General features: G+C 42.8%; 1 protein-coding gene across 4 annotated transcripts; it reads left to right on the top strand.

Annotated features, from left to right (window-relative positions):
* Positions 1-52,075: 52,075 nt before the first annotated feature.
* Positions 52,076-230,549, top strand: RNF38 (ring finger protein 38). 4 transcript variants are annotated; one of them, XR_010920773.1, is made up of 13 exons: positions 52,076-53,548; positions 136,907-136,977; positions 185,318-185,511; positions 190,398-190,611; positions 192,915-193,082; positions 202,069-202,239; positions 205,621-205,782; positions 210,628-210,734; positions 212,896-212,980; positions 219,449-219,570; positions 220,811-220,910; positions 221,024-221,636; positions 226,830-230,549. XR_010920773.1 is itself a non-coding variant. In XM_067553363.1 (12 exons), the coding sequence occupies exons 1-12, from the start codon at positions 53,086-53,088 to the stop codon at positions 226,890-226,892; spliced, it is 1,920 nt and encodes a 639-aa protein (XP_067409464.1). In that variant the 5' UTR covers positions 52,076-53,085; the 3' UTR covers positions 226,893-230,549. The 4 variants fall into 4 exon arrangements, 3 of the variants coding, with proteins under 3 accessions (XP_067409464.1, XP_067409465.1, XP_067409466.1); XM_067553363.1 differs by lacking the exon at positions 221,024-221,636; XM_067553364.1 differs by lacking the exons at positions 52,076-53,548; positions 221,024-221,636 and adding an exon at positions 54,285-54,358.
* The last annotated feature ends 24,178 nt before the right edge of the window (positions 230,550-254,727 follow it).

Below are 254,727 nucleotides of genomic sequence, written 5' to 3' on the forward strand. Positions count from 1 at the left end.
GCCACCACCAGTGTGGACAAGGTTTGTGGGTGACATTCATCCTAGGGCAGAGCGCTAGGTCCTTCGCACCACTTAGTACATGGATCTGCAAGAGGGTTCGGCTGCCTCTTTGTTCAGTTCACAGGAGACGGAATCACATCACTCCTTGATGGGAAGAGGACTAGCTGATCAGAGACGTGGCTTATAAACACGTATACGTTAAATGTTCCAGAATCAGAGGAGGCTTCAGTCCTTTAGTTACTGATATGCACACTCAGCTTAAATCTGTCTTAGCACAGGTTTTCATCTGGCTATGGCTTACATAATCATAATTACCACAGTAATTAATAACTTAGTTTATTTACAACACAAATGACTTCAAATGCAGCCTGTGCATGAGATTTCAGTGTGTTTCAGCTATATGGGAAATCTGAAGAGTCTGTGTTATTCAGATACTGAGCTGGTTCAGGACAAATACAGATGTGACAGCTAAGGCTACATTTCTTAAAGGACCCATGTTTTGAATCAGTTGGAACTCAACCTAATTAACAGTTTTACATGTAAATTCTCAGAAAATTCGTTCTCAGCTTAAAATGTAAGTGCCGTAAGTTTGGAAAGCAAACACTGTTCTTCAGACATGACAAAGAGGGTGGATCCCTGCTTTAAGTGTGGAACAACTCAGTCTTAAACTATGGAGCCACAACTAGCATTTCTGTAATATCCATATATATTTTACAGTAATTTTGCTACACTTACTAACATTGACTTTAAAGTCATTACCAACCATATCTGTTAGGTATCAACACCACCTAAAACACAGTTTTTACTCACATTGTCAACTACTTGGACCCACAGTTAGCCCCATTGGCTTCATGGGACTATTCATGATATGAGGTACTCTCTAAGTAAGCATATTGCAGACCAGGACCCTCAGTGTCAATGTCTAAGCCAAGGCTGGAGGCCCTCACCTGCAGACCATACACCCTAAGAGATGATACAGAGACACTTATTGTCCACAGCTCCCATTTTGTGTGGGGGCCTAGAACCAGCTAGTACAGCCTGAAAAGTGGGTGAGGTAAGTCGTGGGGTGGGGCTAGGACCGTTACGATGTCTTCCAGAGAGACAAGGTGGGTGAGGTAATATCTTTTATTGGACCAACTTCTGCTGGTGAGAGAGAGACAAGCTTTCAAGCTTACACAGAGCTCTGGACTCTCTCACTAACAGAAGTTGGTCCAATAAAAGATATTACCTCTCCCACATTGTCTCCTTAATATCCTGGGACCAACATGGCTACAACAACACTACAAACGAGATCGTCTAGGCAGTCTCCATTGGTGGGACTCTATAGAACCCTGGATGGAGTTCAAAGCTACTGCATCATAGCAGAACCTGCAAGGGAGGATACACCCTGCCCTCTCCCAAGGAGAAATATCTCTTTACCCCTGCACCCATAGGAGGGAATCACATCTGGGGTGTTTGACGTCAGGGTAAGAAGGCAGGAGTCTTGTGCTCCAAGGCCTCATAGAGTGGCTAATCTTCCCTTTCACTAACATCCAGTCTGGCATGCTAAAAACACGTCAGTGCTGCTCATCCATCCACATGGTTCCAACAAGTAACTTGCAAGTAAATTCTCATGCATATAAATCCTACTCTTTCTATGCACAAACAATAGTGTTCTGTAGTTACATTTGTAATGAGAAACATTTGTTCCAAATATCTTGATGATTCTCCAGATTCTTACCTGTGTATGCAAGGTCAGTGTCCTGATGTTGGTCACTGCAAATCTGTAATGTGGGGTTAAGCACATAGGGTCTGATTCTCCACTGCCCTGCACCTTGTGTGGTCATTTATGTCTGTGCGAGTTGGAGTAAAATGCTACACAAGCAGACCAGGAGCATTTTACACCTCCTGTGAGCTGGTATAAATGCTTATCCAACACACAGAGGGGTGGAGAATCAAAATCCCTAGAAATCAGACATCACCTTTTCAAAACATCCTATAATGAAAATGTAGAGCCCCAATTATATCAAAGTAAGCCATGGTAAAGACTCTGCTTGTGTCTCTTTCCAGTGTGGGATGCGGTCGGTGGCACTGTTTTAAAGATATAAAGTTTCTGTATGATAAACTGAACAATGAGCATATGTAATCTAACATCCGTTATACTGGAACTGACAGAAAGGCCTTAGGAGATAAAGTGAAGGCGGTTTAAAGGATTAGTATATTTACTTGCTCTAAATCATGTTCTACATACATTCATTTGAAAACGTTATTTTCTTGTAATTATTTGTAATAATTCTCGATTCCAATTTCAAAATATGCTGGCACTTTCCTCGGGTCACACACAGTTGTTCTCTCTGATTTCAGGAAGGCCAGGAGAGACGGGGAATTTAATCTTTTAATCATGCTTTCGGCATGTTTTATGGAAAGAGTGCTAATGCACGGGGGATTGACTGTAAACTTTTTGCTGGGCTTTAAGTGGCAACGCTTTGCCACTAAAGAAAATATAACCAAATGCAAACACAGAGCGTTAAAGAGAAATGACATCTTTGAAACCCACGTATCGCCTTTTATCTAAAATCATCAGGAGTGTGCCAAATTATAAAATAAAGCTTTTTATTTTATGTTCCCCGGACCCTTTTGCTCCTCAGATATTCCAGCAGCTAAAATGCAGTCTTGCTGCTGACACTTGGAAGATTCATTAATAAGTCATATGAGGAATGTTGTTCAATGACTTCCAATTTCTCATTAGTAAATCAGAATCTGGTGTTACTCTGCCTGAACGGAGGGTGGGGGAAGGGGGAGTGTATGTCAGAATAAGCAGCCCTTGGCGCATAAATCAGGCCACGTCTTCAAAATGAAACCTAGAACAGCAGTTACTAACGTGATTCACATTCTTCTGTGCACTGGAGGCATGAAAAGCCATTAGGGCTCTAAGTATTAAGGGAACCACAGTGCAGGTTTGCAATTTGCATTTTGCAATGAAAAGCACTGTGCTGTGAGTGCATATTTAATGAGGCGTGGGGGTGAGAAAGACTGGGAGCGACTGTGGGCAGAACCGACTTCTGTCCCAGATAACAGCAAATGTGGCTGCGTTTAGGCAAACACTTCTTTCAAAACAAAAACACAAACTTGATGTTATTTATAGTGGAAATTTAAGATATCAACTTTTTCCCAGACGTATACGTGCTGTATTCACCAAGAAAGCCATGCAACTTTTGCTCATTGAGAAGCCCATCAGAGAGGGCACGGTGCTGCGCACAGCTCTCCCTCCTCCTTGCCTAGTCCACGCAGGGTCAAGCAGAGCTAAAAACACTATTCTGGTCAGTTCCTCTGCTGGTTTGCTCTGAGAAACCAAAGGGGAGGGGGGGAGACAATGGGCCAAGTCCCCAGATGGCATCTATCAACATAGCTCCATAGAGACTTCAATCCTGCATCCACTTAGCTGTCCACAACTATGCCTCACACAATTTGTCCAAAGCCTCTCCTTTTGCAATGTGCATGATGATAGTTGTTGGAAGAGAAGAGCCCTTCAGTTTCTTTGTCGTACATCTTTATGTTCCTACCTCTGCTCATTGAGCATTTTGTTCTCAGATTTACTGCCGCCTTTCCACAGAGATGCTCAGTGATGGTATTTTCTAATGCAGGGAAAATTGCACACACGCACATTGTGCAGTGTGTTCTACCCCTTCCCCGAGACACCCCCGTGTCTGTCTTGTCTCATTGTTTCCTTGTACGTCTTCATCTGTCTGTATCTATCTGTTGTCTCTTGACTTATACTTACCTTGTCAGCTCTTTGGGGAAAGGACTGTCTTTCTTTCCTGTGTCTGTACAGCGCCTTGCACAGTGGGACCCTGGTTTATGCCTAGGGTTCCTAGGCACTATTGCAATACAAATAATAAATAATTAAATTCAGAGCACATCTCTTTAGTTGTCTCTCCCATTATAAACCATCAGACTGGTCTGCTTCCACTCCACTCCTACTTCTCCTTGGCATCAAATTCTGGATACAAAAATCTAGACTTTGCTTTCCTAAACCAAGCAATTAACCTCATGCCCAGCAGTGCTTCTTAGCAGCTATCTCGCCTGTGTGAAAGATAGGGTGTCCATCCGAATCCATGCTGGTTTCTTTCACCTTTGACCATGCATGCATCGCCAGAGCAAGCACTCGGTGTGCATGACCCCTAGAGATGTGTCTGTGCGTTTGTCTGCATGACCGTGCTGAGATTCAAAAGCATCTGCACTTCACCGTTTGTCTCTGTAATATGTCTCGAATAACTGAATTCTTCCTAGTCCCATGACCGGGGTTCTGGCAGGAGGGGGTGGCTTTTTGTTATAAATGAGGTCCTGAGTAAGGCAATTCCTATTCCACTGCTGCTTCAAAATCAACATTCCTGTTTTACGAGCAGAACTCTCGGTCACTCTGAAACAGGGGCTGTCCTGGAGAGCGAGGGGAGCTCTCAGCAGGGCCCCCATATGGGAGGGGGAAGGGTACAATTCACCGGGGCCTGGAGGCCCAAGGGAGCCCAGCCCAGGCTGCAACCCCCATTACCATGAGGAAAAAATGGAGGGTAAATTGTAGATCATGACTGAGGATATTTATAGACACTGATTTCCCTGTATCTACCTATCTATTGTCCAGATCTGGTGAGATTTGCTGGCGCCAGTCAGAAGCAGTGTTAGCGCAGTCTCAAGCAACGTTGTGAACAGTGAGTTGCTGGGCCTGCTAGCCCAGCCCAGGCCCTTCTCTAGAATAGTGAGTGTGTGCTTGTGCAGTTCAACTAGGACTTGTCGTTTGGGACTGAGAGACAGAGAGATTTGTGCTCCTCTCTGTGACGTGGTCTAGCATATCAAGATCACATTAGTCCATTAGAACAAAAAAATCAAGACATTGACAGGATAGAATACCTTTATAATGACCAAAACGTTACAAAATAGTCAGCAAACTTGTAGGACTCTGTGGCTGGGTGTTATGTTAAATAAAAATAGCAAGGGGGGCATTTTTCAGAAATGTAGAATATGGAACAGTAATTTCAGAATTCAAACTTTTTTCATGGCTCATGAGATTGTATATATGGGACGGGGGTTTGTAGTATGTGTGTGGGAGGGAGTCCATGATACAAGTTTGTACTGGGCCCGAAAAAATGATGCTTGGGCCCTGGCTCTCAGTGCCCTAAGGAGCTACATAGAATCTGGGTCAATCTGAGCAATGGACACTCATTTCCTTGTTTTAAATATATCCCTTTTCCCAACTTCATCACAGGACAAAGCCTTGTGAAATCAGGGAGTTTGACACCCAAGATTGCAATGCCACTCTGCCTTAGACAGAGCTTGCTCTTGGGATACACTCCATTTCCCACCCACCATTACCACGTGAGAATGAAAGCATGGCCTCCAGGATTCTTCCAGCTACTGCTGACACAAAATTAAACAGCAAGTCAGATCTCCCTTGTAACTGTTGGATAAAACATCAGCTCAGATTAAATCTGGGCTGGTGTGTGTTTAGTCATAACACACACACACACCCCAACACACACATACATCCTCCCCAACACTGCCCCCCTTGTGAACTTGTACACAGAGCCTATGGTGGAAGAGTGGAATAAAGCTCTGCAATGACTAACAATAGGCTCTTCTAGCCCATCATTCAGTCATCTGTCAAGCCATTCTGCTTTTATGGGTGCAAATCATAGGGCTTCACAAAAGCCTATGGAAAAGCATTTAAAACTCTTTTGCCACCAGCTATTTTCAAATTACACTGGGTATAAAAAGTGCTGATGAAGTCAGAAATGACATTTTTGCTTTGTTATCAGCTAAGGAATCTATGTCCTTTGCTAGGCACCATTCATCAGTGCCCAGTCAAGTGTCATGGAGAGCCTCAGTGGAGAAAGACCAACAAGTTAGTCAATAGAGAAAATGTAGCCTCATTGTGACCTCATCCATCCAGAAAACCAGGCCCTCTGAGTGAGATCCAGCAGGGCTGCATTGGCTAGAAGAGAAAGACACCCCAGGCAAGGTGAAATGATCATATAAATTAAAGTCAAGGCGGTACTGCAAGAGAAGGCGTCTCTTCTCAGAGTCTAATTCTGTCTTCCTTACTCCAGCTGAACAGCACCTGGCTCCAGAAGCAGTTTCACTGAAATCAATGGGGCTATTCACAGAGCCAGATGCTACTTAATTTGAGTACGGATGCTAGAGTGTGTCCTCTAAGTATGATGTCCCAGACAATATTGTATTGCCTTTCTGTTCACTTGCTTACATGTCTTGATGAATACGAGTATTTCCTGCCATCTTGCACACCGTAGTTTTGTAACAGAGAGACATATTTACCCTCAAATATGTGCATGTGTACATCCTATAGATTTCATACATATTTAAAGGAGATAGAGAGAGACACGCACACACATTTCTGATATGCCCATAACCATAGTCTGTAAATGGCAGGAGTCATTAATGCCAGTTGAGGCCAGCTGAGGCTCTGGCCCTATATACATCAGTTCCATCTGACAATGGATCACTCCGCCTCTCACTGCCTCAGTGATAGCTTGTTCTTGGTTCCGTGGAGACAAGAAGCCTTGACTCAAGAGTACACACATGCTTGTAATCCGTGTATGGGACTAGCTATTGAATAGCTAGTGACTAAGGGCCTGGTCTAAAGCCCGTGATGTCAATGAGAGTGTCACGGGCTCAGCCTTGCCTGTGAGGATCAGCTACTCTCCCAGCTGATCCTAACCGGCCTTGGGGAATGACTGGACCCAGCTCAGAGGAAGGATCTGCACAAAGTGCTGAGAGATCTCGGCTGGGGGTGGGGAGCTGTAGGAGAGTATCTACAACCTGAGACTGGCCTGGATGGGTGAGGACAGGGGTGAAGGAGGCTTCTGAAGAGAGCCTGAGAGAAGGCCAACCGATGGGCAGACAGCCTTGGGGGGTACATGGGAGCTGGGGAGCCAGCACACCAGGGGAGACTTGTGAAGGACTGAAGTTCAAGCCTGGGAAGGATAGAAGTGGCTCCAGTGTATACTGTTGTTTGGGGATTTGTTGGAAAACTCTGGGGAAATGGGGAGAATCCTGTGAGCCACGGCCCTGAAGGAAGGGTGAAGCCAGAGAGGAACACAGGTACACAGTGAGACCAGGAAGGGGCTTTGGAAAAGACCTGTCGACAGGTGGAGAAGGAAGAAGCCCAGGGAGGAAGCCAAGAACCTGAGTAGACAAACTTTAGCTATTTAATACAGGGTCCCTGGGCTGGAACCCAAAGAAGAGGGAGGGTTTGGGTTCCCCTATTGGCCATTGGAAAAGGTGGTGCAAAGACCCCGGAGACCAGGGGTAAAAGGACTGTTGTGTCAGGACTCAGGCCAAAGACTTGGCTTGAGGCTCTGGAACTATTTTGTGCTGGACTCTTTTGGTTACCCTGGAAGGGGGGACTGAAGAGTGGAGCGCTGGGTCACACGATGAGGCAGGGAATGCTAGGTGATGGGGGCCTGCCATTCCACATCGAGCCAAGAGGGGGAGCGTGAACAAGTCCATCCTTCTACAGGGAATCTTTCCATTGGTGTTTATGGACTTTGAGACAGCCCTGTGTGTGTTGGAAGTGTGAATATCTATCTCCACAACACTCCTACTGTGAAAACAGAGTTTCAGAAGCACCTGTGTGACTTAGGTGCTTTTGAACTCCCCATCCCTGTCATTATTCTTGGAGATGCACACATAGACGGTATCTGGCATCAGAATTTATCCTGGTCATTGCAATGGGCACTCTTGGTTTGTGTCTAAAGAAAACTACACAGATTTCCTTTCAAGGCAAACACTAGAAAGTTCTGCTTTGCCATATCAGCACCGGCAGTTCTGATGCTTCTCTGCCTGGAGAGGTAAATAGGAAAGTTAAGGGAGGTTTTTTCTGTCACCAGAGTGTGCAGTCTCTCTGCCTGTCTGTATGTCTCAATGACTCTTTTCACCAAAGTGACTCTGTGTGCCATAGAAAAATACATGTAGTTCCATGAGATTTACTGATCAGTCGAGCAAGGAGATTCATGTCACTCTTTAGATGATGTCTCAATGGGTGGCTTTTGATTTTAGTGGATGAATGGGTGATTCCACTACTACTCACTAAATATTCCTGCCCAAAAGCACAGCCTCCAAATAAGCTGGGAGTCTGGGCTTGTCAGTCCTGAATGTTCTCACTTTACAGACACCTGGTACATTCTCTCTGTGCCTCAGACCCACACAGTAAGTGATGACAGCTTCTGTAAGTGAAACCAATTTGAAAACATTTTATTTCTCCAGGAAACCTATGCCTGAAAAAGCAGTGATTGCTTCACTGTGCAGCTGAGGTAGAGGCATTCCCCCGCACCTGTGAAGGATAAAGTCAGGCAATCAATTATGTTACTTGGGCAAAGTGTAGTAATAATATTCCATTGATTCTATAGTTCAGGATGTATTAGTGGAGTCTGCCCTCTTCTCCTGCTGTAACTATTTTTCAATCACTGTGATTGACGGTCCCTCTGTTCCCAATCAAATGGCCATTTTTGGCAGGCCTCCATGCTCTTGCTGTTAGCTCTCTGCCCTTTTCATGAACGTACACCACTATTTAAAGGCAGCCTTGCAACGGAGAATTGAAACTAACCTAAGTGTATACTGAATGCTCCCATTAGCCAGGCTCAGAGCCCTTTCAGCACATAAACACATAAATGACTCTTTCAGAAGGGTCTCTACACACCCCTGCTTGGTTCCATATCTGCTATTGATGCCCTAGACTGCAACGTTCTGGGGTGTCACTGATATTGCAAAACTCCCCAGCATTTATTAGAGATGGGCCCAAGGCATCAAGTTTGCATACAGATGTGGATCCGAATTTGCCGACAGTTCCAAGTGGCTTGGATCCGGTATTTTGGTTTGGGACCGTCTCTTGTAACAAGATACATTTCTTCTGCACATAATATGGTATAAATGAGAGCACTGGTGTAAACTTACTGCAGATCCTGGAAATGAATGCTGACTTTGCCCACTGGAAGCTCTTCCATGGCTCCATCTCCAATCAAGGGACAGACATAAGATTCCAAATGAGTTCAGCTAGCATGCAGACGTATGCAGGAACTGAGGTCACCTGAGGGCAGCTCTCCCTAAGTACAGGAATTTCTGACCCTTGTAATCCGCCCAAACCCATACAGAATGGCTGTGCTGGGTTCTTGTGCTATGGTTTCTTAAAACTTCTTAAGACTCAGTGGAATCAGAAAGGACTTTTGAGCTGTCCATAGGGAACACAGTACCTTCCTATCATGGTGAGATGAGGAGACACTGCCATTTTCCCCAAACGTCGGTGGGCACTAGAGCTGGTAGAATAGCGTAAAATTCTCCTGGCAAACAGTTCACCACAGCACAGTGAGGAGGGTTTTTTCTATGGGTGTGTTTTCTCTAGGAACAAGTTGTGTTCTTATCTCGTGTTAACTAACATGAGATAAAATCCTCCTGAAGACAGGGCAGTTTGTAGTTTTAATATATACGCTGGTCGAGATAAAGAATATGGGGGTGTCTTGGGTTCAATGGGACTTGTTCACTCATCTTAGAACTACAAGCTGCTTTGTCTTTATTAGGACTTTATGTTATTTTGTCACGTTAGCTAACACGAGATAAGAACACTTTTTTTCCCCAGTGAAGACAATGCCTTGGTGTCTTAGGATCTGCATGCATTTGTCATGCACCACTGAGCAAGCATCATTAACATTTACTCTTAGAAAAGAACTGCTCAGGGGCATCCACAAGCAGCACGCCTCCCCTCCGCCAATAATTGGCAGGGGCACAGAACTCCTCTGGTCCCGCAGCCAGGGTAGGGAGCCGCAGGGCCATGGGGGAAGAGCAAGATCCTCTGCCCCGAGAGGTGGAGGGACAGAAAGTGCCCCTCCAAAAGCAGTCAAATTTGTATTCCTGCACACACCTTTGCTAGTGTCTATCATACACGCAGGCAGCCTTTCACTCCAGATACTGCTCCTCACACCGCACATTCACGCCACTGCACTGTTTGTTCCAGATAAACAGAACGAATTCTGTTCAGAGCAGCAACACGTCGTGAACAAACATTTTGTAGCTATCAAAAAAAAACAACTTTTGATTGATGAAAGGAAACAATGGGGCATTTCAGATGTCCTGAAAGAGTTCCCAGGATGCCATATAAAAAACCAGGACTGCCCCAGTAAAACCAGGGCATATGGTCCTTTTATTTCGATGGCATACTCCTGTCAAAAACAAATGTCCCTGCTCCACATATCACAAACACAAGAGATTCCATGTACTTGGAATAAGCAATGAACAGGGGCCTCCCTGATGACTGTCAGTAAGGGGAGTATTTAATTGCTCTGCTGAAATCCTTGCTCAGCAGATTCAATCAGTGAACACATTCAGTGAATCTCATTGAAGACATTAAGGCAGATGAAAGCTCTCTTTTTTTATCATCTTGTTCTGATACTTTGTGTAGCCTTACTTTAGCTTTATTGCCAGCTGGCTGAAACCAGGTGTCGATCCTTTAGGTTAGGATATGGGGTAGCTTCTATTGTGGCATACCAAAGAAACAGCCTCTTACATCTTATCACTGATCCATGTTGTTCCCATCTGTGCTAGCTACCTAGAGACAACGTGGTAGTGCCGGAACAAAACACGGTTTGGCCTAACACAACAGACTTGAGCAAACCAAGAGCTGGATCCTCAGCTACTCCACATCACTACGCTAGCTTTAGTGGAACGACACTCATTTACCCAGCTGAGGATCTCTATCATGAGCTATGCTACATTTTAAGACTTTCCTACATATCTCCTGGGATTCTCCCACTGGCCCGCCGCCCCCGCTCCCCAGCCCGCCCTCCCAGGATGAGTAGATGGCAATAGAACCAAGACGAATGCAGGGAAGTTGTTTTTCCATTGCTCGCTCTGCTGCTGTGTGCCAAGGGGAAGAGAACAATGAAATACCGGTAATCACGAATAGCAATACTTTACAAGCTTTGTACCCTGTCGAGGGTCTTTGAAAATCTTCCCCCTCGACCCTCCCAGCAGCCAGGTGAGGTGGGAAACAGTCACCTCCTTGCTTTGCAGATGGCCAGGCAGAGAGTTGGAACGATTTACTCAAAAGGTCACAGAGTAACAAAGTGCCACACCCAGGAGACAAGTCCAGTTCTTTTGGTTTATTAGTATTAGAATCAGACTAAACATTTTTACTTGGAAATTTTCATTGAAAAACTGGCCTTTTTAAAAAATCAAAATGAAAAATGTTGCTATTTTTTTCAGGGATTTTTTTCTTTCATTTTTGTGTTTTACCCGCCCCCTCTTTCTTCCCCTCCCCTACTTCCCTTTTTCCATTTTCGCACCCAACACAACAGAATGAATAATGTCCGGGCGAGGATAGGGGTTCTTGAGGGTTTTTTCACCTTTTTTTCTTTTGCCACTCTGTAGCTTTTGTAAACTTTCTCAGCTTTGGAACCATTACCGAATGGCCCAGGAAAAATAAAAAGAATAAAGAAAAAGGGTGGAGGGGAAGCCCAGACTTCATCTGTTCTGTGCATTCAATAGAAAAAGGGGGGAAAGTGGGTGAGTGGGTAGGTAAGCAAAAAAACCAAAACCAAACCCAAAATGGAAATATGTGCTAGAGATCTTCACAAAAGGACAGAACTGTTTCAAGATACAGAATGTTGAGTTTTTTCCCCATTCTCTTTCCACTCCCAAATGCCTCCTTTGGGCAGGGACCAAGTTTGGAAAAGTTCAGTCTGAAGGTGAAAACTATGAGCAGCTGAACACAGGATCACAATGGAAATGCTTGTGCAACTTTAACCTCAGCATTACAATCAGCTCTCACGGGAGTATCGGGCTCTTTTATATCTGTAGACCTCAAAGCGCCTTCCCAAGGATATAGCAGTATTATCCTCATACTACACTTGGGGTAATGAATCCACATGGGGGTGAAGGGATTTGCTGAAGGTGACAAAGAGCAGCAGTGGTGGAGTCAGGAAGGGCACTCAAATCTCTTTACTCGCAGCACTATGTTCTATCCTCTAGAGCACAGCTGTCCCTTGTAGTTGTGCAGTTAACATTAAAAATGCCTTCCATTTCCTCGTCATCTTATCCTAGGTCCTTCCATACCTTGGACTGCAGGAAGCATCATCATAACATAGACTGTAAGCTCTTTGAGGCAGCAACTGTCTCTTTGTCCAATGTTTGTACAGCACCTAGTGTAGTAGGGTCCAGGTCCATGACTGAGTATTGTAGGTGCTACTGCAAATACAAATGATTAATAATAACAAACAACATTAATTTATAACAAACTTTTAAATAATAATAAACTAATTGTTTAAATAATTGTATCTGGCAGAGTTCAAAGTAAGGCGCCTGCCAAAGGTAACATGATTAAACAAACAAGTCCCTCATTTGCCCTACATCTCTCTGATGCAGAGAATCGCATGGAGCTCTGAAGTGTAATAAAGAACAAAAACAGAAAAGCACATGTCACGGGCAGGCAGTGTTCCCGTTGTCAACTGTGCTGTGACTGCCCATTTGCTTGATGGCTGGCACGTGGTCAGATAACTAGGGTCTCTTTGATCACAATGTCTTTTTTTTTTTCCCACAGGCATCACTAAAAGCTTTTAAGATTTGAATCAGAGCAAATGGGCAGGAATAAAATAAACAATGACAAACAATCAAAAATACTTGGGGCTTTGCCTCACAGGTTGGAAATCGGTAAGGGCTTCCCAGGTTGTGTGGCGTGGCTGATACAATTAGAAAAGAAGCAACAAAAAATATCAACCTGTCCCATTTCTTGCTCACTTGCTCACTCCAAAGTGGTTTCTCCATGTTAACCATAAGCTGTCCTCTTTGCTGGCTTAAGAAATGGAGTGCATGCTGAGAGACTATTAATCTTATTATTAATATTATTTATCATTTGTACTAAGGTGACACAAAGAGGCCTCCCCATTGTGCGAGATGCTTACATACCCAAAGGGAGAGAGTCCCTGCCCCGGTGAGCTAACAACCTAAATAGACAAGACAGACAAAGGAAGGGTTTGACCAATGGAGAACTGGGACCTGTTGAAATTCAGTGGGCGCTTGATGCCTAATTCCATTCAACTCCTTTGACAATCCCAGTGCCGATCATTTGTTGATTTCCTGATCTTCCGTTGTCCCCATCTTTTCATGCAGCTCTTCAAGGAGATGTTTGTCATCCAGAGCTGGTCAAAACATGCCAGTTTTTTACACATTACATTTTTTGGGGTGGGAAATTCAGTTCTTTAATGAAAAACATTGAACCTGAAAACTAAAAAATGTTTGGTTTTCAAAAGATGTTTCCCTTTAAAAAAAATCAGTTTTCAGTAAAAATGCTTAGTTTTCAAAAACCAGAATTTTGTTTTATTGAAAACTGAAATTTTTTTAACACCCCCTCCGCCCCCCAAATGCTTTTCAGTTTTTCAGCTGAAAAAAAATTGAAAATTTTGACGCAAAATGAAAATGTTAATTTTGGTAAAAAAAAATGCTCAGTGAAACAACGTTGATCAGCTGTAATGTTATCCCTGCTTTGAGATCATTCCTCTTTCAGAGGTACCCAGGTGGGCTGCAGGAATACTAGCAGGACAGATGAGTGTATCGCAGGGAAATTCTAGACCCCTAGTTTGAATTCTAAAAGAAAGAACACAATGTACTTTAAAAAAAAAAAGGTGGGGGGAGGCACTTTGCCAGACAGATCTGTGTACTTAGCGTTTGTAATGTTTAGGACATCTCAGTCTTAAACAAATACACAGCTGAGCTGTTCAAAGCTCTAATTAAATAACAATAACTATTAGCACTCACCCAAAGGCCTTGGGCAGCTCATTTAAAAACAAGGATGGAAATTAAACTTTATGTGGCTGGACAGTTATATTTCAAAACCACTTGGCTCAATACTACACTCCGTTTTTCTTGCAAATCCAGGATTCTTCCAGGCTCATTTCCACAAAAGGGTCATTTTCCCAACATAGAAGCCAGTGATCTCTTCAGGGCGGATCCACCCATTAAAGTCAATAGAATGGCTCCTTTTGACTACAGTGGGTATTGCCATGGGCCCACATTGGTCCTGCCTCCCCCAGCTCACCGCTTTAAAGACCCAGATCCTGCTTTCATCCCCATTTGAGGCCAGCTAGACCGAGGTGTGGGCTGCCAGCCACGGTGACACCCGGGCAGATGCCGGAGAACCTGAGCCAGGCTGTGGGCGCGCCTGGATGGTGTTTGCTGGGAAAGGACCCACTTAGAAAACAGGCGAAGTAGGGAACAAAGGAATTGCGGAGGGGAGAGCTCATTCTGGGTTATTTAAATAAAAAATACATTTCCTAGCTGACACTGTGCAAAGCTCCCCCGCAGAATAGCAACAGATAACAAAGAGCTCTGACCTAGACAAACATAGCTGCAAGTGACTGAGGGCCATAAAGTCTGTTGCCCTTGATTCAGGTACAGGACAAGTGCTGGTCAGTGGCAGATCTCATGCTGTTTATCTCTAACTCACGCAGCGTCTCTGAGATCCAGACTTTTACCTGAGAGTCTGAACTGACACGGCCAAACCGTCAGTACCTCTGAGAGCCAAAGAATGCCCTCGATCTGCACTTACGATGCCGCCGACATCACTCTGTGTGGTGCCCATGAATTTAGCTAAAACCTCAGCATCTCCGGGAGTTCCCCCAGACGCCAGGTCTGGCCTCAGACCTGCCTGTGGTGGGGTGTCCAACTGGCCTGAAGGGATGAATTAGGCCCATTAACCGTAGGCGGCACCTGGAGCAAACCGGGGAGTGCTAGGGCCTAATTGCAGATGAAGTGTAGCAGGGGGAGGAGCTGGGCAGGATCTCGAAAGAGAGGAAGCTGGCAGGCTGGAGCTGGGGAGGAAACCGGCAGTCGCACTGCCTGATACACGCGGGAAGAAGAGCAGGAAGCTGCAAGGACAGAGTAGGAAGCAGGCCAGGCAAGGAGCAGCGAGTGCTGGGAGAGTGAAAGCCCAGAGCTGCTTGGTTGAGGGTCCCTGGAATGGAACCCAGTGTAGAGGGCAGGCCTGGGTTCCCCTTCCCGCCATGGGAGGAGTGACACAGACCAAGCAGTGGGAAGCGGACCGCCTGGGACAGATTGCCTCAAAGGACTTCGATACCCCGGAAGGGGGGAGAACTTTAGTGTGACTTAGCTGGGGCTAGGCTATGAAGAGGAGAGCGCTGCTGCTCCCAGCACAGGAAGGGCTACGGAGTCACTAAGGGAACGAGGGACTGAGTAACTGCAGGGGTGTCCGAACAGGGGCAGAGTTGATTCCTCCAATGAGCCATCGAGCAGGAAGTGGAGCAGTCCCCATCACACTCCCCGCACAGAGCTTTGCACAGCTGAATGTAAGCAAACACACAAAACGCATGTCCGTGTACTGTACGTCCATGTGTATACTAAAAAGGGTACAGGCACCATCTGCTGTAGTTATTGTTGAAGTCCTACTGCCCTTCCTGGGTTGCTCCGAACTTTCTGAAGCAGGTCCACTGGAGACTGAACTGTTCCCTTTTGCGCTTAGCCCAGTGCTGATTTTTTCCTAGACTGTGTGAGTAACAAACTCAACTGGGCCGTTTGCGAGTTGCTGGAGCAGAACAAATGAAAGAACAAAGCATCACCATTCTCCCCTCTCTGTGCAGAGCTGAAATGTTGCACTCCATTCACAAAGAGGAGAAAGGGGGCCCTGTTGTGCGAGTTTCACGCACATTGGTGAGTGCGTATATGACCCACTGGTGAGTGAGCATGTGTGATAGATCCTCCTCTGTGCCGATCCACGGAGGATATGAGTTGTTAGAGCCTCCACCTGTAGCACCTGGGCTCTTTAGCTCTTTGCAGTAGCTCATGCTTCTATCTCTGTTTCAATCCCTGGCGTGTTGGCCAAGATGGCAGTCATCGTATTTAATCATGTGAGGAGCCCAACTGAAGCCAGGGGCCTTCCTCTGACCGAGTAGTGCCTTACATTGACTGGAGATGAGTAAGAGCATCAGTATCTTGCCAGAAGAGCTCATTGTGTGGGGTTGCTGTGATTACTGTGTTAAGGATGTGCATTGTGGCTGCTGAGACCAACGGTTGGTCTCCAGTTAGGAAGGCGTCGCTCTGGACTGCAGTTGTGGCTGGTGCATCTAGATCCAGGAGACGGGGGGGGTTGGTTCCCACTGCCATTGATTCAGGTGCGAGTGTTGTGTTACAGAATGGGGACAGCCTGGAAGAAGGCATGAAGACAAGTGGGAAAAGAATAAAAAGGTAGCAGGTCAGCAAGAGGCTAGTGCAGTGTAAAGTGAGATCTAACTAGCCCCGTCTGCCACTTGTACTCCTGTTCCTGCAGAGCAGGGAGGGATTTTGCATTGGCTCAGAAAATACTGGCTGTGATCACCAGTATTAGCAGGTGTGGTGATTTGGGGAAACTATGTACAACTTACACTGTTGTATGCTGTGTAGTTGTAGCTGTGTCAGTCCCAGAATATTAAAGAGCCAAGGTGGGTAAGGGTAATATCTTTTATTGGACCAACTTCTGTTGGTGAGTGAGACAAGCTTTCAAGCCACACAGATCTCTTTGTGACCTGAAGAAGAGCTCTGTGTGGCTCAGCCTGTTTCCGAATTAAAATGAATGTGGCAGTTTACGCCTCTTTGAGCTATTGTTTCAGGCTCTCTGCAGACTCAGCCAGGCATTTTTCAAGTATTTCTTTGTATCCCAAGGGGCTAGAAAACATTTTTTTTCACTGAAAGCTGAGAATTTGATATCACATGACTCCAGCAGCTGGGGCTCTAGGCATGGGCCATTGGGGCCTATAAACATTGTCAGCCCTGATTTCACCCACGGAATAAAAAGAGCAGCATAGAAAATAGCCTGAGGGAATGGGCTTGCTAGCATATTTTTCAATGAGCAAATGGGCAGAAATGTGTAACTTATCAGAACCAGAAGTGTGGCACATCAGGGCAAGTAATAAAAGAGCTTTCCAGGCAATACAGAGAGAGTCTGATTCAGGTCAGAAGACTAAACCTGTGAGCTGAGTGTGAAGAAGCCCAGTAAGAATAATTTAATATAAAACCCTGGCAATAAGGGCATGTCATCAGACTACTAGACATGAGTGTAAGAGGCAGGAGAAAAGGACAGAGAGGAAAACAGATATAGTAGCACAGCAATGTAATAAGTAGCTGGAAGAGAAAGTGGGAGTATCACAGGAACATATGGCTCATTAGATGGATCAGCTCTTAGCCAGATTTGAAAAATTAAATAAGCAAAATTTAGAGGACATACAGCAGACAACATTACTAAATAAATGCATGAAAACTGAAGCAGATGAGATCAGGCACACTAAGACTGGATAATTTGTCCACTGCACTGTCTAAAAATTATTATACTTGAAAGAACAAATTAACTATAGTAAAATAAAGATACCATGAAGGAGTATAAACGAACAGAATGGGGAGATCACATGGCCCCCTGGAATCCACACACTGCAGTCCACATTGAAATACACCCCTTATGGGCCAGCAGGATTGAGAGTACAGGAAGTATTGTCAGCCCAAACCATTCACAAATCATGAGTCAGGCTCTCAAAAGTCATGAAAGTGATTTAAAAATCATGAGATTTCTAAAAGTGAGACAGACATATTAGGTTCTTTTCATTTGTCTTCTGATTTTGGAGGCTTTGTGGTGGGGGGGGGTGTGGTCGTGTTTTCAAGCTCTTCTCGGCAACTGTGAACTAGAAACTTACCTTTTCTGTAAACTAAAGCTGAGATGCTAGAGTGTCACGTCTCCAGAAGCAGGGGCTTTAAGGAGAACACCAAATATTGCACGATCCATGATAAAATCACCAGAGTTGTCAGCTCCCTCTTCGTTATTGGCTTTACCACAGGTTTGGGCCATGACATGCACCTATGAGGAGACCAGAGCCAAAACATTTGTGCTCAGTTGTTGGATGGAGCTGGTAGAATTAACTTAATTGGAAGTAACTGGTAATGTGCTGATGTGAGGCTATTATAGTGTGGAGACGCTAGAAGACAAGGGCCCAATCCAGTACCCATTGAAGTCAATGAGAATCTTTCCATTGACTTCCACAGACATTATATGAGGCCCTAGATTTTCAGATGATTGGCAGGGAACATGAGGTAGATTAATGGTAATATCCTGCCCACACTCACTGAACACCGGGATGTTTCTACTAATAAGATCAGCAATGAAATATTTAACCACGCTACCATTTTCATTGTCATCACTGAACCTTCGGAGGTGCACCTTCTGAGGTGAATGGAAGAAGTTCACACCTCCCACAGCTTTTTCTTTAGGCCGACTGTCTGCACACTCGGCCAGACAGCACTGCATCCGGGCACATTAGAAAGGTCTTCTTTACAGGGGGAAGGGACAGAAAAAAACAGTAGTTTCTTAATGCAAGGTGAAATTCTGCAGAAGCTGATGGGGCTAGCAGAGAAACACTGATGTAGCATATGCACTAAAGCAGGTCCTTGGGCCGGTGCAACCAGTGTGTCTGCAAAAAATGTGTGCACCCATTGTGCATGCAATTTAGGTAATTATGCACACAACTGGACAGTTAAATGCACAGTTACCCAATTTGCACTCACAAACACCCATTTGTTCATGCTTGTGCAAGTGCAGTGGGCACACAGCTGCTTCTCTGGGAGATCCAGTTTTACCCGTCTTTAAAAACCTGATCTTGGCAATCCAGTGGGAGAAAGCTCTCCATCTCTTTACCACCATTTATAAAACTGGCAAGGACATAGTCCTGATTCTTGTCTCCTGGAGCCACTCCATGAACCTTATCCAGGAGAGGAATACATTTTTGTGAAGAAGCACCTAGTGTATGTTATGATAAATATTCTAAAAGCACACACTCTTAAATGTAGTGTTATACAGTGACAATAATTCTGCGATTACGGAGGTAAATTCAGCTGTACTGTGTGTCTTAGTGTCCCAGAACACTGAGAAATGATGTGACCTACCAGCCACACACACTGTATGTCAATATATTAGTTATGTGAATGGGGATGCATTGTTCCAATCTTTGGACCATTGTTGGTAGCACTGCTTGGGCAAGTTCTAATCAAACGTGATGTGTAGCATAAATACTGATTCCAATTGACTTGACAATAGTTAAATTGGGCACCACCACAAGGTTGCTGGAGTCAGATAGGATCATTTCCCTCTCTAAGGGTTAGCTGATAGAAGGAGAGATGAGAAGGACAGGAGAGAGGCAAATGTCTTTTAAAAGACTGAAACCAGAGTCTTAGGGAGAGAGAGTATTTCCCCTGCGTAATTTTCCTCCTAAGACCACCATATGAATGTGTGATTTTTGCATGATGTGTTGTGAGACTAAAACTGGGGTGGATTGTAAAGGGAATCCATTGTAACCATCATTCCTTCCACATTTAAAAGACTATTGATTTAATGAAGTGTAAAATTGAGTACATTTATTTGTAAAGGGTGAAAGCCACCCCATGCAGAGTCCCAGCAGCTAAGCTGGTTTTAAGTGAGACTGAAAGGGTGCCTCCTGCTGACCCTCTGCACAAGGCTGCATTTCTCCCTATGTGACATTCGTGCTGGTAAAAATCCTGATGGACAATGCTGGAAATGGAAGTCCTGGTTTAGCATGGAGACGGTGCATGAATGGGGTAAGAGGGCATTTCAGCACCACCCAATACAAACAAAAGTGTACATGGGGGGGGAAGGGATAATATTATGTAACACTATGGTTTGAAATTCCCCCGCCCCCTCTTTTCCTCCTCCCCCAGTAAAGGACATTCGAACTTATGACTCAGACATAGCCCTACTTCAGTCCCTGGCACAAGTGTGCTGCTTTGTAGCGTGGCGGTAACTTTCAAAGGAGGTCGAGAGGTTGCTTTCCCACCTGCTAATCCCACTCCTCACCTGTCCAACAGTCAAATATGCATGCCTGTTGCAGCTCTCCTTCCCTCTCCCCCATGCGACTGATAGAACTGCTCCACTACAATCTGCTGCTGTCAGACCAAGCTGGGCAGTGCTTTGTTCAGCTGATGAGCAGCTGTTCCCACAGTGCCTGCTCTCCTCTTTGTTTCCAGTTAGACTGTAACAAAGGACACACTAAACACTTTCCAGATGTGGCTCTTCCATGGAAGCAATTGCTGCAGCTGCCATGGGGTTGGCATGTGATGGGGAATGGTCCACTTGATGTGATACACAAGGCAGTCACTCTTAGTATGTGGTCCATGCTGCAGAAATGACTGTTCTTTACTATATTATGTGTACTGCAGTAGCACCTAGCACCTAGAGGCTCTAGTCAGGGATTAGGACCCACTGTGGTAGGCACTGTATGCACAACTTCGAGAACTGCTCCGAGGAACATCGAGGGACTACAGGCAGGCAGGATATCTTTTTGGTTAGCCAACTGGAACGAGGCTCAGGAGACTTGGGTTCTGTTCTTGGTTTTGCCATAGGCCTGCTGGGTGACCGTGGGCAAATTACGTCACCACTCGGTGCCTCAGTTTCCCCATTTGTAACAATGGGGGTAACGATACTGACCTCCTTTGTACAGCACTTTGAGATCTGCTGCTGATAAGAGCTAGGGTCTGGGATTACATTTATTATGGGAAGAGTTGCTGGTTGTTCAATGGGCATATTCTTCCCTGTCAGTCAATACTGAAGCAATAAATTAACTATTGCACTGTGTAAACGAAGTGCCGTCTTTAGATGAGACTTAAAACTATGGTCCTGATTTCATGTGGTTATTCGAGATATCCCAGCATCCTTTTATTCTCCCATGACATCTTCCCTTGCTCATCTTACAATCTGAGGCAGGCCAAGGTTTTCAAAAGTCACTAGTGATTTTGGGTGTGCAACATGAGACACCTTAAAGGTGCCTGTTTTTCAGAGGGGTCTAGCACTCACCCTCTGAATATTGGCCCCTTTAAGTGGTCTCAGGTTGGGTACTGCCACCCTCACTAGCTGCTTTTGAAAGTGTTGGCCTATGTTCTTCCTTCTGCTGCCCATCCCTTCCCTCTGTGCCACCCTGCCCTCTGAATCCAGCACACCCATCTTCATTGCACAGATCACAGCTGGCAAAGAATCCAGCATGACGACTCACTTTATGGCTTTAAATTTGCCTTCTCCCCAATTCACACTGTGCTCTTTGCAGCTAAGGAGTGTTTGAATTAGATAAAATGGACTCGATACATAATTAGAGTTGGGCATTTGACCTGTACAACAATAATTGGTCAGTTGAGTGGTAAAATATTGGTGACACATTGGTCCAATATTGTGAAATAATGTCAAAAATGGTCAAATGTTTTGAAGTACTAATATATTAGAACAGCAACAACAGTAACAAACAAGAGTAAGACTTTCTGGTCTCCAGTGGGCTCAGTCGTAGATAGATACTCAAGCCTAATTACAAAAAACCAAGTTACTTAACTGAATGAATTGAAGTCAGAAAAATGCAGAACACAATGAGATGAAGTTCTAAAAAGTGAAAGAGTGGCCCTATGATGTAATCAGAAAGGTAGGCCGCTATCTGCAACAGGGCATTCTTGCTGGAATGTTTGACAGTATTGGACACAATAGAGGGTCAATTGATCAGTCAATTGACATTATTTGACTGGTCAATTGACTGGCTTGCCAAGATCATTCCTAATATGGATGAGTTAGTCCCTATACTCAGTTCTCTACTTTGTCCCACTGACTATCCAACTTCTTCCTCGCCCTTACTGAACCTCATCTCCATGACTTTGCCCAGTATTTTGCCAACAAAGTCTCTGATTCTCAAAAACCTCCAATCTCCTCCTCCTATTCTCTCACCCTCCCCAACCACCATCTCTAACTTTCCTCCTTCTGCTTCTTTCTGTTCCCTTGTTAGCTGGTGACATCTCACTCCGGATAGTCCTGGGCACATCCTTCCTGACTCTTGTAAATCACTAGAACTCTATTGAAGTCAATAGAGCTACACTGATTTACACTAGTTAAGAATTCCTCCTTGCTACCAGCTCTTCTCCCTTCTGTCACAACACTCGTTAATTCTTCCCTTGTTTCCAGCTCTGTCCCTTCCTTCTTTCAAAAAGCTGTCCTTTCTCCTAGCCTAAAAACCCTCCTCTGGATCACCCCATCTATGCCAATTACAACCCTATTGTTCTCTTCCCATTCCTTTCTGAAATCTAAGACCAGCTCTGCTTCTTCTCACATTTCCCTACTCAGCTTTCGCCCAACCCGGCTTTTGTTCTAGTCATTCTACTAAGGCAGGCCTCACTGGAGTTATTAATGCCTTGCTTGTAGTTAAATCCAAATGTCTCACTCCTCTTCTCATCTTTCTTGAGTTAGCAGCAGTTTTGATATGTGGATCACTCTGTTCTTCATTGCTCGGCAGGTCTGTACTCTGTTGCTTGCCTTCTGACTTATTTGATCAATCTTTCAGGGTATCCTGCTACTGTCATCTTTCTTTCTCTGGCCTTCTCTCATTGGGTGGGGTTGTCTCTTTTCATGGCCTAACTTATCTTTTGTACATTAATAACACTCACTTGTTTTCCTCCTTTCCTTCCATTTCACTATATGTTTCTACCTGTTTCAGATTTCCATTGGGAAAATCCATTTAATTTAAATAGGGCCTAGAGTGAAAATTCAGAGTGTGTAAAATCCTGCCTCCACTGAAATCAATGGCAAAATTCCCATTGCCTTCAATGGTCCCAGATTTCACCCAGTGATTCTTTTCTCCACGTCAGCAAGGTTGTCATCGGTCTAGTTCTCTGAGGAACCTTGATGTTCTTTTTAACCAGAATCTTTATTTCTGTACCCATATTTCCCAGGTTGTTCTATCTTGCATCTTCTAACCTTCTCATGCTTATTACTTTGGATGCAGCTGATTCCTGGCCCACATGTTGATCTCATGCCTTGATTAGTGCAATGTATCAATGGTGCTTTTCTGAAATCTGCTTTGCTGTCCCGAAGCTGCACATCACACCCATGTTTTACCTTAGTAGTCACATGTCTTCCCCGCTTTCTGTTAGACTGTTATTTATCATCTATCCTACGCAGAAGTAGCCAGCGGCCACAGTCATGATCAGGACTCCATTGTGCTGAGCACTGTATAAACCATAAATGCCCCTAGCCCAAAGGGTTTGCACTCTAAACAGGCTCCTGTGTGTCACTTTAGAATTCTCCCTCTTACACTGAATGCCATCACTCCGACACGTCCTTTGTATCCTTCTATTATCCCCTTCCAGTGCACTCCTGTCATTCATCTCTCCCAGTTCCTCACTAGAATTCATTCTTTCCTTGCCACTTCTAAATACTTTGTTTTTTCCTCCCAGTTCTCTGGAATTCGGCTCCCCTCTTTGTATGTTTTTCTAACTCACCATGTCACTTTCAATTCCCTACAGTATTCCCTTCCCTCTCCCTAACGCTGCTTCCTCCACTGAGATGATGTCTCTTCCTCTTTTTGCAAGCCCAGTGTTGAGTCCACTTTTTGGATTGTTTCTGTTTTGTGTTTTGTTGTTGTGCCTTGCCAGGATCTTTCCCTAGTGCTTTAGGTTAAAGAAATGATGATTCAGTTCTGCCACCTTTACATATATTGAGTATAACATAAGTCTGCAAGTAGCCCCATTGACGTCAAGGAGTAAGGTACTCCAAGTTTTGAACAAGGGTATCAGAATCTAGCCCTAGATCTGGCCATAAGATAATATCCCATGGCATTTTTCATGAGACTAAAGGTATTAAGCACAGCATCCTGACTGAATCCCAATAGCATTCTGCCTATCTAAATTCCCCTGAAGTTCCAGGGACATACAGTGTCCTCCTTTATTCCCTGCCCTCAATTCTTGGTGTAGCATTTTTTAAAATGCTGTGGGTGGAAACTGGCATAGCTCTCTTGTACTCAGTGGAGTTAGGGTACCTTAAAGTTGAGCTGACTTAGTGCTGTTCCCCCCTGTAAGCGGCTGCATTTCCTGGTGGATTATGTTATTCCTATATGGCCCTTTACCTACCTCACAAAGTTGAGACTTAAGCAGTTTTTAAGCACTTTGAGATTGTAGGGTGAAAGGCTGTAGAGAAGTACCAAGTGTTGCTATGTTGTTATGAATCGTTTTATTATTTAGTCATTATCTGTGCAGCACCGCTTACCTTTCCGTTTCCATTCTCCCTGATTGTAGCGTGTCTGTAATAATGCTTCTTTGCATCTGAATCACTCACACATTTCATGTTCTCTGTTTTCACTTCTTCTTCAGGCATCAATTTTCCTTTCTAACTATGGCCCCGATCCAGCAAAGCCCTTCAGTCTCTGCATAACTTAAGCATACCAATAGTCCAACTGATGTCCGTGAGGCTACTCACATGCTTAAATGTACACAGTTGCTGGGTCAGGGCCTGTCTGAGTCAGCAGCCGGGTTCTGCAAAGCAACCTCTCTACCTTTCAGCACCTATCACAGTGAAGTGCGCCAGGGCGGTTTGCAGGAAGGACACTATACAAATGAATTGTGCTGTATTTTGGCTGACACAGATTGCATTGGCCATAATGCCTGGGAAAATGACTGCATCACATTTGTTTAAATACTTGTCTTTTTGACAGAGCTGCGCATTGAAATAGCAGCTCCTCTTCTGTGCCCTTCACTCTGAGCGCTTGCATAGGACACAGTACTTTATGTCCGTTTTAATGGGGGGGGGGGGGGGGGGCGGTGAATTTAGAGCCTGATACAGCCGCCATTAAATCCACAGGGAGTCTTTTTAATGACAAATGGGAGCTGGATCAGGTCCTCAGTGCTTATGAAAGATGCTGTATTTGCAGAGCTGGGGAGAAAGCTTTCTGCTACACTAGAAAATCCTGGGTAACTGCTAATTTCTGAAGAACAACGACTCCTGAATGCTGTGCTCCTGTCCACAGACCAGGCACAGCAAAGGCAGATGCGGTTAATGAATGCTTCCCACTCGTCTCTCCAATGTCTTCCCCTGACCTGGAGAGGCCACTTCTTGAAAAAGGTCTTTGGAAGAATGAGGTCTGGGGGGAAAGGAATGAAGTAGATCCTCATGAAAACTCCCCTGGAGGCAGAGAAGCCATTGCCTATCCCTACTGTGCTGTTCCCCCCTGCAATCAAGACTGGTGTGTAGCTGTGTCACCCTGATCCCTCACTCCTAGGCCCCGACTTACTCTGCTTTGCTGAGTGAACCACCCACTCCTGGGTCAGCCCATGCCCAGCCTCCTGTGAGTAATCGGTCCCTGGCCCAGAGAAGGAGGGCTTCTGGCCGCTCATGGGATTGACCCCCAGCAAACACCCCCAGTCCCAGATGCAACCCGGGAACTGCCGTCTTACAGGGTTCAGTGCTGTATACCGCACCCTGCAAGCTCATTACATTTGTGCGTCAATTTAACAAAGAAATTGATATGTGTCAGCTCTGTCACTCTAAGTGAAGTCTCTACACACACCAAATCCACATACACTGCTTTAGATAAAACAAACAAATAAGTTTATTGATGACAGCAAGAGTTTAAGTGATTATAAGTCAGATTAATATGAATCAATGATTGATCACAATTAATTAAAAGATAAATTGCATACTAACTTAAACTTAACATTTCGGTAGCCTTACAGTCTGTGATGTTAGCTTACCCCACAGGCTGGCTGAGATGACTCCTGCAGCCAGCTCCCCCACAGTGGGCAGTCAGTCAGTGTCCTTCATGTTGCTTAGAAGATGGATTCCAAGGGAGAGCTCCTGAGACAAAGACGCCTCTGCCTTTAACAAGTTTATTCATCACCCCCTGGGGTCTGGTGATCGGCCAGGTCCAGCAATGGGCATGATTTCCTCCACTTGAGTCAAATGAGCGTCGCCTTATCAGGTGCTCAGGCCAGCCCACTGTTCCTGTATGCATGCCTCTGCACGGCGTGAGCCCTCACTCTGCTTGGGGTTTGCCTGGATCTATTCAAGCCACGTGAGACACACCTTTGGGGATATTGCATAGCAGAGTTTCATATCTGTACCTTTGTGACAATGCAGGAACCATGCTACCCTAACACTAATGTTCAGTGTGTCCAAAAACATCTTACATGATGAACTTTACATTAGACCATATACAGATCATGCTATAAGGGTGTATTTGGGGTACAGCATGTCACACCAACTTTCTGGGACCAGCCTATCAGAAAGGAATGCAGCCACATCAGCCTTTCTCTTCTAACTGCTGCTGTGTCTGAAGCAGGATGGTGACATACCGACAGTATCAAATGCATTGGGTGGGCCCATAACCCACATGTGGACTTTCTGCCTCTGTCTACCAGCAGCAGGAGGTCCTCTGTCAGTGTAGCCCCATCCCATTTGGTGTTTTGGTCAGAAGCCCAGCTAGGAGGAACCAGATGTTTGCATTGGATAGATGTAGATGTAAAAAGCAAATAACTAGGTTTTTGATTGCCTTAGGTATGGGTGATACTAGGCAATGAGCAAAAGAAGCACTAGAGAGATGCTCTCACTACATTTCCATGTTCCCTCTGCATCACGGCGTTCTCTGAGTCTCCTTCATGCACGTGCATATTATGGAGGTAGCTTTGGAAACAGCTCCTAGCAACTTCAGTGTATATGTGGCAGGGAGAAAGCACTTAGCTAAGGTGTACAAAATAGTTATTCACTATCTGTCAGTGAAGACTCTTTCCATGAATTACGGTGTACTTTGTGGTTCACTTAAAAGGAAATGCATTCGTGGCGCATTTTGTAAAATTATTGCATTATAAGGTGAACTATTATCCTCCTAATTATGGGCCAAAAGTCCATTTGCAGTAGACTATAGCATGGCAGGCATTCCAGGTGAAACTGGTATGGCAACAAATCAAAGTTGGACGCCAGACTGAAAATCCTTAGAGCATCCAGTTGTCTGTCAGGTTTGGGTGTTTGTTATTAGCCATTAGTGGGCATTATACAAAGAAAACATCATTTCAAAAATACTGTTGCCAGGTTGCATCCCAGTGAATCTGTTCAAGTCTATTGCTCTGTGCAATGTTTCATCTTCTTGCTCCTATGTTCAATGCAAAAATTGTCCTCTCAATACTTCCATGCTCCAAACCAGGATTTGTGCCACCTACACACTGAGCACAGTATTTAAAAACATACAGGGTGGTTTGATCTAAAAAGAACAGTTTGCTTCAGTGTGCACCAAGTCCATATCTTCCTGTCCTAAAATGTGGCCAAATAGCAGGTTGGGTCATGGTGCTAGGCACACAAGGTAGTCTGAGGACAAGCTGCTGCTGCATAACAGCTACCACGGAAGCAGAGCCAGCAGGGGAAAGGTGGAGAATGTGTCCTGTGCCCATATTATGAATGACCTAATGGAAGGTCACAGAGCAATTGCTAGCAACCCAGAACAGCACGTGGACCCTCTGTGGAAGATACATATCCATATTTATGTGAATAAGTAATAGGTTGTTAAAGTTAATTGTGAGTAAAAACAGAGCTCTAAAAATTACAGGGAGCAGTTGGAGCATTGGGAGAGAATTATAATAAGAAAGAGAAGGACAGCAAGGAGGGCATTGGCAGAACAAAAAGGAGAAAGTGTCTCCACTTTTGGTTGCTGTATGATATCGCTTACATTGCAGAGAGCACACCACACAGTAACGAGGATAATACATAGAATCAAGGGGCTTAGGTCTGAGGGAAAATGATAACATTGGGATTATTTCTTCTTGAGAGAAGCCAATTAAGAATTCACATGAATTAAGTATTTAAATTAGCTGGCGGTTACTGGCGAGGTGTGCTCAATGCTTGAGGTTTTTGGAAAGATCAGAACTAGTGGGCAAAGGTTTACGTGAAGAGGTAAGATAAATAACAATCTCTGGAGGAGGTATCACGGCACAGAGGGTGGTGACTAGGTGGAATGGATTCCTGTCGAAAGGGGGGAGCCACATACTATTCCTCTATTATAATAGAAGCTGGATGGGCCGGTGGAATTCACCACACCACAGAGGGGTGTGCTCCAGTATTGTATGTGGGAGGACCATGGGGACGTTTTGCTATTAATGCCTTTTCCTGCCCTCTCCCACCCAGGCTGCCGGTGCAGTTCTTGTTGCATTGTATTTGTTTGGTGTGCACATTTGGTTTTGTCAGCCCCTGGCACAAGGCATTACTCAGTGCAGACGAAACGATCTAGCATAGGGATGGCGAGAGTCAGCAGCAGGCTGTTGCAGAGGTGGCCTGTTCCTGGCCCTACCCTGCCACGTCACTACGGGTCTGACTACGCCGTGATCTGCAGTCACGACTGTAGCACACGCAGACCTAGCCGAGTTAGCTGTGATCGAGCTAGCTCGCTAGCAATAGCAGGGAGGCTGCAGAGGCACAGGTCGGAGGGACTGTCTTGCCACCTGATGACAATCCTGCCCCGCACCCTCGGTACATATTCCAGCAGCTAGCCTGGGCCGCTGCCTGGGCCGCTGTGCCGACACCACTGTTTTTACTGAGCTAGCTCCAGTAGCTCTACAGTGCTGTCCTGATTGCAGTGTGGACAGAACGTGTGGGAGAAGAGAATTCAGTATGCAATCTACTGGCCTGAAGGTGTGCAGAGACCAGCAAGGACTGAGAGGCATTTAGCCCTCACTGATTTGAATCAAATAATAATAACTTCAGAAGCTATAAGAAACTATTGTTTTTCCTACTCATGAAAGCAAAGACTGAAGCTTTTTGTTTTCCAAAATATTAGGCAATAATCCCAAATTCTGGCTTAATTCGTTCTTCCAAAATCAGGCCTCTGTGATTGCCAAGTGTCAAAGTTCTACTGGCTTCAGAGACTTGGGCAGCCTTGCTCATGCCACGCCGTCTAGTCAGCGAGGGCCTGAATTGAGCTGGGATCCCTGACGTGCCCTGCCAGCACCTTTTGCCAGTTGTGCATACCAGCGATGCTGCCAGCTCAATTAACAGCCAGAACAGAGCTTGCTCTAGGCTAACCGCAGAGGAGTGTTCCAACTACTCTTGCTTATCCCAGCCAGAAGAAATGTCACTTCCTCCAGTGCCATTCTGCCCCCCAAAGATCACCAGCCCTTCCATGCAGCTGGGTCTGGTAATGGGGGGGAGGGAAGGGGCGAATGAAGGGGGTAGATTAATCCCCTGCTCCAGAATCAGCAGAGGGATAGGTCCGTGTTCCTGGGTGTTGGATGAGAGAGTGGGGGGCAGAATGGAAGTGATAAAGAGAGAGGGGATGGTTTGGATGTGAAGGGAGAAAAGAGCGTAAAGAACAGAGAAAAGGAAGCAGGGAAAATAGAATCTACACCACAGGCAACCGTCAATAAATTTGATCTGACTGAGTCAACTCTTGGACTGTCCCTTTTTGTCCTGTGAAGGCTGCATGGCCTATGGGAGACAGCCCTGAGTGACAGCTGATGTGCCCTGCCGCATCTCCATCAGCAGTCTGCTGGAAGTGCGTGCATGCGTGATGGCCCTCTATTTGCCAATCAGCTTGGAAGGAGCTCTCTGATCCCTGGCCCACTGCTGTGGGTTCCTTCCCCCCCAGTACTGACATCCTGCCAAAGGGGCTTTTTGCTCCAAATGCAGTTTTTTTGGGATGGTTATAGTCCCCTTCAGGCTGAGAGTTCCAGGCGCTCCCTGGCAGAGCCCCCAAATGGAGCTGTTTGGAGCTGTGGCCCCTTTAAAATTCTTCCTCCAATGATGACCATCAGTCAGCAAAGAAATCACTCTGGTGTTAGGACGCGGTGCACTCTGACATGCTCAGTCGAGTCCTTTGACTCCCACGTATTGAAAATGGGCTAGGCAATGTCTGTGATTACCTGGCTAGGAAGGGGTAGTCACAGGCAGCCACATAGGGTCACCTTTGTGACTCGGACTATACGCGAGACAGCCAGGATCCTCTTATCCTCCTGGGTGGGCAACAATCTAGTGCCTTATTATTTATTTGTACTGAGGTAGCACCTAAGGGCCCCATCAGAGAGCAGGGTCCCATGGTGTTAGATGCTGTACAGGTACATAACAAAGAGATAGTCCCTGCCCCAAAGAGCTTACAATCAAAGAGGCATTATACAGTCGCTGGCAAGAGTATCAGGCCCTGCAGAATCAACAGCCTGTTCTATCAGGCTTATTCTGTTCTATTCTTCGTAGGTTCTTATACCGCACTCGTCATCGTAGTATCAGTGTGCCTTCCAGCAGTGCATTAAGTGATGCAACTAACGTCTGTCCTCTGTGTGTGTTCTCTCATCCCCTCTCCAGGGTGAGATGTGTGTGCAGTGGAGTGTCCTGTATTTTGGTGGGGCTGGTTTTTACTATTCTGGTTATTATTATTATTTTTAATATACACATGGTGCTGTGTATTTATGTTGGAGAAGGCAAGGTCAAAGAAATGCGTTCTGCTCTTGGAGTGGAAGACGATTGATTCTTGGGTCCTGGAGAATTCATTCCACAGTCCCAGACTATGCTCTAAGAAAACTCTGTTTCCAGCACAGACGAGCTTTGCCCTTATTGTAGAGAATTCTAGTGAGCCAGAAGATATAGATTAGCAGCTGCAAAGACTGCTTTTCATGGGAAGCGGGCCCCAGTTGTTGGAGGACATCGGTACACAGGAACATAGGAATTGCCAGGCTGGATCAGATCCGAGGTCCATTATCCTGTCTCTGGCACAGGCCAGCACCGGCTGCTTCAGAGGAAGGTATAAGAACCCTGCAGTGAACACATGTGAGACAATCTGCCCCCACACTAGGTCTCAGCCTAGTCTCTAATAGTTCGAGATCGGCTTGAGCACTGAAGCCAATATCGAATAGCCCTTCTGAAACTTTATCGCTATTATTATTTAGGGTTTTAATTCCTGTTGTAGTCAGCTATAGTGCATAGTAGTTTACAGTGAAAGGAAATGGGAAGGATTATAAAGAATGAACTCATGACATTATTTTTTAAATGATGATCATTTTAATTAATAATAAACTATCTCATAATGAGAATGTTTTATATGAGTGTGAAATTACCACAGGTTACCCTCTTCACGAGGGAAGAATATCTTTAAAACATCAGGGCCTGTCTACAGATTAACATCAATTCTAGGTAGCAATTAAAAAAATTAATTTTATAGCGGGATAGTGTTGTTAGAATGATTTATAGGGAAGATAAAAATAATGCAAATTTGTGACGATACCTTTCCGTGGAATGTGATGACATTTAATTGCAGAGATGCACAGTACAGTTCTGTAGGAGTATTAAACAAATGGTACTGGTGCATATGTTTAATCTGAACCATTTGTCTGTTAATTCTGTTAACCAGTTTGAATAGGATAAAAAAGCATTTCTTAAATTAAGTGGGATTATTTTATGGCAATTTGTCATTTATTGATATGTTTCAATGTAAAGAAGTTTTATCTGCCTTTTTTGGGTGTGGATTCCAACCCCTTAAAAGATGTATGAAAAGAATCTTTGTCGTATAGATGGCTTTCTAATGCAACTGTCTGCTAGCATACCGACGATGATGGTGTCTATGGTGTGGATCCTTGTCCACTAAGAACTGGATCTTGAGTCTCCTCCTTTGCCTCTGGAAGTCAATAGTAAAGCTGCTTACTTCAGTGACACAGGCTCAGGGCCTGCGGCTGCGTGTTAATTTCATACAGGTCACTGAACAGCTGCTAGATGGTAACTCCGCCAGTCTGGACTGGATTCAGTGCCCTAGAGGTGGAAGGCTCCCTGTCTCCTTATCAGCCCCCTGAGCCATCCAGTCCCCACCCTGAGATGGCGGTTAATGTATTATATATGCACGTGGCTCGTGGATTAGTGTCATCTCCATTCCAGTTAGCACGTGAACAACCTGGAGTTCCACTGAGTCGGGAAAGAGATGTAGCTCTGTGTTCCCTGACCTGAGAAGTTGATAACCCTCTCATAGTCAAAGGCTACATCTACATAGCACCCTTCTTTCAGTGGCATGCAGTGTTCATATGTGTGTAGCCCTCCAACACAGGTATAAATAGTAATGTCGACCATGAGTCACGGCTTAGGTGAGCAGACTTAAAGACATGCCTAACGGGTGAGGATCTACATGCGAGTACTTACCATTCATGCTCTCTACTCGCCTATCTCCGCCTCTACACTGCTATTTCTAGCCACGTAGTGTCCTGCTGCTTGACCCCTTCCCTGCTGCAGTAAAAGATTCTCGCAGCGGGGAAAGGCTCTGGAGCAGCGGGGAGAGGCTCTGGCAGTTTCCCTGCTGCAGGGACAGGCTCCAGCAATGGGCAAGACTCCAGCAATGGGGAGCTGTTGAAGCTTTTTCCCACTGTCTCCCTTTTGCCAGAACTTTTCACTGACACATGCAGCTACACACGGCCGTGTGGACACCGCCCCCTTTTCACTGTGCCACGTAGCTACATGTACCCTACGTCGCCGCCAGTGGTGTGTGGTGTAGACGTAGTCAAAGAGACATTGGTGCTTGAAGGTATTAAGTAGGGAGAATTGTCAGGCAGTCTACGTCAGGGGTAGTCAATAAGCGGGCCATAGGCCAAATCTGAACTGCCAAATGCTTTTGAATGGACCACAAAATTGTTTTATTTACATATTAACATTCTTGTTATTATTTTTGTATTTTCTCTGGAGTGTGGACCTTAACTATACCTTGACAAAGAAATTTGGACCTTGACCACAAATAACTGATTACCCCTGTTCTACGTGCCCCATCTTGAAACATGTCTGGTGTTGTCCTGCTAACATTGTAACAGTGGGTGATATTCCTTAACAGGCACCACCAAGGACATAGCCTGGGGCCAGCTGGCAGTTAGTGATGGAAAAGTGGGAGATGAAACCCAGAACCTGAGCTCTGTGGGCCCGTTGCAGTGCTCAGATTGTGGGTGCGAAACCTACTCTCTGGTCTCCTTCTCCACACCTCTACCTCTTCTCCCTCTACCCGGAAGTTGCCATGGGCTCGTTGATTGTCCACCTCTACTCATCATGCTCCTAGCACCAAGATCCTCCCCCTTCTTCGTGCTTCTCCTTTCTGCACAATGCACAATAAGCAAGTAGAAAACAGGGCTTATCCAATCCGCAGTGAAGTTAATGAAAGACTTACTGACCTCAGTGAGCATCATGTAGGAGATCTCTTACCCTGGTAGACACTCTTGTATTTGTCCCATATGTAGCTTTATTGTGTTTGTGTAGATTTGTCTCCAGTAGCAGGCTGGCTGTTCTTCTGAGCAAATACATTGCTCTAATCAATGCCTAGAAACAAAGAATCTTCTAACCTAGTTTCCTAAAATTAAGCTGCTAAACCCACATTTTGGCATCTGAATAGAAAGCATGATTGTCAGAAATGCTGGTCACCTAGCAGTGTCTCGAAGTCACCGGGGGAATACGGACATGCAGTATCTTTGAAAATCAAGATTTAAGGGGAGGAGTACATCAAGACGAGAAGGAGCAGATTAGGGAGGGAATCAAACTCTCCGCCTGATGTGCTCCCCCTCCAGAGCTGGCAGATTTCAACGCAGAAACCCACTCATTCTCCCTCTGTTTGCATGTCTCCCCAACCTATGGCCGTGAGGTAGCCCATGGCGTAGGGGAAAGAGCCTACAGCCATATGGCTCCTGATGAATCATGCTGCTGGAGGGCTAAGGAATGGTATTGAAGGTCTGCCTGTCTGTACAGAGGTCCACAGAGGCAAACCCAGGTTGCCTCATGGATGCTGAGCTGCTGCACAGTTCGAAGGCTGAATCCTACGCACGCTTTGTCCTTGCAAAGCCCTTACTTATCCAGGAGGCAGAATGCCTCTGAAATGCCACCAGCTTTACCTCGCCGAGCTTTCAGAGCACTTCTCCCCACCCCCACTGAGTGCCTTCTCCGCAGGCAGGGAGCATTTCACCCTAATAAATCAAACCTTGCTGCTAATTAGACAAGTCCACCCCAGTGTCTGGCCACCAGCTGGCAGACACAACAGACACACACATGCAGGCATGGCACAGAAAAAGAACTGCTGTTCATTTGGGTTCTTTGATACCAATTTTGGAGATCACTGCTACATATTAGTGCTCAGATGTTCCTCTCTTCTTGTAAACACAGAGGGCAGAGTCCCTGGGAAGCAGGCCAGAGTTATCGATGGGATAAATGGAGACACAGGAAGACATTAAAGCTGGGAGATGGATCCTTAAAGCCTTTAGACTCTTCAAAATCCGAGCCTAAGACACGTAACTTGTCAGCAGCAGAACTGAGACAGCATTCCACTCTCCTGCCAGTGCTTTATCCACACTAGACTATCCGCGCTAAGGCATAAACGTAGGGACTTCAGGGCTGGAGAGTTATTGTTAGAAATAAAATTGGGCACATTCTGTCAATTTTAATGAATTGATTTCCACATTCATGACACATTTTAGAACAACTGTCTTTAACTCGTGAGCAGAGAGGAGAGACAATTGTATCCTCCTTATGTTTCTTTCCTTCCTGTTCTCACATCCTGGCAGGACGTCTACTCCTGTGCACAGATCATTTTGGTTTAGCTTTGTAGGGCGGCTGACTAGGGGAGGAAACAGCAGGACATTGGGAATTCCCAGTTTCCTTCTGCTGCTCCCAGAATCTGCCTTTCTGCCCCTGAAAGGGAAATAGGAGATTGGACCATATTGGAAATAGCAGATTTCACATCACCGCTCTCTCTAACATGTCTGGATAGCCTGGCCCGCAGAGTGAGCTGCAGCTCGGGGGCACAGCATGGGCAGGTTGCAGGGGAAGATAGTTTTCAGTCACCTTTGCACGCTCTGTGTTCTGGACCCTGTTATGTTCACAGCACACACACAGAAGTTAGATTAAAACCATAAAATATTCCTGCTGGAAGGATGCAATGTATTACTGCTTTGAATTCAGAACTACAGCACACAACATACCAAATGCAGAGCGACAAAGCTTGCTGTTCCCTCAAACAGAATATAAGAGGTACAAGTCACCCCATCTTACTGGAGGCTGGCTCTCTGCAGAATACATGGAGTCAGATTGCACCCTTCCCTACCAAGCCCCCTAGCTTGCAAGGACCAGAAAACCCCGTAGGATTTAAAGTGACTGCTTGTAATTTTATAGTTTTTAATGTATGATAGACCCCACCCAGATCCTGGCATCATTTATAGTGATCCCAAGTTCTAAATTATGGTGGCCTGGAATACCTGGGGTGTGGTACTCCCTGGTCACAGCCCATCTTTCTCAAGCCCACGCCCATACTGGGGACATGGAGAGGAACTAGTGCAGAGCCATGACACCCATGTTATGGTGACCAGAGTACCCCCCTACAACAGGGCTATTCTGTGGGGTCCACAGGGCCTCGCTTTCTTATTTAAAAGAGAGATCATATTGTTGTGTGTTATATGTTGAACAAGGCTGCAAAAGGGTGGCTTTCAAGCACACATAGTTAACTTACTTGGGGCCAGAGTCTCAAATGAACTCTTGCAAGAGCTAAGGACCTCACAATCCTCCCAGTCCCAGTGCAAAGCACATTTCTTTGTCCTACCTTCTCTAACAAACATGGAGCGGCATGTACATTTAAATGAAACCCTACCAAAATAACCCTCTGTTAGTCACACTGCTTCATGTACTGCAGGAAAGTGCTCAGATACAAGAGGGATGAGAAGCTACGAAGAACAGAGCACAGATTTGGCCCTAAGAGACCAGCTTTAATCTACATGATACATTTTTACATAAGCCCAAACACGGACTCATTTCAAGATGTAATTTTACTCAACTAAAAAAATGCTCAGTGCAAGCCCTAATAAAGAAGGCTGAATTATTTTATAAGAAAAAAATATAATTCCTGAATTGATTAATTCTTTCAGCATTCTTAATATGCCAAGGATTTCTTTTTTAACAAACCTCTTTTAAGTAGAATGGTTGTTCACTGTGGCAAAAGCATTTGCAGTGTAGCATCGCTCATTGAACAGTAGGAGGGGGAGGGTGTAGACAGTGCAGATTAAACAAAGGCATTCTTTCTCATTCTGTTGTTCAATCCAGTCCCCTTTAAAAAAGAGTCTGTGTCTTCTCAGTCTCACTGAATATCGCCTGGGGACTATATTGGAGACCAGCAGGTGCTCCATTTAAAATCTTGTTTACTGTACAAGTTCAGAATGGGAGGTCAGGTGCCACTCTTCTTAGAGACAAAGGGAAAGGCTCTCTCTGAAGGGAGTTAAGAAACTGTGTGTCTTTTTTCCCCCCCTACACAGCTTGCAGATAGATGATCAACTGATAAAGGGCAGGTACAAACTTCTAAGAAATCACTTGATGCTCCAGGTCCTTTTCTCAGAACAGCACTTGGGGTGAGGATAACATAAGGAATGTGGATCAGGGAAAGGAAAGACAAATTTGAGTGTAAAATTTCTCTCTGAGGAAAACAGTAGGAGCCTGAACCAATCCCATTGAGGTTAGTGGAAAGACTCCTTCTGATGTCCATAGGCATTGGATCAGGACCTAGAAAGAAGTGCTACAGAAACGTGCTCCCTCTTTGTCCACCAGCTCCTTTTTCCATCCCCACCACCTATTGTGAAAACACAGTTTGGAAGGGTTGCAAAACTAACAGAAAAAAAGACTGAATTTGCTGCCTTCAAATACAGTGAAGTCAAGACATTTCACCCTCACGTACGTGGCTACTTGTGTGAATGTATTTAGAAAACATATTTGCATGTGATTGATATGTAATGGAGCTCAATCCTGTTTCCTTGGAAGTCAGTAGCATAGCTCCAGTGCTGGATCAAACCCTAAGGGCTTGTCTACACTTACAACGCTGCAGTGGCACAGCTGCATTGCTACCTACGCTGACGGGAAGGGTTCTCCTGTCGGCATAGGTACTCCACCTCCATGAGAGGTGATAGTTAGGTTGACGGGAGAATTTTCCCATCAACCTAGCACCATCTACACTAGGGTTAGGTCAGTTTAACTGCATTGCTCAGAGATGTGGATTTTTCCACAGCCTTGAGCGACGTAGTTATCGTGACCCGATTTTCTAGTGTAGACCAGGCTAGGTTAACATCACCTCTGGTCCCCCAGGGTTTCTCTTGAGTAGGAAAAACAGTGAAGTTTAGGTTGGGATTAGCTAATGCATTGTGGCTAACCTTGACCTACACCTCCCCTGCAGCTGCACTAGGAGAAAGATTAACACCTTGAACTCAACTCTAGCTGCTCATGGTCTAGCCTAGGCAGGAACTTGTGTTGCAGAGGAGACACACACCGTGCTCCCTCTCATGGAGACATTACCTTTGTTCTTTCTTGTTTTGCTATTTCCCTTAAAAATCACTTAGACTGAAAGTAATAGATTTATTATCTTTTTAGGTGTGTACTACTCTATAATAAAAGAAGGCCCAGACCAGGCTCCATGTGGGTCTTGGCAGTCGGTCAGAGATACACTATTACAGTCAGCAGACTGCCAGTTACCCTTTGGTGAAATTCCCTGGGAGTAACATGCATACAAATAAATGTAATTGAACCTGCCCCAACCAAATCCCCTCAAAACTCCCCACACATCCTGCTACCTGGCCAGCTACACTGCCCATCTCCTTACAGACCAGAGAGGAGAGTTGGACCTTGCAGTGCATCTGAAGTTTAACAAATCTGGGCCGTTATGTATTGGCATACCCAGGGGGGCTGTTCTTTGTGTAGGGAAAAACACAACACAATTAAATAACATTGCTGTATTTTCACATGCAAATCAATAATTGCTCCTGTCTGCTTTTCACTTGTTTCACTAGAGGTGACTGAAATTTTTCAACCAAAATATTCTCCTATCAAACAATGGAGTTTAGTTGAAAGTAAAATTTTTCAGTAGAAAATGTTTTGACATTTTTCAACAGAAAGTTTCTAAATGAAGTAAAACAAACATTTGTTTCCTGTCAAACTGAATTTTTTTTGTTCATTTTGGTTTTTGAAAATTGAACATGTCAAAATTCTGAGACTGGGGAGTTGTTTGCTCTTTTTTACCCCTGAACACCATAAAAAGAACAATGTCTAGGATTGGAAGATTTTCTTTTTTTTTTTCCACTCTGTAAATTTTCAATATTTCTCCTAATTTTCAAAAACGATAGAGGAGCAAAAGGAAAAATTAAACTCTGTAGCTTTGCCACTCAGATTTTCTCCAGCATAGTCATTCATTTTATTGCACTCAGGGGCCAAAAAAAAAAACAAAAAAAAAAAAAAGCGGTGGGTGGGAGTGCGGGGGAGGGGGGTTTGAAATAAAAATCTTTTAAAACTTGAGATTTCAAACATTTTATTTTTTAAGACCAAAACAAAATGAAAATTTCAATATGAAATGAAAAATGCAGTTTGTTTCATTTTCAAATTTTCCAATGAAAATGTTATCTTGAAGACTTCTCTGGGAAAAACTGGTGTTTGGGACCATCTCTGTTGTTCACCTCCTGAACAAAAGTCTCATTTGTAATACTCTAATGGCAAAACTCAGCCCCCAATTACACAAGTCTATGAACTGTAATAAAAGTTTTCATCTTAATATTTCATAATATTCTTCATTTAAGAAGGGAGAGGGAGGCAAACTGGTAGTATACCTACGCAATTGTGTAATGCTTTGATGACATGAGAGGGATGTGCTATATTTTTGTGGTGATCTCTGGTAAAACAACATATGATTTTATGTTCATGTGATCTTTGATCATAAACGTAAGTGTGTTTCAGATCACAAACATGGACATTTCCAGTGCTTAAATGACCTGGGACCCTGTTCTGTGTTTGGTAGCTAAAAATAAGCACCTTGCAAGAACCAGTGCTTAGATGTGAACCCAGGCAGATAACTGGCTACTAGTTGAAAACTGACCATGGGTCTATGGTGGGGTGTCTGCCTCCACACAGGTGGTGAAAGGGATAATGTGGCCGTCTGAGCCCAATTAACTTCATCCCTATCTGTCCGAGGGGCATGGAGCACCACGGTGTGGGCATAGGGTCCAATCTGCTTCCATTGAAGTCAATGGCAAAGAGCCCACAGACTCCAGTGGGAGCAGGGTCAGACCTATAGTGAATGCTGCATGTCGCCCCAAACACACACGCTGCTAGCTGCAGATGAGCAGGCTTCAACACAATCCAGTTAACGGTAGTGAGCAAGTTGTTATAAAGAAGGATGGTCCAGTGGTTAAGGGCATGGGAGACCCAGATTTAATTTCCTGCTTTGTCAGAGGCTTCCTGTATGAGGATCCAGGCCTTAGGGCTGGTCTAAACTTGAAATGGTGCAGTGGCACACTTGTACCAGTAGTGTTTCAGTGTAAACACTCTCCATGCCAGTGTTTCTCAATTAAATTTGGCCATGGAACCCTTTTGAACTCTATGAATAATTGTGGAACCCCCCAAACTCTTAACACAAACAACTAGGTCGTTTCTCAGTTAAATTACACTTACACTCCATACCCTCCGCCGAAAAATCCGGGACATCTTCCCTTTTTCGGCGGCACGAGCGGCACGGAGAACAGCGGCGTGGGGAACAGCTGATCAGTGGCGCGGAGAACAGCTGCTCACGGAACCCTAACAGGGTTCCCGCAGAACCCCAGGGTTCCGCGGAACACCAATTGAGAAACACTGGTCTATGCTGACGGAAGGAGTTCTCCTACTGGTGTAGGCAATCCACCTACCTGAGAGGTGGTAGCAACCTCAGTCAAAGATCCTTCCATTGACCTAGCGCTGTCCACCCTATGGGTTAGGTTGGCTTAAGTGTGCTATTCAAGGGCATGGGTTTTTCACACCCCCGTGTGACCTACATAAACCAGCTTAATTTTCTATTGTAAATCAGGCCTCAATTCTCCATCTGTACAATGGGGATTATAGCACTGCCCTGCCCCACAGGGATGTTGGGAGAGAAAAATACATTAAAGAGTGAGGTGCTTGGATTCTGCGGTAACGGGGGCCAGATAGACAAGTTGTGCTTCCTAGGCAGAGTCACATTTTTGCTCATTGGAAGCACTTTTGCATCATGGGGAATAGTTTTGTGGCGGTTACTAGAGCCCTGAGTTATAAATCCAGCTTTAGAATAGCCTTTTATTTCAGTTTGTAACAATGATACAATAGGACACCATGCTGATCCAAGAATAAGTGCTTTCTACACCTACTAATAGCACAGCTTCTCATCCACCCCAACCCAGAAAATAGCCAACTATGGCCTTGATCTGCCCAAGACTTGCACGTGTGAATAGCTCTTCTGGGACTTTTCATGACGTGTAGAGACAACCATGGGTGTAAAACTTTGCAGGAGCAGGCAAGCCCCAGAATACCTCAGTCCCACCCTCCTAACTCCCTTCTCCCCAAAAGCCTAGGAAAAGTTTCTATTTCTGCATGGATTCCAGGGGTCACGCAATGCAAAGTGTGTTGCACTAATCTAGTTTGTATCACAGTGATAAAGGCATGGATCACCGTAGGCAGGTGTACATCTGAGAAGAAAGGTTGCAGTCTTCTGGCTAAATGCAGCTGGTAACCCTCTTTTGGGATCACTTCACAGGAGCTGAGGATCCACCAGCCCACTAACCCAGCCCACTAACAAAAGTCATTGGGGTGTGAGGTCATAGCTTCAAAAACGTCTTGTGCCAATAAAGAGCAGAGACACCAACGCTCAATGCTGCAAACACTTTTACTATATGCAAGTGAGTTGTTCCCCTAACGTTACTGGGATTGTGTGACCATAAATGTACTCATGCATGAATGTTCACAGGTTGGGGCTCAAATGTTAAAGGTTTCTTCCATTAGTAAGCAGTCATCACTTTCTCTTCTCCTCAGTGTATTTCTGTTTGTTTGATCATCTATATTTATCTCTGTCCTTCAAACAGAATAGCAAATCTGTGTACTTCGAAGGGCATTTTGCTGAAGTATAGCAAATAACTTTTTTTTTTTTTTTTTAAAAAGGGGCATGAAATGTGATATCACGCCTTGTAACAATATTGTGGTGTTACAGGATGTGATATTGCACCTTCAAAGTGACCTGCAGAGGAAAAAATTTAGTCTTGTGCCCTTTTTGTTTGTTCTTTTTCAGAAAGATCTTTCTGTTCATTTTATACTCTAGAGAGTCAGGTCTGTCTAGCCTGGAAGACTCTATGGTCTGGTCTATGCTTGAAAATTCTGTAATGTTATTTAGCAGCATGTAGCATGAGTGCAGCTGTAAGAGTTACTGCTGTTTTAAGCTGTAATGCAGGCTGAGTGCTAGGCATTTTAATATTGTCAGCTAACCTAGTTCCTGGTCAGAACTGGCTAACACAATATTAGTGATGTGTGCATTCCATCTACACTTCATCTTAAAATATTACAGGTGCCCCTGTGCGTCATACCTTAGCAAAACGTGTTTCTGTAGACGAGGCTCACAATGATAAGTGAGATGATAGAATGGTGACATCACAAGAGCCAAAAGGCTGAAAGTGAAGCAAGTGAGGGTTTGTCTTCACTGCAGAGTTAACTCTGGCACCTATTCAGGTGTTGCCCCAAGCCCTCTTCTGTCCACACAAGAACCCCTCTCACCTGAGTGTGGTGGCACTTGCCACCAACGCTAGCTGGCCTGACAGGAGCTATAGGCGAAAGCCTGGGTGCTGCTTCCACTTGGGCTGGTAACCTGCCTTGCAGTGAGGACACAGGCTAAACCACTCCAGTACTGATAATCCTCCAATGCCTTCCCACAATTCCCCTGTGTCCCCAAAAGGACAGACAAGGTCTCCTATACACAATTCATTGGGAAAGCATCAGAGCCTGGCTCAGGTTACTGTGGCACAAAAGAACCATGGGCTGTGACCCCCGGAAGTGCTAGCGAGACAACGGTGAGTGCAGCGCCAGTCAGGACCCAGGACCTTGGGTCGGGCTTTGTAGAGTGGCTGCCCACACCAGGGCCAGGCTAACCTGGGGGCCAATCACTTGAGCTAAATCTGCAGCACAGACAACAGAAGGGGGTTTTAGTCCACATTTTCTCAACTCTTCATTTTGTTTTTGTTAACACCTATTTAAAGTCAGTGCCAGCTTACCAGTGTGGAAGAAGGAAGTCTTTTCGGGAAAACTTGGCACCTGCACACCTACTACTGAGGTCTGAGAGCTAAAAAGATGCATCCTCTGAGACCCAGCAAGCATTCCAGCAAAACCTGGCAGGAGGTGTTTGCACCAGCTTAATTTAAATGGCCTCCTTACGCTCCTGCCTGTTGGGAAGGTCACAATGATAGACAGGTTTTCCCTGTGACTGTCCCATTTCGCTGAGGCTCCCTCCTCTGCTGCTGTGCTGGGCAAGCACTGTGGGCCTGATCCAATAGCCTCTTAAATCTGGTTTCCAGTGGAATCTTTCCATCGACTCCAGGGGGCTCTGGCTCAGCCCTTTCCTCCCTCTACATGTGGAGGGGGGGCGGGTGAAATTTGAACCAGTGTCCTGGGCACTTCATCCTCACTTCAGTCCTTACTGTGGGGGCTCAGAGGTCCCTGCCTTCCTCTTACTGCAATTTGTCTTCATGTTTACAGTGTCCCAGCTTCTGTACAGGACACACTAAAAGATAAAGCACTTTCAATCGAATTTAAACATGACACGATGAGTGGCGATACCCGACAGCAGGTAGTGACTGGAGAAAGGAGGACAGGCCTTGCAGCAACAAGATCATGTGGTTCAGGGCTCGAATCGGGCTGTGTTGTGCTGGGTTGGCAACCTGAGGCTGGCATCTAATTCTGCCAAGGCTAGACCTTCGGGAGGGGGAGGGAGGCGAGAAATGAGTCTCTAGCCCTTATGGTTGCAAAGAACACCCTGAAAGCATGACCCAAGTGTAACCAATACAGAGAGAGCCTGAAACAAGAGCTGTGAACTGCCCTGCTGATCAAAATGGGGCTAACTCAGCTGCCCACTGAAGAGGAATTTATTGACTTCACTGCTGATCAGTGTGTAAGAAAGGAGAGGCAGTGTCACACCTTCATGATCTACTGTGTGTGGCATCCGTTTGGCAAGAAAGCAGCGTAGTCCCTCCCAGCCCAACGCCTGGCACCAATCTGACGTGGCGCTAGAAGGGAGGAACAGAGTTTGGAGGTGAATGTGAGCACTCCCACAGTGCAGCTACTTCCACTGTGCATCGGAGGCCTGCCAACCTAGTCTGTCCTAGCGTGGGAGCAGTAGGGGTCAGGTCTGCTCTGGAGATGGGCCTGGTATTAGACAGCTCTTGTCCTGTTCTAGTGACTGCTGTTCCTCCCTCTGCTGGGGCTGTCTGCAGAATCTGCTTTGGTTACACTTGGTTCATGTTTTCAAGCTTTTCTTCTCAACCATGAGGACCAGAAACAGGTGCACTTTTGAGGTTGTGGGGGAAGGGAATTAAATGATAGCTGTCATTCTGATGTGATCACATGACTCTAGGATCCAGGATCCTAGGCATGTGCGTATTGTACCTATGCCTTGATTGGGGGTGTAGCCAAACCTCAGAGGTTTTCAATGTCTGCATGCTCTGGTCCAAGTGGTGTCTTATTCTGGCATCTCAAAAGGGTGGAGACTGGGAGAGCATCACTTTCCCTGCCCCTCAATTTAAGCCCTAAATAAGTCATGCTGTTCAGGCAGGTGCATTTCTAGTGTGTTTGATCAAAAAGACTTAAAAAATAAAATAGTAGTACAATTAATTATCTGACTGATTGCCTTTTTACAGGCATTGTGGAAGAGGAGCAGGGCCTTGTGCTCAGTCTCTGAGCGGAGGTGAATTTCACTCTGGGGGAGGCAGCGTGGTTTAGCTGGATCTGGGCTGCACTCCAGAATCTGCCTGTGACTTTACCTTCCTGTGCGTCTGTTTCCCCTTCCACCTTGTATCTCATCTGTTTCGATTGTAGGTTCTTCAGAGTAGGGACTGTTTGTACAGCACTTAGCACAATGGGGCCCTGATGTCAGTTGAGTCCTCTAGACCTGTGGTTATGCAGAAGTCTTCCAAGGGGTGCATCAACTCATCTAGATATTTGCCTAGTTTTACAACAGGCCCCATAAAAAGCACTAGTGAAGTCCAAATAAACTAAAATTTCATAGAATGACTGGTTTCTAGTGCTCTATGTACTATACTCTGAAATGGAAGTACAGTATTTAGATTCCAGATTATTTATAATTATATGGTAAAAATGAGACAGTAAGCAATTGTTCAGTAATAGTGTGCTGTGACACTTTCGTATTTGTCAGCAAGTAATTTTTAAGCGAGGTGACACTTGGGATACACGAGACAAATTAGACTCCTGAAGGGGGTACAATAGTCTGGAAAGGTTGAAAGCCCGCTCTAGATGTCACCATAATACAAATTTTAAACATAGCACCGCCACGTGGGATTTGGTCCTGTTAAGCCTCTGTTCACCCGTTCGGGCCTTCCCTGCCCTTCCCACTTCTTATGCCCCTCCCCAGGATCTTTATTTTTAACATTAAGGCAAAAACCCATTTTAGATTGTGAATGAAACACAAGAATATCTGCTCTTTGTACATTGCGATAGTTTGGGTTAAAGCTTGTTATGGGTCAGGTGCATCCACTACCCTTCATTTAAGATAACTGAGAGACATTAAAATCATTCCCTATCAAAAACATGGGCATGTGTGAGTTTGCCAGGAACTTGAACTATATGAGCAGAGGGCTTTGTCTGTGTGTGAGCCAAGCAGGCAGAAGAAAAGGAAGCTGCAGACACAGCCTGCAAGAAGCCTAGTTGGGGGTTGGATGTCTGGCTGAGAGAGGCTAGGACCTGTAAGCAAGGACTCTGTCTCCATCAGTATTCAGGGAAACAGGACTTTGTACATTAATCATTAGAACGGTGGTTGTGGAATCCCCATCAACGGGAATTTTAAAGAGCACATTAGACAAATACCTCAGTCTAGTTATATCCTGCCTCAGTGCAGGGGGCTAGACTAGATGAGTTTCAAAGTCCCTTCCAGCCCTTCATTTCTGTGAGCTAGGACAGTGGCTCTCAACCTTTCCAGACTACCGTACCTCTTTCAGGAGTCTGCTTTGTCTTGCATACCCCAAGTTTCACCTCACTTAACTACTTGCTTACAAAATAAACAAATACACAAGTGTCAGAGCGCACTATTACTGTACAATTGCTTACTTTCTCATTTACCATATAATTATAGAATAAATCAATTGGAATATAAATACTGTACTTACATTTCAGTGTAGCATCTACATAGAGCAGTATAAACAAGTCACTGTGTGAAATTTTAGTTTGTACTGACTTCGACAGTGCTTTTTATGTGGCTCAGTGTAAAACTAGGCAAGTATCTGGGTGAGTTGATATACCCCCTGGAAGACCTTTACATAGCCCTAGGGGCATGAGTACCCCTGGTTGAGAACCACTGATCTATGGTTCCTTGTAAATAAACAAAAATTGCATCAAAGAAATAACTGACTCACCAATTTCTTCTAACTGGAGCAGCTTCTAAGGCCCTGAATTTTTGGCAAACCACTTGGATCAGAAGGGGTAACAATATTAATTCTACACTCAAATTAATGATATTCTTCAATTGCATACTGAGAGGAGGTTCTGAGGACCCTACAGGTGACAGAGGGAATCTAAAGAGTATATGCCGCAATGAGCTGCCACCCAGGAACTAGTTTTTCACATCCACAGGCGAAAGACTTCTCATTTCATTCATGTTCTTTGATTCTGTTTGTTTCCTAATAAGCAAGTACTGTAATTGTACATGCTCTTCCACGGTGATATTTACTCAGCTTTACTCTTCTTTTTCATCTGCTGGCTGAGCTTTACATAGCATGAGATGTTGCCACTCAGTGAAATCTGTTTCAGAGCTTTAAAAAACTTTTGTTAAAGCTGAATGTAGTGACATTATAGATTAAAAATAATTAGAGTAGGCTACATGTGGATGTTCCAAGACTTCTGTGATGCTGTTCAAAGTTAACTTGTATTAGGAAAATTTAATTTCATTGGAGAGTCATGGACTCAAATGTGCTTCCACGCATATAGGTGCCAATATTTGTTTCCTGGGAGGTCTGTGTTTCCTTGAGTGAGTGAGGATCCCCACATTTCTAATTGAGCACCTTGACTAGCGTTCTTCCAGCTGACGCCTAGAGGGGATTCTCCCTTTTGGCACTCATCATCTCCGCTGCTTGTGGGCCCAATCCTGATGGCTGCTGAGTGCTCTTATTTCCTTTCTCCCTGGAGTTTAGAACGTCATGCACTTGGCAAGACTGGGCCTTCACTGAACAATGACTAATCATGCTGCCTGTACAGAGCGCATACGTCGATGGCAATGGAACAGATATAACAAACCCCTTGTAGTGAGTTACATTAAACTAGTGCCTTTAGTGCCACTGCCCAGACAATATACTGGAAAGGACAATTCTGTGTCTTGCACATGACAAATCGGAGCCACCAGGGTAAGACTTGTCAGTTGCTTAATTTCTCATGTCTTCAACTATTTTAATTGTAAATTGGTGATGGTGGAAGTAGAATGACAACACTGGTTGTGAATTTCCCCTGGGAAAATTGTCAGTCTTCATTTGCCTGTGGAGTTGAAAAACGTCTGCAGAGATGGAATGGCTAAAGAACACATTCACCACATCTTTTGGTTGCTTTCCCCAACCTGCCAGTCTCACAGCAGTGGTCTTTGGAGTGAAACCTTAACTAGCTAGCCTTCGTCCATGCATCCCCCTCAGCCAGGCACTGGGGAAGGCATTCACCCAAGCACTAGCTGGGTCAGAAGAGACACAGATAATTAAAGCATTCAGGGTGGAAAAACACCCAGTGTGGACAGCTTACAAAAGGCCTTAAGCGCCACTTCAGTCTTCATCAGGGGGTTTAAATAATGCCTAGGACAGGTGCTTAGACTGGAGTGAGTTTAATTCTCAATGAAACAATATCCACCCTTTCCAGTACTGGATTACACTGAGAACAGTGAAAAGCACATTACAGTTAAGAGATTCTGACAGAAGAAGATTGATTTATGGGACAAATACATCATTTTTCTTTTAAAAACAAACACAATAGAGAGATTTGTTTAAAATTGTTGTTCTGGGGGGAAAAACCACGAGTAATTACTCCACATCTGTAGCAAAATTTAAACATAAAATTTTCATTCTTTTTCAAACTGGTGAGCTTTGACTTACATGAAACTAAACGAAATGTTCAATATTTAGATTGCAGTGTATTTCTGATCAGTGCAGTACTGAGTGTGAAAAGGGTGATTACATAGGGGGGAAAAAAGAAAAAAAAGAGCTGCTTATGTTCTGGGATGCAATCCAGAACAGTGAGGAGTTGTCACTACCTACCCTGCAGCCCAGGGTGCTCACAAACAACCTAACAGCATCCATGTCACACCCTAACTCTGGGTATAGGTACAGTCCTGGTCCAACAACTCTCACCCCAGTAGCCTGTCGGCAACACACCAGCCACTCTCTGGCTTCCACCAGCCTTGGTTGCTCTCTGAAGAGTGACTGTAGGCGTGCATGGCCAACCCTCGTCAGTCTCCAAGGGAGGCCACACTCCCCCACTGTCACACTTGTCACGACAAGCTCAAACAGGGGAATTAGTTGTCTCCGATTTCCTGGCCCTCAGGGCAATGCCGAGCTATAAAGCAATTGAGGGGGCTCTGGCCATTGTGGCAGGGCTGAGCAATACATCAGGCCTCTTGGCCTATGGCAAGGTAGCTGCCAGCTCATGAGAAGGGGTGGGGAGGGCACAGGCCCACGCTACTCACCTAGATCCCAGCCCAAGTCCCTAGCAGTGGTGGATGGTTCCACCATGGGTCAGTGGGGATTCAGCCACTACACACCGACCTGTGTTCAGGCAGCAATGCAGCCGGACTACAGTAGGCTGTCCCTGGTTTCCCTCCTCCCCTGCCCTCGGGGTGTACCTGAATCACCGAGTCGTTGTATGGCTCCGCTGGATACACTACCAGTGGTAATCCCAGTAACTCCTTGGTGTTGGGGTAGTCTAGTAGCTCTGGGAAGTGGGGCTAGTCCTTGGCATAGCAGAGGTCTTCTTCAGGTTCCTGCTCCAGCAGCAGGGGAGTCCTCTAGTCTTTCTCCAACTGAGCTAGAGGGCCCACCCTTTATACTTCTGATTTCTGTCCTGCCCCTCTGCTTCCAGCAGAGCAGGTGTGGGTTTCCTGGCTCTGCCCACCAGGTGGTCAGACTCCAAGGGAGGCCACACCCCTTCACTACAGCGACCAACACTCTCAGTCCCAAATTTTCCCCACAAACGTGTGTTCTATGCTCTCCTGCCCTCTCCAGGAGGATTCAGATATTAAATGTCCATTAGCCCCTGTAAAGGATCAATATACAACAGTTTGCTACTTCAACTGGAGCTACCAAACAATTCAGTTTAAACACAGCACTGGATTAGTTTTGATTTAAAAAAAAAGTTTATTCAACTACACCAATAGATTTTAAGTAAGTGCAAGCAGAAGGCATTCAAGTAAAAAATGGTTGCAAGAGAAATAAAAAGAAAATGTTTTCTAGTAACTAAAACACAGCAAACTAGACTTGGTTCAAGATAAAATCCTTCCCACATGTTCCCAACACTGCTAACCAAATTTTCACATCAGGATCCCTCCCAAAGTCAAAAGGCTGGTTCCTTTGTCATCTTAAGTGAAAGAGAGATAGAGAGAAAGACAATTCTTGGTGTGTTTTGTGCCCCTCAATTTTATAATCCAGTCACCCTTTGAAATGTATTTCCTGAGGGTTACTCCTACATAAAAGTTCCTTCCCACTGGGAGGATAAGCGCACACAGTCTTACGGTTCCATGTGTGTTGTTAAAATGCAGATCAATCTGTTCCTGCCTTCCTTGGTTGCCAACAAATGGCCACTTGACCGGTAATTGCTAATTAACTTTGATGACAGCTGGCTAGAGGCATTGGCTTGTTCTTTGTCTCTGAGATACCCCTCCCCAGACTTGTCTGGTAAACACATTTAAATCATAACTTCAGCTTACCTTTATAACTTTACACACAATGTTGTTACACATATTTCACTATATTATTGACTGATGAGTTATTAGTTCACAAATGAAACCCCACAGGGTCTGTACAAAGATTATTACAATAATGTATAGTGTGTGAATATAGGGTGCATTCGATCATGTATTGCTTAGATCAGGTTGCTGGGAACTACTGATAAGTGGACCATTTTGTTTAACAAAATGATGCATGGTACCAGTTGTCTTCATCCCAGAAGAGGGAAAATGATGTCCTTATGCAGCCATACACTGAAAAAAGCCAGCTCTAATGTAACAGTCATTATCTTAAAGAGTCTTGGTTTAAATTTAAACTATGTTGCAAGGAAATACAACATAACTCCAGTAGTAAATAAACTGTCATGCACCAGAAACTTTTTGGTTTTACAGTTCTGTAACCTAGACCCACATATTAAAAGTACAGCTTGCCCTGCGCTTCCAATCTTCTCTTTCCTACTGGAAAGACAAACCTTTGAGTGCACATTAGATTAATGGCCAAAGCAGCTTCATAATGCAGCGCTATCCTTTCTTTACCTATTTGTGGAGGCAAAGATCTCTGCAGAAAAGACAGAAATCTTATTTTAATGGAGTGAGCCCTTTTGGCAACTTTGTTCTGTAGGAAAGAAATCTCCTAAGATTTGACCCTCCTAATTTTTGGAGGACTTGTGAAAGAGTGAATCTGTGCTATGACTCAGTAATGTGTGATACTGAAAGCACAGGAACAATTCAAAGCAACTTCCCCAGAGGAATGGACTGGATGTTGTCACTAATGGCTGCCCTCCAAATCTTTTTCTTTCTTCCATTGCCCTGCCTCCATAGTCTTCATGTGGTGGTGGAGTTTGTAAAGGGGCCCGGAAGGCTCTCTGAGGCTAAGCTGGGGGAAGGTTTGTCTGCACCTGTTTTCCATGGGGTGACTGGGTGTGGGTTCTTGTTAGCAAGTTTTAAGGCACTTTTAGGATTGAGGAGCTAGCAAACTAATGCAAAAAGGCCTCAAACATTAACTGATGGAAGATGTTCACTGGTTCTGAGCATTAGGCTGCAGGAGGCGGTGGTCCTGTCTTGGAGGTGTTGGCAAGGTGATGTCTCTCCACCTTTGTTTTGTTAAAAAACAAAAACCATAAGTAGAAGAAATTGGTGTGGGTAACACTAGCAGCATATGTTGACAGATAGCCTCCACATTCAGTCAAACAGAGTGGAAAAATTGCTCTTGGTGGGGCCTGTCTGGTGATGGGTTTTACCTGTTACAATACTTTAAAAAAATATATATATAGCAGAAGGCTCTTCCTACCGAATATTTTGTACCATGTGCTATATAAAGATGGCATTGTTACAATGCAATATGCAATAAATAAGGTTTCAGTAAGTTTAGACAAAGAGCCAAAGTAAATGTCCTCATTAAAATACAACACAATGTATGTCTCCTTCCAGGTAGTAAATCTCATTGGTAGTTACCCAGACTTCCTTTTTTTAGTAAAATATGTCACTTTTTCACATTATTTCCTTTACTATCCTTGAAAATGTAATACATGTTTGTTTTTTAACTGAGTAACATTGCCAATGTATGCATTTCCTTTAAATATACACAATTACTGTGAGGACTTTCATTGCAAGGAAAAAAGTAATCTCTAACCTCTTGGTATCTCTTCACATATAAGGATTAAGGTAAAGATATTTGTCATTGATACCAACACAATATGCTGTATATTGCAGAATACAGTCACATCTTGTACCTAATTAAAGCTTACTGATTTATTAAACTCTCTCTATAAAATGGGAATATGAATTTAATCCCTATCCCCAAAAGATAGCAAACTGCAGGTTTGGATAATTTTATTCCTTCCAGAACTAAAACAGTATTTTTGGAAGCAAATCAAGGTAATTTAAAGGTCTTGTCTTAGCCTAGCCAAACATTGTAATTTTATGTTTTAAACAAAATTAACTGTTTGTCTTTCCAGACACCTTTCCTGATCGATTTTGACAGTAGAACTGGGCATCAGTATGCTAATTAAACAGCTGGGATTACTAAATGAAAATTAATCTTCAAGGCGGAGGCCTGCATTGGTTGAAGGTAACCCCAAGAGAACTGGAAGCCCTATTGCACTCTCTGAGGAGGAGAGCTCCCTTTCTCTGAAGATAACTGATTGACCTGACAGCCAAGAGGGTCAGAAACTACTCACCGATTAAGCACACACTTCTGCGCACTGACAGGAGGGAAAATGAAAATGGGTGACAATGTTCAAGATCACTCTTTAGCTCTGAAAACCCAGGCAGCCGACCTTGCAATAGGAAGTCACAGCCCTGGGCACGTTCTCCTGCCTGCAACAGCCCCCGGCCCCCCCTGAAATCAACCCGAGCGGCACTGTTCTGCAGCACCCGCCCTGGGGTAAGTGCACGCCGGGGGAAGGTCTGCGCGCTGGGGCGGGCCGATTGATGGGCTACACACACACACAAGGCTCCGTCCAGTCCTAGGGCCGAGACGGGCAGCACCTCCCAGCAGCGGGCGGCCCCTCGGTCTCCAGGAGCAGCCAGCCGTGGGGCAGGGGCAGGGGCTGGCCGGGGCAGTCGCTCTGGTTAAAAAGTTGGGGGCAGGGCAGCACCACAGCCAGCTCCAGCCCCTGCAGCTGGGGCTGTAGATCGCTCAGCTCAGCCCCGCCCCGCCCCGCCCCGCGCTGCCTCCAGCCCCCCGCGCGGTCCGGTCCGGTCCGGTCCGCCCAGCCAGAGCGGCGCACTCGCGCCCGAGGGCTGGAGAGAGCCGGCCCCGGCCCGGAGCCGAGCAACCAGCCCTGAGCAATCGCCCAGCCGCCCAATCGATCGCAGCAGCAGCAGCAGCCTCCCTCCCCTGCACAGCTCGCACCGGCTGACTCGCTGCGCCGGGGCTGTGTGTGTGTGTGTGTGTGTGTGTGTGTTACACGCTGTGCGTGTGCAAAGGGCAGACGGCAGGGCTGGCTGCGGGAGAAGCAGCGGCCAAGGGCGCGCTCCTGGCTGCTGCGCGCCGCCCGCCGGGCCGGGAGGGAGGGAACAAAGCGGGGAAGGGAGGGAAGGAGGCGAGGATGATTCCGGGCTCTGCGCGTCTGGTCTGCCCAGGGCTTTCCAATGGCACCGATCTCTGCCCATGGCACCCCCTCCCCCCGAGTGTGCAACTCTCCCAAGCGTGGCCGCGTGTGCCAGAGCTCACCTGGGCGTGCAAAGGCGCGTGCATGGAACGTATAGGAGCAGAGGAAGCCCTGGCGGCTGTCCCCCCCGCACCACACCACAACACACCGATGAGAGCATTTCACGGGGCTGGGGGGGCTGGGTGTGTTGCACACACGTGTGCACGCCTATCACACAGTAGCCGCCGTAGGTGTGGAGAGACTCGGGTCCCTACACGGGCGAGCAGCCCCCCGCCTGCTGTTTGCCCCGATGCTTTTTTAAAGGGGCGGCAGGGGGGGACCCCCGCCCTGCTCGGGCAGCCCCTGGCCGGAGCACGGCGGCGGGGAGCGGAGATCACGGCGCCCCCCTCCCCGCCGGCCGGCCGAGGGTGATTGAAAAGGCTCCCGGGGCTCCGGCGGAGCGGGGCGGGTCTCGGGCGGCCCGGCCAGGCCAGGGCAGGAGCCGGCCGGGGGAGAAGTAAAGTTTGCGGGCGGGCAGCCGGGCGGGGGGGGCCCGGGGCAGGATCTGGGCCGGGCCCGGCCGTTTGTTCCGGGAAGGCTCGGCCCCCTCCGCTCCGCGCCGCGCCGCGGGCTGGCTCCGGGCGGACGGGCTGGGCACGGAAGTGGGCAGGACGGGAGGCGCGGGGCGCCGCGCTCCGCTGGGTAATTTATGCGGGGCTGGAGGCCGGGCGCGCAGAGGCAGCGCCGCGCCGGAGCCAGCGGCGGAGAGTTTCTGCTGCTGCTGCTGCTTTCCCGCGGCGGCGGCGAGGCAGCAACTTCTCCACCTCAGCCAGCCAGGCCGGAGCGAGGCGGGCGGGCGCGCACAAAGGCGGCCGGGCGGGCGGGCGCCGTCCCCTGCCGCGCCGCCAGCCTGAGGGGAGCGAGGCGGGCGCGGCGCGGGCGGGCAGCGGGGCTCGGGTGCCCTTCGCCTTCCCTTCCCTTCCCCGGCGCGGCGCGGCTGCTCGCAGGGAGGGGGCACCGCGGGCGGGCGGGCAGCCGCCTTTGTTTTCTCCCCGGCGCTGACGGAGCCACCCCGCAGCCAGGCGGCCCCCCCCGCCCCGGGGCCGAGGCACCCCTCCCCCCACAATAAGTTTCCGCGGGCGGGCTCCCCCCTCGCGCCCCGGCCCCGCCGCCCGCTGAGGAGACCCCGGCCCCGCCGGCCGGGCGAGCCGATGCCGATCGCCGCCAGCTCGCAGCCCTGCGCGGCGCCGCCCGACGCCCGCCCCTTCCCCCCGGCCCGGCTGCGGGAGCTGGACCCCGCCAAGCAGGGGACCGGCGCGGAGGAGCCGCGGGCCGCCGGGCGCCTGGATCCCCCCGGCCAGGCCGGCGAGGCGGCTCCTCCCGCCGCCCCCTTCCTTCCCTCCCCGCCGCCGCCGCCGCCCGCCTTCTCCTCCCCGCCGCCGGCCCCCGCCTCCCCGCCGGCCCCCTTCCTGCTGCTGGAGCCGCCCCGCACCCGCTCCCGGTCCCGCTCCGGCTTCCTCAGCCTCGCCATGAGCGGGGCCGCCGCGCACTTCCAGCCGCCGCCCCTCCACGGGCCGAGCCTGCCGGAGCAGGGAGCCCGCAGCCAGGGCAGAGGCAGCCCCGCCGGCCATGGCCACCTCCGGGCCGCCCCCGGCCCCAGAGCCCCCGCGCCAGGTAACGGGGGCGGGGAGCGCGGCTGAGGGGAGACGCGGGGGCGAGGGGCTGGGGGGTGGGCAGCGCCGGGGGGGCGAGGGGATGTGCGGGCGCAGGGCAGCTAAGGAGGTTGGGGAGCATTGCGGGGGGAGCGGGCTGCGGGGAATGAGGGGGTGCTCGAGGGACAGGGAGCGGCGGCTGCTGGGTGTTGAGGTGGGGGGTTGTGTGTGTGTGTGTGTGTGTGTGTTTGTGTGTGTGGAGTTCTTTGGGGACCGAAGAGTTTAGCGGTGCGGGGGCTGCCCTGAGAGATCCTGGGAATAGCCGCCCACTTTGTTTTCCCGAAGTTGACACAGTCTCTCACACTTCCCGAGAGTTGTTCAGCCGGAGCTCTTCCAAGCAGCGGCTCTTTGTGTAGCAGTCCCCGCAGGGAAGATGACATGTGTCTGTCTGTGCGGCGTGGCGGCGGGTGGGTGTATGTGATACCAGACGTTAGACATGCTTGCTGCTTACTTCTTGGGGGAAGTTTGGTGCGGAGAGGTGGAGGGACTTCTGTCTCTGGGGGCACTTTTCTACCCTGCACTCCTCACAAATTGGTGGTGTTTCTGTTTATGCCTGTCCCATTTCTGCTGGGGCATCCTGTGATCTCATGATGAGCTGAGCTCTGAACACACACAGTTATTTCCATGGGCACTCTCAGTGGTGTTGCACACACTGATGCTGTGAGGTGATAAGTCCGCAGGATGACATGGGAGCAGCGCATATAGGGAGAAGAAAAGATCAGGTCCCTAGGAAAATGACTTTCAGGAAAGTACCTTGAAAGAATGCAGCAAAGTAAATAAACTTGTGATTTTATTCAAGTTTTGCCTCATGGTAACTTTCATACCAACTGAAACTTTTATGTTCATCAAAGTGAGAAATAGACTGGCCAGGATCATTGTGGATCTGTGGAATCTAGAAGACTGCACTGAGAAGATCTTTCCTGTCCATCTTTACATATTTACTCCTAATATTTGTGATGCTGGAATGAGTGAATTGTCTGCCAAAGGATGCTGTTTAATTATCTTGCTGCATGTAATCCATTGGGACATGTCCCCTGCAGCGTAGATTGTATTCTAAAAGTTAGTATATAAGCATTTAAAATTATTCCATCCTTCCAGACATTTCAGGTTTTTTTCATTTCTGTCAGATGTAGAATTATAAATTATACTATTGTGGTAGAGACACTGTAGTTAAAGTTGAGATAGCACATCATTTATTAAATAATAATATATTATCTGTGCTTTCTACAGATCTTCCTCTTCATTATTCCTAGCACATAGCTATAGTAGGTCTTTTGAATTTACTTGACATTACTTTCTCTTTACAGTGGCTTTAACTGTGGCTATACCCTCTTACAATATTTTTTAAATATAGACCTGGAATCATTTAACAGAACTTTGATCTATAGAGTATCAACTAAACATGGTAGCCATGTGAGATTCTATGATTGTTCATGGCGAGCACTGATTTCTGTGGGAAAGAAATAACTAGTAATAAAACTGACTCAGTAACAGTAACATGGCTTTTAGCAACTGTACATGTAAAATACTCTTATTTAATCTCCACAGTATTTGTGACTGTTTTAATTTTTGCTGTCCACTAGGTTTTTGTGTTGGCATCAGAAAATCAGTTTTCATAGGAATAGCATTCTGACTTTTATTCATTATTTAGTTTGGGAAGAAAATCACAATCAGCAATGGTGCTTGGTTTCAAAAAATATGTGGGAGGGGAACTACTGTGTCTGTGCATAAATCCAAAGCAGAGGCTAACTCTTTAGGTAATCTTTCCCTCTTTCCTTAATTCCTAATAAATGTGCCAATTAAGAATGGGGGAGTTCTTAAATTCTTGTATATATTGGAGATGTCAGGATTATTGGAAAATATGCTTATTCTTTTGGAAACACCATCTGCCTTCTTAATCACTATTTATATTGGGTATTAGACACCTGACTTAAAAAAAAAAAAAAAAAAAAAGTGTCAGGTCTGTTTCTTGTTAAAAATGGCTTCACAGCTTTTGGCTGCTCCTTTCAACTTCATTTTGGTGCTAAAATGTGAAGGCCTCAAACCTGCAAACACTTAACTGCATGTGCTTCTCATTTAAGCAGGTGGGTGCTCTCCTTTACTTCAGTAGGACTCCTAGATGTTTACAGTTAAGCACCTGCATAACAATTGACAGGATTGGGACTTATTTTGTCGTAGTTGTGTATGGCAATGGGAATTTTACTGCATGTTTAAGACGTCACTAGCTATGAAGTAGTGCAGGAAAACAGCGAAGAATGAGAAATAATTTTGGGGGGTTGGTGGATGGGGAAAAAACTGTCCTTTCCTAGGACATATATCTATATCTCTGGTGATGTTTTGAGGGGTTTTTTTTGGAGGGGTGAGGGGGGTGATTTGCAGAATTGGTACAAGTTTTACTTTAAAAATAAAGCTATATAGTTATTTTATAAATATCTGAATTTATTTATATTGGAATTTAATATTGGAATTTGTACTAGAGAGACCAGCTTAAAATTATACTTGTTTGATAGTTTTACCTATTATTTCTAAAGGTAACACCTAAGATTTCAGAAAAATATTTTTTTGTTTTACTTTGTATGTAGTAAATTTTCCCTGTTGTCACTCTGTGAAAGGCGGCTACAAACAGAGAGATGCTATTTAATAGGAAAAACATATTTGTTAAAGTGCAAAAATTGGCAGATCTTGGGAGCAGCTGTTTTACTTGAAACTACTTTGTTTCTTTTTTTGAATTGATTATGCTGTAAGATGACTTGTTGACTTAAACCAAAAATCATCCTTTCTTAAAGCTGCTCCTAACTTCCTTACACTTTCAACAACCTATACAGAAATATTGACAATGAAAAATTTGAAGCTGTAGATGTGTATTTCCTGTGATTTGAAATCTTTCACAGTTACAGAGAAGAAACTGAATCCTAATAGTTGAAGTGTTTACTTCGTCATAGTCTATGTAACTGTGTAGTATTGTGTCAGCCCTGAATTAGGCTGAATGCATTTTCTTTAGCCTTCTCTCTTTGAGAACGGGAAGGGCCAGTATTATTTATTAGTCCAAAGCTTTTGCTCAGAAATTTGTTTAAACTACGGTTGCAGAGTTGTTGCAATGAGGAAAGCTTGTACTGCCGATGTATAAGTATCGTATTTAGAACTGCTAGGGCCAGATTCTTCAAAGGAGATTAGCTCCTTTTTAGGGAGCTGCTGAGTATTGGTACTCTTAAAAATCTGGCCATTTCATTTAGGTGCCTGATTGAAGCTGGGTCTTTTGAAAAATCAGGCTATTTATGTTTAATCAGTTTTCCATCAAAATCTTGACCAGTAGTCTTACAAAAATGCACTTTAAGGCCCCAATTCTGCAAACATGTATGCACATGATTAGCTTTACTACCATGTGCTGAAGCATTTGCAGAATCAAAATTTTTGTTTTTTTGTTGATAAAGATTTTAGTCACATTCTTGAAAGTAATAGTTTTTCAATTAGTTTGCTTTTTAATATAGTCTCTGTTCTCAGACAATTGAAATAACCATATTATGAACTGCTGCTATTCAAATTTCACTATTAAGAAAACTTAGTACATTTTACAGACCAAGTCAGAATCTGAGGCAAACAATTGCTGTTTTTCCCCACAGGAAAAAAGGTGTTTGTTGGAGTATGGCTTTTTTGTTTCTCATTTGTGTTTTCCCATAAAGATACATGTCAACAGATACAAAGGACTTTATTCATGACTGTCAAATTAATAAACAGGTATTGGAATAGTAAACAGAGAGCTGAACTGCTGACTTTTTCATCCAGGAAATTGATCTTGATCTTAATAGGCACTTTAGACAGAACTAGACAAAAGTGCTTTACTCCGGCACTGTAGGCATATCTTGTAAGTGTAGATGAGAACAGCTAGAGACCTGGTTGTCAGTTGGTAAGACAGGTGTGGTTGTAATGGAAAATTTTAGACCTTTCACATTCAGATTTTCGTAAACGCCAATCTGTAAAATTATTTTTTTGTTTTGGCATTTGGGGAGGAGGGAACCTTAAAAACAATAATGTATTAGAGTAATGCACTTTCAGTGAGTGGGATACTAAGCATTTTAAAGATAGAATTATTTCAGAGAAAAGCTACTTAGGAAAGATACCTTTTGGCTGGCTCCTGGTAGCTGCACTAAAATCAATTAACATTGCTTGCAATTTTCAGCCTTGTATTTAAATTTTAGATGGAGTAGCTCTAAAACTACAAATTAATGATGTCAAAGACTCATAAGTCTCAAAGCCTTATCATAGAATATTATGAAGGATGGTGGGAAATAAGCAGCTGCTAATAAATTTAGTTCGGAGGAATTGAAACTGCTGATTAAATGATCAGAGCCTGTTTTCAAACCTGTGCAAAACTGCAGTGTGTGAGGGGATGGACTTGCTTATAAGGGTGCTGATACTATTCCTATTAAAATGTGGTGGAAAGCTGTTGCAATTCATAGCAATTTTGCCTGATTCAGTATATGTTAAACAGTTCTAATTTAACCACTGAAAACTCCCAATACATTTCAGATTGTCACATGCGATTTTTTAATGCCCTTTGCAGTTATCTGTGTGCAGTATGTATGGTTCTATTTTTGAATTGAAAAGCAGTTACAGTGGTTTTATGGGGAGTGTCATGCTTAATCTTGCATGCTTAGAAATGTAGGTCTTCTTACTTATGTTACAGTGGTCCCTTCACAGCTTTATGACCCTCTTAAATAGAGCAAGATGCAAGGATATCTCCTTAGTAATAATAAATTCAGTACTTTGATTTGGTGGATAAAAATCTGGTCTTGCATCTTTTTATATTTTAGGTGAAATGATTGTAGTTTGATGGCAATCCTTGGCAAGAACTTGCTCAGAATTGTAAACCCAGAGCATGTAATGCACCATAGTTTTTTGGGTAGAAATTATCTAGCATGGATAATAAATTACAATTTACCTTTTGGGTCCTCTGAATTGTTTAGTGAAAACAAAACACACACTTCCCAAGATTTTTGTTTAAATATTTAATTTCTGCTTTTGGTTCTTATAAACAGCTTTTCACTAGAAATAAATTAACAACCACAGTTAATGGAATTAAGCCCTTGAAAAGGGGAAGCATTTAGTATATTTTTCAGAAAATTAATGCCCACAATAACCAAAAGGAGACAGATTTCTGGGGATTACTTTGGGAAATGTACACTTGGTTTTTATATCTGAAAATGATCATGTACCTTTCCGTAAGACTCTCCTATGGCTCAATCTTGCTGTGTAGCTTCTCTGTAATTTCAATAAGTTTTTCACTTCGCTCCTAGTTTCTTGAGCAAATTAAATATTTATTAATGTATGGTGAATATAAATATGTTCACTCAATCAGGAAAAGAGACTGAAAACATGGTATACTAGGCCAGAGATATGCTATGTTGTTTTGTCGCAGTGTGTTAAGTTGGTTAAAAGGAATGGTATGGAGAAGTGATGGCAGTTGCTTGGGTTAACGCTGCTGCCTTCCTATAGCAAACAAACTGCTGACAAACTTACATTTTTCAGACTTAATGCTCATCATGCTGTTAGTCTGATAACAGGATTTTAGGGAGCATTCTTTTAAAAGTGCAAGACAACTAGCTGTAGAGATCCTTCAGGTTTCAGACCAACATTGTGACATAAACCATGCTATTGCTACAGTTACTGGAATATGAATACTCTGAAAGTAATAGTTGCTGAGGTAGGGGAAGCAAATCTTTCATAATTAAGAAAAATCTGTATTTTCTGTCCCTGTAGGACATACTCCTATTTAATATTGGGAGGGGGAAGAGAGAAAGTACTTAATTTTAAAATCTCTTTTTCTGTGCAACATCAATTTAGATTGCTTAGCAAGTTATCTGAAGGCCTAATCCAGCAAGATGATGAGTGACCTCAGTTCCCATTGATTTAAGTAAGAGTTGAATGAACTTGCAGAATCAGCCAGCGTTAGAGTGGCAGTGTCCTTGGGTATAATGCTTGCCTTACCAAGAAACAGGACATGGCTGTGGTGCGCTGGCAGCCCCTTTTGGTTGGTACAAAAAAGTCATCTGAATATTATTGGCTGTTTTAGCTAAAACATGAAAACTGGTAAGCTATAGAATATGCAAGTAAATTTGGATTTTTGTACTTCCTTCCTCATGGTGTACCCCCACTCCAGGATCTTGGCTACACTTGACAAAAGACTGGGTCAGGTGCTTCTGTCAACAAGGAAACTGTTGCAAAGCTACATGTGAAGGCAATGAATCTGACTCTTCTCTTACACTGGTGTAATGACATAGACCTTAGAGGAGTTATTCCTGCTTTATCACTGTGTAAGTGAAAGGAGAATCAGGCCTAGTGTCTTATAGTTAGCATTCATTAATAGACTCTAACCTTTTTAGTGTTTAAAAACTAGTGTTTCCAAAGAAGTTGAAAAATACAAAATTATCATCAGTTACAAGTAATTAAATAAAATACAGTGCAGCCTCAGTTAAACAAAACTATCTTAAAGAGGCATATGCCCACTCATAGTAATACTGAAAAAAAGCCTCGATTAGTAAATGAATAAATTCAGCTGTCTGTAATGATTCAGTGCCCCTTTTACAGTTGGATAGTCATGGTTACATTCTTTAGTTTAGTTTATATAAAACTTGCTTTTTTTTCTTTGTATGCAATTTAATATATTTGCAGTTCTGGTGCTCGTGTGTGTGTGTGTGTGTGTCTTATTACTGAGGCATAGTTTTTCTAAAGAGTCTATTACATTTAGAAGATAAACAAGCAGAAGGTTTTGTACTTTTTCTGGTTTATATGTATGTTGTGCTTTGGGGCAGGTGGAGAGGCAGGTGAAGTTTTGTTTGCACATACTTAAGGTGAAAAATAGTCTGTTACCCAAAGGAAGCAGGAAGAAGTGCTTTAACAAGAGTACTACTAAGCATGTTTGTGAACATTATATAAAGATTCAATTTTTAGAAGGATTTTGCTTACCTTTTTATGTGTTTAGTCTTGCCACTTCCTACCCACAAGATTATCTTGGCAAAATGATACCCTAATGCATACAAAATTTTATTTCATGGTTTGATATGAAAGATGGTGTTTTTAAATTTTGTTTCAGCTAATACCATTGCAACCTCAGCTTCTTTCTTAAAATATCTGAAGTATAAGAATTACAAGTGGTTTCTTGTTTGGTTTCTAATATGAATCAGAAGTTCAGAGAGTTTTGACTGAAATGCCAGTTAAATATGGACTTGTCCAACCTGAAAGAGATGAGGTACAGAAGGAGGAAAGGACTGTATGGAACAGGAGAGAATGCAAGATATTAAAGAGAGAGACTTTAAAAGTTTGTGGTCTTTAACTTTTACAATTGATTAATTTAGTTATAAATTATACTTTCCTCCCTTCATGCTTACTATTGTGATATGTTCATGCAGTGAGAGGTGAGCTGGAACTTCCATTCTGTGCATATTTTTCAGTTGCCTTTTATTTGCTCTATAAATGCCTTTTGGCTGAAATCTCTCATGCATGTTCTCTTTCTCTCGTGTGTGCCCAAAATGTGATAAATATCCATTTGGTTGTTTGAGCTACCTGAATGTGGAAAACATTTTTCAACTGTTCAGAAGTATTGGTTGGTCTTTTTGTGCTCTGGTCACTTAACAATATAGCTCTCTTTTAGATGTTACTTGACATGTAATGTAGAATGAAAAATGCATGCTCTCTGTCCTTTTTGGAGGGAGGAGGGGGAAGTGGTTTTGAAATAGCAGTTATAGGTATTTTATGAAGTGTTTTGAGCATGCACCGTGTTTGGTTTTCTCAACTTCTGAAACACGCACCTGCTCCAGTTGTTCACTTTCTTAAAACATACTCAGCCCCCCCACTTCCCCCAGTTGAAGGAATTGAGCTCGCATCAGGCATCTCCTGTAGTTGCTACCAAGATGCCACCTTCTCAGTTAGTTGAGCTTCAGCCTGCTAGCTCTCATCCAAGCTTCAGTCACAGCTTCTGTTTGGATTCAATGTAAAGGGATCTGTGTCGTCAGCATACCGGTGGCATAACACTTCAAAACATCTTGCTAATATCTGCTTCTGCCTCCAGGCGAAGATCACCCGCGTTCCCCAAGCTGTCTAGCACCTGTAACAGTCTTTTTGGGCATCTTTGTTTCCTAGATGAACAGATAATATGGATGTGGCAGCTTTTATGTTATAGACCTTGCTTAATAATAGTGTTTGATTCTTGCTTAATAACCAGCTTGCAGTTATTCTGCTGAGGACTGTAATCTTTTTCAGATTTCATAAACTAAGCAATTGGGTTTGGTCAGTATTCGCATGGGAGACTTCCAAGGGAAAAACAAACTAAAAGGAGCTTTTAATGCAACATTGCTTGATTCTAAGGTTTACACTTAATCTCAATTCTTACTCCTTGTATATATGTATTACAAGGGAATACCATACAACAGTTCAACTATCATAGTACAGATACATGCACATATGTGGTATTACGAGATATATCATATGATGATTGCCTGTGTAACAGGGAGGGGGTTGTGGCCACTAACACTCATTGAAAAGACAGAGTTGCAGATTCTGTGCTGGGAAAGATAAGGAGCGCTTCATTACTCCATGTGTGGCAGTATTCGTAGTAAGTGACCACAACATGTAGCCGTGTGCAGCAAACTATTCTAGGGCTCTGGCAGTTCTAGGTGAAGTACGTGCTCTCCCTCACCACTGTGTTTACAGCTTGCCCAGTATATATGAATGTCAACAGAGGTATCTGTGTATTTTGCCAGTAGCAAGTTACTGCAGTTCAGAGCATAAACTTATTCTGTTTTTCTGTAGAAGCTTAGGTCCTGATTGTGTAAAGACTTTATGAATGAACTTTATGCATGGGAATGGTCCCATTGATTTAGCTAAGAATCTCTGCGAATGTTGCAAGATTAGGGCTATACTTTCTTTTCCCCTGTGTTGTGTTATAGTACTTCTAACATCTTTCTTATGTAATCAGACTATGTCCTTTTTTTGGAGTTCGCAGATATTCTGTGGATCTCTTGCTGCGTGGGACCACTTTTTTTTTTTCTCTCTCTCTCTCTCTAAGTTGGTACGGCAGAAAGCCAAGCAGGAAGAAACGGCTTGTGCATGGAATTTGGAGGCAGGTTTTGTAGTAAGATGCTGCACTTTTTGGCTCGCAAGCCATGGGAGCATATGGAGTCTTCGTGGTGCAGAAACTGTGCATGTGTATTTTTAATACTTGTTTATATCTATTTCAAGCAAGGTTTTGATTTTATATTAAAAAGACGTGTTTACAAAATTGATAGGGAAACAAGTATAGCAGATACTATAGTTCTCTTTAAATTATGCCTGTGGATTGGGTCATTTCAGAACTTTCAGAAATTCTTAATGTTTTTATATTTTAAGGGAGAGAAAAAGCTCTTAACCAATTAAGCGACTAGTGTGTAAAAACTATCAAGACTATGTGACAGTAACATTTATACTTGTGAAGAACAGTATGGTATAAACTGAAGTATCAGTTTACAAATACGCAAGAAAATATGTATTCGATGTTCTTTATTGATGCTTATTACAGCTGGCAACACAAATGGGAAAAATTCCATGGAAAATACTTTCATCTTTTATTTAAACTTTTTAATTTTTTTTTTGATTTCCAGCCTTTTCTTGTAGTATATCCATTGTCTTGCACACATTCCCTGCTCATTAGGTAGTACCTACATAATCTTCTAAATAGTTTTATTGTTCTTGCATATATTCAGGGGTGTCCCATTGGTTTGTGTTCTTTTCTAATAGAGAGAAGAAAAGTGTTTTTAAAAGTCGTTTTGAAGACATTTCATATTCTGATGTATTTTTTATATTCTTTATTAATTTGTAATATAACAAAACAAATGGTTGTGGGTTTCCATCATAATACTCCTGTGGGCCTTAATTCAAAGTATTGTGAGCATATCAGTGTGTAAACTGATGAAGCAATAAAGCTCAAAAGTGCAGGATCAGCCAGTTACATCCCCTTTCCTAAAGAGAATTTTATCTCTTGGTCTCAGAAAACAGATAACAAACATCAAAATATAACCCAGAGATGTTTCTTGGCTCAGGGATTTTTTACCCAATCCTGCGTTCAAAGAACAGCCTTCTCTCAGGCAATCTTTGTTCCTAGAGCAGCTGCTTCTGTGCAGCACCTGCATGAACCTGAGTTGCTATTAACTCCTCATTTGCCAGGGACAGGGTAGGGCCTCTGAACCTGGTAATACTATGCTTTAAATATCAACCCTATTTAGGAATCTGCTCCCAACAAAGGAATATGTTCTTCTTGTCCTTTCATAGCCATCTGAGAGCATGAGACAACAGGTGCCTTAGTCCATTAGTCTCACTAGTCGTAATCCCATCATTCCAAATAGCAAAAATAAATCCTGTGTGAATGAAGGCAGCTTCAGTAAGTGTCGATAATATCAGTGCAGTCGAACAGTTTGTAAACTGGCAGTTCCTTTTTGTTGAATTTCAGTAGATTATAAAAAAAAGTGCATAGGTTTTTTCCCCCTCCTGTTTTTTCCAGTTGCAGAGAAAAAAAAAAAAAAAAAACCTTAGGAAATCTAATTTGCTGATACATTCTAGTGTTTTTTGTTGTATTTGCATAAATGACAATCTGAAATTGTTTTAATTTCTTTGTGTGCCCTTTCTTTAAAGAACGTGTTTTCTGTGGCAGGCTGGGATTGAGCTAGCTCCAGTGTTAGAAGAGTGACTGGGAGATGATTCTGCCTCCAAAGACTTCCCGAAGCTATGATGGTTCTGTAACAGGGTCATCAGAATAGGTTTGAATTGGTAATAGTGAGTAGCTAGCTCTTATAGAATGAAAGGATAGTAGTCTTAATTTAATAACCTAGATTAAATATTCCATTTTGGCACACCATAAGACAAACAACAAATAAGTACACCTCAGTACCTAAAATAGACAGGTAAAAGTCAGTGTGTCATTCCCTTATTCCTCAGGGTGTAGCATAGTCCCCAGTAGGGAATACTAAACTTCCTTTTCCTTTAACAGATAACAGACCCAAAAAAATCCTCAGGAATTGCTTAATGAGTTGTCTAGGTATTTTTATAATAGATTTGCTGGGTCAGGAGGAGGTTTAAAAAAAAAAAGCCAGGAGGCTTTTCATCGTAAAAGGATATAATAATCCCGAATACTAGCTTTCTATAGATGGGTTCAGCCCCTGAGTGTAAAAGAGAGATTTGGCAAAACTGACTGTGTGTGGAGTCTCTTCTCGCAGATTTTTTTTTTTAATTCTTGCAAAATAGAGTTTAGCTGTCCAGAATAGCTATTCCAGTACTTGAAAATCATATCACCCATTTTAACTGAAATTCTGCTGATGGGGATTTATTTGTTTTTGCGTGTGAGAGAGAGAAAAGTAAATGGACTATCTATAGGGGTAGTCACTGATCTACATAACTGATTTTGAATCCTGGACATTATCCCTGTTGTTTCAGAAGGACCTGTAACAAGAGAGTGGTATTTTGGGGAGCATTCAGATAAGTAAGTAAATCTCATATTTGTGACTTCCTATCTGAATTCCTGATACTTTGTTTTGAACTGATGACTATGGTTAGAAATTCAGTTACAGTGGAGTGTTTGGGGCAGGAATCGGAGGAAGCACAATGCATACAACACAAACTGCTTACAAAAGTATTAGCCAATACTTCTTGAGTTGTCATTTTGCAAAAGTACTTCCTGGCTCCAAATGGAATGGTTACGTTATTCCAACCAGAGTCACCTAACTGTTCCAAATGATTGATACAATCTAAAGAAGCGTGGTGAAAGGCAAACTGTTAATCTGTTCGTTTTTTCTAAATTTAGAAGGTTTCAGAAGAGGAAAAAATTGCTAGTCCACTGAATTCTGTGACTTGAATTGGAGCTCTTGTGTACTTCCTTTATTCAGTTTGTAACTTTATAATATGCTGGCTGGTTGTGATTTGACAAAAATCAGAATGGCACTCCCGTTTTAGAGATACTGTCACTGATCATCTCCCCCAAACAGTGTGTGTGTGGGTGGGTGGGGGGAGGGTCAAGTCTCTACTCCCCTGTTTTGCTAGAGGGTTCAGAGAAGCAAATTGAGAGCATTCTTACCCCTTAGCCCAAGTGGCAGGGATGTTGAGCTTAACAGCAGTCTTTCAAATGTCAGTTGCCTGAGTTAAATATGTGGAAACACAAAAAGAAAACTTTAAATTGCTTCCTCTCTCAACCAGTCAATCCTCACTTTAGCGATATCTTTGACACAATAAATCTACTAGTTCTCCAGTCATCCATAGAGTTTTCCAAGTAAAACAGGGTAGACAAGACCGGAATTTGCAAAGTAAAAAATGAGCAGAACAAACCAAAAAAAACATTGTTTGTCATAAAGAAAAAATGGCATAGGCACCCTTTTTTTCCCTTGCAGAAAAAGTCTGTGTGCATGTGTTATTGAAAGAAGACTTGCAAAAGAAAAGGGCGTGTGTGTGTAGGGTGAATTGTGCAATATATCATATATAGTTAGATGTATGGAAGTTGAAATTGTTTTGGCTGCGTGTGGAGGGGTCAGAAGAAGTGAAAACAAGGAAAGTAGCTGAATTTTCTGGAGAGTTTGAATCCCAGATTAAAGTGGGTGCAAATGTAATCTTAAAACATTTTGCTGCCAAGACATTTACTACTCTTCCTGTTTCTTCACTTTTATCTTATTCCTCTACTTCAAGGTAAATAATTTGGGGCTTTCCTATCAATTGCGTTGTGGTTTTTGGATGTAGTGCTTCCTGTCGGGCACTAACGAGGAGCATGTCTAAGGGCGTTTTCCTTCTCTTCATGACTCTATCTCTCCTGCTGTTGTTTTCCTTCTTTTCTGTCTTTCTTCATTCTTCCTAACAATGCAAGGAACTTGGGGATTCACATTTAATAGTAACATAAAGAGGAGACTACATTGTCCACTGGCAGCAAAGAAAGCTAATGGGATCCTAGGCTGCATCAAAAGGAGTATTATAAACAAGACTTGAGAAATCATTATACCATTGTACCAGGCTATGGTGAAGCTGCACCTTCAGGTCACTGCATCCAGTTTTGGGGCATTTTACTTCCGGAGGGATATACAAATTGAGGAGAATTGTCTGGTGAAGACATGCTAAAATGATGGGCTGTTCAGAATGTTTTAACTACAATGCTCTGAAGAGCTTAAATCTATACAATTGGAGAAGACTTAGCAATGTGTGCTTTATTGCTTCTTTAAAGAGGGACCAAAATAACTGAGTAAGGATTTAACCATGTAGTCAGGCAGCAACAGGAAAAAACAAAACTTCTTACACACCTAAAGTTTAGCAGGTACTGCCAGAACCAGTGGTGACTGTGGAGGTTTTTAAGAGTTTAGTATTGTTAGTGTCTTAGAACTTGTGATTTAGAGGCTTACCTGCATTGGAAAGGTTTGCTGTTTTAACTATATTGGGAGTTTCAGGAAGCAGAATAAGCTATAGTGGTTACCAATATAATTGCATCCCACAGTAGGGTCTGTACTATTTACACTGTATCAGTAAAAAAATCAACTGACAGTTACACCCATCTAATTTTTCTAGTGTAGACCAGCCTTTAGAAGTGCAGTGGAATTGATTCTTGCTCATGTCGTTTGCTGTGTTTTGAATCAAGAAGGAACTTTCCCTCCAAATATACTAGGGTGCCTGGGGCTTTCCTTCCTTTCTCTGGAGCTTTACACAGTCCCTCTTAAAATCAGGTGAGTGAATCCCAAAGATGGATTTCCTACAACAGCATCTTATGTATTCTCCCCAGCTATGGTTACTCTACTCCTGTGCGTCTCTCCATTGCCTAGTCTTTTGTTGTTAATTGTCTTCTCTTGAGCATTTTACGTTCCTCTCAACTTTTCCCCTCTCCATTGCTCACCTGTCCTATGGAACATGCTAGCGCATTCTGCTGGAGTGGCCCAGCTTGATGTGCATCACTTGCATTGAAGGACAAAATGATATCCTGATTCAGCACAGCACGTTGTTGCTGATTGACCGGGAGCCCTGCAGTCAGCCCAGTGTTGATGTGCCAGTGTGGAAGTGGGAGATGCAGATGACTCAGGGTTTCCTAGGGTATTGCCAATAACAAGGTTCTAAAAGGTACTAGAATTTTGCTTTGGTGAGCTGCAGCACAATTTTAATACAGATGATCTCCTGCCCACATGTTTTATTTGGGATAGCAATGTCCATTGAAGTCATTGGTGCTCTAGATAAATGCTAACTAGCTAACTGCTGTTGCAGCACCAGCAGAGGGAGTGTAGCATGTCTTTTTGTGAAGCTCCAAAAATAATGGCTGTTTTATTCTAATTTTCAGGGATGGTAAATTCTTTTTGAGAGGGAGAGATTATATTTGAGGAGGCTTCCCCATCAGCTGATTATTTAAAGTTGTCATGTTTTGAACTCTTACATAAGAACATAAGTGTGATCTGTCTGGCCCAGTATCTTGTCTTCTGAAAATGGCCAGTGCCAGATGCTTCAGAGGGAAGGAACAGAACAGGGCAATTTTGAGTGATTCATCCCTTGTTGTCCAGTCCCAGTTTCTGGTAGTCAGAGGTTTAGGGACACCCAGAGCGTGGGTTGCATCCCTGCCCATTTTGGCTAATAGCCATTGATAGACCTATCCCCCATGAACTTATCTAGTTCTTTTTTGAACCCAATTATACTTTGGCCTTCACAACATCCTTTGGCAATGAGTTCCACAGGTTGGTTGTGTGTTGTGTGAAGAAGTATTTCCTATTGTTTGTTTTAAACCTGCTGTCTATTAATTTCATCCGATGGCCCTTGATTCTTGTGCTATGTGAAGGGGTAAATAACAGTTCCTTATTCACTGTCTCTATAATATTCATTATTTTGTAGATCTCGACCATAACCTGCTTTAACTGTTTAGTTTCTATGTAGTTTGCAGTCATTTCTCTCTTGTGAATGTTCCTTTTATTTTTGTGTAAATGGCTTCCTCATTTTTGTGTCGTTCCCCTTTTTTGAAGTTAAATGCTACTGTAGCCGTTTCTTTATTTCCTCCCCCCCCACCCCAAGGATATTACATTTAATTCCATTATGGCTGGTGTTACCTAGCAGTTCAGGTATGTTTACTTCTTGGATCAGATTCCATGCTTCACTTAAGACTAAATCAAGAATTACCTTTCCCTTTGTGGGTTCCAGGACAAGCTTCTCCAAGAAGCAGCCATTTATAGTGTCCAGAAATTTTATCTCTACATCCAGTCCTGAGGTGACATGTTCCAGTCAGTCTGGGGATAGTTGAAATCCCCCATTATTATTGAGTTTTGTTTTTGTAGCCGCTCTGATCTCTCTGAGCATTTCATAGTCACCGTCACCATCTTGGTCATGTAGTCAGCAGTAGGAATATACTACTATATTCATTATTCAAGCACGGAATTTCTATCCTTAAAGATTCTATGTACTGTTCGATCCATTTAAGATTTTTACTATATTTGACTCTTTATGCTTCCTTTCACACATCGTCCCACCCCCTCACCAGCATGACCTACTCTGTCATTCTATGTATTTTGTATCCTGATATCATGTCCCATTGATTATCATCCTTCTACAAAGTTTCTGTGATGCCTATTATATCAGTATCTCCATGAAATGCCAGACACTCTGATCACCCACCTTAGTATTCATTCTTCTTCCATTTCTATACAAGCGCTTATAAAATGTGTCAATATTCATTTGTCTGCCTTAATGTGATGTAATTAAATAGGACTCTCTCATTTCACTGTTTCTCTTTAGTTCCTACCTGTACTTTATCAACTTCTATCCTCTCTTCCTTACTAGGATATAGAGTATTATCTCCTTCAATAACTCCTCCTGTAAGGAATGTCTCTGTCTGAACTGTGTGCTCCTCCACAGCTATTGGCTTTCTTCCAGCCCTTAGTTTAAAAACTCCTCTATGACCTCTCTAATTTTACATGCCACCGATCTGGTTCTGTTTTAGTTTAGGTGGAGCCCATCCTTCCTGTATAGCAGGGGTGGGGAACCTTTTTTCTGTCAAGGGCCTGATGGTGGCCCTGGCAGCGGGGGAGAATTCGGTGGCGGCGAGGTTTCACGGCGACGGCGGGGTTCCGTGGGGGGCGGGGGGCAGTGCCCGCCGCCGAAGTCCCCCCCCGCCGAAAAGGGGCAAACTCCAACACTTCTCACCTACCTTTCCCTAGGTCATTGGTACATGTACCATGACCACCGGTCCCTCCCCACCACTGCACATGTCTGTCTAGATGTCTCAAGAGGCCCACACCCTTTGCACCCAGCAGTTAATTCATCATGTGGTTCTCCTGGTCATCACAAACCCAACTATCTAAATTTCTAATAATTGAATCCCCTATTACTATTACTTGTCTCTTCCTATTACCTGGGGTCCTCTCCCCTGTAGGGGTATCCTCAGTGTAAGGAAACTGACATCATCTGGAAGGAGAGTCTCAACAATGGGATCGTTTTCCTTCTCTCCAGCTTGTTTTCCTTCCCTGAGACTTTCATTCTCCTTAACGTCACAGAGTCTGTCAGACTGCACACAAGGTACATAATCGTACATGCTGCATTCAGTGCAATAAACTGGATAGCCCCCACTCTGCTGTTGGACTTCTGCCTTCAGTATTTTTACTCTTACAGGGTGTTTTTGTTTGCTTGCTTGTTTTTTCAGGGGGTTATTAGCCTAAGTTTAGAGTATCTGCCTCATGCACTCCCTTGCAAAACTCCCGTTTGTTAGCTCCTGTGGTTGCTTGGGAGCTGGCTTTTTAAACCTCCTGTTCTCCTTGAACACAGGGACCCTATTTGTTGCAATGTCGCTACTTTGAAGCATTATTTTACAGTCTGCCTTATTTCTTATTAAATGAAAGAGGACGGGTTTTGGTAGTGCCTAAGCTACCTTTAATTCTAGAGGATTTTTTAGTACAATAAAATTATCTGATCCAGATAGAATTTTACTCTTTCCCCCAGTACAGAATCTCAGACATTTAATGTATACCAAAGCCACTTCTCATTTTTTTTTATTTGGCAAACTGCAGTTCAGTTCAGCACCTGAGAGCAGTTATTGATGCCTTTGAGAAGGGTCACTTAAGTCCAGAGATCTTTAAATTATCAAGTGTAACATTGCCCCCAACTCTTGGTGTAAAAAATACAATAATTGGGCTAGATTTAACAGATCCTAGGGCTCCAGTTGCTGGTACTTTTTTCTTAAACTTTTTCTTAACTCTGTTAAAGAGAGAGCAGTCTCAAAAACCAGAACCGGCCTTAGGTGCAGGCAATCATTTCAGACTGGGGAACCAGTGGAACTACACAAATCTATATATCATATGGGCTTGACAAGTGATGGTTTTGCATGTGAAGGGAGTTGTTACTATTATGTTTAAGTACAAATGACTCTTGAAAAAGAAGGGAAATGGGTTGCATTATTTTTAATGTTTGAAAGCATGTGCAAAGCTGTAAATGCATGCATTTGGGCTTAACGTGTCTGAATTCCAGCAGTTTTCGGCCAGATGTTGCATGTATTATGTTGCAAGAGTCTGAATTTTGAGAAATTTAAATCCTTAATTTATTCACTTAAATTTGTGTAGCAGCTAGCCCACAAGTACTTTTACAGGAAATCTTGTGAAAAGGAACAGATGCAGTCAGATTTTGGGGGTGGGAGGAGAACAAGGCTGGTACCAAACTTGTAGACGTGTTTTTCAGCAAAAACTGTCCCTTTCATGACTCTACATTGTGAATCAAACATAATGAGAACAGAGAGCCGGGGAGCTATTGATCTCAGTTTGCTGATTTCTTTCGTTATGCATTTGGTTAAGGCAGGCATCTGTGCTTGTGACACGTGAGATCTGCATTTGGGGGGAGGGGAAGGAGTGACTGTTCATGTAGATCTCCAAGAGCCCAATTTCAGATCTCACTTATCACTGTTTTCCTTTGGCCTTGGGAGGTGAGCCCTAGGGCTTGGTAAGCAGAAGCTACCACAGGAAAAAAAGCAAAGGGTAGTGCGCTGAATGAAAGATTGATATCCACAGGTCACAAGGCCATTGTTCATTCAAAGCCTGCTTTAAATATACATTTACATTTCTGTTGAATATTCAATGAGTATTTTCCCCCTGCTATTATTTAGTGTGCTGCTAGCATACTGATGCTCTCAAAGAAGGGTTAAGAGTTCAGAACATGCACAATTGATGATAAAATCCAGCTTCTTAGTGGTCTACATCTCTTCTTTCCTTGCATCTGTTTTCAGTTGTTCACTTGATGCTAGGAACAAACATCCCATGCATATGGAAACATTTGCAGGCATGCGCACACGCAGTATATCAACAGACAGTCATCTCCACGGTTTTTTGGATGGATCTTACAGTTTGACAGTGGCAATATTCCTTGGTTTCTAATCCCCTCAGTGCATTATGAGAAGAGGTACCAGTGAGGAGGGAATTGGCTCTACAGCATCCTGGATTTATGCATCTGTTAAGTGCATTGTAAACTTTATAGGGTTCTTTGTGGATCTGTCTTGGGTTATATAACCCTACTTGCTGATGACTACTGCTGTTAGAGCTGGCTGACTTGGCTGCTGAAGCTGGTTCTATTTCAGTTCTAAAGATTGCCTTTGTGTTCCTTTAGCTCTTTGCTTCAATTAAAAAATAAATAAAAATGGCAGTACAGCCATATTTAAAGTGTGTGTGCGCGTAACTGTTAGAATTACAAAGCTGTGTGCATGTTGTATGTTTTATCTAATGCAGAATACAACATGTGTACAACAAAAGCAAAATAACCTAGTCAGTCACACAAAGGTATCTGTGAAAGCAGCCATAGTCATAAATGGGTAGCCATTGACATGGCATGTTAAACCAGATACAGTTTTGCATACTTTGCCCTCCTGTTCAGGGAGCCGATATATTCCTAATGGGTTTAATCTAATATGGATGCTTTTATCATTTTTGCATTTTCCATAGTTAGATGAATAGTTTGTTAGCTTTTTTCGTACCTTCTTTGGAAGGGATATTAAACTCTTATTCTTCAAATGATTATAATCCAGCTTCTAACTAATGGGGGTTAGAAGGAAACTTTCCCTAGGGGCAGATTATTGCACAGTTGCCTAATGCCCAGTCCATGGCACCTTCCTCAGAGACGGCTACTGCTGCCTGAGACAGGGTCCTGGACTAGGTGGACCACTGGTCATGTCCAGTCTGGTGTTTCCTCTGTTTGTAGGATACAATTATTTTAAACATTTTAGACAGTAGTAAGACTCTACTCAGATTTTCAGCTCTTTGTGGCAGGAGCAGTTTTGTTCTGAGTTTTGTACAGCACCTGGCACAGCAGGCTCCTGGCCCATGAGGAGAGCTTGTAGGCACTACGCTAGTACAAACAATAAATCTATAAATGTATTGGGAGTGTGAGTGGGGTTGGGGGAAGGGGGAGAAGGATGGTGAAAAGTGTAGAGTTAGGAGGGAAATTTATATGAATGTTAATGAAAATTATTACAAAAATTAGGAAAAACTCTTTGGGGCTAATATTAGCCACTAAATGATACATTCAGTTTCAACAGTGCAATGGACACATTTTGATGGGCAAGAAATTAAAATCTGTTGTTGAATTCCAACTGTTGATTTACATCTTGTGATTTGGATGCGCATCCCCTTGTTAGTAAACTTCTAGACAGAGACTACTCTGATGAAAAACTTTGTTAAAAATACTTAGCCCTGTGACTGTGTAATGGGATACCCTGGAGTGATGTATTTTTCTCTCTCTCACACTCACTCTCTCTCTGCTTGCTTTCTGAATAACATTAATGTTTGCAAGGGCCTGGATGGAGTATTGGGAGGTTGGGGCTGAGGCATGGAGGGGCAGGGTGCAATGACAACAGTAGAGCCTCTGGAGGAGGCTAGAACAGGGGATAGTCAATGAGGAAAGGTTGTTAGCAAGTAGGGTACAGTGTCAATGAAATGAGTAGATGCAGTTAAAAGGAGGGGAGAGAGAAGAAAGTAACAGAAGCAGAGGGAAAGCAAGCACAAAGAAAAAGAGGCTATGTCTACACTATGTCTTATCACTTATGTTGCTCAGGGGTGTGAGAGAACCACCTCCCTGAGTGACATAAGTTACACCAATGGACGTGCCGGTGTGGCCAGTGCTAGGTCCGTGGGAGAGACAGTTACCGCTGCTCGTTGGGGATGGATTAATTTTGTCGACAGGAGACCTCTCGCCTGTCAGCAGAGAGCAGCTACTCAAGACATCTTACAGCTGTGCTGCTGTAAGCTCTCTGGTGTAGACATGGCCTAAGACATCCACTTGAGAAGATGAATAAGCTCCTAGGCGTTTACTCTATAGCTCTTGCTTGGTTGGGAGGGTTTATGAAAGGTTTGGACTGGCGTTTCTGTTTTTTCCCACAGTGGAGCATGTAATCTGAGCTTGATCCTGCTCTGACATAAGCAGGCCTGCACTCAGAGTATGTCCTGGAACAGGCCATTTGTGCAACCCCGTTAGGATACAAACAACTGATGTAGATGAGCAGAGTGAATTCAGCAGCCTAAGCTGTACTTCATGTGACTCTTGCAGTCTTTGCACAGGCCTTATATGCCCACGCTCCAGCCAGGCTATAGAGACTAAACCGTGGATGTGCTCAGATTCAAGAGAAGGCCTGTCTGAGCTCTAGGTCTTCTACCCCACGTCCCAAATTGAAAACAAGCTGTGCACCAGCCGTATTTCAGATGACGAGGTGGAGCTGAAATTACTGTGCACATGCAGAAGTGGCTAAAGCCAGGTTTGGGATGCTATAGAAGTTCTCTTAACCGTTCATTTGGTAGGAATTCTAGAAACTATCAGTATTCCAAGGGTAAATACACCATGTGCTTAAATATCTTTATCATTCAAAAAATCCTGTGTCGAACAAAAAACAGTGATCTGGTTCAGAGTGGTTGGAAATATGAAACATTTAACATAAAAATGTGAAAAGCTACATTTTAGAGATCCTCCAAGAGTGTGGGTTTTGGTTTATAACTGGGAATTCAGGGTTATAATGTAACACCCTGGAGGGCTCCCATATTCGTTCAGAATAACAGAAATTTATCAACAGACATATATTCTGTTTACAGGCTTTTTAAAAGAAGTACAGTGATCAGAGAGCGTGTGTTCTAGTTCGTAACAAAGTCTATTTGTATGCAGATTTTCATGAAAATCTCTGTTGCTCTACTCTTCTGCTTCTTGAGGAAAACGCTACATTTTACCTATAAAAGTCTTCATAATTGCAGCACTTCATGACATTATTTTTTTTGGTATTTACAGTGGAATCCTCTGGGAATTGATTTGGACAGTTCCTGCCTTGATAGTTAAATATCAGTGTTCGCTACATCCAGATCCATAAGGGTGATCTTCCCAAAGCTGTCACATGCATATAGGCAAGAATTCCATTGTGCAAGGACAGAAAGAGCTTTGCTAGGTGTTTTAATGCCTGGACAGGTCGTAATTGGCTCTAACTGTCAGCTGAGTAAAATAGAATACCCTTCACCTACAGCCAGGTGACACTCAGAAATGTGTGAAATCCTTTTCTGCGGCTGGAGTTATGAAAAAAACTACTTCCAGTCTGCTCTCTCCCCTCTAAACAGACCAAATGCATTTTCTCCAGAAGTAATTGATACGTAGAGTTGAATGAATTATGATTCCAAGTAAAGATCACTGACAGCTCATCTTTATTGTAAAAATAAAAACAGCCATGTGCCATTTTGGGGGAAGTGTGTTACAACGTGGTGTGTCTGTGTTAACTATGTTCCTGAATCAAGTTTAATGCTCTGATTTGTCCAAGACTTGAACACAGTTGGAAAGGTGTTTTGAAATATGATTAAGGTCCCTTGACAGTACTGTCTTTTAATTATGTGGTGGGTAATTTGTATTGTAACCAGCCGTAGACTTGGGACATGGTTGATTTCATAGCATAGATGGGCCCTAAAGACACATTCTGCTGTGATGTTTGAGAGCAAAGATCTGCTCAGGGAAAGAAGAGACAACATCCACATAATTGATTAGTGATCTCGGATAATATGCCAGATTCTCCCTTCCAGTTCAAATATTAGTTATGGCTTTTGAACTTGCTCCAGCAGCCCAAAGGAGGAAGCTAAAATTTGGACTAGAGCCCTGTGTGGGACTATATATTTTTTTTAAATCCTGCTGCCTCCCCACTCCCACCCACTGCTGAATCCTTGCATTTTTATCTGGCTCCCACCTGCAGAAAACTTAGATCCCACAAATCGCACAAGAGAGACAGTTCCTCCATGCTACTAAAAAACCCCGCAAAACCAAACTGAAAACAGTTAGTTGATGTATTATAAACTGAATTCAGACACAATTTTTACCTCTAAAAGAATAAAACAAATCTTGCTTAAACCATGTAAAAATACTTTAATTTCTGTTATAATCGATATCAAATCTTTCTATCCCATGTTTAAATTGAAGTATTAAAACCTGTATTTAAAAAAAAAAAACAAAAAAACCTTGCTTTTCATTGCTGAAATTCAGTCTGATAAACAGATGAAAGATTTAGGATTTTCCTGCAAATTACCACAATCTGTTTTTGGTTTGGTTTTGGTTTTTTGCCCACCCAGCCCCACCCACAAAGTACATTTTACCTGCTCCCGTTGTTATGGCAGCAGGTCCTGTGGGACTCATAGGATTCCAGTCCTGCTGCAGGGCTCTAATTTGGACCTTCCAGACATCCTGCAAGACCCTCTGTTTTCCTTGGGGAGATTTTGACTGACAGCAATTTTGGCAATGGCATCAGTTTCGTCAAAGAACATGACAAGCTTTTCTTTACTCCTTCCCCCGCCCTTCTTGTTCTAACCATTTCAAAGAGTCCATGAATCATTCAGGCTCCCTCTCCTATGTATTTCTGCACCATTTCAGTTCCAGTCACTCTGATGAAGCAGGCAGCAGTCCGGCTAGCAACAGCATGAGCACAAGTTTGGCCTGTACCAAGTGGCCCAAAGAGAAATACTCATTTGGGGAGCTCAGTTCCGAGGCTAACACATCTCTCTGGATGAAGCACGGGTTTCAAGCACCTCTCTTTTTCAGTTTGTTCTTTGCAGCTGCCAGCATTGCTGTAAAAGTGATATTGGGTTTTTTTGCTACCTGCTGAACAGTTAGGTCAGTCCTTGGAGGCATGGGAAATGCTGCTGGCAGTTGAGGGGTTAAGTGTGAATCTCTCTCCTCACAGCAAAACTGCTTCCATTTTACTGGAAAAAAGAGCCTGTTGTCTTTGGGGAATGGGTGGGAGGTGCATGTTTTGGACAGGCCCAAAGCGCTGGATGAGTGCTTTGTAAATGGGAGTAAATATTAATTGTAACTTTATGGTGTGCAGCTTGGCTTTTGGTTATTACTGTGACTCTGTGGGGAGAAACTATACTGGCAAGACAAAAGAAAAAAGGGTCTGCTTTCCTCTTGGCTGCACCTTGTTTCCATTAGTGTGAAGTGAGTGTAAGACTTGATGCTGGTGTGAATGACTGCACAAGTGAATTGGCCTGAAAGTGTGGGTAGCATTTCTTCAGCCTACCCATTAAAAACAGCATAAACCTGTGGTGGTATGGTTGGATTGCTGTTGACTTCTGCATGCATTTAAGTTCTGCTTTGTGCTGGATGTTTTTATGTAATGCTTGCTGGTCAGTAGACTGATGAGGCTGGTGTCAGGTAGCCCACAATTACTAGATGTGATTCTGGTAGTAATCTGCTATGTGACTTATCAATGCTTTCCACAGGACCTCATGGGTATGCTAGTATTTTCAGTGCTTCTGTTCTGACATGCAATTATCAAGTAGTGTAAATGGCATTTAAGGAAAATCTGATGTGAATCTTAGATGGGTCTTTCAGTCTTACTGTGTAAAACAGAAAATTTAATTTAGTTGTTGATCGCCCAAAAGTGTGGTAGGCACTTGATAAATAAACGGTACTGATACAGTCCTTGTCCTAAGCTGAACATCTGTCTGGATAATTATTTTGGCTGTGTTGTTCGTTAACATCATTCCACCATCACAATTGTTTTGGGCTTAATGCACGCTCTGACAAGCTTTGTACTGCACAGTTGCCAGCATTGGGAGAACACAATTTCCTGTTATAATTGGGAGAATTTCCCATCATGAAAGAGTTGCTTCTGTTATGAAAATAAAATATGATAAAACATTGGCAAATAGACAAGTGAAGATCTGTGTGTGGAAATCCAGAGTACCGCTTTGTCATTTGATGTGAGAAGAACCAGCATTGAAATGCCGTTTGAGTCAAGCTGCTGGTAGAGCTTGAGTCAGAAGGGCCAAGTCCTATTTGTCGTTGTCAAGAGCTGGATTGCAAGAGGGGGGAAAGCGAGACCCAGGACAACTCAGAAAATGAAGTCGAGCCATCATTGTTTCTGATGGTTTCTGTGGGATTTCCTCCATTGAGGACACTTATTTCCTTTTCATCTCTGCTCTAAGAGAGCAGCACTGAGGTCCCGTTTGAGGATGCTCTTGTGTTGCTGCTAGCTCATTTCATGGTGGTGTTTGGGGGAGCCATTTAAAACTAGTGCCTTTAAGGTCAGGCTCACATCTGAGAGGCACTTGCCCCAGCTCCTCCTTTCCCACGTGCAGTCTTGCTGCTGCTCCACAGGTAACTCCTGCTGTTCGTTTTTCATCCCACATAACATTGCCTTGCATTCCACTCTCCTGCCCCCACTCCTTTCCCTGGAAGTGTTTCAGCCAGAGGGAACAGCAAACGGATAAAAGGAAATTATTTGCAAATGACTTCTGCCCTCTTTCTTTCCCTCCTCCTCCTCCGTAAAATATGAATGCAGTAGCCAGAGAGAGAGTGCCCTGAGCCCAGTAGGCTCTCATTGAGGTGCCCCCCCCCCCCTTAAAATGGAAAACAAACTGAGCCCCTCAGCCTTTGTGCCAGATTTCTTCCTCCTGTCCCCTAGAAAAACCTCAGCACAACGCTACTCAGGCCCCAGCTTGTTTTAGGTGTGCCATTTTACTGGTGGCTTTCCAAGTGCCTGAACTGTTAGCTAGGAAGATGGCACATAGCTGCCCTGCTCCAGGCATGAAGCAACCCAAAGAAATGTCAAGTTTCCCACACCCACCCAGAGATCAAGGCCAGCCATGTGGCTCTGTTCCAGGAAAATCCCAGACTGCGTAGGCTTCTGCAATGGAATAATGTCTTCCCTCCCCAGGACCAGGAGGCAGCTGATGATGATTTGTATGTAGCGCATAGAGTGCTGTTGCACTAGGCGCTGTACATGTGTGTGTGTACACACACAGAAAGAGACCCTCTCCAGTGAAGATCTTTCAATCTAAATAGACAAAACAAAGGGTGGGATAAAGGAAGTACTACTCTCCTATTTTACAGATGGGGAACTGAGGCACAGAGAGAGCAAGTGACTTACCCAAAGTCTTGCAGGGAGCTGCTAGCAAGGCAGGAATTGAACCCAGGTCACCGGAGTCCCAGTCCAGAGCTTTAACCACAAGATGATCTTCTCTTTCCAATAAATAGATAAGATACTCACCACTTCCGGTCTAAGGAATTGACACGATTGCCTCCACCACCCTCCTTGTCAAAAATGGACCAGATGGAGGAATTGGCCGTGCTGAAGAAGTAGATATCAACACCGGTGACCAGGACCCATGCTCTTTCTGGAAGATCATAGAAATAGCTGGGCCACCCGGCCTCAATGGGGGCACCCTGAAACATTGGATCGTCTGACCCGTCCTCGGAGCAAATGGCTTGTTGAGTCAGCCTGTGTCAAACCCTTCTGTCTCATGGCAAAGGAAACCTCTCAAATGGATTCCAGTCATATGTGAACTTCATGAATATCATAAAGCCCTCCCACTGGCTTCACGTTGTGGCACAGAAGTCATGCAGGTTGCACGGTTGGGCTCCCAGCGGTGGACAGAGGTGAAACGTACTGTTGCTACGGCTGTTGCTACCCAGTCTGTCAGCCACTGCTAGCTCCGTTATTCATGAGCAACCGCTGACCCGCATGTCAGCCTCTGACAGACTTGCAGGTGCATGAAGCTATTTGAGTTTGTTCCTTTCCAACAGGCCACACGCAGTAATGATGGGCAGCTGCTTCTCAGGAGCAGTGGCATGCAGGTCCGACAGGGTGCTTTTCTGTCAGCACTTTTAACATCCATGTGCAACTGCTAGGGGATTTCCTAAGATGTCACACACTGCAGTGCCAGCAGTATATTGAGGACATGCAGCTCTGCCTTCTCCAGTTCCAGTGCAGACCCCCCAGGATTTCAATGCCTCATAACTAGTGGAGCATGGCTGATGCTGGATCCAGGAGAGACTAGAGTGAGGCTAACAGGAAGTGGGCTACTCTTCTGAGAACCATTGTTCATAGAATCCTAGAAGATGAGGGTTGGAAGGGACCTCAGGAGGTATCTAGTCCAACCCCCTGCCCAAAGCAGAACCAGCCCCAACTAAATCATCCCAGCCAAGGCTTTGTCAAGCCGCACCTTAAAAATCTTGAATGATGGAGATTCCACCACCTCCCTAGGTGACCCATTCCAGTGCTTCACCACCCTCCTAGGGAAAAAGTTTTTCCAAATATCCAACCTAGACCTCCCCCCTTGCAACTTGAGACCATTGCTCCTTGTTCTGTCATCTGCCACCACTGAGAACAGCCTAGCTCCATCCTCCCTGGAACCCCCTTTCAGGTAGTTAAAGGCTGCTATCACATCCCCCCTCACTCTTTTCTTCTGCAGACTAAACAAGCCCAGTTCTCTTAGCCTCTTCTCATAAGTCTTGTGCTCCAGCCCCCTAATCATTTTTGTTGCTCTATGCTGAACTCTCCAATTTGTCCACAGACTTTCTGTAGTGACTCTCCCTCTATTATGTTTCTTGAAGCTTGCCATCTTCAGGTGTTGCTGGAAGAATTGCTTGTTTCCAAAAGCATTCTCCGAGGGGCTCCAAGAGACAAGAACCTGGCACTAATGTAGGAAGCATGATTTTAGCTGAACAGCAAGATGGAGAATTGGAGATCTTGAACCCCTGTATTGTTCATAGATATTGTTGGGAAAGATGCTTTAGAAATGTGTAGTCAGATTCGTTTGCTATGTTCTCATTTCACCCTTTTGTTAGAGAACCTTGCTCTAAACTTTTTTTTAATTTTCTCTTTCCCCCAGCCAAAATAACCCACTAATTTCTTGAAAGAAGCAAAACCAACAAATAGGTCGTAAATCTCAATTCTGTTTTTCTTGAAACTTAAATTAAAGGAATTGTCTCTGTACAGTAATTATCATTGGAGCAGTGTTACTTTCTTTTGGGTGAGGAGAGGTTAGATGAGGTTTACAGTGTACTACTATGGAAACATGTCTCCTGGCAGTAGTATTTTATGGGTCGTTTTCTATGTTCTGAGACCTGTAGCTTTTGGAAGCAGAGTGATCTTTATGCTGGTGATAGGTTAGTATGTTCACAAGCTTCCTTTCGAATGAGTTAACATCAGAACTAGCTGGTGGTGGGAGTCCTATAGACTCTCCTGTTGTGAAAGGCATAAGGTAGCTTTAGGATTTCGATTGGGAAGATATGGGGTAAGACGAGAAGGCAGAAAGGTCGCACCCAATACGTTGCTGGACTCTTTATAAACATCACTGCCCCGGCAGTCTTGGTTGCTAGAGGAGCCTTCTGGCACACAACACTTATTTACTGTTGGACGTAGGACAGTGAGTGACAATTTGGAGCTAAACTGTAAACAAAACATTCCCAAGCTGTTTGTTGGAGAATAGGGTGGACCCATGTCCACTCTGGATAGCATGAAAACTTTTTAATAGAAATCCTCGGTCATGTGCAAACTAAGAATGTAATCATTTGTTTAGTGCGTTGGCCAGATGTTTGTCATCACCAGTTGTGTATCACTTGGCATTCTCTAGTGTTCAGTTGTTACGAGACTGAGAATTGGAAAAAAGGCCCTAGAGAGTACTGCAATAAGAGCAGCTGGCAGTGGGGGCTCACCTTGGATGACCTGAAGAACAGCTCTGTGTAAGCATGAAAGCTTCTCACTCTCACCGACAGAAGTTGGTTCATTAAAAGATGTTATCTCACCCACCTTGTCTCTATAATATCCTGGGACCAAGACGGCTACAATAACACTGCATATTTGGATGTGATAGTGGCAAATTTGGTCATCAAGCCTGTGAATGCTCAGATGTTTTTTTGGCTGCCAAAAAAAAAATCATACCGCTAAAGCAAGATGTTGCATAATTAAATTAGTGAATGTTTAACTTTGAAAAACGCACAAGACGTTATTCAATACTTTGGGAACTAGTATGGAGCTTGCTGTAGCAGGTTCAGTAGGTTTCAATTTTATTTCTCTTTGGTTCTTGGTAAATCTGCCTCTGAAGTGTATCCTTTATTGATTTATCATGGAGTGGCAGGCTGATTGAGTAACTGGAATGCTTGTTAGTGATTTGACCAGCTGGCTTGCATGGAGCCAAACTAGCAGCCTTTTGGGAAAAGAGGCTGTTTATGAAATACTGTCAGTTTAACTCTTAAGTGGGTGGGCTGCTTCCGTGAGGTTTCATGCTGTTTATAACTTCAGCAATTCATTCCAGCATACTAGTGGAAAGACTAGCTTTGATTTCTCTGGCCACTAGAAAGATTTTACAAATACAAGAACAATACAAATAACAAAGACATAAACTTCATCTGATTTTTTCCCCCTCTGTTGTTCTCCCAGATGTTCTTGCTAGGTATAATCTTTTCAAAATTTCTCACCTAAATCTTAAAAATTGTCCAGTGACCTCCCCATCTCTGGAACCTCATCTTTCTGTTTGTCACTCCATTCCCCACACTTCCACAATATGATTTTTCCCCCTCCCACAACTACTTTTTGCAATTATTTTCAAATCCCATCTCCCTTTTCAGGTGTGTGACTCTTAGTGTTATTGCTAATTCCCCCAGCAAAGGTTAGGAGGGAATGAAACTTTCTTGCTGTCTGAACGTTAGTCAGAATGATGCTCCTGTACCTCTGCATAATTAAATTCAACTCTCTGGTCCCCTAAGTTTGCTCAGTTCCCTCTGAAATTTGATCTTTATTCGTCTTCCCTCTATTCAATCTCTGTTTTACCGTATGTCGAGATGCCACTTGTGAGATAGTGAACTCGGCTTTGTTGGTATTTGCATGTAGGTTACACAAGATTCTTTGCACCAATTTTTGTACTTTTACATAAAAGCTATTAAAAATACTCTGGAGCATAGTATAAAAGTTTTAATTGCAGCTCGTCTTCAGTTTTGATGCAGGCACTTCAGAAAATGGCAACCTTTCCTAGGAAACTAGTTGCATCAGGAATTTGAGGAGACTCAGAGAGCAGTAGTTTAGACTGCCACAAGTTGCCATGTTCTAGTGATTTGCTTGCGAGGTTCCCTTGTACAGAATGCTAATGGCAATGACAGAATATAGAGGCCGGGGGAAGTGGGGAGAGTAGATGCAGTTATTAAGTTAGCATCTATTTTTTTTAAGAAATAGTTTGACACTCTCATTCATAAAAGAGAGCAATCAATACTTTACTGTCTGTATTGGCATGTACGCAAATCTGTAACTGCACTGAGTACCTGTATCATATTTTCAGCTTTCCTAAGAGCCTGAATCATATTGACTATCAGTACATACCTTACCAGTTTAGTGATGTCTAAGCTTCTGCCGTGAAATTGACAAGGTAGCCAACAGCAATGTAAGTGATGCAGTGTCTACATGGACACTGCGTCACCCTCACTACACTGACATAGGCCCTACCCCTTCTGTGGAGGTGTAGTTATGATGTTGGTGTAGTAGGGCGCTTACATCTCCGGGAGCAAGACTGTAGCGTAGACACTGACGTAAGTAGGTCAACCTAACTGTGGAGTGGAGACTCAGACCCAAGTCTTCATTTCTAATACAGCTAACCGGGTCAGATGTTGCATTTGGATGGGACTCTAGCTTTATCAGGGTAGCATGCTTTGCAAACTGTTGTTCTTCATAGTGAATTTCAAGAAAATTCTTGGGAGAGAATATCAGCCATGGAATGACTGCTGAGTATAATTGCCATTTGAAGTGTTGGGTTATATGGAACCACCATGTGGATGGAGGTGCTAGAAAAAGACTGTAAAGAGCAAAATTACGGGTGATTTGAAGAGCGATTGTTAAGGAGAATGCTGTCAACTTCAGATCTAATCAATAAAAGGAGTAAATGCCCAAAGCAGTTTCAACTACTTCCCCTACTGCCAAAAGGTGTGACGTTTGCAACTGCACTTTACCACGCTTTAAAAATAAATGTTTTCCCTGCCCTGTTGCTGTGTGATAGACTCCAACCATAAAGGAAGCTGACTAGAAGCAGTCATTTTCTCCCCTTTGTGGTTGAAGTCCTGTCATATGCTCACAATAAACTGGAAAAATGGAGAAACACTTTATTTAATTTCTTTCAATTCTGGTCCTCTTAGGTGTTACCGGTAACAATTGTAGGTTTACAAAAATCAGGCAGCAGTGTGATTATTTTCTTTTAAGTTGACGATACCCTTTCCTAAAATGTATCCTATATATTCTCTTACGAGTTGTGCTCACTAATAAGATGTCTTCTCTTCCCCCACCCTATCACCACCCTGGGGCATTCCACTTCTTGTTGCTTTATCTGCCAGGGAAAGGTCACCATTGAAGGAGACTGAAAGGAACAGCAGCAGAATAAATAGATAAGTTCCCTGGAACAGAATTATGAGTTTTGAAAACCCAAGTGAAACATATTGGAAATAGCAGTTTCTTGGATCAATTGTCTTTTTCTTGGAACTTGAAAAGTATGTCCACAAAAGCACAGAGTACAGCAGGTGAAAGCTACTTAATTACATTATAAATGCTTAAAGACTTCTCAACACACACCTGTTAACAAAAAGTACTTGAAATATTACAGATCAAGCTTTATAACAGGATTAAATCCTGCTTCAATTATTTTATAATGGTTTGATTTAGACAAACTAAAATTTGTATGATGGTGTATTTTTAAAATATGTTTTACAGTTTTGTTCTTTTCTGCTGCTCCTAAGATTTATAGGAAATATAGCAGTAACACCATTATTTGCATTTGCCATGTGTAAAATAGGTCATACATTTGTTTTACCTCATTTCTTCCAACTTTATCGATAAAGCTGTTCTGTGGTTGAAATTTTGCATGCTTAATCTTAATTCAGAAGTTTTTTATTTAATTTTAAATTCACAACAGAATTCTCCTGTTTAGTGCTGTGGAATATCTGATTATTTTGTTTGGGTGGGGGAAAAAATCCTTTTGGGTCAACACAAAATGAAAATGTTTCAAATATTTTGGCAAACTGAAATGTTGAAAATGGTTTTGTTTCATGTGAACCTCTGGAACACGGTGTTTTGTTCTGAGGTTTTTAAAATGATTTGAAATGTTTTTTTAATAAATTTGAGGGGAAATTCCTAAATGAAAAGTCAAAATGTTTAATTTGGAAGATCAAAAACAAACGATTTCAACCCAGGTCACCTTAATTCAAACATTTCCTAACTTTTGAGTGCTTGACTTTGCAACCTTAGCATTCATTGTTTTAGTGTTTATATAATGGGAAAATACTATGGAGAAACTGGTGAAGGCACGTGAGATAGAAGGAAGCTCGCTGTTAGAACTGGTTGAAACTGGAAAAAAAACTTTCACTGAAAACTTTCTTTCAAACCCTTCTACTTACTGCCTGTTTTGACACTCCTTGCGCATGAACAAGCTGAAGTAGGGAGCATGGGTTATACTGAAAAGATTTAGCTCGTATTTTAAAGATAATTATCCTTTTTTAAAAGGAGAGTGCTGAGGTTGGTTAGACTTGGGGGTAACAAAAAACAATGTCAACACATGCAGGCATATCAGGCCACCTCTCTGCAGTGTCTATTTTTGGTGGTTGTTTTTTTTAAACTTACAAGAATTATTTTCTTGAAGGTTCTGTATAATTGTGAGGCATATGAAGTTCAGGGTCTGTTAACTGACTCTATAGATGTGAATGTTTTCTCTTATTTTACTGGACCTATTCTTATTTAGATTGTGTCAGAGCTTAGAAGCCCCAGTCATGCACCAGACCCCCGGGTGCTAAACATTTGCACAAATGCATAACAAAAAGACAGTCCCTTCCCACAGAGGATATAATCGAAGTATAAGGTTTATTACAACAGCTTCTTCTCCAGAAGTCACTTCCCATTCGTTATTCAAGGAAGTCATAGTCTTGACTTTGCATTCCCTTGGGAACAGATTTCCATTCTATAAACTGAGAAAATCAGCTTTTATGATTCTTGCTAGAAAATCCACTGGCAGGTTTTTTTTATTCTCATATATACTCTCACACATGCCTTTTTTACTGTAGTATGGAGGAATAAATGGGACTCCAGTCTGTCATTAAGCCTTAACTTGCTTGGCAGGTGATCAGCTGTTAGGTTAGCAGGTGTGAAAACATTTAGAAAACTGTTAAACAGTTCCCCCTGTGTCTTTAAGATCACATATTGCATACACATTGTGCAGCAAGTATGGAGACTGGGAACTTGCAACCACTTCCTGACAGGTACAAAATAGAACGGTTATGAAAGTACTGCACCTTGCACTAAGTTCTGTTTTGTTCACAAGTGTATTGTGTGCATGTTAACAGGGACCGGGTCAACTCAAAATGGAATTAGCTTTTCTCTCTCTACGAAGTCCTCTGTTTCTTATGCTTCCAAAATAAATTAGTTCAATGCTATTTTTTTTTTAAATTGGCATCAGTGGCTGAACATACATCAGTATCTGTGCTATAATAACTGTGATTAAGGAAAAAAATCCATATACTGATTTCATTTTCAGGCTTCTTGGCAGCAAACATAAATAAAGGGGAAAAATTAAAATCTTTGTATTATGGGATAGCTTAGAGACCCCAATCAAGATAAGGCAGTTTTATGCATTTGCACAGTAGCTAGCATAAGTAAGAGACAGCATTTGCCTTTAACCAGACAGACAAAAAGTGGGGGAGAGGACATATTTTTATCCTTGTTATATAATGCTTGGGATTGAGGTGCAGAGTGTGTGTGACTTGCCCAGTTGCTCAGGAAGACTGTGAGGGCCAGGAATGAATTGCAAGGAACCAGTCCAGTCTTAACCAATGAGAACTTTCTTTTCACCTCCATATCTTTTTCTTTTTTTAATGAAATCATCAGGTTTTTTATAATTGGTGTAAAGAATTGTGGAGAGGGAAGTCTCTGCTTCAGACGTGTTTTTCAGCATATAAAAAAAGATGCTCAGATGGCAAGAGATGTTCTACAGGGTTTTATTTATTAAAATGCCCTGGATATAGTTTCACTTTCTATCTTTGTTCAATATTTATTATCGTTCCACCTGCCATGAAACAAGAACTGCAAGTTCTGTTCTTTGATAAATGTGGTTAAAGGCTGTCTAGTTTCTGTGTGATACAGGTAAGTACTACAGTAACCTCTGTTGAAATACTCCTATATAAATTTAGTACAATTCTCGGTGAATCACAAAAGATACCACCTCTCAGAGAAAGGGCTGGTTCAGTGGCTATGGCATTAGTCTAGAACTTGTTGCGTGGGTTCAAGTTTCCGTTCTTCTACAGACTTCCTGCATGGTTGAGGGCGAGTCACATACTATCTCTGTGCATCAGTTCTGTATCTGTATTGTATACCAATTTAAGGTAAATCAATCTGTTAATGAAATCTGTATGTAGAAGTGCTATCTCTTTTGTCCAGCAATGAAAGGACACCAGTATAAAAGCTCCACTAAATCAGAGCACTGGCTATCTGTCCACATGCATTATATCAGTACAAGACAATTTCTACTGACAACAGATGTACTGTAATTATCTCTAGAGATCATCACATATGATGTGGTGTTCTGGCTGGGCCTTGGAAGCTGTTAGGCTATGGGTTGCTTGTTTTGGTATATGAGCTGGGATCACTCCTGTAGAAGAATGTATGAATCCCTTGTCTGACCTGGCATCTACAATTCTGAATGGACTACTAACTGTACCATTTGAGAGACGATAGATGTTTTTCCTCTCCAGACCCTCCATCTTTATCCATAGGAACAAAACGTTATGCTTTGCAAAGGAAGGTAAATATAAATATCCCCATTTTCAGATCGGTAAACTGAGGCATGAGCAGGTTAGGTGACTTGCCCAAGGAAACACAAGTTGGAGTCAAAACTGGGAATAGACGCCAGGACTTCTGATTCCCAAGCAGTTCCCTCTCTCTCTTTGGAGTGTGAACTTAGTCTCCACATTCCTGTCCTAAAAAAGCCATCATGCATAGAAAGGAACTGAAGTTTTTCCTGAACAGAACTTAGTCATTTTTAGTTTCTTTTTAGCTTTTGGGGCTGATCAAAGGGATATTCATCTTCAGGCAGCATCGCACTAAATAGTAACATGCGTTGAGTAATGCAAGAAGTAATGTTGCCCTGTCTCTCACAATTTTGGGCTCACTTCACCAGCTGCCAAAATGTGTTTGCACTGAGAGTTTCTCTAGCTGATGTCTCTAAAGTAGCCAGCTGGGAGGAGTTTTGGTCACCATTACTATTCATACTGGGAGGCTAGGTCAGATGCTTAGGTTGGTCAATTTCCCTGACTAGTACTAGATGGCTTATAGCTAGCATAGTCTCTGTGACTGAGATGCCATGAAGGCAGTTGATAGGAAAAAATGAAGATTGCCCGTCTGTAACTGGAGTCACACCAGTATATTGCTTCTACAACATGACACTCCATCCTTGCTTATCTTTGGAGTTCTGCTCCTGGCTATAGATGCAGTCCTAATGCCCCCTAGTTAATGCAGTGAGGTGTGCAACCTCTGGCTAGGCTAATTGCTACTGGAGGGTTTGGGGTTTGTGCAGGTTGATCTGCTATTCCAGGAAGCATCTGCTGTAAACACAATATATTGAGTGTATTTCAGCTGAATAGCCTCTTCATGCTCTTGCAGTGCAGATGCTGTATAAAAATGAATATTTGTGCGCCTTGGTAATTTTGCCTCATTAATTATACAGGGTTTTTCTGATGTGGGGTGGGATTTTGAAAACATACTGTGAAGAGTACTCTGGAAAAGTGGCACAATTGGGTTCCATGTTTGTGTGTGTCCATGATTTCCATATCAAATGCACTCTGTTCAAGGATAAAGAGAGATCTCCTTGACTCCCATCCCTGCAAAGTCACCCTGAGCTCTGACATCCAAGCTGGGTTCTTTCCTCATTTCACATAACGAATAATAAAGGTCCTACTGGCCAAATTATGCCCTTGGTTGTTTCACACACGCAGCTTTGTTGCCTCTCGTGGTTTTGCACAGGTGTAACAAACTGGAATTTAATAAACAGTTCTGCTGAGGATGCACAAGTAGGGGTAGAATCCCCCCTTCTCCCCTCTCGCTGAGCTGTGTTGGCTCCATATTGCTAACATGAGTAAAAACTTAACTTCAGTGATAAAAATAACAGCATTGACTCAGCATACAGGAAGCCGATCTGTGGAGTGAGAATGTGCTGTTTTTATACATGTACTCTTCAGGTAGAACTGTACTTCAAGAGAATGGCTAACCAACCCTTACACATCCCTTTCCAATATTTTTGTTGGGATATCAGAACACCACATCTAATTCTATGCAGTCTGTGCTCTATAGGTTTTGCCTTTGAAAGCAGAATGACAGATAATTATTGGGCAGTGATCAAATGAGTTCTTTAAAACAAGGCGCAAATTGTTGGTATGACTCTGCAGTAAAGGCATAGGTTTGCGTATGTGTATACTAGTCACATTGACTGGATCTGTGGTTGTAGACATTAATGTGTCTTGTGATCACTTATAAGCCATTAACAAGAAGAGCCAAGCAAAAATGTGGTGGTTTTGTTTGTTTAAAAAAAAAAAAAAAAAGTCCTCTACCCCGTGGCACCCCCCCCCCCCATCCCCAAAAACAAAAGTACTTTTTTCAAGGCTTTATAAGGTTTTCATATTCTTGTGAGTGAAGGCTGCCTTCAGCTCTTAGCCACTTCTCACTTTGTCTGCAGAGCAGCCAAACATAACAGATTCTGCATACTTGGAGTTGTGGCTCTAGAAGCCTTGCCACAGCCCAGCACGGTCAGCAAGTTTCTCACCAATGGGGCTCCCTTGAAGTCAAGACTTCGGCATTGCTGTAGTTCAGACATAACTCCATTCGTGTTAAGCAGCTCAGGTATATGTACATCCCCCTCCATTTGCTGATGGCTGAAGATCTGTAATTGAAGGAACATTTTGGTTGTGCACTTCACCTTCCTTCCATGTATCCCTGCCCATTTTCTTCTCTTCCTGCTTATAGTCTTTATGTATGCTCTTCTGTGTGTACTATTATGTATTGATAGTGCAATACCTTTCTCTCTGTTTGGTGTGGGTAGGTACAATGAAGGGACCTAACAAGCAGGGGGAAGAAAATGGAACTGCTGAGTTTTTCCTTCCATGCTTTCCAAGTAGGCAGATGGCATCATTCGGTCCTCAGTTGTTTAATTCTCTCCCCTCTCAATCCAGTTCCGTCTTGCTTTGCCTTTTGTTCAGCACTACTCACCTGCTGTGTTGTCATCCGTTGTCGCACGCGCGCACACACACACACACACACACACACCCACCCCCCCAATCCTCCACGGCTACTCATGGATTGTGTGCTTTCTGACTAGAAATGGCTAGAACAGCTAAAAGAAAAGGATGGAATCGTATCACCTACAGCTCAAATGGCACTGGCTATGGGATTCTTCTCGCTCATTTACAGCAAGGACTTGCTGTCCCACCAGGAATCAGCAGTCAGACTGGAACTTTTATTTCATACTCAAAAGACTGGCAGCTTCTCACTCCTAAATGTGGAGGTGAACCCTTTAGCTCTAAAAAGCCATACATTTCCTTCTTGTATCCAGAGCTGGTTAGACTTTTAAGGCATTCTAAAGAAGTCTCATTGGTTGGAATATGGCATTCCAGAAGTTGGTGTAAACAGAAACAGGTGTGTATGTGCTGGAGAGGTGGATTTGAAACTCCTGAATCTATTACTCAAAGGTCACAGGTGAAGACTCATCAAGGCGTTAGATCAGAGTTTCCCTTCTGGAGCTGGTGACCATCTTCCAGACTAAGAACAGTTTATTGCTGCTTCTAACTGTGAGCAGGTGAAACTTTCTAACTAGTGCTAGTCAAAAATTTTCAACAGAACAAGCTACCTATTAAAAAAAAACACAATTTCACCAAAATCAGCACGGTTTGCGGGAGTGGGTCGATTTTTGGCAAACTTCATTGGTTAAAAGTCTAAACAAATCATTTGGACTTTGTTTTGATTCTTTTATTTTAGACTTTAAAATTTAAAATATTTTATATAAATAACTTGCATTGTAAGCTCTCTGGGGCAGGAGCTATCTTTTTTTTTTTTTTTTTTTTTTTTTTTTTTAAAACCTGTTTGTACAGTGCCTGGCACAGTGGCATTTTGGCTCAGAACTGGGACTTCTCGGCACTCCAGTAACACAGATCTCAATATAGTATTTTATATTGTTTTTAATATTTTATTTTACATTTTATATATTTTTTTTATTTTATTTTATATTTTACACTGTTTTTACCCTATCAAAAGTAAATGGTCCTGAATTGAAACTTGTTGGAATTCTTGTTTTGTGGGAAATTTTCATCTTTTCTTTCCAATTTGGAAAGAGAAAAAATCAAAATGTTTGAATTTCCTGTAAAACAGAAATTCTGTTTTCTGACCAGCTCTAACTGTAACCATAACAGAACCTTCTAATCAGGTAGCAACTGAGGTATAGCACTTTACATTTCACACAATTCAGTGTGATGGCTGGGTCTGTCTTACTGTTGTGTTGTGTCTGAAGTTGAATTGGGACTCACTTATTCCTAAATTATTTTCAGTCAATGGGCAGTTGCAATATTTCTCTTTTATCATGTTTGAAGATAAGCCTGCTGCACAGAAATACAAGGATGCATGCAGGATTTTCCGCAATCAAAGCTTGAATATTCTTTGTTCAGGGATTGCCAACATCTGCTGAGTCTCTGTCTGGGAAGGGATAGTTGCAGGGTCTTATCACAGGAGACATCTCCTATTTTGTCTTGGCAATGACTGACTCAACAGTATCTTGGATGGGGGAGTGGTTATCCTTCTCCTTTCCCCACAGGGTCAAGAAAATAGCCTCAGAGCTGGGTCTGAAGTTTCCTCAGATGCTAACTTGTGAGTTCCTGGTGGTTCCTAACTGGCTCCTCAGTTCTGAAACGGGGGAAGCTACTTGATTTCCTCTGTGCTTAGACTAATTTCCAGGTTTTCTGAGGAATCCTTGGAGTGAACATTCACATTCTTCCCCTGGAAAAGAGTTCAGCATGTTTAGATGCCCCCAGATATTAGGAAAGTGGGTTACCCAAGAAGAATGATCAGATCCATCAGCAAGGTGGAGACTGCTGATCATTCTGGAGAACCTGTCTGTTTGCTCTTAATTCAATGTTGTTAGCATTTCACCTGGAGAGCAGCACCTCCGTTAAGTGTGAACCAGGAGCCACTGCAGAAGAAAACCCATGTCATTATAGGAGCAGTGCAAAAGTTAAAGAATCCAGTGGGTGGCTGTCAATGAAGTTCAGTGCTTGAAGAAGCTTTGTGAAGGACTTGACCTGTTTTAGGCAGCAATGGATTGTGGGAGTTTGAAAAGCCCCAGGACATTAGGTGTGATGTCTTGCATTTCTGTGAGCAGGATGCCCTTCAAACCTGCCATTTCTTTGACACCAACACAGTGCTTCAGAGTTCTCAAATGTTTCTATTATCATAATTAATTATTAGTATCATCGTAGCACCTGGGAGTCTAAGTCATGGACCAGGGCTCCTTTGTGCTTGATACTGTACAAACACAGAACAAAAGATAGTCTCTGCGCTGGGGGCTCACAATCTAAGTGTAAGATGAGACAATAAATGGATACAGACAGATGGGGGAGTACAAGGATGCAGTGAGTCAATGTTGGTTGTTATAAGGGGCAGTGATCTACTCACCAGCAGCCTAACAGTTGTCAAGTGTTTTGTAGGCATCATAGCAAAGGTGAGAAGTGAGGTGGGATTTAATGAGGCGGCTTTGCAGAGGTTTATGGTGAATGCCACCCAAATGGGTGAAGCCGCCTGGGAGATCGCGTGAAAGTGTTTGAAAACTTTCCAAGTGGGCAGTGGAGACTGGCACTGACAACTTGTTAGTGAATGTGAGATGGTAGATAGAGTGGGGATTGACTGCAGAGGGCCTTGAAAGTGAAGACAAGTAGCTTATGTCCGAAGTAATAGAGAAGGGAAAGCTAGTGGAGGGATTCAGTGAGAGAGGTGACATGGTCATAGCAATGGGCTAAGAAAATGATTTTTTCAGCGGCGTTCTGAATGCATTTGTCAAGACCAGAGAGAAGGCTATTGCAGTAATTGAGATGCAAGATGAGGAGTGTTTTAGCTGTGTGAATGGATAGAAGAGGCTGTAAAGAAGCATTCCCCTGTGAGCCTCCTGGGCTAGCGTTTCAAAAACCCAGTGTTCTTCTGCAGACCCCTCAGCAGCATACTACAGAATAGCTAGAAGCTGTGCAGCACCAGGGATGGTGACTGACTCCTTTTTCAGTTGAATTTCTAAGTAGTCCCTTAATCTGAGCTTCGAAAGCTCACGGATCTCCTCAGCCATGTCTGTCTCCCACACTGCGTGAAACAAGAGTATTTGACAAAGTCCAGTTTTCAATTTAGTAACCGTTTCAGTCCCTTCTAACTTTTAAAACCATACATATTGCATAAGGAAGGTGTAAGCTTTTTCTGCAGTTGTATGTGCCTTCCACTGTCGTGCAATTCAGAGAGATCCAGAGATGGTGTCTGAAGGGTTTTCGTCTTGATGCTAACAGCTTGAGTAATCGGGTTTCTGTCTCTCTCTTTTTAAGGCCTCAAGTTTCTTACAGAAATGATCTCAAGCTCTTTCTGTAACAGCATGTTTGATTTCTAAATATTGTAACAACTTAGAGGGCTTCATATTCAAGCTGCCAGTATCTCAGAGCACAGTATATGCTGAGGTTTCAAATCCATCAAAGTAAAACTACACATACACCATCATATGTCTCTCCACGTTCAGTATTTCCTCTCTGAGCTATCACTGGAACCCCATGATATTGTAATAGTCACAAAACTATTTATCTTTCCAAATTGCCTATTGGCCATAATTGAGTTTTAGCAAAGACTGCACTGCATCCATTCTTCAGTCTTGGAGGCTCAACCATATCCTTAAAGCCTTAGCAATTACAGCTGATAGGTCCATTGTTCTAGTCCATTGACATGTCTGTGTGTGGGTACTCACACTTAGTTTTGTCCATAATATGTAATGATTTTAATGGTGAGTGCACTGTTTATGTGATATATTCAGGCATGTGTACGATTACAGGTTTAATACTGACGTTATTAGTGGAGGCTGTGGTAGATAGGACGTGCATCAGTGCAGTAGGCTGTGCTATTCTGCAGTGACCCTTTTGCTAGGGCTCTCGGGTTACAATAATATGGGGGCTTTAAAAGTACACGCTGCTACTATCCCTTTTTAATATCCATTTAAAGTCTGTTGAGTTCCTTTTTAATTCCTGTGCAAACTCCTGGTCCCACCTCCATGACACAGGTCATGTTCCACAGCTTGGGAAACAACTGCTCTAATTGTCAAGACTCCGAGGAAGGTTTATCAGGAAAAAAAAGCGATCTAATCCATGTCTCCAGATCCCCTGCTTGTGTCAGATCAGTGCCCTTCCAGCTATTCTGAACCTCATTTGCCAGAGTGGCCCATCTTCCATAGCAACCTAGAAAGATTACAGCTCTGTTTGGCGCATGAGCAGAAATATTTGAAGAGCTTCCTTTAAAGGTGAATTGTACTTATGCTGTCTTTAAACCTTCGAAATTTTCTTTGTTGTGCAGGATATTTTCCCAAAGGGGTTGTCTACATGTGAACTTTAAACCAAATTAACTAAAGCTATGAATTCAAAGCACGTTAGTTAAAGTGAGTTAAGCCCCTGTATGGATGCTCTAAATCAGAAATAAAGTGGCCTCGCTTTAGTTTAATTCACTTCCAGATGTGCTTTAACTAATGAGCTTTAAATTCACACCTTTAGTAAATTTGGTTTAACTTTCCCCTATGACCATGTTTAGCCATGCCCTTAGTGACGTTTTCTTAGTCTACTTCCAGGTCAGATTCATTCTCATCAGCACCACTACATGTCTTGAAAAGGGATTAGGGGATGGACTTGGGACTTGGAGTTCTTGGTACTCTTTAAACCTGTGCTATGAGTTAAAGGAGCTATTGGATGGAGGCCTTATAGGTTTTCTGAAGGTTAACATGTGCAGCCTTTTCCTGTTTCTTGCTATCTATAGCCAGCAGTAGATACAATAATTAAGGTTATCCCAGGCCTCTCCTTGAAATTTTAACATGGTTTGAAAAGAGTGATTCCTGTCTCCTACCCCCAATTCCATGTTTTGGTTCTTTTTACTCTCAAAAGCACATGGCTTTGTGGTGATGGTACAAGGACGTAGATGGATAGTGATGTGGAGAAAGGGAACTTCGTTTTCCAAAGGATTTGATACTTTGAAATTTTGGTTTAGTTCCCATTTGGAACAACCCCCCCAAACATGAAAACTCCACAAAAGGGAGGGGAGCCGCAGATCTGAGCCGCTCTGCGGGTGGTCTCCCCAGAGCTGTGGTCTCTGACTTCGGGGCAGTTCAGCAGGCAGGCTGCTGACGAGCCAGTGGATGAATTGTCAGGAAATAGGGTGGTTTCTGTCAGAAGCCTCCTTGGGTCCCTAGGAACGTCCTAGAAATCCAGTGGTCTCTGGAACATTTTGGTTTTTGACAAATCACCAAATTCCAAAGGTATGAGGGAAGGTTTCACTGGAATTTCTTACCAGCTCCGTTCATAACCTTCAAATTAGCCGTTTTGGTCAGTTCTCCACTGCAACTCCTTCACCTTCTGCTGCACAGCCACTGATAGAACCCGACGCTTCCCCTTCATTTGCCTGTGCTCTGCTGAACACGAGTGCAATGCTACGTGCAATGTGACTCCAGAGGGAACTTTCTAGCTGGAAGGTAGCCTTGCTGCTCTCACTCTTGTGACTTTTTTGGGAGGCTTCAACTCTTAAAAGTGCTTCTTCATTTCTACTGATGTTTTCTTTTACATCAAAGCTTATATTTCCATGCATTTAAACTCTGGTTATTTTCACTGTTTATGTACTGCTAGATAAAGTTGCTGATATTTGTAGTCACAATTTGAGTCTTAAATTTGTGATTTATTTTTTTTAAATCTTGTGCTCTCTCCTGATGTCTGTAACCTTCTTGTGAGTTGATGAGTTATTTTAAGCCCTGAGGTGATCAAGGTTGTGTATTGCTCTTGCTAATTAGAGAAACTCTTAAATTTCTATTAACTGAAGTTATTCTGCAGAGGATAAAAGCTTTTTAAAAATATTTATAGAGACTGAATAAGATGGTTAATATCAAAATTGCCTAAAAATTAAATACCCATGAAAGTAATGATTTTACACTATTGTGTGAAAGAATGTTGTTTTTCTTTTGAAATTGTGCCACAAAAAGCCATCAGAGAGGAAATACAGGCTTATTAAACCTATTTTTGCTGCACAGGGAATGCTCTGCAGTCAGAGGTGGTGTCATTGCCTTGCCCACAGACCTATCAAGTAAACTGTAGAATATGATGGTAGTAAGCTCTATGATTTCTGAATGGAAAGTGGTAGATCCTCCCAGAGTGCTGGTAAATCAACTACTGCTGCTTTACACACATTCTCCAGGTGCAAACAATGGAAGTGAAGATTGACTGACTCAGATTCTCCTGGGACAGATAAACTTGCAAGCAAAGAGAACTAACCAAACGCTGACAGCAAAGCCTAAAAGGGCACACTTCAAACTTTGCGAGCAGAGCTAGGTAATGCTAAAAGCATTATCTGGTGCACTGATTACAAATAATAAATACAGGTTCTGAAAAACTCTTAAATGTACTAATTTTCAGAATGTGAAGCAGTTGCAGGGGGAAGTCTCCTGGAGGAATTGATATTCTTTAAGCAAAACTTTGCAAACTAATGTTACTCCTGATTTCTATTTTCCTACCACCTAAGCCTCTTAGAAATAGAGTTTCAATTATAGCTGTGATAGAGAAATCCTATTTTTCCCATATCTTAACAGTGCTCTTTTTTTTTTTTTTTTTTTTAAATCTCTGAAAGGAAAGAGGACAGGACTACGTCACCTGTTCTGAGAAAAGCAGAGTATGGTGTATCAGTCGAGACTCCAGATTTAGCTAAAATCACATAGGCTTAAATAAACTTGTCTATTCTCAGTGTATGCGCTTGATGTTTGATTATCTATTTTAAGATCGTTGATAGTGGCTCTTCATAGAGTGGTTAAGTCCTTTCCATCTCCTGTTTCTTTCTTCCCAGCCATACTAAGGGCCTGATGATCTGATGCTAAGGATATTCAGCGCCTTGCATGGTTTGGATGTAAGAATGCTGTTTAACAATCAGATAGTTCAGTTTTTGTTTTAAGATCCCCTGCAATTCTTAACTGCCCCTTCCTTGTTCCTTAAAAGCAAACAAATGTTGGGCGGTGAGGGACCATGACATAGAAGTGGATAACTCTGAGCAAAGGAAGAATTGTAACCTCCTAAAGTTTTCAGAGTTTGGGTTCATCACAGTTGTAATGTTAATTCTTCTTTTGCCTCCATACTTTATATCTGCGTCAGGTTGATTCTGTATGTTGCCATCTGAAACAATTTTATTTTTTTTCCTTAAGCTGTTCGTGATCTATTTTGTTTGAAACAGCACTTCACTTACTGATCACTTAACTCAGTTTATTTGAATTCCGTGTAAGAGAAACTGTTTTAAGGAAAAGTTTTCAGAAATTAGATGGAACTGAAACTTGTTCACCAGTCTTGTTCTTTAGCTGTCAGTGTCATTTTTTTCCTATTTCTGTAATTCATAAATATTGTATGGATTTGTAGAAGTCCACAAAAGATATGGCACATAGGGTGCCGTGGTTAGATTCCATCAACTTTACCTGAACAGAACTCAGGAAGAAGCATCACTTATATTCATACTCCTGAGCAGGTTCTCTGTTACATCTTCTTAAATTCCAGATACTAATTGTAAGATGATTGTAGCCCTTGGTTTGGAGACAGATAGCTGCATGTCCCATGCTGAGAACATATACATTAGAAGTAAGACTGCCTGCCAGTTCTGGTATTTTTGTCGGAGGGCTTGAGGGACATAATTTTGGGCCTGTGGCCTTTGAAGGTGCTCTTCAGAGGATATTTTTAAAAAGTCTTGTGTGCTTCCTTTACCAAAATTTCCTGTTAACACAGATGTGGGCATCAGGGGGTGGGTGGTGGTGGTGGTGGTTAAAGTTTTTTTTTCATGCTTTGTTTTTTATCTTTATAAATATCAGGAATGTAAAGTCTGGTTTTCACTGGTTTTGTCTCAGAGCCTGTGTGTTTTGTGCTATCATGCTTTAAGTGAAGGGTGGGGGGTTTGCATCTGAACAGATACTCTTTCTCCAACAGCCTGACTCTAAAATCTCCTCTGTCAAATGCTCACCTTTCACGCTCTTGACTCTTTTATTTGTTCTTTTGCAAAACCACATTTGGCAGAGACAGAGGCTCAGATGCATATGTAGGGAGTGAAAAATAGTTTCAGGTACTCTTCTGAAACTGACTAGATTTCAAAGTGGAGTGTCACTTTATAAAAATAAAAATATATTTCCTATGTGATCCCCTTTCAGAGATTCTCATGTACCATGGTGAAAAGGGGAGAGCTGTGATGCTGATAAATGGAAGGTAGTTCTTGTCCCTTTGTTGGAAAGGAAGGTAGTCAAAGCTTTATTGTTGCCCTTATGTAAAGAGGTGATGACTTGTGTACTTTTCTGAGTGTAATTCTTGTCGTTTCTGATTAAATTCGGTAAAATAGAGTTTGTCATCTGCATCTTGGACAGTCAAAATAGAAGTTGAAAGCTGTTGAAATGAACTACAGTGTCTTCCCAGGTTTTGTGTCGAATATGAAGTAGTTTCCACATGAGTGGATAACGATTTTACAAGTAGATCTAATATGGACAAGTTCAACCCTGGGTTATTGTCAATATGTGTAGAACTTGGTGTGTGATAAGGGCTGAGAGTCTTAGCCTTTCCTTGTCATTATTGAGAAGACTTGTTCAAGAAGATTTCACAGTGATGTGTGGTATAAATGTCGAGATAGATGGCTCTGTGTAGGTTCTGAAACGCTTCTTGAAGGTTGATGCAGAGCGAAAGATCAGTCCTATAGAAAGTGCCTTGCTTAGAACAGCTTCAAGATAGTTTTCGGAGGAGGTTTCCCTTTCCAGGGGGTGTTTGTATTTAGTGCAAGTTGCAGACAAGTGCTGCTATTGGAGGCATTGCTAGTGGAGCCGCTATGGGCACATACTCATTGTTATCTGCTCAGATGTCATATTGTTTTAATAAATAATATGTATTTCCCGTAGCACCCATAATACAGTAGCTGCGTTCCAAAATGAGAAGGGAGCAATCTCTGTCCCAAACAGCTCATGCAGTTTCTAAAGCCTTCTCTCCAAAGCACAGATGTCACAATTTCCCTGTAACTACTACTCTACAGGGTTTAGTTACGTGGCAGAAGTAGTAATAGGGTAGCATGGAGTCAAGATGAGTAAAAACCTGTTTTAATGTGCAGGGTGGGCTTCTTGGCTGTGTCCTTGCACTTCGTGCTTCAGCTGTTGGCTTCCTTTCCTTGTCGGTACTCTCTGGCTCTCTAGATCTGTTAGGTTATGGCCTCGTGCATGTGTGCTGCCCTTCCAGTGTTGGTGTCCCTTACACACTTGATCAGGATTTCTCTCACACCAAAGAAATATGTGAAATAGTTGGATTGGACAGAGAGGGGTGCTTGGGATTTGGAGTCTGGTTGGTTAGAAAGTTCCTTGGAAAGTGGAAACTCCAGAAGAAGGCTGCAGTTAGCAGGAAATGTTACTCTTTGAAGGCTGATAAAGCATCTCCATGGACTAAAGAGCACTGTAGACTTAAACATATCTAAAACTAAATGATCTAACCAATGATGATTCTCTGTTGTCATCCCCTCAAATAATTAGGTATCTCCTTATACTTTCTACCAAAAAATGGTGGCTTTTTTTTTAGTGGTCACCCTAGTTTGTTTTGTGTTAGAGGCAGCTTCTGCTTCTAGTAGACCTTTCATTTCCTCCCCAAATAGTAAAAATGGCTTGAAAAAATCCTTCTGGAGTCCCTTTTTTAAACAGTCAGTTTTTCACATTAGCCAGATTTTCTTTTGTCTTTCCTTCTTTTGCTAAACAGAGCAAAGGTCTGGCATTTTTCAGATGCGTTCTGGGCACAGTACTGTAGGGGAGAGAATTTCAGCTTTTGTTTTTCTTTTTTTGATGAGAGGAAAGCGTGCCCTAGTGGTTAACTCAGTCTTTTATTAAGAAGGTTTATGTTGCTTACAACATACTCTATTAAAATACAGGATATATCTTTAGTGGCTATTGCATCTACCGGGTTTAGAGAGGGAATTAGCATTGGTAGGACAACTTCATTTCAGTTCCAATGCAAAATCCCTTAATTTCTTCCCCCAAAATTCCCCCAAGTTTTTTTTTTTTGGTGCCTGTTCCTGTGGGCGATTCCCTTCTCCCTAGATACCCTATCAGCCATTGTACAACTTGCATGTCTGGGGGGATGTAACTCCTCCCCCCTGCCTTCTCCATGACTCCTCCCATTGCTTGGACCCTTCATTCCTCAGCTGCTGCCGCTTGCAACCTGCGTTGCATCTAAGGGTGTATACATCTCCACTTGTGGCTGTTGTAATGCACTCCAGGGTGCAAACTCGTTGCGGGTTACAGCACTAAGTTCACTGGCAATTAGAGACTGAGGCCTACTTTCATAAATCAGCAAATAAATTGAATAAACACAATTTAGCAGGAATCCCAATCTTTTAAGTGTCAGGGTGATTCAGAAATCATGGTTCTAGCACATTCTGCTTCGCTGCCCACTAGTCACCTGTGGATGTAAAAGACATGATGAAGAGCAAAATAACCTGTCAATGTACCATAATAGATTTTGCTAAAGTAAATGCCTGTCTAGACCCATTTTCAGGCCATTGGGTGATCTGGTCCCATAAGACACACAGCAAGGCAGAGCAGAAATTGAATGGAGGACCTTAATTACAAAATTCCTTGCTTTTGAGTGTCTTTAGACTCATGGTGAGATTTTAAAATTTAATCTAAGCATAGCATTTAGAAAAGACAATGTTTGGTCAGTTTGTTCATATTCCTACAAGTGTTGGATAGTCCTGTGCCATCGCTTTCTGAGGTTAGTCTTGTACATCATTATAGCTATAACTCTACCATAGCTCTAATCTCAAGTGTTTTTCGTAATTTACATGGAGATGATGCCATTTACATAATTTTGGATCCTGATACTTCAATTAGTGTCAATTGAATCATCTTAATTTCATTGCTGTATGGTATGTGATGGGAATCCTTCAAATTCAGGATGGTCCAGCCTTTTGAGAGCTGTGGGCCGGAGGCTAGTTTTGGGGCATTTCCACAGGTCACTTACAGAAATATCACCTCTGAGTCCAGAATCAGAGCACTTCTTTTAGGATTTAACCATTAACGCATTAAGGGGATTAAGAAGTAATAAAATTAAATTAAGACAATAGCTCCGCTATTAATGAGAACCCTGAGGGAAGGCTTTTTTCCCCCTCACGTTAGAATCCCAATATTGACATCAGTATTCGTAGTGGCAAGTCTGCAGCTACGAAACTCCTTAGTAGGGCTATTGGCTGGCCGGCGTTCAGGCCCCTACTTAGTTCCTTCTCTGACAGAGAGAAAATCAGAACTTCAATGACACATCCAGGGAGAGGCGCCCCCACACGTTTTTCAAACGGCACGTATGCCTCTCCCAATCCTGGCTCAGGAAAGAGCCTGGCGGCAGCTTCACTATGGTCAGAGCATGTGCTGAGACCTGCTGCTGCTGCAGAGTTCACCCGGACACACACTGTGCGGAAAGGAGTGCCAGCTGCACTGACCATGTGGGAGTCAGGAACAGGGGGCCCAACCTCCCCTGACACTCCCTTTGGCCAGCTCTGAGCCTGCAGAGACCCAGCAGCCACCGCCTCCCCTCCTGGCTGTGCGCAGGACAGCAGTGTGGGCAGCCCTGGGAGGGGGCTGGAGACCCCAGCACTTCCCCTACCCTGGGTGGGACAGCTGTGGGGAGCTGCAGCCTGGATGCTAGGGCTCTCCACAAGGGCCCCCGGTTTGTTTCAGCTGCGGGCACACAGTGTTCTGCACTCAGCCTTCTCTGCTTTACTTCTGTGAAGGGAGGAGATTGAAATTGACAAGTGCAATACATATATATCCTTTTCCAGGGCCCCTCATGTTAACCTCTTCTCTGCTGTTGTGTGTTCATTGGCGTAGAAGTTCAGCAAGTTTGCTCTGTATCTAACGCTGCCATAAATAAATGAGCTGTGTATTTTCATATCTGATAGCAAAACAATTCCAGCAGTGAAATTATGTATTCTAACTTAGTTATTCTTACACCACTTTCATGTGAGGATTAGTATTTGGATTCTGTACAATTTGTTCCAAGTGGTACCTAAACACACCTCATTTCAACCTCAAAGTGCAGATTACTCATTTTGCTTTTTATTTGAAACAGAGTTTTGGTTAGAGTGAAAATGCCTTTCTTTTGTAATCGTTGTAGTGCTTCCTTGTAGACAGAAGTCCACAGCATACAGCTATTGCAATCCTGCTGGCTAGCAAGTCTGTCATCCACTCTGGGACTCTCAAAGTTAAACTGCCCACCCTGACTAGCAGTAGGTTTGTCGGCTTCCAGAGAGAATTTCTGGCTAGCAGTGCTGTAATGTGGGGAGCAACTGTGATAAGTTTTCCCTTTCTGTCTGAGAGTTAGTTTGTTAGCCCAGTACCCAGGGAATATTGGTTAAGTAACTCTTCTTGAGGTCTGGAGAAAAACATTTGAGTGGCTGTAATAGGACTGCTCCTTACTGCGTGCCCTCTCCTGACCAGGGGTGTGGTTGCAGGCCCCCTTTCTCCGATTTCCTTCTCTCCGGGGCCCTTCAAGAACTCAGAGGCTTTCTGTGGTTAACAGTGCCCTGCCTTTGGAGCTAGTTTACTACTAGAACCAGTTTACAACAACCAGGGTCCCAAACTGAGGTCCAGTCCAGCACCACAAAGAGAGAAATCCATACTTGCCTCTCACGTTTTCTCTCAACGCCTGGGTCGTCTTCCATCCCAGTCTAGTGTCCCAGCCCATCCTCCCTGTTTTCCTTGCTGGGGCTTAGTTCCAACCACTGTTGGGGTTTCCTGCCTCGCAGGAGCCTCTTGTTCATTGGGCTTTACCCTCCAAGCTGCCTGGTATGAGCCTGCAGGAGTCTTTTCTCTCCTCACAGTGTCCACCACCAGAGCTGCAGCTCCCTCAGCTTCCCCCGGTGCTGCAGCCACTCTCTGCTCTTTATAGGGATTTGCCAAAGTCCTCTCAGGTGGGGCTCATTCTGTAATCAGGGCTGGTTTAGCCCCCATCTCTCCAGCCCATGGGCAAGCCACCCTGTTACAGTGGCCAAGAGAATTTCAGCGAAGCTGTTTGTGAGAAGAGTACTGTGCGGGTTCCTTCACTTGGCTACACTGAAACTGCAGTAGCCACTTCAGGAGCATCTGGACTGTACTTGTTTTAATCAGAAATGCCTGGGCCACAGTACTGCTGGCTGTTGTGTCATCTTGGTTGTGGATATAAATTGCTTGTGTCTGTTTACCGGCAACAAAAAGCAGCAGTTGATCAGCTTTGTCTTCATGCTGCAATTACAAGGAAAGGGCAGCTGGGAACCAGCCACTTACTGAGATTCTGTGCGAAGAATTTGGCCCTTGGGTTGCATGTTGTTCATTCCTGGTTTTATCTCTGACAATCTTTCAGTGAGGTTTCATTTTACTGGGTATTTTAAAACAGGAGAGTTGGAAAATCGCTCCCTCTGAACTTCCTCCAGTAGGTTTTAAAATGTGAGAGAGTTGGGGAGGGGGCAGAATCTTAAGATTGAAACGATATGTGGAAAGTAAAACAACCCCTCCTTAAGACATTAACCTAAACACACTAATCCAGTTGTGATGTGTAAGAGAGGCACACCTGCGGCGTTCTGAAAGGAGACCTTGCAGTGACTTGAAATAGGCAGGTACAGGTTGTGTGTGTTTGTATAATGGGAGAGATTAAGTTTATCCAGAGTATTAAAATTAATAAACAGATATTTTATGCTACCTCTGCTTGCAAGGTGAAAATATGTTGGTGGTATGTTGTCTGTGTTCACTTTTGTTCCGAGGCTGGAAGCTGACTAAAGGTAGGATTACAGGTGAAAGTGAATTTTAATTTCCTAGGGAATTCTCTGTCAAACCTGAGGACCCTCTGCCCGTTTTCATTAATGTTTGCAGTCATGCCCTGCTTCCTTCCAACAGAGGACTAGCTGGAAATCCTTCAACTGGCTAGAGAAAAGGTGCAGTTGAGCAATGTAAGGCCTTGAATTTTCTGCACCTGGTGGCCCAGAGAGTGAGAGATTTAAATTCTTATCTTGGTAAAGAAACCATGGATTTAGAACAGTTGAGTAAAGGATTCTTAGATTTCGCGATCCCCTCCTGCCACAATCAGCTTTTAGTCCATCACCAGAGGAATTGATGACAGGATGAAACTCTCTGTCTTAGAACTTTTGCCAACAGTGCATTTTTTGGCACTTAAAAGAGCATTTTTTTCTAGATATTTCAGATTGATCTAAACAGCCCTTGGAGATTTTTCTAGCCTTCTCATTTTACAGCTCACAGTGAAACTTACCGTCTGAAACGTTTTCTTCTTTTAGTGCAGTTCAGTTTTGTTGCAAAAATGATTGTTCCTATATGGATCTGCGAGAAGCCCTAAGCCTGGCTGTGTTCCTCCTCTGCCATAGCTCAGGGGTGGTGCCCAATCAGAAGATGAGATTTTTCATGCCCATCCCTCCTCTTCTGTCCCCTCCCCACCACATGAGAGTTTCCCACTTGCTTTCTGCTACACAAGCAATAGGCATGTCTGGCTGAGGCTGGCCTTCTGGCCTATGATTCTTGCTGCTTTTTGGCCTACGTCTGGCGATATGCAGAGGACCATTACTGGAAGAAAATGGAGCAAAAGCCATGATTGTAACTTCCCCTTGCAGCCCTCTGTTTTAATCGGATTTTTTTCTCTTCTTACTAAATCTGTTTTAATGAGACCATTTGAGTCTTGGATTGTATTTGAGGGTGAGTTAGGGAAAAGGCGGTTTATCCCAGAACACTCAGCTGAGGCAACACCTTCAGAAAAGTGCTTCTTGGACACTGGGTGTGGTCAGTAGGAGCTCAGGGGAAGCCAGCTGACCAGGGTGAGTGGCAGGGTTAGCGGAATCAGGTTACAGTGCCCCTGGGAAAGGGACCTGCCATCTGAAATCAGATTCCTGGCTCTTCCCTTAGATGGCACAAATCTCTTTAGAGTAGTAGTAAATTCTGCCCCAGTGGAGAATCGGCCTTGGAGGCTTGTTTGCAGTCATGTTCCAGAAAAACAAATGTTTGACCTGTCGGGTTTTCTAGGACCTAACCACAGCACAGTGCAGAAGCCTATTCAGAATCCCCCTATTATCTAGTAATAGGTAGGATAGAATTGGCTAACTTTTGAGCTTTCAACTTCGGAAGTTCTCAACTGGGGAGCCAACATGGAAGGAAGAAGAGGTGCATGTCATCTGATTGGAGACTTCCCTTCTGAAGGACGGCTAAGGAAGAACACACCCAATGTCTGCATCATTCTGGCTGTGTCCTAGAAAACCATTACCAGTAAGAGAATTGGGTTTTTGCAGTGAGATTATGTTGTTTGCTTGTTTTTTATCCCAGAACATTCTTACCTCTTGTAGAATTGATTCCTCTTGATGGAATTACTGGTTGGGTAACATTTAGTGGGTTAACTAATGTGTAACTTGGAATTTGTTTGGCTTGCCATTTATCTATGTGTTCAGCTGTGTCTGTCATGAAGGTTTTCACTGGAGCACTCAGTATCATTTTGCTTATGTAATTTGTATTAGTAAACGCCTTGAGCAAATAAAACATTCCATAAACAGTGTAAAGGCAATGAGTTTTGTGAACAGATCATTCAGAGATGTTATTGCTGCAGAAGCCAAAGAGACTTTTAAGTATTTGGCAACCTTGAGCGCACTCGGAGTTCCAACATGCTGATAAGGCCCTGCGTTATAAGGCACCCCGTTGTCCTCCTCTCTGACCAGGTTGTAGAATGTGGTTGTACGACAAATGTAACTGTTATCGTGATATTTGTCAGTGGCTATTCAGCCACGTCTATCTTCTCTAATACTATTCCCATTAAGAGTTTTTGTTTATGGGACCAAATATTGCCCATGCATCCAACAGTCTGTCTCGTTGGAAAGCAGAGATATGGCTGAGTATGCCCAGGTCACAAGAAATCCTTTCAGTGTAGCATGCTTGGAACCTTTCCTCACTACTGGTTTGAGTTACCACTCATTGGCTGGTTGTGTTGCTCGCTGCTGATGGTGGCATATGTGATCCTTGGCTTGGCAGATAACATGTCCTTGTTCCCTTTACATTCTGGTGTGTGTCCAAAACATTAACCTGATGTATTTCCTTTTTGTGCTATGAATGAATTCTGTCTAGCTGTACAAAACTTCACATAATCCACTAGTATGGGTTTGTGGTGTGTGCTTCATTTCCTCCTTGGTGCATCACACAACTGAGGGGAAGGATTCAGTCCATAGCTTGAGAGAAATGAAAATTCTTTCAAAATAAGAATCAGACTTAGTTTTTCAAAAGGACCCTCTATCTGTATTTTCACATAGAAACAGTACAAAGTGAGTACTATACCTGTAGTTTCAAACCATGCCATTCAGTGAAACCTGGTAGATGGAATTAAATTCTCATGTGTATCTTCTGTATTTCCTTTCTTGGTTCCTGTGTGAAAAGGCAATGTGGAATCAAACTATTTTTCTAACTCCTCTTACTGCTTCATTGCTGCCCATGTCATAATTTTTAATGTACAGTGGCAATGCATTGATACTATGACTTCGCAGGAAGGACTCTGGAAGGAGGCAGTGACTTGTGTTGAAGAAATTCTTCCTTTAAAATTACATTATATTTGGGGAAACAAACTTGGTCATTAATCTCAAAATAGAGTTTTACTTCATGATCCTTGTTTAAAAGCTTTGTCCATTAGTAACACTACAGTTATAAATTGTCTAGGTTTGTCATAATAACCTCTTCTATGGCAGAATTAATGACATTGTCGTAAAAACATACTCCAAGCAGTAGAAACTTGGCATGCAAGGTTTGAATCCAAGGAAATGTTTTTGTTTTGTTTTTTAAATTTGGAAACGTGATCCTCGTTTGATTTATGAGAGTGTCAGGTACTAGCAGTGTAATGGTTTTGGCCATTGTTTTTGGTTCCTATAGCAGAGTTTCATTTGTGTAATAATTGCTGGGGCCATTAATTCCATAATGTGATCTAATTTGTTTTCATTATATGGACACAGTGTCGAATTTTACTTGAATGTTTGCTATTAGTTATTTTATTATTAAGTAAAATGTTTGAAGGATTAACTTAAATCTGGTCTGGTCAGCCTGCATTGCCTCTTTGCTTGACCGTTTTTTGGCACCTCTATGCACTTGACCGCAACAGTTAAAGTAACTAGCTGGTCAAAGCTTATCAAATAGGAACCCATCCTGCAACACGAGCAGCATCCTCAACGCTCATTGGCTTCTGTGCTAGTTCAGCATGCTCACGGCTTCACAGGACTGGTTGTCTAATGTTTTATGTCATGGCAGTCCAAGCTCCTGCCAAAACTAAGCAGTTTGTACATGGTGAAGGTATAATAATGTTTAGCACTTGTGTAACGTTTTCCTAAGTGGATCTCCAAGCACTTTGCGAAGCTGGATAAGCATTATCCTCTCGATGCTGTAGGTGGGTAAATGAGGCACGGGGAGGTGAAGTCTCTTGCTCAAGGGCACAACAGGCCAGTATGAGAGCTGGGAATAGGACCCAGGTTACCTTCACCTAGGCCTTGTCTTAAACACTGGCATGGTTCTTAGCACTCCCACCTGTGTGGTATTTTACTAGACAGGCTCTTGGTGCCATAGGCATTTTTGCTGTTGTGTTGTCTAAACCCCTGGGCTCAGTCTATGCTGACTTTCCCACCATTGCTAGCACAGACTTCCACACACAATACAACAGTGTGTGGGGTTTTGGGGGTTGTTTAAATAAAAACATGTATGTGGGCAAGGCCTGGTTTGTTATCCTGTCAATACCCATCCTGCCTTCCATAGCTGATGGGAGAGGACTTTCATTGCTGCGTGTGCTGTGCTTTCATTGGTTTGTGTGGCTGTCTTGGCTGCACAGCACCACCTCAGTGTTTCCTGCATGGGCTGGAGTGCCTTGCTGCCTGTCCCATCCCCGTAATCAGCAAAGCAGCTAGCTGGCACTGGCAGCACGGGGAGGGTGGTGTGTGTCTGCCTGAGGATGTTGGCTGCCATTGTGTCTCTTCGGCACCTACACAGATTCTGCCCCTGCCTTCTATCTGAGACGTGGCAGCTGCAGTTAAGTATTTCTTGTATGAGTTTGGGAGGGGAAGTGGGGGGGAGTGAGGGGAGGGTGTAATCTGAAAGCTTCTCAAGCTTTTGTTCAGTGGGCAAATTAAATATTTGGATTGTTCAATTATTTACTATTTGAACTATGCGCTGCTAAAGTTCGTTTGTCTGTTAGGTAGGTCCAGTTTTTAAAAATCCGTTTATAACCACTCAACATACGTGATTGTGTTTTTGTCTTGAGTTGTTATTGCACTGTTGAACTCACTGAGGGAGTTGATATTGTATGTTCTGTGCTGTCAGCAGTTTTCTTTTCCTCATAGACAGACCATCTAAATTTAGCAATTCACACTTTTAAAATAAACGACATTACATCAGCAATGTCGCTTGACATTTTTTCTATTTACCTGTTATATCTTTGTGTGCTTGATCTCTCATCTTTACTTTTGACTTTAGAAATATTACTGTGGATAGGATTATGATGGACTGAATTGCATTGCCAGGTCAAAGGTTCTGGGACTGGGATTGCTAAAAAGATAACTGAGAATAAAAACCATATTTTACATGCATTTAAAAAAAAAAGAAAGAAAATGTTGTTCTTCGAGTGCTTGCTCATGTCCATTCTGATTTGTGTGTGTGTGTGTGTGTGTGTGTGTGTGTGTGTGTGTGTGTGTGCGCGCGCGCACGCCACAGGAACTGGTGCCGGAAGTTTTTCCCCTAGGGCCGCCTCTAGCGCCCTGTGCAGCAGCACACACATGCATTCATATATAGGGTGCTGCTGGCTCCCCTCCCTTCCAGTTCCTTCTTACCGCCCATGACGATGCTGGAACAACTCTCTTGCTCTTGCAAGTCTCTGTTTTCCAGCTTTCCTAGTGTATATAGTTTAAAGTTGGTTGTTGAGTAGTTACTCCGTTACTTAATAAGTGAATTCCCAGGGTCGGGGCATGCCCCGTTCTCTGGAGTTGATGCACTGTGCTACTTGCAGGAAGCCTATACCACTGGGTGACCTGCACCAGAGCTGTTTAAGGTGCAAGCTCACCTCTCCGTGAAGTGTAAGATCTGTAGGAGCTTTCACCCAAGAACTAAGAAGGACCGGGACATAAGACTTAAGGCCCTTCTGATAGAGGCGGCGCTTGGACTGGTGTCGGAGCAGAGATTGAACTCAGGACCGAGTACCGCGGCATCGTTAAAAAGCACACCTCTGGCAAAAGAAGGCCTATTCAAAGAGGGAGCACTTGCCGGCACCGAAGCCAGCTAAGAAAACTTGAGGAAAGCCAGAGTCAGCTCAGAAAGGGTCTTTGCCTGGACAGGCACCGAGCCCAGCACCCGCACTGCCACCGACTCCAGGGAGCAGCAGAGGCCCACGCCACCTATTGGTCCCTTCCTTGCCTGAGGCGTTCTAGGCGATGAAGGACCTGTTGGCCATGCCAGTGCCACCTACACCTTGAGAGGGTAGGCCTACGCACCAAGGAGCGGACACCCTGGCTGGGGGTTCGTTGAAAGGGACACCGACATTGGCACAATAGCCTCGTCCCCCGTATCAACAAGCAAGGAGGAGCCAGATCCTCAGCCCTGTGTTGGGAAGCCATACTTCTGAGACTTCTGTGTGGAGCACAACATCCACCTCAAAGTGTCCATCTGCAGGGGCTGAAGAATACCCTAGCAGATCGTTTGAGCAGGTCCTTTTGCTCTCACCGTGAGTGGTCACTCCACCAGGAGGTGGCCGACTGCATCCCCCAAAGATGGGGAGCTCCCTGCGTGGACCTGTTTTCCACCAGGGAAAACAGGAAATGTGTCTGCTTCTGCTCACTCCTGGGGTCGGAGAACACCTCCCTGACAGACGCTTTCCTCCTCTCATGGTCAAGGGGTCTCATGTACTCGTTTCCCCTGATACCTCTCATGCACAGAGTTCTGGTGAAAGTTGAGAGACAGAGCATGAATCATTCTGATAGCCCCAGAGTGGCCTTGCCAGCTCTTGTTCAGGGTGCTCTTGGATCTTTCGGTGGCTCATCCTTGGTCTCTGCCACTGTGCCCAGATCTCATTTCCCATGACGGGTCAGTTATTTCACCTGGACCTAGCTTCCCTGCATCTGATGGCATGGCTGCTGCATGGCTGAACAGGGAAGAGTACCACTGTTAGACCCAGGTTCAGAGAGTGCTGTTGGAAATTAGGAAACCTTCCACCAAGGCGACTTACCTGGCAAAGTGGAAGCACAGACTGTATCGCCAACAGTCTCTTACACAGATGATCATGGACTGCTTGCTTCATTTAAAGCAGGAAAGCTTAGCCTTTTCCTCGGTAAAAGTTCACCTGACAGCAATATCTGCTTTTCACCCACCAATACAGGGCAAATCGGTTTTCTCCCGTGAGACAGCAACTAGATTCCTTAAAGGGCTGGAAAGGCTCTTCCCTCAGATTAGACAGCCAGTTCCCCAGTGGGACCTGAACCTTGTCCTGTCCCGGCTCACTGCTCTGCCTTTTAAACCATTGGCCTTCTGCTCGCTCATGCACTTGTCCTGGAGGGTGGCGTTTCTAGTAGCAATCACTTCTGCACTCAGGGTGTCAGAGATTAAGGCCCTGATCTCAGAGCTGCCTGAAACAGCGTCCTTCAAGGACAAGGTCCAGCTCCACCCTCATCCTGAGTTCCTTCCGAAGGCCATTTCCCACTTTCATGTTAATCAGGACATCTTCCTACTGATGTTCTGCCCTAAACCTCGCAGCTCTAGTGAAGAGAGGCGCCTGCACTTACTTGATGTAAGGAGGGCTCTAGCCTTCTACATTGATAGGACCAGACCATTCCGCCGCGCCACGCAACTCTTCGTAGTGATTGTGGACAGGATGAAGGGCAAACCCGTCTCCTTGCAGGTAATATCGTTCTGGATTACAGCCTACATTATGAACAAGCCGGAGTCACGCCTCCAGCATCCCTGTCAGACCACTCCATAAAGGTCCAGGCATCTTCAGCAGCTTTCCTGACACATGTGCCTATTCAGGATATTTGTCGGGCCGCTACATGGTCATCCATACATACCTTCACATCCCACTATGCCATCATGCAGCAAGTTTGGGATGATGCAGGATTCAGCAGAGCGGTACTGCAAGCTTCACGGCATTAACACCTGCCCACCTCCAGAGGCACAGCTGGTGAGTCACCTAAATAAGAATGGACATGAGCAAGCACTCGAAGAAGAAAGGTTACTTACTTCGTAACTGTTTGTTCTTTGAGATGTGTTGCTCATGTCCATTCCACAACCCACCCTCCGTTCCCTCTGTCAGAGTTTCAGCAAGAAGGAACTGGAAGGGAGGGGGGCCGGCAGCGCCCTATATACAAGTGCATATGCACGCTGCTGCAGCGGGTGCTAGAGCCGCCCTAGGGGGAAATCTTCCGGCACCTATGCATGTGACATGCACACACACACCTAAATCAGAATGGACATGAGCAACACATCTTGAAGAACAACAGTTACGAGATAAGTAATCATTCTTTAAGGTTGTATGGTTAAATATTCAAGATCTGCAAAAGTTAATGTTCCACTCACAACTTTGTCTTCCCCTTTATGCTTATGCATTACAGTACACGCTTTAATTATATGATCACAGTACTTCTCAAATAAACATAAATTCTGTACACGTCTAGAGTCTTAAAGCACTATGCTCTTCTCCGTATCTATCCGCTCATAATGTCATTTATTTTAAAACTGCCCAGTGAACTTTTCTTACATGATATGCTTCAGATTAAGCATAACAACCTTGAATAATAGTGAAACATTTGGTTTCATATGTTGGCAAGTTACTTTTGTAGTTAACTGCTTTATTATGAAATTGTGCCTAAGGAAGGCTATTCTGCTGGCTGAAAAACAGGTTTATATGTTGCTTACTGAATTATTAATGTTCATACCTTAGAGAAAGTTGACCATATTGATATGTCTGTCAAAGAAACATTTAAGCATTGGTAAGTATAAAAGAGAGGGGATAAAGCTATGCATGTAGCAATGGAAGGTTGTAAAAAAGCAAACAGAAAACCTTGTGGTGTCCATGTAGCTGGAGATAATACATGCATGCAAGGGGCAGAGGTAAATTTGCACATATATTAACTACAGCATTTCTTGGTGAGTTGTTTTTTTTGGTAAGTACTTCCCTGTGGAACTTCAATATCTTCTATGATTGTGTTTTCTATGGGATTTCATGGGTGTTTTTGTTTCTGTTTTAAAAGAAAAAAAAGATGAAGTGGAGGTGAAGAAAAAGCTTAGAAGGGAAATTATTTCTCCAGTACTCAAAATCTCTAATAGCTTGTAAAACATGTAAATATTGCATATTAGTTCTCAAATGTGGCACCCTGTGGCCAGGTACCACTGCACATAACTTCAGATGCCCCCAAGAGGGAGCCCCTATCCTGCAGACCTTGAATTAACAGGAGTCCGCTTCCTACCCTTCACACTTTACAAAAGCAACAGTGACTTTTCAGAGGGGTAGCCGTGTTAATTTGTATACAGCAAAAACAATGAGAGTTCTGTGGCACTTGAAAGACTAACAAATTTAATTTCAGCAAGCATAAGCTTTCGTGAGCCTCAGCTCACTTCCTCAGATGCAGTAGGTAGAAATGATACTTTTCACTTAACCTCAGTTCTCCTTCCTGATTTTGATAATATATAGGTGCCAGTTGACTTTGAATATAACTTAGCTGCGCAGCCCAATCTGCCTTAGTTATGCACTTCACAAACTTAGCACAAAAAAATCAACAAAACTAAAAAACATCTGCTGTAAATGCTTAGTGTAGGGCCTCCGACCCTCAGAACTCAGGCAACTCCAAAGGAATATCTAATGGATCAAAGCCGGGCACTGCTTCTCGGTAAGAACCAGTTCCATGCCAGATTTCAACTTTTGAGTCTCATCTGTTTTGGCTACTTTAAAATAAGCAGCAACTTTTTTTTGGGTAACGGGAGGGAAAATGTATTTTCTTGTTCAGAAATGGGTGAATCTTGTTCTCGCTTGCCCTTTCCGAAAAATTCTTTTTTGGGTAAAAAGAACCTTAGAAAAATTCATCCTGACCTGTGAAAGCTTCAGAAAGTTATGAGCCACTGCATACCAAATGGATATGGGGAAGGAAGATTTTAGTATTAAAACCAGTATGTAGCTTTAGCAGGCTACTACCAGTGCTACCACTATACTTTTTGACATCTAACTACAATTCATAAGTTTTTAAACAATATATCTGTATTAGCTTCTGCTTTTGTTTTAGTATTCCAGTTTACAAAATTAACCCATTTCTTATGAGTTGACATGTTTCTATTTTGTACATTGGCTTTGCTGTGTGCTCTGAGGATTCTTGTATTACATCCTGTTCTCAATGCATCTCATTTCTTTCAGGAAATTTGGGTAGGGGTTATTCAATAATATGATTTTTTTTCCTAATTGATAAGGCTTGGTAATGAGTGGAAGCAGGGAAGGCATGCTAAAGAATTACTGCATTTTAAAATCTAATAGGCAGCAGGATGAAGAAATGGAAAATGACATAAACATGCTGGAAAGTTGCCTTATTAGTATTCGGCTTCCTCTGGCACAGGAAAAGTCAGCTTAAACCCTGTCTCTTCTCCCCTCCATCCCAACATATGTACACTTGTGGGCATTTTTAGAGCATGCAGTTGCAAATTCCTTTATGCCTTCTAATGTCAGTGTGGACTCTTTCTTATTTAAACTCTAAAACATAGAGGACGAAGTGGCTGGATAAAATTAATGATCAGCTGGGTAAGACATTAGGTTCAGTGACATGCACAGTAAACACGAACATTGACAAGTTGCTCTCTCCAATGGGAATGGTGGAAACTCAACTTTAAGTTGCTTGGTCTGGAATTTTTAACATAATTTAAATCAGTTAAAATGAAAACCGGCAGAGGCTACTAGAAACAAGTAAATAGGCAGTGTTTCTTTACAAATTATTTTAGTATGGTTTGGGAAAATTCAAGTTATGTACATGGTTAGTTAGACCATGTAAGCGTGTGATCTTATAGGTGGGACTGGTAGCACCGCATTTTATTAAGGTTGCTCAACACTTCCCATTATAAGACCCTGTTTTCAGTTGCTTATAGCTTTGCAAAACTTTAACTGTTTTAGCTGATATTTTCTATGCCAGGTGTCTGTCTCAGGCAGATAGTTTTGGGAAGATTTCAGTCAAAACTGTTCATCCACTTCTGGGAATGAGGCTAGAGAGAAATTCAGTGCACCATCTATTCTGCATACTGAATAGGTCCGGGGCAGGGGAGAGTTTGCTCATGTAATTAAAGACAGTCTCATAAAATGCATATGCCTTATGGGGATGAATTAAGATGGCACAGGCAACCTTTTTACCTCCCCTCCCCAGTAAGTTGGGTATAATTGTCACAATCCAATTTGCTTGTTCAGTAAATTAAAGTATTTCAAAAGGTTTGATGTTTAGTAGAACTGTAGTGTCTAGTTGCTGATGGCCTTCATTTGTGGGTATAATAGAAAGGGGTGTGCAGAAGTAAAATGCTGAGTGTGAACATGCCCTTCTTGGAAACAAGACTGGGGGACAGATGCTCACTAATTGGAGCGAGACCAAGGAAGATGGAGAGAGAAAGTTAATTTATGTTTGACGGGCCATGAAATAACTTTCTCATTTTGTCCTAGCAAGTCAGTCCAACTGATTATTAATGTGAGTTGCAGTAGTAAGCACTTCATCTGCTGTAGGGAGATTGGGGGTGAGGGAGAGCGCTCTACATGGTAACAAAATGCTACTTAATTTTGGTCCTTTTGGAGTGAGACCAATTTTAATTTTATTTAGGGCTGTGGCATTCATTTCCATTTTAGGAGGCTAACTGTCTTGAGATGGAAGTTGAGAATTTCCTAAAGATGTCCTTTTTAAAGATCTGATCATGCAATCTGCATGTGAGTATCCCTATTTCCACAGGTACTCCTGTTGTGTTTGCAGGCCTGGTTCCTAAGTAAGCACTACTGCTTGAACAATGATGTTATAATCTTTGAAAATTCAAACTAATCGCAAAACAAATACATTTATTATTCTAATTTTTTGTCTCAAGCATTTGCTGACATTTTTGCTATAAAAATAGAACATTAGAAAAAATTGGTCACAAATGCACGCACAAACAAGATAATTGTTTACCTTAACTGGGTTAAAAACTGAGTCAGACATGGCTGGTGGTTCTCTCTGCTGGAGTATGATCTTAGATATTCTCCTTCTCTAATACAGGCTTTGTGTAGTAGCTTTTTATAGCTTTTATTTTCTAAATAGGTGTGTGCGCATATTCTAATAGACAACATGCAAAACAACCTGAATGTTAGTGCAGTGGTAAAGGTTGAGAAATCAAGCATTGAAAAGTCAAGAGGGTGGTGAGCTCAGCTTGAAACTCAAGTAACTCTGCCCCCTTGTGCTTATCAACTTAATATATGATCTCTTCATCATTATAAGTAACTTGTCAATTAATCCATTCTACAGTTTCTTGTACAGCTTTGTGTGAAATAAATTGCAGTCGTGTATATACAAGTCTTTCTTTGATATTCAGGTTTCAGTGAGATCTACCATAACAAGGTGAAGTTGAAGAAAAATCAGTTCAGTAGTTTTAGTTACAAACATTTTAAAATTGAATGGCCTGAAGTTTGAGATAGTTTTAGCTTTTATATGATTACTCATTTCAATCAACCCAATGTTAAAAACTATTATATTTAATTCAAGCTAAAAAAGGAATGAAAGTATTTTAAATTTTATTTATTTAGATCTTGGTAACTTTAAAACCACTGAATGCCTTTTTTTTTCCTCCTTCTTCCAAGCTAAGCTTGTTTTGTAATTCTCACAGAGACTGAAGTTAGGAGTAAAACGTCCTGAGTTACAAATCCTTATGTTGAGAATGACTTACTGTGTGACTGACTGTGAACAAGACATGTAACGCCTTTGAGCCTTTGTTTCTGTTTTACAAATAGAGAATGATATTTATGCTCTTCTGGTAAAGATGTTCTGAGGCCTAGCTACTGTTCGAGAAGTGCTGTGTCAGTATCAAAGCCAGTCAGTGCCACTTGTGAGACTAGAGCTCTGTACTTCCTTGCTCTCTGTCCTGTAGTAATTCCTCTCGTTGATACGGGTGGAAAAGGCAGTGAGAGTGACACCCTCTATCAAGTTCTGAAAATGTATATTTTGGAAGATTTTATAGAACTTGTACATTGAACTCATAAGTGCTTTATTTAGATCTCAATCAGAAAATCAGATGCACTGAGAAATTCTTAAGACGTTCTTAAGCAGATGCACCTGAAAATATATGAAAAACTTTTAAACACTACTAAATCAATTTACTTCAGTTAGTTTGTTCTTTCCAGAGTAGCTTTTCTTGATTAGAACTATAAAATAAGCCAGGTTTGAACTGGTTTAGTTTGGTATATTGTTTTGTATGCGCAAATCTGTTTGCATCCTCTGAGAAGTCTCTCTCTTTAATGTTACACAGAAGTGGTTTAAAGGATTTTGCTCATAATTTATACACCATGACATGCATGCATAAAATACCTTTGGAATTTCTTTCAGAACGTTGTGAGCAGCTGAAAAAGTAGGTTTTAATAGAAGCTAGGAATTCAACTTTGCTTATATATTTTGCTGCTTTGGAAGCTGTAATTAGCCATATATGCAGCCGAGCAACAGTTAGGAAGATGTGCAAAGTGACGGAAGACAGATGAATCACAGTGAAAGCCAACTCTGTGTCCTCTCATTTGGTTGCACCCAGGTTTTGTGGTGTGTATTCTAACACTCATCACCCTTCTGTTACCTGAGTTTGCTTGTTGATAAAACAAAATTCCATGATGAGACCAAAAGTAAAATGTTAGTCTGACTGGCAATTTTTATTTTACTTTCTAGGGTGATTTGATTTAATTAAACATGCACGCGTATCATCTAAATCTCTGGTCTCCTAGATTTAAAGTATGGTTAGTGAACTGCTATTTCCTCTTGCAAATGGAGGCAGCAGAGCTGGAAGAAGGAGTAATACCCGCTCAGCAGAGGGCACTATGCCTGCCTGATCTGAAAGCCCACTCCTGCATTTTGCCTCTTTGGTAACCTGTTCCCCCAAAGCTGCTTTCTGTTGTGGTCTGTCTGAACCAACTATTGTAAATAATGTGTACTAAAATAATGGGCAGGCTGCGCTCTGCTGCTGCACTTTGTGGACACCTGTGTGTGCTGCGTGTGACTTCCCCACGCTGCAGGGTGAAACTGCCAGTAAGTTTCAAAGCAGTACTTGATGCAGAGAAACAACATGGGACACCTCATGCAATGGGCTGTAGAGGAGGGTGGACAAAGAGGTAACTGACCTCAGGAGGCAAGAAGCAGCAACAGAACAAGATGCTGAGGAGGGACCAAAAGTAGTAAGTTGGGAGATGTTTTTCTTGTAAATGGTATGTTAGAGAGGCCAAGTGATCTTTTACTACCAGCCCTTAGAAAATACAGCATAGAGGTAGACTCTTCCTCTGGTCCTCGTCCTGAGAGTACTGCAGTATGTAGGGCCTCTCTAGCACAAACTGGTTATGCAGAAGGTTATTACATTGAGTTATTAATAGCAGTTTAATATCCCTCCCTAGCTGCTGGTGGCTGATAAAATCCCACTGTAGGAGCTGTGAACCTTATGGCATGTGGGAGTAAGAGGGGCTCAGAGAGAGAGAGAGGGGAAATGTACCATGTTCAGCTGAAAACGTCCTTTCTGATCTAGCTGACAGTGGGTCTGATGAAGGTTTTGTAATTTGGTAGCGAAGAGGAAATACATGCTCATGCTTTATGGTGGGTATATTTCAAATGACAGTTTGTTGATGTAGGTGTGTTGAATACTGTCACAGGGGGCTCCTATCTGTGGAGGTGATCTCCATAGGTTGGTTCTTCGGGAGGAGCATGGGCTAATCACTGTGCCTGTCAGTGTGTGACAGGTCTGGTTTGGGTCCCCATAGCACCAGTCAGATTGCAAGACTTGCTTGCTGTAGGACATGTGGACCTTGGTACTTGGAGAAAGGAAATCTTCAGCTGTGCACGGAAACGTTTTCTTGCAATGTGGCAAGTTCATCATGCGGTAGGAATCTTAACTCTTCCATTTGTAACTGTTTATTTGTTTTTATTGTGACTAAATGATCCATCAACATTCCTTGACTGGGCTAACTTTTCACTCCTCACAACTGCAGCTGCCAGTGGGCAGGAAGGATATGGTTACCTTAGGACCACCTAGATGTGATGGGATACCTCAACGCTAGTATTTGCATAGTAAACATCAATAACACTTCTCAAGAGTTTAGTATTTCTGCAACTCCAGTTTTAGTGGAAAGGGCATGTAAGTTTGTATAGAGTCTGTTATATCTAACCACCGATGTGAGATGGATCAGCTTGAAACTCCTGCTGATCAGTGATCACAAAGATGGAGAGTTTTATGTCTTTTGTTACCAAATGGCTCTGTATCCTGTTTCATAATAACTACATGATGCACCCTGAATCTACCTGGGCTCCCTCAACCGGTGACATTGCTCTCAACTTGCTGAGCAACTTTTCTTAAACTCTTCCAAGACTTTGAAGATGAAGACATGCTTCAATTTTTAGGCCCTCGCGTAGAAGGCAGTTGAAAGTTGCTACATTCTGGAAACAGAATGAATCTTTTAGACTGTGAACCTGGTAGATTAGAGATGGAAGGAACTGGAGTCAAGTTGCTATAGTTCCTTTAAAAATTGAAGGGGGAAGAGTCTGGCTCATTTTAGTCCTTTTTTGTCAAATCTCACTTCCTGTGAATAGCATCCAAGTGTACACCTTCTTCTAACACAAAGCTTGGCTCCAAACACCAGTGGATAAGAGGGAGCAATGTTATAGCTGGTTACACTAGCTGAATAACTCGAGTGGCTTCTAAACATGCTTAAAGTATAAAATCTTTCAAATGAAATTTCACTCCAGTCTGTCTTCTTTAGTTTTGGCTAGGGTAGTAAATGTCTTGTGAACTTTCAGTGCCCCTCCCCCATTACAAGTTTTTAGAATATCCTTTTGATGATGTAACTGAAGTTTTACATACATTACCTTGTGATTGATTGCTTGTCAGTGTCTTAAGTATCTTATTCACAGTTTGGTGGAATGTGTCTTCTCTCCTTCACCCCACCCCAACCTTAATCCTAAATAAATACTTTGACATGGACAATGCTCTGACCTTGTTGCATTACAGCACATTGCCATGCCATTGGTTTTCTCTGACCTCAACACAGTGCATCACCACTAAGAACCAGAGTAACAACCCTCTGGTGGAGCTGGTTGGCATTCTTCTGTGAGTGCTGTCAGGTGTGTTGCAGTTCTTAGTTGTTTTGAAAACTAAGATAATCACTGATATAATGGCACTTTGTTGTTATGGTTGTAACAGCATTTCTGTGTTGACCTCTGTTTTTCAAGGGGTTTATGACTACTGTAAAATCTTGCCCTAGGATGAAATTTTTCTGTATTGGTCCTCAAACAAACTGGAAAAAATTCATCCCCAAAACAAAACATGGAGTTGTGAATAGTCTTAAACTGCTGACACCAGAGTAGTTAGGGTTTGTTAGTGTACTAAAAATATAGGAAAATACGAACTTTAAGATACTACTTTTGCACTTACATAAAATCTTAAATTTGATTAGAAAAATGTTGGCATGCACAAAGCTGAAAATATGGACTAATTTTTTGTGCAAATTGATTTTTTTTTTTTTTTTTTTTTTTTTTTTTTTTTTAAAAACAAGGTATATGTTGAAAAGTCACTATTCAGCATGTGCTGTAACTTGATTTACATGGGGATTTTTACTGTGTTCACACAGTTGGGTTTTGAAAAATTAAATATGAACTCTGACTTTAACAGTTCTTTAAATGTAGTGTTTTGCACATTAATTTTATTTGGAACCCTTACATTAACTGACACTTTGCTCCAGGCAGGCTGGTTAGTATAGTTTATGTATATAAATCTTAAGTGGAAATAGATATAAAATGTTATGTTGTGGAGTTATTACACGCTCATTAAAAGTCTTTGGTATCCAAAAACACTGTAGTCTCAGTTGAGAAAAAGTCTTTTGATATAATACTAGACACTTAATTTTAATAGCATAATAAAGATTTAATTTTGTATAAATCCCTAGACAGTATTTTAAAAAAGGGGTGGGCAGAGGGTTGGAAGAACTAGGGTGTAGGATGGGTGGCTGTCCCTCCCTGTCAGTTTCGGAGGGAGGCCACACCCACTCAGCCCAGCCTGGGGCAGGGAAACAGTCTCCGGGCTCGGGCCGGGCAGCCCGAAGGTGCTAGCTCAAGTCCCACCGGGCAGCAAATAGTTCAGAGGCCTCAGGCAGGGCAGCAAACAGGTTAGTACCCCAAACGGGGCAGCACATCGTTCAGCGGCTCCAGGCGTGGTGGTCAGGGAACGGGGACACAGACCCACCCGACTCCACTGCGTCCCAGCCCAGGTCCCTAGCTGTGGCAGAGGGGTATGTCACGGAGTCAGTGGGGTTCCATCCGCAACACACTGACTCACTGTAAAGTTCCCTAGTCCCCAGACGGGGTGGCCCCTCCCTTGGGCTATTTCCTGCCCCCTTTCCCTTGACGTGCTGGTGCGCCACCATCTAGTCGACCTCGTCGGAGTAGGCACCCTGGGGCAGGTTGCAGAACCCCTCTATCGTCGGGAGGCAGTAGGTTGGGCAGCTCATCTGGAGGCAGTTCCTCCAGGTCCAGCCCTGGCAGGGCCCGTGCCTCGTCGTTGTCCTCTGGCAACTCCTCCCATTCTGGCCCCGGTATGGCCGCCGCCTCCTCGTCTGCATCCGGCAGCACCTCCAGGTCTGGCCCCTCTGGATCACCGGGTCCGGCGTGGTGGTCAGATCCAGGGATACATCTGGGCCCCAGGCCGTGTGCTGCTCATTCGCCAGCGCCCGGACGCAGGCCCTGGTCCGCTTACCTGAGTACCAGGTCCCGGTCTGCTTGCCCGGGTACCAGGCTGCAGGCAGCTATGGAGGGCGGGGAGGGATGTCTTTCCCCTCCAGGAGCTGGCTGCTGACTGAGCTCCTGGGCCTCTCTCTTATACTTCCTGTCCCGCCCCCTTGCTTCCGGGTGGGAGATAGGCAGTCTCTGGCTCCTCCCGCACAGGTCCGGCCTGTTTCTCCCTGTCAGTCTCAGAGGGAGGCCACACCCACTCACTACATAGGGTCATTTTGGTCTCAAGGCCAGAGCCTTGCGAGATGGGTTTAATAAAGAGAAATAAGTAGACTTCTGAACCCCAGCACCACTGAGGTCTTTGCAAACATTTCAGAGTAATGTACTACATGCTGCTGACCTAGGGTAAGTTGGAAAGCAGCCCAACAAAATAGGGCCCAATTCTGCAGAAACGTATGCACATGAGAAACATTGACTTCAATGGGACTGCTCATGTGCTTAAAGCTAAACATGGTGTAAGTGTTTGCAGACTTGGGGCCCATGTAGTCACATTCTTAGAGGGTAACGGTAATGCTAAGGCATAAAATAGTAGCTTCTGCACAGAAAACACTGCATCTGAACCAATGGGTTAAAAATGGACCTGATAAAACTCTATTCATACCAGCTGGCCTACTAGGAAAGATGGAGCTGGTTCCCTCTGCAGTTAGCTGGGAGGAGAGAGGAGCAGTTGAGACAAAATGCATCTCATAAGTGGAAAACAAGTATATGCTTGTCTACATGTTAATGGGAACTGAAATAGCTAACCTGGTTTAAATTCATACCTTGAGTTATTTCATGCAAGTCTGCGTGTGGTTACTCTTCTTTTGGATTAAGAGTGTCCTGTTTGGAGTGTATTGAAATTGGTAAATAACTAAATTCAGTTGAAATAAGATGCTCTTAATTTGCAGTGAGTGTCACTACACAAACTTGCTCTGAATAACTAAAGGTGTGAATTAAAACCAGTTTAGTTACTTGGTTCTGGTTTGCGGGTGGACAAGCTCTGTGAAAGCTCAGTATTCAGCCCTCTTTCTCAGATAACTCATCCCTTTTTAAAACCCTTATTTGTTATAGATTAATTACTTGTATTACATGGCTAAAGTTTTGAAAGATATTCACGATTTTAATTCTTTTGCTTTTTCCTTGAGCTGCTGTGCTGATGCCACTCAATGGGAAGAGGGTGGAGATATTGGGGGGAGGGGGGGTTACCTACTATTAAATGCGGGGGCTGCTTTTCCCCTGAGACCTCCCCAGCTCATTGGTCATCTCATTCTCCCTGCCCTTGTCATTCTTCCTTAGCTCCCTCACTTGTACTTTTTGGGCAGGCGGCCCAATTATCGAATCCATGCTGAGCCCCAGGTTTGGCTACTGACCTTCACACGTCCCTGCTCCTCATGGGCCAGGCCCAATACTGTCATGGCTTCGCCATGGCAGCAATAAATATTTGTTACTTCTGACACACTCTCTTGTTATTTCGAAAGGTGCTGCCAGAAATAGCTAAAAGACGACAGCAGTAAATAGTAAAGGATACTTTATGGTGTGAGCAAAGAAGGTAGAGCCATATCAGAATCCGCGTATGGGACAAGTGATCCCTTGAGATAGGGCTGGAAAAACCCAGGAGTAGCATGCCTATATGTGCATGATGAAGGGCAGCAAGGGGAGAAGAAAGAGAAGGTCTAGTCTTGAAAAGTGCCCACCAGACTTAAAACTACATAACTGGGTCCAGCAAAGAACCCCTACCCGCAGCGGAGGGGCGGCATCAGTCACTGTAGACACACCCTCTGAGTCTAGTGAATGTGTTACATTTGTCATTTAAGGACAATCCAGAGGTTCATGGATCAGAGCTCCCCACAACTTCTTGGGCATCTGGAGGACGGGGGAATGCAGGGAGTTAAATGTGTAAGTGTTATTCTCCAGTAACCCTAGGCTGTCCATGGCAAGGACTTGGCATTTTGGATTGTGCAGGCTGAATTCTGGACTCATGTGCTGGTGCCTGCTCTCTGGCTCTGCATTGGTAGTACCTAAAGGGGTGCTGCCTCCTGATAGCTTGGAAACACTAGCTGTGTAACAATTACATACCACGGTCCTGCCAGGACTCCAGCGGGTACAGGGATGAGAGGGTGAACACCAACCTCTGGAAAACCAGAGGGAAGATAAATTACTCAGGTTTACAGAGAAAGGGGGAACAAAAGACCTCCTGCTACGCCTTTGTATAACTAGCACAGCCCCACCCTCCAACAGGATGCAGCATGTCCTCTCCTCACCCAAGTGTCTGTGCCAAGAAGACAGCTCCAATTGTCAGTCAACCTAGGAACTCCAAACATGAGCCCTGTTTACTTGCTGGCATTCCTTACTGGGGGAACAGAGGTTGCAGCTGACAGCAATGCATTTACTTCTGTCTCGGAAGGAATCTTGCATCCTACATATGCAATGTCCAGAACAGCCCTAGGGATGCACGTTGTTAGACAATTGCTTACCTGCAGTTTGATGGCACTTGGAAAAGAAAGGGTTGTTAAGCCTAAATATAGTAGGTTTCAGCCAGAGAGATAATACTGATGAGGATTCAACAAGATGGCATTGAATCTTGCAGGTTGAGTTCTGCCCCTAACGTCGACCATCTTGAAAGAGGCTCGAACTACCTGTTTATACATATAAAGACCTAACGTTGGATGTTTATATGCTTGTGGCAGCTACCAGAATGTGGCAGGCATTAATAATGCAAGGAAAACGATTTCTGTGTGGCATTGACGGGGAAGTGGCTCTTTTTGCTTTGGGAAGCTGGGCTGGCAACATCAGAGCTTGCAGACTGCAGGCAGCGTTTACCCATCACGGCTCCCTTCTGCTCACTTTGAGAGGCACGAACCCCCTTCTTTCTCACTCAGCCAGAGAGCTCCCCCCTCTGAATTGTGTAGGCACCAGCTGTCAGCACAGTATCTGGGAGATGTGATTCCCAGCTTGGGTAGACATACGCCTGCTATCTCTGCTTGAGCGAGGGCCAAGCAGCAATGTGTCCCTGGTGGCTGACTCCCTTAATACGTTCTCAGGCAGCTAGCCTGCGCCATTGCCTGTGCCGCCATGGCCACACGGCTATTGTAGGTGTTGGCTCGAGCGGAGCTGGCATGTGTACAGGATGAGAATCCTGCCTCCCAGCTGCGATGTCAACATGCCCTTGGGTTTGAGCCTTTTCCCATCGAAGTCAATGTCAAAGCATTGTATGGATTGACCCCAGCCTGGACCATAACTGCAGAGTTTGGTAACCCCCTCAGGGGCTCTCCTCCTTAGATTTACACTTCTCTGACTTGCAGTATCACCATGGAAAAAGCTCCATATTCTAATATGACTTTCTAAAAGGCGCGTTGGAAAGGTGTGTGTGTATGTCAGGCTACTGGTCAATAAGGAACTTCTGAAAGCTCAGGGGTGACCGAATTAAATAGTATCAAACTACTTAAACCTTCCCCCTCTTGCCATTATCAAAGCCGTTAGAACTTAGTGTTCTGCCTTTTGATATTAGTCACCATTTAACGGATAACAAATAGTGGATCCCTCCAAGTTTTTCCAGTTTCTTCTGTGTGGTTAGATGGCCTTTACCATGCTTGTGGGGGAAACAGGAATGCATCACTTTCGTTTTGTAGAGTGCTGTAATGTATTTTTCTTTTTCCATTCCCATTATCAAAAGATCAAAGATCACCTATATATAGCTGTTTGCTATATATAGTGGTGGTGGGTGCAAAAGGATATAATTACGTTTGAAACGGAGGTGGGGTAATAGTTTCTTCATAATCACTTCAAATATGTGAAGCTTGCACAAGGATATTCGCCTTCTGCATCTTCCATCACATCCCAAACCTGCAAATTTCAACTGTTTAAATTTTCTAGTCTCCATTTTCCTGCCGAGGAGAGAATCATTCTTAGTTGGTGCTACAGAAACCTCTCCCGATGTCTGTTCATTGCGACTTTTTTTTATTTGAGGACTTAATTTATCTCCTGTACTTTTATTTTAGTTTTCAGGTGGGTAGTTTGAGGAGTGTACAAATCAGTCTGGTCATAGGGGCCTGAATTGCAGTTATAATAGGTAACTCCATAGTTAGCAACAGGGAACAGGGTTGGGTCGTTGGCCCCTGCTCTGGTTGTGGTGCCGAGAGGCCAGGAAGCTGTTCCAACAGAGCAGCTGGTGATTCTCCCAGTATGCAGGAATGTCTTGCTCGCATAGCTGGTTCTGTATCATCCCCTTGTGACAATCTCTTCCCTGATGAGGGGGTGATGAGGGCATCCTGGAGTGGGCTGCATAATGGCCCCTGGGGGTAACTTAGAACAGCCCAGATGCTGCTTGCTTGGAGTGGCGCTAGGGACTGAGCTGGCTCTCACCTGCATCTAGGATTTGGGACCACAAAGGTGGGTTTAAACCAAATTTCCCCTTTCCCCTCAGTCCAGACCTGAGGATCGGGCCCCCAGTTCTCTCCAAACTACCATTAAGTTTCATTGCTGCATCACAATCCTAAACCATTTAGGGATGTGAGAAGTGAAAAGCTGCTGAGGTCTTTCTTGGGTTCCTTCCCTGCCGACCTGACTCCCAGGTGAGAGAAACCTCCAACAAGCTATCCTCAGACTTGCCTCTCCTCCTCGTTTTGAGGCATGTTCTCACAAATAAAGCCATTTCAGAAAAGTAATAGTTGGAATTAAAAAGCTAGATATTAAAAAAAATCCTGCTGGAAAGTATCTCTGCTGCCAAAACTAGGTTGGATTCAGAACACCTGTACATCATCAGCCATTATCTCCGTTCCGTTCCCTTTGCTCTGAAAACATGTCCTGTGTCTGCTGTGGTGTATTCGGTGACAAAGGCTACAGGTGAACTTGCAGAATAGTCCGTCCATCCTTTGGCACAGTGTAGATGGGTGCCTGTGGCCATCTTTCATCTTGTACTTCAGGGTCATATTTTGTTACTATTTTTTTCTTTCCTTTTGCTATTGAACACTTAACAGACGCAAGGGGAAGACAGTACAAGTATCTGGAAAATGTCTGAAGTTTGCCATATGCTCTGCTTTTGGTAGTTCCCTTCAAGTGTACGCATTTTTAAACAGACTGATATTCCTTGGTCTCACTGGAACCCTGGAGAGTTCCGAAGGGCTGTACTTGTTTTGGCAAAAATTTGAAAATTGCTTTGCATCTGAAATCTGATTTCCCTCTATGATCATGTCCTGCTGCGGCCACTAGATCGCATTCTTGAAAAACGCACTCATAGAGGGAATGGTCTGTGCACCCTTCTATTATCGTACTCCAAGATGTGCAGCATACTGTCAGAATGGTGTACCAGGGTGGGCAACACATCTCCCTCCCCCCAAAAAACCTTACTCTCAATGACCAAACGTAGAAACTCAAAGTACCAGTATAAATTTAAAACTTGATTTAACGGAACTTTGTCTCATCAGTTTTTGCTGTCTGTAGTTTTTATATAAAAGCCTCCCGGATTAATTCTGCCTCTGATGTGATGGTCAAAAAGCTTCCAGCTCTTGGGAGATAAAAAGCTTGGTAACTGTGTTCTTTATGTTGTCAGCGCCTTCTCCATACGCCCCAGTTTCCCCATGATTTTTAGCTTACCTATTTAAAGTGCCACTGAGATTAAGTCAAAGCCCAAAGCTAAAAGAAAGTTTCTTTATATAGTATTCATAGCATATGTAGCATTTTTAGAGTCTAAATGAATGGGAACAAGGGATTCAAGATATTCTGGACTTTTTTTAAATTGAAAAAGTTTTCATTTTGAAACTTTGACCGTGCAGCATTTTTCTTAGTATCTTTGCAATTTTTCCCCCTTAAATAGTAAGTGCTTGGACCCATGTGTGCACAGGTTGGATTGATATGACTGATGGAATCATGACCTGATGAGCCAGTAAAGATGGCACTATTGATTCTTGCAATAGTATGCTTCCTTTTCAATGTAATGAGTCAGGGAAAATTCATTTTACAAAATATAGTTGGTTTGTAGAAAATATACAACTTTCAAATATATATTCTTGTCAAAATAAGCATTTTGTTGACAAATCATAAATCCTTCCTCTATTGAAGTAAGTAAAATAGTTAACTGAGTAGAAAATTACGCTTTTAAGTCTCAGTACATGTTTATATGAGCCTAAATATAAGTTTACCCAGGGGACTGGAAAACTGCTAGTTATGTAATTTAAGGCCAAAATTGTTTTTCAGCTGTTACTTGTCAATAGTAGACAGGAAATGAAAAATTAGGACTGATGTTTCAATCTAAGCTAACAATGAAATTCTCTCTCCCTGCCCCCCTTTTTCCCCCACGATGAGTTGAATTAAGAAGAGCGTGTTCCTGTTCACCTTAACACTGAATGTCTTGGATCCGGTGGTTTCTATCACAATCATAAAAGACTCTCAGGACAGCATTTGGTGTTTTCCTCTTAAGGGTAACTCCCTAGCATCTCATCATCTCCTTCCACGCTGCATCCCTGAGTAACTTCATTGGAACATGTAGATTTAAAGATGACCTGCTAATGAAAAAATTCTATGTGCTCCTTTTTGCTTCTTTATAATCCACAAAGAAAGCAGGGGGAGGAAACTAAAGAGAAGCATGGGGTGGTTCTCCTTGCTTTTTTTTCTTTATAGTTACCATGGATGTCAAATGTGGTTTTTTTGGTTTTCCTGGAGGACGTTAGAGGTTTCAGAGATATGGAACAGGAGCTTTGTCCTCCCTTCTTTGAAGGGGTGTTTGAATATTTAAGACATCTTTTTTTGTAGGTATTTTTCAAATATTTAATTATGTCTTAACCAGAAGCAGCATAGTTTTAAAAAATTATATACAAATCTGCTTTCCCTTTCAGTCAAGTTTCACTTGCAGAATATCTCCATCATCTTGCCAGTTCTGGAATGGATTCCCAGATTCAGGAAAAACAGGGAAGGCAAAGACTAAATGTCTATAAACAGACATGCAATGGGAATGGGGCAAGGGATCTATGTAAAAAAGGCACAATCTGATTGTTTCAAAGTTTGCTGGGCCACCATTAAACCTCTTTTCCCATATGGTTTATAATCAGTATCTAATATCACTAGAGGATAATCCTCAAGATGCATGTATTAGTCTTGCAAGCAGTTGCCATGTTATATTATCCTTGCCCTATCCCCCTGCCTGTGGTGTTGTCTTCTCCTACTCTCGTTTTAACTGAGACTGTAAACGCATCTGGGTGGGGTTTGATCTGGTCTATCAAGCAGCATGCAGGTTTGTGCATTTCTGTAAGTAAAAAAGATAACAGAACTTTGGAGAGAATTCTGCTTCCAAGTCGTATTTTCTGTAGTCTCTTCTTTGTTACTAAGGATACTTATGAAAATAGCATCTTGTCTTTCAATAGTTCATCTGCTCCTTCTGGCTGTTCCTTAACTGAATTCATGTTACCTTCCCAGCAACTGGTTGTGATGTCATAATGATGAACAGTGGATTATGACTTCAGATGGGGGAAAGCTGCAGGAGCAGATGAACTCTCAAGAACCAAAGATTCTGCTTTCAAAATGTCTCCAGAATGATAAAACCAGGAAAGAATTATTTGTAAATAATTGTTTTTCAGTTTTAATTTTACTTACACGTTGTATGTTGTGAATAGTCCATCCGCGAGAAACCATGTATCTATAAATTGAAAGTAACAGCAAAGATTTCTTCACATAACAAGCAGGAAGAAATGGGTAGAACTTTCTTCGTACTGAATTTGAATCCCTTTCCAATAAGCAGGATTGTCAGTGTTAAATGTCAGGTTTCCCACTGAGAACATCCAGTAACAGACTTTCACAACCAACCTGTCACAAGTATTGATTTTCCCCTCCCCCCCTCCTTTTCCTCCAGCAGCCAGCTTTGAGTATCTTTTCACTGTCGCTGCATAGTGATGTTGGGGAACTAAGAGGAATGTAATATGGTTGAGGGGTTTTCTTGTCTGCTGTAGCTAAGAATTTTCAAGGAGCAATACCAGCCACCAGACTCCAAAACAACTTCAAACAGTTTTGCTAAGACTTAAATGTACAGATGTGGCCAAAAAAGCATCTCCTATTGTAACTTCAATTTGCAACTTTAAATATACTTGTCTATGTGTTAGGCCAAATTTAGCTCTGGCATAAGCAGATACAACTTATTTGACTTTAACAAATTTGTGCCCGCGAACACTATGGTTAAGCTTTCTCTGTATTTATAAGAACGCTTTGGGAGCCATGTTGTTTTTATGTTGCCTTACAGGGATGTTCGTGTTTTTGCCATTCATTTAATGTTGTTGGTACCCAAACTAAAATAGCCACAAAACAAGTGAGCCTTATAACAGGAGAGAGGAATATAAGGAATTCATTCTGTGGTAGTTTTAACTGGATGAATTTGGTATGGCCCCATAACTCACTTGTGGCTTGGCCAATAGTGAGTAGTGCTGGTTATCCCAAATGAGTGGCAATAAAACATTTCTACTCAGACCACACCTGGGTGCCCTTTGTTTGCCATATGTGTTACCAAACGCATTTTAGAAATGTTAAAAATGTAGAAACATTTTTGCTATTATTTTTCACTTCCTATAAAGATCAGGGAGCCTTGGCTGTTACAAGTCTGACTGTACAAGAGAACAGTGATAACTAATAACATGTAGAAATCCCCTAAAATAACTTTTTATGCAACTGTGTTGTGATGTTCAGAACTGCCAGCCTAGAGTGCTGAAAAACGGAGTCAGGTCCCAAAAAATCATGAGACTGCCTTAAAACAGTGAGATTTTTAAACAATAATAAATGTTGGTTCTTTGCCTTTTTGTTTTGAAATCTTCAGTATACACTCGGGTCATGTTTTCAAGCTTTTCTCTTCAACCACAATGGCCAGAAACTTTGTTTTTTAAAGGAGAGCTGTGATGCTGAGGTAATAAAATCACCTGGGTCTTTAAGAAACACACCAAATTTTGCAAGGTGAGATAGTAAAACCATTGAAATTGGCATCTTTGGACTCCTTGGGTATGTCTACACAGCAGGTGGGCGGGAGCCTCCCAGCCCAGGTAGATGGATTCATGCTAGCTCCACTCAAGCAAGCCCGTGAAAAATAGCAATGTGGGTGTTGTGGCTTGTGTGGCCGTGTGGGCTCTTAAGCCCCTTCAGCCTTCGGAGTCTGAGCTAGGGTGGCTTGCCTGAGTCTCTGCCAGAGCTGCAGCCTCCACCCGGGTAATTGTAGTGCACTGCCTCGAGCCCTGCCAGCATGAGTGAGTCTGTCCCAACTGGGAGGCTTGCTGCCAGCTGCCGTGTAGACATACCCCTACAGTCTAGTATCTGAGGATCTGCTGGGGCTAGAAACAAGTTCCATGTGTCCCATTGGAAATCCCTGAATCTTCCCTTCCCTATGGTATGGCACCTGTTTTTAGCCCTGATGGGTCACCAGATATCGGATAGTAGACTCCCACTGATCCAGGGACTCCCTGTTGTAGTTGATGGGCCTTGGAGCGGTCTAATTTGGCGGGAGGGATTCATATTGGAGAGGAAAACAGGACATCTTCTCTGGCAGGCTGTTATTTTATGTTTGCAGCTGCTCAGAGGCTGTGCCCACCCTTGGAGCTGGGGTGTGATTCCCAACTCAAGCAAACATACTTGCTGTCATTGAGTTAGTGCTCTAAAACCAGTGGTGCAGCCATGGTGGTATGGCCTAGCGGCCCCAAATAAAAATTCACCCAGGCCGTGTGGGTAGGTACATGGGGTGCTGTGTTGCTGCTCACTGTGGTCCATGTCACATTGGTGGTTTTGGCATGCTAGCTCAATGAGGCGAGTGCAAGTATGTCTAGTTGAGGTGGGAAATCACACCCCCAGCTCCCAGTGTAGATCTAGCCAGAGGTTTGGAATGTCAGGAGTAGCAGTGCAGGGAAGATAAGTTGGTCTGAAGTAAATGATAAATGTATGATGCAGTTTAGCACATGACTTTGCAAATTTATTACATGGATATGACTTTCACTTAAGTGAAATACCAACATACAGTAGTTTTTATTCTTAGTTCTGTGCGCGGACAGTGACGTCAGACTGTGATCCCCATCCTGTCAAGAATTACTGCGTTGTTAGTAAATGACATAGGCATTAAACTTTTCCAACTAAGAAATTATCAGGTTGTTGATTTACTCGTGTACCTTTGTTTTTAAGCTGTTTTTCAACTAGTAGCATGTTTTTCCAGTGAAAGGGGACATTTTTTTTAATGAGGAAAAACTTCAGCTACTCAGATTACTGCACGTATTAGAAAATGTGCTTGTTGCCCTGTTAGTTTTCTTATTTCCTAGGACTGTGCATTTAATGTGTGATGTTTTCTCACTGGCCTGGGTGTGCATGCCATGCCATGCCATCCAGAAAGGAAAATTAAGCTGATGAAGGGCTACTGTGATTTATCACTTAAATTCTCTTCTCCTGCTTCCTCCCAGGTTTTTATCACCAGTCATAAAATAAATGGCATAGTAAGTTTTATGTATTATTAGCAGTAACATTCCTATTGTGTATGTGTGCATTTCTCATCCTTGCTGGATGAACTGCGGCCAGAGGACCTGTTTGCAGGAAACAGAAGTTGCAAATACCGTGTTATGGAGGGCAAAAACAAACCAAATTTGTATATAGCATGAGAATGATGATTTGTGGTTGGTCTCTTGGTTAGAAACAGATATACCATAGAGGCTAATGATGACTAAAGAGTTTTCTTCTTTTGCCCCTGCCATACTTTGTGCTCTGAGCTATAAAAGCTTCTGTTAAATAGTCCTGTCTTTCCCTCACTGGTATTAGGGACACTAAAACGGTGTTTTCAGTGCACCAGAGTTGAGAACGGCGGGCTGTGTGCTTTATAGGAATTTTCCAGAGTGCATTTGATCTCATCTGTAACTAACATGAGGTTCTATATATGTTCTGAGATTCACCATGGCCAGTTTCTGAGACTCTCGGACGTGGGGGCGGAGGGAGGAAAAAGGAAAATCTGTGGGCCTTCTGCAGCGGTGATAACTAGTTGGAAACTGGGGGTGTGGAACTGAAGACACTGTCAGCTGCAGAATTCTAGGGAGCTTGCTTTGGCTTTCATACTTCCATGACTACAGAATTGCTCCCTGGTTTTAGAATTTATTTAACCCTTTAAATGCATTTGGAGGAATCCCTGAGTCGCTGGATTTCCATGATGCCTGTGCAGCAAGCAAACAAAGATTTAGGATGCCCCTGCTGCCCAGCTGTGGCTAGTGCATTATTGATGTTGATCTTGGGCATGAGATTTCTGAAATGTTTCGGTGGTATCACAGTACTATACCCTGGAGCTGTACCTGTGACCAACTGCTCATAAAATGAAATACACAGGTAGGCCCGGTTTTTAGCTGAATCAGTTCACTTTTTTGGGTATTAATCCTTTTTGGCTGGTTCCACTACAGATTATATCAATACATAATACATGACAAGTGTGTAAATGGAATATCAAAGAAGTCAGGCTATCTAGTGCCAAGTTTCCCACAGCATTCTTAGCTCTGTCCCTTTGCACATGTCCATTTATCAAAGAGGTTCTTTTGTGACATGATGATCCCATACTGGGCAGTATGGCACATATATATTTGGGCTGACTCTGCGATGCTATTTGTATGTCAACTTAAGAACCTGTTTCAGAGGTTGGCTAGAAAGTTATCTGGGGAGGGGTGTGGGGGTGGGGAGAAGAGTTCAGCCTGCCAAGGCATAGGTGGTGCTGCATGCATATAAAATAGAACACTTCTAACTAATTAAACACATATGCCTAGAGTAATCATCTTGACAATAACGAGTCCATTTTTATATTTAAAATCTAGTGGAAAAGTAGATTCCTTGTCTTAGACCCGGCCAGGTAAAAACTTTTATCATGCAGCCTCTAAAAATAGTAGCTAGTGTGGTTATTTAAAAGAGTAAATGTAAATGCGCTCCTGACAGCGGGATTGACAGCTCTGGAAATTGAGGTTTCCTAGCCATAGAACTGGAGTAGTGTGGACAGGAGGAGTGCAGGCTTCACCACCGTTGACACATGATATGCATTCACCCTGAACTGCTTAGTCCACATCTAACCATCCTTACCAACAGGGGTGCCAGGTGTTCTTGGTGGGCTTTGCAATGTGAACACATGTCCTCTAAGAACTAGACTAAAACCACTAACTCACTTTACACTAGCCACCGAACAGCCCTCGGATTGGTTACTATTGGGGCATGTGCCAGCCTAGGCTTAGCAGGATCTATGAACCTAAATATGAAAGGCTCCTTACGCCATTGTCAGTTCCCTGAACCACCAGTTCCCCTGTAAATAAGCACTAAGAAGAACAGACATTACTTGACTTTCTGTGTGTCATGTTCAGCGTATATACGACACTGCAATATATGAAGGTGAATTTCTTAACAAATCATACTATAGTTTATTTTCTTGCTTTCTGAAATAAGGCTGTGCTCTTTCATCCATGTCACCTAGACAGGCCAGAATATTAGCAACAAGGAGTGTGAATTTAATTTCCCTTCAAAGCCTCCTTGTGAGCACAAATGCCAATAGTCTTAAATAGCCTCTTGCAGATGAGTCACGTTCTTAGTTTGGATTCTGAGAACCAACATCCCTCCCGCCCCCTGCAGTCTTCAAAATGTTGTCAGCTCAAGCCAAAAATGAAGCGAAGTAAATTGCCTTCTAGACTGAAGAGCTTAGTCCAGACGTAGAGCTTGCCTGCACCACAGCACCTTCTAAAAGATATTTGTGTACCAACTGCATTAAAATAGTTCTGCTAGTGTTGTGGTGTTGTATTTAAAGTTTGCTGTACACCACTGGGCATCAAAAGCTAACTTAAGAACTAGGTCAATTTTCAAAGAAACAAAAAAAACATAAATGTGGAAAAGAGAAATTATAAGCATATGACATTTGTGGATAAATGTTTAAGAGTACCTTTCAGAACACAGCAGTCAGGGTACTTTGTTCCTATAAATATGGTGAGATGTGCATGTTAGCAAAATTGTCTCGTGGCTGTAGTTTGGTTTCTTGAAAGAATGTTCATGCGTGTGATTTGGTGTGCGGTGTTTTTGTGGTGGTATTATAAGAACACTTTTGTTAGAAGAAAAGAATGTTTGGGTGGGGAGGAAAATATACTTTAAAGTTTGTCTAGATTAATTACTTTCAGCCAGCATGTCATGTGAAACTTTAATCTTCTGGACAGAAAAACTGGAAATTTTCTGAAACTTGGAAATCCCCAGGACAGTATTTATATGCAGCCATGACATGAACTGTTTCCCAGTAGCTGTGGTAAAGCTGACTAGTCTGCAAGTGGTGTGATTCAAGCCTAAAACGATGTGAATTGGCCATATTCCATGAATGAACAACATCCAGAGGCCAAATATTGGGTAGGGCTCAACATGTTTTCACTGACTGTTAGGGTAGTGACTGTATAATACCACACTGCTTTTTCCATACTCTTTGCTAGATCATAAGAAAAGAAGAATATGTAAAAACCATAAAAGAAAGGAAACCTAAAGAACCTGAAGTCATTAACATTCCTGTGGCATAGTAGCATTAGCAATTGCTGTGGAAATACAGACCATTATATATTCTGGGTGCTACTGCTTTGTTTAAGAGTGTGGGTGAAGGAGTGGGAAAGGGAACTGACTCTTCAGTCTGCTTTTTCCTCTTCGTGGAAATGGCTTGTTTTTTCTGTTAATATAATTTGAAAATTCTCTTGAATGCAATTAAATACAGTATACACTTAAGCAAAAGTAAGTACAATAGTTATGGTAATAAAGAGTGACACAAATAAAAATAAAATATGGTTATTCTGAAAAAGTCTTGATAACAGGAGAGGTGTTTAGACAGGTTTTGCAGTAGCAATTGCTTCTGCCATAATATACCAGTGGCTACCTTCCTGTATTTGTTAAGCAAGCTTACAAGCTTTCCAAGGAGATGTTTTATGGATGGAGCAGAGTATGGACTTCAAAGCTCTATAAAAACTTTGGTTGTGAAAAGGCTTATTGCTTAGAGTAGTCTTTCAAAGTGAGAATATGTGCACTGTTCTTCAAAACTATTGCAGGAAAAGGGGGCGGGGGGACTGAGGAAAGTTCTGGGCAGAAATTCTGCATGAAGCAGACACAGCATAGTTTACAAATGTGACTTTTCCTTACTTTATTAAAATTCCTTGTTCAGGGTTGGGAAAAGCAATTTTCGTCCATTGTTACATGACATGCAGGCTCAGTGCATATATGTGTTTGCATGTTAGTTGATAACGTGTTTCCGGCCTTTAAGGATTCTGATTTTGGAATTTTGCCCACTTTGTTTCTAACATGACTCAATAATTCTCCAAACTGCAACTGCTAAAAAGTAAAACCAAATAATCTGTGCCATCTGAAAGTAGCAGGGAGTCCCTGTTTTCCAGGGGTATAAAGCACGCATCTCTTAATTCCAGCAGTTCCTGAGAACTGCTGCTAAAATCATATTGGAATTGAAGATGAGAGGAGGAAAAGTCAAGGCAGTAATCAGAATGGGATTATAAAGTCTGATGTCTCATGACCTGTGACAGAGAGGGGGTGGGGGAGAGGAGAGAGAGAGAGAGAACACTTTCATGGACCAGAACAAATGATTTCAGGGCTAGTAAAGTTTTCCTAGGTCAGTGATCAGAAAGAGATTTTTGGCACTGTGATAGGGTATGTTCTGATAGAATAAAATCCTTTTACCTTAAATAACGTCTGGATAAAGCACACTAGAATGACGCCACTCTGGGTAGGGATGGTATAGAAAAGGATGGAAGGGAAAGGCTTACCATTGGCTTGCTAAGAGGGTAACAGACAACCTTCTATTGTATTTGCAGAATTAATGTGTGCTTGTGGGCTTGTGAGTTAGAGCAGTTTTAAAAAAAAAAATTGGGTTCACATGTTGCCAGCCACTGTTTTATATATTTTAATTTAGTTTTGTTTATTAAACTCCAAAAAATAAAAGGGAACCTCAGCAGTGTCTTTTCTCTCTTCATTTCCCAGGCCCTATTGCTTTAGTGGGGATGTTACTCTGCCCTGTGAGGGGGAAACAAATGCATGAAATAGATAAGAATTTGCAAAACTTTTATCCAGTACTATAAATATATTTAAGATTTGTTATGCACTTAAAGCCATATTAGGGTGAAATCCAGTAGCCTGCCACCCCTCTTGTACACAAGTCTTGTGGTTCTGCACTATAAAAGCCCTTGCCAGGATTGATCTGCACCATAGCCTGCCTGTCACATACAAGAATATAGGTAGAGAAGACTTGCAAAAAACTCTTGAGGAAAAATTCCAACCTGAGCAAGAATATTACCAACAAAACGATGATTCTCTCTGCCTCTTGGTCCTAGCTATTCTGAGTTGGTGCTTTTAAGAAAAGGAAGTATTGTATCTCTTCACCAAAGGGTTAATTACCCATTGTGTTAATGAGTGTGTTAAACGGGAGAGGGGGCACTACCTTAATACGGAATGTGTAGATGTTCTTGACTTACATTTGTGCGTGTGTATTTTGCTGATTTATGACATATGTTTGTTTGGATTAATGAGCAAGTGCTAATTTTGTTCTGTTTAAATGTTTAAAAAAGTCTGGGAGAAGATATCTCTGGCACATTGTGAAAAATGTCTCTCCTGCGTATCCCATCATCAGAATTAAATACAAGAGTTGTCTGACATAGACGTTTGGCAACTAAATCTCTCTGCTGTGTGAAAAAAATTTCTGGCTGCTACATTTGTCTGTATTTATTTTTAGTATTCTTAAGGATTGGGTTTCCAATTCTAATTATCTTTTTCCTTCCTCCCCCCTCCCCTTTTCTCTTGTAGGCAGTATTGGTGCTTCCTTCCAATGCCAGTCAATCCATCAAGACCACATTTGTAATGATGACAGTGACAAGGTGAGGTCTGTGTAAATTTCCCCTTTAGGGAAGCTGCATGTCATTCTTTTGCAGATTACATTGCTTTTACAGACTAGCAGTTGATTTCCAAAGCCAAAAGCTAACTTTATAGGAAATATCTCTGGCCTTTGAAGAAGAATGTACATTTCACTCAAGATGATATTTTAGTTGATTAAGGAGACACTTGTCTTGTAATCTGTTTTTTCCCCTGCTTCCATTCCCTCATTGTTCTCAATTTTTCTGGTTTACCATACTGACACCCACAGGTGGTAATGGGTGGTGGGTGACTCCCCTATTGGCTTGATTATATACAGCAGTAATGTCTTATTACTGTCATTTTGTGACGTGTGAAGTTTGAGCTGGCTAAGCACACTGAGAAGAATATTCCATCTGTGCTGTAGGCTTTTTCAACCTATCTCATGTTGTGGAGACAGGAATTTATTTTTCACACTGCAGCTTCAAAATATCAATCTCTACCTGGCAGTAAGCAAGTTTTTTCCTAACCTTTTGGCAAGAGATCGCGTTCATGCACTGGTTTGCTTTAAGTTAATAAAGATGTGTATTAGTATTTCTGTTAGAAATGTTTTGTGGAACTTGGATCAGTTATATAGATAATACATGCTTAAAGTAAAAACAGAAAAACTTCTCCGACTGGATCATTTTCAAGACTTTTTTTTTGTCTTAAAAATTTTAATATCCCTTTCAAATTAAATCAACTATAGGCCACTACAGAGTGCGTGTAACTGCTACGTTGTCATGCTTGTAAATACTGTATATAAGCTCCTGTTTGGATAAGACTGGGATGGGAGGCATATATACTAAATTCAGAATTTAATTAAATACAGAATTTGGGAGGAACATCCCAAATGTACACTGGGGCCTGTTTTCTCAGCTGGATAGTTTCAAGGATATCATCTGTTGTGGTGCTGTTATGTGCAAGTGTAGACTCATAGCCTTACTAGCCAGGGCTCTAACATGTAAAGGCCTGTCTATCTTGCTAGTTACATGGCCCTTAGTGTAATCTGAGTGCCTGAATCCTGGACCAGTCTTTATGTGTGTGGTACAGGTGACCATCTTCAGAATTATGCAAATACTGGACAAAAGTGCTCAGCAGAATATGTCAGAATTATGTAAAGATTCCATTTGGTTCTGCAGTCATGCATTAAAGTAAAATTAGCATAGTTATTTTCCTTGACTTCATTTTCAAAGGTTGTGAACTCCCTTTAAAACTAAAAAAAGACATTTTAGTCTAACAGTTTTTAAATTTATGTTGATATCTTGTCTCCTCCTCTTTGTTATAGATGGCTCTATCTGTTTTCAATGGCAGTAGGAGAAGGGAGCATAGTGTTCCAGCTTAGCCTTCTGCAGCTGGTACATTTGATTTGTTCTGTAGGGAATCTTTAATGTCTTCTTTGGACCAAGTTCACCACTTGTGCAGCTTGAGAGGAACTGACAGGGCTGGAGGTCATTTAATGAGATGGAATGACAAAAGAATGGTCCATAGAGAAATTCATGTGGAGAGGATGAAAAGGGGTGCTACTGGAGTTGGAGATACTTCTTTCAGTGTCCAATATGTAGCCATTACTCACCAATGGGCCTACTGGTGGTGTTTCTGTGGGCAGACAATGTAACAATGGTTCTTTAAATCTAATAGTTCCTCTTGTCTGCTTTAACCTCTTAGCTCACTCCTAGTCCTGGTGTGCTTGGCCTCAAGAGGATCTGTGGATGGGGAGCAGACAGTGGTAATAAAGTTCCCTTCCTGTGCACCAATGTGTAGTGGCTAAGATACAGAACACTTCCTTTATATTGCCTCCTCCCATCTCCTACTGAAAGTGAGTCCCTCGGGCGTGACAGCCTCCTGGGAGATAACCTAATCTGTAATAAGGAAGTAGAGACCAAATTGACGGATGAAAACCTCCAGAGGTAGTTTTAAAATGTTGTGTCTTGCTTTGAAGTTGTGTTTTGCTTTGAAGGTGCTTGGCAACTCAGAAAGGTGCATACACATTTCCAAGTCACAATATGTGAGGTACCGCCACAGAGTTCAGGGAAAATGCAAAAATGTCCTGGCTCTGTTTGTTTGAGGGGAGGAGGAAAGAAAGTGGGAAAGCATCCCTCCTCTCTGTACGGCTCCTGTGCAAGATTAGACCGCATACCTGTAGCAGTTGAGTAGATCCGGTCCGAAGAGTGCCATTTTGGAAGCACTGTGGAGAAATGTTTTCCTCCTAATGACAATTGTACGCAGTGGTGTCTTTGATTGTTCCTCCCATTCTAAGAGCTCACATGGAACTGTCTGCCTTGCATTTTGTGTTAGAAATTGGTGATCATGTGGTAAAATGGCTGCTTGTTCAGTAAAATTATGAGGACCCCTTGAGAATGCACATCTATGCTCTCCTTTTTATTTTAACAGGGGAGATGGAGAGAAAGCACTGGCTCTCAGTTAATGGCATTGAGGAGTATGCGTTAAATTTACATCTTTCCTTTGTTTTATAATCTTTCATAGAATTTATTATGGATTTAAACCCCTATATGTGATGCTTCCTTTAAAAAAATCTTCCAAAACCAAAAATCCCACAGTGATCACTTACATGCATTTGTACTAGAAGATGTATGAAAAAAACGATAAAGTAATAATATAAGCAACTTTAAAAAAAATTGTTTGTAATCGGTTTAGATTCTGATCCAAATCTGATGTGAATGTTTGAGAATAAGTGGCCTGCTTGCACCATCATTATGTGGCAGTAACTCCAGTTAAGAGTGATGGGAATATCATCTGAATAAGGAATGTATGAGCTGGCTTTAATTTAGAAGCAGAAATACTACTCATAGTCAACTGGATACAGAAAGTCTTTTTTTATTTAAAAAAAAAAAAAAAAAGTGTCGCCCAGGATAGCCAGCCATCTCTTCAACTTCTGCTAACTGATGCTAACAGAAGTTTCAGTAAAATTCTAAGCTGCCCAATCTGTATGTAATCACGGCACCAGTCAGTGCACTGTATGAGAAATTTAAGGTATCATAAATAACTGACCACTAGTCTTGTACATGTATTTTGCAGTAGCTTCTCCACAAATATGGTCTAAATTTCCTGGAAAGCAGGGCAAGAGGAAATGTTATGTGCAATACATTTGCAACATTCCTTTAATATGTAACAAAAATGATTCCCAGGCTTCCAGCTCAATTACTTGATTTTGTTGATTTAGCACAGAGGAATCTTGAATACATGTTCAGTCAGATCAGCAGGGAACTAAAGACCAGAATTTTTCAAGTATGGCCTCGCTGCATTAAAAAAGTGAGTCATAGTCTAGAGCATTATTGGTAATATTAAGAATCTGTTTAACTTTGCAGGTTCAAAAAGAAGCATTTTTGCAACTTTTTCCTTTAAAATCTTTACTTGAATCTGTGATGTACTATAATTTCCTTTTTATATGCAGCTTTAAAATTACTATAATAGAGACAGGTCTTAAAATAATTGCTATTTAGGGGGTGGTGGGGGTTTTGAAGTGTAATATATGAATCAAAGGCCCGTTTTTTCATGCTAGTAACGTCTTTGATTCTTAGAGACTAGCCATTCATATTTAAACTATTACTGTGCTATTCATTTAAGAATGATTGGTGTGTTTTGGACTAAGACGGAAAGTGTCGATACTAAAGAAATAGAATTCTGTAGTCTAAACTGTTCTTTGATCAATGCATGTGGGGGAAAAAATTGCAAAAAGGAACCTTTATTACTAGAAATGTCATTGTTTTTGTTTTAAAACCAAACAGTGGTTTCCCCTTGACGGTTACACACAAGCAAATAATTCTTCATAGTGCATTTCAACCATATTCAATTTGTTTATGGCTATGAAAGGTATTGAGTTTTCTCCTCTTGCCCATTATTCTGCCACTAGTATAGTCACAAAAAGGATGCACCCAAGGTAAGAATAAGTCTGTGGTCTCTCTACTTGCCAGACAGCTTGTATTAGTGCAAGAACAGGACCAACTTGACTTGAAGTTATCTATTTTTTTCCTTTTCTTTGCAAGAGTTTGTGCTTTTACAGCATGAAGCATATCATTAAAATGCAGCTTGTTATGATCATCCTGTGTTTACTCAGATGATGTAGGATCCAGTCTTCAGAAATCCACTGGGGCCTGGCAGGTTGAGAGAGATTTACTCATGACTATTTGTGTAATGATGTGAAAATATATAGACTAAATATTTGGCAGTGATTATTAATTTATTTCTTTTATGTTTAATTCTTTAAGATTCTTACTTGTAAACAAACCACCCTCCAAATGTACAACTTATAATGTACAAATTCTATTTCTGGGAAATCTCCTAAAAGACCTGACCCTCCTATCAATACCCCACTCCGCACCCAAACAAAAATTAAATTGACCACCCAGGAGTAGTGAAAAAATGATATGCTGTAAGAGCTATCCACTGGGTCTGCCTGCATAAGGTCTGCAGAAACAGGCCCCAAATAAGGGAAAGATCACATGCACGCATATGAAAATCCCATTGGAGAAAGCCGTCTTAAATGTTTCCCCTATGTTACTTTATTGATAGGAACATAAGAACGGCCATACTGGGTCAGACCAATGGTCCATGTAGCTCAGTATCCTGTCTTCCGACAGTGGCCAATGCCAGGTACTTCAGAGGGAATGAACAGAACAGGAAATCATCAAGTGATCCATCCTGTCGCCCATCCCAGCCACTGGCAAACAGCAATCCCTGCCTATCCTGGGTAATAGCCATTGATGGACCTACCCTCCATGAACTTACCTAGTTGTTGGGTGTTTTTTTTTTTTTTTTTTTTAAACCCCATTATAGCCTTGGTCTTCACCACATCCTCTGGCAAGGAGTTCCACAGGTTGACTGTACGTTGTGTGAAGAAATACTCCCTTTTGTTTGTTTTAAACCTGATGCCTATTAATTTCATTTGGTGAGGGAAAGAGGTGTTGGACAACTTTGCTTTCTGACAGGCAGACACCCACACAACCTCTTGCTGCCCCTCCTGAGAATCCATAAAAGGCAGGGCAGTCTGTGTGCTAGGCTGTGCAGCTGCCTTCACACCTGCTTTGGGATGTCTACCCTACCTGAAGCATTAGTAGAGACATGTTGCTTACGAGGTTTTTTCCTCTGTCTAGAGCTGCTCCAAGACCTTTCCCCCACCCCCATCTCTTCTTTTAGGGGGTATCCACAGCACAGAGGAAAGCTGCACAAAAATTACTGCAGCCTTGCACTGTATTGATGTTTTTGTGGCATAACCCCTCTGGTGTCAGTTTGGCAGCAAAAGGACTAAGCAGGAGCAAGAGACATGGTACCAAGCCCTTTAGGCTCTGTGTCCATACTCCCCAGAATCTTCCTGCCTCTGGATGAAGATGGCAGCAAGTCTTTCCCACTGAGAAGAGTGGAGAGGACCTTCGACTCCTCAGCAGGATGTTAACTCTGAAGTCCAACGAGGACAACTGAAATATTAGCATTTACTATTTCATGCTATTTGCAGGGTAGTTGTAGCAGTGTTGATCCCAGGATACCAGAGAGACAAGGTGGGTAATTTCTTTTATTGGGCCAGCTTCTCTTTGTGAAAGAGACAAGCTTTCGAGCTTACACAGTGCTCTGTCACCCACCTTGTGTGTGTGTGTTTGTGTGTGTGTGTCTCTTTTTCTCTGCTATTCATTTTGTTAGAAACGCCTAGGCACTTTGGCAGTATCAGGAGGGTAGCTCTACTCCCTCCTCAAATCTGACACCTAATAGACTATTTAAATGCTAACATCAGGTAAGAGCTATTTACATTTTTCTTTTTTCAGAAACAAGGATATGAATAACAATGCTATTGGAAAATATTGCTTCAGTATTCAAGTCCCAGAAAAATTCATAGTCACAGTATAAAATTTAAGATGCCATAAGTAATAATTAATCTATTTTGAACGTATGCAGTAGTTTCAATTCTTTTTTCCGGTTAAATGTCTCATTAATATATTACTGGTTTGTTGTAAAATAAATACCTTGAAAAATACAGAAAGTGCTTCATGATCAAGTTAGCAGTGGAACCTTAACTTTTGTCTTTCCTTCTCGTATGTGGCTTTGACTGTCAGATTTTCATGTTGTATTAATGTAGTTTTGTGCATCTTACTATATTCTAGTGCTTTATCTTGTATAGTTTTTAAATGTCCTCAGGAGTAATGCTTCTGTTTAATTTTTTTGGGCAGGGGATGGGGGGGAACCTTTCCTATTAGTTGTATACGTCTTACTATTGGAAGGGATTATCCTTGTAACTAGTTATTCACACCAACTTTTCCCTTCCTTGATTTCATTCTGTTCTCCTATTTATACCCTCTCATACCACCTAGTGAATTTCTCCCCCTCTTTGGTGCTTACACCCTTCAGACATCTAAGATCTTGTGTCTCCCAAACGCTACCTAATCTTTCAATCCCTCTTCGAGTGAGTCCTCCAGACCTTAAATAACTCGTTGTTGCTCTTCCCTGCACTTATTCCAGTGTGTCTGTCTTTCTGGTATTGAGGTGCCCAGAACTGATACAGTATTCCAGGGGCCATATCTTTCTCCTCATGCATTTAAAAAAAGTGTGGAAATAGAGATTTCACCAGAAAAAGATCTACATCTTCTAATCTCAAGTAGATCCTCCATATTCTACTAGAGTGGAGTTAAGCTAACAGAGCTGTGCATAGCTCAGGCTTTAAAAAGCCATTCAGGAATCCATTGCAGAATCATAATTTATTAATGGACCTACTTACTTATCTGTAAAATCAGAATAATGATACTTACCCACTTCCTGTGTGGTACACTATGATCTGCTGATGAAAAGCAGTATATAAATTCTCAGTATTCTTATTTTCTGCCTACTATTCCCTTTTCCCCAACTTGTCATTGTAAAAGCTCTTCCTGTTCTACTTAACTCATCCTCTTTTTTTTTTTTTTTTTTTTTTTTTTTTTTTTTTTTTTTTGGCTCCTCGTATCTTTTTCCTGCAAGTCTTAATTGACTCTATAATCTTGTTGGGTTTCCTCTTCCCTTTTCCATTTCCTATGCGGGTCTGGCAGATAGTACTCTGCTCTTTGTTTATTGATTTGAACGTCTTGCATGCTGTAGTGAACTATTTACTACTGTTGCCATTTCAATTCTGGATATCCTCAAAGTTTTTTTTGTGTTTTTACTGGTCAGATTTTGGAAATTGTTACTAAAAGATGGAAAAGCTGAAGAGTTTTAATGTTCACCTCTTATCTGTGACTTGGGCTGGTGGTTGTATCAATTGGTGGATGCTAGTTTTGAGCCTTCAACAGATCGGAGCGTGATCGTCTTCAATAGGTGCTGGCTGACAGGCAGTGTTTGCCAGATAGTCCCTCTGTTACCAGGTGAGGATCCTACTGGAAAATGTTGTAAGTGCTCTTCACCCATCTGAATATGAGGAAGATGAGAATGGCTCGAGAGAGAGAAGACCTAGGGTGTGAGCTTAGAGGAGCCTTGAGAATAGCTAAGAATAGATAGAAGGCTAGGGTTGTGTTTCAAGTTGTTTCATTTTGAGTTTCTTTTTGAATAAAACCAACCCCTGCGATGTTGTAATGTACAGTGGGGCAGAGGTAAGGTTGGGTGAACTGTAACAGAGGAGTGAGTCATTGTGCCAGACTCTCTGGAAGATGGAAGTACTCAATGTTGCATAGATATAGGTGCTTGGGGGCTTTTTGGGTTGACTAATTAGTTTCCTAATTTACCTATAATATTAAGAGTTTTTTACGGACAGGAAGTGGGGCAATAACTGACAGTGCTGTTGAACCCCACTTTCATGGCCCCGCCCTGTGGATTTTGAGCACCCCAGATCAGTGGATATATGTAGTATGCAGGACTGAGCGTAATCTTTTTTTTTAAAAGAAAATGGAATTGGTGAAAAGCAGAGGAAGAATTGTATAGAAAAACCTGTGAAATAGTTCAGTTCCTACTAACCGTGCAGGATATTCTCCCCTCCCTACATCTGTACTGATTTTTCATGGAACCAGAGAGGTAAGAATGTGGCAATCGAAGAGTAAAATTTACAGATGTGAAAAGAAACCTTGAGGGAAGAAAAAACATTTGAGTGTCTTGAAAGAAATGATGGAAGACTGGATGGAAATGATGGAAAATGAGATTGTGTCTATAACAGTAGCTTCTGGCACCTTATGTCTTCACTTGACTTATTAAGTGTTCTGATATTTCAGTACAGTGTAGATCTGACCTATTACTGTCCCATAAAATGACTTGGGTCTGTAAATGGAAAGGCTGTTTTGTGCATCTTTCTAAATTAAATGACTGACCTGTGTCAAAAAGCAAGGTTTCATTGCCTTGTGCTTTGAAAGGTGAAGACATTTTTAAAATATTGTTTAGTGATGTTCCTTTGGGGTGGGAGGATTAGGAAATCATTTTATATAGCTAGTGAAAATTACAGGTTTTTACATTAGACTGAAGCACATTCAACATTTCTTGGTGTGTATTCTGTATGTGAGAGGCAGGATGTGTATGTGTCTTGGTTTATTGATAGATAAAAAACATTTTATATTGTTGTACAATGCTTTCCTGAATAGGAACAAAGGGAAAATGATCAGTTGAGTCAGTGTTTCCCAGACTTTAGACAGCAGAGCCGCCTTTCAAAAAAATTAAACCGCTCTCATCCCCCAAATCTGAATTTATACATCATCTGCATCCTCTCAGCTAGTCCTTCAGGCCTCCGCAGTTTAGGGAGCACTGACTTAAATGTTCCCAATTCTCATAGCTCATTGCTGTGTTCTTCATACAGTGGCTTGACCTCGTAGTGACCATGCTGCGAATCAAAATGGTGTGATGCCAATGGAGTGGAAGGGATGTCCTAGCAAACCATCAAGTGAAATACTGCACTGGGAGAAAGGGGAGCAAGAAAAGGGTGTGTTGCTGTAGAAACTTGGCTAAACTGACTTGGTTTCATTTCACTGTTCATACAATCAGAGCACAGTGAGATGTTCTGCTTTTGATATGATCAGGTACCTATTGATTCAGTTCAAAACCCCACTGGTTGGTAGTCAGTAGAGGTTACCTCTTTCTAAGGTAATGTCCGTTATCTTGCGTAGCTTCCCTTCTTTCTTCAGGCAGCATTTTGAGATCTAGTTGTATCAGAGCTTTAATTTTGTTGTTTTGAGAGAGGTCTCTGGTACTTTATTCTGCCCTCTCCAAGAAGTCCCACGGATACATGGGGAGGAGAAACAACCATTTTAATGTTTATACCTTAACTCCCTCTTTTTCCTCACTCCCCTTCCCCCATTCCTCCCAGATCAGGGGCAATGGGGGAGGAGGCCTATATGCAAGATTGTTGTGATTTTGTAAATATTTCAGAGTACTCTAGATTAGAAGTTCAAAAATTGAAAAACCCACTAAACCAGTTGGAAGAGGTGGGAGGACAGTTACATTGTCACAAGCCTGCTTGGAAGGGAATAAGCAGTTTCTCTGCAAATGTCAGGTCAGCTCCTTGCCTTTCCTGGTAGCTACTGCATAGTACAACCCTCTTTCTCCTTGTCTGGCATAGGTACCACTGGGTCTCATTGAGACTGGCAGCAGTACTAGATGGTGGTAGATGCTCATTAGCAGCTGCCAGGAGAGGCAGGTAGCTGACCTGCTTTTGCAGAGAGCTCTCTGCAAGGTTCTCCATCTCCAGTCACCAGAAAGGAGTTGAGGGAGAAGGCTGCTTGGCCAAGCTGCTTCTAGAGTGTTGGGACTGGGGGAGGAGTGGAGCATGGAGTCCAGCAGCATTCAGCTGCGGAGAATGATTGCAGGGACAGGCTTAACAAAGCACAATCACTGTGGTAGCAGGCCTGCTTTTAAAGCCCTTGAATTTCAGTGGCTGCTAGCAGCACTCTAGGTACTTTGCGCTGTACTCGTATTCAGAGAGGACTCCCTAACAATACATCAGCATCCAGCATCTTGGCAGTGACTTGGGAAATACCACTGAGCAAGTCGTGATGCTCTCTTGATGCAACAGTGGTCAGCTCTTTCATGGTTGATATGAAGAATAGACTTCGGGAAGGCGTCAAAGAAGCAATGGTCTCAAACATTTTGTTGGCTTTTTTTCCAGATGACATTTTTCTTTCCTTAGGTCAACTGGGGGGACATATAGGCCAGCTATTTTTTCACAGCCATCTCTTCTGTCAGTGTAAGAGTAGAGGTAAATAATTTGAATAGCTCTGCATAGTAAAACAGTGGAATGGGGGGATCTGTAAATTGGAGAGGAGCAAGAAAATAACGGTTTGCTGAGATTTTTTTTTAACTACACCCAGAAAATGGCCACAGAACAGGAACCCATCCAATACATTCAATAGCTCTTCCACACAGTTACTTTTTTACAAACGATAGGGGTACCAATTAGAGAAATGTGGAGAAAGCAATAATCAAGCCACCACTGAGAGTACTTGAAAAGAACCCTTTGCACTGCACCACAGAAGTTGGGTATTATAATGACTTTGGCTATCAGTGCCTTAACCAAATATTGTAACGCTATAATCCTTTGCACTTAGACACTAGATTGGCATTGCTTCAGCGACCCTCCCTCCCGTTCCCCAATGATACAATGGAAGTGAATGAACAAGTAATTCGACTATACATATGGAATCCTGCTCGAACTGAAGTTTCTCTTCCACTGAATCATCCCTAGCTCCTAGATTCTCCATCACTGACTATTTTAAAATCCAGATTGTATGGTTTTTCTAAAAGATCTACTTTAGGAATTACTTCAGGGAAGTTCTCTGACTATGCTATATGAGAGGTCAGATTAGATGGTCACAATGGTCCCTTCTGGCCTTAGAATCTGTGAATAGCTAGGCTGGTCCATTGCTCAAGTCTAGTGAAGTAGCTGTTACTGAACAGCCACAAAAGAGATTAGGATTCTTTAGTGTGGTGGGTTTGCTGCAGATGCCAGTTTTGTAATAGAAATCCTTCTGTTGACTTCAGTGGATGTTAGGAAAATTGAGGGCCTAATCTAACAGAGCAGGTCCTCCTTTCTGCTAAATTTGTCAACCTTGTGCAGAGCAAGAGATGTGGGCATCTCATGGTGTTCATATTATTAATCATTGCTGGAATTAGGTTGGTAGAACAGAGGCAGTCCCACTCATTAGGCCTGATTCAACAAAACAAATACTCATTTTCCACAGTATCCCAGGTAATTTTTTCATTTTTGGAGGAAATGACCTGTAACATAGCATGGGTGTTGGATATTTAGCAGAAAATATCTTATCCCTTATTCAGCATAAAATGGGATATAAAAAAGATACTAAGGAAAAAACTTTAATTTGCTGAATCTTTTGGCTCCCAAATACAGGTGGAGGATGTGAACTTCTAGAAACTGTTTGGAAAAAACGAATCTGGACTCACTTAAATGTCAAGTATGCATGAAGGCTATAATGATTTTCTTCCTCTGTTACATTTGCACACTTTCTACTTTATAGAAAGACAGAGAAATCTATTTTCCTGAGGTCAGACTTAGCTTTTTGGGTATGTCATTTCCTCTCTGTGATTGACAATAGGTTTTGGTCAGAGCACCAAAATGTTAAGTTATTGTCCCATTTTCAAAAAAGACACACCAACCTTTGTCCCCATTCTTTACTCCATTCACACTGAGGGGGTTTAAGTAGTTGTATTGCCTATTTCTGGCTAACCCTCAGTTTTGCAAGAAAGACCTGTACCCATGAGAACATTTTGTGCCTCTACCCTGTTGCTATTGTCATCATCTGTGAATCATGAGTGCCCATCCCATAGTTATCCTGCCAACCAGAAGATGTCATGCTCCAGGGGTCAGAATAGCCAAGCAAGTAGCTGAAGCTATGCTAGGCCTTTCGGACAGTGGTTAGGCAATTCAAATTGCCCTGGGCCTCCAAAATGCACCTGCCTATGCTATTGCACCAATACAGTGCATTGAAACAGTTTGTAGAAGAGAAAATGCTCTCTCTGCTTACTGTTCTTGATGAGTAGGAAGCATTGCATCTGGCAGACTTTCCTTCATCATGCAGATTTAAGACTTTTTTTTCTTTTTCAGAAAAGGTGCCAGAAATCAACTCCAACAAGCTCTCATTCTTTTGTCTCTTGAAAGAGAGTTGCTAGCCTTGTGCCTTGCATGAGAGATTCCTGATACACGTTGGATGTTAATTCCTTTAATCAAGTTGGATACGGGAAGTTGACAAGTGCAAAGTTGCCCAACGGTGACATTTTTTCCCAGTGCACATTAAAATACTTTTAATACCTTTTTTAAGGTTTTGAGGAAGCCTGGATAAAATATGCAGTTTTTTTAAAAAGTACTATTCCATCCCAAGTGTTAAAGGAAAAAAATACAATAGTAGAAAAGCTTTTTTTGCACAGATGTGCGAAACCACCTACACCCTTTTCTAGCAGTTGTCTACATGCATCAACTGCTGTAACTTGACAAAACCATAGTCCCTGTGGTAACTTCATCTTTTAAAAAGTGGCTTTACTTTTAAAAAATGACATTTTTAAGAGTATGGTGAAGTTTCATGTTTGTGTGTCAATGATTTCCATGTTGAATGTGTTTCATTTACAAGATATTGCTAATAGATGTTTGCAGCCACAGGGATATGAGAGTCAACCTGCATGCTTTCAGAGTCCTGGTGTCACTGGTCATGAATGTTTTGCTGCTCCACGTGGGTCCTTACTGACAGCTGTGCAACCCCGTTGTCTTTCATACATTTGCACTAGTGTAGGTTGTGTTCAGTAAGCTGGTTGAGCGGTGTGGAGCACTTGGTTGGGGCTGGTGGAGAGCTGGCTGGCCTCCCGGTGCTGGTGTGTCTAGTTTTCAGCTGCTCAATCACATAAATGCCTTTTGCTTTTTAGGCAGTTCCTTACACTCTCAGTCCTATGGGTGTGGTTGCTGTTGTTCCCCCAGGGTCGGTGGGTGGTTGGCAGTGGCTGAGACAGTGGTACTCCTGGCTTGGGGCAGAGAGAGGCTGAGTCAGGGCAGGTGTGCGGTGCTGGCTGAGCAGCACGACCCCACCTGGTGCCCTTGCCAGGGCAGCATCTCTGGCAGAGCGGCGGCTGTGTCAGGGGGGTGGTCCAGCTCCTGCGGGGCAGGGCTTCAGGCTGTGGTAAAGAGAAGCCCTGCTGTGTGCCCTGGCACTAGGCCTGTGGCAGGATCCCTGGGGGGGGGCGGGGGGGGGGGAGAACTAGGGAGCGTGGCAGGGCCCGTGTTTGTGGGGACAGCGAGTGGGCGTGTGAACCTGCCTGCCCTGCTTGGCCAGGGCCACCCTGGGTAGGCGGGAAGGGAGAGACCAGGGAGTGAGTGACACACACACACACACACACCAGTGTGTCTGTGTAGGGGGAGGCGGGGGAAGAGCCCAGGCCGTGCAGGGGGCGGCCAAGCCGTGTGACCGACACCCCCCACGCGGAGTGGGCCAGGGCCTCGCCCAGGTGTGTGTGGGTGAGAGGGGCGGGGGCTCATCAGCTGTGACTCAGGCTCCGCCCCTTTCTCTTAAAGCGGCAGGACAGCAGCACGCACGGACCCGCCGGCGCAGGCGCTCTCGCTGCTGTTAGCGCGTGCGCTACCCTTCCCCTCCGCGTGCTGTGCTGACGCAATCGGTGTCCGCCCCTCGCTGCCGCCCCGCCCCGCCCCGCCCGCCCTGAGCGAAAACAAAGGGCGCTGCGCGGCGCTTGTGAGGGAGGGGGCGGAGCCCGGGAGGCCCCTCCCCGAGCCGTGATTGGCGGGCAGGGAAGCCCGCGGGCGGTGAGGGTGACGTCGTTGCTTTCTACTGCTGGCGCCGGGGGGAGGGGGCGGCGCGGGGCGGGGCGGGCCGCCGTGTGGCTGCGGGCGGCGGCGGGGCGGGGGCGCCCCTGCGATGGCAGGAAGGAGACGGGCGGACACTCCCGGAAGCGATCGCGCGGCGGGGGCAGGCGACGCAGGCCCGGCCGAGGCGGCGGGGGGGCCCGGCCCAGACGCGAGGCGGCGGCGGCGGCAGTGGAGCGTTGGCGGTAGCCGGGGGGCGGCCGGTGGCGGAGGAGGAGCGGCCGCAGGTAGGAAAGCGGGGGGAGGGGCGGCTCTGGCTGTAGGGCGAGCCCTAGGCCCGGCCGTGAGGGGCCGCGGGGCGGGGGCCGGAGAGGAGAGAGCGCTGCGCGCGCCGGCTGCCGGACGGGGCCTCAGCGGAGGGCTCCGCCCCGCGGCGGGCAGGCTGGAGGCGGCGCTCAGCCGGTCCCGGTCCGGTCCGTAGCTTGTAACTGGAGTTCAAAGGCTGGGGCGGCGCGGCGGGGGGTTTCCGGGCGGTGGGGGGCGGGAGAAGGACGGCGCTGGCCCGGGAACGCACCGCTGGAGTGAGCTGTCCGCGCTTCGGTAGGGTTGGAGAAACCCTCGGGCTCACTGCATGCTCCCCGACGCCGCTGCTGGTGTGTGTCCGTCCGTCCCCCCTTCCTGTAAAATGGCTCTGAACCCTCCCTGGGCCGCCCAGGCCTCCCCACCGCGTAGCTGGCATTTCAGAGAGCAGTGCCTTGGTAATGTAGTTACAGAAAAGTGGGGCGGGTGGAAAGAAAAGCAATGGAAAGGAAAAGGGATTTCCTGAGGCGTTAGACGAGATTGGTGTGCCGGGGATATAAGGAGGTGCAGGGCAGTTTCTGCATGGAACTTCGCTCGGTTGTATAATCTTCCTTCCTTGCATACTTCTCGGTTTTCCTGGAAATGCGTTCTGTACTGGTGTAGACGCTAAATCTCTAAGTTAGGGGCCTTGTTAATGTAGGATATGCTCCATGTGATCCCTAAATGTCTAGTCTCATCTCCCAAAGAGCTGTGATACAGTAGACGCACAAGTGCGACTTGCTTGGTGTTTTACTCTCAAGTGGATTTTTAGAGGAGAAAGGTATAGTTATCTGAGCAATGGATGCATTTATTTTAGACGACTGATTTAAAATTGCTTCCGTACTTGAGAGAGAGAAACATGCTTTAACTAGTTGGTCTTGATAGGAAGCAAACTATAATAATGATAACCTTTGTTATGTCCTGCTCGTACATATGTTTTAAAGTGGAGTTCTGGTATGAATATTGACTGTAAAAATAGCATTATGAGCTTACTGATTGGTCTGTGATGTCTGGATCAACTATGTGTAGGGATGGCAGAAATCAATTTTTTTAAATAATTTTGATATTTATTTTTAAGCTTTTGTTCTTATTTTTTTAATTCAGCTTTTATCACAGTTACATTAAATTATGGGTCATCAGGCAATTATTTAATAAGAATAGATGTTGAAATTCAAAAAGTTAGTTTTATTTCCATTAAAATAAAAACTGTCAACATATGTCAAAATATACAAAGTAAATGGCCTTAAATCAAACTCGAGTTCTCAAGCAGCATTTTTTTCATTGTCTATCTATAAATTTCCCTTATGAAGGGAAAAAAAAAATTTGTCTGTGTGTGTGCACGTGCATAGTGAAATCGTCAGTTATCAACATTTACTGATTAAAAAAAAAATCTAGTCCTTCCAACCCTAAATACTGTTTACGTACACAAATGTTTTTGATATCTTCCAGCCCAGCAAACTCACCCTGAGACTAGAAAGTCAAGCTGTTTTTTTTCTGGCTCCTATATCTTCAATAATAAAGATTCAGTGTGCCAAATTCTCTTCCCAGTTATATCTGTGCAAACTTATACTCTTCATTAGTTTGTACAGGGGAAACTGAGGCAAGAATATGACCATTCAATTAAGTTCTAACATTTCTCTTTGTATAGCAGGCAGAATATAGTCCAGCATTCTTTTCTGTTGCTCTAATTGCTTTGCGGGGCTAATGAGTGCAAATTAGTAAAGCTTTTTCATCAGTAAAGTAAGCATTGCTGCCACCATAAGGAACCACTTCTCTGTATTAGAGGAAACAGCTGCTTTTAGGGCTGCCAGCTAGAGCTAAGGTTCTTCAGTGGAAGGGGAGTATCCAAGAGAGTGGGAATCAGGCAAACAGGTACAAGGGACAGAGTAGCAAGAAGGGGTTCAGACTGCAGAACATGTGCACTGGGGTGAGAAAAACAGAACAGGTGGAAGGGAAGGCGAGATGAGCAGCAAAAGCAATGTGATTAAATCTTTCTCTAAGGAGAAAACATCTACTGCATTTGATAATTAAGATGGAATACATAAATGGAAAATTAGTATCAGGAAAGCAATATGATCAATTGTAGTTGCCACATAGATGTTGCCTGATCATGAATGGGGATCATGGTTGGAAAGGAAGGAGGGCCTGTGGTAGAGACTCTTACTTGATTAAATCGAGATTGAGTATCTTTCTAAAAGATATAACCTTGCCCTGTAACTTCTACTTGAGCCGGAGTATCTGGCCTGTGTTATGCAGGAGGTCAGACAGGATCATAATGGTCCCTTCTGGCCTTAAAAATCTACAAGAACTCCTCTTAATAAAAAGAGGGTCCACACTAAATTGAAGTTTGAGAACCTTTACCTTGCAAAGTGTATTTTCTCCTCTGATGGTGGATGAGATTCTTAGGATTTTTTTTTTTTGAGGCACTGTTTAAAACTAATTAATAAAAATCAAAATCACCATCACCTCCCAGCAACGCAGACCCCCCACTGTTTACAATATATGGGTTTTCATTAAAAACTGCAGGCTAGCCAGCTTTTCCTGTGCAACTGTGTTGATGCAGTGATGTAGGAGCTGCTGCCTCTCTAAGCCATACATTTTTCTTTCCCTGGGAGACATCCATCCAAGTGGGATAAGTGTCATTGGCCTTGGTGCTCATTTTTAAAGCTTGTGGGTGGGCTTATCTAAAAATGTTTTCATGTACTTTGAAGACGACTTTGCCTGTGACTTCACTTTGAATTATAGAAATTAAATTACTTTTAACTCTGCCATAAGAAAACACTTCAGGAATGACATAGATTCTGTACATAAAAGTATCTTAAAACAGTGTAAAAGTTGTAATTAGGCACACAAGTTGGGAAGTAACACCTGGCTCCTATGTATTGCTTTTCATCCTTAGCTCTCAAAGGAGGGTTAAAGTTGATGCTTCTACAGTGTAGTCTCCAATCCCATGACAATACTACTTTAAGTACCTTTTGCCCACGTGTATATATATATATATATTAGTATTAAAACTTAGTTTTTGTTTAGTGCTTTTTATCAGTAGATCTCAAAGCGCTTTACAAATAAGTTTAGTTTCATTAGCCTGTGTGAGTTAAGAGGGAGGTGATTCTGGAATCTTTGTGTGTAAGTATATGAGGGATTGATGGAGGATTTGTCATTTAATCAGTCTCCTGCAAGCATTTTTCTATTTCCAGATTCTGGAGCGTGAACCACCTTTTAAAGTAATCTTCACTTTCTGGAGGACCCAGGTCGTGAATTAAGATTAGGGAAATAGATGGGTTTCTCATAATTGACAGTCTCTCACGCAAGTGCAAACACAGAGTTCTGCTTTCCCTTCGGGCAGTAGGTAACTGTGCAACTACTATATTCTGCTTTAATAGGTTTTCCAGTTCCAACATTTTCCTTTTAGTATTTGTTTTTTGTCCATCTTGGATGCAGTTCTGGGGATTTACAAATCATATAATTTGCATATATAATTACAGGCTCCTTGTGTCTGCAGACAAGACCAGCATCCTACCACTAGCACCATCTGTGATGACTTTATAGGTTTTATTCTAAGAGTCATTAAAGCATGGTATTTTACTTGCAAACAAAGAAGACAAATGTAACACAAAAATAAGTATTTTTCAGAGCATCTGAAATGGGTATTACTAAGCTACGGTCCAGACTTCTTTGGGCTGACTTCCTAGTAGAGATTATCTGCAGGGTCAGGATCCTAATTCCTACTGAACTGGAGTTGGCAATGGCACATAATGATCCTAGTCTAGTTACTCCATTCCTTCTTTTGTAATGGGATGTATTTGTATCTGATGGAGTATTAAATATCTGTGCTGTGGCTATCATAATGCTTAGTTTTGTAAGACACAATTTTCTTTTGGTAACTTATTCAAGTGAGATGGCTGTGCTCCCTATTTGTTTTTTTTTTTTTTTTCTGGGAATTTTTGGAAGTGCCCCACCTAATTTTGTAGTTTACTTTTAAGCTGATGGGCAGATGTCCCTAATTTTACATCTTTTTTTAGTCTCATCTACCTTTGCAAGACTCTTGTTGGGATGATAACACATTTGTGTGCAAAACTGATATTGGTTAAGAGCTGAAGTAAAGTTTACAGTGGTTTTTGTGTAAGGAAAATTTAGAGTTTTACTGTAGGAAAAGGTTCCGAAGAGGAAGATCTATTCAATACAATTTATTTAGTTTATTATCTTCATCTTTTTTTTTTTTTTTTTTTTTTTTTAAAGAAAAAGGAAAACACTGACACTTTTGTGAGAATTGCTCACAGTCTCTTAGAAGTGTCTTTTGTACAGAAGCCTGCCATTTATTTTGAGAGTGTATGTAGGACAATTCCAGTGTTTGGTAACTTTTACTGAAATACTGTACCTAACTGCTTGAAGTTGTTTGCATATTTTGTCCCTAGATATAGCAGTGAGTCAGATTTAATACACTTGTAATTTTCTGATGTTTTATTGCTGTTTGCTTCTAAAATACCTTTATAATAATCTACTTTTACCACAGTTTAATTTTAAACTTTTATTCACCTTGTCAAAAGGGTGTTTGATACAGAAGGGAGTAGATGAGTTGCGAAAGTTCCTGTGTTTGGGATGTTTTTGCTATTCAAAGGAGTCCTAAAACTGATAATGTGGTTGTGTTTTTTTCCAGCAAGTGTACCAACATGCTTATTAGCCCCATGCTATGGTCTACTAAAAATAAACATTTTGAAGCATAAATACGAATGTTTTTTTGGAATTAACCTCTACAGGAGGGCCATTTTAGATGTTTATATTGGTTTACAAACATAAGTTTCCAGTAGGTAAGAAGACATAATTTTGACCACTACATTTAGGGGGGGAATTGATGCTTTCTTATCTATATTTATTTGGATTTATACAATATTTTAAAACAAGGATAAGATGTCCTCATTTAAAAGTACAGCAAAAACTGATATCCAAATATCAGTGCAATATAATTCCATCTCCAGCAGTTCAAATTCCTGGGGAAAAATGTTCAGCTTTGCCGTGTGCTGTCAAGGTCCCCAAGTTGTATTATGGACAGGGTTGTGGGGAGTAAATGCAAAAGCCAGAGGCCTCACAGAGAATACCTAATCAATAACTCCTTCCTATTGGGGCTTCATCTTAAAAATCTCTTCTGACCTTCACTGGGATGGGGTGGCACAGAGAGAGGTAGTCTCAGGTAGTAGGTAGGGTCAAAACCAACATCTTAAACTTATCCGCACTAGAGTTTATGGTATTCCCAGTTGAGCAGAAGTTCATAGATTCCAAGGCCAGAAGGGACCACTGTAATCAAATCTGACCTCCTGTATAACACAGGCCAGGGAACTGACCCAAAATAATTCCTAGAGTAGATCTTTTAGCAGCAAAACATTCAACCTTGATTTAAAAATGGTCAGTGATGGAGAATCCACCATGGTAAATTCTTCCAAGGGTTAATTATTCACTGTTTAAAATTGATATGTTATTTCCAGTGTGGATTTGTCTACTTCAGCTTCCAGCCAATGAATCATGTTATACCTTTCTCTGCTAGGTTTAAGAGCCCATTATTAAATATTTGTTTCCAGTGTAGATACTGTGGGATCAAGTCAGTCCTTGCCCCTATTTGTTAAACTAAATAGGTTGAGGTCTTTGAGTCTCTCACTATAAAGCATATTTTCTAATCTTTTAATCATTCTCATGGCTCTTCTCTGAAACCTCTCCAATTTATCAGCATCCTTGTTGAATTGTGGGCATAGAAGGGGACACAGTATTTCAGTAGCAGCCGCACCAGTGCCAAACACAGAGGTAAAATAACCTCTACTCCTACTTGAGATTCCCTTGTTCAAACTTTTTGCATAATGCTTGTAACAAGGTATTCTGCTTACCAAGCCGGCTGTTACATTCTGCACCAGTTTCAGTTTCCTGATAGGTTTAAGGTGTAGCCTTATATAGAGTGTATTGTAATGTCTTACCTGGAGGTAATAAAGGTATAGATCAGTAAGCAATAGTCACAACATCTTGGCAATACATAAGTGATAAGCTAACCTGATCGTGTAACAACTGGGTGTCCAGCCAGACCATTGAATTGTAAACGTGATCAATAAATGGCATACCTCACTCTCTTTCAAAAGGCCCGGTTCTAATCTTGGCTTACTTTCTGGCTGCTTTCCCCAGATAATCAGAATCCCTGCAGTTCAGTTGAGATTAAATCATGTCTCCGAGTCACCCAAAAACTGAGTAAAGCCATTCAGTGATTTGGCCATCTCAGATGAAATGGAGACACAAAGTATCATGTCATAAGCATTCTGAAGACACCACAGCCCATACCATCCCATTGCCTTGGCCCTCTCAGTATATGAACCAAAAAAGTGACGATCACATCCCGTGAAACTCCACACGAGCTTTCTATATATGTGGCATTATACATTGGGCAGATTGTGCAAAAACCATCAAGTCTGTTCCCAGAGAGCTTTGTCTGAAACCAGTGTTTAATGCATATCCTGTGTGAACTCATTGTGGTATTTAATTTTTTTAAACTGTTCCAAATTTGTGATTTGATATTTGCCAGTAATTTACAGGGGAAAAGGCTCAATTTTATTTTAATGTGAAATGTAAGCTTCTTGGTTTATTTATACATTGTTTAAATGTATGTATTGGATTGTGCAACCCATTATTATTTCACTGGAATTAATAATTATGCTGGAGGTAATTTCAGGATTTTCTTCCCTCCCTCAGACTTTCAAGGGTGTATACCAGTTTGATTTTGTTGCCTCTCACTCCAGTTAATAAGTTAGAATTAAAAACAGAAAATCGAAGTAAATCTCCATCTCTTCCTTCCAAAAAAAAAAAGGAAGGTACCCATGTTCTGTCTTTCTTTCTCTTCGGTTTCTCTTTTCCTTTTGTAGGTTGGGTGTTTTTCTTTCCTGTATTCCCATATTTTTAGTTTTAGTTCCTTTCCATTCTCTCTTTTCTTATTGTTTGAGGAGACTTTCCTTTTATTTCAGGAGTCATTGGGGTTCTTCCTGTCGAATGAGGGTTCCCATCTCTGTGTCCTGAGATTAGTCTCACTAATTAGTGTTGTGCCCTTTTGTGCTTCTTTATCATGCATAGAGGGCCTGAAAGTGTGTTGAGTGGTTGAATGTCAAATACAGTCTTACCTTGATTTTGCAGGATTTATTTTGGATCTGAGGTGTGAGGACACATAGGCTTTCTTGCACCTTAGTTGAAGAGTGTTGAGTATACACCTAGAGAAGAAACTAAGCTTTAACTGGACCACTTTCACACATGCTTAGGTATGGCTTGCCTTGCCTTGACTGGCATTTTAGAAGCTGTTATGTCAAGCTAGCTAAGGTGACCTAACATTACACATTTAAATCCTAGTCTAGCCAAAGCCTGAGGGAGGAAAGGACACAAGCTGCTCTGAAAGCCCTGCCCATTCTCTCTCCCTCCCTCCCCATTTCATCCTTCTGCACAGAAGGATAATGTCTGTGCTGCTTGCATAAAACTTCTGTACTCTTGAACTCCAGTTGGGAATGGATAGGTTTCTGCTTTGGCCTCAGATGCCAGTAGATCATTCTAAGCAAGTTGCTTTTCCTGGTGCATTCTGCTGAGTCCTTCTATTAAGATGTGCTAGAACCGGCTGCTTTTCTTCACAGCAGTGACGCTCCAGTTACAGCAGCTCTTTAAAGACACTCATGACTGACTGAAAATAAAGGGTGGGAAAGGGACTGGAGCTGAGCACTCTCAACATCTCCATGCTGTTGGCATCCTCAGGACCAGTAGACTGGCGCTGCTGGGACTGCCTTTCACCCTGAATGGAAGAAGCAGAGTAATGGGGCAATTTATAGCCACCTCCCCTGATCTCACAGCTGGAAGCTTGGCTTTACAGCACAGAAAGCTTTTCTCTTAGCTTGACTCACAGGACTACAGTATTCAGTGTCATCAGCCTTTGTCTCTGCTGTTCTTCCTAAAGTGATACTTGCTTTGCTTTGGCCAGGGCCAATTACTAGTTCAAAAGGCCTAACTCAAGTTACTGCTTTTTGAACTCCCCTACTTCCCAGCTCCTACCACCTCCAGTCATCTTTTTCCTGATAGCTCCCTTGTTTTTTCCCCTGTTGGCTTATCTCATCCACTCAGCGATTGTGTCTGCACAGGATATCTCTGTCTGAGCTACACCATTATATCCACCCCTCACTGCTGAAATCATTTTGTCCTGACTTTCTCATGGGCTCCCTCAGCAGACTCCTGAACTGCAGTTCTCATCCCTTTCCCAGAGCCTTTCACTTCAGCCTTGTGTCTGGTCTCTTCAGCTCCTTCCATTTCTAATAGTCCCCTCCATGATCTGGAAGAATTGAGAGCAAATTATCCGGAAAGGGATGGTAAGCATGGAGCACGCAACTCCTGGTGTGTGTGTTCTCCATTGAAAAGGTGGAATATCTGGGAATCTTCAGCAAGGCTCTGGGGAAGAGTGAGTGGAGAAAATAAGACAAGGTCTTCTCCTCCCCACTCTGCCCAGTTATTTTCTTAGAAGCCGTGGCTCTGAATAGATTGCTTTTGGTTAGCGCTCCTGTGTGCTGAGCACTTTAACAATTTGGCTCCAGTGTTTGAAATCTGGCCCATAAAGTCTAATAGAGCTGCAAGCATTTATTTAAAGAGATTTGACTTGGGCACTGAGTTTTTTTGGTTCAGTGATCTGTGTGCATCAATTTATTGGTAAGGTCAGCATTAGAGTTGATGTAACCTTAGCTTATGATGTCCTTTATTTTTATTGTTTAGTGATGTGCTTAATGGTATGTCTTGTCTTCACTTGCACTGGGTGTCCTTAACTCTTCAGTTACTAAAGGTTTTCGGGTGGAAATATTTTTTCTCAAGGAACTCTGAAATTTAAATTGAAGCGTGCATAAAAATGTGTGCATGGTGCAGAAAGCTTTTTTATATAGTGTTAATTGCCAAGCATTTTTCATAGAAAACTTTGTTAGATCTGGGGTTTTCTATGATGGCAGGCTTTTCTTGAGCTCTGCATGACAAGGGTAAACTTTGCTGTTTCTGCCTTTGAGTTAGTGTGGAATGTACCTTTTCATACAGAAGAAGGGAAGCTGGAGTGAAAAAAGGGCAGTCAGAACTATAAAATGTAAATGACACCGTGGGGGGGGAGGTGCTCATCAAGACACAGAAAAGTTCGATAGGGATGAATGGATGGGCATTGGAGGAAGCAGTGCATGTGAAGATAGGGGCCCAGATAACATTAGGTTTTGCACCAGAATGTCTGCTTAGCAGAGCATTTTTGCTCCTCTTCTGGGAAGGCACATTCTACTGCAAGGTTTTTCCCTATTTGGCCCAGGTCCCCTATTCAGTCCAGGTTCTATTCCATCCTCCCAAACCCCTCTCAGACAGCTACCAGTAGCTCTAATCTCCAGGCCAAAAACTGAGCCAAAGCTCTGTTTCAACTCTGTAGCTCTTAAATTCTGTGTTCTTAACTAGTGCAAGTGCGCAAATTTAATTAGCTGCTTACATTTGTAACAATGTAAGCATTTAAAGATGCTATCTGAGCTTTTGCTTTAAGGTAGGAGTCTGTATTGGTGGTGGACTTGGGAGAAGTGTGGAAGGACACAGGACATTAGGTCTAGAGTCTCAATTATGGTAGGCTTGCACCAAAGGGTTCTTGCCTACTGGAGATTAAATTCTTTTTGAGCATTCCCCCGTTCCCTCACCCTTGCCTGTTTCCCCACAACTTGCTGCACTCCAGGTCCAGCCTAACTACAGCAACACAGGGCCTTAGACCCTTATAGAAAGCAAAATCTCAACTGCTATCAAAATAAGAAGGGCCATACTGGGTCAGGCCAATGGCCCATCTAGCCCAGTATCCTGTCTTCTGACAGTAGCCAATACCAGATGTTTCAGGGAATTAACAGAACAGGTAATCATCAAGTGACCCATCCCATTCCCAGGTTCTGGCAAACAGCAATCCCTGTCCATTTGTCTAAAAGCCATTGATAGACCTATCCTCCATTACCTTATCTAGTTCTTTTTTGGACCCTGTTATAGGGTTGGCTATCACAACATTCTCCAGCAAGGAGTTCCACAGGTTGACTGTGCATTGTGTGAATAAATACTTCCTTTTGTTCATTTTAAACCTGCTGCTTATTAATTTCACCTGGTGACCCTAGTTCTTGTGTTATGAGACAGAGTAAATAGCACTTCCTTATTTACTTTCTCTACACTAGTCATGATTTTATAGACCTCTATCATATCCCCACCTAGTCATCTCTTTTCCATGCTGAAAAGTCCCAGTCATATTAATCTCTCCTCATATGGAAGCTGTTCCATACCCCTAATAATTTTTGTTGCCTTTTTCTGTATCTTTTCCAATTCTAATATATCTTTTTTGAGATGGGGGCCAGATCTGCACACAATATTCAAGATGTGGGCACACCAGGGATTTATAAACAGGCAATATGGTATTTTCTGTCTTAGCTATCCATTTCCTAGGGTGTCTATACTGATTCTGCTGCGTCGGGCTCCACAGATTGACCCAGAGGGATCATCTGAGCAGCTAGTGGAGACCTGCTCAGTCGATCACGGAAGTGCTCTCTGTTTGATGCAGTAACTCCACCCCCCAGAAAAGAGTAATGCTGTGTTGACCAAAAGGTGTTCCCTGTCAGCACAGTGCAATGAAGACACCGCGGTGAGGGAGCGTAAGTAAGTTGATGGGAGATACGCAAGCTACGAACTGTAGAATGCATATCTCCCTTCGACCCAGCACAGCAATGTAGACCAGGCCCTAATGAGTCCCAACATTGTTAGCTTTTTTGACTGTCACTGCACATTGAGTGGATGTTTTCAGTGAGCTGTTCACAATGACTCCAAGATCTTTCTTGAGTGGTAACAGCTAATTTAGACCCCATCATTTTATATGTATAGTTGGAATTATGTTTTCCAATGTGCATTACCTTGCATTTATCAGCATTGACCCAGTTTTGTGAGACCCCTTTGTAACTCTTTGCAGTCTCCTTTGGACTTCTCATTCTTGAGTAGTTTTGTATCATCTGCGAATTTTGCCACCTCACTGTTTACCCCTTTTTCCAGATCATTTATGGAAATGTTGAACAGCACTGGTTCCAGTACAGACCCTTAGGAGACACCACTATTTACCTCTCCCTATTCTGAAAACTGACCATTTATTCCTACCTTTTGTTTCCTATCTTTTAACCAGTCACTGATTCAGGAGAGGATCTTTACTCTTATCCCATGATAGCTTACTTTGCTTAAGAGCCTTTGGTAAGGGACCTTGTGAAAGGCTTTCTGAAAATCTGAGTACACCATATCCACTGGATCACGTTTGTCCACATGCTCATTGACCTCCTCAAAGAATTCTAGTAGATTTGTGAGGCATGATTTCCCTTTACAAAAACCATGTTGACTCTTCCCTTGACAAATCATGTTCATCTGTGTGTCTGATAATTCTGTTCTTGTGCATTTTTACATAGTTTCTAGTTGTGAAAGGTTTGTGTTAGTGCATGAGAATGTGAGATGAAGAGGATTCAAGGGGCCGCAAGGGTTTGAGTGAGGCTGGGATTCCAAGACTGCCTAGTTTAGAGCTTTCTTCTTCCCCCTCATCACTAATGCTACAGAGGAGGAGAGACTTTCTCTGTCTCTGCCCATGTCACTCTGTATGTTTGTTAGGTTTGTAGTATAAACTTAGTAAGAGACTGAAAAATTTACTTGGCTTCCCTTAGCTTGAGAATGGATCGTACTTGCCAGAATAAAAAAAAAGTGTTCAATCACACCCCCTCACAAAGCACATCTCTTCCTGAAACTTAGAGAACCTGAAACTTAGAGATCCCTCTTTCAGGTTGTGATCTTCCTACTCAGTGCTGATCCACTTCTGCTTTATTTAATTTTGTCAAAACCCTTTTTTTTTTAACTGTACTTTAAAAAAGTGACTCTGATACCTTTCCCCACCTTTCTACCTCTCTTTTTACTTAGGCATTGCTGTAGTGTCCTGGTTAAAGTTGTCACTTTGCTTAGATTACAGCAGGTATGTTGTTTCCTCCCAGCACAAGCTGTGTGGGAGTGGTAGGTAACACCAGTTCAGGCTGCAGCCAATGATTAGCATGTTCGCAATGGTTATTTCACTAAGTCACAAAAATAATTCTAGGAGCTACTGAGGGAAATGGGCATGGCCAAAACGCAAACTTAAAGGAAGAATAGGACAGATTTTTTAAAAAAATCATTCAGGCTATCATGCTAAGTCTTTAATGTGTAGGCCGTTACCTACAGCTGATGAACTCCAAAAAGAGTGAAACCATTTAATGTAGGTCCTGTAGTACTGGCCTGGAGAGCTGCTTTCCAGATAGGCTCGGTTTACATAAGGAAACACAACCATGTTTAAACGTGAATTGTTTAACAATAGAGTTGGCTAACACGATGCTGACTGTGACTGTGCAGTCAGTGTAGACAAGATCAGGTCTTGTTCAGCATAGTGTAAAGTCTAACCATGCCTACCAGGGAAGATTACTTGTCCTCATCTAGGTTGACTGTAAAGTTTTCAGCATCCTGTTAGCCTACTTGAGTATGAAAAACTGTTTAAAAATAAAATGTCTTTATGCAGACAAAGCATAGTGTGGTGGGGATGGGGAGAGAAACAAGGGAAAGGAATATGAGGGGGAGAGGGTAGGAGGAAAGGAAAGAGGAGTATGAAAACAGGAAAAAGAGACCCCTAACCCCTTGGTAGTTGAGACTCATTGGCTTCTTCCTGTACTGGTCAACTCCTCAGTCTGTTTTGTCAGTCCAAATGTGAATGCACTCTGCCAAAATAGCTGCGTTGGTAGCAGTGTGCCAGCAGAAGTCATGTCGGTAAAACTTTCTGGTGTAGACAAGCCCTTATTCCACATGGGAATAAGCTGCACTGGTATAAGCACCTTTATACTGGTGTAACTTGTCCATCCTAGGGGTTGTATTAGTATAATTATATAGATTAAAAACACACACCTAACTGAAATACTTACATTATTACAAATCCTATGTGTAGACCTGGCCTTAGAATGCAAGTAACTATCAGGCTGCTAATCAGCATATTTGCCCATCCTGCCAGTCCCAGTTTGAAGATATGAGGAGTCTAAAACCGATTAGAACAGTTCTTAAAATTTAATGCCACCTTATTCTTTTGAAACCTAATAGCTCTAAAGCACCTTATTCGACTTGCATCAAACTTCCCCCTTTCCCTGCTCCTTAGAAAAAGAAAATTTACCCTTAGGAAAGATGTGCAGTGTAAAATGTTGAGGTAATTTAGTTTTTAATATTGGCAAAGTTACCAGGGAATGGTAGCAGGAATTCTTCATGGTGAACTATTTTCAACCTTAACAGAGAAATGACCATACGCTCCATAATAAATTATAAATTTTATCTGTAAATTGTTGAAATTTAACTTTCTCCTTACACATCAGAATTGGAGTTCAGGATCCTATGTATACCCAAGAGCTGCTGTTACCACCATCTCCTCTGTATTAATTAAGTTGGTGGTGATATAAAAAACATGAACACTTGAACTATTGCTTCATAGCAAAATGTGTTTAATTTTAAATATGCAGGAAGTTCTTACAGAAGCTGCAGTTCTTGTTTTCAGTCTGTTTAGCTAACATCATACTATCTACATAATACTGAAATTGATTTAAATGTTTCAAGACTGAGACAATAAATTGAGATTTAAAGTAGCAAATTGAGCAACTGTTTATAAAAACAGATTGCATGCCTTTCTTTATTGTTAATCTTGTTTTTTATTAGGAAGCAGTGTTTTTAACAAATGTTTTTAAGGAGGTATGGTTGATTGTTTTTCTTACTGTGATTTGGATAATTTATGGAAAATACTAGGTAACAATCTCTAATTGGAAAAATCCACCTTGATGTAACATTAAAATAAACACATTTTACCTTTTGTTTCTGTTTAGCAGTATTGAAATTGGTTTGATTCATTTTTTTGAAAAAATAAAGAATGCAAAATGTTTTTATATTTCAAAAGATTTGAATTGCTGTTTGCATGCAGCAATTTGTATTTAAAAGGAATCCATTCAGTATTCTGTCTTTGACATGCAAATACCATTGAAATTCAGTTTGAAGAACTTTGATGAGATTGCTATGCTTTTCTTTAATTCTTATAAGTTGCTTTAGCATTACAAAAATAGTTGCTTCAGATGTAATGCATGTGTTGCATCTTTATATGTAGTGTCGTTTTTGTTGTATGAATATATGTGGAAAAATTTTAAATGCATAACCTCTGTGATTACAATTTGCTGGTTCTCTTCTGTAATTGAAGATATTCATGCATTATAATGTGCTGAACGGAAAGCTAAATTTTTAAATTAAAAAAAATATTCTAGTTTTTAATGTAAAATAACTGACAACCAGGCAACAATTTTTTTTAAATGTTAAAAATGTGTTACATATTTGAAACTGTCCTGGACTTCTGCACTAAAAGTCTAGTTATTTTTTATTTTTTCAGTAAACTCTTTAAAAAGTTTATTTGGCATTGAATTATAGTTGAATCTGAACATGCAGTTCAGTATGACTTGCAACTTATGAAAAGAATTGGCACTATTAAAGCAACAGCAATGCTAACAGAAAGCTAGACAGTATCAAGGTTTAATAAGTGACACAATTTGTATTCAAGGTACCAGTGTGTTCTGATAGTGGGTGAGATGAAGGGATGCACTCCGTTTTACCTTTTTGGAATGCTTTTTTGCTGTAGGAGTTTGGTGTTGAAGGTCTGTCTTTGTTGAACATTTTTGTAAGAGCTGTATGTTCCAGAATATTAAAACGCTAAATTGTCATTTTTATGAGCATTTGAACATGCAGTGTTCGAGCCAGCCAGAAAAGAACACCAGTCCTTACGCTTATAATGCAAAATGTCAGTAAATCTTTGTTTTTTCTCTGCAAGTCCTGCATTTGTACATGGGAGTTGCCATTCTCCTGCTGCCTGAGCTTAAGCCCCAGCATGGATTGAGGAAGCCATTGATTGGGGCTTGGTTGTTTCTGCGCTAATATTAATCAACCCGATTTGGGCAGCTGATCCTTTGGTAGAACTGGAGAGTGCTGCTCCCAGTGATAGGTAGTCTCGTCGTGTGGTAATTTTGGGCCAACAGAAGTGCTGAATAAGTGGACTGGGAAAGGAAAAAAGCTCAGAATTGGCAGGAGCCACAAGCAGGCTTTGCAGAGGAAGTCCCTACATTGATCAATCATATGGAACCTAAGGCTATGCCCTACAAGTCTTGCAGCTTCGCTGCTGTAGTGTAGATATTTACTACAGCAACAGAAGGGATTTTTCCATCGCTCTATCAACCTCCCCTCAAAAGGTGGCTAGGTTGATAGAAGAATTCTTCCATCAACCTAGTTGCATCTGCAGTGGTGGTGAGGTTGACCTAACTACATTGCACAGGGCATGAAACTTTTTCACAGTTTTGAACAGCGTAGCTAGGTTGACCTATGTATGTCAGTATATACCTTTATGGTCATCCTTTTTATAAGACGACGATACATTTTGTACAAAGTATGCCATGTGAAGTATCATTTGAAAACTCATAATTTGCTGAACATTATTGTCCTTGTAAAATGTGTGGCAACATTGTATGTAAAGTTATAAAATTCTACTGTATAAGACATGTTCCAACTATGGGGGAACATAAGAATGGCCATATTGGGTCAAACCATTGGTCCATCTAGCCCAGTATCCTGTCTTCCCACAGTGGCCAGTGCCAGGCACTTCAGAGGGAATGAACTGAACAAAAATGCAAAAGGCACCTCAGGTTGGAGAACTGAGGGGATGCAGCTGAATTGATGAAGTATTCCATAGTTTAAATTCTGGTTTCCTCAAATACGATGGGCTATCTGTCCTCATTTATGGATAAAGTAAGCACCTGTGTCGTGATGTTTGGATGCAATTCAGAGTGGGCCATGTTTGTTTGTTTGTTTGGGATGTTAGCGGCTTCCCACCTTGTTTTCCTTGATCTTTGAGGGTGTCTTTGAGCTCTTTTACTGAAAGCTAAAAAGGTTTTCTAGGTTTGAGATGGGATCTTGGTATGTTACTTAGGTCTTTATATATTGGAAGATCCTTTCCCTCAAATACAGTGGAGCTTTGGAAGGATTCTCTGGTCACGGTGAATTTGGGGTGGATCGATGGAAAGACTAGTAGAAATAAATGTAAGAACACCCTAGGAGGAGCCAATCTATTACAGGGTAAAAAGGATGAAATTAAATAAAAATAGGAACATAAAATATAGTAGAGCTTAGGAATAAGAAATAAATGAGGAAAAAACATGAGTAGAAACACATGAGAGGTGGGAGACTGTTTTTATAGCTATTTTATTAATCTAGTTATTTCACCATTTTGATTCCTTCCAATTTACGTTGTGAAATGTTGTCCAGTTTTTCCACATTGTCTCCCCCTGACTGGCTAGGATGTTACACTCTGAGGAAGGATAGGATTTGGGCATGGAAATTAGGTGGTCAGCCAAGCGGTTTCAGAGAGATGGTGCTCAAATCTAACAGTCATTGTGAATGTCTTTGCTTTTCATATCCTGAAAATGGCTTGGATTAGAACATTTAAACTTGTGGTGTTTTTGAATCCCAGAGGAGATTTGTTTAGGGGAGAACAGCTTTCTCCGACCCATCCATATCATGGATCAACAGAACCGTAGCAGATTCTTAGTTCATGAAGGGTCCCTTTAAAGTCCCTCCTCAAAAATGTTTTTTTATCCCAAAGGGCGAAGTGTGGCCTCCTTTGGCTCCTTCATCAGTCATCTCTAGAGATCTTTCCTTGGACGCTCAGGACAAGTGTCAGAGGGGAGGCTCTCTGTTTTTCTCCCATCCATTGTCCTCTCTCGTTACAACTCCAAAGAGGAGGAAGAAGTGGACTCTGATCCTGATTTTGCCCTCTGCTTCTTCCCCTTTTCTTCAAGAGCTCTAGGATCGTGTCTTGCAAAAGAATAGTACTTATTTTGTGTCTCAGTCTACTGAAACTCTGAAAGTGTTCTCAGTGGAATGAAAACCAGGAAGGAGGCCAAATATTCCTCTTTCTTATGAGGGCTCTTTGTCTTCTGAATAAGTTCTTTCTGTGCACCCTTTGATTGAAAAAATAGTTGAAATGGGCTGGGCCACTCTAGATTTCTTTATCATTCTTCCTAGAAATATCCACCAAAATTTACAAGTCACGTGTGTCTTTCCATAACTTTTGGTTGTCTCACTCCCAAGGTGGACTAGGCAATGGCATCAAATTCAAGTCTTCTGACTTACCTCCTAGCATTCTGTGTATCCTTCGGGGATATCGAAGACATAGTCAGAAGAAACGTTTGCTCTAAGAGATCCCCACCAGCTCAAGAGCAGCTCTCCAGTGGCTGCCATAAGTCCAGTCTGATAGTCTCTCTCTTCCAAAAGCCTACATCCTTTCACAGGAAAACTCTCCAAGAGCCTTATTGCAGTAAACAACCTTTGTGACCTCTCATAACCATCATCTTGTATGGTACTTCGTAGGCCGTCTGGAGCTACCCCAGGTGTTAGGGTGAAAATTTGATCAACTTGCTCTTGTTCTTCCTTCCCAGCACCCTCAGTACTTTGTGTTGGCTCCTGTGCCTGTTCCTTTCTCAGTCCTATATCAGAAACAAGCCCAATCAGGCAGAATCCCAGCAATGCTCCGATTGTAAATAAGAATATTGTTGCTGCTGCTCCTCAACAACCAAAGTCCTGCTGGGATTCAGGAGGAGAAGTTCCTGTCCCTTTCAGCTGAAAGAGGATTACTTTTTGTATTTAGGTTCTCTTATTGGTTTGGGAGCAGTACGTTAGAATTTCTTTTTTCTTCAGTGGGTCCCCATCTCCTCCAAATCCCTCAACTTCACTGGTTTTCCTCTTCACCTACGGAAACTGAACAGTTTGAATTTTGCTGTCAGTCAGCACTCAGAAAATGGGAGCCACTTCCCCTCTAGTGGGACTGAGTGTTTGTTCCAGGGGTATGGTGGTGGAGGAGTGAGTATGTGTGTTGCCAGTTTGGACTCTGAGGTGGCTTAATTGGTTAGTAAAATACCAGAATTTGAGCATACAAGTGTCTCAGCTTCACTTAGCAGCCATAAATCCAGTCAGACTACCTTGTGTCTGTTGTTCTGAAGGAAGCATAGTGCGTAATAGTTATAAGCCTAGAAATAGTCACTTTAGTCACAGACTCCTCAGCTTGCAATTTTATTCACTGCCACAACAGCCTGGCTTTTAAATTTAAGTTTATTGCATATATTTGCCTTCTTAGTAGCTCCTTTTAAGGCTTATTTAGGGCTAGACTTTTGAGAGCATATTAAAAGGAAATGTCTGGTTTTTATTTATAGATCTCAAGAGCTTTTCATCTGTCACGCTGAGATTTAATATGATTGCACTTTTTTCCTTTCACACCCACAATACAGAAAAAATAAGTGGTAACATTAATAAGGTCATTGTTCTACAACAAAAATAACCTGTATCTAATTCAGTTTGTAGAAAATGTGAATATATTTGAAGGCCCTGGCAGTGCATGCTGGCATTGTGTTAGGTAGGTGACTGATAGAAAAGGGTTGACCTTTGTTCTTTGTGGTAGGTCAGGGGGACTGGCAGCTTATGTACAGCAAAGGGGAACCGTTAAAGAAAGAGCATTGAGTTACACTGTGTAGGATAAAAATAAATACATGGGGCATAGAGACCCTCATGCTTCAGGACGTAAACTCCGTAAGGCCCTACTTAATTTGTGATGTTGCAGAAATTGCAGATCTCGCAATATTAGGCTTCGACCCCAATTTGAATTAGCTTTCTTTGCACAGTCCACAGTTTTGCACACATTTGGAGGTTTGCCACACACTTCCCCCCATTATTACAGTAGAACCCCATTTATCTGAGCTGGTTGGGGTTGGGGCTGTCAGCTCTGTTCACAGCAGGGCTCCACTGTGCATTAATGACTACTATAGTTGCAGCAAAAGGTCTGGTTATAAAAATATAAACACAAAAATCAGGAGGCATAAAATAATATTCCAGCAAATTTTTCTTAAACAAATAGATCTCTGGCTTTTCCAAATTACGGCAATTAATAAAGGTTCATTATTACTTTTCTGTGATTTTCCATGTCTTCTCCGCAACTCAGCCACAATTATTTGACAATCATCCCTCAATTCAAGTAGGGCCTTACTCATAAGGAAAGCTTCTTCCTAATCTCATTAGCAGTTGTCTTATTTCAAAATTGTCCAGTACTCATTCCTCTAAAGCACCTGGCTCTTGTCGCTGTCAGGGACAGAATAGACATATCCCTAGACTAGTTCGATCCAGTATGACATTATTAATTAATTGCTACTTATCCATAGTGAATGGTCTTATTTTAACAGATTTTTTTCTTGAGTTAATCTTCACAAATATTTTGCTGTGTGTAGTGATGTTTTAGCCTTCTTGGTCCCAGGATATTAGAGAGAGAGGGTAGGTAAGGCAATATCTTTTATTGGACTAAATTCTGCTGGTGAGGCAAACAAGCTTGCAAGCAGTTGACTGTAGAGGTGTTAATTCCCCACTTCACCTAGTATATAGGTGTGACATTCTGAGTATCTTTCCCAGACCTGAAGAAGAGCTCTTCAAAGTTTGAAATATTTTGCTAGCAGACCATTTGTATTCCTACAATATTGTTTTCAAAGACTAGTTTGAACAATGTTTTCCATGTATTAGAACTGTCTCACTTCTCAATGAATATTTTTCCTCCTTGGCCAGAAAACTGCCTTTCTCCATCATTCTCCTATTGCCCTTCTTTTCTAATAGTGAGATCATAAGATCAGAGAACTTTGCAGAACTATCCCTTGCATTAATATGAGTAGTTTTGGTTTGTTTATAGACTAGTTTTTTTCCTCAGCCATGTGAGCTTGACTCATGTTGTTGCAGAATTATGCACATTGACCAACACTAACCAGCTGCCAACACGGTATTCTCTTGCCAAGAGGTAAAAATGCACTCAGGTTGTGAATCATAGACACTTAGATGAGAGAGACCTGTTTAGCAGGGTTCTGAATACTCTTCTGAGTATGTGATCCTAGAGGCCAATGTGTCTGAGTTTAAGGAATTTAAACAGTTGGGTTTCTTGCTGAGCTCATGTTGCATTCTACCTTTCCCCACTCATCCCACCCTCAAACTCAGGAGTACACTGGCAGAAAAGGGGTACTTCACTAGTAGTAATACAGGCCTCACTGGGCCATCATGGTGGGTTCCTGGATGTTCATAAAAAGCGGCCAAGAGAAGCCACCCACGATGCCATAATTTTCAAAAATATCTGGATTTATTAAGAGGGGACTTTGTTCCCCACTATGGTTTTGGGTGACCCCGTGTAACCACTTTTTTGCTGTGGTTCAGGAAGCCAAGTACACGTAATCTTCTCAGCGGTACACTCTGCGAATGAGGGTGGTTTGCTTCTTGGGACACAGGCACTAGCTCCTTCATCAGGTTTGTTATACGGAGATTTTTCCTTATCCCTGTGTCACAGACGCCATATTTAGAGTGTTTTTTAAGGTACTTCCAGCTCCCCCCACTGGCACATACAAAGTGGTGCACGGACATGCAGAGTCTCATTTTCTGCTGTATGGCTGGAAAAGCCAGAGATTCCATTTGGGGTTTGTAAAGGGTATCCGAGAGAGAGCCAAGATTCTATGAAGCACGCAGTGCAGAAGTGGGACTTCGTGCTAAGATCAAAGGCAGGGAACTCCTGATTTGGCTTGGGGTGCGCACTGTGACACCCCTTTTTTCTCTCTGTAATCTATAAAATTAGCAGCAACAAAATGAAGCTCTTCAGGTTCCAGGAGCGAACGCTTTGTGGCACAACGTTGCTTTCCCTGTGGAGATGTCTTCACTCGTGATGACAGTTCAGTGATGAATGTGTAGTGATTGAAATATTTACCAGTTGCAGTTTTGCATAATATATGTAAAAGCAAAAATGGTGCTCCACAGTGGAGTTAGGCGCCAGCAGGTCTTGCCCCACCTAAGTTCAGCTGGCCAGATATGCTGTTGCACATGAGGCCGTTGCTTCTGTTAGCACAGGCTTACTGTCAGTGTGCTGTATAAATTAAAAATACTGGGCACATAATTTCAAACTGATAGCGGCGAATTGAGGATGAATCATATAGATCTGCAAACTAAATAGTACCAGGTTTTTTATGAAGGCATTTCTTGTTACACTGTTGCTGCTTTCTCTGTTTTATATGTATGCTTTATCAATTATCCCATTGACTTAATTTGTACGGTATGGTAACTGCATATATCAGTGGGGCAATAGTTAGTAATTGCAGCTATGAAGTAGCTTTGGTGGTGGACTTCAGCTGTTTATGTGCTATATTCTCATGATTTATTAACTTGTATTAATTATGTTGGAGTACAGCAAATCAGATCCCTTTAAAGAGAACATGACTCATACTGTATGTTAGTCTTTCAGAATTCACTTTGTATAATAATCAGTTGCAATGTCCAGTTAGGAGAACAGATTTAGCTATAGAGGCAGTAGGGATTGTATAGTAAGAGGACGTCGCATATGACTCGCAGATTCCAATTTTCTTTGCCTCATTTATGTGTTGGGTTGGAATGTCTTCGAAATGGGCATAAGGAGGCTGGAGAGTTGGGGCAGTCCAGTATGTGGTAGTGGTCTGAGTCAGTGGTATATATTAGACAAGTGGTGGAGGAACAGGTGCAGGGCCTAGCTGCAGGACAGTTGTGCTCTCATATTTTCTTCGGCCTTTACATCCTCATTAAATATTTCCTCTTTGGAATTCAGTCCTCAAGTCTGATTTCCCTCTTGTCCAGCATATGTTATCTTCCTGTCTGAACCTATCCTGTTTACATAACATGAGTAGTTCTTGTCTTGTCCTCTCTGACTTGCAGCGTTCTGTCAGACCCTTTTCATTTCCCCTGGATGTCCAGGAAAAGTTCTTGTCCGTTTTTTTTTCTTTTCCTTGCTATCTGGTCAATGTTCCACCACTTGACATCTTGTGCCCAAGATCCCCCACGCCCTTCCCTACTCCAGGAATTATTTGGTGCAGTACTGGTCACTACAGTGACAAATAGAGACGATAGCCTGTTAACTGTAGCCCTGACTTGTCAATACTTTGAAATACCAAGGAATGCAATAAAAGCAACCGTTTCAGTTCATACACCTTCCAGAAGATGATAAATTAGTGATTGATCAAATTAGATTTCACACACAAAAGTAGTGAGTGTAGGCTATAAAGGTAGGTATGGGGAAGGGTTACTGGGAGTGTGGCCAGTGGAACGGGAGGTTTTTGAGTCCCAGGAAGGGAAATGGACATTCTTTGAAAGTGCAGAGGGTCAGGCTGTTAAGTTTACACTACTGGCTTACATTGGAGGTCCAGCTCTGGGAATGACTTGGCTGTGAGAGCTTCTGTGGGAGTGTACTGAAATATGCATGGCCTCAGTTTTGATTGGCAGGCTAGATAACTGGCTTTTGTAAATTATTTTCAAACACAGCTTTGAGGCCTGAGGGAAAATAAGGGCTAAGATTAATTGGTATCTCTGAAGAAATCTAGCGTGACTTTGGTGTCTGGCAGCAGGTAGGAACGGTAGTGCACTTATACCTTCGACCCTTGTGACCTGTGTTGTACTGTAGTTTGCTATCAAATTATACCCGACTGTTTTTCATGCATTAATTAGGAATGTAAGGATGAAATATGGTTGTCAGTGGATAAGAAGAGCATGCTAATTAGATGCCCCAGTCCGGCATAGGGGCTGATGGATAAAATATAATGCAGATGCTTTTTCCATGGTGTTCACAGTAGTTTTGTGCAGTAAAATTCTCATGTTTGCAGTTTGTACATTATAGTATACAACTTTTTATTGTGGGGGCTGACTGCCGGGATAAGCACTGGAGATGATGTTCTGGATTCTAATGAAAACCTTTGCCCACATGCAAAATGACATCCACCCATTTAACATTCAAGCATCAGTCTTTCAGCATTGCTGTTTCCGAGATTTCTCCCTGACTCTGCATGTATGTATTTAGGGTTATGTTCCCATAGATCTTCTCCCTCAAATTTTTCCAGACTAAATCTCCCTTTATTTCATACTTACGTTTTTTATGTTTGGTTTTTCCATTGTGATGGATGTTCACAACTTTCTAATTTAATAACATCTGCAAATCTTATTGTATATTTACTTTTTTCTACAGATTAATAAGGATATTTAATCAAACCAGTGCTAACATCAATCCCCCTAGTACTCCACTGTACATCCCCTGGCATTTTTCACACTGCCAGCCAAATGAAAGTTTAGTAGGTGGTTTGAGGAGCTTAGCTGTTGTAGTGATGGTGGTCATACAAGTATCTAAATAGATACTAAATATTGCCATTTATCATATTTTGTCTTGTCAGTTTTCAATCTATACAGTTGTTCTTACCCAAACCAATGTGAATTTATATTTTAATTAAGATTTTGAGACCATATCAAATGCTTTATTAAGATACAAATGTAGGACATCTGTTTGTCACTTACTCCACTAATTTTTCAATTTTTTTTTTAAATCAATCAAAATGATCCAAATCAGTCATTCCTCATCTGATTTCCCCCCTTCCTTCTCCCCCTCCCCAAATCTCTGGTAGCTCCTTGCTTCTCCATGAAACTTCTTAAAAACTTACCAGTTATGCTGTAAGTAGAAAACTGATTCTTTAGGACCTGCTTCATCCAGATGAGCTGATTGGGTAGATCAGAACATACACCAATGTTTCTTTAGCTGCTCTTCCCCAGTGGCTCATTTTACAGGGGCAGTCTTTCTTGATGGTTAAATACATTTTCTGTACGTTTTGAATTGAAGACTAATTTTTAAAAGCAATTCATTCTTTTAGTCATCTTTCAGCCAGTAATTGCATCCTCTTGCTTATTAATTTTATTATTTACTTTCCTGTTTGGCTAGCATTAGCTTGTTACTCCTAGTTTTTATGCGGTCAGACTCCTTTTTATCCTTAACTACACTTTTAAAATGTAGGATGCTCCTTAGCAGTATACTCCCCTTGCTGCCCACCCACATCCCATCCCCCAAAAAAGAAAGTTTCCTGACTTTTCCAGGTTCTGGATCCTTCAGGCTGATAGATCTCATCACCTGCTACTAATCTTTCTTCTAAGCTGTCAGCCGCTGCTTCCCAGCCAACAGGATCAGGCCTGCATGTCATGGTTCTGTTGCCAGGAAGTGGGACCATCAAAGGTAGGTATGGGGGAGAAGTAAAAATAAAAATAACTTGTTTACTTCAGAAAAAGTACCTTACTGCTCTGGAACATCTTGAATGAGAAAAGTGAAATTGCGGTGGAGAACCACACTTGGATTGATTATTTGTGCTGGCTCTCTTTCCATATTTTCCATTTCTAGCATAGGCTTTCTTTTATCCTTGGACCAGTGAGCTGCTTGTCGTGAATCCACGTTGGCCAGTGCTTTCTTTGCTATTTACCAGAATCAGACACGACTTGAGCCACTTGACACTTAGCTTTCTGGGTGCCATTCTTAGTGGAATGCTCTTCCTTTACAGCTCTAACGAATGGTGATGTTTCTACAGTCTGATTCAAATGTTTCTTCCAGGTCTTTCTCAGGTATCTTTCTAAAACTACGGTGAAGCTGTAAAAGCACTAGCATGAAAATTCTAGCCACAAAATTGCTCTTTCTGTTAGTTCCCTGTGAAGTATCTGGCACTGGCCACGGTCGGAAGACAGGATTTCTGGGCTAGCTGGACCATTGGTCTGATCCAGTAAGTCTGTTCTTATGAAGACTCTTCTGAAAAGAATCGTATACCGAAGAGCCTTCTGACAGAGGAGACCATTTGTCTTAAAGCACTTTTAGATACCTCCTTGCTTTCTTGTGTGTTACAGAACACCTGGTTTAAGAACCATGTAATACAAAATAATCTGAGTGAACCAGGCTGGTGCTGGAGGATAGAACAGCATGTGAGATGCGTGAAGGCGGCTCCGCAGAGTTGTGCAGTACCATTGTCTGTTAAAGCCATGACCTGTTCCAAGAATAAAAAATAACGTTTAAAGACCTGATAGAATCATTAATCCCCATAAAATCTTTTGGGAGGAAAAGGGAATAACTTTTCCTGAGGATTCATTGAATTAGGTCAAGGATAAGTCCTCACTAACCTGGCCCATGGCAAAACTATTTGTGGAGTGGAGAGGGAAAACTTCCTTTTAACTTTGTTTTTTTAAACGGCATAGTGAAGAAAAACGTCTCAAGGAGACACTCAAAATCTTTAGTTCCTCTCATAGCACCCAGGAAACTCCAGGTAAGCCTAAAGTCCCGAGTGCCGCATCAGTGCTTGAGTATCATATTGGTTTTGCCCTTAGTGCCACAGAATAGAAGTTTTGTTTTGTCACTTCCTGGTGTGGTCTCCTGCTCATCCTGTTAAATTACAGCTTTTTATCTTAGCCTTGCTGATATTTAATAAAAACGTAATTGTACAAATAAGACTTGCAATTCAAAGATCAGTCTGGTCAGCTGTCATTGTAGTAGGATGTGATGAGCTGTGAGAAAGAACAACAGAAGAATTATTATAAGAGGAGGAGCAGACATCCTGTAAATTGTCACCTGTTGAGAGTTTTGCTGGATCACCTTGATATGTCTGGGGTGGGTCCCAAACTGAAAATACTTTCTGGCTGACGGAACATCTTTGTGTCAGGACTTGTCCCTGCAGGAGAACCTTGTAAAGATGGCAACTTGAGGAAGAAAAGCAAATACAGTGAAGGGCAGTAATGTGATTACAGATGCACATGGAAGGAGCATCTGAGTGTGTTCTCTGATTGAGCCACTTTTGAATTCAAGACCAAACTTGATTTCTCCTTGTGCCAACAGGAGTTAGGAGTTCCGCAGAAGCAGCACCCTTAGCCCATGTGGGGAAGGATGTACGTTTCATTGTTCTGTAGTGAACACCTCAGACCAACAAAATAGCAGGATTAATAGGGTCTGAAGGAGCCCCATCAAACCCTTTCTAGCCAGTATAAAGGTTTCCTTACTGCATGATCTTGAACTAGAATGAGCTGTTCAAGAGGAACTCCCTGTCCCTCCCCTAAAAAAACTGATCAATAGAAAACTTGGGTAAAATTGAAGGCAAGGGCATAGAGGAAGGACAGAGAACAGAGCAGCTTTAATATTTTGGTGGATACTAAGTCAGCTACCAATCTATTTATTAATTCAGTAGTTTGATAAAATCAATTTTTCCCCACTGCTGCCCCCCAAACATCCAGATTATGTTAAACTTCTTAAAAGAGCATTACAGTATTTCCACGTGATGTTGAATATCTGCTAACACAAGACACTCACTGCATTAACTTTATCTGTCTGGAGTACTGATATCTTTTTTAAATTCAGATTTAGTGCTTCTAATTTTGTACAGAAAAATCGGAGTTTGGAATATTTAGGTATTAATCTCTCAATAGCATCTGATTGTCTATAAATCTTCATAAGCAACTCAAGTCTTTTAGTTTAGTTTTTTTTGCAGTTTAATTACCAAAACCTGCTAGGTCATGTGTTCTGCTGGTGTGCAGTACACATTATGGCCGTGCTGTAAGACTGAAGCGCAGATACTGTCAGTTATTCAAAAACTGACATACGTCCAGATTTATTTTTGTAAAATGCCATCCTTCCACTGAATAATTAATTCATAGTGGAGAATAAAAATAAATATATTACAATATATTTTTTGTGATTTATGTTGAGGTCTAATATAGAAGTAGTAGTTTTGCATAGTTTGATAGCACTGAATTTGCAGGAGGAGGAATATTCAGGATCTGTTTTAATGATAAGATCTGGGATGCATTTCTTTTTAAATTAAAACATTGAAAATGTAGACTCGTTTTGTAAAATACAAAACCTCATAGTAAAGTCACTTGCGAAAAGCCTATGAAAAGCCATTGCCCTCCAAAGAGGTCCACCTAGTTGTTGCTGTCCTATCAGTAGCTTTTTTGGCTCCTGCTGCCCTTTCAGATCAGCAGTACTCCATGAGTGGTAACAGTAGATATCTGTTCACGTAGAACATCCACATATTGGAAGGCCTTAAGGTTTCGCTGCAGCTTTCCCACCGTTCCTGCTGTGTTCTATACAAGCTAAGCATTCATTTCAGAATTTTCTCATTTCTGATTATGATAACTCCAGAATACAAATCAGTGCGATGTTGTCTTGAGTCTGCAGACTGAAACAAAAAGAGGTGCAAACTTGTCAATTTAATTCAGTTTAACTGGTTGTCAGAGGTTCATAATTAGATTCAAAGTTCAACATAGTTAACCTTTTCATGTACTTTTTCATGTCGTGCTTTCTTGTAGGAGAAACACCTAGTTAATGTCTTCATGCATTAGGGCTGAATGTACCCGTCACATCTTTGATTCCTTTTATTTGAAAGAACTTTCTTCATGAAAAAGCTTCAAATTTTGAATGCATAAGTATTTTTATTTTTTTGGAGCAGGCCATTGTTACAATGATTAAAAACCAAGGTAAAATGATATTCTGCTGTAAGTCATCAGTTTCTTTAAAAAAACTCTTGTGGGACTCTGCAGATTTGTGTACAGAATTGTATAAACTAAAGATGGAATAAATGTTTCTGAACATAGTCTGTCTATGCACGTGTCAGCCTTTTAAAAAAAAAAAAAAGTACTCTGAGGACTCAGCTGGGCTTTGAACCCATGACATCTCGCAGCCTAATCAAGGATCGTACCCCTAAACCTATGAACCGGATAAGTGTGGTTCAAAAGCAACAATCAGTCTGTTCAGTGGGATATTGCCCCACCCCTCCCTTTGTCATCCAGCTTTGTTATACTGCTATCAGGAATTCACTCCCAGCTCTTCAGCTTCCTTTAGCCACATGGACTGGGGTAGAGCCTACCTTAAGTTCCTTCCCTCTTTAGCTGTCTTATTCTGTGCGTCTTTGAAGATGGCTCCCTTCTGCCTCCTAGCAGCGCTGATATTGTTTTAAGAGCCCTCTGTCTCAGCTGCAGCTCTGACATAGATCTGCTCTGATATACAGAGCATTTATCTCAGTGGTTCATTCATTGACTTTTCAATCTGCCAGTTCCATTATTGAGGTATGGGGGTAACAGATCCAGTGCTTATGTACACCCTGGGGCGAAAAAAATAGGGACGTTTCAGTGACTCTCAATAGCAGGTGGTGCAGGTTTGGGGGATGGAGGGAAGGGAAATAAGTGGACTTTCTCTGCCATCCCCATTCTCTCTAGCAGCAAGTAAATTTGAAGCCTCATTGTCCTGACACTACCTAAAATTGAAATCAAAGATTTTGTGGAGGAGAGCTGTAGGATAGTAGCAGCACACTCCCAGAAGCCAGGAGTGAGGTTTGTGATGCAGGGTTTCCCTTCTGGGTAATTCTACAGGACTCTGCTCTTGCAGGTATGTGCAAGGGATCGGGGAGGGCAAGGGATCTTAGGCCTTGTCTAAGTTTTGTAACATCTTCAAACTACGTCACTTGGCACACAACTGCTAAGCTACAAAAAGCTCCTGGAACTGTTAGAACTTAAGGGGGAAAGGAGAGCACATCAAATGTTATGACCGTATTATTGTCTTAGTATTTGTCCTGCTTTTTGTAAATAGCCTAAACTAGCAATTTATCCTTTCTTATAAGAGCACAAAGATGAGCAGCATTTAGATAAATCATACACAATGGCTATCAAAAGCATAATAAACAGTCATGTCCACAATGTATCTGGATTTCACTCTGCTTCATACCAAATGGTACATAAGGACACATCTTACAAATGGGTTAACTCTTTGCTGGATAGTCACATGGCTCACTACTGGTGTGTCTACGGCATAACGTATCATGGTGCACAGGTAGAAGGGAAGGTGCATAGGTTCTCTGTGGGAACATTAATTCTGAATTTCCTGACTTTTGTGGATTTAATGTCAACCCTAATTGTGACTTGGCATAAGCTTCAACTTCTTCAGTGGTAACATGGGATCTCTCTCCTGAAGTTTTTCTGGCATTGCTGCTTTGAGGTATGAAATGTTCTGTTAGTGCAGAAGTTGCTTGTTCTTGTAGAAATTCATGTTTGAATCTATGTAGTCTTTTAGTTCTTGTCTTTTGTCATATCAATTTTTAATGTATATAATTAATTAAACAAACTGGATCTTCCACAGCTATTAGGCCAACTTGTTTGCTTCTTGTTTGGCAGCAGCAAAAACAGGCAACCCAGGCTGTCAGCAAAAAAAGTAGTTAATGGACTCTGAGCTGGCCTATTGAACACTGGCATGATCAGCTCAGGATGGAAACCTTTTTTGTGTTTTTAGGATTTGGGGAGATGTAAATGTTGCAACAAATGATATACTGTACAAATATAGCATTGCATTTGCCAAATTATGGCATTAGAGACTGCAAAATTACTCTGTGGCCAGCTCTGCCATGAGTTGAGTGAAACTGAAGTATAAACAGATCTTAATTTGTATGGGATTTGTTTCTGCCACTAATTCCCTGTTACAATCATCTCATGAGAACTGATTTCTTATTTAAAGCCAAGAAAAGGTACCAATGTTTTTTTTTTCTTAATGACAGTAATTTATGAAGAAGTTAGGATTTAGCTTTAGGTTATTTTGTTTTCAGTTCAGAAAAACATAATTTGCTTTTTAAAAGCATGCTTTTTTATGTAGTTCAGAAAATGACTTTATCTTCATTTTCTTTCTAATGGCAGACAAGTTGGGATGGAAATACTGTTGCTTAACATAGAAGGCAATTAGCATATGTTATGGAGTTTGGAGTAGCTGTATTAAATAGTCATTTGGAATGATGAAGAGTAGCATCTTAGCATTTTGTTAGTTTGGTGCATCTCTGCCATCTCCTATAAACTCATGTGCTATCTTTTGTTTGGATTGCATCTCTTCAAAGACAAAATAATCAAAGGACCAATGTTCCAGGATAAATACGCTTTTATGGACATTATGGGGGTGGGGAAGGGGTATTTAAAATGTAAATGTAATGCTAAGGAAAGGTGCCAGATGTATGGCATTACCAATCAAAGTTTGTTAATCAAAGGACAGCTTGAAAGCGTCCCTCTCTTACCAACAGAAGTTGGTACATGTGGCAAAAATACATGTTACGGTTCGCTAGGCTTTGCTCCCTCTGCCAGCTCACTGAACCCTTTTGTCTCATTTTCCCATCTGTAACTCCGTGCCTATTTTCGTATGGTTTTCTGTAGCCTCCGAATGTGCCCACCTTGCCCTGTTTACCTGTCTGTACATCTTTCTCTGGATCTGACCCCACTCACCTTAGCATACAAGTTCACTTTTCCAAGACTGTCTTAACACACTCATTTTGGCCACGAATTATAGAACCCTGCCCTCGTGACTTTCCACCTCTTTCTTTACCAAACTTTTAAACAAAATTTAAAAAACAAACTAGGTACTCAAAAGAATCATGGTACTGATCAGGTACTGCTTACTATGTCTTTATGTTGCACCCTTTCCTCCTTCCTTAGTATCAGTAAAGTTATGCAGTTGGTGGTCTGATCAGGAAGAGGGTGTTGAAGGAGATCAAAGAAGCAATTAAATCAATGAAATGGTAATAATGGGAAACTTGAATTTACCAGCACCCAACTTTTAAAGTATTACATTGGGGCAAGGTTTAGGGAAATGGTTGCTTGACTTATTGAGTGCTTCTTCGAATAGCTAGTCCTAGAGCACACAAGAGGAAAAGTTATTCTTGACTTACTCCTAAGTAAGATACCGGAGTTGGTCAAAAAAGTAATTATAGCCAAACTACTATTAGTGACTATAATTTAAGTACCACATTTCTAGGGAGGAATTTCATATAAAAAACAAACCTGTCATTGTGACACTTAACTTTAGAAAGGGAGATTGGAAAAAAAAGGGAGCTAGTCAAAAAGGCCCTAAAGTAAAAACTTAGGAAATTAAAATCCTTTGCCTATTTTGGATATAAACCGTGTACTTATGCCTAAACTAAAAAGGAAGCAGGATGGTAAAAGAGATGTGGTTATTTGCCAGAGATCAAGAGGGTATTCAAGCCAAACTAGTATTCTTCAGAAAATGGAAATGCAACAGTAGTGAAACTAATAAAGATAACATCAACCATGGCAGATGAAATATATATGTGCATATTATGAAGACTGAGGAATTTTTGAAGAGCAAATAACTACAGACACACACGAACAAGGAATTATTTGACTATATCCGAAGCAGAAAGCTTACAAAAGAATGAATAGGTCAGTTGGACTATCAGAGAGTAAAAGGAGAAATACATAGAAGAAGATGACAAGGCCATAGCAGAGAAGCTGAATTTTCTCTGCATCAATTGTCTTTGCACAGAAGATGTTGGAAGATAACTATCCAATACCTATTCCGTCAGTTAATAAAAATAAGGTGGTGGTGGAGCAATTTGGCCCCCTCTAGTCCATTAGAAATCTTTAAGCATCAGCAAAATAGGTGGTTGGATCAGGAAAAATGGTGTCGGACCAGATATCTTTTTTAAAGTAAAAATTACATTGACTTAGCTGATGCTTTGGTCAAATTCTTTTGACACTTGTTAATTGCCAGTATTGCACTAACTCAGTAAAGGACAAGAGACATGTCTGAGCTGAATTAGCAGAACTAAAATTGGCTTCAATATAAATCAAATGTCTATTAAGCTGTATAGTGATCATCCTCCTGGTGGCTATTTGGTGAACGTGCTGAGATAGAACTCTATATAGCAGCCTAGTTAATGATTGACCAATAGGATTCCATTGGCATGAAATTTGTGCTTAGCCAGGAACATTTTTTTGAAGAGCCCATACATTAAAAAACCCTCTCATTCTCTTAAAGCAAACATTTTTTAGCTTTGTATCCCTGTGCTCAACTTCAGGTGTTGGTGCGTCGTTGCATCCTCAATCGGAGACTTCTATCAGCAGTGCTTGTGCGGATCACACATGCATTGTCCCCATCTCGTGGCACCGTTGCTGCCTCGTTTGTTGCACAACACGACCTGAATCGCTCAGTTCCTTCTCAGCTGTCTGCCGTCTGAGACGGAGCTCTCAGCAATTTAGATCTTTAGCTCTTTTTAGTCATTAGATAATCTTTTTATAATATGCTTCATTTGTTAGTTACTTTTTCCCCTTTTACCTAGTCCTAAAAAAAAAATGTTTTTTCCTCATAGATTAGAATAGTTTTCCCCTCAGAGAACCAGCCATTATGGCCCTGGTTCTCCAGGTTTCAAATTATGTACGTCTTGCAGGGACACAATACCAGCATCGGATGGAGACTCTCACTGTGTCTGATGTCTGGGAGAGGCGCATGTACTGCAAAAGTGCACTTATTGTATAAACTTTAAAATCTAGAGCCAGGAGGGAAAGGAACCTCCAATTTAAACTAATTCTAATGGAGAAGTCATTGAGACCTGCCTCAGACCCTGGCCAAGATACCTCAGCATTGGAGTCCAGAAGAGCTCATTCCTCAGGAAAATTTTCAAGGAAAAAAAAAAATCCCAACCTGAGAGAGAGCCAGCAAAATCTCTCTTCTATACCAATTGTGCCACGATTAAGCACAGTTGAGGTGCCAGGATCCTCTGGTACCACCCGTTCGGTGATACCAAGAGACACAACATTCCGGTGCAGAGTTGAAAGTCAAAAATAAACACACATTCTCCAGTAGGGCACCGACAAAACAAATGACACTGAGACCATTAACGCAGGTCATGCCACCCCCGACTGCCCTGACAGCAACATCTGTACCGGCGGAAATCTTGGCACAGAAACACACATCAAAACAAACAAGTTAATGCAGTATCCACACCAATCTCACTGGTACTCCAATACATTCTAAAATTAAAAAAATCAGGACACTCAATGAGTCAAATCAAAGTTCACTTGGCAGCCATCACCACATTCCATCATAAAGTTGATGGCATATCATTGTTCGCACACCCGACAACTAAATGCTTCATCACGGGTATTCAAAATGTCTACCCAGATGTACATTCACCCACAAAACCATGGGGCCTGAACTTAGTCTTACAAGGTCTAACCAATGTTCGAAGCATTAGCGACATGTTCACTTAGGCATCTGTCCATAAAAGTGGCATTTCTAGTGGCCATTACATTGGCCCGGTGCGTTGGAGAAATAGGGGCCCTTATGGCATATCCACCCTAAACTCTATTTTTCAAGGACAGGGTCACTTTTTGAGATCTCATCCAAAATTTGTACCTAAAATAGCGTCGTCATTTCATATTAGCCAACCGATTCACCTTCCTGTGTTCTTCCCAAAACCTCATGGGAACGCGCAGGATTCCTTATTACATATATTAGATGTACATTAGCATTTTATCTGGACAGGAAATTGTCAAAACTCTTTGTATCCATCGTGAAACGATACAAGGGCATGGCCATTTCCACACCGAGACTATCAAAATGGATGTCAGGATTCATTCACTTATGTTACCAACAAAAATCTTACAAACCCCACAAGGTGTCAGAATACGTTCTTCCAGAGCAATGGCAACATCCATAGCATTCCTCAACAATGTAGCACTCATAGATAAATGCAGAGCAGCTACTTGGGTTTCAGAACATTCATTCACAGAACATTATGCTGTCGATCAGGTGTCCGTATCAGACACGTCGATAGGCCTAACAGTATCATATGTTACCCAAGCAACTCCGAAGTCCCTTCAGGCACTGCTGTCGAATCACCTAAAGTGGAGCACTCACAGGGACACCACTCAAAGAAGATAAGATACTCACCCTGTGCAATAACTAACATTCTTCGATATGTCCCCCCCTGTGGGAACTCCACTCTCCCCCCCTCTCCTCTCCTGTTCTTCAGAGTTCAATGTAAAGACTCTAAGGTAGAGAAGGAATTGAGGGGGTCAGGTCATATGTGCACTGAACAAGGTGCCAATGGCGCACTAGATGGAGATGATGCATGCACGACCCGCATGAGCACTGCTGATGGAAATCTCCAATTGAGGATGCGCTTAACATCTAAAGTGGAGCAACTACAGGAGGACACATCTCAAAGAAACTGTAACTTCTCTTCTGCCTCAACTTTAGAATTTTAAAAATATTGCACTGAATTCTGTAATAAAAATATATTGCGGTGGGGGAGCCATAAAATAATTGTAGAATTCATTGCCTTCATATGATAATTAGACATTTAACTTAATGTGGTACTTTGTTTTGAATTTATATAGTCTACTTCAGTTTTTTTGTCCCACAAATGTAACCTTCAATAATCTAGAACAGTATGTGTGGGCTATAACTCACTCAGGAGGGTTTATTTTTTACATTTGCACAGAGTGAAGACAGTCCGAGTCCCAAGAGACAACGCCTTTCTCATTCAGTCTTTGACTATACAGCAGCATCACCAGCCCCATCACCACCAATGCGACCATGGGAGATGACATCAAATAGGCAGCCTCCTTCAGCTCGACCCAACCAACATCACTTCTCAGGGGAACGATGCAACACACCTGCACGCAACAGGAGGAGGTAAATGGATTAGTCAGGTTTTGGAGTGTTTTCTTGCTAGCCTTTTTGCTGATTCAGGGGGAGGCCTGTTTCAAAGCAGCCGTGATTCGCTAGCATTAGAAGTGAAGTATTCCAAGGAGAACACTCCTAGATATATCAGACTATATGATAAATATTAATTTTTAAAGGTTTATTGATAACATTTGCTATTACCGTTTCTGAAAACTGGGCATTGGAAGTAATCAATGAAGACAATGTACTGTGTCTTCCTATAATTTGTGTGGACGTACACAATTTGTGCGGGTGGGTACTCCTTAGCATTTTCAGTTAGAAATCAGTGTATTGCTCTTATACCATACACTAGATTAGTGCATTATGCATGGTATCTGTAGATGATGTGTCAGAAAATGAACCAAAAACTAAAGTTTCCTGTTTCTGAACAGGCTACTACTATTGTTACTATTAGTAGTAGACTATTACTAATTTATAGCTCAATAAACGTTCATGGAACTTACAAAACTTACAACTTCGTCCTTCCTTAATAAACATGCAATCTAATTTCAAAGGAGAATGAATAAAACTGACAAGGATGATGCAAGTAGTATCATATGGTTGCTTAAGTGTGTAGTGCATGTATTGCAAGGGTTACTATTTTTGTCTTAGTTTGGTTTTGGGCTATGGTTCATAAGCCTCTTTGAAGCAGAGATTTTAGAATAAGCTCAATTAGTCATGGAAGAGTAGAGGTTTGGATGGCTATGCTGAATTGATGTCTGTACAAGTGCATTGCAAAACTTAAAAATAAAGGCCTCTTTACTATTCTAGTTAATTATCCAAAACATAAGCTTTTGCCTACTCACAATTTGTTTTGGAACTGTTCTAGTCACCTAAAATGAGTGTAAAACACATTTCCCTGTGTTCACATCAGAAAAAAGTGATATTTTGGCTTCTCCTAAAGTTGGAGAATGTATACATGTTTATGAATGCAAAAAACCGACTTTCAAGACCAGAAACACATAATTGTTCCCTCTTCTATTCCCAAAGTTATAGATTGTCAAGTGGCATTTTGTTGTTAGTATACTGAGGCTGTAACACGTTGCTTATTGTTAAAGAAGTCTTCAGGGATGACAAATCCTGGAAGCTTCAGGTCACAACCTGCAAAATTATATTTGTTTTCATACAACCAGCAGACAAAACTAAGAATGCAAGTCAATGAGTTAATTTCTTGGATTATTGTGTAGAGAAGGGGTAGTGTGGTCCAATGGATAGGTCATTGGACTGTGACTCAGGAGACCTGTATTTTATTCCCCGCTCTGCCACTGACCTTCAACTGTGAACCTCTGTTTTACCCTCTTCTCCTCTGTCTTTTCTATTTAGACTGTAAGGTCAGGAACTGTCTGTACAGTGCCTAGCACAGTAGGCCTAAAACTCACGTGGGGTTTCCAGGCACCATCATAATACAAATAAAAAGTAGATTGCTAATAAAATAAGCTCAATAGGCTTTTATATAATACTGTTTAAAAATGAAGTTATTTTGCCCTTCCTGTGATGAACTTGCTTCAAGTTTTATCAAGTTTAGTCTCTAGTCACTAGGTATATCCATTAATCTATTACTCTGGAACAAAATCTGTGCATACTCTGACTGGAGACAGTTCTGAAGCTGTCTATCACCAGATGGCTAGCAAATAAATCAGTACTGCCATATAAAAAAAAAAAAAAAAAGTTAGACCCAGAAAATATTGATTCAAAATAAGCTTTTGTTGTTAGTCTGCCTTCTGATTTTTGAGCCAGTAGAGGAAAGCTGTCATTCCAAATTGTTTGAGATTATTTAGGTTCATAATTCATATGTACACAATGCACACAAGGGTGGACTTCTCTCAGCTTGAGGGAAGGGGACTGCACATTTTGCTCTCTACTAATCTTTGGGAAGAGAGAGCTGTTGTTTTTTCCCATCTGTTCTCTCCCGATCACTTTCCAGTTTCCATTCCCATTTCCCTGCCTCCCCTGATACATGTAACACACCACCTTCCCCCTGTCTTCTCCTCAATCTTGTTCCCTCATGTTCCTCTGCATCTGCTCTATGGCATAGCTCTGGTACTCAGCACCCTGACTGAGAACATTTAAAAAGTTGCTGAAAAAAGCATCTGTGTTGAACAGGTAAATACAGATAACAGGAATCTCCAGCTACGAGTGCTACTACTAAGAATTGCATGCATCTGGTTATATTTATTCATTGCTCCGTTTCCCCACCCTTGTCCCATTTGTTTGGTCCACAAGATATGCCTTGTCTTTTAAGCTCTTAGGGCCAAAGACTCATTTACTATTTTTGCACATCACCCAGCACAGTGGGGCCCAAGATGGTTGATGCCTTTGAGCGCTACTGCAGTATAAATGTTAAGTAATAATGTAAGTGCAGGTTGTGATTACTTTGCATGAGGCATCCCCAATAATTCCAAGTTAGTCATCTGTTAGAGCGATACATCTGGAGGTTATCGCAAGGTTTCACCTAGAAAGTGACATTTCTTTGCAGCTCTGACATTGTACATCTGAGCACCTAGGAGAAGTCTGTTTGCATCAAGTTCTGTTTTTCCCCAGAGAACTGTTCTGTGCTGCCCATAAATCAGTAAATGGGAAAATGCCCAAAAAGTGTTGACAATTTTTGCTGGTTATGCCTTTTTTCCTTCTGGGTAATTAACAGAAGTAAAACTTTACAATTGGGACTACTTGTGGAAAGAGAGAGGCAGAACTGAAGCTAAAAAAGCCACTGTGTCTAAAGATAAATGGTACGGGAAACTAGGGCACCTCTGCTTGTGTAGTTTTTTCAAAATACTGAAATTCCCATCAGTGACTTTAACCACTCCCTGAACTTTTCCAAACCGAAGTCTTTCATATGACACCTTACAGCTTTTGCACTGATAATCAGACTGTTTACAGTAGCACATACCAGATTTAAAGGTGTAATGTGAATACATTAAAATGGAAATCTGCTGCCTGCATTATTAAATAAAATATTTGCAGTAATAAAGTTACAAAAATTATATAGGCCCATCTTATCTAATGAAGTACCACCTTGAACAAGTGGATTTTAGTAGTAAAGCGATTTTTAGACATTTAAAAGCAGTCACAAAAACACAAGGCATACTTGAATACCTTGGGCAAGTTGATTTTATATTGTAACTGACTGTGATATAATACTGAATGTACACAACCTTATAGCTACTTTTGTATCTGTGTAGCTTTATTTGATTGTCTTGTCTGACTATGGAAAGCACTATGAGTAAATCTTTTCAGATGACACCAGTAATAGCTACGTCAGTAGAAATTTATTATTAGTTATGCAAAAATTTACAAATGTTATAATAATAGATTCTTAAAATGGAGGAATACAAGGGAGAAAATTACTTACCTGAAAGGCAAAGCCCTCCTATAGTATAGACACAAATTATTACAAACAGGGTTAGTAACAACACCTATTGTTAAGCTTGCCTGACAACTTCCCGTTATAAGACAAAGTTTTTAGTTGCTTATAACTTTGCCAAACTTTAATCATTTGGGCTGAAATTTTCCGTGCTGGGTGTTTGTCTCAGGATGAATTTTTTATTTTTTGTTTTGCAAAATTTCAGCCACAACAGTTTTAGTTGGTTTTGAGTTTGGTGAAAAATGTTACTTTGCCCATGTTAAAGCATTCTGGTATCTTTTTCTTTGAGAAAAAGTGCCCTCATGCTTCGAAACAGAGACCTGAAATTTGGCAGGAGAGTGTGGCCTATGTAAAATATGCCTTATCCTGTTCTTGTGAAAATCTGTCCAAATTTGACCAAATTATAAAACTTGGAAAAACTGCAGTTTGCACATGCTCTGTAGAGACTTGCAGAGCACAGCTAAATTTCCCAAAGATTTCATCTGCACTGGGCATGAACCTGTGACCAGGAAGTCATTAAACCAAGTTTTTTACAGATAGTCACTAATTGTGTTGCTCATTTTCTGGGTACTGACTTGAGACCCTGGGGTCTGATTAGCAGAAGTTCTGAGCACTCACAGTTGCAACTGAAGTCAGTAGGAGAGCTGTACTTTGAACACACAAAGAGCTATATAAATCAAGTCTTAAGTATCTCAGATTGGGCATCCAAAATTAGTGGACACTTTTTATATTAATCTCTCTCAGTTCCCCCATCTGCAAAATGGGGATAGTACCACCACCTTCATTCACTAGGGTGGTGTGGAAATAAATGAAAGTTTTGAAGCATTCAGCTACTACATCAAGTGCCATAGAGAAGCCTGTGAAGAAATTAATAATTTTGTCTTCAGAGTAGGGTTTGAATAGTGTGTGTGCAGTAAATAAGGCCTGAGGCTACACATTGAATAATGAGGAGAAAACAAAATATTGAATAGCTGATTATGTAGTGAGCACCATCCATTCTGTGTGCTAAATGAGTCAGGGGTCCTTTGGAAAAATTAGTATGTGGTCCTATCTTTATAGACTGTATCATGATGCATATGTAGAAGGGGGCCAAACTAAGGCTGCACAGACAACCTTAATCCTGGCATTTCCTAGCTTTTGAGTGCTTGACTTGGCAACCTTCATGTTTGTTTAATGTAGTTTATGCATACAATATCTGTAGAAAAGTGCTTATATTAAAATAACTTATGCTGGTTTTCCTGATTGGTGTAAGCCATTTTGGTAGAAGCATTGAATACTGAAATAATATCTATACTAAGGCTTTTATCAGTGTACCACTGTCTGTTTTAAAAAAATAAAAATACATATACATATAATCACTCCCCTAGTTGACATAACAATGTTGATGGAACTTTCTAATATAAACTTGTCCTCAGTATTGAATTCTGTATGATATTTAAGAAAGAGCCCTGTGGCAGTTTGTGTGACGTCTTCCCTTTTAACATGTTCCTAGTCCTCCAGTTAGACGCCAGAGAGCAAGAAGGGATCGTCTGTCTCGACATAATTCCATTAGTCAAGACGAAAACTATCACCATCTCCCCTATGGACAGCAACAAGCAATAGAAGAGCCCCGAGCCTTCCACCCACCGAATGTATCCCCCCGTATGTTGCACCCAGCCGCCCATCCGCCACAGCAGAATGCCGTGATGGTCGACATTCATGAACAGGTATGAGACTATTGGGAGTAGAGAAGTCGAACATGGTAAGGACACTTCATTTTATGAAGACTTTCAAAAACTCCGATTTGTTGGCATTGAAGATATAATACTGTGGTAACTGCTGCTGGCAGTCTGTTGTAGGGCAGAGCTGTAATGGTGTGCAAGTAACATACAGCAATTAAAAATATCGTAAAATATTGGTTATATTTTTAAAAAAAACAAAGCCTAACAGAGGGGAGTGAAAGTTACCGATTTGGTTAAGGCAGCCATCGGTGCAGTTCCAAAGGTCTTCAGATCACACTTTTGAAACATAATTTTTCTGCTTCTGAAGTGAATTTAGTTTGAGGGGATGTGGTAGTTATAGCAGTGTATTTTATTTCAAGGGTTATGAATGCCCACCTTTAGCTCTAGGTGCTGTTACAGAATTAAAGTAGACAGTATAAAAATAGAATTCGCAATGCATATAGTTGACTGCCTGCATACAGATATGATACGATAAACTCCTCTTTTTAGCCCCAAATCTGTCACTCTAACCCTCAGCCTGCTCCCTCCCCTAATGCCCCAGAAAGAAGTTAAGCTTTGCAGCATGTCCCGAAAGTTAACAATTTTGGATTGTGAGACCGAGGTGAAGCAGTACTGTGTCTGGAATTAAGGCTCCTTTGGAGAAAATGTCTCACTAGAATAGCCCCACGCGGTTCACATCAAAGGGCCTATAGTGCATTTGTTCCATTTGTTGACTGCAACTACTAGCAGCATGTGGGGAGAGAGTTGGTCTGTCAGGTAGCCAGATGACAGACTATTTAGAGCTATATGTTAAAATTAACACTTAAAACCTTGCCTGTAAAGTAACGTGGTCAGGGCAAAGCTCTGCTCAGTAAGCAGACATCCACATTGTGCACCAATGTGAACTTCACTTGTACAAGTTTAAGATAACTGTCCTTCTGGCCTTCTCCGAATTTTTCCTTATGTCTGATGATAAGTGATCAGCTTGCTGGAGCACCTCAAAACACCAGATGTGTTCTCCCACTCTGAGATTACATCAGGACACGTTTTGGGGGGAAACAGGTCCCACAGCACTGCTTCTGTGCCCTCTCCTGCTATGCTGCCAAGATCTAGTCACCATGGTGACTTGCGTCCTTCCTGGTGGTCCTTGACACTGACTCTACTTCAGGGAAGAGATCACTTCCTCTGGATGCCCTGGTTGGTCTAGTCCATGAGTAGTCCTCTCCTGAGTGACGTCTGGCACTGCTCGCAGTGTCCAGCAATCATTCTCCAGAAACCTCAGCCTGAGCTACATCGAAGGTCACGTAGACGGTCTCCACAGAATGTTTTTATCACAAAGGTATGCGAGACTGAAGCCTAGAGTTCTAGTCAGTCAGCTGTGTAGTGATATTCATTTGGTTCTGTAGCAGGTCAGGAGAGCGGTTGTCTTTAATTTATATTTATTCCCACCTGTGTACTGGGTTGTTCCTGTTTAATTCCCCAAGAGAGGGATCCAGGCAAGCAATTCATGAAGGAAGAAGAGTTTTTCAAGATAATTACCTTTTATGGATTCACACTCCTTGTCTCTAATTCTTTGGAGTCTTTACTAGGGATTTCTGATTTAGTGTAAGAAACTGCGCAGTAGTTGGATCCACTGTCTTGTAGAACCTTGGGTTTGAATGTTGAGTTTTAGTGTGGATCCTCAGTGGCAATTACTCAAAGCACACATTTACAGGTATATAACCTTTCCCTGGTCAGTTTGTTAGCCTTCAGTTTTATCGACTTCTGTTACATTTATTTTAGAGACCTCCCTGGAGCTTTAGTCTTAGAGTGGGAATACACAGAGATGTTTATCTTGGGAGAAAAAAATTATCTGAAGTTCTTTTTCTTGGAAGATATCTGTGTGGAGTATCATTCAGCCTCTCTTCCCGTCAGAGTCTGGAAGATTGTTTAGCTAGTACACTTTTCCTTCTGATTTTAATTGGCTTTTATGTGGAAGTTACTGCCTCCTTTTTGAAAGGAGCTAATCCGAGCACATGAGGGGGCCCTACAGAATCTGCAATGTACTGATCGTGCCTTGAAAGATCTAACGTTTTGTGTTGAGAGTTCCCTCCCTGGCGTTGTTCAGGAAGCACTGATGTAAGAGTAGTCCTCTATTGAGGAGAATGTTTTTCAAGAACAGGAATTGCAGGCTTGTAACTTTCTTTTATACCCTCAGCATAAAATGTGTTGTTTCTGGTGGTTAGGTGAAAGTTTGCCATTTTAAATGTCAGAACCGTCTGAATTGTGTAAATTAACAAAATTACTGAAAATTGTTTGTTTCAATGCAGATCCACCAGGGTACTGTGCCTGTCTCGTACACCGTAACAACGGTTGCACCACATGGGATTCCACTGTGCACAGGCCAGCACATACCGACTTGCAACACACAGCAAGTCCCAGGATGTTCTGTGGTTTTCAGTGAACAGCACCTTCCCGTTTGCAGTGTGCCTCCTCCGGTAAGTAGGTTTATCTAATGACACAGGCTTTCATCTCCAGTGTGTTTGGTGGGCAGCCTGGAGCTTCACTGCTAATGTGGTTTTGTAGTTTGCATCAGAGAAACCCACTCTTTACTGGGTCAGAGTGCAAAGTGTGGATGTATAAGCTGACCTTTTAGCTTTATGCAAGGTGCGTGCTTTATGTTTGTCGTTTTATTCGCAGTGGAGTAGTGTATGTCCTTACATTAATACATTTAACTAAAGTCAGAGCTAGCTTAGACTCCAGTCTCTGAACGCACATGCATAACTTCACGAAACAAATTCAGAAACTTAGAGGAAAGGGTTTTAAAGTTGCTCGAATAGTAAGCCCACTCAAATACCTGACTGGGTTTAAGAGTCCCCTCCTCTCGGGCTGAATGTGCATATACAAAATCGGCCCTTCCAGCTACATCTCAAAAATCAATAATTTGTATAAATACTAGCATGATCAAAAAAGACTAACAGGCCAAAAGAGATCTCCACTATTGGGAAACACATTAATACAGAAACTGTCAAAATGTCCTTGTTTATGTAGTAATCGTGTTTCTCCCACATTGCTGGGAGCAGAATAACTGACTTGCCTAGATAACTCTTTCCAGTCTCAGACCTGAAATGGTATGAACAGTTCATCCAGTAATTGTCTTCAGATACCAGATGGCGATAATACCGTCGAACTACATGCATACCACTTTGCTGTCAGAATGACCATTATTTAAGCGCTGACATGTACTCAGCATTGTACAAGTAACTAATTAAGTAGATGCCGCACTTAGGGGCTCACAAAGCATCCTGGGAAATCCAGAAAACTATCTTTGTCACTTATGTTTTACATAAAGTGATAATTCGTATGGAAAGTAATCATATTGTGTCTACACCCCAGTAATCATTTGGAACATATTCACTGGAAAAACATCTTGTCTGTGCAGTAAGGACTTGTAAGCGCTGCATTTCTCTCAGTACCAATTCTGCACCAGCCACAGTACTGAGCGCTTCTGTGGCTCCCACTTCTGGACTGATTAATTTTTTTTCTACAGTTAACTTTGCTTTGCTTTTCAGTTCTGAAAGTTATGAAAATGGGGTATCTTAATGTCGTGGTTTAGGGGGAGAACAAACTTTGTGTTAAAAACCTTAATTTCTTGAGTAAAGAGCTTTCCTGACTTTAGAGAGTTTTTCTCAACTTTAACAATGCGTAAACAACCCTTTTTGTAAGTAATGTGATATGAAGTTTACATGCAGAAGTGCATCAGTCCATTTTGCAATATTTTTAACATATGAATGTTGGCAGCCCCCAATTCACACAAGCATAACTATTTTTTTATTTTTTAAAGCAGAGCCCACAATGCAGATCCAGTCCCTTTCCAGCTTCTGTGTACTTCAGGGGCAGTTTGAGCAGTGAAAATTGCTCATATAATTTGGGCTTGATTCTCATTTACATTAAAGACACTGTACATTATAAATTACATTCACAGCCATTTCAAGACCTTTACACTGCCAGAGCAATCTATCTCAGAAGCTGTTGATGCATCTAAGTTGAGGGGCCAGGGACAACACTTCTAATTCACTTTGTCCAGACCCCGTTCATTCCCCATTGGATATCTTCTTCAGCTTTTCAGCATCCTGCAGTCTAAGATGCCTGTTGGTAGCACTTTCTCTTCAGAGTTGTTCCTTTGCTGCAGCACCTCAGTCCTGTACAGGGAGTGGGAGCTGTCAAAAATGAGTTGATCTGTTACAAGGCCGGAGTGCCAGAGAAGCGGAGAGGAGAATGCTCCTGTCTCTAGAGATTCAGCCACAGATTTAAGAGCGGTGGATCTGTAATGCTCAGTACCCTTCCGTGGAGCCACATCTAGCTCACAGCAGTGCGTGACTGACAGTGAAAGAGTGTTCTCAGCAGTGTTGCAGAAGGGGCAGACTGACATGGCCCCAGAAGTGCTAGAGAGCAACAGATGAAATCAGAAAAGAAGTATCAGTGCAGAGCAACCCGAAGAATGGATTGGACAAACTCCTAATGAAGCATCTCTGGGCTTCGTGCTGTGGAGTAAACCCGTGAAACAGCAGAAGACAGAGGAGGAAAAGTCCAGCTGGAAAGCAATTACTACAATTAAAACTTCAGAGGAATTAATTTTAAAGGAACCATCCAGAGTATTTCAAAATCTGACATGGGAGAGCACACAGAAGAAAATCTTTAATTGAAAAATGCTTAGAGTGGTATAATCTGATTGGAGAAGAAGCTCTATAGTCTCAGTGCACACATTGGGTGAAGATAATTATATGGGTTTGGAACCATCTTCATTTTAACTATTTGCTGCCTTAGCCATGCCATTTTGTTAAAATATTTTATAATTTTATGTTCCAAACAAAAAATTTGCCAATAAAGCAGTTAAATAAGACACACATACAAACACAGTTTAATTTACTCCTGCAGGGGGATACACATCAGTTTCATTGTGTATATTCAGTTCAGTGAAACCACTATATTAAAAGACTATTACATTTGCAGTGAAACATGAATGTGAGGAAATAGTTACCTGCCCATCTTCAGCCCTGTCCTCTTGTGCTCATACATGACAGTAATTTTTAATTACCTGATAGATCTTGTGGAAATGCTAGCATGCCCTCTTGTTTAATGCATATATCTGTGACAAATTAAAACGGATTTTTCAGCTGACAATCAAAACGCATTGTCTCAAATTTAAGCTTTTAGATTCAGCTGTAGATATTAGAACATCTCCCCCCACCCAATTTTTTTTTAATGTTAAGGTGCTTTTCGTTGCTGTCATCTAAGAAATGGCTGAACTGTGTTTGCACAAACTTAAAAAAAAAAAAAACCACCACCACCCCATTTGGGCAGAGACCAAATCAGGAAAATTTTCAGCCTGTGAAATGAAAGCTTGTTGGCTTCTGTCAGGCATTTGGCTTGGTGCCACATGACATTTTGATTAAACACAGAAAATGATGCAAAATTAACATGGCACACGCTAAATGGATTAAAAACTGGCTAACTGAATGGTCTCAAAATGCAGTGCGAACAGGGAATCATCATAGTGTGCGTGGTGTTTCTAGTGGGGTCCTGCAGGGATCGGTTTGTGGCCCTACACTATTTAATTCTTTTATCAATGACTTAGAAGAAAACATAAAATCATCATTGAAAGTTTGCGATTGACAGGAAGATTGAGTGGTAAATAATGAAGAGGACAGGTCACTGCTATGAAGTGATCTGGATTGCTTGGTAAGCTGGGCGCAAGCAAACAATATGCCTTTTAATACGGCCAGATGTAAACGTGTACATCTAGGATCAAAGAAAACAGGCCATCCTTACAGGATGGAAGGCTTTGTCCTGGGAACCAGGTGACTCTGATAAAGACTTGGGGGCTCATGGTGGACAATCTGCTGAACGTGAGCTCCAGTGCAATGCAGTGGCCAAAAGGGGCTTATGTGATCCTTGGATGTATAAACGGGAATCTCAGGAAGGAGTAGGGAGGTTATATTACTTCTGTGTTTGGTATTGGTACAACCACTACTGGAATACAGTGTTCTGTTCAGGTGTCCACGATTAGAGGAGGATGTTAATTAACTGGAGAGGGTTCAGGGAAGCAAAGCCGTGAGAATGATGAAAGGACTAGAAAACAGGCCTTAGAGTGATAGACTTAAGGAGCTCAATCTATTTAGGTGAACAAAGAGAGGGTTCAGGGGTGACTTGATCACTTCATATTTATCTGCGTAGGGAACAGAACTTCCATAATGGGCTCCTCAGTCTTGCAGGAAAAGTTACAACACAGTCCAATGGCTGGAAGTCAAAGCTAAACAATTCAGACTGGAAATAAGATACAGATTTTTAACAGAGGGGAATGAACCATTGGAACAACTTACTGATGGTTGTGGTGGCTTCGCCATGACTGGCAATTTTTAAATCAAGATTGGATGTTTTTCTAAAAGATCTGCTGTAATGCAAATAGGAATGAATTCGGGGCAGTTCTGTGTCCAGTGTCATACAGGAGGTCAGACTAGATGATCACAATTGTCCTTTCTGGCCTTAATCTATGAATCGGTTATAAATAGGGCCGGTGTTTTCTGGAAATTGCCACTATTGCCATGGTTTTTCCCCAAATGACTCTTCATTTCTGGAATCCCTGAGCAGGCGGGGCATGCAGGGATTTCCCTCCTCCATTTTCTCCCTCCCCCCCTTCCTCAATTTTTCTGCCTGGAGACACCTGACTTGATGCAGGGCAGAGGAGATGCATAGCTGGGGCATGCAGGGTCACGTGTCCCCCTGTGCCCAGATTTCTGCCATGGGAGGGGTGACAGGGTCAGGCCCCCGTTCCCTGCCTGGTGAGGGAGAGACAGAGGCCCACCAGAAGGCGTTGACTGACAGGCTGGTGCTGCATCCCAGAGCTGCACCATTCACCCTGCCACCATGACAGGGACCGCAACACTGCCCCCCATCTCAAGAGTGAGGCTATGGGTACCCCCTCACAGTACACACCCCCAAATGCCCCCTTCAGCATCCCCCAAAACCTCCTCCCAGTACACACTCCTCTCCAACACCCCCCACTTTGTTTCAATAAACAGACTGGGCTACTTCTGGGCTAGTTTTTAAGTGACTTTGGGCTATGAATGCAGTAGAAATCTGGCAGCCCTTGTTATCTGACTCCTCCCCAAGGTTCAGGGCAGAGGCTGGGGGCTGGCTACTGTTGAGACTTGCTGCCAACTTCTCCCCTCCTCATATAGGCCTGGGCTCAGCAAAACCACTGCGGAGCTTCGCCTTGGTGGGTGAATGGGCAAGACATTTGGCAGTGGGACGCTGTGCTCCCTCACCATGCTGCAGAGCGGACAGCGCTTGCACCTGCCCTCAGCAGCATCCCTAGTGCCTCTCCCCTGCACGCAGCTGGCTCCTGCCCCTCCTGCCAGCATACAGCTGGCCTGCTTTAGCCTCAGTGCCCTGTGCCTCTTCCCCACCTTCTCTGAACAGCTGGTGCTAGCCCTTCCTGTTACAATGCAATGCAATATTTTTGCATTAATATAATGCATATCTGACATTTTTGAAATATACAGCTTTGAAAATCTGAAATTACTCTGTTTTCATTGCCGGAAAACACTGGTTATAGTTAAAAGCAAATGGAAAAAGGTCTGTTAGAATAGAAATGACCAATATAATAAAAACACAGAATGAAGTAAAATAGTTTGTATCGACATGTTTTCTCCATGTATTGTGGGGCAAGCAATAAAGATATTGTTCTCAGTATTGAACAATAGTGACTGTGGATGGATGAGATCAATATTCATATATTTTAAGGCCCGAAGGAACCACTATGACGATCTGTTAGACAGGAGGTTATACTAGGCCATAGAACTTTTACCCAGTAATTTGTGCATCAAGGCTGTAACTTCTGTTTGAGCTATAGCAAGCTTTTCTAAAAGCTATCTAATATTTATTTAAATATGTCATTGACTGTTTTAATATGCTTCAAGGATCTCCATCAAACTGTTGTACCATAGTACCTAATGTTGTAGTTTATAAATTAATCTTCAATTAATTCAGAGAACCAGTCTTCAATTTATGGTACGCAATAAAATTTCATTTGCACTATAATAACCTCTTACCACAAGATAAGGCTGTGGACTGCCACTTATAAATTGCATTGCAATAAATGATGGTGAATAGTCAAGGACAATTAATTGTGCGTTTCAGGGGAAATCAAAATTCAGATCAAATTAATCTAATGTAGTATATCAGCCTCTGGTAAACGTTGATGTTGGGGGGAGGAGGGGTCATGACCTTGGTGATGTCTACAAAAAACTTGACAATAGTTAGGCTGCTGGAGTAGAAAGATCACTGTCCATCATGCTGACCACTACATTCTCATGTTCATGTGTACTCCCCTGACGATACCCATTTGTTTCTTGTCTTATATGTAGATTGTAAGATTCTTGGGGCAGAAACTTGTCTCTTCTGTGTTTGTGCAGCACCCAACACAAAGGGGTCTTGGTAATTGACTAGGGCTTCTAAGCACTGTGGTATTACAAATAATTAACAGTAATGAGAGTGAGGTTGATGACACCTCCAGCACTGGCATTTGCTCATAGGCTGCATCTCTTTGCCATCTGCAGAGTCAGTATTATCTATATAATGTGTTGGGTGTTGACTATCACAAGATTTTTAAAAGAACAGTAGATTATCAGATGACTGACCCTCTTCTCCCCTGTACTTTTTTGATAGTTTTTTGGTAAAATGGGACACTCTGGAAGTGGGGTGTTAAACTTAATGTGGTTTGAAGACTGTCTTGAACATCCTCATTGACTGTTAGGATTGTGACGTAGGAAAATGGGGGTTGCCAATAATTTTATAGTTAATGTCTGTTCATTTTTTAATTGCAGTTTATTGGGCAAAATTTTTTGACTGACATTCTAGTGACAGATTAAGGCAGGGCAAGAGAGGAATCTGAATTTGGGTATCACTCCTGGACGTGCAAAGCTGGAAGTGTGTTGGAGTCAACATACTCGGGTGTTGGGGAGTGATTCATGGCACCTTCTAGCAGTCCTCTTCTAATCAGTAAAGGCAGTGTTGATTGTTTTACGTATATTTGTATTGAGACAATTGTCAGTCGCACAGCACTTACTCACTGCGGTTCTGAGAACCTCTGTTTTTCCCCATTCTCTGATTCTCCGTCACGACATTGTCTGCACAGAGCCATACTGCAGGAATGGTGTGCCAGGCCATGGAACCTGTTCAAAGGTAGTTGGCAGTTCAAGGTGTATACATGCTCCTTTAGCCCTGTATTCTGTTGTGCAAGAGTATGAATACTGCATCCCTTTCTAGGTGTCCCTCAGTTCCTCTCTCTGCCATCTGGAGCAATCATCAAATGTAGTAAAACATTGTATGTAAAAGTAGAAGGGGTTTTGGTATTTTCAAAAACTTTCTAGTTTTGATTTTAATTTCTTTCTTTGACTATGACTCCCATTAACATCGTATCAGAGCACCTCAGATCTTGGATGTATTCATCCTCTCAACACCTCTGTTTAGCAGGGAAGTGCTATTATCCTCATGGTACGGATGGGGAACTGAGATGCAGAGAAGCTAAGTGATGTACTCAAGATCATACCTGACGTCTGCTTCCTGTGCATTTCCCAAGACTGACAGTGCCTTGGACCTGACCACTGATCATCCTTCCTCTGAGACAAGACTTCTTCCAGCAGGAAGATTGGATTTTGTACTCCGCATGCAAGCAAGCTGCTTCACCCGACAGCGTGATTCCTGGGTTTTCTAGGTCGTCTTTTATTGGAGGAGGCCAAAGCCGTGTTAGAATCCAGGAACCCTTTCGCTCGGAAGTGTTGTGGCTCTAAGTGCAATTGGTGTTGAAGAGACTTGCTCTTACTTGATGTTGAGTCTTCCTGAGTTCATAGGATCTTGCTCTCTCACCCTTGTCTTAGGACTGTCTGCTCAGCCAGGAGTGTCTTGGCGCTGGGCTCCAATGGCAGTCCTACCCTATACAGTCTTTAAGGCCTGTCCTTTTTCCAAAGCCCTACATAACCACACTGAGGGAAGTGAAGTCACTTACCAGGGATATTAACATTACTGCCCCATGAGGCAGGATTAACTCTTTTAGGAAGCCCAGCAATCTGTGGTCTCTGGAAAGATAAAGATCAGGCCATCTCAGTTGAAGGAGAGTCTTAAATGCATCAGACTGTGCGTGTGCTCTTGTTAGAAGCTGGCTGACATCTTGTACTTGACTTTCCAGGGCTCGTTCGCTAGGGAAGATGGCAGCTTCAGATGCAAGCGTCCATAATATGCTCACACTTTCACAAACAGGGGTTCTCTCAATCCTGTGGCAAGAGCAGATGCTTGTTTTGGGAGGGGCCAGTGTTTTGACAGTGGTTGAGTTAGCAGTGCTCGTTAGCTCACCGCTGAGAATAACTCTGAAAAATTCAGGGAAAAAGAAAAAGCTTTCAAATATTCTCCCCTCCCCCCATTTTAAGATGAATTGCAAAGCTGGCTAAACTTTCTCCAATTTTGAAATTTTCATTTAAAAAAAAACCAAAAAAAAAAAAACCTTTTTTAGATATTTCCACCAAAGGTTTTCCTTTCCCTGATCTGCTGCTCTTCTCCCGAGGGCACTACTAACTAGCGTCCTGCAGCGTGCCCTGGGCAGGCAATTTCATAGGAGAGAAAAGGGGCTACCTTCTACAGAGCTTATTGTGGGTTACCTCCACAGAGCCACAATAATGCTTTCCTCCCCTGTGCTTCAAAGGTTAAAGGTACTGGAGGTAGAGAACAAATGACAGATGCTTAGGGGTTAGAATGCTTTATACCCTAGAACTTGAGAGGCAGATTGTTGCACGCACACCTGCCACTGCCAGTTGCTGCTTCAGTATTTTAGTTGTGTTGATCCCAGGATATTCAAGAGATGAAGTAGGTTGAGCTTACACAGAGGTCTTCTTCAGGTGACCTGAAGAGAAGCTCTCTAAGCTCGAAAGTTTCTCTCTCTCACCATCAGAAGGTGGTCTAATAAAAGATATTACCTCACCCGTCTGGTCTTAAGTTATTGCTGAAAATGGTAGTGTAAGAATGTTAGCTAGACATGTGATTCTAGGAGGCAATACATATGGAGAATAGAAGCTACTGGGGTAAATAAGCCCTACCCCTTCTTGTGTTTCAGGCAGAAGTCCTGCCTGATCCTGCGAGATGCGGAGCACCTTCAACTCCCATTATCTTCATCTGAAGTGAAGGGTACTCAGCACCTTGCAGGTTTGGCCTGTGATATCAAAGCACTGAAATAAATGTCAGTTCTTGAGTGGAAACGTCTTTTTACCACCTAGGGGTTATATAAAAAACAATGTTTAGTTCCATTCAGAGGCAAGTGGTACATTTCCTTTCAATGCCACTTCTTCTAGTGAACAACGCCACTTTTGTAAGTTAAAGGAATATTCAGGTTAGGAGCCGAATTGTAAATGTGATCTCTTCTTCCTTTTACAGATGCTCCAGGCATGCTCAGTCCAACACTTACCAGTCCCATACGCAGCATTCCCACCCCTTATTTCTAGCGATCCATTTCTTTTGCATCCTCCTCACCTCTCTCCACACCACCCTCCTCACCTGCCACCACCAGGCCAGTTCGTTCCCTTCCAAACACAACAGTCACGGTCGGTATGTATCATTTTTTACTATCTAAGTTTCCTAGAATATTTGTCATTTTTCAGCTGGCTTTATGGTAGGGGAAAGCGGGGTCATCTGACACTCAGTAACTCTTACAGGTTTTTGATGCTAGGGCAGAGTTTCCCAAGTAAAGTCCATGGCCCATAAGAATCTGAAATACAAGAAATTACATTCACCTTTGTTTTATTAGGATTTCCCAGACTACATGCTCTCTCGTTCCTCCTCCGCTCCTGTCAGTAGAGTCTGAAGTATGTTCACCTTTTTCATAGATTTCCTACTGCTCCTGCATTTATTCTTTGTCTCCTGGGAGCAGAAGAGAAAGTCTGAGTTCACCAGTGGTATTGGCTAAACAAAATGACAGGTTGCTTCCCAGAAAGAAATAGGAGAATGTGAGAAGTAATTTGCCCTCTCTCCTCTCCTTGCTCCAGTTACCTCACAGATATTTTTAAATTACAAATTTCAGCAGAACAGAGGAGAAAAACATAGTGCCTTTGGTCTGTAAAAATGCATTCCAGAGGACCTACATCCTCCTTGGAGAAGCCCCTCCACTCAGGGAAAGCTTAGTTGAGAGGGTAACAGCTCCATGATAGGGTTCCATACAGAAGGATCTTAGATGACCTTATTCTACATATTGCACCTAACAAAAAGTGAGACTTCATAATCTCCATGTATTAACTCTTTGGAGACTGTGGACATGTGCCCCTGAACATTTATTTGGCTGGCATTTTAGAAGATTCCAATATTCCATTAATAGATCAATACCAAGTAGCAGTTTCAGTGTGATTAAGTGTGAATGCTGAACCTCTGGGTCAGGTGCGGTGTTACACTCCGGTATGGTGTGGGTTGACCCATCCTGTGCCAGGTCCACAGAGTTACAATGATGCGTGCCATAGAAATGCCTACAGTTTAAACTTTTGTTCAGCAGAATAAGAGACCGAATTTCCCATTCCCTTTGTTCCTACAGCGTGGTTTCCTCTCTGTTGTGTGGTGCTAACTACCTGCAACCAAGGAAGTAAAGGGGTAGTTAGTGAGACAGTAGGAGTTAAGAATTTTAAAAATGTTGAGACCAAGATTGGTCTGATACTTGGGCTGATCTTTCCTAATAGAATATATAATATGGCAGTGCCTTAGATTAGCACATCTAGCCTCAACCCCTGCTATATGCTATTTATGAATTCCTCCTAAAATTGTCTTTTGTGCTGGAACGTGTCATGCTGCTGCTCTGCCCAGAAACGATTTAAAACCACACAGAACTGAAAATCTGTTTATTTCCAAAGTGTTTGCAGGGGAATGGGTAAACTGAGTGGTGCCGCCTCCTCTTGGGGTGCCTTCTACTCTTGGTCCTTTACTTTGCTGTTGGTGCCAGAGAGAGATGTACCTAAGCAGACTTATTGCCCTTTCATAGGCAAATAATTGACGGGCGGGTTTCTGAGGTTAAATGCAGCAAAGTATCACTGTGGGACTGATTTTAGCTTCTTCCTAATGAAATGGTGTCACAAGCAGAGCTCACCATTGTGAGGATTGCTGACTCTTGTGATACAACATACATATTCATTGGGTGTAATAACCTGATCACCCCAATAGAGGATTGTTTCCCAACTGCAAGAAGGGAGAGGAAGCCTCTTCTTTAACAGCTACAGGTGATCTCTGTCACGAGATAAACGGGGTATTTTAAAATGCTTTGCCTAAAAGCGATACAAGACTGACATGGCTATAAAAGCAACCAAATGGCAAGGCAGTGCCGATGGGTGTGTCCGTTAGTGCTTTTTAGTGTGTGGCGAGAGCGGGGCTTGGTAATGGTTCTTTCTTCACATGGAAACAATGAGTTTTCCCATAGGAAACATTTTTAACGTGCTCAGGCACATAGCGGAAACTGAAGGCACCTGGCAATATGTAGGTAATGGTTCTATAAGGAAATAGTAAAGAACTGGAACCGTCTTCGAGATAATCTTTAGATTAGGCACTTCTTTCTACTAAAGGAGTTGGTAATGAAGTTACTGCCCACCATATGCAGCCTACTGATTCAGAGGATCGGTATTAAAATACTCCAGGATTCCAGTAGTGATTTTATTTAAACTCTGTTTATTTTGCATACTTACCTGGCCCTCATAGTGCCTCCCACTCTTCAATGTGGTGTTGTCACAAGCTCCCCATGAGGTAGGGAAGGGCAATTATTCTCATTTTAGAGAGAGGGAGCGAAGGCACACGGAGACAAAGTGACTTGTCCCCGGGTCACGTGGTATCTGTGATGGAGCAAGGAGTTGAACATGGCTCACCTGAATCCAAGGCTAGTATCCTGACCATCCATCCACTCTGTCCTCTGACCGCACCGGAATCTTTTACTCAAGAACGTGCCTGACTGAAACATTTGGGTATTTCTGTGAACTCGTGATTTTCAAAGTATCTTAGACAGTTTTGGTGACCATCTCTGGTTGCTGACTTCAAAGGGTTATTTTTACTGCACACTGTGGCCAGAAGGACAAAAGGACTGAGTCTCTTGATAAGTCTTTCATTTGATGTTTCACAGCTCGTTTCACTCTAGTGCGTGAAGAGAGCAGGCTGCTGCTCATATTCTTAAGGAATTACAGTAACTTTCATGTTTAATTGCCAGTTTGCAAATGTCCTGACCTCTAAGTGATATTAGCTGGGAAATATTGCTATATACCAGATCAGGGGTCCCAAACTGTGGTATGCACACCCCTGAGAGTACGTGAGACATCTCTGGGGGTACATGGGAGAAATGTGTATTGGTGGAATTTTATTTATTAATTTTTTCATTTATTGCATTTTCATAATAGGCTACTCAGATGAAGCTTTAAAACTCTGGGAATTTGTTCTATAAAATATGGTAGTTAATTTACTTCAAGATGTACCAGTGAGAACATAGAGATGCTGACGTACGGAGCGCTCACCTCCAATCACCGTACAGCGTGGGTTCAATTGCCCAGTAACTGTCTAGTCTAACTGAGCTCAGAACTTAGGGGGGTTTTTTGGTTGTGTACGTCGCACTATTACTATATCGGTATGTAACTGTGAAATAAGGACAGATGGCTAATGACAGGTAGTGTTAAGAACACACACAGTGTGAGTGATGAGAAAGGCAGGGGTACGTGGGCAGCTGATGGATCTGGAAGAGGGTACACAGTAAGAAAAGTTTGGGAACCGCTGTAGTAGATCCTTATTAAGCCTTTAGGGATGAAGAAATGGTTATTTTTCCATTAGTGGTGGTGGTAGAAGCCGTGGACCCAGTCAGTTATATTTAATCTGTAAAAAGCTGACAGCAACTCAGGGAACACAAAGCTATAAGTTTGTTTCATCTGTGGGGAAAATTAAGTGTCTGTACTAAATACAGCAAACACTGTTTCTTCTCAGCCACTTCAAAGGATAGAAAACGAAGTAGAGCTGCTTGGAGAACACCTTCCAGTGGGAGGTTTTACCTACCCTCCATCAGCCCATCCACCAACACTGACTCCCTCAGCCCCTCTCCAGTTCTTAACGCATGACCCTTTGCACCAGGAGGTGTCTTTTGGAGTAGTAAGTATTGCTCTCAACATGTTCCTCTTACTCGTGCTATGCTTCTCAATTCATGAATACCCTGGCAGGAGTTTTTATTGTACATCCCAACCATTTTATTAAAAAAATCAGATTCCTGGGTAGACTAATGTTCTGTTCTGTTCGTTATCTGTTAGATAATGAAATGTGTTTAATCTCCACACCTAAACAAATCAAAGGTGATTTATTAGTGACATCATTTAATGGTTTCTGATAAACATTACCTGCGGAGAGCCTGTCATGCCAGTTGCTTAGAAAAGATTTTCTGTTCCAGCACAGTCCACTACTTCTGCAGTAGAAACTACACAGCCGTGGTTACACAGCTGCACTTGTTTTGGAATCTTGGGGTGTGCCTGCAGTGCAGCTGAGAGCACGCGTCCAGCTCTGGTAGACGTACACATGCTAGCAGCTATCGATAGCAGTGTAGTTGGGGGTAGCTCAGGCAATGGCAGGGGGTCCGGGTGGATTTGTACTCGGGGCTAACCTGAGCTGCTGCCTGCGCTACCCTGGTTACACTGAAGTTTTACCATACTAGCTCGCTCAAGCAGAACTAGCATGTGTCCATCTGCCCGAACTGGGCAGCACGCTCCCAGCTGCAGTGTAGACATACCCGGATTCGGTTCATTGGGTACGGTCCTGTTCCACAGCAAGGTGGATAAAAAACATGATTTTTTTAAAAACACATTTTTCCACTTAAATCATGTTACTAGTTCCTTACTTCCCATTTTATAGTCTTGAATTACTACTGTCAGCCATCTTATGCTGCTTTCTTCAGTTTTCTGGTTGCTAAAGAATTTCGAATTTTAACTAAAGATATTTCTTCTTCGAGTGATTGTTCATGTCCATTCCATTATAGGTGTGTGCATGCCACCATGCACAGTTCCCGGAACTTTTTTCCCCTTAGCAGACCCTGTAGGGCCAACTCTGGTGCCCCCTGGAGTCCTGTGCACATGCCGTGGTATATGAGGCACTGCTGGCCCTACGCCCCCTCAGTTCCTTCTTTCCACCCATGAAGGTTGCTGGAACTAGCCTTGCTCTCTGCAAGTGCCATTTCCCTTGTTTGAACTCTGTTATTCGAAGTACTTTAGTTAGTTTTAACTAGTGTTAAGTGTAGTTAGATAAGAAGTCCCTGAGGGACTTAGAGCAGCCGGGCCATGCCTCGGTTGCCCGGATTTAAGCCGTGTGCCTCACCCGGCCCCAGGAATCCTGGTGGTAGATACAGCCAACCAGAGGGACAGGCAAGGTCAGCCAGGTTCCACTCCCAAGAACAAAGACAGCAAGAAGCTGGACTTGTTTGGGAGAATAATTTATTCAACGGCAGCGCTGCAGTTCAGGATTGCCAACCATCAGGCCCTTCTGGGTAGATACAATTTTAATTTGTGAGACTCCCTCAAGGGGTTCTCTGAGGCCCTGCCCCAGGACCAGGCCGCGGACTTTAACACAATCGTGGATGAAGGAATTACGGTGGCTAGGGCAGTGCTCCAGGCATCCAGTGACGCTGCTGACTCGGCAGGTAGGCCATAGCCTCCGCCATTGCCACGAGGAGGTGCTCGTGGCTGCAATCCTCAGGCCTGTCCCAGGAGGTGCAGCAATCGATTCAGGACCTCCCCTTTGATGGGTCGGCCCTGTTCTCTGATCAGACCGATGCGAAGCTGCATGGTCTGAAGGACTCCAGAGCCACGCTTCGCTCCTAAGAAACTTCACACTTAAAAAGCTTACCTATACTGGAAAGGACAAGTCTAGGGCCTCACTAATATACTTATTCTGATACCAGCACAAATTCATAAGCAAATAGTCTATTCTATGTTCACAACTAACCTCACCTTCCAATAGGTCAAACTTCCAGTAGTCAAGAAAGCTGAATGGCTTTGGCCAAGCTATGCTTCTCTCTCAGGTTTGCAAGTCTGAACCCATTAGGACTTGTGTTCTTAAGTCACTTTGATGCTTTTGAAAACCCTGCCCTTGGGTGCCTCAGTATGGGCTTAGTAGCCTAGTGTTAGGCTAATTTTGAAAAGTTTGGCCTTTGTATATAAAAAGTTCACAATAATTTTGTTAATATATTGCAAATGTAAATAACTTTTCACTGTTAGCTTTGAGCAGTTTTGTTTTGAAGTGACCAAGTTTTAGTAAAAATACAGTTTTAGCCCCTGATCGTGCAGCCACTTCTGCACTGATTTATCTTTAAGCACATAAACAGTTTCATTGAAGTCATTGCATAGATTGATGTATCTGCGTAAGTGTTGCAAGGTCGTCAGAGCCTTCATTTTCAGTATCTTTTTTGCAAATAATAAAATAAAATACCCACCATTAGTGGCACTTAAGGAATATTATAAGTTGGCTTTTAAATTTTAATCACGATGCAATATCACAAATTTTCAGATTAGTTTTGCAAAGCTTCAATCTGATTTAAATAAATTATTTTATAAAAATAATTTAAATCATGATTTAAACTGCCTTGATTTAATTTGCGGCACCCTGTTGCCTGTACTACTACGTTTATGTGTTTTTGGGAAAAATAGGGTTTTCTCAAGTACAAAGATCTGCTTTTAAAAGTTGGGAGGGAGGGGAGCAGTGTGAGCATTTTGGGTTTAGCAAATTCTAGAAGTATCAGTCTTCCATAATACCTTAGATGTGTTGATTTGTACTATTTGGGACAGGTAGAAGCAAGGACAGGGAAGAATAATCTTTGAAGCCTTATGAAGTATGATAAATGACTCCTAAATGTTAATAAAATATATCCAGTATTTTTTTCCATACAGACAGTATCATACTGATTTACTGAAAAGTTTAATAAAAGTTTGATGCTACTTATGTGAAATAGAAAAGTATTTAAAAAGTAATTAAACTCAAGGGAATGGCTCTATTTCTGATTTTCTTGTATGCATTGACTTAGACATAAGAGTAAATGAAGACACGCACAATCCATTTTGATAGTGTTGCTACTTATGTTATAATAGAGGATAAAACTAAAGCTTGTTTTGGGGTAGAAGTTTATTTTTAAAAGAGATGTTTCTGGTGAAAGAATGAGGGTGCTATAATGTGTGAATGTGTCAGTTGTCATAAAGTCGGTTTTATATATGCATATATATATATATTTTGTTTGTACTTAAATTCTCAATTAAAAAATGGAGGATCAGGTATTTTTTATGTTTTCTAGTAATTGTAGTTCATTTGCCTGGATGGCACAAACATGGAAGGATGACAAGGTGCCACGACAGTCCTTCGGTGATCTTTCCCTTCAATAAATATGATTCAATATCTTTTAAATGTCATTTCAAAATAAGTGGCAAAATTTTACCATGTTTACCCCATTTTAATAGGCAGAGTAAGAAATGTTTGCACAATGATACAGAGGAGTAGCTTACTCCCATTCCCATTTGGGAATAAGCTATACCAGTGGTTCTCAACCAGGGGCACGTATACCGCTGGGGACACACAGGGGTGTTCCAGGGAGTACATCAACTCATCTAGATATTTGCCTAGTTTTACAACAGGCTACATTAAAAAGCACTAATGAAGTCAGTACAAACTAAAATTTCAAAACAATGACTTGTTTACACTGCTCTACATACTATCCCCTGAAATGTAAGTACAAGATTTGTATTCCAGTTGATTTATTTTATAATAATATGGTAAAAATGAGAGAGTAAGCAATTTTTCATGAATAGTGTGCTGTGATACTTTTGTATTTTTATGTCTGGTTTTATAAGGAAGTAGCTTTTAAGTGAAATGAAACTTGGGGTATGCAAGACCGATCAGACTCCTGAAAAGGTACAGTAGTCTGGAAAGGTTGAGAGCCACTGAGCTATGCTATTATAAGGCACCCTTATGCTAGTGTAACTGTGTCGACAGTAAGGGCTGGTCTACACTACACAGTTAGGTCGACATAAGGCCGCTTATGTTGACCTAATTATGTCATTGTCTACACTACAGCCTTCCTCCCACTGATGTAAGTGCCCTACTACCCTGACATCCTGACTCCATCTCCACGAGAAGCCCAAGGCTTAGGTTGGTGTAGTTAGGGTGAGGCACTGTCCCCTTAGGTCAGCTGTTGGCTGTCCTGTCAGTTTCACAGCAGGAGCCATGAAATTGACAAGAAAGCTGAGCAGCTAGAGCTCAGCTGCCCTGTGCTCCCCTGAAGAGCTGGTGGCTGGACCTGGCTCCCACTTGGGAGCCTGGGGCAGTCTTATCAATTTCACGTCTCTCTGAGCCAAGAAATGGACATGGCTGCCCGACTCCCTGTGGGGAAGGGGCTGGAGGGTCCGGTGGGCCAAAAGCCGGGGCAGCTCCGTGGTGGGAGCTGCATGGAGCTGAGTCCTGGTTCTGAGCCCCTCGCACTGCCTTTCTGCAGTCAGTGGAAACATTCCTGGTGAGGACGCAGACCACTGACAGAAGGGCATGAACCACTGCACTAATTGCTGCGGTGGCTGTAACCCTAACGTAGGTCTGCTTAGGTGTGTAGAGTGGACATGCCCTAAGGCTTGTGCTGGTGTAACCATATCAGTAGGTCGTAAGATCACAACCCTAACCAAAATAGTTACTCTGGTACTAAGTCTGTTTTCAGACCAGGCCATAGAGGGATTTTAAAGACCGTTTGGCATGGGTTTCCTCTGTACGTCGTATATCTCTGTCATTTCATACAGAATGGTGGACGCTGCGTGATTGGGAATCATTGTTTCAACAACAAAATTGTTTGTGTTTGAATAAACTTTAATTTTGTTTGATAATGCATTTTAAAAATCAGTGCCAATATTCCACATTTCAGTTAATGTACGTGTTCTAGTCAATTGTGCAATAAAATACTAACGCTTTTCTTCATTCTCACAGCCTTATCCACCCTTTATGCCTCGAAGACTCACAGGGCGCAGTAGATATCGATCGCAGCAGCCAATACCGCCACCCCCTTACCATCCCAGCCTGTTACCATATGTGCTGTAAGTCTCATGTGCAGCTCTTTGTAGCTTGTTTTTTATATACTTTCATTTTTAAATGATCCATTCAATATAGGCCTTTATCCTGTCCTCAGCCCAACACTGTAGAACCTGTTCCCTTTCAGGCATAGCATGTAGCAACACCTGTTGTTCTTCTTTGAGTGCTGGTCTCTATGTGAATTGCGTATGTGGGTGCATATGTGCACCATGCACCAGAGCTGGACCTGTTTGAAGTAATCTCCGTCGACCCACGCACGACACGTGTCCCATAAAGTGTGTCTGGGTCTTGTGTGGCTGCGCAGGTCAACGCCCCCTCAGTTCCCTCTTACCGCCACATGGCAAGTTGCTTGTAACTTTTTCAGATGTTTATCTTTCATATCCAAATTTCCCACATTTGGACTCTGCCCACAAGCAAAAACAGTTGAGCTGCTTTCAAGGATGAAGAGTCTTAAAAAATACAAACACTTGCTATTCTGTTTTTAAGTGTTTGCATCCTCTTGCAAACAGTGCTAGTCCTTCAACAAGGAAATGCTAGAAATGTGAAATTGGGCAGGAACATCGTCTCAAAGTAATTCATGGACATCTTCTTGATCCTGTGGTGGAAGGATCAACTGAGAGTTGGTCCATCCATGACAGTGCATAAAATATACTTGTGTACTAGACTTGTATACTCTTTTGTTGTTATGCAAGTACAGGTTACGTTCTGAAATGTCCTTGCAATGAGATAAAAAGTGAAGTGTTTATACTCAGTTCAAACCCAGAGCTCTTACTCAGGGGGTAAGTTGCTTTGCTTGGTTTGAAACAGTTCATTAAAAAATAATGAGGGAACATTATGTGCTGTTACTTTTCTTATTGACTGAACTACTAATCTGTTGTAGACACTGATCTTCTGTACTACACCCAACCAGCCATTTCTTTAAGGAGGGTGGGGAAGAAGCGAAATTCAAGGATTATGATGGGCATACGAGATTGGGTGTGGGGCCTTTTTTTGTTGGAATCAGGAGACTGAAGTCCAATTCTATGTGCTCTGTATGTTCCGTGCACGCTGCATTTATTCTTGAGCTGAACATAAAATGTTTGGAAAGAGAAGATGAATATTTTTATCCCTTCTTGTATCTGAAAGACAGCACTGGAAAGGAGCTCATCGAGTCTCAAGTTTTTTGTTGGATTCCCAAACCTCCAGTTTCTGTCCGTGTGTGCGCTCTGCAGTTCCAGACTGTGCTAAATTACACTGAACAAATGATCCAATGAACTTGAAAACTTGAGATTGCACATACGTGTCAAACTCCCCCATGCCATGCCCTCCTGACTTCCCCATCACTGGTGACTTAGCAAAGTCTCCATGCTATAGTATGAACCCAAATTTACAGTGCTGTAGAGATCTTAACTTGTGAATTTCCTGACTCTCTGCAGTAAGTGTTAAACTCTAATGATAAATTACCTTAATTTTGGCACACATATTGCTTTTTAATTTAAAAAAAAAAAAAATTAAAACCAGAAAAATGAGCATCCCCCAAGCTTGATCTAATTCCCCAGATGCAGAAACTCCTCTGTCTCCTCCCTGGGCTAAGTTCCTGTAATATATACACGTGTGTGTGAATGTTCAGTGGGATCTGTTCTCATAATGTGCAAGTAGGTCCACTTGCACACTTAATTACATGCATTTGTGAATTAGTGCACTGAGGGTTTTTGTAGTGCGGAGCCACATCAAGTTTGGGGTTACTTGTCTTTGGCCATTTTTTGTTCTATTTTAAAAGCCAAACCGATTGAAGCCAGAAATTCTGTTCTGAATTTTAGTTATCAATGTAATGATGCTAGTTAGGAGGTAAGGTTTCTACAGGAACGTTGGCTCGTATGTATCTGAGCCCTAACCATATAAATAGCAATAAAAAATGTTATAGACTCTGTCTCAAATGTGTCATGTTTTGGAGTTAACTTTGCTGTGAGTATCTTAATTGTTGAATTTTCTGAATTTTAATCCTTGACTTCAATGCATAAATTTAATATTTCCATTTAATCTTTAAATTATATCCATTTTAATAAAGGAACAAGATTGCAGGTGGAGAACATTGGGCATAACTTTGCTGAAGGAATTGCACATTGTTTTGGCAAGCTGTTTAATTTTATGAATAGTAAATCCTGTCCCTGATTGTTCTTGCTGCAGATCAATGCTTCCAGTGCCACCTGCAGTTGGACCAGCTTTCAGCTTCGAATTGGATGTGGAAGATGGAGAGGTGGAAAACTATGAGGTTGGTTTATAAAGTTCAAATATGTTTGGGGAACCGTAGTTTAGTTAAATGATGGAAAGATAGTCAACATAAGTTCCTCAATCTTTTTTTTTTTTACCTTCTAAATAAGCATAATGTCTGTATGTTACTGAAAATGGAATCTAGAAACACTATTTTTATGCCTGTTGAATGTTAAAAACTAAGATGCTACAACTTTTATTTTGTGCCTATTTCTTTCAGATCCCTCCGTCTACTAATATTTAAATTGCTCAGCTTTTCATTCTAGATGTCACTCTTTCGTGCATTTTAATTGATTTTTAAATATTTAACAAAAGTATGTCTTGTGCAAATAATGTCGTCGTGCGTTTTACATGACTTGCTAATCACTGTTAGCTTTACACAGTAATGCTAACATAGGATAAATTCAGCTACATGTGAAACATAATGATTACAAAATTCCCTCACACACTTTGTTGCCTTATTGTTAAGATTACTATGATAAGTAACAAATACTGGAAAAAATACATACCAAGAAAGTTACAGGTTAAAAACCCTAACCTTTGAAGTATAGAAATACGGTATGAAAGTTGTGAACTGGAAGAGTATACAAATATGCAAATAAAATTTCAGTTGATACAGTCTCTATACAAATCTTGATGTGAAAATAAAGCAGTAATCCATAATAGGATGCACACTTAGTGGCTTATTGGTTCAGGAAGTGCCTTCAGAAGTGCACTGGTAACTAACTACCTAATGTACAACTTGGGGTAGCTTACTGCTATTACAGTACAGCCTCATTCTTTTTAAAGCCATTCTTCTCTCTCCGTCCCAGTATTCGGGTTATAGTTCCTCCCAAGTAGTAGATGGAAAGTGTAATGCTGTCTTAAACTTTTCTTTTCCCGCTCCTCTCCCGCCCCCCATCCCTGATACATTCCTAAGCTTAGAAACCCACTTCTCCCTTTTCCTGTTCCCCAGAAATCTCGCTGCCTTAGTAGTAACAGATAGTGTTTTTGGTTACTTATTGAAACAATCAGGCTGCTATTCTAGTGTGGGGTTTTGTTTGCTGCTTTTTTTCCCCAACAAAGTGAGAGTTGAAAGGGGGAAACAGGTCTGACAGGGAGAAGTGAAAGGGATAAAGTTGTTTTTCTTCCTTGAGTGCTTGCTCATGTCCATTCCATGTCAGGTGTGTCCACATGCACCGGTGCCGGAGATTTTCCCTTCATTGGTATCCGTAGGGCCAGCTCTAGTGCCTTCTGTAATGGCACGCATATGCACCGGTATAAGGGGCACTGCTGGCCCCCCTCCCTCTCAGTTCCTTCTTACCGTGAGAGACGGTGCTGAAATGTCCTTGCCTCGGCAAGCCTTCTGGCAGTGGTTTCATCTGTCGATTTAGTGTACGTAGTTTGTTAGATAAATTAATTAGTTAGTCAGTCCCCCAGGGACGGGGCATGCCCCACTCCCTCGGCTTCAAACTATGTGCTTCGTGTAAGAAGCCCATGCCCATAAACAATTCTCACCAGAGCTGCTAAAAGTACCTGGGCGAGACTCCCGTTCGAGATAAGTGCAGGATCTGCAGGAACTTCAGACCCGCACTAAAAAGGACCGGGACATCTGGTTAAGAGCATCCCGATGAAGTCTGCTCTCAAACCAGACTCTGAGCTTGGCCACTCAGAGTCCACGCCCAACACATCAGTGTTAACTCGAAGTGCCCCACCAGCACTGAGTTCATCACGGCACTGGTCACCATCCCATGCCGAAGAAGCAGCACAAGAAGCTGCATGCCAGAAGAGGGCACTCCCCGGCCCCTACCAAGGACAAACGGGGAGCCGGGGATGAGCCTCAGAACAGATGGATATAAACTGGCCATCAGGAAGTTTATATTTAAAATTAGATGTAGGTTTCTAGCCATCAGACTGACGTTCTGGAATAGCTTTCCAAGGGGAGCAGTAGGGGCAAAAAACCTAGCTGGCTTCAGAACTGAGCTTGATAAATTCATGGAGGGAATGGTATGATGGGACAGCCTAATTTGGCAATTAATTGATCTTTGACTATTAGCGGTAAATATGCCCAATGGCCTATGATGGGATGTTTGATGGGGTGGGTTCTCATTTACTACAGAAAATTCTTTCCCAGGTGTCTGGCTGGTGAGTCTTGCCCACATGGTCAGGGCCGATCACCATATTTGAGGTCAGGAAGGAATTTTCCCTCAGAGCAGATTGGCAGAGGCCCTGGTGGGGGTTTTTTGTCTTCCTCTGTAGCGTGGGGCATGGGTCACTTGCTGGTGGATTCTCTGTACCTTGAAGTCTTGAAACCATGATTTGAGGACTTCAATAACTCAGTCTTGAGTTAGGGGTCTATTACAGGAGTGGGTGGGCAAAGTTTTGTGGCCTGTGTTGTGCAGGAGGTCAGACTAGGTGATCATACTGACCTTAAAGTTTGAGTCTGAGTCTCTGACTCCTAGCAGGTAGGGGTACCCAGCGCCTATTGGACCTATGTCCCTCAACAAATATCTCAGGAAGCTGAGGTTCCATAAAGTCTCCCATGCCTCCATCATCCCCTCCCTGGATCCTGGAGACTGGTATGCTACCCTCAACCTAAAGGACACATACTTCCCTATTTCAATTTTCCATGGCCACAGACCATTCATGGTGGGAGACAACCACTACCAATTCACAGCTCTCTCATTTGGCCTATCAACAGTGCCAAGAGTGTTCACAAAATGTATGGTGGTAGTCACAGCCTACCCCAGACGTCACGGAATACAAATTTACCCTTACCTCAACTGGCTCATCAAGGGTTGCTTGGAAACTCGGGTCTGGCACAGTGTCATAGTACTGTGGGCTGTCTGCCAAGAATTGGGTCCGTTGATAAGCAAACAGAAATCTACATTGGTACTGATGCAAAGAATGGAGTTCATCGGGGCAGTCCTCAACTCTGTCTGGGCCGGAGCATTTCTGCCACAAGCCAGACTTCAAAATATGTCAGAGCTGATCACCCAGGTCACAGCTCACCCCCTCACTGCAGCAAGGGTTTGCTTCAGAGTGGTGGGTCACATGGCAGCGTGTACCTACATGGTACCTTATGCAAGACTGCGCCTCAGACCTCTTCAAATGTGGCTAGCATTGGTTTTCTCCCCAGCGAGACACAGCTTGGACATGATTCTTACGATCTCGCCTCGAGTTCTCACTCCTTTGGCATGGTGGACAAACCTGCCCATGTAGGAAGAGGGGTTCTATTTGTGGCCCCTCACCCGACACTTTTCTAGGTATCTGATGCCTCAGACCTAGGGTGGGAAGCCAACCTTACTCCCTCAGGACCCAAAGCCTCTAGTCCACAGAGGAGCTGACATTACACACACGTCAGAGAGATCAGGGCAATCCGTCTAACCTGCAAAGTATTCCTTCCCCAGATGTCAGGAAAGGTAGCATGGGTGTTGATAGACAATATGGTATCAATGTATTATGTCAACAAGCAAGGAGGAGCGAGATCCTCTGCCAAGAGGCATTCCGTCTATGGGACTTCTGCGTGGAACACATGATCCACCTCAAAGCCTCACATCTCTCGGAGGGTCAAGAATACATTGGCAAATCACCTCAGCAGGTCCTTCTCTTCTCACCATGAGTGGTCCCTGTACCCAGACAGAGTCAAGATTATCTTCCAGAGGTTGGGAGCTCCACTGGTGGACCTGTTCACAACCAGACAGAACAGGAAATGTCACCATTTCTGGTCCCTGCAAGGACCCGACAGCGCCTCATTTCCTGACACATTCCTCCTGCAGTAGTTGGGAGGCCTGATGTACGACTTTCCACTGATCCCTCTCATCCACAAAGTCCTCATAAAGATCAAGAGGGACAAAGCGCGGATCATAATGCTTGCTCCAGTGTGGCCCTGTCAACACTGGTTAGGCATGTTGCTGGACCTGGTGGTGGCAGCCCCTTGGACGCTCCTAGACTGTCCAGACTTGATTTCACAAGATCATGGTCAGCTATTACATCCAAACTTCACCCCCTTTCAGCTGACGGCATGAATGCTGCATGGTTAAGCCTCAAGGAGCGAGCTTGCTCCACTCAGGTTCAGAAAGTCCTGCTGGAAAGCAGAAAATCCTCTACTAGAGCTACTTACCTGGTGAAGTGGAAACGCTTCTCCTGCTGGGTGGTGGAATGAAACATCTCCCCGAGCCAGGTTTTGTTTTGATCCATTCTGGAGTATTTATTCCACTTGAAACAGCACAGCCTGGTGTTATCCTCAATCAGGGTACACCTGCTGGCTATGTTGGCCTTTCACCTGCATATCTGGGGCAGATCCATCTTCTCTCATGAAATGTTGGCCAGATTCCTGAAGGGTTTGGAAAGGCTTTCTGCAGGTCAGATACCCGGTTCCCCCATGGGACCTCAATCTAGTTTTGTCCAGACTCACTGGGCCTACCTTTGAGCCCATGGTGTCCTGTTCGCTTCTCCACTTATTGTGGAAAGTTGCCTTTCTGATGGCAATTACATCGGCGAGGCAAGTCTCCGAAGTCAAAGCTCTAACATCGGAACCTCCCTATACTGTGTCTTATAAAGTTCAGCTGCGCCCTCACACTGCATTTCTATCAAAGGTGATATCGCAGTTTCATGTCAACCAGGACATCTTCCTGCCAGTCTTTTTTCCAAAGCCTCACAGTTCTAGCGAAGAGAGACACCTGCACACCTTGGACGTCAGGTGAGTGCTGGATTGAAAGAACTAAGCCCTTTTGAAAATCCATGCAGCTCTTCGTCATGGCTGCCAAGAAAATGAAGGGTTTGTCAGTCTCATCACAGAGGAATTCGTCCTGGACCACCACCGGCATCCAGACTTCTTACAAGCAGGCAAAGATCGCACTTCTGCCGTTCTGACGGCCCATTCAACAAGAGCACAGGCTTCGTCAGCGGCTTTCTTAGCTCAGGTTCCAATACAGGACGTTTGCAGGGCCGCTACTTGGAAGAGACATGAGCAGCAGCACAACTCAAAGAACACCAGTTACGGAAGGTCAGTAACCGTTTTTTCTCCCCCCACCCCCACTAGCACATTTTCCTCAGATGCTGCCTCTGCCATCCCCCACTCCCTCTTCTAAATTCCTGAAATCAGCTGCCAGTTCAAGTTCCTCCTGGCCATTTTCAGAAGGCCACACATTTTCTCAAATCTTCTGTTCTTGATTTTTGAGTTACTTCCTCTTACAGTAGCTCTCCCCCTGCACCAGTTCTGCTTTTCAGATTGACCTTGGCAATAACTGGTCAAAATGTTCATCCTGCACAGCAGTCCTGTCTAGTTCTATTCTGTTCTGCACTAAGAGTGAGGGGAGCACCTCAAATTCTAGTCGAAGTTAGTAGTTTCTTCCTCTGCCATTGAAGGCATTGTGCCTCAGTCGTCCTAGCTGGTGACATGTATGCATCCATAACAACTGCTTTGTTTTCCTTCAGACCTGCAGAGCTGACATTTTGCCCTAAGTGAAATTAAGCTCGTGTGTTAGAGAGCTGCTGTGTAACTCCAGCTGCTGTACCCTTGCTCCTTCTCAAGCTGTTAAGTCCTCCAAAGCAGAGTGATCTGTCTCTCCTAGCCAGCTCTTCCAGTTGCCTGCCTCTCCTTTTTCTTGATCCGTTTCCTCGGTGCTGTGTCCTAGCCGTGGCACAACATTTCCAGCGTGGTATGCGAGCTCCCCCGAAGCAGTTGCCATGCCAGTTACAAGAAAGGATGATCTTGTGGTTAGGACACTAGGATGGGACTCCGTGAAAGCCAAACCTGGGTCTCCTACTGCCACATACTCACTTCATGAATCTGAGTAATTCACCTAATTTTTCTGTGCCTCAGTTACTCTGTTTGTAAAGCTGAGTTTGCTGCTTCCTCACCTCGCAGGGGTGTTGGGGATAAATTATTTACACGGGAGAAGTATTTGGATATAGTGCTCCATAGTGAAGTCTATACATGAATTCAGATATTTCACTGAAAGAGTCTGCCTGGATCAGTGTGACTTCTTCATTCCTTGGAAGCTCAGCACAAAATCTCCATACTTGAATTTGGCTAGCCAAGAAGTGGGAGCCAAAAGTGTTGTCCCTTTAAACTGTAGGTCAACCAACTAGACAGCAATATGCCGTCAGCTTGGGCAGCTGTTTCCTCTGATTATTCATGCTATTATTTCATCTTTTTTCCTTCTGAAGCAAATTATTTATTATGCTGTGAGTGCACCTACAGGGCAGATTAAGAACTGGGTCATGATATTTTTGATAACCTGAACAGAGGTTTCTTATACAGTTCAAAAAGTACTTACCTGGGATCAAACTCTGAAAGGAATGTTTTCCAAGAGCCTGTAATTGTGAGGGAAGGGGAGATATAGATTCTCAATTGCTCTTGCTTGAATTTTGACTGAAACTATACGGTGGGGTAGTGATGACTGTCCAAAGAGATTGCAGTTGTAATGGAGCTGGAGTTCCTTTGAACAATGAGTTTAAAAAGCACAAACTCCTTATTCTGCAGGCCCTGTTGAATTTGGCAGAACGATTGGGAGAAGCCAAACCACGAGGACTGACAAAAGCAGATATTGAACAGCTTCCATCTTACAGGTTCAATCCAAACAACCACCAGTCAGAACAGACTTTGTAAGTGCATTGCTTTTGCCTCTCAGTTTAAGATGCATTACTGATATCTTTTGATCCTTCTAGATTGGAGTCTACAGTTGTCAGTATTGTAACACAAGTATGCAAAATGCACATCAAATGGTATGTGCCTTTTTAAATGTTCTAGCCCAGCTAATAATTATCCTGACTTTGAAAGCTCATGCATTCCTACTTGAAACTTGGGATGTTTTAAAGTTCAAAACTTGGAACAAAATTTTTAAAAGTTTCCAAGTTCTTTATTCAGTATGCTACATTAAAGGGACATCATCAACTTGAAATTTACCTTCTATCAAAAGTCATTTCAGGCACTGTCCCTACCTCAGAAAGCCCTTGCCAATTTTTGTGGTTTACACATTTTCCTGTTTAGTCTGTATAGCCTGTTCCCATTTATCTAATCTGTTGGGAAGATCACACAAACAAAAGGAGAAAATGATTAGGAGGCAGTGAAAGTGACCATACACAAAGTGCTGTCAAATATATAAGGTAAACAAACTGCAGGAAAAATATTCTCCTTTTTCAGTCTTCTAGTTAACAACAGTCTTAAGTTTGAACTTGCAGCAATGAGGAGGGAATAGATTTTCAGGTGGAAATGTTTTGGGGTTTGTTTGTTTTTTTTGTTTTTGTTTTTTTGCTTTAAGTTAACAATGTCTCAACAATGAGGAATCTGTTTTAAGAAAACAATATGACTGAACAGAAATATAAATTAAAGGGGGAATTTCTTTATAAAAAAAAATAGTGAACTTTGGATCAAATTACCCTTTTGAGGGGGAGAAAAGTGGCAACTCATAATTTGCCTCTTTTTATATTTTTATACCAAAAAACTACCCTAATGTTAAAACTGAATGAAATGTGCTTAAGGGATTTGCACTGACTGTAGTCTTCAGCAGTCCAATGCAAACTTTAATATTCTTATGAATTACTGTAATAAAATCTTGCATGTACTATTGATTGGGGTGATGAAGATCCTGTGTCGTGGGAGCGTTAGGGAAGGGCTATGCTGAGGTATCAAGCCAAGGTAAGCCACATTGGAGCAGCTCTTAGTTTACAGTGGCACTAGAGTTACTGTCTACACTAGAGTTTTGTATCCATGCTGCCACTCCATAAAGGTAGCTATACCAGTACTAAAAACCCCTTTGCAAGCACAACCTATACGTTACCTATAGAATGCTAATTTGTTGTTATTGAATAGCAAATATCTTTAAACTCTGTAATCTTTTTTTAGGTGCGTAGTATGCATGTGTGATTTTGAGTCAAGGCAGCTACTTAGAGTCTTACCTTGTAACCACGAGTTCCATGCCAAGTGTGTCGATAAATGGCTTAAGGTAAAAAAAAATCTGTTTGAGTGAGAATTTATAATAGCCTACTTTGTAGTTGTTTGTTTTCAGTTGCATTTCATCTCTTATTTCATCTCTTATTTCTCCTTTCTGATATTTAGGCTACAAAAAAGCCAACAGACTGAAAGTGCTGCCTCCTTTTGCTATAGCAATATTTTCTAATAGTTGATGAAGGGAAATTATGTAAAGTCTATATCAAAATTAGTGTTGTTTAAAAACTGACGTGAAGAGAATGATCTTGACTGACAAATTTAATTGATTTTCAGTTTGATGTAACCATGCCTGTATTAACATAACTTTACGATAAAGTAGGACAGTTCAAAGTAGAGTGTAAGTATGAGATTTCTGAGTGGTCTGAATACTGCTTATGTCTCTTGCTTAAGCAGAATTTGATATTAACTGAAAGTGAAACTACCAAAAATCTTCCTACCTCTGATTTTTATATAAATGTCAAGTCTGGGGGCAGGGAGAAAAATATATAACTGATACCATTTCTCACAAAATTCAGACTTTACCCATGAAATAAGATACATATCTTTCAAAACAAGTTTTTAAAAAATAGGAAGGTACTAAAAGCAGGACAACGCCTATGATCAGAGGTTAGGGCAGTACCATACAGAAGGTGAAAAGTGCAGGCTACAAATAGTTAGGTAGAAGATGATATACAGAGACAGGTCTCTGCAAGCTGCATTATCCAGACCTACTGCCAGAAAGGTATTGTTTCCCATCTTGTCTCACATTTTTAGTATTTTATTCTATTCAGATTCATTTATTCTCTATTTAATCTGTTCCATAATATATTTCTGGTTAAAGCAACCCAATGAGAAAGACAGAAATAAACAGAGAGCCATTTGTATGAAATAAATGTTCTGCACCCGAACACTGAAGTGTTATGATAGTGTATGAGAACTAGAAACTGAAGTATAATGACTAATCTTTTTATTAGCAAACTAAGGCCATGTCTATACGTGCAGCATGTCTGGTGAAGATGCTCTACGCTGACGAGAGAGAGCTCTCCCATCGGCATAAATAAAACCTATCTCCATGAACAGCAGAAGTTATGTTGGGAGAGGCTCTTCCACCAGCATAGTGCTGCGCACACATTTACCAGTCCCCATGCACTTGTCACCTGGGCCAAATGTGTGGGAGGTGTCCATGCTAGACCTCACAAATGTGTTAAGCGCTTCAAGCTAATTGTCAATTTGAAAGTCTAGTGAAGACAAAGCCCTAAGAAAACAGTATAGTGAAAATCAGATTTTGAAAATGTTTCCAGTTTCAATAATCTAAGGTGATTTATTTAATTATAGATCAAAGGATTTGAAGATGGTGTCCTTTAAACACCTTAAAAATCACTTCAGTAGAAACGTTTGTACCTACTTTTGTTACTGGTAACATCTCAAGTTTGGCTCTACACTTGGGGTGGGGGGGCGAAGGTTACCAGTATAATAGTGTTGGTTAATAGTGTGAGGTGTTTTTTGGGTTTTTTTTTTTACCAGAAGTTATGCTGGTATAGGCCCTAATGTGGACGCAGTTATACTGGTATAGAGGTGTCTCATAGCAGTAGAGTTTATTACGCTTCCCAAACTGGAATAAGGTATAGCAGTGGTATAAGCACTTTTATTTCAGTATAATTGCATCGACATGGAGTGGAGGGATGTTGCCACTTTAACTATTTCAACATAGTTAAAGCAGTAAAACTCTAGCGTAGAGAAGCCCCAGGTGACTGTACCTGTAAGAGATCAAAAACTAAATATTTTCCTTTTTTGTCCCTTTTATATTCTATGTGCATTTGACAGCTTTCTTTGTCTGTAGTCAATTTCACTATATTCTTCTTCGAGTGATGGTCCCTGTTGTATTCCACGGAGGGTTATATGCATGCACCCACTCTTGCTCAGCCTCATGGTTTTGCCTGATCGTGCCCCCAGTTCCTTCTCACCGCATGGTCTGAGTCAGAGCCTCAACTTTTCTCTCGTCTCTTGTGATACTTTTCTAAAAAGACTGTTTTATTCCTGTATATAGTTAGTATTTTGTTACTTGTAGTCATTTATTGTTACTAGTGGTAGTTTTTAGGATTTTAAGGACTTTGGGATGCTGTTTTACTGGTCACCGCCCCCCCCCCCAGCACCCACGCCTGGGTACTGGATCATGCCAAAGATCATGCCCCCCTGCGCCTCCTGCCTTTGCTTGTTCTTGGTCAGTGACAAGCACCAGCGCTGCCTTTACTGCTTGGGGGAAGCGCACGTTGCATCCAGGTGCAGTATCTGCCTCTCCTACCCAAGCTGCACCCAGGGAGGCTGGGCTCTCTGCCTCAAGAAGCACCTCATGGAGGTCACCAGGAGGCCACAATCCGATCCAGGCTTGGCCTGAGCAATCTATGAGCACACCTCCTGCCACAGAGCAACCACTGGTACCAGTTCTGTGGACCCCATGCCAGGGCCTAGCCTGTACATAAACATAGCAGTAAGTCTTTCTCCAGACCAAAGACGGATACTGCTCCGATCACTAGTTTCAGCCACAGAAAAGTGGCGCATTCCAAGGCTCACAAGCAGAGTTAGAAGCCCCACGCAACATCAGATCTGCCCACCGAGCCATGAACACCTTCCAGATCAGCACCACTGAAATCCAGGGAACCTTTAGTTCCAAGGCAGTTCTCTGTTTCAGCTCCGGCTCTGATTGCAGAGCTCATATCACTGACACTGGCGATGTGCTCCGCAGCAACCACTGGATCTGCCTGGTTGGCAGTACTGGAATCGGGGCAGCAGTATCCACTGTCAGAACCTTCCCACTCTGCTCATGAGGAGTCTCCGATCTCACCCCTTCGGCTGTCATCGAGAGTAGATGTTCAGCACTGTTCTTGGAGGATGCACCAATTAGTCCGACTTAGCAGGATTGCCAGAACCGGAATGATCCCCCTCAATGTTCCCTGATGCCTTGGTGTCTTCAACTCCCTCTTCATCCCTGGATGACTGCTGCTAATTACAAGAACTGCTATGTAGGGTGGCAGATATACTGGAGGAAGTACAAGAAAAGCAGCAGCAGCTGCTTCATATCTTACATGCTTTGGTACCAGCCGGAGTGGCTCTGCTGATCAATCATGCCATTCTTCAACCAGCACGGACTGTTTGTTGCTCTCTGGCTACCTGCACCCTCACCCCCAAGCAGATGGAGAAGTGTTACTATGCCTCTCTGAAAGGGTCTGAGTTTCTCTTCTCTCACCCCCACCTCCTGATTCCTTCTTCATTTACGCAGTGACAGAACGGGGCCAGTAGCAGCACCTGCACTCCCCCTTGGCAGGCGAGGAGGGCAAGCGAATGGACTTTCTGGGTTGCAAGATATCTGCCAGCCTCCAATTTTGCATTTCCAATTACTTGGCTATTTGCCAAGTATGACTTCAAGTACAGCAAGTTGGTGGACCTCGCAGACAAACGGCCCTAGCAGGATCAAGCTCGCTTCCAGGCTATCCTACATGAGGGGAAATTGGTTGCGAGGACAACACTCCAGACTGTGGTGGATGCGGCGGATAGTTCTTCACGCACAACGGCTACAGGGATTGTCTTGCAGAGGGAGTTGTGGCTACATTTGATAGATTTCCTGAGGGAAGTCCAGCCCAACATAGAGGACCTTCCGTTTGATGAGTCTCATCAGTCAGAAAAGTAACAACTCCCTTCACTCCCTCAAAGGCTCTAGGGCCTCTCTCTGATCCCTGCATATCTACACACCAGCACCCAAATGTAAATTCTACCACCTGCCTCCAGCGCAGCGATTTAGAGTTCTCCAGTTCTTCCATCAGCAATCTTACGAGTCTCCTTGCAGTATTCCAGTCCCATCCTCCTTTTCCTCTGCTGCAGATCTTTGATTTGTGGTGGTGAAGGATTTGAAGGCGCAGTTGATCTTCCCAGCCTTTTATTGCCTTGGATGAAATCATGAGGTGGAACAAGGGTGCATGCAAGAACCAATGGCCACTACTACTTTCAAAATCTCTGGTTCTGGACTCATGACACGTGTATAACCCTCCATGGAATACAGATAGGGACCACCCTTCTTGAAAAACTTTCACTTACAGGTGAGTAAGCGCCTCTTCCCAGTACAGCATTTCAGAGGCTCACAAGAACAGTGGTAACTGACTTTCACACATCTAAAGCCACGTCTGCACTATAAACTTCTGCCAGCATAGCTATATCAGCCAGGGGCGTTAAGAGGCATGTGACCCCTGACTGACGGGACTGTGCCAGCAAAAGCTCCTCATGTAGACACATGGTTACCTTGGCAAAGCTGTGCTTTTCCTGATCAGCCTCCCACAAGCAAGATAAGCTGTAAGTAAGTTACACCAGAAAAACTGTAGGTTTGCTAGTATCAGCTGAATTCACACTAGGAGAACTTTGCCAGTATAGTGTACTGGTATAGCTATAACAGTAGAGGGCTCCTAGGATAGACCTGGCCTCCGAACAAAGAATTTGAGGGCAGTCGTTAGTACCTGAAACTACTTCTTAACTCACTTTTTAAACTGACAGGATTTCATGTTGATCCTGTTTCTCTAAAATAATTTTTATCTTGTGTCCCTTTTAATGAAAAAAACCTAGCTGCTATCTAGAAATAAGTTCCTACTAAACCAGATCAGCAGTAAAAACTTTTTAAAGTATCAGTCTGGTTTTTTAACTCATTTAAGATTTTCAGCTGCAAATTTCTTTCCACAACCCACTGCTTCTCAGCCCCGAACTTCTCCCCTATACATCCTGCAGCTTGTTTAAGGTCTTGTCTACACGGCAAAGTTTTTTTTGTACCATTACGGTGTGAGTTTAAACAGATCCAGTTATACTGGTATAGCTCACATGTAGACACACTTACTTAAGTATAAAAGAAGTATCTTTTTTTTTACTTGCACTAAGAAACGGGAACATTTTTCTACTAATTGTGAAAATACTAAAAACTTGGCAACTTTAGAGTCTAGACATTATCAGAAGTCCATCAACTCTGTTTCCTAGGTGCAATAAGGTTTATTAATCAATCTAGACTAGTTCAAATTACAAAATGATATGAAACTAGAGGGATTGAGTCTAGCGGTCTAATTTTCCTTTTTTAGGGGAGATTTTTACTGTAAATGTTACCTGCAGAGTATTTTTGCAATATTGGCTTGCTGCTGTGTAAAGACAGCCTGAAAGTGTGTCCCCCTTCATTGTTAAAATTTCCTTAGCAGTATCGGAATCTGATTTTGCCAGGGGTAGGTGTTGCAGGAGATGTGCTGTTAGGGTATGTCTTCACAGTGCAGAATAAAACCTGTGGCAGCAAGTCTCAGACTTTGGGTCTGCAGCACTAAAAACACTTGTGTAGGCTTTCAAGCTTTGACGCTCCAGCCTGAGCCCAGATGTATACACAGCTGTTTTTAGCACCATAGCGCTATCCCAGGTCTGCAGACCTGGGCTGTAAGACTCACTGCCACAGGGTTTGTCTTGTGTTTTCACCATACAGACATACCCTATGAGCACTCTTACCTTAATTGAACCGCGGCACTGATTCTCGAACAGACATCTTTCTGCACATGTGCTGTGTTAAATAGATGTTGTTAAAAACCAGTTGTGAACAGACTAAGAATCCCTTTTCTCTTCCCAGCTGCTCAGTCTCTTTTGATGTCATAACTTCATCATTCTCTATTATTCTTTTAGAAAATTGTCTCATCTCTCCCAGTGTGTATGGCTTTTTTCTTTCTGTTAAAAGCAGCTTTTTTATTTGACAGACCTCTCAGGTCACCTTCACAGATAATAAAGAAGCAAAAAAGGGCACAAGCCCAATTTATCTGCCTACTTTGATTCCATTTTGGATTAATAAGTGCATGTTGTATATTGCAGTACACACCGTTACATGCATGTCCTTTTCAGTACACTAAAACCTTGTTTTATTTTTGTTTTGTAGGCAAATCGTACCTGCCCAATTTGTAGAGCTGATGCTTCAGAAGTGCATCGTGATTCAGAATGACCAGTCTCAGAGCACAATTCTAGTTTGGGTGTTCCTAGTCACATGTATAGATGAACTCGCCATTGAACTTACCCGTGTGGCTGCCAGCCTTCCCTTTACACAAAAGGGTCAATGGACCTTTTTTTGCACTGTGTGATTTAATCAATTATAAAGCTTATAATTAGTCTTCACAATTATGGGATTGTTATACTAACCGTGTGATTGGAACTCCAAAGATTTTATTTTCTTTAGCTTAATTTTGTGTGTGCACTAACATTCCCTGGTTTTTGTGTGATCATTCCGAGTGTTGCTGCGAGATTACAGTGGACGTGATCTTTTAGCATGTGCTTTTATAAAAAGTGGTAGCTCCAAACAATATAGCAATCTACCTTATATAGAGCCTTCAGATACTGTGAGTGGGAATGAGTGATGTGGGCGAGTGTATGTGTGTGCACACGAGCTTGTGTGGGGTGTGCTAGTGAGTGTGCGTGTGTGTGTGTCTGAGAACCTATATACCAGCATGTACTGAGAACGTATGTGTGTAGTATTAATTATGCTGCAATGTATAATCTTGTGTGTTATTTAAACAGTACTAGTACTGTACACTGGTTTCTTTCCTTGTGTTTGCAGTTGCACACTGAATGCTAAGGGTGCAGCAATTATAGGCATTTAATATTTCCTCCCCAATGTACTAAATGGTATAAAAAGACCTTTTTACTTTTATTCAGACAGCTGTTATTGCTTCCCCTTCACTGGCGATTGTAAGTGTACCACTAAAGAGTGCATTGATTGCTCAATACATGATTAATCTTGTTTTCAGCATATATCATAAAATCCAAATTTTAAAATGGCCGATTTATCAATCGTTTATCAATTTATCAATAGAGAGTTGCAATATTGCACAAAATCAGTTAGCAATATTAACATTTTCAATTGATCATTTGAATGTTGATGCTTTTCCGTTTCCCCTTTTAATTCCTCTGACAAGTTTTAGCTACGTTCAGTTGATTTCAGAATAGATGTCAGTTCTGAAGATGCTGAAGTAACATGTTCCTCCCCATGCACAGAAGCTGAAAGAACACTGCGAGTCTTGTGCAACAGCTCTTCACATTGTTGGCCATTGTACTTGCTAAGTACATCATCATTTAGCCTGTAAACTTTGGCTTTAACTCTTTTGTTCTTTTTCATGTCTAAGGGAGTTGGTGTAAGTGTATGAGAGGCTACCTTTTTATTCCTACAACTTTATGAACAAAATATAATTCTTAGAGGTTCTTCTGCTCTGAGAAAATGCTAACTTTGTCAGTGTACCACAGTACGTTTTTCGTGGTCAGTCACTGCCTGGTTGAAATGGCATAGGATGCTTCTTCTACCCTTCCTTACTAGGTGGCGAGCTTTTGCATGAATAAAAAACTCCCTGGGTTTTTCTGTTAGTAGCCAGAATATTCCCTTTAGGAGAAGCGTGGGTTAGTACACAATCAAGAACAAATAATGCTGTGAAACAGGAGTTAACCTCCAGTCAGCTGCCCTTCAAATGTTACAGCTGCATTATTGAAAAATTGTCTTGGTTTAACATTTCAGACTGAGTTAAAGGTTTGAAAGTTTGTTCTTCAGTAAAATATTTAGGTCTACAAATACCAAGTCATTCAGGAGATGCACTTTTTTGCATCACTGTGCTGTCTCCTAAATTTGGTGTCATTTCTTTAGTTGCAATAGCACAAGTGGCACAACTAGCAATATTGCTGTAACTTGTTGCCAGTCTCAGCTTTAAGTTTGTGTCATTTCTGATGCTTTTGTGTGCTGCTATGCTTCAGTATCAGTTATGTTTTCAGACAGTGTTACATGTTCTCCCTGCTGCTTGCCCTTCTTTGAAGGCTCTACAAACCAATCACAGCTTGTGGTTCAGTAAAACAAATGAAAGCACAATTTTGCCCATGTTTTGGATGCTATTGCCTCTGTTTAGTTACACAAGTCGAATTAAAAACTTCCTTGTCTGTCCATAGTCAATACCTAACACTGAGTAAAGAAAATGATTACAAAATATACAGTGTACAACAATTTAAAACTCTTCGTTTTCCTCAGATGTGCTAAGGAATGGAACTGTCACAACACGTCTCCAAACACGTTAAATCACAAATAGTAAACTTTATTTTTTTAACAGATGAAATCATGTGTTTAAGAAGAAGTGTGTGCCACACATCTTATCTTCTAATACTTAGGGTCTTTTATATAGCTGCAAAAAAAAAATTTCTACCTGTACAGATCTAACCATCACAAACACTGCTACACTCAGTATTCACTTTGTTGAAGCATGGAAATAAGGCACTTTTCTAAGTTAGACAGAAATGCGTAATTAACCAGGCACATTTTACTAATATTGAGGTGAAGTTGTCCTCTTTCCTGAGTTGGAGAAATCTTGGCATGTCATGTCCCTTTTCCCCAGTACAGTTCTGTGAGGCGGTTGGAGATTTAGGAGGCAGTAGGGTCTAATTTGGTAAAATACTGAATTTAATTGTTGCACTCTTGTGGCTGATCTCTTCTGGAACGTTTCTTTTGTTTGCATGGGACTCTTGCAGATGTGTGCAGACTTGCTTCCTGTGGTTAGTGTGTACAAAAAGCACACATGCATGTGTTCTGAACCAGCTCAGACTGGCTGCAGCTGACTTCCATGTTGTGGCTGTCATGTCACAAGAAGAGGGGAAGGGGATTCATGCTCAGCCTTCACTGCCGTGTGTGATGCACATTTGTGTCTAGTTCCACAGCCTGCACAGCCTGCAGTGGTGCCTGACAGCACCAGAATCCAGTACAAGGTTGAAAGGGTTATGTTGGTGCTTCCCCCCCCCCCCCCCCCCCCCCCCCCCCCCCGCCATTCCCACCTCCCTTCTAAAAACAACAAACTCTTGGCTTTACCATGTTGGCACTGCTGTGTTTTGGGTTTTTTTGCATGAACTGTCAACTTAATTTGACTTTGTTCTGTTTTTAACGGATATCAAGGCCTACAGATGTCTCCAGGGTCTCGTTTTGTGGGTTTTCTTTACAGAAAGTTTTTTGTGCAAAGTAAATTTTTTTGTTGTATACGGTTTTTGTACAGTCTCTTGAATGTGATTTCTCAGCTGTTGACATTTACACTTTTTGTAATACTTGGAATGGTGGGCTCTACCAATGGGTTTTTTTAAACTTACTGAAAATGCATTTTTGACTGAGTTATCTTTAGGCCTTAATAAAAGAGCTGTGTTTTTCTCCCCTTTGGTACATTCAGTTACCTCATTTTGCTATTTGTGTTTCAGATTTGCTAATGATTATGAAAGCTTATGGGTTTTGTTGGAATCATATTTTGTCAAGTGTTTTCTTTAAATCATACTCTATTGTATCAGTTAACATGTAGTTTTAAATGTATTATAAATATCTGTAACCAAATCATTTGAAGGCTTGATAAATTTTTAACAAAATTTGTACATTTTTTATGAGAGTTCCTAGTAATGCTTTACTAAGTAGTGCAATGAATTTTTATTTTTAATCCCTGTGCCCAATTTTGGAGTTGAGAGAGTTGTTCAGTAATAAATGTATGATGTACACTTACACAGTTTTGTCCTGCCTCTTGTTCTCCAGTTGGGGCGCGTTGTATGTTCTTCTTCATCTCCATATTTCTGTTTTATTATAAAACTTTATTGCTGTACCCACTTTGCAACTGGAGTTAGGTGTTTTGCTTCTGACTAACGCTGATTATACGTCAAACAAGACTCTTTTCTTTCAGACACAAAAATAAATTTCAATATTTTTGTTAACATTTCTGCTTTTAGAGATCCCAGGAAGATGAGCTCAGGGAGAGCTGCAGTGTATCATTTAAAAATATTAAAGGTATTTTCTTCAGCAGCATTATCTTACACTTATTTGCACATTCATTTAAGGTAATTGACAGAACTTTCTGCCTTGATTGAAAGATAATCTTTCTGAAGATTTTGCTTAAAAGTAAATGTCATAAGGAAAATGGTGAGGGGCGTGATTGAAAAATCCTGGGCACTCACTCACTCTGCTGTGTTTTAGGTAAAGGTCTCCGTGTTTTACAAATTAGCTAAGCCGTGCAACACTCCTGTGAGGTAACATCATCTGCCTGTTATAGGTGAAACTGAGGAGTAGAGGGTTTAACTTGCTCAGGCTCACAGAAAAAGCTGGTGGAAGAATCAAAACTAGATCTCCGATCTCCTGGATCCTAAACTTGTGGTTTAGTGACAGGACCACGTATGGTGAGGCTTAAAATGTGACCTCCCTTTTTAAGTGGTTAAATAGGACACACAGTAAATGGTTTTAACTAAGCAGTTCTTCCTCAAGTGCTCACCTATGTCCATTCCAGTGTAGGGGTATGCTTGCCCCAAGCACAGCCGCCAGAAAGTTTTTCCCTCAGTGGTATCCGTCTTGTTGTCTCTGGTGCCCTCTGGAGTCGTGCGCTCATAGTGTCGGTATAAAGGACCCTGCCTCCCCCCATCTCCTCAGTTCCTTCTTTCCACCTGGGCCAGTCGCTGCAACTTCAGCTCATTCTTGCGCTTCCCACAAGCACCTCTCAGTGGAGACTTCTATTCTTGTACATAATTCTATTAGTGGTTAAGATTCAGTTATTTAGTTACATTAGCAGACCCCACCTAGCAGGCTTAGCCCCTCCTCTGCACTGGGTATGCCTCAGTCCCTGGGGTTTAAGCCATGTGCATTGTGCCATAAACTGATGGAGGCCTGTTAGTGACCCCCCATTCCTGTGCCTCAAGTGTCTGGGGCAGTCCCACATACAGGAGCATTGCAGGTTCTGCTGGAGGTTCAGGCCCTGTACTAAGAAGGACAGGAACGCCAGGCTCAAATTCCTCATCCCCCCTCAGAGCCGAGCCATACCAACTCAGCACCAAGCACTTCAGCAAGAAGCGCCCCGGAGTCTCTAAGAGAAACGCAGTGCTGTTCTGCTCTTCCAGTGCCAAGGAAAGACTGGCTCTGCTTCTGCTTCTTGGAACTCCCGCACTGACAGTCATCCCTGGTGCTGAAGAAGACCACTCCTGCCCAGGACTCTAGATACTGCTCTCCATTGCTGGTGCCAAGAAAGAAGCAGAGGAAAACTGACTGGGCAATCCCCACACCCAAGTTCTGTTGGACACAGATGCTGGCAGCGTGTGACCTGTGCTGGGCCCTGCAAAGACACCAGCTGTGCGCATGCTACCAGTGATGCTGGCTCCAGAAAAGGCTCCGTTGAGTCTGGCTCCTTTGAACTCTCCACCAAGAGAAAGCCATCACAATGCAACTACCCTGGCATTCCACACCAGAGGCATTTGAGGCAAGAGTCGGAGACAAGCCACTGTGGCACCAAAACCACAGGTACCGTCAAAAGGAAAACCTGCCATGATGACATAGCACCAGTCTCCCTCCTCCCAGCCCCGCTTACTGGCACCGGTCCAACCTGGCCGCTGAGAAGTGACTCCTCAGAGTTGGACTCCGTGGCGGAGTCATACGCCTCCCACAGGAGCAGACGCCGCTCCGACCAACGCTACCCGACAGCCAGCATGAGCGAAAGCATCCCACCAGCAATCTGGCCCACTACACTGGCTGTCTTGGAACCCCCCAGCCTGCCTGGGAGCCACAGTCCAGGAGGTCCTACTCCATTGTATTGGAGTCTGGAGCTCTCCTACCACCTCCCTTGGAACAGGGACCGGGTCCCAGTACCAAATTTCAAGACCCGGCAGTGCAAGACCCATCTGGGCAAGAAACAATGCACCTGGCCTATACAGGCCTCTTCTTCCTCTCCCAATGAGGCAATGGCGGAAACAAGCATAATACCTTCCCAGGATGATTATAGGGTATATCAGGAGCTCCTCAAGAGGGTAGCTAACAACCTGGGGATCCAGGTGGAGGAGATCAGAGTCCTCCCATGCCTTGGTAGACATTCTAGCAGCATCAGGCCCATCGCAAGTGGCTTTGCCCTTGAATGAGGCCATTTTGGACTCCATCAAAACCTTATGGCAGACCTCTGCATTCCTGCAACCATCAGCGAAAAGGATGAAGTAAAAGTACTTTGTTCCACCCAAGAGGTATGAATTCCTCTATATCCATCCTCCTCCAGATTGGCTGGTGGTTTCATCAGCTAATGAGTGGGAGCAGCAAGGTCGGCAAGGGCCAGCTCCTAAGGCCAAAGATGCCAAAAAACGAGACCTTTTGGCAGGAAGGTCAACTCAACTGGTGGCCTCCAGTTCATGATAGTGAACCAGCAACTGCTCCTGAGCCAGTACGATTTTATTTCCTGAAACTCAATAGCAAAATTCAAGTAACTATTGCCACAGGAGGCCCTGGTTAAGGAGGGAAAATTTGTGGCAAGGGTGTCCCTTCAGGCAGCCTTGGATGTGGCAGACTCTGCAGTCCGATCCATAGCTTCAGCTGTGGTTATGAGGAGAAGCTTGTGGCTTCAGTTCTCAGTTACCCGCCGAGGTGCAGCAGACGTTATTAGACCTTCCCTTTGAAGGCCTGTTGCTCTTCTTGAAGTAAACATGCCAAATTGCAGAGAGTCTGAAGGACTCAAGCCACCCTAAAATCCCTAGGGCTACATACACCGGCTCCTTCTAGGAAGCATCATAAGCCCCAACTGGAGGCTCACTTCTACCCTGGAGGTGCAGTCGTTCCTGAGGCTGGGAGCAGTGGAAGAGGTTCCACCAGAGTTAAGGGGCTGGGGGTTCTACTGTGGTTTCCTAATCCTGAAAGCCAACGGCGGTCTCAGATTGATCCTGAACCTGCGAAACCTCAACAGATTCACGAAGAAGCTGAAGTTCCACATGGTCTCCTTAGCCTCCATTATCCTATCTCTGGAGGGAACTGGTATTTGAAGGATGCCTATTTTCACATTTCAATCTTGGGGTCACAGAAGGTTCCTCCAATTTGTCATGAACCATGTGCACTACCAATTTATCTTGCTCCTATTTGGCCTGTCAGTGGCCCTGGTTCAAAGGATAGAATTAATCTGGGCGATCCTCGACTCAGTCCAGGCCAGAGCCTTCCTCCCGGAAACCCCAGTTCCAAGCTGTGAGTGCTCAGAGACTACCTCAGAAATCACCCCATTTACTATGGCAAGAAATTGCCTAAAGCTCCTGGGGCCTATGACATTATGCACCTCTGTGGTGCAGCATGTGAGACCTCAGTTCAGACCTCTACAGGCTTGGCTGGCATCGGTGTATGTGCTTGGCCAGCATCACTTGGTGGTTGTCACACTTCCCCCTCTGGTGATCACCACCATTCTTTGGTGGTTGGACCCACAGGCAATATGTGCCAGAGTCCCGTTCTCGTGACCCCAACTCTCAATGTCTTGTTACAGAGACGTCAGCAATGGGATGGTGGGCTCACTTGAGGAACCTCAGAACTCAGGGCATGTGATCTCCAGAAGAGCAACGTATCAACGTGTGGGAACTCAGAGCAGTGTGCCTAGCCTGCCAACCGTTCTAACCTCACCTGGAGGACAAATGTGTGCTGGTTCTGACAGGCAACACAACAGCAATGTTTTATATAAATGGGCAGGGGGGAGCACATTCCTTTTATTTCTGCCAGGAAGCTCTTCACCTGTGAGAATTACTGCATAGCCCACTGAATATACCTCGAAACCTCCTATCCTTGGGGTCGCAAAACAACCGGCTGATCATCTCAACAGATCCTTCTCCAACTACCATGAGTGGTCCATCCATTCAGACGTCGGGAAAGGCATTTTCCAGAAGTGGGGGACTTCCCAGATAGATCTGTTCCTGACAAAGCACAACAGGAAGTGTCTTCAATTCTGCTCCTTCCTGTGTCACAGCTCAGGCCTGCTTGTGGAGGCTTTTCTCCTCCCTTGGACGGACCATCTCTTCTATGTGTTGCCTCCCATCCCTCTCATCTATAAGGTCCTGCTGAAGGTCAGAAGGGGACAGGACGCAGCTTATCCTGTTAGCCTTGGCTTGGCCACCTCAGCACTGGTTCACCACTCTCCTGGACCCTCTTGGTGGAAATGCCAATCTGCCCCCCTTCATTTCCAGTTCTGATCTCCCAGGACCATGACCATCTATATCATCCGAACCTCAAGTCTCTTCATCTCATGGCCTAGAAGCTCCATGGCTGAACCACAAAGAGCTAGTGTGCTCAGGGCCAGTTCGCAAGGTGCTTTTAGGGAGCAGAAAATTGTCCACTAGAGCCACTTACCTGGCAAAGTGGAAAAGATTCTCAATGTGGTCCATGCAGAAAGGCGTTTCACCTACACAGTCATCACTACCTTTCATTCTAGACTACTTGCTCCACTTAAAACAGCAAGGCCTAATGGTATCATCTGTTAAGATCCATCTAGTCACAATCTAGGCTTTTCACCCACGGGTAAATGGCTGCTCTGTTTTCTCAAGCTCTATCTGTAGTAGTTTCCCTGGGACCTCAACTTGGTGTTGTCAAAGCTAACAGGACTACCATTTTAACCACTGGCAACGTGCTCTCTGCTCTACCTATCCTGGAAGGTGGTCTTCCTTGTGGCCATTACCTCTGCCAGAAGGGTCTTGGAGATCTGACCCCTTATGTCGGAACCACCTTATGCTGTCTTTTTCAAAGACAAGGTTCAATTGTGAACACATCCAGCTTTCCTTCCAAAGGTGGCCTTGCAATTCCATAGTAACCAGGATATCTTGCTACCAGTCTTGTATCTGAAGCTGCATGCCAACCGGGAGGAACACAGACGCCACTCATTGGATGTTAGGCGTGCACTAGCTTTTTACATAGAAAGTACTAAATTTTTTCAGCTTTTCGTAGCCATTGCGGACAGAATGAAAGGCCTTCACTCTTGGCCCATAGAATTTCATCGTGAATCACTTCCTGTATCCGCACATGCTATGACTTGGCAAAGGTCCCTGCTCCTTCTGCCCTGACGGTGCATTCTACAAAGACTTGAGCATCTTCGGTGGCGTTCATAGTGCAAGTTCCTATCCAGGACATCTGTACAGTGGCAGCGTGGTTGTTGGTCCAGACTTTTGCGTCCCATTACCCCATCCTCAGCAGCCTAGAAACAGCAATGCGGGTTTCGGCCGAGCAGTATTACAGTCAGCATGCCAGTGAACTCTGAACCCTCCAACCTATGCAACTGCTTGGGAGTCACCTACATTGGAATGGACATGAGCAACACATCTTGAAGAACAACAGTTATGGAAGGTTAGTAACGTTTGTCCTTCAGGTTCTAAGGACATATCTTTAAAGATGCCGTTGTCAGGCCCTAAAAGTAATTTTAATAAAGGACCTATATAAATATCTTCTTGGCTTTGCCACACTAGTTATAACAAAAGTTTTACCAATACATGGAAACTCTCCTTTACACAGCGTAGGGAGTTAGCTACTGACTATATTATTAAAATTGGATAACATCGCCAATAATAGTTGCATTTATGCAACCTAAGAGGCTAATCAAATCCGCTTCAGTGAGGAAGATGACTGAGGGTCTTAGGAGGGAAAGCCTCTCCTCAGAGCATAGCAACAGACATGTTTTGTGTGGTGCTGTATGTCCAACGCTCCTTGAACTGTGTCATGCTAGGCCTACATCGTGGCATTCTACACAGCATTCTTAATTACAAAATAAATAATTAACCTTCAGTTTTATGGGGAAACCCTTTGATAAAAGTGAAGAGCTAGTTCATAGGCTACTGCTCTCTACACCTCAAAAGGTGAAGCAAATGAAATTGTTCGGATGCTCAACTCGGGTGAGGAAGAGAACCAGGCTTGGCAAACCTACCCACTCCCTGCTAGGCCAAGGACTAAGCCTACACCAGAACCTGAGCTGTGAACTTCCTGTCTGGTCTCCTGGGTATGTGTGTGCTGTACCTGGGAGCCTCCTAGCCAAGGTAGCCAGACTCGAGCTAGCACACTAAAAGTAGCAGTGCAGATGTTTGCAGCCTGGGCTCTGAAGCCCACTCGCCCTCTGGGTCTGAGCACGGGGCTAGCCTGAGCCGCAACATCTGAACTGCTACTGTCAGTGTGGTAGCACAAGTGGAATTAGAGCACGTCTGTCCAGCCAGGCTGGGAGGCTTGCTCTTAGATGCGGCATAGACATACCTCTTGGTTGGGTGCCCCAGCTGCTTGGATCCAAGACCCCAGTCTCCCATTGGCTGAACACTGTGACCCAGGTAATAGGTGTCCCCGACCACCCACCCACCATGCCCAACAAAAGTCGACCCTGCCCCAGTTAAATCCATGCTGAGGTACCACTCCAGTTATACACAAATATATGCATGAATGTCCCCAGCATACTCACCCCAGCCTGTAACCCAGTTCTGCTCCCTTTCACCCAGGTGCAGAGGCAGTGGTGACAGTTTTCTCTCTCTCCACCCCAGCACATTTAGTCATGTATGTCAGCCCCACCATAGCCCTCATTGATCTGCATTACTCAGATATGCACAGGAGTTTCACCACCCTGGTCTAGGTTCTCTCTCTCTCCTACAATTGCCTTTCCTTTATTCTCCAAATAAACCAACATTTCCATACACTTCTAGTGAAAACCCATTGCTCAAATAGGCTTGTCCTTGCAGAAAAGGAAGCACTTAGCTGTTTTTAAATGTACCTATACCATGCATTCCTTTTTCAGTGTGATAAATAGTTTACAGATAGGAGCCAGCATCCCAAACCAAAGACCCTCCTGATGCTCAACAGCTCATAACACTCCAGACAATTCTTCCATAGCTTATTTATTTACTTTTATTACTGTAACACCTAGCAGCCCTACCTGTGAACTAGGACCCCACTGTGCTAGGTGCTGTACAAACAACAAAGATGGTCCCTGCCCCAAAGATCTTACAATCTAAGTATAAGAAAAGAGGCAAGATAGACAGATGGGGGACTAACAAGGAATGAGGCAAACTTAACTTTGTCCATTCCTCCACTCCAAGGCCACAAACAGGCCTAGCAACCTGATGTGAAGGTTTATAAATTTGGGCTCCAGCAGTGCAGGATGAGACCTCTACAGAGGAGAGTGCCTTGTTGAAAACCCAGCTCCTGTAAACCCAGGGCCTTGGCTGATCTCAATGGCTATGGCATCACAGTGGGAGAATGACAGACTCCCACCAGGATCCAGCCTATTTACACCTTTTAAAAATCAAAGGCACTTTACCTTGCGCCCTGAAAATAATGGCTGGCCAATGCAGATCAAAGGGATAGCACATGCTCCCTGCAAGAAATGGCCCTCAACAAACAGGCTGCAGCATTCTGCACAGCTCACGTTTCTACGGGGCCCCAGGTCAGAGCACATTACAGTAGCTTTTAGTCTTGAACTAACACAATGTCTGAGATAGGTAGCAGCCATGGAAGCACATGGGAGAGTGTCTAGAAGAGGAGGGAATTGCACAGCGGAGGCATGCAAATGATATAGTGACACAGGGAAGCAGAGCTGAGCGGAGCCCTGTCTTCATCCAATCACAGTAGTCTCTTTGTTCAGGCTGCAGCTGGTGTAGGTCTTGTGGTTTAGGCACCACTCTTCAACCAGCCATGACCCAGGAACAGAATGGCAGAGGAAGGGAGAATTCAGTGGGAAGGTTGGCAGGCTACAGAGGCAGGGCAAAGAGAAAGAGGAACTAAACAATGATCGATCAAGGAGAACGAGGACAGGGAGCTGACTTTTCTTGTGCTGATCCTCAGTGATGCAGTTCATGCCTTGGTCCCCGTGGCATGTAGTGTCTGCTGGACTAGACGAACTCCTTGGAACAAGAATTCTGCCCCCCGTTTCTTTGTAAGGCACTGCATACGCTAAAGTTGTCTGTGTGTATGTTTTCTCCATTTCTGTAGCTCTGCTGTTCAGCAGAAGGAAGGATGTTGCACAAACGCTCAAAACTACTCAAATTATTTTTTTAAATAAAATGTAAACATTTCATGAGCAATAATCCATGAGCAATAAGCCACCTCAGGATGTGCATTCGTTAATAGGCAATGAGGACTGCATCTGGTGATGCACTTATGCATGTGTTTAACTTTAAGCATGCGAATGGCCCTATGGACCAAAATGGAATTGTTCCTGAACTTACAGTTAAGTGCAGGCTTTGGTGTGCTGCTGGGTGGGGGTGTGGTGTGCTTCCTAGGTGGCTGAAGGTGTTTGGCTTTTAGCTTCATGTTAACAATGCTCCTCACACAGCATGCATTACTAGCCCCTAATGCATGCCCTCTCAGGTGGCTTATTGATATACTAATGCTTGGCACTTTGCATGTGGTGGTATGAACTAGCGCTGGTCATGGCTAAGGGTCTCATTGGACCCTAAAGACGATGTTTTCAGGGCTCGCTAATTACAGAGAGGGAGGGTTATGCTGGCGTTTGAAGGAATCAGTTCTCCAAAATCTCCTGTCCCTGAGTGGATCTGCACTCCTAGCATAGCCTGAAAGGAACTCCGCTCAAACTTGTAAGTTATTGAGGTACCTGTGAGGCTGCACCTCGATGACTTAGGATGCCCTGGATTTTGAGGCCAGCTTCTCTCTCACCACAGTCAGAAAAGCAGCGTCCAGTACCTGTCAGCACTTCAGACGTGATCAGTCCAGCTCTCAGCCATGCTCTCAAGCTGTGCAGCTTCTCAGATCTTCTCTACTCCAGACATCTCTTGTCCAGCTTCCAGCCCACAGCGTTCCCAAGCTTCACCTTCCACAACAGGAAGGGAAGATTTGGGGGTCATTAAAGTAGAAGCAGTGACAGGATTTAGCAAGACTGGATATCAAGAGAGACAGATGAGTCAAATATGACACCGGTATTATGGGCTGAGGAGACGGGAAAGACAGGGGAGTTGCTACCAGTGAGAGAATGGAAGTAAAGAAAGGCCAGTAAGATAAGTTTCCTCAGCATCCCTCTGCTGAATTCCCATCCATCTCCTGCCTCGATCACTAACCACCAGAACCAATACATAACTTTACTGAATTTGCAGGCTTCTGAACAATACAGCGTGCCCTACAATATTCTTACAGCCCAACAGATGGTGCTCTCTATATGCGGTCAGGACTTGTCAACATGGGAGAGACTTTTGGCTTAGCCTTTTTTTTTGGCTGTCATTTCTCTGGTATAACTCAACCTAACCATGTGTCCACACTGCTTTTTCTAAAGTGATGTGAGCTACGTCCCTGGTGAATCAGCGCATCCATGCAGCATTGCAATTTTTCAAAATAGTGCACAGCCTTCTGGGCCGGTATCCCAGGGTGCAATGTTTTGCCACTGAGTTTAGTGCGTTATGGGTTGCTGGCAATGCATTGTAGGATACCAACTGGAACCTGCTGGAATTCTGGGGCTTGGGTTCAAACGCCAATGATTCCTCCCACGGAAGTCCCTGTTTGTTGTGGTTTGAGCTATCAGCACCATTTTCAAATTGTTTCCATTTCAAATAAATTTTCTAACTCCTGTCAGGCGGCGTGAAGGAAGCACGGCTGAGCACCGTAGTCTTGACTGTCCCTTAATAGGAACAGAGAGCTGCTCCATCTGAACTGGCAATCGTGCACGTTGGCGGCTTTGGACAAAGTAAAAGATCGCCACCATGGCGATGCCACACTGATACCACTAGAAGAGGAGGATGAATGCAAGCAGTTACTTCTGCACAACGTTTTCCTACACCATAGTGCAGTGCTGCATCCGGGCCTACCTAAACAGCACCCTCTGGTGGGGCAGGCTGGTGCTGCAGACCTGGGATGACCAGCAGTGGCTGCAGATCTTCCAAATGCTGAAAGCCACTTCCCTGGAAGTCTGGGCGGTGGTCACCCCAGGACTGCAGCACCAGATCTCGACACGAGTCCCTCTCAGCATGGAGAATCCCAGAAGAAAGATTTCCAAATCCACCTAAACAGCCATGAATAGGACAAACCGTTGTAATTCAGCAGCTCGTATTTTCTGGGTGAGTTTCCCTCTGCAGCATTGCACTGTCACTCTGGCCTGCTGGCTGTATGGGCCTAAGACATGTTTGTTGTTCAGCTGATTGTCCTCTTCGTCAGGGTCTATGGTTGCCTGAGTGATTTCAGAAGGTGTCTGCCTCACAATGGGCTGGGGTCAAACTGTCCACCACATCCTGGGGTTCTTGGGCAAAACTCTGGCCCAGCTTCTCACAGTTAACACAGGTCCTGCGAGTCTTACTGGAGAACTTTCATTTTTCTTTGGTGTTTTTGTAATTCTGGCACAGCTACTTGGCTTTAGCATGGCACAAGCACACGTCCTGGCAGTACCTCTTTCCCTGCATTTGTTCTGCTAGCTGCTTCTAGATCGTAGCATTCTGATGACTGTTGGAAAGATGAGACTGGACATGCTTCTCTAGCCCAGGATCTCCTGATGGGGCCATGCAGAAGCACAGGGCATGGTGGAGTGGCTGCAATCGTCTCAGAGCTAGTCATGAGCTGGCGTGTATTTCAGCATTTACACAGAGGGGGACATCAGGTCAAGATGACCCCAGAGCAGCGGAGAGCACATAGGTAACCAGATAGGCCAATCCAGATGTGACGCAATGCAATGTGTGATAGCATTGTGGGGCTACCTGAAGTGATACAGTCCATTCAAATGCGGGATGCATCCACACAAACCTTATATAACTCATTCTGAAATAGTTAGGTTGTTTTCTAAGCAGATAAATGGTAGCAGGATAAGATGCAAGACAAAACAGAAGATTAGTTTGTGTGTGGATGCAACACAGTTTATGCTGAAAAAAACTAAAGCTATCCTGAAGAAACGTTCCCATATCAACAAGGCCGAAGTGTCTACAGCTACAGGCCCTTGGATTATATAAAACTCTTGTAACATCTCCCACCTTCTGTCTGACGCACACCTTCTCCCCTTAAGCCCCACTTCTAGGCATACTACTTCCTTTTCTGTGCTGCTTCCTCTCAAGACCTGGTCCCCAGGATCTTGTTTATCTTCATATTCAGACAGGGGGTATGTTTTACCTTGCCAAGAACTTAGTAAATGTATGGAGATGAATGATGGGATTTTGAATAACATGAAGGGTGTACTAAGCAGCTGGACAGACTCACCTGTTACTTAGATGAGAATAGTTCAATGTGCAATTGGCCATATATACTATGTACATAAGAAATCAATAGTGCTGTTCAATCCTGATAACATGAACGTGGTTCCAAGTTGAACAAACAAAACGTGTATGTTGTAAACAGAATTCATCCTCTGTATGGCTCCACTGAACTTAATGAATTTGTCTCTGAAAGCTTTACTGAGACCAAGACACACAATGCTTTTCAAAGGTTTGGATAAGCTAATAGGAAAGTTAGAATGATATTTTCTGGTAAATACAATGTGAAGTGAATACAAAATTGACTGGCTGATAAGCCACAAATTGAAAGTTCTCATAAACAGTCAGACATCAGAGTGGTGTTGGGGCTGTATAAAGGAATGATAGAGAAAGACTGGGACCCCTGTTGTTAAATATTTTCATAAATCAGCTGAAGAAAAAGTAGTAGCTCACTGAAGGAATTTGTGGCTGAAAGCCTACGACCCCAGGAGGATCCACAAACAACAAAGGATAGAAAGAAATAGCAGAAGGACCTAAGGAATTTAGAGAAACAGGTAAAGAAAATGGAAAAAGGAGGCACACTAGAGAACGGAATACCAAGTGCAAATACAACATGGCTAGAACACAGCGAATGTATGTTGTGTTTGCCATTTTCTCTCCCAGTCCTTCTAGTTTCCAAACCCTCTGAACAGTCAAATCTAAACTTCCTGCTCCCTATCACACATGTGCCTTCTCTACACCTGGAGTGAAGGTCCCTCCACTAGACACAACTTAGAGAATGGGTTCTAGACAGCATATGAGAATGTGAGCTGCCCGGACCACCACTCTGCAGCCATGCCAGACTATGGCCTTGGAGACATGCAGCCCGCAGGGCCGCTTCTTAGGTATTCATAGATTCCACAGCCAGAAGGGACCAGTGATCATCTAGTCCAATCTCCTATATAACACAGGCCAGAGAACTTCCCCGACAAATTCCTAAAGCAGATCCTTTTTAGAAAAATATCTCATCTTGATTTTAAAATGGCCAGTGATGAAGACTCCACCACAACCCTTGGTAAATTATTCCAATGGTTAATTACCCTCCCTAAAATGCATGCCTTATTTCCAGTCTGAATTTGTCTAGCTTCATCTTCCAGCCATTGGTTTGTGTTTTACCTTTGTCTGAAGAGCCCATAATCAAATGTTTGTCCACCATGTAGGTACTTATAGACTATAATCGTCACCCCTTATCCGTCTCTTAGTTAAGCGAAATAGATTGAGGCTGTCACTAAAAGGCAAGTTTTCTAATCCTTTTATCATTCTCAGGGCTCCCTTTCCAATTTATCAACATCCTCCTTGAATTATGGACACCAGAACTGGACACAGTATTTCAGCTGTGATGATTTCATGCTTTTTTTTTTCCAGGTTATTGATAAAAATGTTAAATGCAGGACAAAGAACCGATCCCTGTGGAACCCTATTAGATAAACCACCTGCTTGTTGATGATTCCTCATTTACAGTTACATTATGAGATGTCATGTAGCCAATTTTTAATTCATTTAAGATGTGCCATGTGAATTTCATATTATGCTAGCTTTTATTCAAAATGTCAAGTGGTACCAAGTCAAATGCCCTACATATATTTTACAAATATTCCATCAACCAATTTTGTAATCTCATCAAAAACAATAGCAAGTTAGTTTGACAGGATCTATTTTCCATAATGTTGACTGACATTACTTACTCTTTATTAAGTCCTGACCCATATCAGACACTCTGTTCTTCTTCAAGTGATGGGTCCTATGTGTATTCCACACATGGATATAGATGTGCCCTAGTCTGGAAATTCTTCAAAGCATACACAGTAGCTTCCCTCATGCTTCCGACTGAGGGTATAAAAGGTAGTGCAGGTCCACGCCTCCCCAGTTCCTTCTTACCGCCACATGGCCTGTGTCAGAATTATGTCGTCCTCTACTCTGTGACCAGCCTGTAAAGTAAACTCTTTGTAAATAGTTTTTATATCTTCACTTAGCTAGTATAGTATATATAGTCAGTATAAGAGAGTTCCTACGGCCTTCAAGGGAAGTCCTCCCCAGTCAAGAATTGCTTCTCCTGCGCTTGCTTCTTCTCTCTCCATCACTGACAAGCATCAACAGTGTCTGTATTAGCCAATATCTCTGTGAAGGGCAGCATCTGTTGATCCTTCACACCAGAATTAGAGAGGCCGGAGGACTCTGACTAAAAAGGTTCCTGATGGAGGACGCTATGAAGCCCTGTTCTGACCTGGGCATGGGTGACTCCCCTCTACACTGGCCTCAACCAACCAGCAGTGTCCTTCCAAGCATTCGCCTTGGAGCAGCACTTTACCACCGAAGCCCAAGGACTCCTCCTACAGGGCTCCCTGTGAGAGTAAGGGGCACTCTCAAGGACAGATCCCTGCAAAGAGCTGTTCATAAGAAACATCTTTCCTCCCGGGGACGGTTCAGGTTGGGTGAGACGTGGCACATGGAACCCATAGAACCAGCTCCAGCTGGGGGGCCAGGTGCACAAAAAGAGGGATCCGCCAGTAGCAGTGACTTCAGGACTGAAGTGGAAAGACAGATGTTCACCAGTCCCATCTCCGACTGCAGGTCCGGATGCATTGTGGGTACTGTCTCCTGTACCCAAAGACCAACCAGCCCAGTCCTTCAGGTGTTTTTGCTGGAACGTCCCGGACTCCAGGCTGTATCCTACCCACTCCACTCCTTATGGGCTCTGGCCACCTGAGTGATGTCCTTAACCCAGATAAGGAATCATTACCGATGTCCCAGGAGCAGTTCTATCTCCACCCATTGGGCAGGAGTGCCCCAATGTCGACGGTACCACCACTACTGACACAACCGCTTGGAATTGAGGAGATAGCTGCATCAGTATCTTGGCGAAGGCATAGGAGCTCTGACAGACAGGTGAGAGGCTCTGCTTACCATCCCTCCAGCTATGACCACCCCCACTTCCAGGACAGTTGGTACCAATTCCTTTGCGGGCCACTGAGATTGATGGAGCCCTCCTTCTGGCCTCATTAGGGCTCTTGGGACCCCTATAACAGCACCCGGACCCCTGGCAGGAGTTGTACCACTCCTTCCCATCCTGTCAGCCAGTTCTGTTAGTATTCGAGGAAGAAGACCTAGAACCTGTTTTAACAGGGCCTTCCACATCTTCTCCAGATGATGCCGTCGCTCTTTCATTGCCTTCTTCACTGGATGACCACTCTCAATATCAGGAGTTGTTGGAAAGGTTCCTAATGATCTACAGATCCCCTTAGAAGAGGTCCAGGGCTCTCAACACCAGCCCTTGGATACTTTGCGATCACAGGGGCCCTATCTACAGTCCACTACTCACCCTCCTTCCTCTCCTGCTTCGGATTCAGTTGCATTGCAGTAAGAGGAACTGGAGAGACGTCAACCTACACTGCCTCTTATGCCCTCTGTCAGAAGCACAAGGGAAGATATTGTGCGTGTGCAAGTGAACGGACACTGCTTTGAAGAATTTCTGGACTCTGATACCCATCTGTGGAATACAGATAGGGATGACACATCTCAAAGAACCTCTAGTTACAGTAAATAACCTCCATTTATCTTGCCTGGGATCAGTGTCAGACTGACAGGCAGCTAATTACCCAGGTCATCACATATATCCTTTTTAAATACTAGCAAAATATTAGCTTTCTTCCAATCTTCTGGAACTTCTCCAGTATTCTAAGTTATTGAAAGTCAACATTAACAATCCAGTGAGTTTCTCAGCCAGCTCTTTTAAAAGTCTTTGATGCAAGTTATCTGGACCTGCTGATTTCGAAATGTCTAACTTTAGTACTTACCGCTTAACACCTTCCTGAGATGCTAGTGGAATGGAAAGAGAGTTATCATAGGATATGACTACATCATCTGTTTTTCCACAAATATAGAACAAAAATATTTATTGAACACTTCTGCCTTTTCTGTGTTGTTGTTGATAATTCTATCATTTCCATCTATTAATGGACCTATAGCATTTTTAAAATTGTTTTTTCCTAATATACTTTTAAAACTCCTTATTGTCCTTAGTTCTGCTGGTCATAGATTTCTCCTTGTGCCCCTTTGCTTCCCTGATCAAGCTTTTACAATTCCAAGCTTCTGATTTACAGTAATTACTATTAACTTCTCCTGTCTTCCATTTGTTGTATCTTTTTTTTATTTTTCATAGTTTTCTTTACTTCTCCTCTAAACCGGGTTGTTTTCTTAACCAGAACAGCTTTTGTCCTTGATGGTGGATTTTGGGGTATCTAGTAAAGTGTTCTTAAACAATTCCCGAGTATCATTCACATTTTTCTGATTAAATTCTTCCTTCCAGATGATGTGGCTCATAATTGTTTTCAGCTTTGTGAAACTGGCCCTTTTAAAGCACCAAATATTGGTCTGGACTTTATACTGTTTGCACATTATAAATGTGATCAAGCCATGATCACTTGTACCTAAGTTATCATTCATTTTTCTGTGATCAGTTCCTCTTTGTGTCAAGACAAGGTCTAACACAGAATCCCCCCCAGGTTGGATGCAACACTTTTTGAGTTAGGAAATTGTCATCTATAATATTTAGAAATTCTTAGGATGGTTTAGTACTAACACAACATGCTGGGAAACTCAGAGAGCAATTCTCTTTTCCTGTGAGAGAATTCTCCCCATAGCTACTCCAGGGTTGGCATGATTCCACACAGCTGAATACTGAGATGGACAATGGCTTCACACACTAATAGTCACACGTAGGATGTTTTTAATTTGCATGCATCTGTACATTTGGTTGCTGCTTAAGTTGCATTGCACTGCACTTGGTTCAAAGTTAATCCGTGTTTATTTCCACCCTATAAATGTTTTAACAGTGTCATTTGTTTATCTTACCAGTCTTGGAGGGATGCACTCAGCATGCAGTCTGGTGAGCCAAGTTGACATTATTAAAGGCACATTCCAACTTACTGCTTTTTCTGTCCTGGAGTGAGAACCAGAGTCCACGTTTCTAGTGAAAACCTCAGGATGTCCCATAATGGGCTCCCCCACTGTGCTGTGCCGTCTGCTGCTTTCTGTCATAGTGCTGTGTCTATGGGAGCAAGAGGAAGGTAAGTGTAATGTACACCACTCTGCCATACACTATGCTTAGCCTGTCAAATAACATAATGCTGAGTATCCCTACACACTGGGCTTGTACCGCAGCATTCATGCCAATAGTTGAATACAAGCAGCTTTTCCTTTCAAAATGAATGTAATCCATTAATCTTTTTTAAATTAAAGGGGTCATAGTACAGAGATGTTCTGAAGTAGGTAAAGCAGTTTAGGGAATACACCTGCCCTTTACAGCTACTTTGATGAACCTTTGCAAAGGGAGTCGATTCCCCAGAGATGTCCCAGTTTCTGGTATTTTGGTTTCTTTTCCTAAATTGGTTTTCTATGCATCTCCCCGTATGTGTATCCCTTTGATTTTTCCAAAACAATTTAATGCGCTCAGCGGGAAAAGAAATGCTCCTGTTAAACTATCAGCATGAATGTTGCCATACAAACATGGTGGCACTGGGATGCTCATAACCAGGGATATGGATTTTTATCATTATTTATTAATGCTCTTACGGTTGCGCGCTCAACTTGGATGAGGGCCGCACTGCACTAGGCGCTCTACAAACACACAGTAGAAGACAGTGCCTGTCCCAAAGAACTCAGTCTAACTAGTCAAGACCGACAAAAGGTGGGGGAGGGAGGGGAGTATTGTTATCCCTGTTTACAGAAGGGGAACTGAGGCCTGGAGAGTGGAAGTGACTGGCCCAAGGTCACAGAGAGTGTTTGTGCCAGAGCTGGCAATTAAACCCAGATCTCCTGAGTTCCCAGACCAATGCCCTAACCATCAGTCCACCCCTCCCCTTAAGGAAAAGCAGCTGAGGCACTATATACATTTTATAGCCCTCTACCGAGCACTGGCAAAGGGATGTCATTCCACAGATCTAGCTGGGCGTCAGACGCCGAGAGGAAAGTAGCAGAGTCAGATAGTCTGTGGATGGCTGCTGGGGAAGGGGGAGTTGGATGGAATGCTGCATAAAGGGGGAGGAGTGGGAAAAGGGAGGGGCTGGAGGTAGCAGGAGAGAAGAAGCTCTGTCCCCTCATCCCCTGGTCCTTTGGAGATGGCACAGAGCGAGGAGAGGAGAGGACAGCATCAGGGAGAAGGACGCCTGGGTTCTGAGGGCTGGAGAGGTCACTGATGGTCACAGATTAGAGATAAAGCAGGGCATGGACGTAAGGCTTGATAGGAAGAGACCAGAGGGACACGGTGGGGAGGGTAAGGACGGAGGTAGTGGCCGATGGCTGAAAGATCGCTGAGAGGGAAGTGGGCTGGGAAAGTGAACTTGGTGGCAAACCAGAAAGGACGCGCCGCACACAATGGCAAATACAGCAGCAAATGCTGAAGTACGCAGTGGGTCCACGAATGGGACGACAGCGTGAGCAGTGACGAGCGGCAGGCAGCTGCCACGGTCAATGCTTGAGCTGGGCCGTAGCATTGGGCCGGAGGAAAGTATGGCGACAACCACCCCCAGGGTAGCGAGATGGAGAAGGCGGCGATGCTGGCAGGGGTCAGGACTCAGGCCGTGGAAGTGTTAAGTGGCTCCTTTCGTGCAGACAATGTGGATGGACTGACCTGCTCCTTGCCTTGCACTTTATTCTTGTTGTTATTGCACTTGTCCTGTTTATTCTCAGGGTGGGGTGAGCGCGCTTGTGTTTGGCCAGGACGCAGGGCCCGTGTTTACAGAGAGGTTCCTGGCCTGGCACTGCACAGCTCTCTGCCTCTCGACTGACCTAAGCATAGGGGTTTGCAAAGCCACTCCTAGGCCACTCTCCTGCTCCAGTGGATGGGAGGAGGCTGGGCTGTGTGTTTGCCTCACAGTAAATTACCAGCACGCTGTAATAAGGGCCAGTGGCTCCAAGGTGCTTCCCTCCCCGACTGTCGAATTCAAGCAGGACTAGCCACGGAGCCGGGACTGAAAACGGGCTCCGGAGGGATGGTGTGGGATGGGTCCCGGAAGGGCCATGGCTCTCCCTCCTGTGGCAGCACTGGGCTGATCAGAGACTGATGCACAACTTAGCCCTTCCACTTCAGCCGAACAAATCACTCTGGGTGCAGAACGAGCAACAGGAGCCATCTTGGGGGACCAGATGGGCCCAAGGGGAGTGTGGGGAGCTCCCAGAGTCTGGCCTGAGGAAGGAAAGGCCAGAGTTTGGAGCCTCTCACCAGGGAGAGGGGAGCTCTGTGCAGCGACAGGCCTGAGAGGCCAAGAGCTCTAGCTGGGAATGACTTGCCTCTGAGTGCTTGCCCCAGAGACACACAGGTGCCAGGGGGATTGAGGTACCTACAGGGCCTCTCTTACCGACCCATTGCTCTTGTCAGTGGGATATCTGACTGTTGTCTGGTTCTGTTAATTGTTGGATTGAATTTCCAGGCTCCCACACAGGCTGGGAGAGAAGATCCCCACAAGAGACCCAACAAGGGCCAGGTGCTACCTGCCGCACTCCCTGCCAGGGCTTGTGGGGCCATGGTCGTAGTGAACCAATTGCTGGGCCCTCCTGCTTACACTGGCTCTGAGTTTGGGTCTGTCTGCGGGCAGAGGTGGGCTCAGTTACGGATGCTATGGTGAGGTGACCAGCCAGCCTTGTACAAATTCCATTGTAAATCCCCAGGATGGCTTTATTCTTGCCATCTAATCTTCCTGCAACTCTGTTTGTACAGCACTTAGGACAATTGGGCACTGATCTCAGCCTCTTGGTGCTAAAGCAATACCAATAATAAATCATACTCTGGCCCATTTAAATGCTCTCTAGGTCTGGGCTATTAAGAATGTTCATCCTTTGGAAAATACTGAAATAAACTTGTTTGCAAGAGAAATCCCTTTTGAGGCTGCCAGTTTTTGAAATCGCTGTGATGATGCTGTCTAGATATGTCACTCTGGCACTACAGCACACTGTACGTGTCCAAACAGGGCCCTGAAAATAGTCTGGCATTTCGGTGTGAAAGTTTATCACTTTGCAGTTGTGTGCTTTGTGGGTGCGTCAACAGGACTTTCACCTTCATGCTTTGGATGATTAAACACTAGTCAGCTTTGTCACTTGACCTCGCTAAAAAAGACTTATGCATCTTATACATTTTGTCAACTATGCAGCAGGCCAATTCTGTTGTGTAGTGTTGAATTAAATGCCCAGACTCTTCCACAAGTGAGTAACTTTACATGCTTTAGTAACCCTGTTGCTTTCTCACGTTGCAAGTGGGTGAATACTATCACGCTGAAATGGATAATAATTTGTGTCATGAATAATTGTTCTGGACATTTTATATTTTGTTGTGGGCAAGTCAAGCTACCTAAATATTAGACTTTGTGGAATTATGAACAGCGATAATGCATTCTAGGGCTGTGAAAAACTGATGAAAAAATGTCCATTAAAATCCACATGACAATTCTACATTCAACCACAAACACTTTGTCCAAACCTGGGAATAGCTATGGGTACTAGGATGTCTCCCTAATATGCCAACCTCTTGTCTCTCTCTCTAGCTTGTCTCTCTCACTAGCAGAAGCTGGTCCAATAAAAGGTATTACCTCATCCACCTTGTCTCTCTAAAATCCTGGGATTGACATGGCTACAACACTGAATATAAAGGCAGAAATGTCAAACAGTGGGAAGCTGGAGAGGATTCGACTCCTCATTCTTCTCTCTGCTCTGCACGTTCTAGGCCGATGGTGACACTGGGCAGTAGCAGATCTTAGGTATACCAATATAGCTGCACTGCCAAACCTTTTCTAGTGTAGATCTGGACTAACTCTTGGTTAGGGGATAATTACAATACTCCTGTAAGGCATTTTACCTTTCAGCTACTCTGAACCTTAAATCAATCTTAACATAGTGTTTTTGTTTCAGAATTATTTAGTGAGCCCTCAGTCATACCCTATGCTATAAAAATTATACAGGAAAAGACAGACCCATGCTCCAAGGATCTTACAATTCAGTCTGGATAAAAACTCTTTCAGATACACCGTGCCCCATTTGCTCAGGTGACATTCAGAATGCCCCCATCCTCCTGGAGGATGGGGTAGATTGCACCCTCAGCAAATCTGCAGATGACACTAAGCTAGGGGGAGTGGTAGATATCCTGGAAGGTAGGGATAGGATACAGAAGGACCTAAACAAACTGGAGGATTGGGCCAAAAGAAATCTGATGAGGTTCAACTAGGACAAGTGCAGAGTCCTCCACTTAGGACAGAAGAATCCCATGCACAGCTACAGACTGGGGACCGATGAGCTAGGCAGCAGTTCTGCAGAAAAGGACCTGGGGGTAACAGTGGATAAGAAGCTGGATAGGAGTCAGCAGTCTGCCCTGGTTGCCAAGAAGGCTAATAGCATATTGTGCTGCATTAATAGGAGCATTGCCAGCAGATCGAGGGAAGTGATTATTCCCCTCTATTCGGCATTGGTGAGGCCACATTTGGAGTATGGGCCCCCCACTACAAAAAGGATGTGGAGAAGTTAGAGTCCAGCGGAGGGCAATAAAAATGATTAGGGGGCTGGAGCATAAGACTTTAGAGAAGAGGCTGAGGGAACTAGGCTTGTTTAGTCAGCAAAAGAGAAGAATGAGGGGAAATTTGATAGCAGCCTTCAACTACCTGAAAGGGGGTTCCAGGGAGGATGGAGCTAGGCTGTTCTCAGTGGTGGCAGATGACAGAACAAGGAGCAACGGTCTCAAGTTGCAGGGGGAGGTCTAGGTTGGACATTAGGAAAAAGTTTTTCACTAAGAGGGTGGTGAAGCACTAGAATGGGTTACCTAGGGAGGTGGTGGAATCTCCATTTTTGGAGGTTTTTAAGCTGTGGCTTGACAAAACCCTGGCTGGGATGATTTAGCTGAGGTTAGTCCTGCTTTGAGCAGGGGGTTGGACTCGATGACCTCCTGAGGTCCCTTCCAACTCTATGATTCTAACTCAGTGTAATAAGCTTTATTTTTTAATCATACAATTTTGGAGGGGGTGGCTTGGATGTTCTGTTCTTTAGTGTGCTCTTGAGTCTTTCGTGTGTTGGGTTGGTATTTGTGTGCAGTCCATCATTTTAACAAGTGGATTATTTTAATGAGGCACTGAATTTAACATGTGAGGAACGTGAAAAAAGTTTGAACTGCACACATCTGTTTAAGTGCATTTGTAAAACTACCCTGTTGTTTGCATTTTACAATAATCGTCCCAAAACCCTTTCTCGAGAGAGAGAGAGAGAAATTTGTTCTATTTTCATTAACTAATAGCCATGTAGTTTAAAAACATGCTTAAAAACTCAGGTGTACAGAAATAAGTACAAAGCCTTACTGAAAATGCCACATCCTGTAGAAAAAGTATTTACTAGTAACTTTTTAAAAAAATAGCAAGGGGTATATAAACTGTTTCTTATGCGCCCCCCCCCCCCCTTTCTGTTTTCTTTAATTAAGAAAAATGGAAGCAATTAACCCAGGAAAATAATTCTTGCTTTGATTTATTTTCCTAATGAAAATGTTTTTTTTTTTAAAAAGTACAAACAAAAAGTAATCAATGTAAGTTAAAATTGGAACTTCAAAGCTTTTTTTTATGTTTGAAGAAAATAAAAATGAAACATGAAAATTAAGCTTTTGCAACACTATTGAAGGTGCTTTAAAAGCCTTCTAATCTTTTGTAAAATTAAATTACGTAAAATACACAGACTCACAAAAGAGATCCCAACAGGTTAGCCTGACCCAGAATGAAACTGCAGTAATTAAAATAAACATTCTGTTCCTCCTCCCCCACTTCTCATCCTCCTTTCCCCCCAAAAGTGGTTAACCTTGAAAAATAAACTAATTCTCCAATAAGAGTCAGGATTTTGCTTGAGTGAAGTTTCAATCTTTGAATTCACAGTGGTCTCACACTAGGGTATGAACCCTGGGGGAAAATGCCACTCACACACACTAGAGCTGCAAACTAACTCCCCAGTCCTGCAAACACTTAGGCACCTGCTTGACTTCTGCTAACGTGAGTAGCCCCAATGACTTCTCTGGTAAGTAAAATTAGGCATGTACATAAAGGTTTGTAGGAGCAGGCTCCACCGGGCTGCTCACCACTAAAAGCGGGGGGGAGATTAGTTTTAAATAGAGCTGGTTGGAAAACTTTGATTGAAACATTTTTCTATTGGAAATTGTTGTTTGGAGAAAACTACATCATTATATCAATTTTGACAATTTGGTTTTGAAAATAATTGGGGAAAAACGTTTTAAAATGTCAATGTCCCATTTCAACGTATTTTGAATGAAAAGTTTTAAATTTTCTTTTGAAACAACTTTTCGTTTAGCAATGTATTTGATATTTTAAAGGGTTGAAATTTAAACAAAACATTTCAATTGACCCAAAATTTTTTTTTATTTTTTTTTTTTCAGCATCTGGCTTTGTGAAAAATTGTGAAATTTTCGCTTCTTTCCTGATTTTAGGACAACATTTTTTTCAAAATCTTGAATTTTTTAATAGGACAGAAAATCCGTTTTCCTACCAGCTCTACTTTGAAATCATTAAACGAATGCTGCTTTGCTTGCTATGATTTTGAAGGAACACTCTCTTGTTCTGTAAACAATTGGAAACAAAACAGGGATGAAAACGGATGGCCTTTGAGTTAAAGCAACTCAAGAAACTTTGGGTTCAATTCCTGGGTCAGCCACTTATTCCCTGTATGGCAGCAACCACTCTATGCAAATGCTTAACGCAAACCTTCCTGAATCAGAGTCTTAATCCCTCTGACTCAGTTCCCCACCTGTAAAATGGGAATCAAGATACTTTCCCACATCATGGGGGTTCTGTAATGCAAGGCACTCAGATACTGCAGTTATAAATAAAATTGTATTTTAATATAAAAAAATACATAAAATCTTTCTCATTGCTTAGAAATCCTTAAAATTTTTGGAACATTTATAAATACAAGACCAACTCACTGATTCAGCTCTTTTTGATGGCTTCTGACAGAGGATTCAAATTACACCTCACTTGAGCCTGCAAATAATAAATAAAGTAGACTAAAAAACTACACCTCACTGAGACCAGAACTATACAAACAATTTACAATAGACGGAAACAGGCAGACTTAAAAAGAGATCCTATTAGCCAAACAAAAACCTGCAAGCTGCCGATCTGGAGTGAAAACCCCAGTGTGTATGTACCTGTGTGTACCTTGAGGCGGGAAATGCCTCAGTTTCCTTCAGAAATGGGTGGCATACCTGACTGTCCCACTGCTTACTCGGTCATACCTGCCCCCTGGGTGGAATGCACATTGCTAGTTGTATATGCACTCTCCACACTCTGAAGTGCTTATTGTTGGTGTGTGTTTACAAGGAAACTGAGACCGGACACCAATTTTTTCCCCCCCTCCAGCTCAGATGGCCTGCTAGATCAGTGCACATCAGAAGTCTGTCCTTGGGGGAGGGGAGTGGTACATTTATACATAGACCTTCCTTATTAATGTTTAACACTGAGTCCTTCTCATGCCATTAGATCAGGCACAAACTCCACCATTCCTGTCTATCCTGTGCCGCTCCTCACCTGTCCTCTGTGTTAAGTTCCAATGTTTGAGACTGATGCTGTTAATGCTTTTTTTGGTTTTTTTCTGTAAAGCACTTTCACCAACTTCCTCACTATTGTCCCCATTTTCAGAACAATCATATTGAAATACAGAGAGGTCATGGGACTTGCCCTAGGCCACGTAACAATCTCTCTGAGCTCGAATCAGCACTAGCAAAGGGCTGGCAGTGGTTTCCTAGCCCTGCTCCTACTGCACCTTGCTACACTCCCTTTCCTTCTGCCTGGCCATCAAACTGTGAAGGTACCCAG

Source organism: Emydura macquarii, unplaced genomic scaffold, assembly GCF_026122565.2.
Source record: "Emydura macquarii macquarii isolate MOO-44397 ecotype Brisbane River unplaced genomic scaffold, CSIRO-AGI_Emac_v2 contig_1451, whole genome shotgun sequence".
NCBI classification, from domain to species: Eukaryota; Metazoa; Chordata; order Testudines; family Chelidae; genus Emydura; species Emydura macquarii.

Coding starts and splice junctions, on each gene's coding strand:
- RNF38 (XM_067553363.1), top strand. CDS start 53,086: ATGCCGATCGCCGCCAGCTCGCAGCCCTGCGCGGCGCCGCCCGACGCC. Junction 202,240..205,620: donor AAACACAACAGTCACGGTCG/GTATGTATCATT, acceptor GTTTCTTCTCAG/CCACTTCAAAGGATAGAAAA. Junction 219,571..220,810: donor CACCAGTCAGAACAGACTTT/GTAAGTGCATTG, acceptor ATCTTTTTTTAG/GTGCGTAGTATGCATGTGTG.